General features: G+C 39.2%; 2 long non-coding RNA genes across 2 annotated transcripts; both read right to left on the bottom strand.

The window, feature by feature from the left end:
- Window positions 1-44,492: 44,492 nt before the first annotated feature.
- LOC309640466 lies at window positions 44,493-55,246 on the bottom strand. Its single transcript, XR_014252249.1, has 2 exons — window positions 53,638-55,246; window positions 44,493-44,804 (listed from the first exon to the last, which is right to left on the bottom strand). It is a non-coding gene; the product is annotated as an uncharacterized lncRNA (long non-coding RNA).
- Window positions 55,247-61,367: 6,121 nt separating this feature from the next.
- Window positions 61,368-252,967, bottom strand: LOC309640447. Its single transcript, XR_014252228.1, has 4 exons — window positions 250,760-252,967; window positions 232,817-232,940; window positions 111,630-111,699; window positions 61,368-73,767 (listed from the first exon to the last, which is right to left on the bottom strand). It is a non-coding gene; the product is annotated as an uncharacterized lncRNA (long non-coding RNA).
- Between the last annotated feature and the right edge of the window lie 24,786 nt (window positions 252,968-277,753).

Genomic DNA, 277,753 nt, shown 5'->3' with positions numbered 1-277,753 from the left:
CCCGTGTCCCCTGCACTGGCAGGCGGATTCTTAACCACTGCGCCACCAGGGAAGCCCTGTGTTATTTTAAATATCTTTTAAAGTTACATTTTCTGTGTTGTAGATAGGAATGTAATTAACTTTAACATATTAATATTGTATGTAGCAAGTATTCAAGACACTCAAACTCTATTTGTAGATTCTCATGGGATTTTTACATAATCAATAAGGTAATCTCTTAATAATGGTAGTTTTGTTTCTTTCTTTCCAATCCTTAACCTTCTATTTCTTTTTCTCACCATGCTGGAGTGGACATCCAATATAATGTTGAATAGAGGTGTCACACACTGTTTTAAAATATCCTCCAATTATCCAAATATACCACACACATACATACATATATATTTGTTTATTTTAAAGTCATTACCCATTTAGATTTAATTACATGTTTACCATTTCTTTGCTCACTACTGCCACACTCACATTACAGATTCAATTCCTTTCTCACTGAAGTGTATCTCTGAGTAATTCTTTCAGTGTGGGTGTGTGAGTGCTAAACCCCGCCTCTTAGCCTTCTTTAGATAGTGTCTTTATTTTATTCTCACCCTTGAGGAAACTCCCTTGGGTAAAGAATTCTAGGTTTACATATTTCAGCATTTTATGGATATTTTTCAACTGCCTTTCTGCCTTTATTCTTTTTTAATTGGGATATAGTTGCTTTACAATGTTGTGTTAGTTTCTGCTGTACAGCTAAGTGAATCAGTTATATGTATACATATATCCCCTCTTTTTTGGATTTCCTTCCCATTTAGGTCACCACAGAGCACTGAGTAGAGTTCCCTGTGCTATACAGCAGGTTCTCATTAATTACCTATTTTATATATATGTCAATCCCAATCTCCCAATTCATCCCACCCCCCTTTCCTCCCTTGGTGTCCATACGTTTGTTCTCTACATCTGTGTCTCTATTTCTGCTTTGCAAATAAGTTAATCTGTACCATTTTTCTAGATTCCATATATATGCGTTAATATACGATTTTGTTTTTCTTTTTCTGACTTACTTCACTCTGTATGACACTCTCTAGGTCCATCCATGTCTCTACAAATGACCCAATTTTATTCCTTTTAATGGCTGAGTAATATTCCACTGTATATATGTACCACATCTTCTTTATCCATTCATCTGTCAATGGACATTTAGGTTGCTTCTATGTCCTGCCTGTTGTAAATAGGATTAAAGACCTAAATGTAAGATCTGCCTTTATTGTTGCTGATAGCAATACAGCTCTCAGGCTAATAATTGTTCCTCTGTAGCTAATCTGTGCTCTTTCCTCTGGTTGCTTTTAAATTTTTCTCTTTATCATTGGAATTCTGTAGTTTCACTACAGTGTATCTATATATGGATTTTTTTTCTTTATTCAACTTAAGACCTGTGTGTTTTCAGTCTGTAAACTCACATTTTCATTAATACTGAACCTCTTCTTCTTTTTTGTCCTTAAATATTATTTCTTCCCCACTGCTTCTTTTCTCTTTCTGGAAATCCCATTAGAGTTTTGTGGTTGTCATTATGTACTCCATTTCTCTTAACTACTTTTTCATATTTGGTATCTCTGTATGTCTCTATTCTTCATTCTAAACCAGTTCCTTAGAAATGTCTTCCAGTTCATTATTTCCCTTTTTAGTTGTATTATTTTTATAAGTTTTATTTAGTTATTTTTTTCTCTCTCTTTTAAGTATCTCATTTTTTTGCTTTTGGTCTCTAGTCCTTCTTTTATCTCTTAAATACATTAAACATTTATTTTACTGTCTTTTTAGATTGTTCTAGTGGTTCAAATTCTTACAAGGTGTTAATCCTCCTAATGGTTGTATCTACTAACTTTCCCTCATAACAAATGTTACTTGTATAGTTAGTAATTTTTTCCTATTGTGGACTCATTTTCAATTAAGGAATTTTTTTCTCCTCTGGGAGTCTTGAGCATTCTGTGTTTTTGAACTGTTGGTTCCAAGAAGATTTATATTTGTCTCTACTGGTTACCTCAAGGTCCAGTTCATTGGTCCAAAATCACATCATTGTTATTTTTGAACCTAAAGAATCTTACACAAAGCTAGTAATATATATTTGGATTCCATGTCTGTGTCTGAAACAGGCTCTTAATTTTTCCAATAGACCCTTTTTCCCACTCAGCTTTAGGCTAATACAAACTTTCCTGTCACTCATCTAGCAGCCTTGCCAATGTTCCATATAAATGTCAAGGCATTTTCAGTTACAGTATCTCAGTTCACAACAAAAGATCAAATTTACTATATGTCATAATGTGGACACTAACAATCCTAACTGCCAACTAGGATCCCCTGAGGCATCCAATCCCAAGGCTGTCACACTAGATGTAAGTTTTCTCTTCTGATGACTTAGAATTTCCCTTTCAATTAAAAAAATCAGGTATTTATTAGTGTATGTGCACAGACTTGTCTGTAGGTTGTGTTATATTTTGTCTAGCATTTCCATCTATTTATAACAACAGGGGTTCCATATTAGGTTGGTCTGCATTGCTGACAACTTTTTAAAGACAGGGAAACTTAGACTACATAGAACATTCCATTTGTGAAACTTTTTGTAGTTCTCCCACAGCGCTAAGATAACTTGTATACACAAGCAGAGTCTCAACCACATGCTTATTAGTAACTGCCCAGACCTATAGGTTCATCTCTAAATCCTGGTTCTCAGCTAAAAAAGGCTCAAAGTTTCTTCATAAATAAATGTGTTAGAAAGGCTATTTATATTGTAATACTACAAGTATTGGCAATACATGAAAATAGCTGTTCATCTTATGAAGATATTTGAAACACAGGTCTTAGGTAACTGGAAGTAAAATAAGTAAACCAATAAGGATTGCTTCCAACATGTCATTATTTCTGGGAGAATAAATGGTTTTGGTTGAATATCATTTGTAAATAAGAGACAGACAAGATCTTCTCCTGCTTTCACTGATAAAGTGTCTATCTCATTAAAATAAAAATAATAGGTTTTTAAAAAAATTCTAATTCCCACAATTGTCTATTTAATGTAAAGACTCCTAAAAATACTGATCTAATTTTGTTATTTAAAATCCTTTCTTTTTATATCATAAAATATGTAACTGTCCTTGTGCCACTCACTGCAGGAACACAAGAATAAATGACAGTTTTCTTGATCAAAGAATGGCCTAATCATAGAAACAAACATGTAAACAAATGATTATGTTTTGATAGATGTAACACTAGAGGTACATGATCAAGAGTCATGGGCTCTTAGAGGAAGAGGATGATTCTGTGGAAGACTTCATCAGAATATCATGTTTAAACTATATTTTTGAAGGCTGATGAGTGAGGGACTAGAACAATTCAGTACCATTCAGCCTGGAGTATGAAGTGGGGAATGGTAGGAAAGACAGGCTGGGTCATGGAGAAAAACCTTGAATTCCATGTGAAAAATTTCACATTTTATCCTAGAGATGGTGGAAAGCCATTGAAAAATTTTAGGCAGGGGAGCGATGTGGTCAGATTTCATTTTAGGTAGATGATAAATCTGAGGAGTCAAACCTAAGAATAAGGAAACCAGTTAAGAGGCTATTGTAACATTTTAGGCAAGAATGTTCCCAGTCTATATAAAGTGCTGTAGCAATGAAGATAAAGGTGGAGAGAATAGAACTGATAAATATTTAAGAAACAAAACTATCAGAACTTGGAGACTGATATAATCAAGAATGTGAGGGGGGAAAAGACAAGTCTCAAGTAACCTCAGGGCATTTGGCTATAGTGATGTAGTGGGCAGTGGTACCATTAACTGACATTAGAAAACAGAAGGAGAAGCAGATGTGGGGAAACTAATGACCATTAAGTGCTTAGCAGACTCAAGATATATATCCTTAGTTCATAATAGAGAAGGCAGGGATAGACAATGAGATTTTTGAATCATTAATATATTGACCATGGCTAATACCACAAAGAAGCTGAGTATATCTGAGGGGAACATGCAGAGTAGAAATGACCTGGGAACTGGATCCTAGAAAGCATCAGTGTTTGAGAGCAAATGGATGATGAGATGAAAGGGAACTGTCAAGAGTGGGAGGAAAGTCCTATAAGCCAAAAAGGCAGAATTTCAGAAAATGAGTGTGTGCATGTGTGTACACATACCTCTAACGCAGGTCCCATTTAGGTACTTCTAAGATACATCTATTCACTATCCTCACTCTTTCTAAGAACTCCTGATGGACAGCAGGGTCTCTTTATCTGGAAATGCAAGTATTAAAAGCAAATAGCTAAAACCTTGAAATTCTTGGGTGCAGAATTAGAAAAGAATGAGAGTTTCATTATGCAGCTCTTTTTCTTATCATCCAGCAAGATACTACCATTATTGTTCACAGATATTGTTAATAGAAGAGCTAAAAAGCTATTCTTGAAGGGAAAAACATTCCCTTTACTCCTATAGTAGCCAACTAAATATCCCAGCTATTACACAAATTGAAAACCAGAAGGCAAATTTTAATTAAAAACATTTATAGCAAGTGGAATACCAGCTGCTAGTTTCTCTCACCCCTCGTGAATGTGTTTTGCAGCTGCCCATAATTCTCTTATTTCAATCAGCTCAACCAATAATAACAACTGTTCATTAGGCAAGGGACATTTTATTATCACCCATGAGATATGTAGTTACTGGTAAAGACATCTTTAATTGAATAAGTTTTTAAAAGAACTACACTTTGATTTGAGGAATCATTGTTTCCTTAAATAGGTAGAAAGTTCCTTTGACCTTAAAAGTATCTCCATCATCGTAAGGCTCAAACATTTCTACAAATTTTCTAATCTATTCATTTAAAACTATAAGAACAACAGCAATCAGAGAAGAAAAAGAAATAAAAGGAATCCAAATTGGAAAAGAAAAAGTAACGTTGTCACTGTTTGCAGATGACATGATACTATACATAGAGAATCCTAAAGATGCTACCAGAAAACTACTAGAGCTAATCAATGAATTTGATAAAGTAGCAGGATACAAAATTAATGCACAGAAATCTCTAGCATCCCTATACAATAATGATGAAAAATCTGAAAGTGAAATTAAGAAAACACTCCCGTTTACCATTGCAACAAAAAGAATAAAATATCTAGGAATAAACCTACCTAAGGAGACAAAAGACCTGTAGGCAGAAAATTATAAGACAATGATGAAAGAAATTAAAGATGATACAAACAGATGGAGAGATATACCATGTTCTTGGATTGGAAGAATCAACATTGGGAAAATGACTCTACTACCCAAAGCAATCTACAGATTCAATGCAATCCCTATCAAACTACCACTGGCATTTTTCACAGAACTAGAACAAAAAATTTCACAATTTGTATGGAAACGCAAAAGACCCTGAATAGCCAAAGCAATCTTGAGAAAGAAAAACGCACCTGGAGGAATCAGGCTCCCTGACTTCAGACTATACTACAAAGCTACAGTAATCAAGACAGTATGGTACTGGCACAAAAACAGAAATATAGATCAATGGTACAGGATAGAAAGCCCAGAGATAAACCCACGCACCTATGGTCAACTAACCTATGACAAAGGAGGCAAGCATACTCAATGGAGAAAAGACAGTTTTTTCAATAAGTGGTGCTGGGAAAACTGGACAGGTACATGTAAAAGTATGAAATTAGAACACTCCCTAACACCATACACAAAAATAAACTCAAAATGGATTTGAGACCTAAATGTAAGGCCAGACACTATCAAACTCTTAGAGGAAAACATAGGCAGAACACTCTATGACATAAATCACAGCAAGATTCTTTTTGACCCACCTCCTAGAGAAATGGAAATAAAAACAAAAATAAACAAATGGGATCTAATGAAACTTAAAAGCTTTTGCACAGCAAAGGAAACCATAAACAAGACTAAAAGACAACCCTCAGAATGGGAGAAAATATTTGCAAATGAAGCAACTGACAAAGGATTAATCTCCAAAATATACAAGCAGCTCATGCAGCTCAATATCAAAAAAACAAACAACCCAATCCAAAAATGGGCAGAAGACCTAACTAGACATTTCTCCAAAGAAGACATACAGATGGCCAACAAACACATGAAAGAATGCTCAACATCATTAATCATTAGAGAAATGCAAATCAAAACTACAATGAGATATCATCTCACACCAGTCAGAATGGCCATCATCAAAAAATCTACAACAATAAATGCTGGAGAGGGTGTAGAGAAAAGGGAACCCTCTTGCACTGTTGGTGGGAATGTAAATTGATACAGCCACTATGGAGAACAGTATGGAGGGTCCTTAAAAAACTAAAAACAGAACTACCATATGACCCAGCAATCCCAGTACTGGGCATATACCCTGAGAAAACCATAATTCAAAAAGAGTCATGTACCAAAAGGTTCATTGCAGCTCTATTTACAATAGCCAGGACATGGAAGCAACCTAAGTGTCCATCAACAGACGAATGGATAAAGAAGATGTGGCACATATATACAATGGAATATTACTCATCCATAAAAAGAAACGAAACTGAGTTATTTGTACTGAGGTGAATGCACCTAGAATCTGTCATACAGAGTGAAGTAAGTCAGAAAGAGAAAAACAAATACCGTATGCTAACACATATACATGGAATCTAAGAAAAAAAAAATGGTCATGAAGAACCTAGTGGCAAGACGGGAATAAAGACACAGACCTACTAGCGAATGGACTTGAGGATATGGGGAGGGGGAAGGGTAAGCTGTGACAAAGTGAGAGAGTGGCATGGACACATATACACTACCAAACGTAAAATAGATAGCTAGTGGGAAGCAGCCGCATAACACAGGGAGATCAGCTTGGTGCTTTGTGACCACCTAGAGGGGTGGGATACGGAGGGTGGGAGGGAGGGAGACACAAGAGGGAAGAGATATGGGGACATATGTATATGTATAACTGATTCACTTTGTTATAAAGCAGAAACTAATACACCATTGTAAAGCAATTATACTCCAATAAAGATGTTAAAAAAAAAAAACAACTATAAGAACATCTTAGACCGCATTAAACAAAACTAAGAAAAACAAAACAAGAAGGGGGATTGGGAGGAGCTGAAGAGTGTATACAAGGATGTTTTTTTTTTTTTTATATAATTGATTTTTGTATATTGACTTTGCAAGTGGCAACCTTGTGAAACCATTTTTTTTCTTATAAATAACTGCATTTTTTTTTTAAAGAAATTCACGTTCTTTTATTTATTTATTTATTTATTTATTTATTTATGACTGTGTTGGGTCTTCGTTTCTGTGCGAGGGCTTTCTCTAGTTGTGGCAAGTGGGGACCACTCTTCATCGCGGTGCGCGGGCCTCTCACCATCGCGGCCTCTCTTGTTGCGGAGCACAGGCTCCAGACGCGCAGGCTCAGTAATTGTGGCTCACGGGCCCAGTTGCTCCGTGGCATGTGGGATCTTCCCAGACCAGGGCTCAAACCCGTGTCCCCTGCATTGGCAGGCAGATTCTCAACCACTGCGCCACCAGGGAAGCCCACAAGGATGAATTTGATGCAATATTTGTGATGTTTCTTAAGACCATGTTACTAGAGATATTAGCAACCTCATTCATGAATGCAAACCACCACTGAGTCAGGGTCTAATCACAGCTGTTTGTTTGTTTGCTTATTTGTTTTGTTTTATTTACAGAGTTGCCAGTGTTTCTGTGCCTTGTAAGACATTCTATTCTAGTTAGTGAAAAACAGAAAAGTCCGACAAGAATTCAATGAAATGAACGGAAATTGCTTAAACCAATGACACACATTATGAAAAGGAATTCAGCAAATTTAAGACATGCATTAAGAGAGGAAACTGATGACTCACTTGAAGGGGACCCATAGTAGAGCCTGCTGTTCAGAGCTTTTTGGGTGAAGGCAACGTTGCCCTGTTACTTATACAGATCTGATTAGTATGATTTAATAATGGAAGGAAAAAATCTTTTCTTCAAGAAAAATATACAAAACAAGCAAAAATATATATATAAAAAACAGATTCTAACAGAGTTCATGGTCCTGTTGCCAGGGGAGACAAGAAAAAGCTGAATTGAAACTTTACTCCCATAAACAGATCAAAGGTACCCATAAATGGGACACACTGATGATTTTCAGTGTCTTGAGGATTCCTTTGATATACTACTTTCTAAAAATATTCCCAGCTTCCACTTATTAGAAACTATTATTTATGGAATTCAACTAGATACCAGACGTCAACTTAATCCCTTGTTGTATTTTCCAAATGTCTTACAAATTAAACTTTTTTTCTTACTTGAAGCACCGAAGGGATTGTAAAAAGAACGCCACCGAAAATGAATAAAAAATTATTTTATGACTTACATGTACCTTTTAGTCAAAACAGAAAACAATGAAGGATATTTTAAGGTAGCTTTCTTTTCCTTTGTATTTAAGTATGATGCTTCTTATGAAGTAGCAACCTTTTTTTAAACGAAAGGAAGTAGACTCAAATTGTAGAGGATGAAAGAGAGAAAGCCAGAAGAAGGAGACTGGGAACTGAACCACCTGAGTCTGAACAACAGACTTTATTTTTTTGGGGGGGGGCCTCAAAGTATTTCTCTTTTTTAAAATTTTATTTAAAAAAATTTTTTTTTGATTTCCACTCCCATTTTATTTATTTATTTATTTATTTTTGAGTTAGTCATTGTCTAATTACTCTCTTTTTTTAAAATTAATTTTTATTGGAGTATAGTTGCTTTACAATGTTGTGTTAGTTTCTACTGTACAGCAAAATGAATCAGCTATACATATACATATATCCCCTCCTTTTTGGATTTCCTTTCCATTTAGGTCACCACAGTGCATTAAGTAGAGTTCCCTGTAGACAAATAATAGTTATCTGTTTTATACATAGTATCAATAGTGTATATATGTCAATCCCAATCTCCCAGTTCCTCCCACCACCCCCCGCTTTCCCCTTTGGTATCCATACACTTGTTCTCTACATCTGTGTCTGTACTTTTGCTTTGCAAATAAGATCATCTATACCATTTTTCTGGATTCCACATATATGCGTTAATATACAATATTTGTTTTTCTCTTTCTGACTTACTTCACTCTGTATGACACTCTCTAGGTCCATCCATGTCTCTACAAATGACTCAATTTCGTTTCTTTTTATGGCTGAGTAATATTCCATTGTATATATGTACCACATCTTCTTTATCCATTCGTCTGTTGATGGACATTTAGATTGCTTCCATGTCCTGGCTACTGTAAATAGTACTGCTATGAACATGGGGGTGCATGTATCTTGTTGAATTATGGTTTTTCTCTGGGTATATGCCCAGTAATGGGATTGCTGGGTCATATGGTAGTTCTGTTTTTAGTTTTTTAAGGAACCACCATACTGTTCTCCATAGTGGCTGTATCAATTTACATTGCCACCAACAGTGCAAAAGGGTTCCCTTTTCTCTACACCCTCTCCAGCATTTATTGCTTGTAGATTTTTTTGATGATGGCCATTCTGAGTGGTGTGAGGTGATACCTCATTGTAGTTTTGATTTGCATTTCTCTAATAATTAGTGATGTTGAGCATCTTTTCATGTGTTTGTTGACCATCTGTATGTCTTCTTTGGAGAAATGTCTGTTTAGGTCTTTGGCCCATTTTTGGATTGGGTTGTTTGTTATTTTGATATTGAGCTGCATGAGCTGCTTGTATATTTTGGAGATTAATCCTTTGTCAGTTGCTTCGTTTGCAAATTTTTCTCCCATTCTGAGGGTTGTCTTTTCGTCTTGTTTGAAGCACAGACTTCTTATAGCTGCTCTTTCACCTTCACAAAGACCCCACTCAAGCTCTGAGGTGGTTAGCTGCAAAAATCTGATTAAATTTGTAGCCAAGAGTCTTTCTTTTTACCAGTCTTTATTTTAAGGGAGGGGAAAGGGACTTGCTTCATTTTCTATTTCCAAGTAAAATGAATGACTCTAGAAGACTTTAAAGGATTCTTCTTGTTCTGATTTTCTTCTAAAACACTGGGTGCCTCCACTTGACTGGCTGTACTAAATTTACATGGCAGGCACAGAAATAGTAAGTCAGTCAGTAAGCCAAATTTACTTCTAAATGGGCCAGAAACTTCATTTTAAAATAGACGAGAACTGGCAGGAAATAGGAGTGAAGTCAGTGCAATTTATAAAGAAGGGCATCTGATTTTTTTTTAAGATGAAAGTGGAAAAACAAAATTAAGGGGAATGAGACAGAGGAAGAACTTGTGACAATGGGATGCTTTTGTTATTTCATTTATATGCTTAGAATAACTGACTTGTTTGAAGCAATCTGACTTTATATTTAGTGCAAAGAAAAAAATACAAATTTAGGGCTTTGAGATGGTAACTTAACAAGCAGAAATGATAACAAAAGGATTCTTCAGTTTTTCTATTACATTTGGCTTGACCTCCCCGTTGAGACTATTTACTGGCTGCTGTGTAATCCTCTTGTTGATAAAGGGACATGCTCATGATTTTCCGATCCGATCAGGACAGAATAATTAAAGTCTGCAAATACAAGTGGTTATCTCTGCTCTAATTCCACAAACACCAGGGGGGTTATCAATTAAAGATGCCCTCTCAATCTGCTATGAAAAAATGTATGTGTTGGAAGACAGCTGAATTTTGATTATATCAAATTCCCTGTTTCCTACACTCTCCACAAACTGTTTTTCAATCTTGGATGAACTTTTATAAATGTGCCACCCATCTTGATTCATGAAATTGTAAGCAAACCATAATACATGGAGCAATGAGGGATATGATTGTATCATAAGGCTATACATCTCCTGTTATCAGATTAGTGTTATACGACATAAAGATCTGGTTTTTTTCCCTGTCTCTTTACATGTTTATTTTCTTTTAAACCAACTTGGACCTGCGTGACTTGTGTCTACTTTAGCTCTATCACATTTATCCTTTAACTGCACTGTTTCAGAAAATGCAAGCCATACTTTAAAAAGGGTACTCATAGAACTTCTGTAAGAATTTTCTTAATGGCTTAGCAGAGAGAAAGAGGAGGGAAAAAAGAAAAGAGAGGTCAGTTAGAAAAAAAAAAATCAAATCATTCCTGTTTTCCTTTCTTACTTCTGACTTTTCCTTCTGGCTTCAGAGACTGCAGAAGGTAAAGGGGCTCTTAGATTTGATTTTCATATAACTCATTCTTTCTGAACCTTGTATAAGCAGAAAGTATCTTTTACTCACTCACTAGTAGGAAAAATATCTTTTTTAAAAATTAATTAATTAATTAGTTTTATTAATTAATTAATTATTTATTTATTTTTGGCTGCATTGGGTCTTCTTTGCTGCGCACAGGTTTTTCTCTAGTTGCGGTGAGCGGGGTCTAATCTTCATTGCGGTGAGCAGGCTTCTCATTTCGGGGGCTTCTCTTGTTGCGGAGCATGGGCTCTAGGCATGCAAGCTTCAGTAGTTGTGGCTCACGGGCTCTAGAGCGCAGGCTCAGTAGTTGTGGCGCATGGGCTTTGTTGCTCCGTGGCATGTGGGATCTTCCCGGACCAGGGCTCGAACCCGTGTCCCCTGCCTTGGCAGGCGGATTCTTAACCACTGCGCCATGAGGGAAGTCCCAGGAAAAGTATCTTGATTCATGTTCTGTCATGAAGTATTTAGTGATCTTACGTTATTTTAATCTAGTTAATAACCAGAGGTTCATTGTTTTATATTAAATACAAACTAAATATTTCTGGAATGTTGGACTCACAGACTGCTATTTTCCTCTCAAATCTGTAAAAGGGTAAAGGAAAGAAAAAGATAGTTGGGGAGGAAAAAATAAATTGGACACCAGACACATACAGATGCCAACATTTACTAGTATACACTGTTTGCCTGGCATAGTGCTAAGCACTGAGTGATGAGGAGAGAGTTACGGAAAATTGAAACTGTCAAGGAGTTGACCCTCTAGGTAATGAGATAGATATATTCATCTTGATTGGCTGAAACACCAATGCACCAATGAGAGGTGTTGTTAGTAAGGACTTTGGGAATTTAAAGTTTGGGGAAATCAAGAGTGAACCCTGGTGGTATAAGAAGATCACCAAGAAGTATTGAAAAAAGGAGGAATGATTGTGACTAAAAAGATTATCATTATTTTCCTATATGCAAAAGTGGAAAAGATGACATTTTGGGTGAAGAAAAGTAAAAATCAAGAATATGGCTGAATCAAAGAGTTATAAAAACCAGGCTTGGCTGGAGGGAAGCACTTGGGCTGGATCAGCAGAGTAGATAAGAAATAAAGAGAGTGAAGAGGGATTTTGGAGGACTTTGAAGGTCAGGTAAAGGGGTCCAGGGAGAAAAGAGTCTGAAACTTGTTTTTGTGGGTGATGGGCAGTTGCCAAGGAGAAAAAAGTAACCTGGAGACGTCAGATTATTGAATTAGGAGATACATTGTTTTATTCAGACAAAATTAAGGAAGTGAATTACTCCAAAGAAATTTGGTCTTCTGAATTTCTTCCCTTGCATATACTGAGGCTCTTTAATAATCAGTTGATCTGAATTTATTTAATCAATAAATGTTAGTTAGATATCACAGTAAATTAACATGCATTGAAGAATCTACTGTATGCCAGAGTCCTTCATATAATCCTCACAACACCATGTGGTATGTTAGCATACACATCTATGTTATGCTGGCTTTACAGATGGTTAACTGATTGCTAGCCCAAGGTCTCAACACTTAAGGATGAGCAGGACTTGACCCCAAGTCTTCCAAATGAAAATTTCATTCTCTTTCCTCTGTTTCACTCCATTTATAATCTGTGCCAGGCACTGAGCTGGGTAATTTTTTATTTTAAAAACAAAGCAGCATAGATGCACAGTTATATATTAATATTTTAACTTAGAAACATCTCCATATAGTTGGAGACAAACAGTAGTAATTTTAGGATTTTTAGTAATTCCCCAAAATCAAGAATAAGGCAAACTTTCGGATACTTAAAAAAATAACCAGTAAGAAATTGAAAGGTTTGATAAATGAATATCCATTTAAAAATTTATTAAGTGGCATGTTTTATAGAAATTATGTTTTCACTAAAAATGGAAATTCTGTTGTTTGGCACTTTTTTTTTTTTTTTTACTTCATAAAAGAATTATACTAGGGTATGTAATATGTCTGATTCATTCTTAAGAGTTGGATTCTACAAAGCATAAAAAGTTTATCAGAATTACTTTTATATATTCTCACATAAAATTAATCCAATTTTTTCCAAATGTAGAATTAACATAGATAAAATTATGGTGAATGTTTAATAATTGGCTCTTTAGGAAAAAGTACTGAATTATAGTATTTGCCTATTTCTGTAGGCCAATGGCCTACAGAAGCCACTAGAGGGATCTCCGTTTTCAAGATACTTGGATTTTTCAAGCCACTAGAGGGATGTCATTGAACACAAGTTGGGAAGGGATGCACAGTGATAGCACATCATTATACAGCGCGTGTACCACACAGATAAAATAGATATAAATAACCTCAAGAGTACAGATAATAGTAAAATTCAGTGAAATAATTAGGAAGTAATGAGTTTTGAGTATTGACTTGGTTTAAATGTAATTTATTTAATCATATGTTCCTTTTCATCTATTTTTTGTTATTGGCAGTATTTAACAATCAGATCTCAAAATTCCTAAAAATTTAACAATTGGCTCTTGCAAACCAGTATCAGCTGGCATTAGCACACCACTGGGAGACCAGGAAAAAGAAAACAGGCATCAAAACGCACAGGAATATTTAGGTAAAGACAAAAACTCCATGACTCTATGTGAGTCATGTGCATGGTGGGTCAATTAGATATTTATTAATATTTATTGGGAAATTACTAAATACCAGGCAGATCTTTATGTCGAATTTCTTCTTCATTCTTCACAGCCATCTTATAAAGCTGTACGACTATTATTACTTTTTGAGACAGGAAACAGACATGGAGAAGGAAAACAACTTTTCTGGTAGGAAAGCACAGATCAACTCCAGTTTTGACTCAAAGGCCCCTGCTCTTAAAAAAGTATACACCACCCTGACGCCTCAGTGAAAATCTCACACCCTTCAAAGGCTTACAACCCTCAAAGCCACTCGGAGCTCCAACTTAAAAGGGCAGCGGATTTGTTCCTCCATCAGGAAGGTCTTGATTAGTAAACAACATATGTCGTAAGTAGATTATGAAGACGGAAACAAATTTCACTCTGACCCTCTTCCACCTAAATTCTAAGAGTGCACGCACTGCTCAGATCACTACATTGTTTACTTTCTGGGATTTTCAATTTCCAAAGAAATAAATACAATCCGGTGAGGCTAGATGCTTTTTTTTTTTCCCCCCCATTTTTCTAGATTTCCAATGATTGTTCTGGGAAGAGTGGGCTCAGTTCTTGCCTGCCTGTCAGAGTGATTAATTAGATTTAATTTCATGCTGTCTTCTCTGCCATCCTGCCCCTGCCCCTGGTGACTAATAACTCCTCTACAAAGTCCAAACAAATGGCCACAGTATCTAGCTTTTATTTTTGGAAGTTTTCCCCAGCCAAAACGCACAGAACCTCTTCACAGGCAGTGGTTTAGGAATTCCTGGCCAGGATTCCTGCTCTTAACAGCCGCCCTTGATATGCCTAGATGGCCCGTTGACTGATACCCTGGGTGGCATCATGCCAGCTCAAAAGTTGTCAGGCTATTTGAATCAAGAATCAGCACGGGGCAGTGATATATATAGACGGGCAGCCTACAAAACAGCGCCATGAGGGGCCATATCTTCTTCAGGAAGTACCTTTGTGCCAGCACTAAAGCATTAACACCACATGTCTTTTTCTACACTTGACATCTGTGGACACTTAGAGTGTGTGACAAAAGGAGGAAGAGGATGAGAGTAGAAAGGAAGACAAGGGAGTTTATAGGTGAAGCTAGCAAATCAGAGAAGGATGAATGGCAGCTGGGGCTCAGGAGTCCATTAGGAGCCCCCCCCCCCACTCACTGGCTTTTTTAGCATGAGCTGTGAGCACTAACTACAGGCAACTTGTTTCAAGGTAGAGCTTAGCACAATTGAAGGAAGAGGTCAGGAATGAGCAAGTCACATCTCTGTTTCTAGCCATGCCACAGACCACCCCCGCAAAGGGTCCATGAGTCATATATGCCAAGTGGCCACCAGGTGAAACCTTAGGATAGGAAACAGCCCCTTCCCAAAGAGTTAAATCTTGTTATGAACCCAGATCTCTGCATCTCAAGGGGGCAAGGGAACACGGCTGTTCAGACAATTCCAGACATCCAGACAAGCTTGACATAGTTTTAATAAATTCATCAGGGAAATGAAGATGTCTAGTAGTCTAAATATGTGTGTGCGCATGGGAGAACTTCAGATTCGAGATTTGTGGCACTGAAACTCTGCCCTGTAGCTTATTTAAGGCTCAAGAAGGTTAACAACTGGCCCAGGATCGTTTTACAGATAATCCTCAATTTCCTCAACTGTAAACTGAGAATAAAATTAAAATATACTTCGCAGCGTTGCTATTAGGCTCAAATGAGAGGATTTATGCAAAACACTTTTTGAATGGCAAAGCCCATACGAATGTATCATGGGGTTATTTTAGGGGCAGCTCACCCCTTTGTAAAAATGAGTTACAACACTAATCTCCATCATCAGTCATTTTTAGAAATCATATATAAAACATACTTTATAAATCGTGACTCTATTATTAGCACTACAATTGTTTTTAGATTGGTAGTGTTTTAAAAGTCATCTTGGGATACTGTATCTTCAGACTAACAAGGAAGTCACTGTATTTCTAAAAAGTCACCTCACTGAGTTACCTTCAGAACCTATGTACAAAGTGAAGAAAAAGTCAGTCTCAAAAATCACTGCTCATTTATGACCCCAAATAGTATCTGCTCTATTTACCTGATATATACTCTGAATGACTTTAGGTTCAGATATGAAATTAAGTTCATCCTTAAGGAAGATGTTTGTATCATGCTTCATAGCAAGAATTTCACATAACTTCAGCATTTGAACCTCCACGGTTCTTTAGGGTAGGCAGGGTCATGCTTACAGACCTCGTTTATAAAGAAACTGAGGGTCAGAGAGATGGAGTCCTGATGCAAATTCTGATTTCCTATCTCAAAAGGAATTTCTTATTCTAGGGAGAAATTTCCCCCTATTCTTTAGGTTTGTTCCCACTGAAGTCCTCAAATCATTAAGTCAGTTCTAAAGTTTACTTGCAAGAAATATTTTGAACGACGGTAGCACCACTGGAATAGAAGCCCCATCCCTCAGAGTACCCATATTGAATTACTAACATTTCACAACTGTGTCCTGATACATTAATTTAAAAATCAGTCTGTTGGGGTTTTTTTTGTTTAATCTCAAAGCCATCTTATGCATGATCTATTTCTAAATCTCTCATTTTTAGAAGAAACTGAGGCTCAGAAGGTTTAAGGGTCTCAAAATATTCATTGGTGTTTAGATGAATTGCCAAGGTGACACAGCAACTCAGTATTAAATCATTAGGAAACATACAATAAACCCAGATTGGCTTTTTAGAACACCAAAACAATACGGTGGTTTTTAAAAGAAATGCTGCCATATGTATATGGCATTCTGAGTGTGAGATTATTTTCAAATTTTGAACTTATTTTCCAAGCTTGAAAATTCACTCTAGATTGACTCTATTTCTTCTTAACATGTCAAAATTAATTCCTAGCAACACAGTGTTACTTCTTCAGGGAAGCCCTCATTCTCTCCTCCAACCACTATAAATGGTTTCTTTCTGTGTGTTCCAGTAGCATTTACGGTTTATGACTAGTTGTTTTTTTGTGTCAAACTGGGAGCTTCTTAAGGGCAGGGGCTCTTACTGGTTCCTCTCTCTCAGCACCTAGCATGATGCCTGGTACATAATAAAGTGTGTTCAACAAATTTTTGATGAATAAGTTAATGAATGCAGAAATTTTAAACTGTAAGACAGTGTAAATAAACAAAAAGAAGTTTATACCCTGTTACCACAGATCCGGCCTGATCAACCACTTATTTGTTTCCTATTGTCTCCTTATCTCAGGAAAATATCAGGCTTTCTGATTCTGAGTATTCTGAAGAGCATGCAGTCATAGCCACCTCTGAAGGACCTGGGTTGAGGACACTGCCGGGAGGATTATTGTTATTACTTGAATTATTTTTAGTACTTCTGTTTAGTTGAATGCATTCCTTTGTGGGGAATTTAAAGTGCTTCATTCGCATGTCCTTTAACTGTCACACTCCTGTGAGCTGGGTAGGGACAGAATTATCACCTTATTTCATGAATGAGAAGGCTAGAGAAACTTGACTCATTCAAGACCACTCAGGTGGCTTTTAGGAGGGTGATTAGAAATACTTTCCTTATTCTTGGTGTTTCTATTGTCTGGGACTGCCACTAGCTTTAGCATTGGAGTAATCAAAGCTGCTCCTGAGGGACTCAAACACTCACTTGGATACTGACCTAGGCCTCAGACAATTCAAAGCTGCCCCAATCAGGAATATACTATGTCAGATTTGTTTTCCCTGATGTGCGGGGCCTGGAGGTATTTCTGTTAGTTCCTTCTTCAGGACCAGCTACATAATTTGCAGGGTCCAGCACAAAATAAAAACGTGGGCTCCTTGTTCAGAAATTATTAAGAATTTCAAGGATTCTGCAGAGCTGTCAACCCTTCTAAGGCTGCACTCTCGTGAAAAATCGCCATACCTTTGCTCTTCTCCTGTTTTCTTCCAAATTCTCATAAAGTTTTACCTTTATGCTCCTAACACCTTCTATCTTCTCAACCTGCTTTCAGTAAGACCCGATTCAGAGTATCCTCTATGCTTACACAGGGGTGAAATTTGTAAAATAAAACTCTGCTGAGGTCATCACCTTGTTTAAAATCTTTCAGCAATTTCTCGTCATCTCCTGGATAAACAACTTCCTAGGCTTCCCTTTCAGTTCTCTATTGCTGCATGACGAACCACCCCAAAACTCAGTGGTTTAGAATTACAACCACACACCGTCTCATAATTCTGGGTCTCCCTGTGGTATTTGCCGGGCTCACTCATGTGTCTTGTGTTTGTCAGGTGGCAGATCAGCTAGGGACTGGCAGGTCCCAGATGACAGTTGCCTGACAGTTGCCTGGGGATGTTGGCCTGGGTGCCTCACTTCTCCTTCACATGGACTCTCCTGCAGGCTGTCTGGGATCTTCTTGGAAGGCAGCCGGATTCCAAGAGAGTGAAAGTGAAAGCTGGAAATGCTTCCTGGGGGCTCAGCGCATCATACAGTCACCTCTCCCACATCCTATTGGTCAAAATAAGTCACAAGACCAGCCCAGATTTGAGAGGTTGGAGAAATAGATTTCCCCTCCTGGTAGAAATAGCAAGAGCACCACATAAGCAAAGGGGTATGACTAGAAGGGTGCGAGGAATTTGTGGATATATTTTGCAACTGACCATACTTTGCTGTGTGTCCTTTCTGACCTACACTTGCTGACCTCTCCTTTCTGTCTCCGTTACTCTCACAAGACAATGATCTAGCCTTGGTAACAGGATGGTAATGATAACCAGTACCACAGATACACAGATTTTTCTTTGTCTCAAACACTGTAGCTGATGTTGTGCATATATTATGGCACTTCATCTTCCAAATTCCCTAACATGGAGGTATTTTTATTCCCATTTTTGGGATGACAAAACTGAGGCATTCAGGAGCTTAACAGGTCTCACAAGGAAGAAACTGAGTTGGGATTCAACTCAGGTATGTTTGATTCCAATATCCATTAAGTTTTTACTATGACACACAACCACACCAAAGTATTTGCCTTATTTGATGTGTACTCATATGCCTTTGTGACTTTCACATGCCTTTCCCTTTGCCTGAAAAAGCCTCCATCTCTCTCTCCTTTCCTCTTCCTTTTCCTTTCACCCCCCTCTCCACTCACCATGGAAAAGCACACACACAACTCTACATGACAACTCTCATTCCCCCAGGCAGAGTTAGATGACCCAATTTAGGATCCTATAAAACCCCTTTGCTTACTTTTTCCTCCTTCTTGACCGTTTGCTCCTTGAGCATAGGAATCTTATCTTATTATTATTACTTATTTTTGCATTTCCCTGGCCTAGTACAGTCATTGGTTTATAACCATTGGTTGATAGGTGATTATTGAATGGAATTTTCAAAAGCATGCTAACTTTACACACTACTATATATAAAATAGATAAACTATAAGGACCTACTGTATAGCACAGGAAACTATATTTCACAAATATATATATCATATATATATTTGATATATTATATATTATATAATATATTATATATATCACAAAATCTGTGATATCCTATAATGGAAAAGAATCTGAAAAAGTATATCTATATCTACTTATCTCTCTACCTACCTACCTACCTGAATCACTTTGCTATACACCTGAAACTAACACAACATTGTAATATCAACTATACTTCAATTTAAAAAAATGCACAGCAAGTAGACTAGAAGGAAATGTAATAAAAAAATAGAGTTAATATATGAGGCGGAGGTTGAGGCATTAGGTCATTTTATTTTCTATGTCTATTTTACTTTTCAAATTTTCTATGATGAACATGTATTGCTTTTATAATGGCTAAAATAAATTTGATAAAGAGAAAAAAGCATGCTAACTTTGTCAATTAAAATTATATTCAGGCATATTAATAATTTTCACTGAAATAAACAATCAAAAGAGTCAAATGGTCAAAACAGTTGTCCATATAGAGTTTCAGCAAATCTTTTGCACGTGCCAGTTTCACCATGCCATTCATTCATTTGATTATTGATTTATTCAGTTTCCTATGTACAGGGCATTGTGTACTTTGACAAGACATTCATGCATTTAGTTACTCATTAAGAAAATTACCTGATGCAAAAAATCAACCAGTTTTATGTTTAAATGTCACTGGATTCTCTGTTTTGTTTTGGTTTTGTAATCAATATTTTGTTCTACATTATAGGTTAGCTGACTTGACACTCATTCCCAATCCCATTCTTTCTTGATTGCCTTCACTATCAAGACTTTAAATACTATATACTTAATTTCTCAGCCTCTCTTGCTGATATGGGTAGTCATGTAACACAATTCTGGTCTATGACACATAATTTGAAGTATGCTAGTACAGTTTTTGTGAAAAGTTTGTTCTCTTTAAAGAAAGCTTAGACATAGCTGGCTTCACACCTGTCTCCCCTTCTCCCTGCTGTGAGCACAGACATAATGGCAGGAGCTGCAGCAACCATCCTGAAGCTATGAGAAAGGAGCATCATGCTAAGCATGGCAGAATGTTAAAACAGAGAGAGTCTAAATCCCCATGATATGCTTGAGCTGCTGTATAAGCCCCCAGACAATCTATATCCAGACTTCTTGTCAAGTACAAAAGAAAACCCTATTTGTTTAGACAGTTATTGGTCAATTTTTCTTATTTGCAGCCAAATGCATCCCTATAAAATACAAACACAGTTTGACAATATGATGTGGAAATGACCTAAAAGAGGAAGGAGTGCTTACTATAGTTAAACAACAATAACAGCAATACTGTAACATAAATTCTTAGAGGGCAGGGATATCTGTTTGTTTTTGTTTTATTCACTGTGGTATCTCCAGAACTTAGAATAGTGACTGGCACATGGTGGGAATTCAATCACTGTTTGCTGACTGCATGAATAGTGTTCCTGTATGGAGAGCTGCCCCCTTAATTGTGTGTCCTTTCTTCACTTCTGCAAGATGCATTTTCAGCTGCACTTCTTAATGGCTCTCTGAAACCTGACTCAACCACTAAAAGTGTCTTGAAGCAAAAGGTTCATGCAGCCTCAGAAGAAGTCAAAGAAATGAATCACAACAGCATTCTAAATTTGGTGAAATCCTATGCTCATTTTATAATATCACAATGGCCAGAGGATACGGGAAAAGGGACCTGAACTCTCAGCTCTAAATAAAGAGCCATGTCACATACCTTACCTGGGCTCACCTGCTGCCCGACTCTGTGTGCCTGAATCACTCATTCCATCTTTCAGGTAAGATGTGATCTAATAAGAGGGCTGGCCTCAAGCACAAAATGTGGTCACATAATTTGCAGTTTATTGCCTCCTCTCTACATATTATCATTAGGGAGATGCTGGAGGTTTGTGAGGTAGAAAAGAATTAGGTGTTGAGTTTTCGGCTTTTGCGTATGTACTCACAGGTATTTTTCTATCTTTCACATCCATTATATCCCAAAAGACCAAAAGGATCAAATGACATTTGGGTGAATTTCATTCTTAAATAATTAAACATGACTCATCATTCTTCCATCCATGTTCAAGAGATATTTTAAAGGGAAATTCTTCCTCCTGTTGATCCACTCTAACAAAAAAATCTTCATTTTCAGCACTCAATATATCTGTGAGAAAATACCTGTGACATGTACGACTAATTATAAGCTGTTAGTGTGAGGATAACAATGCTGATGTAGTATACTGATTTAAAAATAACTAGGAATGGGACTTCCCTGGTGGTGCAGTGGTTAAGAATCCGCCTGCCAATGCAGGGGACACAGGTTTGATCCCTGGTCTGGGAAGATCCCACATGCTGTGGAGCAACTAAGCCTGTGCACCATAACTGCTAAGCCTGCGCTCTAGAGCCCGTGCGCCAGAACTACTGAGCCCGTGTGCCAGAACTACTGAAGCCCATGCTCCTACAGCCTGTGCTCTGCAGCAAGAGAAGCCACTGCGATGAGAAGCCCATGCACGCAATGAAGACCCAATGCAGCCAAAAGTAAATAAATAAAAATAAAGAGGAAAAACCAGGGAGCTTCAAAATGGCGGAAGAGTAAGACGCAGAGATCACCTTCCTCTCCACAAATATATCAGAACTACATCTACATGTGGAACAGCTCCTACAGAACACCTACTGAACGCTGGCAGAAGACCTCAGACCTCCCAAAAGGCAAGAAACTCCCCATGTACCTGGGTAGGGCAAAAGAAAAAAGAAAAAACAGAGACAAAAGAATAGGGACGGGACCTGCACCACTGGGAGGGAGCTGTGAAGGAGGAAAGGTTTCCACACACTAGGAAGCCCCTTCCCGGGCGGAGACTGTGGGTGGCAGAGGGGGGAAATTTCAGAGCCACGGAGGAGAGCGCAGCCACAGGGGTGCGGAGGGCAAAGCGGAGAGATTCCCGCACGGAGGACCGGTGCCGACCAGCACTCACCAGCCGGAGAGGCTTGTCTGCTCACCCGCCGGGGCGGGCGGGGCTGGGAGCTGAGGCTCGGGCTTCAGAGGTTGGATCGCAGGGAGAGGACTGGGGTTGGCTGTGTGAACACAGCCTGAAGGGGGCTAATGCTCCACAGCTAGCCGGGAGGGAGTCCGGGAAAAAGTCTGGAGCTGCCGAACAGGCAGGAGACTTTTTCTTGCCTCTTTGTTTCCTGGTGCGCGAGGAGAGGGGATTCAGAACACCGCCTAAAGGAGCTCCGGAGATGGGCGCGAGCCACGGCTATCAGCGCGGACCCCAGAGACGGGCGTGAGACGCTAAGGCTGCTGCTGCCGCCACCAAGAAGCCTGTGTGCGAGCACAGGTCACTCTCCACACACCACCTCCCGGGAGCCTGTGCAGCCCACCAGTGCCAGGGTCCCATGATCCAGGGACAACTTCCCCGGGAGAACGCACGGCGCACCTCAGGTTGGTGCAACATGACAACGGCCTCTGCCGCTGCAGGCTTGCCCCGCACTCCGTACCCCTCCCTCCCCCCGGCCAGAGTGAGCCAGAGCCCCCACATCAGCTGCTCCTTTAACCCCGTCCTGTCTGAGTGAAGAACAGATGCCCTCAGGCGACCTACACGCAGAGGCAGGGCCAAATCCAAAGCTGAAACCCAGGAGCTGTGCGAACAAGGAAGAAAAAGGGAAATCTCTCCCAGCAGCCTCAGGAGCAGTGGATTAAATCTCCACAATCAACTTGATGTACCCTGCATCTGTGGAATACCTGAATAGACAAGGAATCATCCCAAATTGAGGAGGTGGACTTGGGAACAACGATACATATATATTTTCCCCTTTTTCTCTTTTTCTGAGTGTGTATGTGTATGCATCTGTGTGTGATTTTGCCTGTATAGATTTGCTTTTACCATCTGTCCTAGGGTTCTTTCTGTCCATTTTTTTGCTTTTTTTTTTTACTTTTTAAAAATTTTTTCTTAATAATTATTTTTTATTTTAATAACTTCATTTTATTTTACTTTATTTTATTTTATTTTATCTTCTTTCTTTCTTTCTACTTTTTCTCCCTTTTATTCTGAGCCGTGTGGATGAAAGGCTCTTGGTGCTCCAGCCAGGCGTCAGGGCTGTGCCTCTGAGGTGGGAGAGCCAAGTTCAGGACACTGGTCCACAAGAGACCTCCCAGCTCCACATAATATCAAATGGTGAAAATCTCCCAGAGATCTCCATCTCAACGCCAAGACCCAGCTCCACTCAACGACCAGCAAGCTACAGTGCTGGACACCCTATGCCAAACAACTAGCAAGACAGCAACACAACTCCATCCATTAGCAGAGAGGCTGCCTAAAATCATAATAAGGCCACAGATACCGCAAAACACACCACCAGATATGGGCCTGCCCACCAGAAAGACAAGATCCAGCCTCATCCGCCAGAACACAGGAACTAGTCCCCTCCACCAGGAAGCCTACACAACCCACTGAACCAACCTTAGCCACTGGGGACAGACACCAAAAACAACAGAAACTACGAACCTGCAGGTTGTGAAAAGGAGACCCCAAACACAGTAAGTGAAGCAAACTGAGAAGACAGAAAAACACACAGCAGATGAAGGAGCAAGGCAAAAACCCACCAGACCTAACAAATGAAGAGGAAGTAGGCAGTCTACCTGAAAAAGAATTCAGAGTAATGATAGCAAAGATGATCCAAAATCTTGGAAATAGAATAGAGAAAATACAAGAAATGTTTAACAAGGACCTAGAAGAACTAAAGAGCAAACAAACAGTGATGAACAACACAATAAATGAAATTTAAAATGCTCTAGAAGGGATCAATAGCAGAATAACTGAGGCAGAAGAACGGATAAGTGACCTGGAAGATAAAATAGTGGAAATAACTACTGCAGAGCAGAATAAAGAAAAAAGAATGAAAAGAATTGAGGACAGTCTCAGAGACCTCTGGGACAACATTAAACCCACCAACATTCAAATTACAGGGGTCCCAGAAGAAGAAGAGAAAAAGAAAGGGACTGAGAAAATATTTGAAGAGATGATAGTTGAAAACTTCCCTAATATGGGAAAGGAAATAGTTAATCAAGTCCAGGAAGCACAGAGAGTCCCATACAGGATAAACCCAAGGGGCAACACGCCAAGACACATATTAATGAAACTATCAAAAATTAAATACAAAGAAAAAATATTTAAAGCAGCAAGGGAAAAACAACAAGTAACACACAAGGAAATCCCAATAAGGATAACAGCTGATCTTTCAGCAGAAACTCTGCAAGGCAGAAGAGAGTGACAGGACATATTTAAAGTGATGAAGGAGAAAAACTTACAACCAAGATTACTCTACCCAGCAAGGATCTCATTCAGATTTGATGGAGAAATTAAAACTTTTACAGACAAGCAAAAGCTAAGAGAATTCAGCACCACCAAACCAGCTTTACAACAAATGCTAAAGGAACTTCTCTAGGCAGGAAACACAAGAGAAGCAAAAGAGTTACAATAACAAACCCAAAACAATTACGAAAATGGTAATAGGAACATACATATCGATAATTACCTTAAATGTAAATTGATTAAATGCTCCAACCAAAAGACATAGACTGGCTGAATGGATACAAAAACAAGACCTGTATATATGCCATCTAAAAGAGACCCACTTCAGACCTAGAGACAAATACAGACTGAAAGTGAGGGGATGGAAAAAGATATTCTATGCAAACGGAAATCTAAAGAAAGCTGGAGTAGCAATTCTCATATCAGACAAAATACACTTTAAAATAAAGACTATTACAAGATACAAAGAAGGACACTACATAATGATCAAGGGATCGATCCAAAAAGAAGATATAACAATTTTAAATATTTATGCACCCAACATAGGAGCACCTCAATACATAAGGCAAATACTAACAGCCATAAAAGGGGAAATCGACAGTAAAACAATCATGGTAGGGGACTTTAACAACCCACTTTCACCAGTGGACAGATCATCCAAATAGAAAATAAAAAAGGAAACACAAGCTTTAAATGATACATTAAACAAGATGGACTTAATTGATATTTATAGGACATTCCATCCAAAAACAACAGAATACACATTCTTCTCAAGTGCTCATGGAACATTCTCCAGGACAGATCATATCTTGGGTCACAAATCAAGCATTGGTAAATTTTAGAAAATTGAAATTGTATCAAATATCTTTTCTCACCACAAAGCTGAAAAAAAGGGAGAAGGCTCAAATCAATAGAATTAGAAATGAAAAAGTAGAAGTAACAACTGACACTGCAGAAATACAAAGGATCATGAGAGATTACTACAAGCAACTCTATGCCAATAAAATGGACAACCTGGAAGAAATAGACAAATTCTTAGAAAAGCACAACCTTCCGAGACTGAACCAGAAAGAAATAGAAAATATGAACAGACCAATCACAAACACTGAAATTGAAACTGTGATTAAAACTCTTCAACAAACAAAAGCCCAGGACCAGATGGCTTCAAAGGCAAATTCTATCAAACCTTTAGAGAAGAGCTAACACCTATCCTTCTCAAACTCTTCCAGAATATAGCAGAGGGAGGATCACTCCCAAACTCATTCTACAAGGCCATCATCACCCTGATACCAAAACCAGACAAAGATGTCACAAAGAAAGAAAACTACAGGCAAATATCACTGATGAACATAGATGCAAAAATCCTCAACCAAATACTAGCAAACAGAATCCAACAGCACATTAAAAGGATCATACACCATGATCAAGTGGGGTTTATCCCAGGAATGCAAGGATTCTTCAATATATGCAAATCAATCAACGTGATACACCATATTAACAAATTGAAGGAGAAAAACCATATGATCATCTCAATAGATGCAGAGAAAGCTTTCAACAAAATTCAACACCCATTTATGATAAAAACCCTCCAGAAAGTAAGCATAAAGGGAACTTACCTCAATATAATAAAGGCCATATATGACAAACCCACAGCCAACATCGCTCTCAATGGTGAAAAACTGAAACCATTTCCACTAAGATCAGGAACAAGGCAAGGGTGCCCACTCTCACCACTATTATTCAACATAGTTTTGGAAGTTTTAGCCACAGCAATCAGAGAAGAAAAAGAAATAAAAGGAATCCAAATCGGAAAAGAAGAAGTAAAGCTGTCACTGTTTGCAGATGACATGATACTATACCTAGAGAATCCTAAAGATACTACCAGAAAACTACTAGAGCTAATCAATGAATTTGGTAAAGTAGCAGGATACAAAATTAATGCACAGAAATCTCTAGCATTCCTATACACTAATGATGAAAAATATGAAAGTGAAATTAAGAAAAGGCTCCCATTTACCATTGCAACAAAAAGAATAAAATATCTAGGAATAAACCTACCTAAGGAGACAAAAGACCTGCATGCAGAAAACTATAAGACACTGATGAAAGAAATTAAAGATGATACAAATAGATGGAGAGATATACCATGTTCTTGGATTGGAAGAATCAACATTGTGAAAATGACTCTACTACCCAGAGCAATCTATAGATTCAGTGCAATCCCTATCAAACTACCACTGGCATTTTTCACAGAACTAGAACAAAAAATTTCACAATTTGTATGGAAACACAAAAGACCCCGAATAGCCAAAGCAATCTTGAGAAAGAAAAACGGAGCTGGAGGAATCAGGCTCCGTCACTTCAGACTATACTACAAAGCTACAGTAATCAAGACAGTATGGTACTGGCACAAAAACAGAAATATAGATCAATGGAACAGGGTAGAAAGCCCATAGATAAACCCACGCACATATGGTCACCTTATCTTTGATAAAGGAGGCAAGAATATACAATGGAGAAAAGACAGCCTCTTCAATAAGTGGTGCTGGGAAAACTGGACAGGTACATGTAAATGTATGAAATTAGATCACTCCCTAACTCCATACACAAAAATAAATTCAAAATGGATTAAAGACCTAAATGTAAGGCCAGACACTATCAAACTCTTAGAGGAAAACATAGGCAGAACACTCTATGACATAAATCACAGCAAGATCCTTTTTGACCCACATCCTAGAGAAATGGAAATAAAAACAAAAATAAACAAATGGGACCTAATGAAACTTCAAAGCTTTTGCACAGCAAAGGAAACCATAAACAAGACTAAAAGACAACCCTCAGGATGGGAGAAAATATTTGCAAATGAAGCAACTGACAGAGGATTAATCTCCAAAATTTACAAGCAGCTCATGCAGCTCAATATCAAAAAAACAAACAACCCAATCCAAAAATGGGCAGAAGACCTAAATAGACATTTCTCCAAAGAAGACATACAGATGGCCAACAAACACATGAAAGAATGCTCAACATCATTAATCATTAGAGAAATGCAAATCAAAACTACAATGAGATATCATCTCACACCAGTCAGAATGGCCATCATCAAAAAATCTACAAACAATAAATGCTGGAGAGGGTGTGAAGAAAAGGGAACCCTCTTGCACTGTTGGTGGGAATGTAAATTGATACAGCCACTATGGAGAACAGTATGGAGGTTCCTTAAAAACCTAAAAATAGAACTACCATACGACCCAGCAATCCCACTACTGGGCTTATACCCTGAGAAAACCATAATTCAAAAAGAGTCATGTACCAGAATGTTCATTGCAGCTCTATTTACAATAGCCAGGACATGGAAGCAACCTAAGTGTCCATCAACAGATGAATGGATAAACAAGATGTGGCACATATATACAATGGAATATTACTCAACCATAAAACGAAATGAAACTGAGTTATTTGTAGTGAGGTGGATGGACCTAGAGTCTGTCATACAGAGTGAAGTAAGTCAGAAAGAGAAAAACAAATACCGTATGCTAACACATATATATGGAATCTAAGAAAAAAAAAATGGTCATGAAGCACCTAGGGGCAAGACGGGAATAAAGACACAGACCTACTAGAGAATGGACTTGAGGATATGGGGAGGGGGAAGGGTAAGCTGTGACAAAGTGAGAGAGTGGCATGGACATATATACACTACCAAACGTAAAATAGATAGCTAGTGGGAAGCAGCTGCATAGCACAGGGAGATCAGCTCGGTGTTTTCTGACCACCTAGAGGGGTGGGATAGGGAGGGTGGGAGGGAGGGAGACGCAAGAGGGAAGAGATATGGGAACATATGTATATGTATAACTGTTTCACTTTGTTATAAAGCAGAAACTAACACACCATTGTAAAGCAATTATACTCCAATATAGATGTTAAAAAAATAAATAAAATAAAAAATAAAAATCAATTTCCTTTTAATAAATAAATAAATTTATTTATTTTAAAAAATAAATTTAAAAATAAAAAATAAAAATAATTAGGAATGAAATTCACTCTCCTGTCAATAATTAAGTTGTCGCCCTCTTAAAAAATATCAGAATCACTACTATTATTATTTTTCCTTTTTAGAGATTTCTAATGAAGGATTCATTTTGATCCTTTAAAACTATACTGTTACTCTCCATAACTGCGGTTACTCTACAGAAAACAATACCAAATATGTGACTTAAAGTGGATTTTTGTGTCATACTAGTCCTGCCTGTAATGTCCAAGCACAGAAATTACTCTCTGGAGAATAGTCTAAACTAGTCCAACAATTTGCTTGAGGAAAGCCTGAAGTAATAGACTATTTTCACTTTGCTTTTAAAAATAGAAACACATGAGGCTGTATGAGTTCAGTGTCCGTGAACGTGTCACATCTCAGCTGAAAGACATAAAGTCCTTAGTTTTTCACAAGAATTAGTTCAATCAGGCATACCTCACTTTATTGCCCTTTGCTTTATTGTGTTTCACATATTCTGCATTTTTTATAAATTGAAGATTTGTGGCAACCCTGCATCAAGTACATCTATTAGTGCCATTTTTCCAAGGTCATTTGCTCACTTTGTGTCTCTGTGTCACCCTTTTAAAAAATTATTATTAAGACTATTCATTAAGAGCAGTTTAGGGTTCACAGAAAAATTAGGGGGAAGGTACAATTTTTTCATATATTCCCTGGTCTGTGTCACATTTTGATAATACATGAAATATTTCAAATCCTCCACCAGTGGGATTTGCTGAAGGCTCAGATAATAGTTAGCTTTTTTTAGCAACAAAGTATTTTTAAAGTATGTACATTTTTTAGACATAATGCTATTGCACACTTTTAATAGACTACAGTATAGTGCAAACATAACTTTTATATGTGCTGGGAAACCAAAAAATTCATGTGACTTGCTTTATTGCAATATTCACTTTATTGCAATGTTCTGGAACCCAACTGGCAATATCTCTGAGGTATGCCTGTATTGGGAAGGCCTTTTAGTTCTCCATTTTTCTACTCTCTTTGGAGCTCAGGAGCTCTAAGTACAATAGTATGCTCTGACATTTCCCTAAATAGTGCCAGAATGTTAGTTTCGAGAACCAGATTTGGAAGTTGTTTGCCTCAGAGTCCTTTCTTTTGTTTTCCATTTGGGATTTTCCCCACCTTGTGCACAAGGCAGTATACCTGACTTTGGAGAATTCACACTGGGTTTGCTTCTGCAAAGAAGTAACTGGACTCCCCTGCTGATTTTTTTTTTTTATATATAAATTTATTTATTTTTGGCTGCATTGGGTCTTCGTTGCTGTGCGCGTGCTTTCTCTAGTTGTGGCGAGAGGGGGCTACTCTTCGTTGTGGTGCGCGGGCTTCTCATTGCGGTGGCTTCTCTTGTTGCAGAGCACGGGCTCTAGGGCGCGTGAGCTTCAATAGTTTTGGCGCACAGGCTTAGTTGCTCCGCGGCATGTGGGATCTTCCCGGACCAGGGCTCGAACCCGTGTCTCCTGCATTGGCAGGCAGATTCTTAAACACTGTGCCACCAGGGAAGCCCTCTTCTGTTGATTTTTGACCCCTGTTCTAACTTCAACCATCATCCCTCTTCCAGCGCAAGGGACATCTGAGCTTTGTTTATGAGGAAAAGTCAACTGACGGGTCAGGGTCAGGCGGTAATGAAACACTGGGATCCGGTGGTGGCGCCTTTAGCATCTTTCACAGGACACTGAGCAAGAATGAAGACTCAAGGGCATCTCTCAGAGAAAAGCAGAGGCGAGGGCTGTATCCAGGTCTTGGCTATGCGGAAGCCCCCATGAGTCGTTGTCTTGCAGAAAACGTTTCCAGCTGGGCAACTGGCCTAGTTTATGGAAGGATGAAACTGTTCATGGTAGAGATGTGCTGACAATTATTTTATACCCTGGAAGGGCATTAGACATAATCTATGAGGCAATGAAAAGTATGACTAGTTCACAGATTAGCTCCCAAGCTTATTAGCTCCCCAGGAGTACCCCTTTTACAGGTCTGTGGTTTATGCTTCTTTGGACGTGGAAGTTGGAATACTATTTTGGGAACTGACAGTGGGAACGTCAGCTTGGCTGCATTCATGCTCTTGAGTGTATATGAGCAGTCACAAAATTTGGCTTCTTGATGTGAAATGACACCTGATGTGGAACTGTCCCCTAAGGAGGTGTCAAACATAAAAATTCAATGCAGAGGAAGAAGCATGAGTCTGGCTGAGTATACACACTGCAAAGACTGGAACTGGTAAAGTGAACTCTGTTAACGACTTTTAAACAGTCTCCCACGTGCTCTATTGGGAGACTGGTTTGGAGCTTGGTTAGGGGATAAAGAGCTCTCTAGAGGTCATGTCAAAAAAAAAATTACAAAAGTTATATAAAAGAATATCTAATGTTTATTTAGTATTTGTGAAGAGCCAGGCACTGTGTTAAATACATTTCAAGCATCATCTCATGGGTTCATGATTAAATCCTTTGAGGAAGGCACAGTTACGAACCTCATCCTACAGATGAGGAAACTGAGGTTGTAAAAACCCAACTAACCAATAAGTGGTTAATCCAGGTCTGCCTGATTCTAGAGCCCCAAAGACCTTAACCTGCTAGACCCTGTTGAATATTCACTCATAATTTCATAGTTTTAGTCATTACACTAAATAAAATTAAGAAGTAGCAATCTGGAGAATGTGAATAATCATTGGACTCCAAAGGGGAGTGTATAAACACAAATTCTGAGCTATCCCATTAGATAGCCAGCAAGACTTAAGTGGCACATAGATTCGGAGAAATGGACATGTTTGTTTCACCCAGCAATTAATTTCAGAATAGCAAGTTTGTCAGCACGACAGTTCTTCTGCTAAAGTACTGATTTTTAAAAACAGAGGCACTGTGCTCTTTTCATTGTTCTGCATTTTACCAAGATGCTCAGAGGACCTGTGCTACACTACAAGCCCCCTTCTCCCATCTGTTCAGTGGTTTCTGATGAGCTGGTACAGGTGAAGGTACACGTGCTGTCAGAACTTTTCTTACTAGGAGTTACTTTGACTCGCATAGGTAAAAGGGTCAATTTCTCCCAGGAAAAGTTCAGGGTGGTTTAGTGGAAGGCAGTTTGCAAAAACTAGTTCTAAAAGCATTGATATTTATTTTTCCCACTAGAGGGCAGTGCTTGAAAGAATTACAGTCCTTACCTCTGAGGTTAGGCCGTACCAAGGACTGGAACAATCCCCGCCCCCCCCCCCCATTGTTACTTTCCCTAACCCACGTGCAGAGCACATAAAGATTTTATTACTTTGGAGGAAAAAGGAGAAATAAACATGTTTGCTCTAACGTGACGCAGACATCAATGATGATGCTGTCTTAACTTGCTGAGAATGGAGAAAGAAAGATGCCAATAAAATTTAATACTCAGAATCGCCAAAGAATAAATGAAAGAAGACATCCTTATAAATGTAGGTGAAATTCTTTCACAATAAACTCTTAAAGAGAGTTTATTTGTTGAAGCTGTGACCAAATGCTCAGAAAAATAATCTCTGTTGCCTTGGTTTGAGTATCATTAGAATTTACTGGAGTGAACAACTTATTTCAATAAACATCTTTTTTCTTTCATCAGTACAATGGTCACACATGGTGTATGGTGCAAAATACAAGCTCAGAAAAATATATAATGTTATGTAATGGTTAAAATTTGCCCTTTGAAGAAGGGATGAGTGCTGAAAGGGGAGTAGTTATTTGAAGATGGTTTTAAAATCTGTAGAACTTTGCCAAGAACCCCCTTTGGGTTACCTGCTTGAATCTTCCAGTGAGAGTGTCACTAATTAGATAGGCTGCCAAAGTGGAAGCATTGTTTCCTTAAACCATAATTAAAGCCCACAGTCCTTGGGTCTTGACCTCTGCTTCAGCAAGGATGACTGGGACCCTGAGGGATTAACTGAGAATTCAGACTTTTCAAAACAGGCTAGTGGGGATGGGGGAGGGGAGGAATTCAATGAGAGACTAAAGCAGGAGTTTATCAATGGGTTCCAAATCCAAAACTTCTCATTTTTTCTGGTCAGCCCAGGTGATCCACCAATCAGCAAGTAGTTATTGAGTGCCCACAGAGTAACAGAATCAGGAAAATATTGGAGAGCCTGTAGCAGTACTGGGTACTCTAGGGAATTATGAAAACTGTCTTTTCTCTGCCCTAGAGGATAAATGAATATACTCAACATTACACATGGAAGATGAGGGATACAGTGAAAATGGAAAGAGGTCAGATGTGAGGATGGAGGGTACTACTTCCATCTTAATTCACTTAATTCAATAAAGCAGGACCCCTTCCCTCTAAGAGCTTACAGCCTAATGGAGAAGATACCCTGGCACCCAATTAAGCATCTGCTTCCCTAGTTGGTGGGCAACTTTGTCTGAAGAGTGTTCATTCAGTGAACACTGGGTGTTCATTCGCATTCATTTTCTGCCCTTGACTTAAAGGGAACAGCCCTGAAGACACCCCAAGCAAGATTTGTAACAAAAGTCACCGGAGTCTGGAAGATGAAGATTTTTATTCACCTCTCCCTAGCTGTGTGACTCTGATGGCCCTGCCTAAGATAACTAACTACTCTCTGCAACACCAACAGTTTTCCTCTTTATAGAATGAAACTAAAGAAATACCCATGTCACAGGACTCAGTGTGTGGATGGACAGGAAATGAGGGTAGAAGCCACTCTGATGATCCTCACAGAGCTCTTTCTGTTCGGGACCCAACATGATCTCATAGACCTCACTAATGTCAAAGGGATAGGCTTTATTCAGCCTTCATTTTGGATGTACAAACATTTAGCTCCAGATAAATGGAGACCCAGTTATCCACATTTCAAAGGATTTTTAACTTTAAAAGCCTTGAAGCAGATATCTTTTGAAATAGGCATTTTCTTCTTTTCAAATGAATTAGCTGCAATTGTAGAATGCTGGATCTGGAAGAGATTTTAGAGATCTTTTAAATACACACACACACACACACACACACACACACAGAGGCTGTTTTCCGAGTCAAGAGCAAATTTTTGGAAGGGCTGGAACCATGTCTTCTGATTCTCCGCCCTGTGGGTTGGTCAGCTGAGAACAACACACACAAGATTCAAATCAATATAAAGATAAAGTGACTTTACGACTGTCATGTCGTTCAATGAGACTTGCTTGTTCATGAATTCTACGTTATATAACTAGCTATTCAGAAATATATCTATAAAAATATTGAAGTACCAATATCAAGAATAACAAAAAAAGAGTGTGCAAATACTAATTATTATGTGCAGTCATCAGCCCATCAGCTTATTTCCAGTCTTATCAAAATCAACATGGCAATAAAATATCTCCTTGTCCTTCCAACCTCCTTATTAAAATGCATTAAATCTGTTTTTCTCACACATAGGAAGATAAGATTGTTAATTACAGGAACTGCTTATCAGCAAAAATGTAAAATAGCAGGAGAGTCATTTGATGGTTCAGCTAAGAAGAAAAAGGAACGGAGGAAGGAAGAAATTCACAATAAAGAAAGCTTAGGGAATGAATATGAAATCGATATTCATAATGGATTTAATATTTGTAAACTGAAATATTTCCTAGAAAGTATTTGTGTATTTTAAAAGAAAGGAGATAATGCAAAATACAGAAGTATGTAGATATGTAAACTGCCAATTAAAATTAAAGGAATAAACTGTTGTATAATTTTGCTAAACATGTTACAAATAAAAAAGATCACCTCTCCTCCAGGATGGTCCTGGCAGGATTGTGGGTGACTGGGATGGACAGAGGGGTAAGAGGAAGAAGTGACCTCAGAGTCTACTCGGGATGCCTGACTTTGATTCCTATAAAACCCTGTCAATAACTGGAGTTAGGAGACATCTTATGTTGTGAGAACTTCATTTCACAGTGATTTAAAATAAAAAAGCTGCAATAGAAAGCAGAGGATTATCTTCTCACCAGAAAGAGAGAAATGAGTGTTGATTATATCTACCTTCGGCTGCATTTAGAGCACTGCTGCTAAATGCACAGCTGGCTCTTTGCTCTTGTGTTTTCTTGCCTGTCAATCAGAATGCTTAAGAAATAGATTTTCAGTGTTAGGGGTTAGCCAATAACTTCAATCTTGAAAAAGACCACATCAAGGCTGTGGCATTTAATTTCTAAGAATTTACATGTCACAGTCACAGGTTTTTGATTCCTCCATAAAATAAATTAGTGAAACTCACTTGTATGGATACAAAGGTTTTCAGATTAATTCATCTAAAATATACACACAAATTTAATAAATTAATCACAACCCCAATTTAGAGGAACAGATAAGACACTGGGTATTTGGGGGCCTTTATTCTTTTATTATTAATTCTTTTGTTATTTTTTTAAGTAGGAAGGAATATTTTAAATATAATTGGGTGTTGGTGAAGGAGAAGGGTTTAAATTTACAAAGCCTTATGGCTGGAAGCAGCATTTGTTTTAATGTAGAACTACAATGTTCTATGTATACCGTATGTCTATCTATTTAACTATCTATTTATTAAGAGAAATTTTCAAAAACTTTTTCAGTTGTAGGATCTTTAAAAAAAATCATATCTGAAAAGGTAATATAAAAACAAAGATGCTCTGGCTGCGGGAGAAGCCCACATGTGGCGGGTTCTGTCACGTCTCACTGTTTGGAAAAGGGATGGTGGCGGCTGATAGAATGTCTGTGACCCCATAGTGGCTGCTTCTGGCAATTTCAAGAGGAAGTGCTTGCAAACCAGCCTGTGTAACAGTCACCAAATAGGTTGCTTCAGCCTTTGCCAAACCAGAGACAACTAATAATTCATTATCATTAGTTAATAAAATACACACTCCTTTTTAATCTGTACTGACGGGAAGCACTGTAGCAAAATTAGTGAACACTCTAAATAATGAATCCTGTGTGTTAAACATCCCCCAAATCATAGCTCATGCATAAAGAAGGACATCTTCTGAGTCTGTAATGAGTAGAGTAATTCAGGAAAAATCCATTGTTAGCTATTTATAAAGAAAGCATCTCGATTTATATTCTATACTGCAGAGGGAGGGGGTGGAGTACTCTTACTTTATTCGCTTGCATTTTTATTTCAGTATAAAGAACCCTATGTTGATGGCCGAATATTTGTATAGTTGGCCAAGTGATATTTAATCACGTATTCGAGCCAGTGTTGGTCAGGGACTGTGAGCTCTCAGAGGATGAGACTCACAGCTGCTAGACGTCAATTCTCAGCCAACTGCTGTGTGTATCAGGCACCTAGGGATGGGATGGCCTTGGAGCCAGATCCCTTTCGATTGCTTCCTGTTCCTCCTCATTCTCCCTCTGGTCCCCATTCAGACTTTTTAATAAAAGCAAACCACTTCCCTCTGTAAAAAGACCGCATCTGCAGAACTTTGCTCTTGAACATCTGTCGTGCAGGACTGAAAACTCCATAAAATGCAGTTGACATTTGGTTTTAGCCAAAATAATTCTAAGAGACTTTGAAGGCATAGGGGCCCTGCTAGGTGTACTTCACTAACAAAGTGTTGCTTTTCTTTTCTTTTTTCTTTTTTTTTTTTTAAATATTGAACACTAGAGTTAGCTCATCAGATCATTCAAGTAAGCCCAGCTGATCAGACTGAAGTCCCAATGACAGCATGTTGTAGTAAGTGTTGGAAACAGATGAGATAGTGGGTAGACAAGTTATGATTCTCTATGACAATGGAACAGCCAGGTGGAGTGACTTTTTTAAAAAATAAATTTATGTATTGTATTTATTTTATTTTTGGCTGCGTTGGGTCTTTGTTGCTGCTCGCAGGCTTTCTCTAGTTGCGGCGAGTGGGGGCTGCTCTTCGTTGCGGTGCACCGGCCTCTCATTGCAGTGGCTTCCCTCGTTGCGGAGCACGGCCTCTAGGCACGCGGGCTTCGGTAGTTGTGGCTCACGGGCTCTAGAGCGCAGGATCATTAGTTGTGGCGCACAGGTTTAGTTGCTCCGCGGCATGTGGGATCTTCCCGGACCAGGGCTCGAACCCACGTCCCCTGCATTGGCAGGCAGATTCTTAACCACTGCGCCACCAGGGAAGCCCCTGAGTGTCTTTTTAAACATGGGCTCAACACTCCTCTGAAGCCCTTGCAGATTACATCCAATTCCTAGGTGCCTTGTAGATCAGGAAAATCAAAAATCTATTCTTTAATTGCTGCTTCAAGCTAGGGGGACTTTGTGCTTTCAAAAATCCCTTCAAATTCTCAAGGAAGAGGAAATTTCTTTGAAATTTATATGTCTCTCAGTAAAAATTTGGATCGGTGCATCAGTCCCGGGCAATATAGTAATTTTCAGTCCTTGGGAATCAAATCAACCCTAAATGAATTAGGGTCTTTTCATATATCTGTATTGGAAACAAAGGGGTAAACGATGAGGAGGGGGTGTGGAGGCTACTGAAATTGAATATCACTTATCCTCAGATATATGGGTCCTTACAGCTTTGAATGAGCATTTGCTTGGAACAATTGGCAATCCATTCATTCATTCACCAATTCATTCCATAGATGTTTATTGGGCGTCTGAGATATACCAGGCATTGTGCCAGGTTTGGGGCACAACAAGGAGCATCTCCTTTCCTTAAGGGTTTATAGGTTAGTGCTACAGACACAGAAATAAACAATAAGGACTAATAACGTACTGACTGAAGATGCACAAGGTCCTAAGAGAGAAGAGAGAAGGGAGACCAAGACCAAACCAAGCCTTGGCTATGAGGGTGGCATTGAGATGAGCTGGGTTAGAGAAGGTGGGTGTAAGAGAATGGCAAGAGGTGAAGAGGGAGAGAAAATCAGGCACCAGATTTTGAAGGGCCTTGTGCACCAAATTAATTTATCTGACCTTCCTCTGCCTTTGTGTTTCTCAAGACTTTGACATCCTGGTATGGCCCATATCCTGAAACCACAGAATAAACAAGAAATGTCTTCCTGGAGCATTGGTTCTGCTTAGTGGTGAGTAATTTAAAATATTTGTTACTAAAGGAGTAGAATGCAAAATCTGCATACATATGTAAGATAAATCATGAGATTCTTAAGATATTTTGTGCTTGTGACGGGTAACTTGAGGTTGTATCTCCAGCCCCACTCTCTCCTCTGCCATTAGAGGACCCTTGTAGAAAAGTTTGCAAAGCACATTGTAATGGGAACTACTTGAGGAGTTTAAGCAGACCAATGACAGGAGGCAATTTGCAGTTTAGAAAGACCTCAGGCTGCAAGGTAGATAATGATTCAGAGAAGGGTGAGAGTGAAAGCAAGGAAAGTAGCCTAGGAGGCTCTTGAAGTCCCCAATCTGAAACACTATACTGACTCTAACTAGGGTAATAACAGCAGGGATAAAAAAAAAAAAAGTGATTTGCAAGATATTATAGAGATGGCATCAGTGGGATAATTACTGATTCATTCTTTTATTTAATAAACATTTACTGAGTGGCTATCATGTTCCGGGCATTTTTCCAGGCAGGGAATAACACAGCAAAGATCTCTGCTTTCTTGAGTTTATATTCTAGTGGAAGAAGGAGACAAAAACAAGTAAATAAGAAATTAAATTAATTGTATAAATTAGTGATGAATTCTGTGAAGGAAATGTGATATTGCCTTGGGGAGTGAATAAGGTGATCGAGAAAGGGACTGGGAGAGTGAACAGGGAATGAAGACAAACATGATGGTTGAATGACAATGTCCTACATTGAGACCAGGAACATAAGAAGAAAGGAAAGTTCAAGAGGAAATAATTGAGTGCAGTTTGGGAGATCCATGAGAATATTCCCAGAAGAGAACGAAGAAGATATGAATATCTATGTATCTATCTATCGATACTATATATACATACATGCTCATAAGCATACATGCATACGACACACACACACACACACACACACACACACACACTCGTATACACACCCCACATGGAATCACTCCACATAAAGATGGGGAAGTACTGAAAGTAAGGATCAAAATAGCAGCAGTATGAAGTGAAAATGAGGTCCCAGAGACCTCTCGAGGGTTTGAATGAAAGATCAATTATTCTTCATTAACTAAGAAACATCATCATGGAGGCATGAACATCACGTTCCCTCGTGTTCACTAGAGACAGTCAACGGTTTCATGGTTTGATTCGGTACATGCGCTAAGCTGCTTTTGTTCGTGGAGACAACTGTAAGTGTGTGCCTGGGTTGCTCAGCAGAGCTGCCTGTGCTCTCCTGGGGGCTGTGCTCTAGAAAGCACTTCCCACTGTCCACCTGAACTTCAAAAAGGCACCTGCGGGGCCCCCAGGGAGACTGCAAGCTGTAATGAGGCCCATGCCTGGCAGCTCAGGAAGCCATGAAAATAATGAGGGAGTCTGGTGCTCTTCCTGGCAAGTTCCCTAGAGCCCCAATTACGGAAGTTAAAACCCCCAATTCCAAGGGTGTGTTGACATTGAAAAACCCCAATTTTTTCCCTCCCTAGACAATGTGAGACAATAAAACCCCAGTCTGAAAAAGGAGGAAGCCAAAGAAACTTTTTCTGGAAAGAAGTGGAGGAACAGTGCATAAACCACATTTTTTTCTCCTCCAACAGCCTTCCACTACAGCTGAACGTCTTTCTTCAACAGTTATTGCTTCATAATGTGAACATTTACATTGACCTTTAAGTCGGTCATTTGGCTGGACACAGTTTTCTACGAGGCAGAGTTGACTAGGAAAGCACCCACTGGTTTATGCTGAAATCTTTCATAATAATAAAAGCCACAGATCTCACTCATTCCAACGTCAACATTAAAAATCACCCCACCTTTAAGAAAAAAAAATATGCCCGCATGAAAGGACACTTTGAGTAAATGAAAGTTTCTGACTTGCAGCTTTAAATAAATCTTTTCACAGGTTATCCCATTACAGTCGAGGGAAATGAGTGATTCTTTCCCAGTCATGAGGTTATAGACTAAGAGTGAGCTTAAAAACCAGGGGGTGCTGGCCAAAGCCTGGAAAACAGATGTCTTCGGAGGCTGTTGATCATATTCATCTAGTAGTTGGTTACTCAGGGAAGAGAACTAGAGAGGCAGGATCTTAAAAAAGAGACCAGGATATGAGATAGCTCATGCTTATCCAAAAACCATATTCCGGCACTGAATGTGGGCATGTGACTGTCCTTGATTTTCTGCATTTTTTTCACAAGCTCGGAGTCTCAGGAGATTTCTGGCACATGACCATGATCTGAGGCTGTTTCTATCCTAGTCTAGGCTGCAGTGTCATAGACACCAAAAAGCCCCTAATTTTCTAAGTGACATGAGGGGATATCCAATGGCCAAATATATTCAACATAAGCCCACCTGTAGTCTTTTTCCAGGAAAAAAAAATCAGCTAGGTTCCATGAATGCACTTCTATAATCATCTCTCCAAACCAAAGGACTATATGTGCAATATTTGGCAACCATTTTTTTTAAAGAATAAGCTGAAACCCAGTCAGATGAATTATTGAGGGCTACTGTAGGTCAGTGCCATCTTAGGCTGGCACTTTAAAAAGTTTTAATTTAATATTCAGAAAAACCCACAACATAACATTTCCAGTTTAAAGATATGGTGAAATTGAAATTAAGAAAAATTGTCATTTGCCTAATGGCACTTAACACTGGCAGGAAGAATATTCCAACTAGGGATTCTTTAAAGACTTTTGTTTCCTATTAGGTTCCCATCTCCTCAGAGAAACCTGAAAAAAAATTAATAAATTTAAAGAAGACCTACAGCAAGAGAGAGGGGCTCTGTGTTGGGAGAATGAGCTGGCCACTGTCAGGACCAGAAAGGTACCCATGGGTTGGCTTTTGCCTTCCTGAATTCAGCGCTACTAGCCTGGGTCTCAGTTCTGCAAGCTCAAAAATTTAATCTGGTCTTTATTCCAAAATTGATCCACCTAGAGTATATTTTTCTCCCTCTCTCAAACATCACAAAGATGTGTTTAAAACCAAAGCGATCTTTAACTTTATAAAATGGGAAATATAACACCCAAGTGGAATGGACAGTCACATTTACCTGCCCAGCACATTCTCTTCCCAGAGACAAGCTTTATGAGATGCCAAATTATGGTCAGAATAAGCAAGCTTTTGTAGAGTATTCAAAAATATACCACATCAGACTCTGATCTCTATCCACACAATTGGGAATTGATTATTTAGGCCAACTAATCAATTGGTCTTCATTACTGGACCAAGATCTCAGTCAGCCTTGAATATTTAGATCTAACTTGCCAATGTCTGCCTCTGGTCCTCTCCTTTTCCCAAGGCCTGTATAGCTAACTAATTTCTTTTTAATTTATTACATTAGCACAATTAATTAGGCCATTGACAATCCTGGAGGCCAGGGACCTATTTTGATTTTTTTTAGGTTTCCTGAAATAGATTTGTATTTAGCCATTCAACCTACAAAGAGTAGCCATTAACTTTCTTCAAATCTAGCCCCCATCCCTACCTTGGGAGAAAAGAACCATTTGAGAGTTTCAGCTGTATCTAGGACAACAGAAAATCCAGTTTTCACTGGGTTGACATAAGATATCACATAATAAACTGAAACTCAAATAGCAGTGATTCTATACGCAAAAGGTGTAGTTTATTTGGTGGCACATCTGTCCTTTAATCTGATGCTTCATTGAGAAGGATTCCAAGCAGCTCATTTGTAGCATAAAACTATCCTTCTGGAGAAAATGTTCTCATGAGTAATTATACAAAAATTAAATAAACTTGCTGCCACCAAGTAAATTTGTTAAATTGTACTCTTACTATATCAGGGCCTCGATTTAATTGTCATCTGTCTGTAAATACTAGAGAAGAATTTGCCATCACTTTCAGAAGATAATGACTGGCGGTTTTCTAGATGTAATTACTCAAAGACAAGACAGCATTGTGTAGACTGCAAACGCTGACGCAAAGGCTATGGCTCGTGTCTGAGGTAAAGTAAGGGCACGAAAGAGGAAATACTACTTTTACGCCCATTACAAATATGAGGAAAAGACTGGGAAGAGACAGTGCCATTGAGTTAATGAAGGCGACATGCCAGTACATGATTACAATCCCAGTTACAGAAGAAAGCGTCCCTCTGTTGCAGACATCACAGAAACCCATCAGATTTCAATCAGGCTTAGGCTATAAATATTGGAGAGGAAAGATGGACCACAGATGATTACTGATAGCAGATCACTACTTTTCTAGAGATGAGATAAGGGTGTTCGTGGCACCAAATATGGCTGGTTTTCAGTTCAGATGACATGGAAGCAGGACAGATTTAGAGTGAGTGGAGTGGTGACTCAGAGACCTGGACTTACAGGTGGTGTAGGCACTGGGTTTTGCAATTCAAGAAGCAGGAAGGAGCAGCTCCCCCAGAACAACCCTGCCCCTTACTCCCTGCCAGGGAAATTCCCCCATGGAGTTCCTGCACACAGTGCTGCTTCTATTCAGATTCAAAATGCCACTGGGAATGAGAGAACATTATGCTGCTGCCAATTATTTACTTTTTAGTGGGAAATAATTTCACAACATTTATTTCGCATATGTTTATTTATATACCAGGCCCTGTAATAGACCCTAGGGATACACTATGGAAAAAAAAACAACTAATACAGATAGGATTCCTTGCCCCATGGATCTTAGATTCTAGCTGGGAGGATGGCCATTAATCAAATAGCCCCTAAAGGAGTGTTTAATTGCAGATGGAGATAAGGGCTATGCAGAAAAGAAAGCTGGGCCTAAAAGTGCATATGGCCTCATAAAGGCTGGAATTTGGGGGAAGTTCCCTGAGGAAGTGATCACTGGGCTGACTGCCGAAGGCTGGATAGGAGACAACCCAGGTGAAAAAAAGAGTGGAAAGTCATTCTGGGCAAAATAACAGTATGTTCAATACCCATAAGATGGATTATTATTCAGCTATAAAAAGGAATGAAGTGCTGATACATGCCACAATGTGGATGAACCTTGAAAACATTATGCTGAGTGAAAGAAGTCGGACACAAAGGCCATATATTGTATGATTCCATTTATGTGAAATATTCCCAATAGGCAAATCCATAGAGATAGAAATCAGATTAGTGGTAGCCTGGGTCTGGGAGTAGGGAAGAAGGAGGAATGACTATTTAATAGGTATGGGGTTTCCTTTTGGGGTGATGAATGTTCTGGAACTTGATAGTGGTGATGATTACACAACATTGTGAATCCACTAAAATGTCACTGAGTTGTCTACTTTAAAATGGCTAAAATGATGAATTGTAGGTTATGTGTATTTTACCACAATTAAAAAAAAAAAATGCAGTATGTTCAAAGGCTCTCCTCCGGGCAGGAGTAAGTGATCCCTTCCTAGAACTGAAAGATGGCCAGTGTGAATGGATGGCAGAGCATGGATGGAGAATGGATGGATGGCAGGGGCAACAGGGAGACTAAAGGGACAGGGAGCTGGAGAGCTAGGCTGGGACCAAAGCATGCAAGGCCTGGAGAACATGTTAGAGTTTGGCCTTTATCTTAGGAGGAATGGTAGTCCACTTAAAGCTGGGGAAGGGTATTATCAGATATATATATATATATATATATATATATATATATATATATATATATATTTTAAAAGATAATCATATATCCAATTAAGAGTGAGTTTTCACAGCTTGAAAGTAAGATGTGGTAGAAGATGGGATGGAGGAAGGGTACCTACACAAGTCAAATGGTGCCTCCTTCCCAACTTTTGTAGCACTATTCTGCTAGATAGACCTATACAGAGGTATTAGATTATCATAACACATGAGGACATTTCAGAGCAAGGTAAAGCAGAAACTGACGCTGAGGGTAATTACTGGGACTTAAGTGTAGTGGTAAATTCTCTTAATAAGCAAAAGCAGAAAAGTGGATTAGGAGACATTTCATGGGTTTTTTAAATGAGGGGCCTAGTTGTCTCAATATAGATAGAGGTTTATAGGCCTTCAGGATGAGGCGGTGAAGAGGAGACCTCAGAGAGGTTGGGATCATCAGTGACAGCAATGATATGATTCTGGTTTTCTATAGTTACTGAAGTCTCCTGAAGATGGACCAGAACTTCTGGGCTCCAGATCATTTGTGGAATGCTGTAGTCTGGCCAGATAGTTTGCATTGCATCTCTCAGCACCAACAGTGGTGCTACACTGAGGTGGGAACGAGGCTATGTCTCAGTTTCGGGAAGGTGCTCTAAGTGTCAATATGCCAACAGATTTTGAAATTGTAGGATTGCTAAACAGACATATACAACATTGTGAACATATATATTCATTCGTTTGTTCCTTCCTTTCTCATTCAGCAGGTTCTGTTTTGTTTTTGCTTTTTTTTTTTGAGTATTGCCTATTACAGGGTGCTATGCTAGGCATAAATTTACAAGACTAATAAATAACTAAAATTAGGTCATCTTATATAAAAACTAAGACATTATAAATATTTTACAGCTAAGATACACAAAAGAAACTTTCTATTTGGATCATAAGGCCAGAACTGAAGCCTTGTTGTTTGCTTTCTAACTATCTATGTTATAAGAATGATTTTTCAATGGTCATAATCTTCAAATGAATAAATTTTGAAAAAAAGTAAAATAACTTTTTGCCCCGATGTCATATTTCCATCAATTGCTAATTTTTGCCCCTCATCATAATGTTTTTATAATACCAGGAAGTATGGAAATCTCATATAAAACTTTGAAAATGGGTATAGAGATAAAGACTTCTTTTTGTTTTTATTTATGTACATGTAAACGTGTGTCATCATAGTCCACTATAAGATGTGAGATTTTCAGAACCATCTGACAATGAAAATGGAAGTGTTCAGTGAAATCCCATGAAGCAATTTCTTTATGAAAACAACTCTCAGAAACGACAGTTATCCAAGTTCCCATAGCAATAAAGCAGCACTGCATAAAAATCCCCAATATCTTTTTTTTTTTAATTTGTTTATTTTATGTATTTATTTTTGGCTGAGTTGGGTCTTCTTTGCTGTGCGTGGGCTTTCTCCACTTGTGGCGAGCGGGGGCCACTCTTCGCTGCGGCGCGCGGGCCTCTCACTGCGGTGGCCTCTCTTGTTGCGGGGCACGGGCTCCAGGCATGCGGGCTTCAGTAGTTGCGGCACGTGGGCTCAGTAGTTGTGGCTCACAGGCTCCAGAGTGCAGGCTCAGTAGTTGTGGCGCATGGGCTTAGTTGCTCCACGGCATGTGGGATCTTCCCGGACCAGGGCTTGAACCCACGTCCCCTGCATTGGCAGGCAGATTCCCAACCCCTGAGCCACCAGGGAAGTCCCCCCCGCTATCTTGCTGTTATTATCTAGCTCTGTAATAGAGAGCGTTTCCACTGTGCAGTGAGCAGATAAGCAGGGGCTGCTTCCTTTCTGCAGAGCTGAAGACTGGTCAAAAGATCAAGAGGCAATCCAATTGAAATGTTTCCTATTGACTCAAAACTAAGATGCAAGGGTAGGCATGAAGGGGCTCCCAGTATTCAAGAAGTTGAAAAATCCAAAATGAATAGCAGTATCTTCAACAATTCTATCACTTAAAAATATCTGAAACATTAGATGTCAAAGAAAAAAATATTCATTTATTTTATATAATTAATTATAACTAAAGTCAGTGGCATCTATAATAAATCTGTAACAATATGTTCATGTGCTTGAAAAATTGGAAAACAAAGCTTACATTTGAAAAAAAAATTTTTTTCCAAGAATGTGACTCCTTAGTATCCAGAAAAGACTAACAAGCTTATTAAAATTCTTGCTCTGGGGTAAAGAGAAAATTAGAAAGGCAACAAATATGATAGATCCTTTCAGTAATTAAAACTTATTGACACTGATAAGCCTAAATCTGGATGGCAGTGCTTTCTTGAGTCATTGGTACCATTCCTATTATCGCATACAACTAGGGAAAAGATTTGTAATAACCCAGGGGTGTTATAGCCCCTAGGCTATCTATCAATGGGCTTTCAGGGGTCTTTGAACACCCCCATCCCACCAAATTTTCTGATAAATAGAGCATGATGGTTCTGTATCATGTCAACTTGGCTACATTGGAACTATGTTTTCCAGAATTCCCTTCTCTGCCCAGAGAGTGAGGCCTCAAGAGATATTTTTCATGAGACTAAGAAAGTGGAAGAGGAGCAGGGGCCATCTTGTTTTCTTATGCTTGAAAGGTGGGTTCAGGGCGCCAAGCACTGTGGGGGGCCCACGCATGTTGTTACTTATCCACAGGCTCACCTTGCTGGCCTGGGACAGCAGCGGGGCCCCTGCCAGATCCTTCTGCTGGATCAGCTTCCCTGACTCCTGGATGAGGTGCATATTGAGCTCCATGATGGAAGGCACCAGCTTCACCTTCATCCAGCCTGTCTTTGCTTGCCCTGCTTCACATCCATCTTCTTTTCCCAACTGCCTGTGGACGCAGGTGCCAGCGCCAGACACAGAAACAACTGTACGTCCTCACTCAGACCTCTTAACCAGCTCCCACAGTACAGTAAGTTTAAATCCTTGTAATTATATATATAATAATTAATAAACATGTATAAATAAATGTATATATGGTTTTGCTTAAACCCTAACTGATAACATTGTATGCCGAAGCATAATTTTTGAAAAGCTGCAAATGTAACTCAATACAAATATACACAGTGAGCATGGGAAAGATTGATTTATGAAGAAACCAGCAAGGTGGCATACATAGTTCAAAGAAAGATACAAAACATAGATGTCAGTAAAAGAAAGAATTCTGGAATATGATTGGCTAAGTTAGATTCAAAACTGGTTAATATACTGCATGACAATCAGAGCATAACCTTTGGGATTATCTTTTCTTTTGGAGAGAAATCATTTGCACAACAATCATTTATACAACTTGGTACACATTTTTCATTTAAACAGAAATTTTAAAGAAAAACCTCTAACACTACAAAAAAAAAAAATGGAACTCAGTATCACTTGCTTCAAATAGAAGGAAGCCCTAAAAATTATATAATTATTAACATAAATATTACATATATACCACTTGAAATCTGCATTCCACTGGTAGCACATACTGTCCTATATTTTGGGAAATATTAGTCTAAAACATTTATGAAGATTCTAGATTAGAGATTACTTACTCCTAAACCCGGAAGGGATTGTAGAAACTAGCTCATTTGAGAAATGAATAAATGGAAGGAGAGAGAGGTTTAAGTGACTTGGTCCCAGCCACACAGTGATGACTAGGGGCTTCTACCTCCCTACTGTATATCTCCCCATTATACGTGTATTTGCTTATCTGTAACTATATGTGCCATTTGCAATTAAGCAAATCCTCTCCAGCATTTATCTAACTCTGAGCTTTTGTTCATCTTGAATACTTCCTTTTGCTTTTCTGGCTCCATAGACCAGACTCACCTTGAGTGCCACCTTCTCCATGAATGCTTTATTTGTATTTCTCTTTTAGCATTTATTTATCCTTTTTTGCATTATATTGCTCTCTTTTTATACTTGTTTTATATTTCCTACCTTTCTTGAGCCTCAGTACAGAGCCTGAATATGGAAACAGCTTTATTTTTATACTTTCCTCTTATGGTACCCAGCATTATCCCTGTAAGAGTTTGTGCTCAATAAGATTTTTGCAATGAACTATCTATTGAATCTTACTACTATTTGGGAACAAAGCTGTGGAAAATGTGATGCTGGTGGTCTTTCTATATTATGGGGCCCATCTGTTTGCTATTACCTGTTTCCCACCTGCTGTCATTCCTAGCATAAAACTCCATCTGCTACTTTCTCTTCTCTTCCAAGCCTGACTTGGCACTAAATCTGTCAGACTCTACTTCAGGTTTGCCTAGTCAGCATTACTTTTCCTTAATGGTTTTACTAATTACTAAAGGTCTGTTTTATTTTATTTGCCTCTTGAGAGTATTTAAGATGTGAACAAGGTAACCAATACTGAATTCAAGACAATCTGTCAAAATTATTTGTAAAAATAGTACCAAGCAAAGCAAAAAAATAGTACTAAGCAAGCATTCAGATTTGGAACTGAAGAATGGGTTACAGCTGGGAGAGTGTGACCTTGGGAAATCAATTAACCTTTCTGATTCTCAGCGTTCTCTCCTTTAAGATGAGAGAATTAGGTACAATGTCTCTAAGGTCTCTTCTGAATGAAACATCTTCGACAGCAAATATTCATCCTTTAGGAGAGACTTAATTCCATCTCAATTCCATTTCCTTCATGTATCTTTCCTTCATGTATCTTTTCTATCCTGATAAAAATGTGTCCCTTCTTTTAACATAGTACAGTGCTTAATTCTCAACTATGTTACAGTAATACCTTATCCTGAACCGTGGTCAAGTTAGCTGTGTAATTTGTTTGCTTTACTCCATTACACTGACCCTCCCTTAAGTTGTGGGTTTTTGAATGCATTAATAGAGTCTTTGTAACTCACCCAAATGCCTAGCAAAGTGGATTATAGATAGTACATTGCAGTGTGTGCTGAATGATATTTATTGACTGAGTAAATTAATGAATGAACTGAAAAATGACTGAGTAAATTAATGAATGAATAACACCATGATAATTCTGTTCTGAAAGACACAAAAACCAAAAATGCTACTAAACTAATTGAATAATGAAAGAAATTAATGCCAGAGTTATGAATTTTGGTCACCATGGAAAGCAACTCCAGAAAAGAAATGTAATATATCATTTAAACATAATAGCAACATATAGTATGGTTAATATGTAAATACAGTAGCATATGTAGAAGGAGAGGCCATGATACAGAGTGACTGGGAGCACAGATTCTAGAGACCGGTGCCTGGCTTTTGTTCTGGCTCTGATACTTTGTATGACCTTGGGAAAGTTATGTAACTCTGTCTCAGCTTTATCATCTGTAACGTGGGAGGATTTACTTCATAGAGTTATTGTGAGAATTTAATGAGTGCCTGGCACATATAAGTGCTCAATAAATGTCAGCCATTATTTTACAATTAGTACTGACATATTTCAATATGTCTATCCTTTAGTACATAAAATGGGAGTAATAATGAAAGCTTTCTCCTGGAAGCATTGGGAGGGTTTTTTGTTTTTTTTTTTAACTCTTATGGCCATTGAATATGTTCTACTTACATCATATCAGAACAAAAATATCTTATCTTAAAAATAGCTTAAAAGTACTGAGGTATTTTTAACGTGACCTGGATTCTCACTCATCCCAAGCCAGTTTATTTTTCCAGTTTGAGAATCCTGCAATATGTGCTTGTTACAAAACTGGCATAACACGAACTGCATACTGTACTTAATGTATACACATCAGGCATAAAATTAATGAGTGTCAATATTTTCCCTTAATGCTTCAGAAAGAAAATTCTAGAATATTCTTGAAACCGAGCAGAACCCTGTGGGGCCCTCCCAGGTACAAATCTTCTCTGTGTCCCCCGTTTCTTGCTTGCAGGAAAAAAGGCTTCAGCCTCCTAAATCTTCCCTGAGTTCCAAAGAGCAGATTCAAACAGTTACTACTCAGGGAGGGGAGGGAATGCAGAAACAAAGGAGGAGTAGTCAAGAAAAAACAGTGCCCGGATAAAGCAAGGTCCTGGTTCCTCCTCAAGGGATGTATATATAACAATATTTTTGAGATTTTCTGCAGGAACTAAGGCCCCCATCCAGGTGGAGGATGGTAAATTCAGGCTGAGCACAAGACTCTTGGAACATGCCCTGTTACCTCACCCACCACCAAGCAATCAGAAGAAAGTCACACACCCTGTAGCCCACACTCCAAATTTTGCGTATAAAAACTTTTCCCTGAAAACCATGGGGGAGTCCGGGGTTTTTCAGCATGAGCCATCCAATCTCCTTGCATGGCCCTGAAATAAACCTTTCTCTGCTCCAAACTCCGACGTTTTGGTTTGTTTGGCCTCACCGTGCATCGGGCACATGAACTTGTGTTCGGTAACATTCTTACTTCAAAAATATCTTCCTCTTGGAGACAACCAAATGATTTCCCCAAATCTGTCATTTAATGTTGATTCCGTGAGGATGAAATTTGTCATTAGGGCCCAGATCACAGTTACATTCTGGCTCTACCACTTCCTAGCCATATAAAACCAAACGTGTTATTGCATCTTTCTAAACCTCAGCTTCTCCACCTGTGATACAAGAATAATAACAACATCTGTGCTCAAAAGGTTATTTTAAGGATTAAGATCACATAGAAGGCACTGAGCATAGTGTGTGGTAGAGAGTAAATGATCAATCCATGGGATTGATATTATTATTTCTGATGAAATACACTTGCAATTATATCAACAAAATGGTAAATTGTAAATCCATTTAGGCACACTGCATTTCATAAAGAGGTTCCAGGTTTCTACAATACCAACTGATTGAACAATCAGAGGAATTTTTTTTTATGAAAGGCAAAATTTTTCTTGAGCTGTGAACAGTCTTTCTAACAAGGTTTTCCAGATCCTGAGATAGAAGTTTTGCTATCATCTCTCTCATTGCTGAAAGCCTGACAGTCCACAGAATTGTTGCTCTAAATATAGGCAGTTATATTTTCTGAGTAACAGGGAGAAGAGAGAGATTTTATAGCAAGGATAGGGGAGTGTTCTTGAAGCCACAGGATCTGCAACATCTTGCCCAACGGAAGGCATATAAGCCCTCATAGCATCTCCACCTGACAGCATCCAGAGCTGAAGGGCTGCTTCAAGGTCAGCACATGCATTTACATCTGCCTTTCCTGCCCCCCTTTTCCTGACTTCTCACTTCAGTGACCACCCCAGGAGCAAGTCTAGGAAAGCCTATGAAAAATTCAACAACAAAGCAGAATTCAGTGACACAACAAGGTGACTTTTCAGGCAACTTAAACCATAAGAAATGTCTCTTGAAAAAAAGGGAATCAAAACCTAAGGAGTTTGACACAAAATATTTCTATAAGATATTTTTAGATAAGTTGATGATTTAAGATGATCAAGTGTCAAGGTAAAAAAACAATCCCAGATTTAGTAACGAGCAGAGAAATGCCTTCTAATTTTTGTGACCCTCTTGAGCTCTGCTCTAATTCACAACATCCCCATTGACAGCTCGCTGAGCTATGTGGGTATATCTTTATATTTCCACACAGAAGTCATGCTCAGAAGCCCACAAGCTGTTTTAAAATGCCATGCTCCCAGCCGCTGTTCTCCTAAGACACAGCAGATCTATAATTCCTTCATATATTTTCACAAATGACTCCTATGCATGGGGAAGACCTTATGAGGCCAAGGTTATCATAAACTTCTGCCATGAAACAACCCATTATCTATTATCAGCCTCTGTCACCAGTCTGTGCATAGAGAAGGCAAGCCCAGAGAAATGCCATTAAAGAAAAATGAAATAGGTTCAAAAAGACGAGGCGAAAGACATTTGCCTAGCTCTATAAATCAAAGGTAGTGGGGTATAACTGTATCTCATTCATATTAGGTCATTAAACCAGGAGACAGGACACAGAGGAGCACTGCGGACCTTGGTACTAAAATACCATAACCATTTAATTCTCTCTCTCTCTCCTTCTCTCTTTCCCATTCCCTCTCTCCTCTCCCTCCCTCCCTCCACCTCCCCCTCAGTCTTCCTCTATCCCTCATTTGAAAACCCTATTATTCAGAGGACAAAAGCAAACCTGTTTGAGGAAAAATAATAAAACTTCTCTTTTCTTCCAATCCATTATTCTTCTATAACTGTGAAAGCTATTATGTGATCCTTGTACCACAGAATACCACTGACTAGTCTTAGCTCTCTAATAGATATTTCATCAAGTAGTCGCTTCAATTATAAAAATTATCTAGATTGGACAATTAGATCTTCTTTACCTAGAAGCTGTTTCTAACCCTCATTGCACAGGAATGTATGAAAATAGGTAGATTTGAAACTGTTTATTCCAGGACTCTATAAATGTAGAGATCTCAGGGACAGCCTGGCAGAGTCCTTCTATCAAAGGACAGAGGAATCTTGGAGGAAGAGTTCATTCTAAGAAGAGAGGCTAGGACAAGTAGGTGACTTCCAGGAAAATGGGCCAGAACATCAGGGTGAAGATGATTCTGGGAAAGATGGTGCTGGATATTCAGCTTATCATTTTCCCACCACCCATTGACTCTCTTCTGGAAAGCAAATTTCTTGAGTCCACAGCAAAAACTGTGCTGCCAGGGAGATCAGCTCGGTGCTCTGTGACCACCTAGAGGGGTGGGATAGGGAGGGTGGGAGGGAGATGCAAGAGGGAGGAGATGTGGGGATATATGTATATGTATAGCTGATTCACTTTGTTATAAAGCAGACACTAACACACCATTGTAAAGCAATTATACTCCAATAAAGATGTTTAAAAAAAAAAAACTGTGCTGCCTCTATCATTCTCCTGCACAGAATCTGTAGTCTTCCTCCTAATAAAATTACATACTTGTTGGTATCTTTACGAGCTTAATGTCTGTTTTTTTCTACTTGACTGGAGGCTCCATGAAGCCCAGGATCATGTCTGTTTTGTTTCCTGTCCCCCTATTACTCAGCCCATGTACTTATTGAATGAATTCACAGATGAATGCATAAGTACTAGGGGAAAGGGGGGCTTTGATAAAAACAGAGAATAAAGAATAAAATACCAGATATGTTGAGAACAAAAATCAACATCTCCATTAGTTTCAATTACATTCACAGGCGTAGGACATGGCAAACTTAGTGCAGATAGCTATATCTTGGACATCAAGCATTGAGACCTTTCTCCCAGACATTAGATGCCACCACTGGCAGCAAAGATGCTGTCTCTGGGAAGGGGGAGGGGAGGAGAACATAGTTATACCTGTGCTCTTAACAGCACTAAGAAAAAGCAATGAAGGAGAAAAGAACTTGGTGCTTTAGAGAGAGAAAAATACCCAAGAAGATTATTTTTAGAGTCCACACAAGATACTCCAGGAAACTTTCTGAATTATTTGGGAAATTTTTGAGAAAAGCTCAAAATTTACGTTCATAAATTTGTTTTGAGATTTTCTAATCACACTTAAAAACATTAACTGATGTATTGCTAAGAGAAGAAAGCAGTTCTAGGTGAGCATGTATAAATTCATGCTTCTGTGTGCATGTATGTGTTAGAAAGGACAGGAAATTTATTTACAATATATTCATAGGAGTTATTTTGAAAAGCGACATTGTAAGTGATTCTATTTATCTTTGCCTTTTTTTAAAAAAAAAAGCTTTGTCTTTTATTTTGTTAAGTGAAAAATCATTGTGCAATCTTAATGAGTCTTTAACATATTTATATTACACTTTATGTTTATTGCAGTGTACAAGGAAAACATAATCCCTAGCCAATATGGTACAGTGGGAGTTGCATACCACACAGAGACACACTGATCTGTGAGTAGTAATAGTGTTACATAATTAGCATTTATCTGTATCTCTGATTTTCCCCCTTGAAAAAGGAATCCTTATGCTTATAAATATTTTTAATATGTGTTTTTTTTTTAAACTGGTAAGAAAAGAAAAACAAATTATGCTCATTTCAGTATGCTAACTTGAGAACAGAGAGAAAAAGGTAAAAGAGTACAGGGTCACTTATAAAAGCAGGGACACGATGACCCAGCAAGATAATGGGATGGTACAGTTCCTCTTTCCTATATTCTTTTCTGCAAGTGAGCACTTCCACTCTCAGCTCATCTATGATTTCTATTTAAGCAGAAAGTAAAGGTTTTTCTGGGGGAAAGAAAGAGGAATATAATCCGTGGGAAATGGAGTTGTGTAGTGAATAATCATATGCAGTTTCTATCTAGATTAGGTAGATCTAATAATCCCATTAAAAACCCCCTCTTCCACTGGGCAAGATGGGACATGGCCCATGGGCACCTCTTTGTCTTTGCAGAGAGCAGCCCCTCTGCCTGGAAGGTGCCCCCTGCTCTTTTCCTCCTTGTTCCTTCTCACCTATCCAAGAGGAGTCGACATCTGCCAGCTTTTGATTATGTCCTGAGAAATCTGTTGCCATCAAAAGGGGTAACAATTTGAAGGGCTGAAAAGTAAAGAAAGCTACTCAACAGCTATTTTCAATACGAGAAAAGCCAAAGATCCCTACCTCACCTCCAGTTTTTGCTTTCCATCAAGTTGTCACAGCCTCAGGGACAAACCATTAAACAAAAACCACAGCAGCGACAACAACACAGGACTTGCCAACCCAGAGAAACAAAGAGCAAACCTTCTCGAGTGCCGGTTCATTACTGTGCTAGACCCTGGAGAGATGAATAATTTAGGATCTTTGATGGCAGAGCCTCAGGTCTTTCAAAATGCAAACTGGTGAGTCACAGGAAGAAATGAAGTTGGCTTTACCCAAAGTAGTTTCCACATCTGACGCTCTCAGTCTCTCCCTGTGCCCTATGGCCTTATTCAGACTATTTCCTCTGCCCATAAAGTGACTCAACATCCCTACACATGACAGTGTGTCATCTGTTGATTATTGCTTACAATACCTCCTCCTAATAATAGCTGAAGACCTAAAAAAAAAATTTTTTTAAAGCCATCAGTCACTGTGGAGAAGAAGATGGGGAAAATTTAAATGTATGCAAACATGGTGGAGAGCACACTGACCACATGTGATTATCAGGCAGAAGGACTTTGTAACAATGACCGAATCCCTCTTCTACCTAAAGCCTCAGAACTTCACCAAACAACTTCCCCAGCCCACTGCCACCACCCCAGGCAGACATAATCACCCCAGTTTTGGAACTCCCATACATTTTGGTTTTGCACCAAAAACACCAAAACGGTGAAAATTAAAACTCAGTATTAGAGAGAGCTGGGTTCTTGCTATAACTCAGGTATAGTGCAAGCTCCTCTACTAGGGAATATATCTCATCCATCTTGGTATTCACAGCACCTAGCTTAATTTTTGGTACTTGGGAAGCTTCAATAAACAATTATGAATAAAAATAATCCAAAAAGAACTTAAGTATTTTTACTTTATACATACACTGTTATATGGCTGAGTAATAATGTTAGAGCTAAGAACCCAATCCCTAATTCTTTCACACACAACTTCAAAGATACTATTGTCCCCCCGAAGTGTAACTCTAATCGTGCCATTTTCCTGCACCAAAAAAGAAAAAATTTTTTAAATTAAAAAAAAATAAACAAAACAAATAAACTGCTCCCCATCACCTCGAGAACTCTGGGCTCCCCTTAAAATCTGCTCATCCCCAGTCTTCTCCATCTTCACCCCATTACACAAACCAAAACTTAGGAGTCATTCTTGATTCCTCTCTTTCCCTCCTATCATTCATGATAAAGTCCTATCAGACCTGCCTTCAAAATATACCTAAAATCTGTCTACATCCTCTGTTACTTTCCTCGTCTCAGGTGCCAGCACCCTTCACACAACTTTTGAAATAGCCTTCTTGTTAATTACGGAAACTAGTCTCCCTGTTCCCAGCCTTGCCCATCTCTAATCCACCTTTCACATAAAAGAGCAATAAAATGGACTTAAAAAAAAATAAATTTAGTTTATTTATTTGTTTTTGGCTGCATTGGGTCTTTGTTGCTGTGCGCGGGCTTTCTCTAGTTGCAGCGAGCGGGGGCTACTCTTCTTTGTGGTGCACGGGCTTCTCATTGCAGTGGCTTCTCTTGTTGTGGAGCACAGGCTCTAGGCGCGCGGACTCAGTAGTTGTGGCTTGCAGGCTCTAGAGTGCAGGCTCAGTAGTTGTGGCGCATATGCCTAGTTGCTCCGCGGCATGTGGGATCTTCCCAGACCAGGGCTCGAACCCGTGTCCCCTGCAATGGCAGGCGGATTCTTAACCACTGCGCCACCAGGGAAGCCCTTAAAATGGACTTTAAAAAAAAAAAAACCTGTCCATTCATACTTCATCACATCTCTAATTAAAACATGTTACCATTGCACTTAGGGAAATACAGAAACTCCTTTCCATGACCTAGAGAGCCCTCTACAGGCTGGCCCCCTGCTCACCTCACTTGAGCTCATCATCCCCTACTGCTCTTGCCCCTTGATCGTTACTTTCCAGCCATACAACTGATTCCCACCTGAGAGCCTGTTCCCCTTCGCTGGACAATTCTTCTCTATGATCTTCTCGTGGATGCTTCCTTCTTGTCTCAGCCTTAATGTCACCTCCTTAGAGAGGTCTTCCTGGACCACCTAATGGCTTTCCCATCCATTCTGTCACCTCTCACTGTCCACTGCATTTTCTTCACAGCACTTATCATCACCTGATATTTCCTTGTTTGTTTTCTTACTGAGTTTTAATCCCTATCCACCTCCAGTAAAACAGAAGGTGGGGCCCTCCTCCATCTCGCTTCCCACTGAACTCCCATTGCCTGGAACAACTCCTGACACACGGTGGATGCTCCACAAATATTCATGGAGTGAATAAATGAACGTGGTCCACAACTGGATAGGCTACTCCGAGACCTTCTGTTAAGATACCAAATTATTTTTCCAGCCACTGCTCTCCTTTCACAACCCTGTGTTTATAGCCAAACGCAACAGTTTGTTCCCTCTACACACTTAGGATTTTCCTGAACTGTTCAATGATTGAAGGGGATTAAGAATGAAATCAAGGGACTTCCCTGGTGGTCCAGTGGGTAAGACTCCGTGCTCCCAATGCAGGGGGCCTGGGTTCCATCCCTGGTTGGGAAACGAGATCCTGCATACATGCCGCAACTAAGAAGCCCACATGCTGCAACAAAGATCCTGCGTGCTGCAGCTAGGACCCGGCGCAGCCAAAATAAATAAATAAATATACAAATATTCAAAAAAAAAAAAAAGAAAAAGGAATGGATTCAAGGCCAAACCCAGCTAAATGTGTGAAGTCACTCATATTTATCTTTTGGTTCTTCCAGACCTCTGCTTAGATTTCTCTCCTTCTTCCTTGCCCATCATGCAGTGTCACCACTTTTGGGGGGAGCTTCTGTAAACTTATTCACCCCCTAGATGTGAAGGGCTACAGGCAACCAGGTGGGTTGATACACAGTTTTATCTACCTTTCACTTAGTTTGACCAAGTGCCTCAGAATGATCTGGATAGTTGATGGCAGAGGTTTCTGCCCATGAAACAACAAAAAAAAACGTTTTAAATAAAAATTCAATTTCCCAATTAAGCAAATTGTATTGTTATTACTATCTGACACGCCTTGGGGACAGATATTTTCACAGGAGAGGCTTTTGCACTTACTCTCTGGGCCTGCACTGCACGTTCCAGGGCCAATTGGCTGTTTATTAGTCTGGCATCTCAATACAGGTGTCTCTGTGCAGAGCAGCCTGGGAAGACATAGCTCCCAATTTATGTTTAGTGTTACTACCAGCCAGGCGGGGTAGAACTGCACAGTGGTGTTAAGTAGTTCTCTTTCAACAACACATATTTCAGGATACTGTTATCTCATTTTTTTTGATTTTCATAAAGTAGAAGGAGTTGGATAGCTTTATCAAAAAACCTTACATATAACACCTTTAGTTTTAAATTCTCATTTAGTTTAATATCTCTGTTTTCCCTCTGCCTCTTTTTTTTCTGAGATATGTATACATATACACACCTATAAGAGTATCTGGCACATTACAGACACTTAAAAAAACATCTGTTGAGTAAATTTTCTTTCAAAATATTTCGAGAAAGGAATTGATAGTAAGTTTGTCACTATAAAAAGTATTCCTGCATCATAGAAAGACTACTTAGAAGTTCAAAAACCTAAAATATTTACCTCTGAAATGCTGAATGTATAGAGGTCTTCAAATATCCAGAGAACTTTCCTATTGAAAATTCCCTTGTAATGTTCTGATTTGGGCTCATTCTGAGAAATATGATGAATTACTACTCTTGGCCAGACACACAGAATACAGCACCTCTCCTCACTGCTTCAAATTTAGTCAACCATTGTCTCCATACTTATGTGTATAAGTACGCCCTCCAGGAGCCCACAACCAAATCTGGATGATTTTGTCCTTTGCTAGATATGTGTTTCCTTGTATGAAATGTTCACTTCCCTTGAAGTAGGAGCATATCTTGATAATTCATCAGATGTTTCCCCCTTGCCCGCTCCCACCCCCAGCAAAGTTACTACCTCTCCAATATCCTGTGTCAGTTTGAGGGCAACTGCTGGAATGAAGAGGATTTATTGCAACCTGAGTAGCCCATGTCTCTATGAATTCAGCAGACTAAGCTTTGAGGCAGTAGGAAAGGAAATTTGTTGATTTTTTAAAATTTGCCAGCTTTGGAAAAAAATTTTAGTTGATAAATGTTATATAGTCTATTGTAAACTGCAAAATATAGTGTAGATGATTGTTAAGTTTCTAATACTGTATGTATGTTTTTCTACACATTTTAATTATATGTCCAGGGCTTTCATTGAGGCATCTGGCAACATTCATTTCCTCTCCCTTCTTTCACTCGGTGCTAAATTGCACTGCTTCTCATGTCCTGAGCCATGTGCCCCCTTAATGAACTAATTTAAGGTCTCAGGGCTTAACGTGATGCCACTCCTAGATTACACTTGTGTTTTAACAGTTGCTTTCAGTGCTGCAAACTCAATGATTAATCAGGAGAGGGAATTACCCGCACAAACACGGTATCACTCAGGAAAGTGTTTCCTGGAGCCTCTCAAATCCACCAAGAGAGATAAATGGAGAAGAACTTTGTTTTTTGAGGAAACAAACTGTATGTGTGTGAAAAAGCCATGAGAGAAAAGTTGAATTCCATGGAGTATAGATGCCGTCCCCAACAGTTGTAACCCTGATGCTCTCACTGACATTTAATAGAATAAGGATGGGGGTACATATTAAACTTTTCTGAGTTACTAAACACAATTTCAAGAAAAAATTCCCTTGAGAATATATTTCAACACACACACAACACAATCTTGAGCACAGAGTGCCTAAAAAGACTTCAGAGGTAACAACACCAGATGGCCGTGAGATGGGGAGGTTTTTCAATACAGCCATCAGGAAAGCAGTTAAGAACTGAGGTCAGGTTGGCCTTATGGCTAACAGATGTACAGTTCAAACGACTGTTAAATGTTGTTAAAAAAAAAAAAAAAGAGAAGGGAAGGGAAGGGAAGGGAAAAACGATGGGGTATCTCCTGTGATATAGAACATCTCCATGTAAATCGTACTGGTAATTCAACGTTTTAAACACACATTACTGGAACAACTTCTTAATGGGAAGACACAACACACTTGAGGAATTACCGCAAATAATAAACTCAATAGTAACTGCAATAGACTGGGTTTTTGTGACTCCTTTGAAGTCATGAAGTCATGAGACAACATAAAGCAAACTCTGAAATTTTAAAAAGAAAACGGCCTAATGAACTGAGGTTCACAGCATATCGCTGGGTCAGTCTCTCACTCTTGCCATATCTGAACAGTGTTCAGAACACACTGTTAACAAGTTCTCACCTATTTTCTAAATATATATATATATAGCTTTTCTTAATTTTTTTCCCTGAATAGATCATTGACATTCCAAATTCATAGATCATTGACATCCAAATTCATTCCAATTCATGACATTCATTCATTCAATCCAGTGAAATGTTTTTGTCACAAAAGGAAATACATAGATGGAACCAATGAGAATTGTGTCCTCGAGTTGCTTAAGGACTAGTGGGAAATACGTGGTACATTCATATCTACATATGTATTGGCAGAGCTGCCCCATGTGGTTGGCTAAGTTGTGCAGTGCACAAGCTGCACGGTCATCTAGGCGACCTGTAAATAAAGTGATGGACAATGGGAGTTCAAAGGAGAGAGACGTTTCTTCCATCTGAAACATCAGGAAAGACTTCCGGGAAGAGGTGATGTTTAAGCCGTGCATTGATGAAAAGGTAAATCATTTCCACAAATGTTGGAATGATGGTGAGAGGAATTTAGCTAGAGGACACAGGCTGCTTCCGACCCCAGTGGCCCAGAACCCACTCACTCACTGATCTTGGCCCTGTGTGGTGTGGTCAGTGTGCATCACTCTGGCCTGACCTCTTCATGGGACTCCTTCATGGAAGGCTTTTCATACCTGCTGATGCCTTTGCCTCATGCCCCACCCCGCCTTCGCTTGCTTGGCTCGGCTAACTCACCTGCAGATCTTAGCTTAGGCTTTACTGCCCATCACCCACCCTCTACCCCAGCCTAGGGCAGGCACACCCATGGAACTCTGGACAGACGTGTCATGGCACTTACCATATATGTTTTGAACAGTTCCTCTGCAAAACTGTAGGTTCCCTAAGGGAAAAGACTGTGCTTATCGTGTTGACAAGTAATTCTCCAGTGACTAACACAGTCACTGACACCTATATGGGCTCAGTAAACAATTTTTGTATCGCTTATATAATGATATTTTGCTACATCAAATTAAAATAGGTTTTGTGAGCAAGGGGGACCTCTGTCAAATACTAGGTTTTCTGTACAATTCAACTTCTCTAAAAAATGCCTTGATATTTATAAAAGAAATTATAGATAGTAAGACTTATATCTCTTTAATTTTTAAAACTGCTTTTAGAACCTTTGAGATTGTTATCCAACTTAACATGGCATTAATCTCCCTAGAGCAAGAATACCAAAACGCATGAGTTTCAGTTATTTTAAAAGTCTAGAACATATATGACAGGCTAAGGATAGACTTCATCCACTGATTCACTCACCCAAACAATATTCACTCCAGGCCAGAGCTGTTTTAGGCATTGAGGAGACGGTTAGAAACAAGACAGAAAAGCCCACACAGGAGCGCAGGGTTCGGGGAGATAAACACGTAAGTCAACAAATAATCAAAAAGATTTGGAGGTGGTAAGTGCTACCAAGAAAATTGAAAGGAGCTTGTTCCAAGAGATGGGAACATGAGAGAACCTATGTTATATATGGTCAGAGAAGGTATCTCTGAGGAAGGTGCATTTAGGCTGAGACAAGAAGGAAGCAGCCATGAGAAGAATTGGGTAAGAATGTGCGGAGGTCAGTAACATAAAGTTTTAAAGGATAGGGTTCAAATATCTCACTTTAAGGAAATGTCAATCCCTTGAGTGCCAGTGATAAGCACCATCTAGGCTTCTGGAGAAATCCTGCTCCCCCCACCTACCCCTCCACCCCACCACCCGCAGAATCACTGCTTGTCTCTCTTGAAAACAACACTTCAAGGTCAGAGGAGCAAGTCTTTGAAATGGGGGAGGTGAGATAGAGTTCTTTATTTTTATTTCAAATGCCATTCCCCCTTTCCTATTTAAATAACTCTAAAGAGCTCTCTATCTTCCCCTTCCAGCCCTGAATCTGTGCAGCTCCTTGCTTGCAAACCACTGACACTGATCTGGCTGACTTAAGATGAAAATGAGTGATTAGAAGGGTATCACGATTTTATTCACCCGATGAAAATGCAGGAGAATCAGCTCAGAAAGCTGACAGGCAACAAGGGTCCTAGCCAGCAGAGAACAGAGCCCAGGCCCTGACAGGAGCATCTGCTTAGGACACAAAGCCAGGCACTGCTACTCCTTGATCCACACTGCTGGCTCTACTGTCAGTGGATGTTGGCCACTGGATTCCCAACTCACTCCACCACCACTGCTTCCAAGCATAATCTCTCAATATCCTTTTATCTTTGTATCCCTCCCTCCAGCTTCAGATTCCTTGGCAGAAACCAAGGAATCCAGTCGGCCAAATCCAATATGCCTACACCTTGGTTTTCTCATCTCGAAAGTGGGTACTTTGGTATCCATCTCATAGTGCTATTGTCAGGATTAAGTTAGACAAGAGAGAATATGACAGTAGCTGTGCTTTATGTTGTTTTCATTCCTACTTTGAGCCCTCAGGACACAAGTTCTTTACGACAAGCAAAGTAGCTATGTATGCCTTTATTCTGATTCTAATTGTTGCTATTTCCATCATGGGTTTCCATTCCCTCTCATCTTGTCATTTCATCACTTTTTGTCCCCTTTATTTTCTCTTCTGTCTCCTATCTCGTTCTCCTTAATGAATCTCAATTTTCAGAATTACATGTTGGTCTTTTATAGATATCACTGGCCAATCTGACAATGTCTTTCATTTTGTGAAGGAAAAGAATGTTTCAGGCAGGAGTGTCAGGACTTTGCTTCTTCTCTGCCATATTTTAAAATGATGGCTTTGTTTTATTGTCGAAGACGAATAGGTGTTTTATTCTTACTTTTCTTTCCTAAGTCCAGAATCAGCCTAAAAACTGGAGGTTGCAGCGGGTTATTCTCGAGAGCAGAGTTTTCAAGCTTAGCACTCCTGACGTTGTGGGTCGGGTATTTCTTTGTTGTGGGGTCTGCCTTGTGCATTGAAAGATGTTGAGCCGCATTCTTGGCTGACTGTATCCCTCCTCTCCCCAGCCCCAGTGTCATTACCAAAAATGTCTCCTGGGGGTTAAAACCATCCTGGATGAGAATATCTGCCAGACACTCGACTAATTGATTTACATCTGTTACTCCTGACTTCACCATGAGGCTTTTTTTCTAAACAGCATTTAAATATTTTGCCCCAACTTAGGTAACTTGGACCGCTTTTTGAACAAATGAACTGACGTTTTCCAGTCCTAACCATAAGCTGTGTCTTGAACCCCCCACCTTGGTGACAAGAGTGACTTAGCTCAGGGGGTACACATGGATCATGACTGCACAGTCCCCTCAAGAACACTCATAAAGCAACTCAAATGTATCTTTTTGCTGTATGACTTATAAGCTCACTGTTGTTAAAATATCATAGCTCTTTCACTGTAACATACCATTGGTTGTAGGAGTCACCATTATAGCTCTCCTCTTACTTAAAAAACATTATATTAAATGTTCACAAGTCTTCTTCTTTAATTAACCTCAATGCTACACATATTTGCATTCCACTTTATTTCTCAGGACTGCACTCAAACTGTGAGTCTAAGGATAGTCTTCAAATGGTAAGGTACATCAGAAGCATCATGGGAGCCTGTTAAAATGCATTTTATTTCCATCCCTCTCCTTTATATTATAACTTTGAGGATGAGCAGTACAGCGCAGGGATGCAATCAATTCTAGACAGGCATCCCAGTGAATTCTGAGGCCAGTGGTCCACCAACACCCATTGAAAAAGACTGGTCTAAGCTTTCTTCCCTTTTAGAATATAAAGATATTTCTAAATTACTCTTGGACCTCAGCAGCCATGTGTACCATCATAATGACACACTGTTTTTCATAGGCTTGATCACGATCTGAGGAGACATCCTAAATAGTACCAGGGAGAGATCTGAACTTTCTATTTAGCTAAATTTGTAGTTTTGCTTTTCGTAATTTCAATGATGTACCACTGGGAGTTGAACAGCTTGTTTTATAAGCCAGCTGGGACCTTTCAACAGATGAATGTCTACTGCTGTGGTACTAGACTTTCATGATGCTTACATTGGCTACACCAATCTTTGCTATCTTAGAAAATTCTCTAACTGTTCTCCAAATTTTGGCACTTTCTACTGCCTTTCAGTATATCCCTTGGGGCAGAACAGATCATCTTCTGGATATGAAATAATTTTTATCTCAAGACTGCATAATAATATCAATTTTACAAGAAATTTTAAGTGACAGGGATTTGAGTTTAATTTAAAATTCATCAGAGTGTGATGTTACTAATGCAAAGCTGTTAATTGAGGTGACAACTGCTTGTCTACATGTTAAATTTGTCTGTGTCTAGTCGGTGACAACTACTTATCAACTCACCTTCTCCCTAGTGGCTGGCTGAAAATTTTCATTTGTCATTAATTATAAGATACGTTCAGATTTTAGAAGAAATCAAATATGATAAAAGTTATTTTACAATAAAAAATTAATATTTTAAGTCTAAGTTTTGCATTGCTAATCAATATATTATTCAAGAATATTAAAATGATTAGGCAGATTTATCCGAACAGGGAAATTGTGTCCTACATAGGATTTTTTAAAAAAAGAAATTCGACTATTGCATAAAAGAAATAGTACACTTTTTGAATTAATGGAGCTCCTTTTTTATATCACACATACCAGTATACATAAATAATTAGCACGTCCTTAGTAAATGTGCTTTTTCCCAATTAAAAAAAGCATAAGCTAATTTAGCAATCAAGGCTTAAACTCCTTTTCCCAGACAAACCACAGAATTAGTCAGAAGGCCCAGAAACAGGTTTATCAGACAGAAAACTACAGGATTAAGTCTGTAAACAGAGTTAATACTGTTGGCTCTATTTGATTTCAGAAGGCCATGTTCCACATGGATAACCCTAGAGTACATTCCAAAATGGACTGTTTCTATCCATAATATGTTCTGGTACCTATTTTATTTGGTGGGTTAGAAACCATCTGACAGGTTCTTCCTACCCTACACAGAGAGTAAAAAGCAGAGAGGTGGAAGGAAGTGCAGAAGTTTCCTTACTGCAGGCTACTCATCGTATAAACAATCATTATTTACTCACCAAAGCCCTCTGAGAAGTATTATTAGATAACACAGGTAGACAGGAGAGCTAAAAGCAACACTCCGCACTAAAAGGATGCTAATGGAACATCTCTGAAGGCTCTCAAGTAACTGGTGTCCTAGTTCCATTAAAAACTCCCAACTCTACATTGAAAAACATTTATTCTGATATGGCCAAATTACAAGAAGCCAGCAGAACCTCTGCCTTGAAGAATACCAGCCACACCAAGAAATCCTTTCTGCTGTTTTCCCATTGAGTCTGGCCTCTGAGATGTTATGACAAAGTAAGCATGGAATTTTGTCAACTTCAAAGTCTCCTGACATTTATTTCTTGGACCCGGAAAGCCTTAGTGCATCTTCAGTGGCTGAATCTTGGAGCTGAGAGCCATGGCAATCAAGGTGAAATGTCAGTCTTAGCCTCCACAGCAGCAGCAAACATCCCCCTAACGATCACCATGGTCTAAATGTAAGCTAACAAGGGCCAAAACTATGGTGGTAAAAACTGAAATAAGAAGGATGGAACAAATGGGGACAGAATTGCTAAGAAAGACTAGTGAGACCTCGTCAATTTTTAAAATGGAAAGGGAAAGAGAAGGCAAAATAAAAAGCTACTTCCATTTTTAAAACTTGGGAGACTGAATACAGCAGGGCCATTAATAGCACTAGCAAAGTCAGGAGGATAAATACTTGGGGGTTCAAAGATGTGTGAGGTCTGTGATTTAATAAATTTGAAGGGCCAATCCAGTTGCAAGTGTCCAGTTGGCACGTAGAGGAATAGAAATAAAACTCAAGACGGGGGCGGTTTGGGAATTTGCACAAAGATGTCAGTGGACACGAGGGAGTAGATGTGTTCTTCCAGGAAGAAAACACAGGGATTAAGGAAGAAGTGGCTAAGGATAAATGTTTTCAAAATACCCACAGTTTGCAGATAGGGGAGGGAAAACAGGCGTCTGAGAAGACAGACAAAATTCTGAAAGTGTGCCCAGAAAGTTCTGTGTCAGAGAAGCACATTTCAAGGAAAGGGCTGATCAGCTATGCCAGTGATGGAGAAATCTAAGGCAGATGAGAGGATGATGAACACAGTAGAGGGGAATTAAAGCAGCTTGTGATAAGTTGAAGGCAAATTTGAAGGAAGATCATTTGGTGACAGTCCTCCAGGGATTGTGCCAATGACACCTTATATTTCATCTCCAGCTCAGCCCGAACAGATGGCACAAACGAGACTCTCTTCATATGAGGGTTTCCTCTGGATTTATAACCTAGCCAGTCCCATTTCCTTATTTGCCTCCAGAAGGGCCGGAAGCAAAACCCCATGTGCATTCCCAGAAGAGGCAGAATAAGGCTCATTAACAAGATGTTTGAGATGGCTCTACCTGCAGCTTTATGAAAAAACTTTACGAATTAGTAGTGTAATATGTAATATAGCACACTCTCTCACCACTGCAGACCCAGGTTTCAGTGCCTTATATTATAGCTATATTTTACATGAAATGTAATTGGTTTCTGAACTGTCATATTTCAGCATCTTAAAGTTAGCATTAAAAGTAAGATTGATAAAGTTATTTTCATCTCAAATATTAAGAGATGGATTCCTATGAGAAATGGAAATATGGCACTTTCTTAATTTCCAGATTTAGCAAATCCCAAACCAAACCTTTTCATGATAATAAATCTTTTTATATTTCACTGAAGTCCCCTCTAGTCTAACCCAGAAGTTGGAAGTAAAGTCTGAAATTAACACTTGTTTCATTTCTGTAAAATACTTCATTTCCTTTCTAATGTATAGCACTCATCCAGATTTTATGCATATGTTTTGAATTTTATTATTGTCATTTCAAATACTTTATCATATTTTGCTATACTCTATGATGTATTAGGAGTTAGTGAAGAAATAAGAGTACAGTGTGATTAATTATAGTACAGCAGTTATAATTCTGCCTTTCGATTAATCAAAGTAATTTCTTTTGTTGTAACACAAGTAGGTCTTTTACAGACATAATTTTTCATGGACCAGTAATAACTCTGCATTTTATAGAGTTATTTCTGGATGTAAATAATAGAACACAACATTGAGCCAACCCCAGTATTCTCATAATAACTAAAGGCCAGGTACCAAATGAAACACAGGAATATAGCTGGCCTCTGAGAATGATCTAGAACCAGGGCTTTGTGCTCTGCCTGCTCTTCTACTTCATAGTTTTCCTCTGAGGACTAGCTTCTTCTGCTCCTCAGTCAACATATGACACATGGGGACCAAGAGCGCTCTGATTTATGTGTTATAATTCAGCCATCCAGGGAGAGACTGATCCTCTCTCTCCCGGTTCCAATTTTTAAATTCTGAAGCAAAAGGTTGGCTAGTTTTCATCAGCTATCCATTCTTAAATGAATCAACTCTGGTTAGAGTGGGGTCCAGAGAGGAGAATGGGATTTTTTGACCCAGCCTATCAATTGCGGACAGGAGCCATGGACATACTGGACAAAATAGCTGCCCAGAATCTCCAGCCATTGTGACGGGGAAGAGGAAATGAAAAGCATGTGCTACAAGAGACTCTTCTTACAAAGTGTTGAGATAACCGTTGATTCCGTCACTTAAATCTTTTTTTTTTAAATCAGCTAATTTGCTTAGAAGACAACTACAACCATAACTATCATTTGGGTCTGTTTAAATAATTTTATTTTAAAATATTTGTCTTCAAAAAAAATTTTGTTTTCTAGGCATGTGAAAACACACTGGTTATATTTAGTTGCCTACTGGGGAACTCTGGTGGAAAACTGAGTGAGCAGGGGCACATATTTAAAATAACACAAGACATCTGGTTTTATCCAGTCACTGATTGGTAAGGTGGCTGGGGAACTCAGAGGCTTGGAATTCCCCTTGGTTATTGTAGACAATACTAAAGTTGCTGACTCAATCCCCTTCATGTTTGCTTTCCTCCAACACAGAGATCAAAAGGTGAAAACTCATCTTCCCAGCCTCCCTTAAAGGGGGGGCCTTGCTATTTGGTTCTAGCAAACAGGACATAAGTGGAAGTCCATTAGTGCTGCCACTTCTGCTTTTCTTTTTCCTGCCTGGAAACCTGGGAGGATACCTGAGGTCTCTGTCCTGTCTAAGGATGACAGAGCAAGAAAAGAAGAAGAAGATGAGAAACCATGGACTGCCCATGCCTGAACTTCCTGTTGTCTGAGACAGATAAACTCTATACCTTATTGAAGCCACTCTGCAGGATTTTTCTTCGCCTCACAGCTGATACAACCCAATAGATGTAGCTATCAGAACATCAAGGAAGTAGAAAATACAAGTCCATACCTTGGTACCTAAAAGTCGCCAACTTTTACTGCAAATCATGTTACCTTTTTGAGGGGCATAGAAGGCTGAATACTGGTCCCTCAAAGATGTTCACATTCTATCTCCAGAACCTGTGAATAGGATATCTGTGAATATGATACCCTACCTGGTAAAAGAGATCTTGCAGGTGTGATTAGGTTAAGGACCTTGAGATGCTGAGGTGATCCTGGATTATCCAGGTGGGCCCAATGTAGTTACAAGTGTTTTTATAAGAGGGAGGTAGGAGGGTCAGGGTCAGAGAGATGTGAGGATGGAAGCAGAGGTCAGAGGGGAAAGAAGACGTTATGCCACTGGCTTTGAAGATGGAGATGAGTCAGGGAATGCAGACAACCCTTAAAGACTGGAAAAGGCAAGAAAATGGATTCTCCCCTAACCAACCCCCCCCCCCGGAAGTAATGCCGCCCTGTGGACCCATTTTTCGACACCTGACCTCCAGAATTGTAAAATAATAAACTTTTATCATGATAATACTTAGTTTGTGAAAATTTGTTACAGAAGCAGTAGCAAACTAACCCAGGGGCTTTTAATTAATGACAATATTAGCATACTGGACTCCTACAAAGGATCACTCACCCTCCAGACACCCCTCAAATCCATTCAGGACACTGCAGGGGCAGCATGAGGCTGTGTCCTTTCAGTAGATTGAAATTTTCCCCTCTGATATAATGAGAATGACATTGTAGACTTGAAGGCAAATCCAGTTTCTTTGATCCATAATTGTTTTTTTGTCAGTTTCCCAGAGGTTTTTGTGACTACTGAGTGGAAATTTCATTCATGTGACATTTAATATAGAACTCTCTGAATGCATGATTAATTTCTGCAGATCAGGTATTACCTCATTATCAGATTTACAGAAAGTAGCAACGTAATTATAAAGCAGCTATTTTCAGTACGGTCTGCCAGGGTTATTTCTCCCCCAAATCATTACGCCCTGGGAAACAACATGTGGCACTAGGAAAAACAAGTTGAACCTCGGTGAGCAATCCCTTCAGATAATTGCATCTTTATTATTGACAGTTCCCTTAGGATTTGGGGGTCTTGTAGATCTCCTCTGCCCCTGGACTGCAATTCATTAAGGTTTCCATCCTGAGCCAGTTTTAATTAAACCGTCCTCCTTTTCTCTTTAGCTCCCCATAGCTCATCCTTCTTAACAGGTCACAGTGGTAGAAATACAGCTGCTGGGTTCAAATGAGACCCAGCCCCCTCCTATCTGTCATTTCAAGGAATCGCCTCTCAGTTTATAAGTTCAGCATTTTACTGAGCTGAATAAGCATAAAATATACCTGCGTTCACAAAAAAGAAAACAAAAAATAAAAAGGAAAAAAAGAGAAGACAAGCATCTCAGTTCGCATCTTTTAGAAAATAAAACAGGTACTGTTTTATTCATAAGCTGACACCATGTTTATGACAATAATGCTAGGTGATAATTTAATGTCTTTAAAAAATCAACTTTTGGCTTTCTTAATCCTGAAATTAAACTGCCTTGTGATGATATGATATGACAGGACATGACATGATATATGCTATGATATAGGACAGACAGATTTTTGGAAGGTTTATAACTTTTCATCCCCTTTCCAATAGGATTCTCTTAACTGGCTATAGTCATTTTTCATTTTATGTACAAAGTGAAATAGATTTGTTTGTTACTTGATTATTTTCACTGAGAAGCAATAATAGAACTGCATCTCTTGTTAGCTGTCCTTATAAGTTTTCAGAGTGATAACTTCGTTTCAGTAACACAGGTTCTCCTTCACTGTGGGTAAGAAAGAAAGGAGCTTCTTTGTTCATCCAACAATCTAATAAATATTCATTGAGTGCTTTCTTTGTGCAAGGCCGAATACAAGGCAATGCATAGAATATAAAATTGTCTAAGATAGGCTCTACTTGGAGGCAATTCACTGAGTTACGTTTTACATGTTAACTCTCATTCTCTACCTCAAAGAAAAGCAAAGGACTCCTCATTGCCACCCCATTTCTCATTATAGTGTTTGGGAGAGAAGATTTGAGAACACAGAGTCTGGAGGAAAGGTAATTAGGTAGGAGGCATCATCTGTTCATAAGGTATTGCAGGGACAAATAGAACAATAGAATAAAGAGAAAAATAATGTTATAAAATACATTTACAAAGGAGGACTTGAAAAAACTTACTGATCAGCCATTAGGAAATACGTAGGTAAATATAAAACATTTTTTCTTTTAATTTCTTTAAAATACGTATAACTGTTTAACCAAAAGTTAAAGCATTGTCTCATGAGGTTTAGAAAAAAATTATATGTAGTACAAATGAAAACTACAGCATAAAGGACTGAGTGAAGTGGAGATAAATGGAAATATATGACATTGTTACAAAATTGCTATGTAATGTGAAATGGTATAATATTTACTTTATAAGTATGCTATGAAAAGTTAAGGATGTATATTTTAATTCCGACAGCAACCAATAAAAATTAATGCAAAGAGGTATACCCAAAAAGTCAATAAGTAAATTAAAATGGAAGTCTAAAAATTATTCAAATAAGCTCAAGGAAAGCAGGAAAGGAGAACAGAGGCAACACACAGAAAACAGAAAATAAAATGGCAGACCTAAATCCAACCATGTCAATAATTACATTAAACATAAAGAAATGCATTGGGTGATGAAACGTTTTTCACCAAATGGTGCTAGAACTGAATATCTATATAGAAAATACTGGACATCATTCCCTATTTCATGCCATACCCAAATATTGATTTGAGGCATATCATAAACCTAAATGTAAAACCTAAAATCATAGAGCTTTTAGAAGAAAAGATAGGAGAATTCTAAGTAAGCCACAGAATGCAATATCAAACAAATAAAATTGATAAATTATACTGTATCCAAAATTTCTGCTTATCAAAAGACACTATTAAGAAATGAATAGGCAACCTATGGATTGGGGAAAAATATTTGCAAAACTAGTATCTAAGCTATATAAAAGGTGGTCTCAGTAATAAGAAGACATAAAACCCCATTAGAAGAATAGACAAAAGATTTGGACAGACAATTCATAAAACAAGATATACAAACGGTCAATAAACATATGAACATGCTCTTAATTATTCATTAGAGAAATGCAAATTAAAGCTACAATGAGATTTCATTATATGATCACCAGAATGGCAAAAATTTTAAAAACTGAGAACAGCAAATGTCAATGAGGATGTGAAACAACTCATACGGTTGGTGGGAATGTAAATGGTATAACCATTGAAAACTGTCTGGCAGTTCTTATAAAATACACATACCTACGCTATAACCTAGCAATACCACTCCTAGGTATTACCCAAAAGAAATGAAAAGTATTGTTTACATAAAGACATATAAGAATGTTCATAATACCATTCATAACACTGCAAAACTGGAAACAGCCCAGGTGTCCATCAAAAGGAGAAAGGATAAACGAAACGTAATATATTCGTGCGATATTACTCAGCAATAAAAAAGGAATAAAAACTACTGATACAAGCAATAGCATGTATAAATTTCAAAGTTATGCTGAAAGAAACCTCAGGCAAGAGAGCACATACTATGTGACTTCATTTATATGAAGTTCTAGACGATTTAGAACTAATCTATTGTGGAAAAAAATCAGAACAGTGTTCCTTCTGGAAGTGTAAAGGCAGAGATTAATGGTTCAGGGACATAAGGCAACTTTTAGAGGTTATGTTAATGTTTTATATCTTGATAAGACTTTGGGTTACTCAGGTGAATACATTTTTCAAAGCTCATTAAATGATATATTTAAGATTTGTGCATTTAATTATATGTTGAACCAAAGAAAACTGTAAAAAAGCATTAAATTCTAGTTATTGATACGCAAACTAAAGTCTTTAGGAGGAAGTCTATGAATCTGAAAGTATCTGAAAGTTACTTTGAAACTGATAGATAGACAAGATGGATTGATGGATGGATAACGATGGATCCAATAAAGCAAGTTAGTGAAATGTTAGTGGCAGTTCATGACAACATTTTCTAACTTCTCTGTATGTTTAAACTGTTGGAAAAAAAAAGTTGGAAAACATTTAAAAGTCAATCAGTATAATGCCCAATTAACAGAATAAGAAAAATAAAGCAATTCAACTTAATAGTTGCAGAAAAACATTAAAAAAATGCAAAACCTATTTATTATAAAACTCTTAGAAAACTAGGAATATAAGGGAACTCTCTTAAACTGAAATAAGTTACAGACATGCTCACACAATCTATAGCAAAATCTATTTAATGGTGATTATTTTAGAGCTTTCCTTTTGAGACAGAGCATAAGACAAGGTTTCCCACTGTCATTAATTTTATTCCACACTGTTCTGGAAGTCCTAGTGAGTTTAATAAGACAAAAAAATTTAAATCAAAAGAAATAAAAGGCATTAGCAATGGATTAAAAAAATAAAAGTTTACTATTTGCGGGTATGACTGTGTAAATAAAAAAATCCAAAATATTTATAAATTATTTAGAATTAATAAGTAAATTTAACAATTTTGCTGAATATAAAGCCACTATACAAAAATTAATTGCATTTCTATGTACCAGCAGTAAAAAGTTTTAAAAAGTTTAAAAATTTAAATTATAACATTTAAAAAAATGAAAAATAGCAATTCCGTTGGAATAACGTGTGAGACTTTTTTTTACAGAAAATTACCAAATATTGAGATAAATTTAAAATGATATAAATGGAGAGATACACGTGTGCATGACTGCAAGTTTCAGCATTACAAAGATATCTGCTTTCTCCAGTCAAGACACAAACAGGAACTTTTGTGAAACTTGACAAGCTGATTCTAAAATTTTAATGAAAATGGCCATGGGCCAAAAACCGGATGATTTACTCTACTGGGTAACAAGACTTACTATAAAGCTACAGTAATAAAGAAAAAAAAAAGGACAAATATACTAATGAAGCATAATAGAAAAGGAGAAGATCCTTGCATTTACGTACATGATACTCAATAAAGTAGGCATGAAGAACAGTAAAGAAAAGTCGATATTTTGAATGAATGATTCTGGCTAACTTGGACATCTATTTAGAAACAATATAGAATCTTAACTCTCTGCCCCCCACCATGCATAAACATCAGTTCCAAGAAGACTGTAGATCTAAACACAACAGACACAACAATAAAGTATCTAGAGGATAATATAGGAGAATATTTTCATGATCTAGGCTGTTTATTTCTTTTAAAAATTAATTAATTACTTTTTCTTCCAGTTTCATTAAGATACAATTGACATACAGCACTGTGTAAATTTAAGGCATACAGCATAATGATCTGACTTACATACATCATGAAATGATTACCACATAGTGAACATCCATTATTTAATATCAATACAAAAGAAAAGAAAAAGAAAAAAAATATTTTTTTCCTTGTGATGAGAACTCTCAGGGTTTATTCTCTTAGCAACTTTCAAATATAACATACAGCCGTGTTAATTATACTAATAATGTTGTACATTACATCCCTAATGCTTATTTATCTTATAACTGGAGTCTGTACTTTTTGACCACCTTCATCCAATTCCCCCTCCCCTCAACGCTTTGCCTCTGGTAACCACAAATCTGGTCTCTTTCTTTCCATGCGTTTGTTTGTTTGTTTTTGAAGTATAATTGTCCTTCAACACTATATTAGTTCCTAGTGCACAACATAGTGGTTCAATGTTTCTGTATGTTACAAAATGATCATCACCGTAAGTCTAGTTACCACCTGTCATCATACAAAGATATTACATTATTATTGATTATATCCCTTACACTGTACATTTCATCTTTGTGACTCACTTATTTTGTACCTGGAAGTTTGTACGTCTTAATTTCTTAAGCTATTTCTTAAACAGGAAACAATACTAACCATGTAGAAATAAATGAAAATTTTGGATTACATTAAAATTAATAACTTCTTTTCTACAAAAGACCTTAAGAACATGAAAATTAGAGAGGATACCTGTGAAACATATTACTACTAAGGGGTTGTAGCCAGAATAATTAAGAACCCTAAATCAATAAGAAAAAGAATAGGCAACACAGAAAAATAGCTAGAGACTTAAACAGGTTTTCACAAAATAAGATATCCAAATGACCCATAAACACACGATGACCTCATCAGTAATCAGGAAAATGCAATCAGTATCACATTGTGATACCACTATAAACCCATCAAAATGGTAACACTAAAAAGATTGCTAAGACCAGGTGTCCACAATGACATGGAACAATGGAAACATTCATACACTCCTGGTGAGAGTGTAAATTGGTACCAGCACTTTGAAAGACCATTTGCCATTATCTACTAAAGTTGAAAATATGCAAAACCAATGACTAAGCACTTCTACTTCTAGATACATACCCGATATAAATAGATGCACATCTGAAGCCAGAAATGTACATAAGAAAATTCACAGCAGCACTCTTTGTAATAGGCAAAAATTAGAAACGTCTCAAATGTTCACCTATGGTAGAATGAATAAATCATTTGTGACATAACCATGTAGCAGGACAGTATGCAGCAAAAAAAGGAATTAACCACAGCTACGCACAACAATAACATGAACCTCACAAATATAAAGTTGAGCAAAAGAATACCTGCTGTAAGCATTTGTATAGCTTTCAAAGACAAACCTTTCCTGAGGCCCTTCCCCACTCCCGGAAGTAGCCTATATCCAATGACTGTTCCACGCAGGACACTGGGAAGGACCCTGCCCACTCCAGAGCTCTCCACTGAATGAAACGAAGACTTGACTGTGACAGCCACCCAGCTTCTTCTACCTCAGGGCTTCTCAAACTCAGCACTACTGACATTTCGAGCTGGACAATTCTTTGTTCTGAGGGCTACCCTCTCTATTACAGAATATTTCGCAGTATCCTTGGTCTCTTCCCACTAGACGCCCACACATCTCCAGATGCTGCGAAATACATCCTGGGGTGCAAAATCTTCCCCAGGGGCGAACCATGGTGCAATCCTGTCCCCTTCAACCTCCACAGGGGTTGAGCCTGAAAGCATTCCCTGATAAAACTTCCCGCAAGCAAATCATCAAATCTGTGGCACACCCTGATGACTTCCATTCATTCAATAAACCATTTACACGTGTGTTTAGTTATTGATAAATTATACCTGTACTATGTAATTATACATTATAGATTATCATAGAATATAATTATAGAACATAAACAAAAACAATTTAAGGTGACATAAAAATAAATATAATTAGTAGTTCTAATTTTTCTCTGCTCCCCAAAAGAATGTTCACTGGCACCTCCTAGAAAACCTAAACCCTACAGAGGAGAATAGTGCCCTGGGAGAAGGGAGGAAACAGCAAAAAGAACATAGGTAGAGAGTTTAGTTTTAGTAATCCTCTGAGTCAGGGGAAAAAGGAGAGAATAGTTACAATAAAAATCAGGGGATAATATGGTGATGGGTAATAAGATAGCAAAAGTACTCGGTGTATATCCAGATGGCATTGATCACTCTAATAGGTAACAGAAAAAGGATTTGTGGCTAAACAAAGAAGCAGACCAGGCATGCCTGACTATGCCTACAAGCTACGCACTAAAATTCCTATGAAAAAAATGCAATAAGAGTTTAAAACTAGCAAGAGCAGTGAAGAGCAAAGATATGAGAAGACGATGAATCAAAGTTCAGAGGGAATTTCTTTTAATTATATCACTGTTGGATCAAAAGGTAAGTCCTTGCATTTCACAACATATTCTTACCCCTAAACTGAAATTAGTCATCACGCACTTTTAGGAGCTTATTCATATAGTATCCTCATATTAGAAATAAATGAAACTATTAGGAATTCATACAGAAACCAACAAATAACTGTAGTGAGAGACTTCATTCTATTATTGGTCCGCTTTAGAGGGAGTAGTAAAAACAGATAACATAGAGGTTTTTTTTTTTTTTAATTTAATTTATTTTTTGTACAGCAGGTTCTCATTAGTTATCTATTTTATACATATTAGTGTATATATGTCAATCCCAATCTCCCAATTCATCCCACCAACCCCCACCCCCCGCTTCCCCCCTTGGTGTCCATACGTTTGTTCTCTACATCTGTGTCTCTATTTCTGCCTTGCAAACCAATTCATCTGTACCATTTTTCTAGATTCCACATATATGCATTAATATACAATATTTGTTCTTCTCTTTCTGACTTACTTCACTCTGTATGACAGTCTCTCGGTCTATCCACGTCTCTACAAATGACCCAATTTCGTTCCTTTTTATGGCTGAGTAATATTCCATTGTATATATGTACCACATCTTCTTTATCCATTCGTCTGTCGATGGGCATTTAGGTTGCTTCCATGACCTGGCTATTGTAAATAGTGCTGCAATGAACATTGGGGTGCATGTGTCTTTTTGTATGGTTTTCTCAGGGTATATGCCCAGTAGTGGGACTGCAGGGTCATATGGTAGTTCTATTTTTAGTTTTTTAAGGAACCTCCATACTGTTCTCCATAGTGGCTGTATCAACTTGCATTCCCACCAACAGTGCAAGAGGGTTCCTTTTTTCCACACCCTCTCCAGCATTTGTTGTTTGTAGATTTTCTGATGATGCCCATTCTAACTGGTGTGAGGTGATACCTCATTGTAGTTTTGATTTGCATTTCTCTAATAATTAGTGAGGTTGAGCCTCTTGGCCATCTGTATGTCTTCTCTGGAGTAATGTCTATTTAGGTCTTCTGCCCATTTTTTGATTGGGTTGTTTGTTTTAACATAGAGGTTTTGAATAATATAATGATGAAAATATTTTGTTTTGTTTTGTTTTTTGCATTTCCATTTAAGGCCCAAGTTTTTAACCTCTCTCAGAGCTTTTTCTGAGAGGGTTCCAGGGTAATAGTCCACAAGCCCTCAGGACCAGGTCCCTCAAAAATGGTATTATGGGCTGTATTGTGCCCCTTCCATTCATATGTTGAAGCTCTAACCACAGAAGTGACTGTATTCGGAGACAGGGACTTTAAAGGGGGTGATTAAGTTAAAACGAGGCCATTTGGGTGTGCCCTCATCCAATCTGACTGGTATCCTCATAAGAAGACATTAAGACACACATTGAGACATCACAGGTGCATGTGCAAAGAAGGATGACCTTGTACGGCCATCCGCAAGGAGAGGAGAGATGCCTCAGAAGAAACCAAACCTGCTGACACCTTGATTTTGGACTTCCAGCATCCAGAACTGGGATAAAAAAAAGTCTCTTGTGTAAGCCCCCCAGTCTATGGTATTTTGTTATGGCAGCTCCAGGAAACCATCACAGATGGGGAGCTGCTTGCCTCGGTATACTCTATCAACGCATGGAACAGGATCTTCCCTCAAATTCCACAGCAGGTTTGTAGAATATGTATTACATCAAAAAAAAAAAAAAAGAAAAAAGAAAAGAAAAACTTAAGAGAAACTTGATTAGAATATCTTTTATTTTTATGTTGTCAAAAGAAAAAAACAGATTGGTAAGCTTAACTACCTAAAACAAAACAACCACCAAAAATCTAATGTCTATTATAAAAAATTCTAAGCAAAACTAACAGCCAAATAAAATAGGAAAATTATTTAATCTCCAAATAAATCTTATTTATTTATTTACTTTTGGCCGTGCCCCGCCGCGCAGCATGTGGGATCTTAGTTCCCTGACCGGGGATCGAACCCATGCCCACTGCAGTCGGAGTGCGGGGTCTTAACCACTGGACCACCAAGGAAGTCCCCTCTAAATAAATCTTAAAAATCAACTTTGTGCTAATAAAATGTAAACTCTAGATGAAATTAATATAGTCCTAGAAAAACATAACTCACCAAAACTAACTCAAAAAATATTTTCTGTGTTCTAGCCATTAAACAAATTGAATAAACATTTAAAAATCTACCCACAAAACATAAATCAGCTGAAATGGATTTACAAGTGAGTTCTAGCAAACATTCAAAAACCAGATCATTCCAATCTTACAAAAAGCCTTCAAGAAAATAAAGAGGGAACAAACATCGCCCAACTCAAATCAGTAGGAAAAAGCCAAAGAATATGGGGGGCCAAGTTACAGAATACATGCAAAGAACAAACGAACATATTAAAAAAGATCCAATTGCACTAGTAAGCTAAAATTCAAATTAAAACCATAATTAGATGCCATTTTTGCTTCTCAAATTTGCAGTTATTTTGTGGATGTAGGGCGTTGAAGAGTGGTAAGAGAACAAATTGTTACAACTTTTATGGACAGTGACCAGCAAAATTTGGCAAGATGTATCAAAAGCCTTTTAAAACTGTGTGCTGTGTGTTTTTAACACAGTGATTCTACTTATAGGAATGTATTTCTAGCAAATAATCAGAAATGTGGGCAAAGAGCTATGCTTATTATATGACTAAAAAGAGGGAAAGTTGATTAACATTATAATATTCAGACATAAGAGAATGATTAAATATATTCTAGTACATCCATTCAAAAAAGTGGTTTGCACCATACAAATAATACCTTTTCAAAGAATATTTAGTGAAATAGAAAAAAATCATCCAATAATATATCACCACAGCAGAGTACAAAACTGGAGATAAAACAATCTCAGCTTCATGTGAAAAATACTGAAGAGAAAGACATTAAAGACATCAAAACATTTACACAGGTTATTTTTATGTTGCTAAGAATATATGATATTTATTTTTTAACTCCTCTGTGGTTCCCAAGTCTTCTTCAACTATACATCAAACTTTCACAACCAGAAGAAAATCAAAAGAATTTTAAGGGATCAGATGAACTTATTTAGGGTGTGAAAGGCTCTAATTAGAATAAGGATGAGTAAAACTAATCGAAAAACATGGACTTACCACTTTAAGAAAGGTTGCAGGAGAATTAACAAGACTACGTAGGAAGCACAAAGTGGAGCTGGATAGACATAGATTTTAATCTTGGTTCAGCCACTCTTTAGATGTGTCCTGTTTGGAGCTTCCTTATCTATAGGCTACAAACTCTTCCTGGTCTGAAATAGATGAGCTTACATATTCGATGTGCCTAGCATGAAGTCTAATACCGAGTAGGTTTTCCATAGAAGTTAGATTCTGTTCCCTTACTAATACCTGAATCTTATCTTTTGATCTCTTAGTTTTGATCTTTTGCCTAAGATCAATTTGATGTTGCCACTATATCCACCATGACCAACTAAAACTTGGTTCAGTAAGGCCCTATCCGTGTTAGGTAAATTTAAAATGACATTTGGCACAGCTGAATACAAAAATACATCTCCTTCATGCATAGCTAATTAAGGGAGGACATAATTCATTCAAAGGAGACTAAAATATATGTTACTTGAATTGACAATTATTTGACTGATCTTACTAATTTTATTCAGAAGTCAAACCAGTTGTACATGGAGACAAATAAAGTGAGTCAATTTATTAATTAGATAATACCCTAATTATCCATTCTCTTCTCTATCAGGAATTTCTAAAAGGACCAAAAAATCCCATATTTTTGTGAAGAGAAAAATAAGAACATATTTTGTTGAATTATTTCATAAACTGGTCTTGTATGTCCTTATTTTATTTAAGATTATGAAGAGTTTCAGAGAAACATTAATAGAATCAATAAATAGTGATATATAATCAATATTTGCTGTTGATAATTTTTTAAATTGGTTTTACTGAGTTGATAAAGAACTTGAGGGTACACCAGGTACCATGTTTCTAAAATATCTGGCTTATTTAAACATACACAAAACAGTATTATACATTTGTATATAAATATTCCAGATTAACACAACTGTTTGTACAATGACTTTGGCCTATATTTTTACAATCTCAAGCAAACATTCTTTGTCATGAAACCTTGAATTAACCAAGGAAACATCTCAGTGTGAGGAAAATGAATTTTGGTTTGGGGGGCATTACATTCTATTTCTTTCTATCACAAAGCCGAAGAATTGAGCCGTGATGTTTGCCTGCCTGCTCTTTTCAGATGAATGACATGGAAAATTACACAAAAAGTGAAAAAAGAAACTGCCTTGTCCTTCTCAATTGCTGGTAAATGGAAGTGTTTATTCAAGCATTTACATGTTGGCCCTGGCTCCTGGCGCCCTTGATTAATATAAACTATTTTCCAGAGGTGTAAGATAAGCAGCTAGAGGCATATGGTTTCCCTACTTTGTCTCTGCCAAAATTCTCCATCTCCTCCATCTACAACTTAGAGGTCATGAAGGAAAAATCCTTTGGACCCATCCTAACTCACCTGGACTCCTGCAATAGGTGCCCAACAGGTGTTTTCTAGCTTCTACCCTTGTCTTTTTAATGATCCACTCTCCACTGAGCACCAAAACCATCTTTTAAAAATGTGGATCAGTTTCTCTCACTTCCTTACCTAAAACTCTCAAATGACTGCTTATTGTGCTTAGAATATAATCTGTACCCCTCAGCATGGTTTATACAAGACTCTACAAGCTCTGGCCTCTGACTTCATCTTGCACTACCCCCTCCCCTTCCTCCCTGGGCTCTACCCATATTGTTATTTTTACTGTTGTTCACACCAAGTGCATTCCCACCTTAGAATCCTTGCTCCTTCCGTTCCCTCCTCCTGGAATGTCTCGCCCGAGAATTTACCATGACTGACTTCTTTTTTTTGCCCTCAGGTCTCAGCTCAAATATTACCTCTTCAGAGAGACCTTCTAACCTCTCAATCCAAAGTGGAACAGCCCTGCTTCGTGGCTGCTTTCCCATAAGCCTGCTTTGTTTTCTCCCTTAGCACTTATCACTGGCTGACATTATTTTATTCATGTATTTATTTTCTTGTTTATTGTCTTTTTACTCCTAACTAAAATTTGACCTCCATAAAAGCAAGTATCTTGTTGATCGTATTCACTGCTGTATCCTTAACATCCAGGGCAGTGACTAGCACACATTACTCAGTTCAGGGGGATTTGTAACATGAACAAATCAATTCAGCTGTGCAACTCATCAATTGGGATGTTTTATTTGCAAGCAACAGAAACTAACTCTAGCCAATGTAAGCAGAAAGGTATTTGTTGGAAAGATATCAAGTAGTTCACAGAACAGCTAGGATAGCTGGAGGAATAGGCTTAGAAAATAGGCAGGAGCCAAGGCTACAGGGTCAGAATCATAACTACAATGAAACCAAGAAACAATTTGACCAGAAGGATACTGTCCTCAGTCCTGCTAGGTGTGGCCACTGGACACTCTACGACTGGTGCCCCTGCCATCACTGCTACTGGATGCCGGATGGTGCTCTCTCAGCATCATCAGACTAAACTCTCACTGCCTAAGGTTCTTTACTTCCTTTCATCTCCACGCTTACATTTCCTTGCAGCAGTAACCTTAGCCACATGTCTATAACCCTAGGTAAGGTTAAGTTATGAGAAGAACAATTTCTGGCCTTTGTAGTAGAGGGTAGATTTTGTCACCATAAAATCATAAAATGTGAAAAGCAAATCATTGCTTTTTATAGTTTACGATTAGACATGACCTGGAAATTCATTGATCTCACTATGCCCATGGCAGATCTTTCAATTTATTCAGTAGTCATATATCAAATATCTTCTATTTCCTTTTGTAATAAATAGTGACTGACTCAATGAATGGCTATGGAAAGTTGACTACAATTTCAAGATTGTTCATAATTAACCCTATAAAATATAAAGAGCCCTACACAATCTTAATGATCTCATGTGTCTCTAGGGAGCTTTGAAAGGCTGATGAAAAGACATACCTCCACTGCAAGGCCAAGATCACATAACCATGTGCTGTCACAATAGAGGCAGAAGATTTGGACTCTAGATCCAGATGCTGCACGCCCCCCCGAGTGACTATGGGCAGGTCTCTGAGCCTCGGTTTCTTTACTTACAAAATGAAAATATTAATAAAATATAATAGTCTTCTATTACTGCCTCACCAAGTTTTTCTGAGGATCACATAGGACAATACATGAGTATGCCTCAAAGAATAAAAGATATGCACAATACATGTAAAGTAGCAATATTATTATTATATAAGTAGCAAGACTCTATTGCAATTGGAGACCATTTCTATCCTAATCACAAGAACTACCATTTATTTAGCTCTTGCTATGTCCTCCAAACATGCCTGACCCCTTATTCTCTCATTCTCTTCTCTCCTGCCACCTGCCTGAGTACAAGCATCTCTATTAGATCTCTACCAGATCTAATAGATCCTCTCAAGGGCCCTTTCCTTCTCTCTTGGCCTCATGCTTCATATGGAGAGATTTCAGCTAAACCATCTATACTCATGGTCTCCCTCCCCAGAGAGAAGGGATTTGTTGATTAAAGAGTTTAAGGTAAGAAAGTGACCTTCCTTAGACTAATAAGTACTAATAAGTCATTTTTGCCTTATAATCATGTTGGCCATTTTGTCTTTTACTTGACAATACCTATGCAGGGAATGAAATTCTCTTTATAATGTTTACTATCTATACACATTATTTCACTCATTGTAAAATCTTACGTCTTGGAAATTTGATTAGTTTATGCTATGGCTGGCTATATAACACCTGGAGTATTTTATGTATATTAATTCTAGGCAAATTTACCCTTATAGTATTTTGGCAGCTCTGCCTTTATTCATAATCAAAGACATATAGACTTGCCACTTGTAAACACAATGTGATACATAAAGAATAAACACAAGTCACAGTGCTTACAATACAAGAAAAGCACAGTGGGCAGATTTTTTAAAGGCTTAGCTCAACAGGGAATAGAAAAAAAGAAAATACAAATGTCTGCCCTGCACGGAGAAGGCTTGCCTTTGTGTGCTGTTTCCCTGCAGATGAAAAGGCAAAGAGAAGCTCCAGCCTGCATTGCCCCCCTGGGATTTGAAAGAACAAAAGAAAAGTAAACACTCCTCTGTTTCCAAGAATGACATTTAGGCAAGACTAGTCTATCTTTTCTTTTTGTTTCTCCTTCTTCCTTTACTATTAAACAAAAAAATAAGTGGTAAGGTAGAAATCCTTTTTTAAAATTATTTTTGTTTGGGGATAAGAGTTCATTACTTCTTTTGAAAATTACAGCAGAACTTATTTTGTTTCCCTCCTTCCAATTGTCTAATGCAATATTCAGTTGTTAATTTCCAAGGGACTCCTGATTGTTTCCTGATATAATTGAAATTTAAGACCTCTGATTTTTTTCAAATGATCTATTATTCTAATGATCTATTTTAATGATCATTTCAAATGATCTATTACAGGGAGTACCCTCAGTTAATGCTGATTGTAAAAGACTTCCTCATGTGACCTAAAACCCTCTCAAAGCCTTATTCCTAGGACTTCAACTCATCTTATATGTTCATCCCAATGTTGTGCCATGATGCTAAGCTGCCACTGGGATGGACTCAAAGCTTAATAAGAATACTATCATGCCATGCTTCTGACCTTATAATTGTCCCAGGCTGTTGGACCCATCAGTGGGAGGTGATGTGAGACCCTCCAATGGTTGGGTAAAGTTATGTTAGCGTGCTCAATTCCAATCCACACTGAGACATGGGGCTTCCATTACCACCTCTTTCTCACGGAACCTTATTCTGAATAGCAGGACACGTGTGGGAGCCACATTCTTGTTGAATCCAAAAAACACCACCACCAAAATAATCCCTGGCTACTGCATTCAGTTTCCTCATCCCCCTAAATCCTGGCATGTTAAGACAGGTCCTCTCTATGAAATCCTTTATTTACGTTTCTTCCTGACAGTGACGCTCAGATACTGAGATGAATCACCTAAAGAGAGCAGAATCTTCTTTAGCAGTTTTTGCCAATCAAATTCACAAATGCCTTTGACTTGAAAAAGACCTTACAGGGAATTCCCTGGCAGTCCAGTGGTTAGGACTCCTCACTTTCACTGTCAAGGGCACAGGTTCAGTCCCTGGTTGGGGAACTGAGATCCCACAAGGCACACAGCATGGCCAAAAAACTAATAATAATAAATTTTAAAAAAATGTAAAAAGACCTTACAGGTTGAATTGGACGCACTTGACCCCCAATGTCCTTAATATCCTATTCTTGTGGGTTTGCTCCAAACCCTCTGGTTATTCCTTTTCAGTATCTTTCTAGGGCTCTTTGTCCTCTTTCTTTTATTGTGGGTATTGCCCAGGCTTCCATCTTGGTGCTCTGCCTTGAACACTCTACAGGACTACAGATCACAAACCCAAGTGAATACAGGGCTCTGAACATAAATAAATGAAGCAGGTCGTATGGGAGACAAATAATGCTCTCTTACTTTTTGATACAGCAAAGAACTATCTTTTCTCATATAAGAAAACAAAAATCCATCACAAGCACAATCTTAAATGGCAGCTGATATTCAGTGTCAGTGAGGTAATGAGTCAGTGGAATGGCTGAGTCTGCGGGGAACCAGGAAGCAGCTACTTCTCAGCTTCAGTCAATGTCTTCCACTAGGTAAAATAACCATCAGCAAAATTTTTCATTTTTCAAAAGAATCTGGAAATTCAGACTTTTATATGAAATCTCCAATATTTAAAAAAGAAGAGATACATGTATATGTATAACTGAATCACTTTGCTGTACACCTGAAGCTAATACAACATTGTTAATCAACCATATTCCAATATAAAATTTAAAAATAATAAATAAATAAATAAAATAAAATTTTGCTCGAGCCTAACACATCTTCCTGCCAGAAGTAGTGGGCCAGAGAGAACACATCTCCATGGCAGGTATGATCAGTGGGTCGCCAGTCGTCGGCTTCTTCACTACAGATTACTACAGGCAGTCATTTTCAAACTGCAGAGCACAACCCACTGTTAGATCATGTAATCAGCCTAATGGATCGCAAGTAGCATTTTTAAATGAAATTGAATTGCACTGAGGAAAATCAAAAATAAGAGAATATATCACATTTAATAAAGAGGTGTTATTACAGGAGATGCACATGCATCTGTGAGAGAGAGAGAAACAGTGTGTGTGTGTGTGTGTGTGTGTGTGTGTGTGTGTAGTGGGTCACTATTAAAAAATCAATTTCTAACTGTCGTCAAAAGGTTTGAAAAAAAAAAAAAAGGTTTGAAAGTCACCGCTTAGTTATGCTGTTCCAATCCTTTATCTTCAATTGTAACTTAAATGCCAATGATTGTGAAATGTTCATCTGTATGCCAGATTTTTCTCTTAAACTTCACTTACTTTCAATTATCTGCTGGATATTATCAATGGGTAATTCACAGGTCCCACAAATGCAATCTAATAAAATGATTGAAATAATGGGCTTTGTAGTCAGACCGATCTCAGTTTGAATCTTAAGATTTGTTAGCCTGTTTTCTCATCCTTAAAATCAGGATAACTGAACTGTCTGAATAGAGCTGCTATAAGAATTTGTCCTTACAACAGTGCCTGGCATGTACAAAAATAAATAAATACTGCTTGAACACCAATCATAGGCATTGTTCTGGGCACTAGAGATTGATGAGAACAGTTAGCCCTTCCATAATAAGATAGTGCTGCTTTTCAGTAGTTCAAGAAAGGAAATTAAATCCACAAAGCATCTCCTTAGTGTTTACTGGATACATACTGTAATCTTTTCATAATGTAATTTATCAATACCCTTTTCAAATCACCTCTTTGAGGATTACTAACTTATGACCACGAGGATGACCTTCTCCTCCCTCCAGAGTGTCATGAGACTCTCCCTGCCCCTGCTGACCAGGAGGCAGTTCTCAGAGAGGTCTTAGTTGTACTGGGGTATAGAAGAGAATCTGTAATTTTGCTGTGTTGAGGAACTTGGGTGTATGTTCCACAAGTTCTGGAGAATAAGATGATGTCTGTCTTAGTCCATTAGGGCTGTTATAACAAAGTACCATAGACTGAGTGGCTTATGTACAACAGACATTATTTCTCACAATTCTGGAGGCTGGGAAGTCCAAGATCAAGGTACCAGCATATTCAGTTTCTGGTGAGAGTCTGCTTCCTGGTTCAAAGACGGCTGTCTTCTCACTGTGTCCTCACATGGCAGAAGGGACAAAGGATCTCTCTGGGGCCTTTTTTATAAGGGCACTAATCCCATTCATGAAGGCTCCACCCTCATGACCTAATCACCTCCCAAAGTCGCCACCTCCAAACACCATCACATGGGAGACTAGGTTTCAACATATGAATTTGGGGGGACACAGACATTCAGTCCAGAGCAATGTCCTTCCCCTTGAGAAGCAGTGAACACATGAACAATCTGTGGTAATCTACTGATTGGCCTTCCTGTGTCTAAATCCATCCCCTTGTAATACATACTTTACTCTGAAACCACAGACTACTTCTAGAATGGATTCTGATCATGTCCCTTTACTTTCTTACCCTTTCATGACTCCCCATTGCCATCTGTAGAAAGTCTAAGCTCCCAGTGAGATTTACCAGGACCTTTGTGATCTTATCCTCATCTCTCAAATACTCTCTTCCTTTCAATCAGAACAACTTGCAGTTTTCAATACTTTTAGCACTCTCTGTCACTTCTGGGCTTTTACAGGGGCCACTCTCCTCCTGGAAAGATTTTTGCTGCCCTTGCATTTCTCACTTCTCACATTTTTCCCCCAAACTTCTACCTGTCAATTGAGTACACTTTGAAATTAATTTTTTAATTCTCTCCCCTTGAAGGAAGGGGACATATCTTTATTCATTGTTATATTCCCAGTAACTAAAATGAAATGCCTAGCACATAGGAGGCCTCCATATTTGTTTCCTATAGCTGTTGTAACAAATTATCACAAACACAGTGGCTTAAAACAATCCAAATTTATTACCTTACAGTTCTGTAGATCAGAAGTCTGACAGGTTTCATTAGGCTAAAATTACGATGCCAGCAGGGCTGCATTCCTTTCTGTAAGCCCTTGATAGGATCTGTTTCCTTATCTTTTCCAACTTCTAAAGGCCATCCACATTCCTTGCCTTGTGGTCCTTTCCTTCTATCCTCAAAGCTAGAAAAGGCAAGGGAGGTCCTTCTCACCTGCTCTTCTGCCTCCCTCTTCCACTTCTAAGGACATTTATAATTACAAAACGCCTGGATAATCCAGGACAACGTCCTGATTTTAAGGTTAGCAACCTTAATTCCATCTGCAAACGTAATTCCCCTTTGTCATGTAAGGTAACATATTCATAGGTTTCAGGGATTAGGATATGGACACCTTGAGGGCAGGGTGAGGGGGCTATTATTCAGCCTACCACAGCCTGCAGTAAATGGTTCATAAATGGATACACAGATAAGGTGTCCAGTGGATCCTTATGGTGGCTGCTGTAGTAGATGACTATTGTTCTTGCCTGCCCAGCGTTTGTTTTCTTTCTTCTGGCAATGGCACCTTCATATTTCCAGGGCAGCTCCTTCCTCCTCCTCCCATTTCATACTGTCTTAGTGGGTATATCAGTTAAAGTAATGCTAGTTGCTGTAACACAGAATGCCCCAAGTTTTAGTTGCCTCAAAAAATAATTATTTCTTGCTCACATAAATGTCCAATGAATATTTCTGGTTTGACTGCTGTCTTTCAAATGGTTCAGAGAACTCAGAGACCCAGATTCCTGCCATCTTGTGACTTCACCATCTGCAACTCATAATTGCCAATATCATGCAGGAATCCACTTCAGTCCATTCAGCTGGAAATGGAAATGAGCTTGAGCATTCAGGAGAGGTTTCTACAGGCCACATCAGGAAGTGGCATACATCACATCTACTCACATTCTAAGGACTAGATGTCAGTCTTGTGACTAACCCTAATGAGAAAGGAGACTGGAATTGTGGTCCAGCCATGCCCAGGAAGACAAGGAAATGGGCAAGAAAATCATCTAGCCATTTCAGCCACAGTGAGAATATTAAATAACAGTGCCCAGGACTCTCACGGCCAAGGACTATGCTTGCGACCTAAGTTAAGTCAATCAGAAAATAAATCCGGAATGACTCTCAGCTAAAATGTATTCAGTTACAGGAGCCAAAAAACACAATTCAGCGGCATAACTGAGTAAGGGATCTTAGGTCCAAAATAAGAAGTTTGGGGATGGCAGGCCATGGCAGGTATGCCAGCTCACTGAAAGGATCAGGAAGCCAAGCCTCTTTTATTTTCTTGCACCACCATCCTTAGTATGCAGTGGAGATTCTCATGGTTATAGATTGGCTACTGCACTTTCAGGCATCACTCTTACCTTCCAGATAGAAAGAAATAGAGGGTTGAAAAATTCTGCCCAGGGCTTGAATTGTGTCACACAGACCCGCCTAACTGGGAGACCAGGAGATTACGTACTTTCATTTCCTAACTTCCAATAGTGGAAGAAAGGAGAAGAGATTGGAATGGGTGCTGAGTGAACACCTGTCTGTTTGCACAATTGGAATCTTTGGAGCTGATTCATCCCCTATAAATCTTTAACTCTTAAAGGTGTTTGTTCCTGCACCTAAAACACCCAGGGATCCTGAGCTGTTCTGTTTCTTGTTATTTCTTCAACTTGGCTCTTAAAGCTTCTCTTTTACTTCTCTGAGCTGTTGTTTTTCCAATAAATTCCCTTTACTATCTTAGTCATTAAGAGTTAATTTATGTTGTTTGCCACCAACAAACACTAACTGATATCACCTAATAAAGGATTCTGGTGTTTAAAGGTCCAGGAAGTATCAAGCTTATGAATATTACTCTTTTTACAGTTCAGAATCCATTGGGCAGTTAGCCCTGTGCATGAAATATCCCAGCAACAATTTGGAACAGAAATTTTAAGAGAATATTTGGCAGTTTTGTTAAAGTATCCAAAATACGTCTATTGGAAATGGAAATATTCATCCAACGGAACATTTAGGTAAAATGAGTTTTTCTCTTTCCATTTCTGAGATCCACTCTTATTTGTGCAGATTGGCTAGTGACTGGAGCTGGTTAAAAAAATGGTGCAAATGGATTACCAGCACTTTGTTAATGAAACTCATCACTATTTAAATACAGTAATTTCATTAAACAATTGTCATTAACTCCAAGAGCCTCTTGATGATTTCTTCCACACAACTCCATGAGAAAAGCACTTGAAAAAGAAAAAAAAAATAAATAAATCTACCAGCTAAAATGTTTTCAGAATATAAAATGGGACAGAAGAAAAAATAGTAGAATAGCATAGACTCTCAGTAAACATTACATTTGCAAAAATGATGATGATAAATGATAGCATGATGAGAATGATGTCTTTAATAATACTATGAATACTACTTTAGATACATAATAGCCACCTAGAGGTGAATTTTAGAATCACAGAGTCTACTGCCTCATTTTAGAGATGAGAAAACTGAGCATCAACAAGGTAAGCATCTAGGTGTGAAAAGAAGTGTGAGTTTTGGGCTATGAAGAGGTCTATGAAAGAGGTCTACATCTGAGCAAAAGAAAATAAAATTGAAAATTATTTTTCACCTTATATTGAGGCCAATCTGCAAAAATATTTATCGTTTATTAAATAATTTGAATAAGAATTGAATAACAAATTGAAATTATTTCAGGTACAAAATATTTAATAATGAATGTGTCTTTTGCATGTATCTCTGTGTGTGTGTGTGTAGTGATGAGATTATTTATCATTAAGGACAGGACACTTTTCATAAAACTGAAGTTTCAGCATATGACACTGATTAAAAATATTATTATGGTAGACATAAAATAAACCAGTAAATTCTAATCAGGTTTAAAGTATATGAAAGAAAATGCAGCATTTTTGCCTAATTCAAGTTTGTTTACAAGACACCTGCAGCTATTCATACCTTTTCTCCTGGAATTTAGAATGTAATTAATCATACACCATAAACCTGAAGAGAAAAACTGTGAGTGTAGTAAAGATTCAACTTATCTAGAATTTTGAAAACTGTAAAGAAAAGTTTTACACAAGAATTCGGCATGGACAATTAGCTTGTTGCCAGTCAACATTAAACAAATGCAAATACTTTAACAGGAGGAATATTTCCAGGCAAATTCTAGTCGGTTTGATTGATTATTTTTTAATGCCTGGAGAAGATAGCACAAAATTGAGTGATAATGATTTATTTGTATCTTTTAAAGGTATTGGTGTGATTGAGGGAAGGGAGGTGACATGAAATGAAGGGATATCAAGATGAGATTTAAGTCATGCATATAATGCAGGCATAATTATTTTCATGTTGGTTTTATAAAAACTCATAGGTCCCTTCTAATAAAGTAATCATGTCCCAGAAAATGTAAATAAGGTAATAGTAAAGAAATAATAGACATAAAATACTTCTCTAGTAAATAAGAGACTTTTTTTCCAGCAGGGAAAAATACCTTAATGGAATCTCACTGTATCAGAAAGACATTATTTCCTCTTGAGTCGCAGGGTGTACATAGAGAATATTAGGAATTGTATCAATTGGGGCTATTAGTTGCGAGCAACACAATCTACTGAAGCTAGTGTAGGTAGAAAATTAATTTACTGAGAGCTAATATATTCTAATAAATCTTAAATTTCTTAGATCGCTCAGAGAATCGTTGGTCGGGCTGGAGAAACAGGCTCAGGACTAGCCTCTAGGAAGAAATCCTAGAACCACAGCACAGAACCGGCCTGAGCAGCATGTCACCATGGTCACTACCACCTCCACATCAACATCCCCAACGTGCTTCCTCCTGCAGTTCATCTCCCAGTTAAGTCCCACTTACGGGCATCTGACTCCTCAGACCAAGGTCACATGCCTTCAGCTTAACCACAGGGGAGTCTGAGAATGCAAGTTTTTTGTAAACTGCCCTGAGAAGATGGAGTCCACAATGTGGAGAACTATCAACAGAGAGAGGGTGTTCAAGGCCCTCTGGGAAGTTTGGTAGGCAGAATTCTAAGATGGCCCTTATGATTGCCACACCCTGGCATTATACCCATGATTGTTTATACAGCAAAAGGGATTTGCAGATGTAATTAAAGAGTCCTAAACAGTTGACTGTGAGTTAAACAAAACAGTGATTATCCTTGGTGGGCCTGACCTAACCAGGTGAACCCTTAAAAGGAAATGTGTCCTTTCTGAGAGGTGGCTTGAAGCATAAGAGGGGTTTTTCTGCTGGTCTTGAAGACATAGGGTCCATGAGTTTGACATCTGCAAGGAAATGAATTCTGCCAATGACCACAGTAGCTTGGAAGAGGACCCTAAGCCTCAGATGAGATGCAGACCTCAGCCGACACTTTAATTTCAGCCTTGTGAGACCCTGAGCAGAGAACCCAGTTACACCTCCCCAGACTCCTGACAGATAAAATTATGAGATAATAAATGGGTGCTGTTTTAAGCTACCAGCTTTCTGGCATTTTGTTATGCACATATGAAATTAATACAGGCAGCTACAAATGACAGGTATCTCCCACAGGTATCATGTATCAACATCGGGGTGGTAGATTCTTAATAATCTTGTTACACATTTCTAAAAGGCAAAATAATTGTAGTAAACCTAATTTATATTTTCATTTAAAACCATTGCTAAATGCTGTTTAGCTGTTGTTGAAAGGTTACTCTCTGGTATAAACTGAGATTTAGAAATAAAAGAAAACAGTTATTTAACAATAAGTTTTTGTATTAGAATGTGTTATCTTCAATTTACTATCTAAGATTTTATTATTATGGTAAAAATTACAGTTAAGTTTGTTTTTATAAAACCCACAATGAAAATATTTACTTTGAAGGAGGAGTGTAAGAAAAAGAGGAAAAATGAACAAATTAATAAGGAGGCCAATCAACTTTCTGATTGAGGAACAATGGTATAAATGTATCAGATCACATGGTTTTATACAGTCTACCTGAGGTTAAAAAGAAGTTATCCTAGAATAGGAAGAGACATGTTCTTTTTCTTCTTCCTTAGTAGTTTCTTTAATGACATGTAGAAAATGAGAGCAGAAGTCTTAAAAAGATAATTAGAGTCCATCTTTAAAACTGTTGAAAGGTCAGTCTGTCTCATTAAAAAAAGAAAACAGGTAGTGGTTTTGATATGAAATGGTTTAAAGCTCAAAAGAAAACAAGAAAAACCAGAAAAAAAAATGTATGAACGAAGTCCAGAGAGATATTACGGGAGACCTACGGGAAAATCTGTTCTCCCCACACATACCCCCATACCACCTTTGAGGCCTGAACATCAACCTGACATTTAATGACTTGTTTGAGAACAGAAGAATTTATGACCATTGTTCCTAAGCAAGACATGCTAAAGATTTCTGCATCTGAGATGTATGAATATCTGTATATTTTCTCTTTAGGATAAATGTCTGAGAGTAGAAACTAAACATTGTCATTGGCAACATGCGGCTATGGAGCACCTGAAGGTTGGGTGGACCAAAACGAGCTTGGCTCTAAGTGTGAAAAGACACGTCAGGGGCTTCCCTGGTGGCGCAGTGGTTGAGAGTCTGCCTGCCAATGCAGGGGACACGGGTTCGAGCCCTGGTCTGGGAGGATCCCACGTGCCGCGGAGCGATTAGGCCCCTGAGCCACAATTGCTGAGCCTGCGCGTCTGGAGTCTGTGCTCCGCAACAAGAGAGGCCGCGGTAGTGAGAGGCCCGCGCACCGCGATGAAGAGTGGCCCCCACTTGCCGCAACTAGAGAAAGCCCTCGCACAGAAACGAAGACCTAACACAGCCATAAATAAATAAATAAATAAAAATTAAAAAGTAAGCACTGCATGTTTAAAAAAAAAAAAAAAAGACACATCAGACTTTGAAAACTTGGTACAGGAAAAAAAAAAAACCCTCCTTAATAAGTTTTATATCAATTATGTGCTGAAATTGTATATTTTTTACATTTTAGTTAAATAAAATACACAGTTGGCCCTTGAACAACTCAGGGGTTAGGGGCACCTACCCCTGCTGCACAGTAGAAAATCTACATATAGTCCTCCCTCAGTATCCTGGAGCATTGATTCCAGGACCCGCCATGGACACCAAAATCCAGTGATGATCAAGTCCCAGGTCAGCCCTCTGAATCCGTGGTTCCTCATCCACGGATTTAACCAACCGCACACTGTGTAGTACTGCTCTTATTGAAAAAAATCTCTGTATAAGTGGACCTGCACAGTTCAAACCCTGTTGTTCAAGGATCAACTGTACTAATAAAATTAATTTCACCTGTTTCTTTTTAGAATATCGTCATTCTTGCTGCCTCAGAAAGATGTATGTTCAGGGCCAGTGAGAATTAGAATTGGCATTTGTTCCTAACTGTTGGGAAATTCACTTTTCTACCAGAGTTGTTGAGAAAGCTAGAATATACACCTGAAACCTTCAAAAACCATAGTCTAATTATTAGAGATGAACCCACTGGAGAATGGGGCCAATTGACTAGATGGATCACCAAAGTCATTTGAAGCCCTGAATTTATGTGAAAACTAGCTTTACTTCTGGCCTGTTTAGGAATGTGAATCAGTAAATCCCCTAGGCCAGTTAAGGTTCAATTGTTTTCACCATTTGCAATTGAAAACATCCCAATTGATATAATTATTAAGATATCTATAATTATCTAAGATATCTATCTGATATAATTATTAAGGTATTTACAGTATATTCAAATCATCCCCAGAAGGATCTAGGAAGAAAAGCTCTTCTAGGTGCTGCTTATAAACCTATAGACACAAATTATTTTGAACATTTTGAAAAGACAGCACAGTCTCCAAGTACTTAGAATAAAATCTAACCCATAAAGCAAAATGTGCCCAATTTTGATCCTGTAGCTATTAGAATGCCAGAGAATGTTAACAGATTATTGAACAACTCAAGTAAATAGATTCGGCACATTATTATTCAAGCAATTCCAGTCATTTATATTAGGGGCTCTTCAAGTTTTTAAGCCATGAAATACTTTATTCAAAATAACTGTATATAAAAAGTTATGTATGAACACAAAATGAATGTTAGTAAAGTCAAACATCTCCTATAATAGATTTTTATTATAGTATTATTTGCAAGTTCAAGATGGACTACCAAATGCAATATGCCAGCAGTTGCTAGGAAGAAAATAAGCCAGAAGTCTTTTTGCAAGACTCAGCTTTAAGTATTAGAGAGATTGTGAATTAGAAAAGTCTAAGCAACGATAGTAGGTAAACAATTCACTATTATTACAGGAACATGGAGCCAATGTTTAATTAACTATACCTAAGAAGGAAAAAAGGCAAACTTAGTAAAGCAAAAGAAAATTCCCAAATCACTTGCCTGACACAAATTCTCTGCAATCAATCTGGCTCTACCCTAATGTCAATTGCCTAATCTCAACTCCCAAAGTGGAGGGTTGGAGGTCATTACAGAAGACCAATAGTGGGTAAATAAAGAGTTGACCGTTCGTGTTGATGCTAATTCTTATAATTATAGAGCTGAGGGCTCACGTGGTTAGAGGGTCATGTTTATTCTCCCTGTCTCTCCTCCATCTAACCCAGTCCCCAGTCCTCACCCCCTGCCACAATCTCTTCCTTCTGTATCACTTTCACTGCCCTCATCACTACCCCCTTATCCCACTGAACTATTTTGGCTGAGATATCAGAGTAGCTGACACAGTCAGAGCTGGTAAAGAAGGATGAATGACCCTATTTGCCTCAAATTAAAGGAAGCCTCCAGAAACGCTTTCAGAGAGTCCACACTCCTCCGAATTATCTGGAACCCTAAAGATTCTCTCTGGACTATATATGGACCTTCAATCAACCTGCCTGCATCACTTATTTTCCCCCTGCCTCCTAGCACTGAAATATTTGCTATCATATAGGAAGGAGAATCATGTAGCTAAATGTAAGATTATGTGTAGACATGAAAAAGAAAAATAATATAAAATTAACATCCAGAAATTCACCACATGGGCTCCTGATTATCAATCATTTTATCTAACAATGAAAGTTTTTACATTACTTCTAACTCTTAGGATTACTAACACAGATGGAAACATTCAATGCCTCTTAAAAATGTCAAGTAAAAATTTGCTTGTTAAACAACTCCAGTATTATTTGTACAAATTTCTCAAACAGATGGTTAATAAGAGTTAATCATCACCTAATATCTATTATGGAGCCAGAATACACAAAATATAACGGAGGGAATCATCTGAAAACGTCAATTCCAAGGAATGAAAACAAGCCCATGCAAAGCAGAGAATGGCATGCATAAAGCTGTTCAGTTCAGCATTCAATCAGCAGTATGAATTGAGCACCTACTGCAAAACCACATTGCATGAGGCACTACAAATCCCACAGTAGGAACAAAAATCTCTCCAAGGGGCATACAGTCTTGGGATTGTGTTGCATTTAAATCAATAGAGACTTTGATCTTTTCTTCTGTTACTCACAAAAGTTCTTGGTTGTTGTAATACGTGATTCAGGAGAATTTTAATTACTCTTGGTCCTCTGCAATATTTAGGCACCCTGAAGCTTCTGGGAACAACTTACACTTTGCCCAAGTCGATCCCTCTCTCATTCTTACTCTCTAATCCTTGCCATTTGGTCTCTTGATTATTTTCTCTCCTTGTTGATAATTTTCATCCTGCTATATGTTTAAATAGATCTTGACTTCAGGGATCCTCTGATACAATGGAGAAGTAAGAAATATACATAAATATTTCAATACTGGGTAACACAGATAGGCACAAGTTTCCATGGAAATATAAAACAGAGAACAACTCATGCTGGGCTGGGAGAGGAGGCTGGGGTCAGGGACAGAGTTAGGAGGGCTTTGTGATAAAGAAATGCCCTTATCCCAGATGAATCTCTCCTGAAAAAAACCTAGATCAAAACTTATGAAAGGCCAACGTTTTTGTCTCCAATTACAAAATGCATTCAGTTTTATCGAACACTTTTTTCTTTAAAAAAAAAAACCTCTCCCAAGTTCTTGACAGTACTTGATAATTACTGTACACATAGTTCCCTCAAGTTCTATTTCACTGGCATGCATTAAGGTGGCCTTTTCCATTTGCTGCCACTTCCTTCACAAATATCAGCAAAAACATATGCTTCTATTAGGAAATACACACACACATACACACACACACCCTAAAACAAAAAGCCATAAAATCTGTAACAAATCAGAAGGAGCTACAGCAAAATATAAGAAGATGAATATGACTTAAATTTATAAATCTTCAAGCGGTATTTAAACCCATCTCTTTAGATTTTCACAATTTTTCCTCTTGCTTAATATACTCAGAAATAAATAAATATGTATATACAAACAAACAAAAACCTCTAGGAGCCTGTTCCCATTCTTAAAGTCAGGTTCGAGAAGCTCTTAAATTTGACCTCATCATGACTGTGAAGCCAGAAGGATACAGACTAAGTGATTTATCACACATAGTAGCTTTACTTTAAAATGCACCAAAAACAGAAATTCAAGGTGTAGATTGTAATATAATTTTCAAGACTATTTAAGAACCCCTTCCCTCCCCACCATGGAACTACAGTCATTCAATTAATTCAGGTGAATAAATATTATCCTTTAATGGATATCTCATTAGCCTGACACAAGCTGAAGCACACTGTTCTTTGTCACGCAGGTACATTTCTTGCTATAAGATGATAAATTTTAGGAAATACAGTGCATAATGGAAAATTCATTGTTCCAGAAGAGATGTGCATAACGTATAATCTTGTAAATTAATTCTGCCTGGGCTACATTCCAGTATTCCAGAACAATTATTAGCAAAGGAAAGCTACCAAATGGCAGGAAAAAAAGAGTTCACATCCTGCTACACTCCCCCTCTCATAGCCCAGAATTTTGTCAAGACCCCACAAGAAGTCTCTTTTTTTCCCTTCTAAGTAGTAATTTCATTAAAATACATGCTGCAAACGAGGATGTGAGTGGGAAAATGAGTAGTAAAAAATGGCAAAAAAATGGAGTTCTAGAAACCATATGTAAACAACTGCTGATAAATATGAACATTCTGGCAAAGTTAAGGGTACTTGTCAGTACAGAAAAATTATTCAGGACATTTCATTAATATCCTTTTATTAAAGTTATAGATGCTGAAGCCTAATTCTTCCTTAAGCTTTTACCTTCAGCTTATTATTCTATTTAAAAACCTAGCAAATATTTACAACCACTTGTTAAGGAGATTGGAATAATGCTGGTTAATCGCCACTTACACCCTTGGTAACCTAAACACCTTCAAATATTGTAAACATTATTTATAAATTTAATATATTCTATTTTCTTTTAAGTTAAAAATGTCTGATTGGCAAACCCTTCCAAATAGTTAAGTAATTCAGATATATCAAATTAACTTTATGACTATGATAAAATTTGAGTCCTCTTAATATTCAAATACTCTATATAACCTTAGTAGTACTCACCAAAATCAATTATTCAATACACATTTGAAACTGAAATTATAAGATTGTCACTCAAAGATTCCAGATTTCCTCAAACATATAAAATTCAAATTATGCACAAATTCCTACATAACAATATTAATACTACGGTTCTCTTAAACATTTTTATACTAATCCTAAATATTCCCATAGTTAAATGATGCTTCTGTCTCAGGAAACCATTGCATTCTCAGTTAACTTAGGTAACTTTTGACTAGTAATTTTTTCTTTTCTTTTTTTCTTTTTTGGCTGCGTTGGGTCTTCGTTGCTGCGCGCGGGCTTTCTCTAGTTGTGGCGAGCGGGGGCTACTCTTTGTTGCGGTGCGCGGGCTTCTCATTGAGGTAGCTTCTCTTGTTGCGGAGCACGGGCTCTAGGGTGTGCAGGCTTCCATAGTCATGTCACATGGGCTCAGTAGTTGTGCCTCGAGGGCTCTAGAGTGCAGGCTCAGTAGTTGTGGCGCACGGGCTTAGTTGGTCTGCGGCATGTGGGATCTTCCCGGACCAGGGCTCGAACCTGTGTCCCCGGCACTGGCAGGCAGATTCTTAACCACTGCACCACCAGGGAAGTCCCTTGACTAGTAATTTTAACTGGCAGTGAGATCTACAACTTTAAACATCCAGGGCAATTCTCACCACCTGCTATTTAGATGGTTATTATTTGAGGAGTTACCTACCTATCTCTGGCCATAGTGTCGTGTCATTTTATATGCTTAAGTACCCTATGGCCAGAGATTCTGACCAAATATAATTTTCAATTTACAGAATTCCAAAAGCTCCACTTCTTACTGCATACACCTCATGGTCCAAGATACCAGTGGAGTCTTTACAATCACCTAGGGGGTCCTATACAATCTGGGCCCTATTCCCATTCCCATACCCACCCATTTCCTCTCTCATCTAATCTCCTACTACTCTCTCCATTTCTCCATCCACATCAGTTTTCTTTTTTTAATATTAATATATATTTACTATTTTTTATTTTTATTTATTTATATTTATTTTTGGCTGTGTTGGGTCTTCGTTTCTGTGCGAGGGTTTTCTCTAGTTGCGGCGAGCGGGGGCCACTCTTCATCGCGGTGCACGGGCCTCTCACTGTCGCGGCCTCTCTTGTTGCGGAACACAAGCTCCAGACGCGCAGGCTCAGCAGTTGTGGCTCATGGGCCTAGTTGCTCCGCGGCATGTGGGATCTTCCCAGACCAGGGCTCGAACCCGTGTCCCCTGCATTGGCAGGCAGATTCTCAACCACTGCACCACCAGGGAAGCCCCACATCAGTTTTCTAGCTGCTTTTGGAACTGGTCCAACGTGCTCATGCCTCAGGACCATTGCACTGGCTCTTCCCTCTGCTTCAAATAGTCATCTCCCAGATGTACACATGGCTTGCTGCCTGACCATATATCTTCAGGTCTTTGTTCACCTATCACCTTCTCAAAGAGGCCTATTCTGGCCACCTCACTGAAAACTGTAACCCTGCCCTCTCTTTACCCTTCTCACTCAATTCCTTTCTCTTCTCCCTCTCAATCACTCAACACAACTGACAGACTATACGCTTTAATTATTTACTTGTTTATTGCCTGTTTCTCCAAAGGTCCATGAGGGACGGGATTTTTTTCTTTTTTATTTAGTGCTGAGTCCTCATCGCCAAGAACAGTGCCTGACACATAGAAGGTTCTCAAAAAATATTTGTCAGATGAATGAACGAATGAATGGAATAAAGAAGCTGGCTTCTGGGTGCCAGGAAGAGAGCCCACGTTGGTATTATTGCTTTTGGAGAGAGGAGCTTTATCCTTATAAAGATGCAAAGCTGTACAAGCACTTCAGCAATGGCTTCTGCAAGCGAGGTGCAGATTGACAAACAGTCTTTCCTGTTCCTCCCAGTAGGCCTGGATCTACCTCTGCCTATTTCTAACCACTACTGGTGGTAATCATTCATGTTTAAAAGTGAGGTTACATTTCTTTTAAAATGTTCCTTAATCAGAATGTTCATGCTTTATAATCAGCCTTATCCCTTAATTAGTCCAAAGTGGTGACTGAAGTTTACACCCCAGTGCAATTTGTTTGGCCTCTTTGCTGCAATTTCCTCTTTTCTCATTTGTTCCATTAACCATGAGCGGGGCTGAGAGAGGACTAAATTGTTTTCTCATGACAGAAGGTCTGAATAGAATAATTAGGCCAGTGAGTTCCCAGAGTGCAAAGGCTAAATTTTCTTTCTTGGATATGCACCGCATATCTGCAAACTACAGCACAGCGAGTTACCAAATAGTCTGCAATGTTCCCATGTGTTACTCCCTCTGAGGGTAGTCAGAGAGGCTTGGTACAGACCAGAAAGGATTCACCTACATGTTTATTGCACCGGAGGGAGCTCTGTGAGGGAAAACTATTCCTCAACTTCAACTTCTTTTATTACTATTAATATAGAAACAGAGCAAAAGAAGAGCCGACTCTGTGGCTTTCCCTGTTCTGAGTATCTGGCCAACTGTTTATCTTTTTTATGGAAAGTACTAGGCTGGAGGGTGAGGGCTAGAACCACTTGTCATTTATTTTGCTGTATCAGTATTCATTATATGGGAGTAAGTACATCTTGCCCTGACTTGTACCATCCAGGGGAAGACCAATTAAATTCCTTTAGTAAAGACAATTCCCAAATGTCCTATAGACTAAGCCAACTTGGCACTTCCGCCACTGCGGTGTGGGCAGTGAGAAGCCCCACGAAAATACATACCTGGGCTCGATGAAATGCCTAATGGCACCAATGAGGAAAAAGTAAGGCAGAATTTGGGGGTTTTCAAAGCCATGCTTTCTTTGAATTCTGTTTCACTTAAACCAAAATGTAAACATGTAGTATTTGAAGGTCTATGGATGCCATATTTGGTAACAGGAATTCCTCCATTTCCACAGGAAGAGATAAACCAAAGAATGGGTTTTAATCTATGGATTACACTTTCTACAGTGGGTATTATCCAGTGTATTTAGAGAAAATGAGATCCTTTTTGAGACTAACCCTAGATAAGCAAGAGATTTTCTAGCTCTTAAGAGATGAAAGTTTAGCTTTACATCTGGACAGACCAACTCTTGTTTTGGAAAAACCATTTGAATGGGCCTTTCAGTTTTGCTGATATAAATAAAATACAGATCCATAGCCTAGAAAAGAACTGTGAGGTCATTACTTACCTGAACGCAGATGATGAAAGTGAATCAGACACTATAGCATCGCTTTTCTATCTGCTTTTTACTTTTATATATTATGGTTCAGGGTAATAGCTGTCTCTTAATTTTATTAAAAATGGAGTTTTTGCTTCTCTTTATCATTTTTCTTATTGTTTCAGGGTAATTTATGAGAGGATAATGTGGCAAAATAATTTTATTATGTCATTTAAAACTGGAAGTGATATGCCATGGATATCATTTTAGATATTTGTCTTATCACTACAGCAACTCTATAAGGTGGGTGAACTAGGAAAGATAAATTGTATTAAAATAAACAGAATTGAAGAGGTTTCTTCCTTTTGGGAATAGGCATACAAAAATTAACTCAAAATGAATCAAAGACCTAAAAGTAAGAGCTAAAACTATGAAATTCTTAGAATAAAACATAGGGGAAAAGCTTAATGACATTAGATTTGGTAATGATTTCTTGGATATGACACCAAAAGCAAAGGCAACAAAAGCAAAAATAGACAAGTGGGACTACATCAAACTTTAAAACTTCTGCATATCAAAGGAAGCAAGCAACAGATGAAAAGGCAACTTATGGAATGGGAGAAAATATTTGCAAATCATATATCTGATAAGAGATCCATAACCAGAATATATAAAGAACTCCTAAAACTCAACAGTGGAAAAACAGCCTGGTTTAAAAAATGGGCAAAGAACTTGAATAGGCATTTCACCAAACAAGACATACAAATGTTTAATAAGCACACAAAAGATGCTCAACACCACTAATCATCAGGAAAATGAAAATCAAAACCACAGTGAGACATCACCTCACACCAAAAATAACAAGTAGTGAGTGGTGAGGATCTGGAAAAATTGGAACACTTGCACGTTGCTGATGGGAATGTAAAATGGTGCAACTGCTGTGGAAAACAGCATGGTGGTTCCTCAAAAAATTAAACATAGAATTACCATGCTATTGCAATTCCACTTCTGCATATATATCCAAAAGAACTGAAATCCAGGACTCAAACAGATATTTGTACACACATCCATGTTCATAGCAGCATTATTCACGATAGCTAAAAGGTGGAAGCAACCCATGTGTCCACTGACGGATGAATGGATAAACAAAATGCGGTGTATATATATATACAATGGAATATTATTGTCTTAAGAGGGAAGGAAATTCTGACACATGCTACAACATGGATGTGTTGAAGACATTATTCCAAGTGAAATAAGCCAGACACAAAAGGACAAATATTGAGGTACTTCAAGCAGTCAAATTCATAGAGACAGGAAAGAGAATGGTGGTTACCAGGGACTAGGGGAAGAGGGGTAAGGGGAGTTATTGTTTAATGGGTACAGGGTTCCAAGGCTGACAGCTGTACAACAATATAAGCATACTTAATGCTACAGAACTTAAAAATGGTTAAAATGGTAAATTTTATGTTATTTATGTTTTACCACAATTAAAAAAAAAATCCATCAACTATCCCTTTCTTTTTCTCCTCTCCTTTATATAGTTAAGCATATAAAGAGTGTTACCTTTTCTTTCTCTTTTTATGTTCTCCGACCCATTCATCCTGTAGCCTACTTCAGTCTGACTTTTATCTTCTCTACACCATCAAAACAGCTCTAGATGTGTAGGTTGTCAATGACGTCACAACCCTAAATCCAGCAGGTATTTGTAAGGCCTCATTTTGTTTGACCCACAGGCATGTGCTTTATTTGATCAGCTCCTCTTTTTCGAACTGTGTTTCCCCTTGGCTCCTATGCCGCAGCCCTGTCTCAGGTTTCCTAGAGCCTCCTCTGGATCCTCTGTCTCATCTGCTGGCTCATCCTTCTCAACGGCCTGATCATGTGCCACATTTCTACTTCCTCTCTGAGGTACAACATACAAGTCTCTCTTTAGTACCCACTGTCCCTGCCACAGGACCTTGACACATGCTATAATCTTAAATAATGTTCAGCTTAATTATCACTTCTTCAGGGAAGCCAGCTCTTAAGTCTCGAAATAGGTCAAGTCTTCCTAGTTATTGCCCTCTATACGTCTCCCCCATAGCATCTCAGAGTGCTCCTTCTCTACCTGCTTTAGCTGTATTTTACATATACTTTTAATGACTGTTGGATCAATAATACCTGTCTCATCCAATTGACTGTATACTTCGTGAAGGTAGGGATCATATTTGTTTGTTTGTTTTGTCATTTTTTGATTGTGGGGAGGTTACATTCTCTTCTCAGTGCACTCCCTGGCACAGAATGATTCTCAATACATACTTTAATAAACATCCATCCCAATGGTTTTTTTGTTAGCATTGTTGGGCAGAGTGGGGAGAAAGGAGGACAGCACTGCAAACTTGAAGAACAGTTAGAGTCTGGAGAGTTTGGAGAGAAAGGCTCCAGCATGGAAAGACTCAGGCAAGCCTAAGTGTCCCCTCAGGCACTCTCAGAAATGTGGGAGAGGGTGCAAGTCATTTCACTCAGCCACTGAGAGCAAGGGTGGGTCCTGAATGCTGGAGACCTGGAGACATCCAATGGTAATCTTGATATTTGCAAAGGTGTTCCTATTACACTCTTAAGCAGGAGATATAGTGGTTTTCAGACTCTAGAAAAGTCAAACTTCATTTGTGGGCCCTAAACCTGGCAGCTCAGCAGAAACTGTCACAAAACACACATTCTCACTCAGTTGGTCTGGAGTGAAGGTCAGAAAATTGCTTTCTGAAGTTACCTGGCCCCAATCCACCCCCATTTGATTCTGATATATGGTCAGACTTAGGAATCATTAGACCAAATAACTCTTAAGGTATTTTTCACTTCTGAATTTCTAATGACTCTTTAAGGATATAATTAGTTTTTTCTCAATAGGGGCTATATAATCTTCAAATCAAGGCAGAATGTGTAGATTAATTATTCATTCTTTCCTGCCACAGTGATTTGTCACACACTTTTTTATCCACAAGCCACCTTTAAGTACATGTGTGTTCATTAGGAGTGAGATGGCGCTGGATGGATAAAAATACCTCTGTCCTTAATGAAACTACAATACAATGCAGTTAGAGAGATAAGACATTCAAGAAATAATTAGGAACACATAAGGCATTATATGAACTAAAATCTCAGCTATCTGTCCATCAACATTGCCAAGTATCCAGAAAATGTCCAAAACCACAAGTAAGGGGGGAGGTATTCTCGACTTTCTGTGCCTCCCCCTTCCCACCTCCTTGTGAAATGTAACCTCTTTTCTCTTTCTTCTATAGCTCCTACATCTCTACATTTGTAACTTTTGTCAAGAACTTTGCACAAAGTACTTTTTCAATCTGGATATGTATCAAGTACATGTGCTCTGCATAGAGTAGGGGGTTAATAGTTTTCAAATGAATGAATTACCAAGCAAAAGGAGAATGGCAATTAGTGTCTCAAAATTGTTTTCATTTTGTGCCAAAACCAAGAGGTGTCCATAGAGGACAGAAAAGACAGGAAAAAAATGAATCAGAGAAAAGGATATTTCAGAGATGAATGGCAGGCCCGATGTCAGGAGGGGCAGAGATCAACCACGGTGGCATGGGATAAAGCAGCAACCTCGGTAGTAACAGAGAGGTAGCAGTTGACTCTCAGAAAGGTAAGATAAGAGACAAATGTTACAGCCAGTGTGGTACTTCAGTGGCCTTCAAAGATCAAGGCACAAGCCATTTCTAGCAAATGTAGAAAGTAGAAGAGGAAAAGAGCAGAGAGGTGGAAGCAGATGAAGAAACCCCTGAGGGAGTTAATGTGGTACCAGGACCAGAGTGTGGGCTCAAGGGTGGGACCCACTTATCACACAGGAGTCAGATGGCAACATCATTCTGTTCCATACCGCACAGGGCTTTACCTCTTCCTATAACTCTACCAATCTCACAGTATAATATTATTTCATACTCCTAAGTATCGCCCTGAGTCAGCCCTTAAATATCATATGATGTTAAATATACTGTTATTAACAAGGCAGGGAAAGAGATAGTCATAGCCAAGATCCATCAGCTGGTTTACCGTGAGCTCGATTATTTATACAACTTATGTCATTGCAACCTCTTATCAAGCTAGTAACGTGGATACTGTTATCATTCTTGTTTTACATTTGGAAAACCATCCATTGTGCTGGTAAATGTTTAATAACTAAAAAATCCCTAATTTATAGTGTTTGCCAATTTCTCTGGTATAAATACTCCCATATTGGCCAATTTTAAGCTACCGTCATTACATCACTGAATGCAGAGTTGGGGAGAGTTGCAAATAGCACACTATTGTGTAGAATGATTCAGTATATATACAGTATACATATGTAGTTAGTATAGTATATACAATATTTACATGCACAATAGTTGGAAATAGCTTCAAGAGCATATGTAACAGCAAAACACTAAAATGATTAGGAAATGATGAGTTTGGAGTGTTTATTAACTTCATTTTAAAAATTATTTAATTGTAAATGTATTTATTTAAATTGTAAATTTATTTTTTAATGGCTATGTTTAACAACCAGCTTGCAAAGTTCCTGCAAATTTAATAACTAGCTTTGATGAGCCAGTAGGAGCTGGCTCCAGCATACCTCTGTCAGCCCACGGTCACTTGGAATGCATTCACAATTTCTAACCATTCCTAGAAAAGGGTGGATTGTAAAAAATCTTGTCTCTTTAAATCAAGGATTGAATCCTGTATTTTAAAACTCTGTCCCCAGGACCTTCAGGAGATCCAGATAGTAGGTAATCAGAGTCCCATCGTGGAAAAGTCTAGGACACTAAGATAAGCAGATGAGACATGAGGGTCACCAGCAAGCAGATATTAGTGTGAGAATCAGTATGTGGTCACAGAAAGCAACCACTTTAAGTAGACCAAAACAATATAAAGACAAACCTTATATATCTAGATAGGGCTGAAATTAAGCCTGGAGATGAAGAGTTTTGAACTTACAGGACAGGGGAGGCAAATGGTTGCACTTGACTGATGAAATGCTTGCCTCTCCAACATCTAGCCCCTGTTACCCATATTCTTGTCATGGGGAGCAGCCCACGAGCTTTGGGGATGCTGACACCAATTCTGACTCTAAGGATACAGCATACTCTTAGGGGCTGAGAAAATCAGATTATTCCTACCACCTGGCCCCAGATACATGTTTGGGCCAGCAAGACAGCAGGGAGGGTTTCCTGGAGCTTTGGAGTAAATAGTAATTTACTCTTTGGGAAGTGGAAGTATGTAGAACTAGGAGTTACCAGCATCCATATTGGGGCCATAACAGCTGTGCAGCCTCAGCCTGAAGCTGATAATATTGAATGTTAGAGACAAGGAAACAAAACAGGTCCTTGGTGATGCAGTTGTGTGCCTGGATCAAACCAATCCTGATACCTACATACTTCTGGACTTCCAGTTCTGTGAGCCAATAACTCTACTTTCTGGCTTAAGCCAGTCTGAACTGTGTTTTCTGATATCAGTGACTGAATACGTTATAACTGAGACAACCTTCAGTGTGATCAAAGTAGGTGTTCATTGAGAGGGGAAGCTGGCTAAACATGCCACAGAAACCAAAGAAGTAAAAAATCAGAGAGGGCTGGAGTAGCTGATAAAAATGACACAAGTGTCTTTCAGCAGAAGTGCCGTTGAAGGAAAAGTAGATGTGATAAATGAGGAAAAGAATAGGGCTTGTCATCTGCAAGGAAGGCGCGGCTGGCTGAGGAGGAATGAGCTAGGACCTGCTGAGCGTGACCCTGCCCTTTCCCCTGTCTGACAGTCATGGAAAGGAATTCGTTCATTTCCTGGTGAGCAGAGGCTCTGCCCGTTGCATCAGCTTGCTATGTCAGCCTTGAGTCTGCCCGTAATCAGATATGGTAGCTACAGGAAGTGAATGCCAAGTTGTAAAAATAGAAAACGGGTAATGGGAAGTTCTCTCCAATGTGCACTTGAAGAAATACAGGGGAGATAGATGTGAATAAGCCAAACTGCTAAGTAATCCACACATCAGGCATAGATTATTACATAGCCATGAACAAACTTCTTTGGAAAATTTGCCTTGACTAACAAATGTGATTTGGGGCGGGGGGCGCCAGACATTCTGTAATCAGTTTAAAAAAATGTGTAGAATCCAAGTCAATGTACATAAGAAACCAATCAAGATCAGAGCTGTGTGATACCCTCAGACTGGAGATGTTACTCTTCCACAATTCCACAACCGGGCATTTGCCCCACACCCCCGGTGGCTCCACTGTTGCGAGTACATAGAAATAGAGCTAATGGAGCAAAGGGAAAAGCAAAATGAATACACAGCAAAAATCGGGAACTTAAATGGTAAACTCCTCAGAAGCATGCCCCGTCCAAGTTTTCAAGAGGAAATAAGGGAAAAGTGTCTGAACTGCCCTTAGTACTACAAACTGTGCAACTCTTCGTTCCTGGCCCTAACACGCTAGCTGTTGAGCAAGTTTTCCTGAAATAACGGTTTACAATTGCAGACAGTCCAGCAGTAATTTTAGGTACCACAGCCTCTGCTGATAACTTTTCAGATGTTTTCCTTGTGATAAGTTCCTTTTTTTCCTATTAAGTTTACTGCTCTGGTGTCTCTTCCCCTTCTTCCAGGAGTCTGAAAATTCTCCTGCAAGCCTACATCAGAATCTGATCCGTATGCTATTCTTCCCCCTCACCAAGAACCTGGAAGGGGGTAAGAATTCATCCCTGTGTACACCCCAGAATATTCTCAGATATCTGAGGCCTGGGAGTTTCAAGGCCAAAGCCAGGCAGAGCTGGATGAACCAAGACTAGTCCCCTCAATCATGGAGGCTATTCCAGTACTCAAAGGAGCCTCTTTGCATATCTGAGAAAGACCAGAAGTGATTTCTAATCAACAAAATATAAAAATGGGGGGATACTATTGTTAATTCTTTTACCTCATGACCTGCCTTTTTCTAATAAGAATTTGGGGCAAACTTGTCATCAAATGACCTTATCAAAGAGGCAAAGTGTCATATGGAGGTAGTATAGACCCTGAAGTTGGACAGAAATGGGTACAAATGCAAGTTCATTCAACGACCAGCTCTGTGACTTTTGGCAAGTGACTTCATCTCTCCAACCTTTGTTTTCCTTTGCTATAAGAAGGGGCTTTTGCTACTTGCATATGGGCATGTTGCATGGATTAGAAATAATCTATAAAAAACATAGCACAGTGGCTGGTACACAGTAGACAGCAACACATTATACTTACTATTTTCAAAGCAAACTAGTTGAAACACTTGGAAACCAACCTATGCTTCTAGATGATTATATGAACCTGAAAGGTTTTTCCCCCATAGAAAATTCCTGTAATTTTATATACTGGCCATGAATCAAGTTATGAATCAAGGACAATATATTTAAATGAATCCTGTTCCAGATTAAAAATAAATTCTAATAACTTGTCTCAAAAGAGAAACAATCAAGATTCCCATTAAGACAAATTCAGTAACTGCAAAAGCATACAGAGCTAGACAAAAGAAGATAGCACCATTCTTTTCATGAGTGTGCGACTCATTTTCAACTCAAAGATGGTACACCCGGAACAAATGCTCATTTACCCATGAGGCTGCCAAGAGCCTACAGGAATACAGACTACACCCCACTCATTTTTTGCATATTCAGGAAAATGTTATGTCCTTCTTACTGGACTCAGTCCCATTTTTGCAGGTGTAACTTGTATAAGCAACCCTGAAAAAAAGTGTCATTTGGGAGCTTATTCAAAGCCCATTAAGACAGCACATCCGCTTGGATTTCTCTTTAACCTTCGGGTCGCAGGATGGCCTCCCAACCATGATTTAGAAGCAAGGGCAGAGGGCCAAAAACATCAGAAAAAGAATATATTTCAAAAATGTCTGAAAAGGACAGGTGTGTTTTTCAAGAAGCCTTTCCCTCAGTGGCTTTAGTTTTTGCAAGCAGCCCAGAAGTAACTGATATACTGAAGTTCTCCGACTTTGCAGCCTGATAGATATAATTTTCATACTGTATATGAGGAGATAATTCATGCAATGTATCAGATAGTTGTCCCTGTTATCAAGCAGCCGTGTTCTCTCATTTCACTAACAAATGTGCAGATAAACGTACATTGTGGCAAATGCAAGGAAATCACTAGCCTGTGTTTGAAACTTTAGCCTCTCCATTCTTTAGAGTGTAGCGTGATTTAGACAATAGGGATCCATGGTACCAACATCATCCTTTCTCTCCAGACTCCTTTAAGACTCTGTCACATGATGATAGTTAATATGTTTCAGTGTATGATTAATTCTGATCGCAGAGAGACGATTACTTGGACGAACTGTCATGATAATAGCTGCCTCATTTAAAAGAAGGTTTCATTGTAAAATAAGAATATTCAAAATGGACACCCATATTTTGGCCCCAAATCCTCTTCTTGCAAAGTAGAGAACTCATAAATAGTGATCAGTGAATACATACAAGGAAGAAGAAATGTTTTCTGTGGATTTTGATGCCTTTCTAGAGAGACTACCTCAATCATAGCTCATTCCTTTGAGATGAGAATATTCAGACACAAAGTCATGATAAGCCACCAACGTCATAAAGTTAAGAGCAGATTCAGGAACCCTATTCTTTGCCTGTCCCTTCATGCAATTCCTCTCTACTTTCTGAAGAAAAAAAAAATAACTATTCCCCTCTTCCTGCTGCTTCCACCAATGAAATAGTTATAGTCTGATGTCCTCTTTAGTCATCACCAAGCAGAGCTGCAATCTTTTCATTTCTCAGAAGTCATTTTCTCCATCTGCTTAATCATTTCATTTACTTCTGACTCCATCCAATGTGCCCACATCTCTTCGACGTAAGATTCCAAAAATGGAAAATAGCCCTTCAAGGAACCAGAGGGAATTGTGGCAATACGGAGCCCCTTGGTATTGCCTTGTGGCAATATGGAGCCCCTCACGTGTGACTCTGTATGTATGTATTCTTTACCTCTCCCCTTACGGGCCAGCTGCAATCTTGATCAGAGCTCCAGGGGTGGCGCTGTCGCATAGGAGAAAGTGCACTGGTTTTGATGCCTGGCACACCTGGGTGCAAATCTTGGCTTCCCAATTTACTACCTACATGACCTGAGGCAAGTTATTTAGCCTCTCTAAATCTCAGTTTCTTTGTCAGAAATAGCTTTGGGAAATACTAGTTACATCATAGGACTCTGGTGAGAAATAATTAATGTGTCAATGGCCTGTACAAAGTATATAGAGGTCTATATACACACCTCTAGATACCTGTATATACTACATCTGGTATAAGTATGTGCAACACTCCCACCAGCCCCCAGATTTAAGAGTTAAATCAATTTCTCTCTAACTCTTACCACATTCAATTTGCCAGAAATTTCTGTCTACTCTTCCTCCTTTTTTTCTGAACTCATCCATTTCTCTCCAGTGATTTGAGTCACAGTTGGATCAGCTACCACCTGATCTGAACCACAATGGTTTCTTACCAAGACAGGGTAATAGCCTGCCTCCTGACTCATCTTCCTGCTTTCATTTTTGCCCCTTAAAATCCGTTCTCTACACAGTAGAGATGCCATCTTTTTAAAAGATGAATTAGATCAGTCCGCTTGACATAAAACTCAACATGGGTTTCCCATTACACTTAGAAAAAATCCAAACTCCTTCGCATGGCCTGTAGGACCTTATGTGATCTACCCCTGCCTGACTCTGAAGTTATCCCCCTCTGCTCTTCCATTGTTCACTCTGCTTTTAGCCACATGGGCCTTTTTATGTTTCTGGAATTCACTAAGCTTATTTTGATCCCAGGACCTTTGCCCTTGCCATTTCTTGAGCCTTGAATGTTCTTCCCCCAGATCCTCAGATCTTCACATGGCCGGTTCCTTCTCATCATTCAGGTCTAAGGCCAGACGTCACCAAGAGGCCTCCTCTGATCGCCAAACCTCATCCTGTCTTCCCCCCAGGCCCCAACACAGTTACTCTCTAGCACATTACTTTGTCTTATTTTCTTTATATCGCTTATCACCATCTGAAGTTACCACGCTTATTTATTTGTTTACTTATAGAATGTCTGTCTCCCCAACAGAATGTCAGCCCCATGAAAGAAGGACACTTGCCTACCTTACTTATCTCTGTATTGCCACCTTCTAAAATAGGGTCTGGCAGGAAGTAGGCACTCAATAAGTGTTTGACAAATGAATGAATTAGTCTTTTTAAGCCTATCCTGGAAGAACTGAGCCCTGCCATACTTTCCATAAACATGAAATCATCAAACAAGATAATGAAGTCTTAAGATGTTCTCACAAAAGTTTAATATCTAGCTCCTAAATTTTACAAGGCCAGAAAATTCTGGAGCATTATAAAGTGGTTCAGAACGCAGAGCATATTTTAATCTTAGCTGTGCACTTCATATCTGTGTGACCTTGGACACGCTAGTTAACATATTAAAACTGGTTTCCTCATTAAAAATATAAGGATAATAACACATATATTAGAGGGTTTTGTAAAGATTGAATGAGCTAAGCCTTTAGCCCAGTTCCTAGAACATTGTGCACACTTAATAAATGGTGGTTATTATTATTATGGTTATTGCTATTATGGCAGTTAATTCTGGCACCATGCTTTACTAAGGACATGAACAAATTGGAGTTTATCCAGACGAGAACAATCAATCTTGTGAAGGGTCTGGAAACCACAACTTGTGAGGAACGACTGAAACTGCTAAGGATGTTTACTTTGGAAAAGACAAATTTTAAGAGGAACATGATAGTTTTTTAAAAGACACTGAAAAGAACTGTCTCATGGAAGAGGGATTAGATTTCTCCAGTGCTGTTCTAGAAGATACAATTAGAACCAAGGAGTGAAAATTTAATCTTGACCTCTTTATGGTCTAATAACCAAACTGTCCAAGCCAAAATAGGATTGAATTCTATTTATAAAAGTAAAAATTTAAGGCATGGTTATATACATTTTGGTTAAGGAAATTATACAGTATATGAAGCTATTTATAATTGCCATAATGGGAGCTTTGTATCAATATGAAAAATATCTGTGGTATGTCAATTGCAAAAAGGAGACTACAAAATACGTGCATATACGCTGTGATCCCAACTCTGTATTTATGAGACAAGAGCATATAAGTACAGGCACACAAAAATGAAATCTGTTGCTTCATGAAGTAGTGTTTCCTGTCACTTCAAATGTTGAAGCAGAGGCTAGACAACCTCTTAGAAGGAATGGCATTCAAGAAGTGATGTGTCAGGGAAAGGGGTGGGCAGGGAGAACTCTGAAAATATTTGAAAGTTCCATGGGTCTATGACCCTCTAAATATATTGTTGAACTGTGGTAATACAAGACAGTTCTTCTTTTTAAGAAGTAAAGAAGACATTAGGTCACACAAATATCTTCATTTCCTCCCAATTAAAATAGGAAAAAAAAATCTAATCTCAAGAACCCCAAAGTGCTGGACTCCATCATCTAATGGGGACATCATAGCATCAGGTAGTGGATGTTTCTTGCCACTATTTCTTCTGTCCCAGCAAGAGCCTGTCAATCTCTCTGAATCTCATTTTCTGTATCATTCCCTAAAAAGGAGGAAGTTGCAACCTTTCTAGTTCTGAAAGTCTGTGATTCATCTTGATTATTTTGATAAACATGAACTTGGCCAAGAATTAGAAGCCACCTGAACTCTGTAAATAAGGAATTTCCAAGAACACTGACAAAGGAATAACTTTAGGAGTATGTTTATACAAAAATCAAGGAAGGTTCTTTTTCTCTGCCAGGGTCAAAAAGTAGTAAATCATTCCTTTTATAATTTAATGGGTATAAAATTGAACTCTAAGAGACAGGCACCCAGAAGTAGGGTTTTCTAGTAACATTTCTTTGTTTTATACAAAAGATGACATTAAGCAGTCCCCAGCATTGGCTTCTTACCTTTGATGATAAAGGTGCTCTTCTTCACTGTTGTTCAAGTTCTAGGCAGAGATTTCAGACTGCCTTTACCCTAGAAGGACCAATAGAAAGATTACCATTTTCAAGCAGTGATGACACTATCTGACCCTCCCTTGAGGTCTACCTACCTCCCATTTTATATCTCAGATTCTTTACAGCAGGGGCAAAAACATGTACTTTTCCTTTTCCACTTAGTGAACTAAGAGATGTGCTTCTCTATTAGGCAATAGAGATGACAAAGTGGAGACCCCACAGAACTTCTCAAGACAACATGTGAGATACATTTATAAAGACTAGAGACCAGCCCCATTCTCTTCAAGTCTTTGGTTATAATTCACATAGATTATCTTGTGGGAATGGGACAAAGTAAGTTTTGCTGTACCATGCTCTCATGATGAGAGTTCTGACTCCTTTATTTCAGATGAAGAAAGCAGTGTAACAAGACAGGGGTCAGGAAGCCCCTGCCTCCATGCCCAGAAAGAGTTCTCAACATGATGACTTCAGGCTCAAATAGGTACCGTCTAAATGGAAGATAGCCTTTTTTTTTTTTTCCCTTCCAGAACTTAGGATTTTTTATTGTTAATTTTTTAAACAATAGAGTTGAAATTCACATAACATAAAATTAACCATTACAAAGTGAACAATTGAGGGAATTTAGTACATTCACCATTCTGCCGTTTCCCCAAGTCCCTGGAACTACCAGTCTGTTTTCTGTCTCTATAGTTTTACCTGTTCTGGATATTTCATATAAATAAAATCATGTAATATATGACCTTTTGATTCTGGGAAGATACCCTTTTAATCATTCCCAAGTACATACTTTAGGAAGAAAGCACATTTATATAAGGAAATATATAAACATTATCCTATCAATTTACCTAAACAAGCAGTTTATTAAGATCCATCATTTGCAAAATATGTAAAGTGCTTTAGGAACAAGTGCGCGTGTGCGCGCGCGCGCGCACACACACACACACACACACACACACACACACACACGACTATTAATCGTCTTACTCAAAGGCCCACAGTTTGGGAAAAGAGTGACAGAGAAAGGGGACTGAGAGCCAAAGAGGAGAGGCCACTTCTCCTTAGCAAGCAGGAGAAGCACGGCAAACAGGGGAAGCTTGGACCTTTGAGGTCCTCCCTTGCCCACATCAAGGAATGGCACTAGAATTAGTTAGAATTCTTGGTTGCAAGTTCCAGAAATTCAACTGATAGCTTAAGCCCCCAAAAGAAACATTTACATGGGGAAGCAGGGGTGGTTTGTGACACGTGGTCATAGAATAGAGCCTAGACTCAAAAGAGAAGCTCAGGGATCTCCCTCTCTCATGTTGGCTCCTATATGCACTTTAGCATCAGTTCATTCTTTGCTCTCTGCTCACTTGGGCAAAACATAGCCATCCCATGGTTCCCAAGTTTCTATCTTCTCTGTTTAAAAGAGACCGTACTGCATGAAAGCTAAGATCATGAGCTCCAGGGTCAGACAGATGTGAGTTTAAATCCTAATTCTGCCATTTAGGCTGTGTGACATTGGACAAGTCAACCTCTCTGATCTCAGTTTCTTCAAAAATAGCACTTACCTCATAAGGTTATTAAGAAATTTAACCAAGAAACCATATTTAAAGATCAATGTCTAACATATATATCTTCAATAAATATTATTTATTACTACTGTTATTATTATTATTATTATTAAAGAAGCCAGCCCTAACTGAGTGGGTCTCAGTCACAAATCCAGATTTCTAGGAAAGAGACTCTGAATGATCCAACTTGGGTCAGGTGCTTACCTCTACTCGACCAGTTAGAGCCAGAGGGTAGAGTCACAATAGAGAGAGATGGCTACCCGATACATATTCCTTTGGAAGAGCAGGGAGACAGGAGCTACAGAATCAAAGAAAAAATTTGCCGGGAATTAGAGAGAAGAGGTATGGGGAAAAAAGTCAGGGTCCCTCTTCTTCCCAGCGGACAGCTGCCTGCCGAGGCCAGGCCATTAAAGAAGAAATGTGTTACAGGCTTTTCGGCTGTAGCTTAAGGAAATCAGGTTGATCTTTGGAACCTGTGCTACTGCTTAGTGAATTCAGCTGGTTAGCTGAATTTAGCTAACCTCTTGGGCTTTGAAATCATTGTTTACTTTCTTTTTTTTTTATCACTTTAGCTTGTTTGGGTTATTCTTTTATTCTCTCTGACCCTTAGTTTTTAATTTTATTTTATCTTAATTGTTCTTACCTCATGGTTTGCTCGCTGCCTTCCCCTTTCTTTTATCTTATGTTCTTTGGTGGGTGGGGATGGGGGAAGGTGGTTTGCAGAAAAGGGGTCAATTATTTAACCTAGTTTCCAATATCATTTAGTCTTTACTGAACTGCCCAACCTTATTTTTTTTTCTGTTTTATTACTAACGTTTAACCTTTTTATTGTCTACAACTTTTAGTTCTCTGGAATACTGCCAGAATAAAATGTAGGTGTAGGGGTTCAGCTGGGAAGATGGCCCTTTCTCCCTAAGAGGCTGATGGGTATTTGTTTCCACCTCAGCCTCTGAAGCTGATCTTTACACAAATCTTACAGCGACCCAGCATAATTCCCCTTTACTGGTTCCCTCGGCTGAGGGTTTTACCTCCGGCTCTTTCTCGCCATACTCTGATTCCACTCTCCCATGAGAAAGGACCTCCCGTCAGCAGACTGAGTGGGCAGTGAGCCCTTCTCCTCTGGAGAACCAAAAGTTTGAAGCTCTGCCAAAGAATCAGTGAAATGGGACACACCATTCCGGATACACGAGGCCTTCTTGGCACTGCATAGCTCCAGGACTGAGCCCTAGGACCTCTTCTCTCTGTCCGCATCTAGTCCCTGCTTGACCTCTTAAATACCATCTACATGCTGATGACTCCCAAATCTACATCTTTAGAACACAACCTCTCTCCTGAACTCCACGAAGCTAAACTCCCATTTGAAATCTCATTTTAAATGTTCAGTAGACACCTCAACCTTAGCACGTCCAACACTAAACTATTGATTCTTCCTGCTGCTGAGCCAGTTCCTCCCAAAGTCTTCTCCATCTCAGACAATGGTGACACCATTCTTCTAGTCATCTAGGCCAAAAATCTCAGGGTCATCTTTTACTACTCCTGTTCTCTTATAGCCCATATCAAATCAATCAGAAAATCCTGTTGGTTCTACTTCAAACTTTCACCACCTTTCCCTGGGGTGTTGCAATAGCCTACTTGCTTACTGGTCTCTCTCTTTCCATCCCTGCCTCCTAAATTCTACTCATTACATGACAGCTAGAGAGATCCTTTAGAAATATTTGTTAGACCATAATATTCCACTGAGAACCCTCCAATGGCTCCCTATCTTACTGAGGCTAAAAGCCCTAGTCTTGCTATGAGGTACAGGATCATATGTGACCTGCTACACTACCTAACTCTTTACCCCCAAGCTACCTATCTAACCTTATCTCTTATCGTTTCCCCTGGTTTATTCTATTCTAGCTCTGCTGGCTTCCTTCCTGTTCCTCCAGCAGCAATCATGCTCCTACTGTAAGGTTTTTGTAATTGCTCTTCCCTCCTCCTGGAACTCTCTTCCACCAAATATTCACATGGTTTAATTCCCTCACTTCCTTTGGGTTTATACTTAAATATCACTGCATCATCCTGTATAAAATTGTATCCACCTCATCATTCTATCTCCTTCCTCACTTTATTTTTCTTTATAGAACTTGTCACCATCTGCCACAATTGGTTAAAGTCTGGCTCCCTTTACTAAAATGCGAGTTCCACTGCAAGAAAAGATATTTTTTTCCATTTGCTCACTTATGTATCCCTAATGTCTAGAGTACTGCCTGGTATTAGGAGATGCTCAATAATTGTTTGAAAACTTCTTGAATGATTCAATAAATGACTTAACAAATCCTGATATTATAAATCAAGCAGCATTTTCAAATAGTGTGTGTGTTGGGAGGGGGAATATTGGGAAGGGGGGAAAAGAAAAGTAAAAAGGAAGGCACCAACCATTGATTGAACTCCCTTTGTATGCCAAACACTGTGTTAGATGTCTCTTCGGGGTTATTACTTTTAATCCTAAATTTTGTAAGACACATGACAATATTCACTCAGCTCTAATAGGTCCTCCGAAACTTATCTCCCATTATCTATTATCTTTTCACTCAAGCTATAGTACTATTTGCCTGCAAGAGACATAGCCTTTAGAAAATAAGTCTTCTGATCTTGATGTTTTATGCTTTTCCCCTTGTCGATAGGAAAATAATTATGGCAGGCAAAGGTGGACTGACCATATTTATCCTGGTGAATTCAGAATTAAATGTGAGCCATGAGAAAGGACACAAACTATTATGGGTTTATAACGAAAGGAGGAATCCAAGAAGACATTAGTAAGAAGGTAGTATTTGATCTGGACCTCAAAGAATTGACAAGCTTTGTAAACTCAGAAGTCTGAGTTTACTTACTGAAGGCAAGTTATAGTATAAGGAAGGGCAAAGAACTCTTAAAGTGCATAGGATACATTTCAGTAAATGTGGTAGGCAGCTTCTAAGATGACCCCTGGGACCCCTACCTCCTGGTATTTATGCCATTGTATAATCCTCTCCACTTGAATGTGAATGGGACCAATGACTCACTTCTAGCCAATAGAATATGGCAAAGGCGAGTGGGTGTCAGTTTTGTAATTAGGTTACATGAGATTGTGACTTCTGCCTTACTAGTAGATTCTCTCTCTTGACTTCTCAGCTTATATGCTTCCATAAAATATGCTTTCATGCTGGAGGAGCCAATGTGGCAGGAAACTGCAGGAGCGTCCAGCCAACAGACAGCAAGGACCTGAGGGTCTCAGTCCAACAGCATTCCCCAGTCAAGCCTTCAGATGAGGTCTCAGTCCTCAGTGACACTTTAATTTCCTCACTCAGAGAGCCCCGCTATGCCATGCCAGAGTTCCTTATCCACAGAAACTGAGAAATAATAAATGTGTGTTGCTTTAAGCTGCTAAATTTTGGGGTAATTTGTTATACAAATTACTAGTTTGTAACAAACTAGTACAACAAATAACTAGTTCCATGAAGGACAAATAAAACATCTGCATTTTCCCCCAAATCTTATTTGTAACAGATCTTTTAATTTACGCATTCACTGAATACATACTTATGAGGAGTCTTTTTTATGCAATTACTGTTACAGTTCCTATAAAGCCTGGCAAGATGAATCAGAGAGAGACCCTACTCTAAAGAAGTCTAGTGCAGGTAGGTAAGGTGTGCTCACAAATAACTGTAAAACAATGTGGAAAGTGCTAAGTCACCAGGAACAGCTGGAGAGATCCATCAAGGACTCCTGGTGGAGGAACATTTGAGCTGAATCTTAAATAGCAGGTTGGGCATGCAGAGAAAGGCAATGGACTGCGTATGAGCAAATACATCAAGGTGAGGATTATGGGGTATGTACAACAGACAATAAACAATTCCTCTTGGTCACAGAATAGGACACATTTAGGCTACAGGGACATGCATGTAAACAGCACTGGAGAAGTAGGCTAGGACCATATGGTGAAGTTCCTTGAACACTGAGTGAAGGGCTAAAAACTGGTACCTTTTTGGAACATTTGTTCAAACTCCATTGCCAAGAACAATACAGTTCCAATATCCTTTATGAAACCTTCCTCATTCCATAGCTAATACTTTTAAATATTGGGCCAAAAGTAAAAACTTCCTTGTATTTTATCATGTCCCATCTCACTGAAGATTCTTTATCCATTGAGTCTGTCTGAAATGAACGGCTCACTGCATTTTATGATACAATTTGAAGACCTGAGTATCATTGAAATTGAGAAATTATCATCATCTATAAAGTGTTGTATGCATTTTTACTATATGTGAATGTTTTTGGTCAATGTCTTTATTTGTTTATAGTATAGAAAAAAACTCTTCCAACTATTTTTTCCCTCGAATGTCACTTAAGTATTCTCATTTATTCATCAGGGTTTGGAGACAGGCCACATGGTTGCAAAATACGTATTTATGTCTACTTTATACACAGCTTTTGCTTGTAATTTAATTGAAGGTAGCCGAAATGGTGCTTGAACAGCCAAATTTTACTTGTACATTCACCAGCATGCAATCACTTCGAAAATCCACCCCAGAATATCTTGAAATTAATCTTCACTGGAGGCTCTCTCTATATCATCTCTGCTAGCTACAAAATTCTTTATAGAGGTCCCCAAAGTGTTTCAAAAGCTTTCCTCTTACACAGCAGGATGTGGCTCATTTTATAATCTTTCATATATTATTTTAGAAGATAGCACACACTTAACACCTTGTCCCCCAATAGTAAAAGTTTCTTGCAATCCTCTGTATTCATATGCCAATATATATTTAAATGCCCCAAACAACACATAACCAAGTATTCCCCAGGCTTTCAAAGTACCAACAAATAGTGATTCTGACCCTCTCAATTTTGCATTGTAGCACACATAATCCTACAGCAGCAACTGTCCAACGACCATATGACCATCCCTATACTTTCCCAGCTAAGAACAGTTTACTGTTCAGTGTCACAATCTGATTTTTTTTCTTGATTGATGATGTTTAAGCAGTCTGGAGAATTAATGGGGTTCAGCAGAGGCCAGAGTCCTAACCAGGGTTTGTAATTGATATCTGGGAGGCTGTAGCCTTTTCCTTCTTGAGAGGCAGTGTAATTAGCCAGGGCTGCCTGTTTGTGTAAGGGAGGAGGGGGAGGGGAAGGGAAAAGAAGGGGAGGAGAGGGAGCTTGGAATTGCAGGGCTCTTTCCCCAGCAAAATAGTTCCACAGAAGCAACAGAAGCAGAGTGCTTCTAGAAAAGAAAAGCTCTTCAAACATTGTATTTGCAATTAAGTACCTTCACAATTCTCCAGTTACTGTTCAAAAGAATACTAGTGGTTTACTCCTCTAAATATTGAGTATATAAAACAAATTTATTCACTTAAAATTATTTTGAATCTCTAATAGAATTCGTACTGTTTTATGTTTAAATAGTAAGTTCCTTGATTCTCTTAAAATTACTTTAAAATACATTGGAATTATTTTTAATAATAAGTTACTTTAAGGAGTATAATTTGATTTTTAAAATTATGATTTATACTCCTATATTTTAAATTTTGCACATACTTAATAATTATGATACAATGTCTGAATGGTTCAGGGAACAGCTTTATATCATTTAAGTAATTTGCTGGAGACCTGGCTTGGGAAAGAAGCAGAAAGAAGTTTTTGAATGTGAAATGTAATATAACTCAGAATTATATGAATTTTTAAGAAATCACTAATATTCTTTAATTTTTTCCAACTTATCAAGCAGCTGATTTCATGAAAAGCTTACTTTTTTATAATCTCCTTCTTTACACATAGATTTCTATTTTTTTGTTTCCAAATGTACTGCTTAAAATAAAAAGATATACTTTTAGACACTGTGTGATCTTGACTACTGCAATTCTCTTTTAATTTCAGCCTGCCAAGATCAAAAGAATATTTGTTTTCATTTTTGCCATGATAATATAGACCTTATATCTCTCGAATGCTTCCCTCATAATTTCTCTGTATAATAAAATGAAAATTCACTCATAATATCCACATGAGTTCCTCCTAATATCTTATTTACTCTTCTACCCATAACACTCAACTTTCTATCTCCAATCTCACTTTCTATCCTTTTTTTCCCTTGTTTTTTTTTCTGGGGGGGGGGGTGGTGTTGGTTTGGTTTCAGTTTTATTTTAGTGATCAGTAAAAGTTTATTGTGCACACACCAAAAAGACAGTTTGCAACCTGGTAATGCTCAAACCAAAACATGTAATAAGGCTCAGGAGTATATTGGGGTTTTTTTTGTTTTGTTTTGTTTTAGATTATACACCCATATTTACTCTTTAGTTGACATCCTACTAGATGTCAACTAGTAGGTGTTAGATGTAGGTGTAAGTAATCTTTTTTTAAATTTATTTATTTTATTTATCTATTTTTGGCTGCATTGGGTCTTCATTGCTGCAAGTGGGCTTTCTCTAGTTGCGGCGAGCGGGGGCTACTCTTCATTGTGGTGCGCGGGCTTCTCATTGTGGTGGCTTCTCTTGTTGCGAAGCACGGACTCTAGGCGTGCGGGCTTCAGTAGTTGTGGCACGTGGGCTCAGTAGCTGTGGCGCACGGGGCTCAGTTGCTCCGTGGCATGTGGGATCTTCCCGGACCAGGGCTCGAACCTGTGTCCCCTGCATTGGCAGGTGGATTCTTAACCACTGCACCACCAGGGCAGCCCCAGTAATCTTTTTTTTAAAGTTATACTTAACATACAATGTTATACTAGTTTCAGGTGTACAACACAGTGATTCAATATTTTTATATATTATGAAATAATCACCACAATAAGTCCAGTTACCATCCATCACCATACAACACTACAATATTATTGACTATATTCCTTATGTGTACATTATGTCCCTGTGACTTATTTATTTTACAGCTGAAAGTTTGTTTTAAGTTTTTATATATTATTCCACCCAACCTATTGCAAAATAAATTAGTGTATTCATAACCATTCACTCTAAACAGTTTAATCTGTTATCGATGACCAGAGCCTAAACAATTAAGCAAATCTAAACTCATTACTAAATTTAGAATAAAACCAAGTGGACTGATCATCAGGAGACAACATTTCTATATGAAATTGTAAATTCCAGAAAGGCAATAACCCTGTGGTGTTGCTAACTTTTGTATTCTGGGTGGTTAGCAAACTTTCTGGCACACAGATGACGTTCAGCAAGTATTTGTAGAATGAATGAATTCTGGAAAGTGAATACTATCATTTTCCTCATTTTATTGATGAGATCACATCATTACTAAGTGGGAAAGCCAAGATCCAAAGGCAAGTGGAGAACTCTGGAGTTTACATTCTTAATTACTACACAATTCTGCCTCTCTTAGCAATGAAAGATAGGCATTGAAAAGTCCCATTCTTTCAATCCCTCGTCTGGGAGGATCCCACATGCCACGGAGCAACTAAGCCTGTGCGCCACAACTACTGAGCTTGGGCTCTAGAGCCCGTGAGCCACAACTACTGAAGCCCATGTGCCTAGAGCCCGTCCTCTGCAACAGGAGAAGTCACCGCAATGAGAAGTCCGCACACCACAACAAAGATTAGCCCCCGCTCACTGCAACTAGAGAAAGCCCGCTCGCAGCAATGAAGATCCAACGCAGCCAAAAATAAATAATAAATAAATTTAGAAACAAAAAGTCCCATTCTTAAAACGAGGCTCTGTTAAATATATGAGAAATTAACTAACAGCCTAGAAAAAGAACAAAAGAATTTTACACCATTATATGAAGATTTTTTTTAAAGTAATATAATATTCTCACACAATCTCATTCAAGCATGGAAAACATAGCCAGAATATTAAATATTTAGATCTTGGAAAATCATTAACGTAACAATTTCTGCTGTAGCATTTACTTTTACCCAAATGTCAAAGCCTTGTAATCACAGGCTTGCAAAAACAATAAAAGAATGGAGGGGTCTTCTCCTAAGGGTATAAAAGGTTGAGATCAATATTATGCTTTTACTGCTTGGTTTGCACGTCAGAAGAAACACGTGAGAAAAATGCCAAAGAAACACAACGGAGATCAGCGTACTCAGCAGACGGCTGGGTTCATCTCTGACATTCACCTCTGCCATTAAGTCTTAAATTTTCTCTCTAGAAAACCTGTATAGCTAATTTTTATTTTAAAAGCTCAAATTATCTTTCATACCCTAGCTTAGGTTGAAGATTGCATAATGATCCATTATGTACTGTTAGTCAAGAGTCTGGTATCAGTTAGTTCCTTCCAAATATCCATGGCTTCTAAGCCTTGACATTACTCTGTACAAATGATATGTTTGGACAGGAAAGCCCCCGAAGGTGACGACCTATGAAGTCAGCAGGAATCCCTACAGAGAAGACACACAAAACAGTTATTGTTCCAGTAGCCTGCATCTGGTTTCATATGGATTTAGTTCCAGATTTGAAAGTCTTTTCAGTGATGAAATTCTAGGGCTCTGGCACAGGATCTCATGGGGCATAAGTGCCCCCTGCTGAAGTTCAGCCATAGGGAGTGGCAGCTTGTGGAGAACATCACTGAGCCCTGGCGAGAGTCTCCATAATTGTGCATAACCGTGCACAATCATGGAACTTAGCTGAACCACCCCACCCACCCAAAAAGAATGGATAAATAAAAATCCAATTTCATTTTCTTAAGAGTTAATGAGATGATTTTAAATGCATTTATTTATTTATTTATTTTTGGCTGTGTTGGGTCTTCGTTGCTGCCCGTGGGCTTTCTCTAGTTGCGGTGAGCGGGGGCTGCTCTTCGTTGTGGTGCGCGGGCTTCTCACTGCGGTGGCTTCTCTTGTTGCGGAGCATGGGCTTTAGGCACGCAGGCTTCAGTAGTTGTGGCATGGGGCTCAGTAGTTGTGGCTCGTGGGCTCTAGAGTGCAGGCTCAGTAGTTGTGGCTCACGGGGCTCAGTTGCTCTGCGGCATGTGGGATCTTCCCGGGCCAGGGCTCAAACCCGTGTCCCCTGCATTGGCAGGCAGATTCTGAACCACTGCACCACCAGGGAAGTCCCTAAATGCATTTTTTAACCCCATGATGAGTATCAAGTACAGAAAATCTTCACAGATTTAACAAAACAATTTGAAAATTAGGTTGAAATGTATCTTTTTTCTTATGAAAAAATGCTGGCATTTTACACAAAAAAAGTAGAATGTCGCAAAGCAAATGGTTACCTATTTAAAAGAGCAAACTGTTTCTAAATACCATAGAATAATTTACATAAAAGTAATATAACTATACTGTAAGTAGAAGGTATCACTGGTTTTATTAATTTGGTTACTATATTCATTTTATCCAAATCAGTGGAGATTTACTATTATTGCTTACTCATTCTGTATATATTAAAATATCTCTTGCTTAATATGACTTTCATTACTAATACTGTCACTTTGTACTTTAAATATTATTTATATATTATAAATATTATCTTATACATTATATGATATATTATATCACCATTTTTATGTTCTTTTTATGTGTGACCAGAATGATCATTAATTGGGAGGGTCACCTAACTCCCAGGCTGTATCTCTGGGAAATAAGAAAATGGTTAATAAAGGAGAGTGGAGCATGGCATCCCTGTCATAGACAGGGGAGGAGTCAAGCCTAACAGAACTACTACATTCAGAAGCTATGTTATGGCCAAGGAATAGAACAGGTCATTTTTCTTTGTCACTAGATCAACATTTCTTTTACCACCCAGTGTGATCAGTGAAACAGAGATGAATGCCCAGACCAATCTAACAATGAAAAGCCAGAGTTCAGGGGCCGCTTCTTTAAAAGACAGATTGCCACAGTAAAGAAAAAAAAGTTATAAAGAAGAAAAGGTCTTTACCAAGAAACCCTGTAGCCTTCCATTGATCACCATGCAATGTGTATGACCCTCTTGAAATCCTTTTTGCCCTGGTTCCTTGTCTAAATACACTGAAGTACTAGGCAGCAGCTATATCCTGAGCACTAAGTGATGACTTGTGAATCCCTGAAAACCGACTGCTTTCTACTTTGCCTAAGTATCCATCTTACAACCTCCATGAGCACAATCAGAACAGAATGTTAAATCAATTTTCCTATTGTCCTAGAATTTGAGTGGCAGCCCAAATGCTGAGTGTAATTAGGCCAAAACCAGTTGAGTGGAGATCATTAACTCAAGGCTAAGACACTGTAAAACTTGGTGTGTGAGCTCCCAGCACACACGATGGTGGAGTCTGGCTCACCACCTCTACTTAAAGAATGTGGGTGGTGAAGATTTCCTCAAGAGGGCTTGTCAGCAGGTTATGCATCCCTCTCGCCCAACGCACAAAGGTGTAGAGGAAGGAAGTGCTTCTACCCCCCACCAACCAAACTAAATGAGGAGGCTTCAGAGTCACACCAGGAGAGCTATCCCGGCGTCTCCTGAAAGTTAGGTGACATGGGCTGTTGTATCTGACTCGCATCGGAAAAAATTTAAACATGAACTCTTGATTCCCCTGAGAGCAGCGTGAGAAAAGAAGACTATAATGGAGTTAACTGTTCTCTCCTCAATGGTGGGACAAAAGTGTATGTATTCTGAAGACCAAATATGGATTCTGTCGAAGAGAGCTGAGCTTTAATCATCTTTGTATGAACCCTGAATATAAAGCTCACCTGCAAGGACGCCGTGACACCCCCAGGGAGAATCTGAGGAGCCTCTGGGAGTCAGAGGCTGGGGAGGAAACTGTAAATGACTGACTGTTGGAGACACCACTGTGTCAGGGACCTGCAGATGGACAAGCCACAGCTGTGGGGCACTCCTAATTACTCATCAAACCTCACCATGAGCCGGTACTGGCATGTCTGCCACAGCAGAGATAGTGGAGAGCCGAGAGAGCTAGGGAAGACCTTTCCAGTGTGTATATTTTTCCCACCCATCCTCCCCCTCCCCAATTCCAGAGAATCCTGAAGCAGCCTAGTAAATGAGGAACGAGTACCAGAACTGGGAAGAAGGGGGAAAGAGACCACCCCAACCCACCTTTCCATTTCAGAGTTTTAGCCAGAACTGAGATGAGCTGAATGAGATGAGAAATTAAAGCTTATGTATTGAACTGAACTAGACTGTTTAATTCCCTGGGAATGATACTTATATCACATGAAAAGCTATGGAGTCAGCCTCAATTTCACCCAAGGGAAGGGAAGAACAATTCAGCAGAATGGGATTAAAGGGACAGGAATGGGAAAGAATGAATTTGCTTTCCGCTTGCTTCCTATCAAATCCATAAAGTGCTACATCTTGTTTATGCACACATTCTGTGATTAGTACTTTGGGCTAAAAATTACATTTCTATAAATAATAATAGCAATGATGCCTTATGTTTATGTTGATAGCTTATAAGTGTTAGACACTGTGCTATAAAAATATGCAAGTATTTTTACAAGCCTTATCTCCTTTGACCTTAACAATCACATTAAGAAACTCATTCAGTCTGTTTTACAGTTAAGGAAACTAGGGCCTTAGTTCAATAACTTGCCCAAGATCACACAGCTAGAAAATGGTGAAGGCAGGACCTGAACTCAGACGGCTTGTCTCCAAAGCCTAAATTCTTAATTACTAGGCATCTCTGGTAAAACACTGGACTAGATATTATATAATATAACAAAATAGTTAATGTTAGGAATGTCTATGCCCAGATCCATTTTATCATATTATTTTCCATTTATATATTAAAAAATTCTCACATATTCCATGTTTTTACCTAAGTGGCATGACTGAAGTTCAAGGGCAGCACTGTCCAAAAGAATTTTCTGCAATGAAAGAAATGCTCTGTAGCTGTGCTGTCCCGTACAGTAGTCACCAGTCACATGTGACTGTCAAGCACTTAAGTGTGACTACTGCAACTGAGGAACAGAATTTTAAACTTAATTTGTTTTTAATTACATAATTTAACTTCAATTTTAAATGGACATATGTGGCTAGTGGCACAACATTGGAATAGTCAAAATTAATACTGCAGGCATATCTTGACCTGTCTGTCACTGGTAGAGCCAGGTGTACTATGTACCATGGGCCATAATGGAGACTCTAGGTTACCTGAAGGAGAAACATCTAGATCAAGGAAGAGCTAGGTGATTCATTTGAGCCAGAAAATCTCCCAATGAAATCTACCTAAAGTCTGAGATAATGCTGAAGCTTCAAAGATTCCTTTGGATTAAAGAGTTTCTATAAATTTGGGGATGTTCAAGCCGAAGAATGTTTTTACACCACCAAATTGATTGTCATAAAATACTTTCTTCAGCGTTGAAAAAATAAACCCTCACTTCCCAGGGGTTAGACTCAGATCAATGTAACTATTTACTGTCCGAAAATCAAGGCATTTCTCCCAACAGCTAGAACATTATAATCATTCTGGGCAACATTTTAAGAAAGACATTCTGAAAACGATTCTGAGGACAACAGGATGAAGAAGGGTCTGGAAAGATGGTCATAGGAGAGAACACGGGGTTATTAGCCAAGAAAAGAGAAGATGCAGAGCTTGTAGGGGTGCCGCCCTCAAGCAACTGAATGCTTGTCATGTAGGAGAAGGCCTCATGTTATTCTGCTCTATTCCACAGGGTACAACTAAGATCACACAGAAGAATTTAAAGAGAGATCAGGTGGCCCCAATATCAGCAAAAGCAGGAAGGAAGCTGCGCTGTTCAGCAGGAGAATCTGCTATTTACAAAGTGATACACTCCAGCCACTAATTATGCTGAAGCAGATTCTGGAAAATTTTTAATTCCAAAATTTAAAATTATAGTTAACATAGAGTCCATACCTCTCAAAAGAACTTAATGAGAAGTTGTCACAGGGGCCTTGAGAATGCAAAGGCCTGGGTTAGCCATTCCTTTTTGTTTAAAAAAAATGAGGATGTTTAGTGAATATTTATATATTAATTACCATAAAATTTAAGTTATATCCATATCTATTCTATGTCTTGTCATCAAGATTTTAGGTTCTATTTAAATATGTGTCCCCAAAAGAGCAAAGCACTGTTCTATTAGATTACATGATTTGATTTAACGGTTCTAAGGACTATTGATATGTAACTTTGAGATTATACATCAGTTATAACATATTTGTTGCAGTTTGTAGAAAATTCAGTGTGTTCTAGTAACTTGTAAATTATATTTTTATAGGAGGCAGAGTTTGCTTATCAACCTTGTGGAAATTAGCCCAACTAAGATATCACTAATATCAATATATTTCTAGTTAATTCAGACTATATAAAGTGCTAAGTAATTCTCTTAGAATTAGGAACATAACTAAAAGCACTCCTCCTTGTAAATATTATTTTGTAAATACGATAAATACTACTCTAGCAGATTAATTTTAAGATACAGTGCACACATCTCATTTCTTCCAAAATCTTATTTTTTTTTTCACATTTTTGTCAGGAATTCTCTCTTCTCCCTTTTCTATTTATTCAATTCCCACCTATAATTCAAGGCCCTCTATAAGCCTTTTCTTTACATGAAGCCTTCCAAGATTGCCTCAGTCCAAGGTAAAGTCTTATTCTTTTGAATTCATACTATGGCCATGTCTGAATTACCCTATGCTATGCAGCTCTAATTATATGATTCCTATAACACTCTTTATTCTTGTGTTTATTTTCTATTTGACTGTGTTGGCTTATTCCTGTTCCAGCACAGTGTCTTGTATAAAAAGGGACATGGTAAATGATGACTAATTGATTGAGAAAAGTTGGAAAATCCATAGATGGCAGAACTGGCCAAACTAGGATAAATTTCTATCTCAGTTATCTTTGCTATGTAACAAATTACCCCAAAACTCAGTGGCTTAAAACAACCATTTTATTACACTCAAAAATTCTCTTGGTCAGGAATTTGGAAAGAGCACAGTGGGGCTGGCTTCTCTGTGTTCCATGATGTCTGAGGTCTCAGCTGGGAAGACCCTAAGGCTGGGGATAATTCAATGACTGGGGGCTGGAATCATGTGAAGACTCAATTGCACGTCTGGTGACTGGGAGAGAATGACTCAAAGATTAAGCCTGCCAACCAGAGTACGTATCTATGGCTTCTCCACGTGATTTGGCTTCTTCACAGCATGGCAGCCTCAGGGGAATCAGGCTCCCAGCGTGACCAGCCAACCACATGAAAGCTGTATTGCTGCTTCTGATCTAGTTTCTGAAGTCACGTGGTGTCCCTCCCTCCATACTCTATTGGTTAAAACACTCACAAGTCCAAGTTAAAACACTCACAAGTCCAAGTTAAAACACTCACAAGTCCATTCAGAAGCAAGGGAAGAAAACATAGACCCCATCTCTTGGGAGGAGTGGCAAGGTCATATTATCAAACAAATGGGCTGGGGAAATATTGTTGCAGCCATTTGGAAGGTGAAACCTACAGTCTTTAAAATTCTTTGTAAAATGTAATTTCTGAGTCAGTCCTAGGCTATAATGTACTACACAATATTTGGATATGCTCAGTCTGTGACAAAATACTCTGGATCAACGAAGTCCACACCAAGGTACAACCTGTAAGTAACAATAGCAATAATAGACACCATTTATTGACACATACTATTAAATACTTGTTATGTGCCTGGAAAGCATTATCTAATTCCATTCTCAAAACAACAGAAAGAGCTTATTATTACCCCCTTTTTACCAACAAGAAAATTGCGGCACAAAAGAGTCAAGTAACTTGCCTAAGGTCTGATATCAGCCAGGTCTGTCTGATTCTGGAGTTCATCTTCTTAACCCTGAGGGTGTACTACCTCTTTATAGGAAATTGTTCATCTCAAAGGTTCAGAGCCTTTCAACCCTGCAGCTCTTTGTAAATACTAAAGTCTGTCTGAAGAGTGTCACTTTTATCACTGAATCCTCCTGTAGTGTGTTACATTGTTCCTGGTTGTGTGTAGCTTGCACAAACCCTTCTGGAAACTTCGTAAAATTGTTTCTCAGATTGTTTCTCTAACCACAACTTGGTAATAATTGCTTCTAGCATCTGTTTTCATCAGCTCAGAGCATAACTTCTTCCCTTGTTCTTGTCTACAATAGCAGCTGCAAAGCAGCAAGTAAGAACAAATCCACAGATAGTAACTAACATCCCATTAAGAACAACTTTTGTTCCTATGTTTGGATAATACTGTATGGTTCTCATAAGCGTCTCTGTAAAAGTCTTATTGCAGGTTTTTAAAAAAGATTTACCTGAGTGCCTGAATGATGGCGTTCTCTAATTTATGGGGCAGAGGAAGGTTCCTGATGCCGCCAGAATTTTTCCCATCCAGTTAAACACAAATTAGTGAAGCCTGAGATACCCCAAGACCTAATTAAGGAGAAACCACCAAACGGTTGGAAAATAGAATTTCCACACAGATTTCCCTGTAGCTATGCTTATCAATTTGTAAGAAACCAAGAACAAATATTCCACATAGTGATTAAGGGGTCTGAATGAAAATTGCACACACGCACGAAGAGCCCACTTAAACTAATAATGGAGAGTACAATTGTGAATAAGCTGCTACTCATTTGCAGCAGCAAAACTAAGCAGGTACTAGAATGAAGTGATTTTTCCCTTGAAAAGAAATCATGTTTCATCTCTATTTTCCACATTCTTGTTTGACTTGTGAGGCATCTGTCCCTTGTATTGCACAAGAATAGAAAGCCACAAACCACCTAAAGGCAGGTGGTCTAGCTTTGAAAGACGCTAATATTCACCATTCAACTAGAATCTCCTAGACTGTTTAATTGGAATTGGCCTTTTTGGTTTAGCATTAGCAGGGAAACAGAGAGCTGTCTTTCCTTCAGGCTGAACACTGGGGAATAGGTGTCCTGAACATCAATTTAAAAGCCAAGAAGCAAGAAAAATATTTCAGGTAACATAATCCCTGCTGGGCTCTACAGAATACAATTACTGAAGTCATCTTGGATAGCTGTGGAGGGAAACACAAAGAGCTTTTAGCAAGTACTGGTTCCTGGGTAGATTTTAAACATTCCATTCTAAGGAAATGTGTAGATATATCAAAGTAGAAGGTGCACATCTGGAACATTCAGAAAATAACTGCAATGGAACAAGAAGGAAAGACAACACCGCCTGTGACAGCCACTGAACTACAACAACCCATGAAATCGAGGAAAGGATTAAAAAGCAATGGGAAGCTTTAAGAAATTTAATGAGTATAAGATACTCAAGTTTCTTAGATTGAACATTAAATGCTAAAAGGAATCTCAGAATAACACTCTGCCTAACTTTCTTATTTTATGCTTTATTTTGTTTGATAAGAGAGCAGTAGAGAAACAGTGGATAATGAATAGTACAGATAAGGCTAGCTACAGGTCTCCAAACCCCTTGGCTATTACCCTTCCTATCATACTTCTCGGCATGCATATTTTGTAGAGTAGCTTACAGTATTGTCATATATGCTATTTCATTATATCTTCACACAATGTACGATGTCAGAAAAAGCACCAGTGCATTTCAAAGATGATGCATGTACTTAAATGCAATTAGTTATAGAAAGTTTAGTGTCCTAATATTAGATACCTAGGTAATGATTCAAATAAGAACAAACCCCAAGCCTCCAGCTTTCCGGTCCTATATTCTTCCTACCGGCTCAGATGTCCCAGGTAAACAGAAATACTTATAACATTCATGTGAGAGCTACACTGGAGATTAAATGACTGTGCCCACTGAACATTACCAAGTACAAATATTTGTGACACTGAATTCTGTACAGTGATACCTTGGAATAATGTTCTTTTATAACAAATTCCTTGGAAAGAAGGCCATGATAGAAAACAAAACAGAGGCGCACAGCAGCAAGATTTCACAGGTAGCAAGATTTAAAACCAACCAACCAACAACTTAATTTTTTTTTGTCCTGACTGTTTTAAGGAAAGTATAGTGATTCAAGTTAAGGAAAAGATTGCTCCCTTCATCTTCAGCCAGCACACTTTTTTCCAACTATTCTCTTCATCACTTTCTCTTATTAGAAAAGGAAGGGCTTCATTCATTCATTCATTCATTCATCTGTCCATCTGATCATCCATTCACAGCTATTTATTGAGCATCTATTCCAAGCTAGTACTATGGGAGGGGTGGGGGATACCGTGGACAACAAGACATGCCCAGAAACTCCAACCTAGTGGGAGACGTAGACAACAAAACAGCTTGTACAATACAGGGCACTAAGGGCTGTGTTGAGAACCCAGCACGCCTAGGCTGTCTCTAACCCCTGTTGGGGAGGTCAGCAAAAAAGCCCCTGGAGAAAATTACTCTAAGCTGAAACCTAAAATCAAGCAGGGTGGGGAAGGAGGGGAAAGCTTGTTTGAAGGAGCAAGAGGTATAAAGGGGTGGGAACAAAGGGTTTCCTGTTAAAAGAACTGAAAGAAGATGGTGGAAGAGGAGCAGGGGAAATAGTAACAGCAGATGGGATTAGATTGGGAGGCTCTCTGAGTGTCAAAGGCTTAAGGGCAACTGGAGGACAATGAAAGGGCTTAATTAGGGAAGACATGAATAGATATGAGTTTCAGAAAAACATCACTCAGGTCAGTTAGGGGACAGTTAGGAGGTTGTTACTGTAACCCAGGTGAGAGATAACAGTGCCCTAAAAATAGCTGTACAAACAGTTTGACTAATAGGACAGAACTCAGTAGCTTCAATTCCACACTTTGATTTTACATTATTTATCTCCTGTTGTGGAGGATTTATTCCCTGTTGAAAAATGTAAGACATAATCAAGCAAATGCAGAGGTGTTTAAGGGGCAGAAGCCCACTCCCTTGAATCCCATTAGCCTGAAGATGATGTGCTGGGGGAGTTTTCTTCACTTTCAGCCTTGTTTTCTGCCCATTGCTTGACACAGGGCCCTTTTCCACTGGACTCATTATTTTGACCTCTGCTTTCTGAAAAGGAAGCTTGACAGAGATGTGCATTCTCTTCATTAACAAAGGAGTTACTGATCACGAGCTTGTTGGTGCAATATATTTAAAATTGCTCCTTGAACTTAGGTCTGCAAGTTTATCCTCTTCTCTTGGGCTCACACGTACCCTCTGTGCCCCCTGGAGAGCCTCTTGGTCTGTATCCACATAGCAACAGCCTTGAGCAGCACAGCTGGTCTCAGAGCTCATGTTGGCAGGGATATTCTAGAAGGAAGTTAAGTGTCAGAAGGAAAATGAAGTGGATGAGCTCTAAGATCCTGTGCTCTCCACTGGAGTGTTGTTTCCTAAAAATCCATCAGACCACACATTCCACAGTAAAAGTCATCCTACTTTGAAGATTATGAATGTAAATTTGCCTGATTTTAACCAAATTCACATTCTACCATAAAGGACATGAAAATAGCTTTTTATTTTTGATTATCAGAATGATTTTTGGCAATATAACAATGGAAAAAAACTGCAGTGTTTGGGGCTGATTAACTCATGTTCTGGGTATTGTTAAAGGTTTCGTGGGTAAAACTAGATCCCAATACACTTTGACTCTTTGATGAAGAGAAACTGAGAAAAAACTAAGTCTGAACAAGTCCCATCTGGACTGAACTTTTAGCATCCCCAAATTGTGTTATTTATGACATTACTCTGACATTGGGAAATGCATGTGCTGAACATAGCCTCAGGGTCTTAATACACTGCAATGGGTGAGAGTGACGTTTCCCTGGGGGAAAAAAAAAATTGATGTTCCCACTGTCAATCATCCCACAAAGAGGTCAATCCTAAAACAAGAAAGGAGGGCTTAGGAGATAATATCATAGTCCCCGAGGACACAGGAAACCTTTCCATTTTTTAGATTTGGGACTTACCTTAGCAAACACTGAAGCCTAAATACATTAACAACAATTCTAGTGACTGGGTAGGGGGTGAGGTGTTCCTGGCTACCAGAAATGAAGCAAGAACCTGCTCACATAAGAAACTCCAAGAACGACAGAGGCAGTAATTTCAAAATGTTCTACATAGGCTGTACTTCCCTTTCTTTATCCTCAAACTAAATCCTTAAAATGCTCAAAATCCGGGCTTCCCTGGTGGCTCAGTGGCTAAGAATCCACCTGCCAATGCAGGGGACACGGGTTCGAGCCCTGGTCCGGGAAGATCCCACATGCCAAGGAGCAACTAAGCCCGTGAGCCACGACTACTGAGCCCACGTGCCACAACTACTGAGCCCACATGCCTAGAGTCCGTGCTCCACAACAAGAGGCCACTGCAATGAGAAGCCCACGCACCGCAATGAAGAGTAGCCCCCGCTCGCCACAACTAGAGAAAACCCGCGCACAGCAATGAAGACCCAATGCAGCCAAAAATAAATAAATAAAATAAATTAGTTTTTAAAACAATGCTCAAAATCCTAAAAATCTTAAAATGATGAAATATACTTCCTGGCCTACGTTTTACTAAGGGAAATAAGACAAAGAATAGCACTCACAGTTGGAGTGCTCTGGTCCAATAGAGTAGTCAAAGTTTTCCCAAGACCAATGGCAATGGCAGCAGCAATCACGGTGGAAGAAAGCTGTGCCCACAGAGTGATGCTCTCACAGAGGTAGTGCAGCAGCAAAGACCAGCTGTAGATTCCAGAGCAAGCGGCATCTGAGCCGTGATTGTGGTTGCCCTGCCACGAGGGCCTGCAGAGGGCTCCTGCTCCACCAGCAGAGCCAACAAGCTGGATGCCTTGTTGAGAATGTTAAGTGAGCATGCGTAATGGTTCACAAGCCAGACCTCACCCAGTGTATCATCATCAGAATACCATCCACAGGCAGTTTTGACCATTATGCAGTTCTCAATAGTTTTTGTTCATGTTTACTGTTTAATTTGTATCTGTGTTGTATCATCAGTTAAAGACAGACAGCTAAAGAAGACTGATGTTGAAATACAAATTCACAAGGAACATTAAAAAGATATTCTATACGTTTCTTTCAGATTTTCTTTACCAAATCCACAGGTTGTTAACTGACCAAAATATTTATACAGCACATCAAGGTATCTCTAGTCCCACAAAAAAAAAAAAAAAAAAAAAAAGTGGTTCTGAAGAACCTAGGGGCAAGACGGGAATAAAGACACAGACCTACTAGAGAATGGACTTGAGGATATGGGGAGGGGGAAGGGTAAGCTGGGACAAAGTGAAAGAGTGGCATAGACATATATACACTACCAAATGTAAAATAGATAGCTAGTGGGAAGCAGCCGCATAGCACAGGGAGATCAGCTCAGTGCTCTGTGACCACCTAGAGGGGTGGGATAGGGAGGGTGGGAGGGAGACGCAAGAGGGAGGGGATATGGGGATATATGTATACGTATAGCTGATTCACTTTGTTATACAGCAGAAACTAATACAACATTGTAAAGCAATTATACTCCAATAAAGATGTTAAAAAAATAAAATAAAAAAGTGATATTCTATACGTTTCCTTAAGATTTTCTTTACCAAATCCACAGGTTGTTAACTGACCAAAATATTTATACAGTACATCAAGGTGTCTCTAGTTACACACACACACACACACAAAAACTGTTAAAAAAGAAAACAGTTTACCAATAATACAGAGTTTGTTTTTTTTTTATTGTGATTAAAGATTATCCATAACAAAATGTCTCATTTGAGAAAAAAGGCTGGCAAATAGCAACACAAATCCTTTCTCTCAATTCACCTTTTAGGAACAAAATATAATTTTGTAAATAAAACACTTCACAATTTTAAGAGCAAAATACAAGAAGTTCAATCTTATAAAATAAGCAGTTTTGTTGATGTTGCCATGTAGAGTTAAATTTATATCTTCATTTTAATGTACAATTGGTCCCCAACTAAACATGATAGATATCACTTTACATTTCTGGCCCCTTAATAATGTGTTTAGTTACATAATTAATTTTTAAAAATTGAATAGCTGGTGTTACTTGTTAAATTAGAAAAAGCTTAAATGTATTTTTTATAACTATTATTAAGATTGTATTTAAACAACCAAATAATTAAAGAGTTTGTCATCCAAATTGGAAAAGTTTGAGAATGATAGGTGCTACTAATAATCACCAGGATAATATATAAAATCTAGGGCTATCCTGAAGAAACCAGGAATTTAAGGAATAATGCCAAGCTTATAATCTGTAATAATATATTAATTTTTTACATTTATATTTATTTATTTATCACACAACACGAAAGATGATGAAATGATTTTTAAAAACCTAAGGAAGTTAGTGAGATCATACATTACTATAGAAGGAGTTTATGAGCCAAAAAATGGATATCTAAGGTAGATTCTATTTTAATTCAATCCCTTCATTTCACAAATGAGGGTCCTACACATAAATAGGCTATAAGACATGACCAAGGTATCACAGCTAAGCTAGAGGAAATGTTTATGACCCTAAATTATACCTGTCTTCTGGATGATGGATTCTAATTATGGGCAAATCCACAATCTTGCTCCAAAGAGTGAACCGAGGAATTAAAAACCTATTTTAAAAAGTACTCTATAAAATTCTTAACAATGCGAAACAACTAGCCTTTTTAATAAAAAATCATGAAAAATAATATTCTAAGGTTTTAAACCACATTTATTCATAGAAACCCTCCTATTAATCTCAATGGCAGAAAAGATCACCAAAGGCATCAGAGGTGAGAAGGAAAGGTCTAGTTGGTGACCTGAACAGTTTCTCATCTGGAGACTTATACAGAAAGCAGGTTCTAACAGAATAGACAACTGAGGCTGCAAGCTCATCCCCACCCAACCCCTCTTACATGAATGGTCCACTTAAGTAGCAATAGTCGAGCATGAGAAAGTGCACTGAAAGGACTGTAATCTAAATGTAGAAGATCCAAGATCTGGGTGAGCAGCACCAGTCCACAGCAGTGGACAAAAGTCCACCTGATTTGTGGAAACAGTTTACAACCATTGAGACAGAGGCAAATGCTGCGGCCTTTAGTGGTCAGATTAGACTTCAGTTCTCATTCTGCCTTCCATTTACAGACTCAACCCCTAAGAATTCAGGAAACCTCAGAATCCTTTGGCAATTTCAAGGAGCAGTGCAATGGAGGTCTCAATAAGAAGGCATAGGGCTACCCACCACCAGAGCCTCCTATCAAGTCTCTTAGATAGCCTCAAACACCAGAGGGCAGCCAGCAGAAGCAAGAAAAACTACAATCCTGCAGCCTGTGGAACACAAACCACATTCACAGAAACATAGGCAAGATGAAAAGGCAGAGGGCTATATACCAGATGAAGGAACAAGATAAAACCCCAGAAAAACAACCAAATGAAGTGGAGATAGGCAACCTTCAAGAAAAAGAATTCAGAATAATTATAGTGAAGATGATCCAAGACCTTGGAATAACAATGGAGGCAAAGATCGAGAAGATGCAAGAAATGTTTAACAAAGACCTAGAAGAATTAAAGAACAAACAAACAGAGTTGAACAATACAATAACTGAAATGAAAACTACATTAGAAGGAATCAATAACAGAATAACTGAGGCAGAAGAACGGATAAGTGACCTGGAAGACAGAATGGTGGAATTCACTGCTGCGGAACAGAATAAAGAAAAAAGAATGAAAAGAAATGAAGACAGCCTAAGAGACTTCTGGGACAACATTAAATGCAACAACATTTGCATTATAGGGGTCCCAGAAGGCAAAGAGAGAGAGAAAGGACCAGAGCAAATATTTGAAGAGATTATAGTCGAAAACTTCCCTAAGATGGGAAAGGAAATGGCCACCCAAGTCCAGGAAGGGCAGAAAGTCCCATACAGGATAAACCCAAGGAGAAACACGCCGAGACACATAGTAATCAAATTGGTAAAAATTAAAGACAAAGAAAAATTATTGAAAGCAGCAAGGGAAAAACGACAAATAACATACAAGGGAACTCCAATAAGGTTAACAGCTGATTTCTCAGCAGAAACTCTACAAGCCAGAAGGGAGTGGCATGATATACTTAAAGTGATGAAAGGGAAGAATCTACAACCAAGATTACTCTACACCACAAGGATCTCATTTAGATTTGATGGAGAAATCAAAAGCTTTACAGACAAGCAAAAGCTAAGAGAATTCAGCACCACCAAACCATCTCTACAACAAATGCTAAAGGGACTTCTCTAAGTGGGAAACACAAGAGAAGAAAAGGACCTACAAAAACAAACCCAAAACAATTAAGAAAATGGTCATAGGAACATACATATTGATAATTACCTTAAACTTGAATGGATTAAATGATCCAACCAAAAGATACAGGCTTGCTGAATGGATACAAAAACAAGACCCATATATATGCTGTCTACAAGAGACCCACTTCAGACCTAGGGACACATACAGACTGAAAGTGAGGGGATGGAAAAAGATATTCCATGCAAATGGAAATCAAAAGAAAGCTGGAGTAGCTATACTCATATCAGATAAAATAGACTTTAAAATAAAGAATGTTACAAGAGACAAGGAAGGACACTACATAATGAGCAAGGGATCAATCCAAGAAGAAGATATAACAATTACAAATATATATGCACCCAACATAGGAGCACCTCAATACATAAGGCAACTGCTAACAGCTATAAAAGAGGAAATCAACAGTAACACAATAATAGTGGGGGACTTTAACACCTCACTTACACCAATGGACAGATCACCCAAAATGAAAATAAATAGGGAAACAGAAGCTTTAAATGACACAACAGACTCGATAGATTTGATTGATATTTATAGGACATTCCACCCCAAAACAGCAGATTACACTTTCTTCTCAAGTGCACATGGAACATTCTCCAGGATAGATCACATCTTGGGTCACAAATCAAGCCTCAGTAAATTTAAGAAAATTGAAATCATATCAAGCATCTTTTCTGACCACAACGCTATGAGATTAGAAATGAATTACAGGGAAAAAAAACGTGAAAAGCACAAACACATGGAGGCTAAACAATACGTTACTAAATAACCAAGAGATCACTGAAAAAATCAAAGAGGAAATCAAAAAATACCTAGAGACAAATGACAATGAAAACACGACGATCCAAAACCTATGGGATGCAGCAAAAGCAGTTCTAAGAGGAAAGTTTATAGCTATACAAGCCTACCTAAAGGAACAAGAAAAATCTCTAGTAAACAAGCTAACCTTACACCTAAAGGAACTAGAGAAAGAAGAACAAACAAAACCCAAAGTTAGCAGAAGGAAAGAAATCATAAAGATCAGAGCAGAAATAAATGAAATAGAAACAAAGAAAACAATAGCAAAGATCAATAAAACTAAAAGCTGGTTCTTTGAGAACATAAACAAAATTGATAAGCCATTAGCCAGACTCATCAAGAAAAAGAGGGAGAGGACTCAAATCAATAAAATTAGAAATGAAAAAGAAGAAGTTACAACAGACACCTCAGAAATACAAAGCATCCTAAGAGACTACTACAAGCAACTCTATGCCAATAAAATGGACAACCTGGAAGAAATGGACAAATTCTTAGAAAGTTATAACCTTCCAGGACTGAACCAGGAAGAAACAGAAAATATGAACAGACCAATCACAAGTAATGAAATTGAAACTGTGATTAAAAATCTTCCAACAAACAAAAGTCCAGGACCAGATGGCTTCACAGGTGAATTCTATCAAACATTTAGAGAAGAGCTAACACCTATCCTTCTCAAACTCTTCCAAAAAATTGCAGAGGAAGGGACACTGCAAACTCATTCTATGAGGCCACCATCACCCTGATACCAAAACCAGACAAAGATACTACAAAAAAAGAAAATTACAGACCAATATCACTGATGAATATAGATGCAAAAATCCTCAACAAAATACTAGCAAACAGAATCCAACAACACATTAAAAGGATCATATACCACGATCAAGTGGGATTTATCCCAGGGATGCAAGGATTCTTCAATATATGCAAATCAATCAATGTGATACACCATATTAACAAATTGAAGAATAAAAACCATATGATCACCTCAATAGATGCAGAAAAAGCTTTTGACAAAATTCAACACCCATTTATGATAAAAAACTCTCCAGAAAGTGGGCATAAAGGGAACCTACCTCAATATAATAAAGGTCATATATGACAAACCCACAGTAAACATCATTGTCAACGGTGAAAAACTGAAAGCATTTCCTCTAAGATCAGGAACGAGACAAGGATGTCCACTCTCACCACTATTATTCAACATAGTTTTGGAAGTCCTAGCCACGGTAATCGGAGAAGAAAAAGAAATAAAAGGAATACAAATTGGAAAAGATGAAGTAAAACTGTCACTGTTTGCAGATGACACGATACTGTACATAGAGAATCCTTAAAATGCCACCAGAAAACTACTAGAGCTGATCAATGAATTTGGTAAAGTTGCAAGATACAAAATTGATGCACAGAAATCTCTTGCATTCCTATACACTAATGATGAAAAATCTGAAAGAGAAATTATGGAAACACTCCCATTTACCATTGCAATAAAAAGAATAAAATACCTAGAAATAAACCTACCTAGGGAGACAAAAGACCTGTATGCAGAAAACTATAAGTCACTGATGAAAGAAATTGAAGATGATACCAACAGATGGAGAGATATACCATGTTCTTGGATTGGAAGAATCAATACTGTGAAAATGACTATACTACCCAAAGCAATCTACAGATTTAATACAATCCCTATCAAATTGCCAATGGCATTTTTTACAGAACTAGAACAAATCATCTTAAAATTTGTATGGAGACACAAAAGACCCCGAAGAGCCAAAGCAGTCTTGAGGGAAAAAAACGGAGCTGGAGGAATCAGACTCCCTGACTTCAGACTATACTACAAAGCTACAGTAATCAAGACAATATGGTACTGGCACAAAAACAGAAACATAGATCAATGGAACAAGATAGAAAGCCCAGAGATAAACCCATGCACCTATGGTCAACTAATCTATGACAAAGGAGGCAAAGATATACAATGGAGAAAAGACAGTCTCTTCAATAAGTGGTGCTGGGAAAACTGGACAGCTACATGTAAAAGAATGAAATTAGAATACTCCCTAACACCATATACAAAAATAAACTCAGAATGGATTAGAGACCTAAATGTAAGACTGGACACTATAAAACTCTCAGAGGAAAACATAGGAAGAACACTCTTTGACATAATTCACAGCAAGATCTTTTTTGATCCACCTCCTAGAGTAATGGAAATAAAAACACAAATAAACAAATGGGACCTAATGACACTTCAAAGCTTTTGCACAGCAAAGGAAACCATAAACAAGACAAAAAGACAACCCTCAGAATGGAAAAGAATATTTGCAAACGAATCAACAGACAAAGGATTAATCTCTAAATATATAAACAGCTCATGCAGCTCAATATTAAAGAAACAAACAACCCAATCCAAAAATGGGCAGAAGACCTAAATAGACATTTCTCCAAAGAAGACATACAGATGGCCAAGAAGCACATGAAAAGATGCTCAACATCACTAATTATTAGAGAAATGCAAATCAAAACTACAATGAGGTATCACCTCACACCAGTTAGAATGGGCATCATCAGAAAATCTACAAACAACAAATGCTGGAGAGGGTGTGGAGAAAAGGGAACCCTCTTGCACTGTTGGTGGGAATGTAAATTGATACAGCCACTATGGAGAACAATATGGAGGTTCCTTAAAAAACTAAAAATAGAATTACCATATGATCCAACAATTCCACTACTGGGCATATACCCAGAGAAAACCATAATTCAAAAAGACACATGCACCCCAATGTTCATTGCAGCACTATTTACAATTGCCAGGTCATGGGAGCAACCTAAATGCCCACTGACAGATGAATGGATAAAGAAGTGTGGTACATATATACAATGGAATATTACTCAGCCATAAAAAGGAACGAAATTGGGTCATTTGTTGAGACGTGGATGGATCTAGAGACTGTCATACAGAGTGAAGTAAGTCAGAAAGAGAAAAGCAAATATCGTATATTAACGCATGTATGTGGAACCTAGAAAAATGGTAAAGATGAACAGGTTTGCAGGGCAGAAGTTGAGACACAGATGTAGAGAACAAACGTATGGACACCAAGGGGGGAAAACCGTGGTGGGGTGGGGATGGTGGTGTGCTGAATTGGGAGATTGGGATTGACATGTATACAATGATGTGTGTAAAATTGATGACTGATTAAAAAAAAAAAAAAAAGGAAAAAAAAAATCTAATAAAGGCACCACCATCTTCAGCTATCCTGAAAAAAAAAAAAGAAGGCATAGGATAGTCTTCTGAAGGGCAGAAGCAGCGTCTTGAGCAATTAATTAAAAAAACAAGGCCTGATTACATTTGTACCCCAGGTAGGTGATCAGGTTTATACCATTTACACAAAAACCATTCTAAAGTGGTATTTTTCATTATCTTAAATTCAAATTTTATGAAATCTAGTGGAAATAGAATGCTAATAGGTAAATATGGACATAGATCATTTATCTGGATAATTGAATTATTCCTTCATAACTCCAGGATATTAGCTGGAAAACTGGAAAAGAAAAAGATGAAAAAAGAAAAGTTATGTCAGATTAAAGGCAAGAAATGAGTAGAAGAATGAAGAAAAGTGAAGTCAGATGAGGAAAGCCAGTGAGGGCATCTGATGGGGGAAAGTCCTTCCATTGTTATTTATTTAGTGGTCACTTTTTTTTTCCACATTTATTTTGTCTTTACAGTAAACATTTAACATAGCGCCTTGAGTTCTCTAGAATGAAGAACACAAGATTTGAAGACAGAAAACTTGAACTCAAATCCTTGCCCCACACTGAGCGCATCACTTAGCATTTTTTGTCCTCGTTTCCCTTTGCTAGAGAGGAGTAGGAAGCAGTTACTCACAGGTCTTGTTGAAAGAATAACTAAGATGACCATGTGAGCATACTTGACATATAGAAGACCATCAAAAATATATATATATATATATTTTTAATAGCTCTTTATTGGAGTATAATTGCTTCACAGTACTGTGTTAGTTTCTGTTGTACAACAAACTGAATCATCCATATGCATCCATATGTCCCCATATCCCCTCCCTCTTGAAGGCCATCAAATATATTAATTTTTCCAAGAACATTTAAAATTATCTCAAAGAATACTTGTTAAAAAAGAATGTGTAGAAAAATAGGGAAATAATAAAGGAAATATGGAACCTTAGAAAGCCTTGCAGTGAATTAACAAGCCATTTAAAAGGGCTCATTAGCACTTGATAACTTTTGCAGTTGGTAAAGTGCTGTTCTGAAGATTCTATTATTATACAAGTTGCAATTAATGAAAGAAGGAATAATGAAAACTCAGTCTATCAGAAAATTGCCAGTTAGCAGGAGGAGGATTAAGAATATAATTGTAATTTGAGAAAAGACATTAATAATTAAAAGGTCAAGATGGTCCACCCCTTAGAAACTCATGTAACAGGAAGTTTATAATTAGCTATACAAGGGGAAAACTTCAGCTTTGAGCATCATGCAAAATTCTAAAAGAAGGCAGGCCATCTGTTTTTCCTACCTGAAAAGATGCCTACCTCTCTGCCACTGGGTTTGATCATCACCAATACCACCATCAGACATATAATGAATGTTCCAGGCCCCAAGAATAAAAATGTGTAAATAACTGTCTCTGTGCTAAAATTAATAATAAAATTTTAAAAAGGACATCTAAGTAGGAATTCAGGACTAGATATAAAAGAATAAACAAGAAAAGCCAAATTTCCCAGGTCATATCAGGGTCATCATTGTTATCATCAGCATCATAGCATTTATTTTATCAACTGTTATAAAATGTAGAGCATTTCTTAAAATTCCTCCTAACAAATTCCAGAAGTCCCCAGAGATTATTTTAAATATGCTTAATATTAGCTTCATAGATACTACTTAGTGTCTGTCACTCTGCTCTAACCCTGTTCCAATAGCTATGGTAATGGCTGCTGGAGAAACTGCAGAATTTAATGAGCACTAGCCAAACAAATGCCAGGAACAATTACAGTGTATCGTGTCCTCCCCATTTCAGGTCAGACTCAGGCTAATTCAGCTCATACTCCAGCTCTCCAACAGACAGAGAAGAGAAAACATTCCCTACTGCTTATAAGACAAAACTATAATTCAAAAGATACATGCACCCCTATGTTCATAGCAGCACTATCCACAATAGCCAAGACATGGAAGTAACCTAAATGTCCATCAACAGATGAATGGATAAAGATGTGGTACATATATACAATGGAATACTAAGCAGCTCAGCTTGAACTGCTACAACAAAATACCATGGGCTGGGTGACTTAAACAACAGGCATTTATTTCTCACTTTTCTGGAGGCTAGGAAGTCTAAGATGATGCCAGCAGATTTGGTTGTTGGTGAGGGCCTTCTTTCTGACTTGCACATAGCTGACTTCTTGCTATATCCTCACATGGGAGATGGTGAGAGAGAGAGAAACTGCACTCTGATCTCTTTTTCTTCTGAAAAAGCTACTAATTCCGTTATGGGGGTCCCACCCGTATGATCTCATCTAAACCTAATTACCTCCCAAAGACCCCACCTTCAAATGTCATCACATTGGGGGGTTAGGGCTTCAATATATGAATTTGGTGAGACTAGAAGCATTCAGTCCAAACAGGTCAAATCCGACACATCAGTAACCCTCTAATATGGTAAGGAATTCAATATCACAAACCCAGTTTTTAAGTATCTCTTTTGATAATTTTGTATCATATTTTCCCACCTTGCTTTGGATCACTGTATATCCATGGCTCCATGCTTTAGGCAAAGCTATTTTAAGATTGTTATGCAACATATCTGTTGCAAAGACCCCTTTCCTACAACTGAGAATGGGATTAATGAAGGCAGGGCTAGAGCAATACTGTCCTCAATCCAGGCAAGCAAAGATTTGCCCCAACTCTTGTACTTCAGGGATTTGAAGTACAATTTAAAATGCTATCCTTCCTTATCTGGAGATGTGTGCTAGACTCCATCTCTCTCCTTTCCTAGGCAATCCATAGAATACAATATTCTAGACATTTCCAAAGTCTGAGCTATGCTGAATAGGATAATACAAGGACAACAGGTAGAAGACTTCAGTTCAATGTAAGGTTTATCCTCTGAGGTGGGCCATGGTCAAGCTTACCCGGCTTCTAGGACTTTTGACATGGCATATCAAAGATAGTGTAATGACTATTGGTGGGAAAGTGAGTTGGTGCAGCCACCATGGAAAACAGTATGGAGGTTCCTCAAAAAACTAAAAATAGAGTTGCGATATGATCCAGCAATCCCACTGCTGGGCATGTATCCAGACAAAACTATAATTCAAAAGATACATGCACCCCTATGTTCATAGCAGCACTATTCACAATAGCCAAGACGTGGAAGTAACCTAAATGTCCATCAACAGGTGAATAAATAAAGATGTGGTACATATATACAATGAAATACTACTCAGCCATAAAAAAGAACAAAATAATGCCATTTGCAGCAACATGGATGGACCCAGAGATCATCATACTAAGTGAAGTAAGTCAGAAAGAGAAAGACAGATACCATATGATATCACTTATATGTGGAATCTAAAATATGACACAAATGAACTTGTTTATGAAACAGAAACAGACTCACAGACATAGAAAACAGAATTGTGGTTGCCAAGGCAGAGGGGAAGTGGGGGAGAAATGGATTGGGAGTTTGGGATTAGCAGATGCAAACTATTATCTATAGAATGGATAAACAACAAGGTCCTACTGTATAGCACAGGGAACTATATTCAATATCCTGTAATAAACCATAATGGAAAAGAAAAAAAAGATAGTATAATGAATATTGCCTATGTGTTACTTAGTCACTACCATATAACTTGAGACCAAAGACACAATATGCACTGGTGATATAGAAAAAAATGAAAGTAAAATTTGAATATTAAATCTAAGTGACAAGATTTGTCAAAAGCAATTTTTTCAATCACTTAAATAATTATTCTTTAATTTTAGAGTGACATGACTGGGGCCTAAAAAGCTCAACAAGATCCTATTTGGAACTTCCTTCAACCTTGCAGGATGACCTCCCTCATGAAACTAAAGACAGTAGCCAAGGGTCAAGCATGTCTTTCTTGAAAGAACCAGAGAAAACCTGAGAAGTTGTACTCATGGAGCAGCCCCTACTTGATGTTATCTTGTAGCCTTCATTGAGAGCTATACACTTTAAGCTAAATGCAATAAAGTATAATTCACATACACTCTATGTATTTCAGTTCATTCTCTCTCATCTTCAAGTCCAGCCTTCTGTACACCTAATTCACACTCCAGGTCTTTACTGTTCTGCTACATCATCCAATGGATTACTGTTGAACTCCAATGGGTTACAAACACACACACACACACACACACGTACACAATGAACAAGATTTAATTTTTATAGTCAGCACATGATGTACATTTTACCATGACCTAATAAAACCACACATGCGTGAGTATAACTGAACAAGTGTTTGACACATAATATGTACCCTAACACATATGATGTATTTTGATATTTGCTATTTATTTTTAATGTTAATTTTCATAAACTGATTAGTTGATCTAATAATGGGTCTCATCCTGCAGTTTAAATCCATTTTGCTCTACATCCAATTTTCAGATTGTACCCTGGAATCCATTAGTGTACAGTCAATGAAATTCATTACAGAATTATCTGCTTTTCTGGCCTACCACTCAGCTTTTTTCTCTCTTTATAAAAATGTCCCAAGTGAAATAATTGTGCCAAGTATTTTACAGTTTTCTCAATTAATCTCTGAATGCAAAAGGGAAGAATATATCCTCACTTTCAAGTAAATTTAAGAGTGAAAGGCTTCTCTAAGAAAGATAAATGTGCACATGCATACACACACACATATACATACAGAGGGATACAATTATAGTGATATAGATTTTTGTCCCTTTTCACTCAGTATTACAATAAAGGATATTTACCTATGTTGTTAAAATTCCTCAAAAGGATAACTTTTCATAATTGCTTACAGTTCATCAAATAGGTATTTCATAAAATAGAAAAGTAATCATTTATTATTAAGGTTATTTCCAGAATATTTAATAAAATATTTTAATAAATTATAAGCCACCAAATGAAAGAAAAAATTATTAAATGTCTACCACAATACTGTGTAATACAAAAGTTAATCCAAAGCACTTGTATATGGTTAAAAGCCAAATAATCGTTTAATATGAAGTATGGTTAGTATCATTAAACATTTCTTAACCAGTTTTCAGGTAAAACAGTTTACAGAAATGTTCAGCACTTTAAAGCTATGATCATTTAATGTGGCTTAGAAAATTTGCAAAGTAATCAGAATCTAGTGAAGTTTAATAAAGTTTATAAAGTTTTTTAATAAAGTGTTTTACAATAAAAGTTTCTTAATAAAGAAAATTAAGTTTCTCATACAGATAAGAAAAACAATACCTTCCTATTAAATGGGGGGGAAAAATCTAGAAAGACTATAGGTTTAAACACATTGCACTTGAGGTACCTGTGAAAATCTTGCAGTAATATATACATAGACAGTGAGGGCTGTACCTGTTAAGCTCAAAAGAGGTAAAGCGTCAGACTGCATGTTTAGCAATAAGGCTAAAGCCATGACTAGTGAATGAGACCAGACAAATAAAGAATGTGGAATGAAAGGAGAAGACCACGGTCACACAGAAAAAGCAGGATCAGGTCCTTAGTGACTCCAGTACACCCTTAATTCTCTTCCCTTTAGCTTTAGAGACTTTCCATATGTATTCTTCCTTTAAATCTACATCACACACTTTGTATTCCTAAACATACTGGGAGCGTTTCAAGGACAGATACTTCTTCAACTGTATGTAGTGCAGAGTTAGATGCTAAAAGAGTTCCAGTCTTACATTTGTAGTAATGAGAGTCCATAATTCAGACAACCTTGTACAAGATGTAAACAAGCATTTGCTTTAAGGCACTGGAGACTCAACAAGATAGTAAGTAATTACCAATCCATCACCCAGAAGAAGAGAGAAATCAAGAGATACAAGGTCAGGATTTAGGCTCACTTTTCCCCTGGGGCTGCTAAGGGACCAAGAGGCTGAGCAGTGTTCTCGACAATATCCCAGGAATAGGTAGACAAAAGCTGGACTCCAGGACCTACGTGGGAGTACAGGGAGGTGCTGATCTATTCCACATACTTTGGGTTAGGACTCTGAAGAGTTGTCCCTTAGGAGTAAGAGTGAACCAAAAGTGGTCCTTCATTGGAACTATAGCCAAGCTTTCAATCCTCTCAGTCCCAGAAATTAAATGGAGGTGATCCCAGATTGCTAGTGCCCAGAGGCCACTGTTGAAGCAAAAGAAATAATCTCTAGAGAAAGACGTTACACTAGGTCTCAATTTCTACAATTTTTAAGTACAATGTCTGTGTTGAAATCAAATACATTCACACATGTGACAGTGCAAGATAAAATAAATGAGAGCCAGCAGAAACAACAGGCAATTTAAAAGGCCTACAGGGGCTGCAGATGTTGGTGTCATCAAACACAGACTTTAAAATAACTATGATTACTATAATTAAGGCTATAAAGATACAATTGAGAATTTCAATATAGCTGGAAACCATGAAAAAGGACATGGTACATTCTTAAAAACACACAGAAATTCTAGAAATCAAAAATACAGTCAACAAAATTAAGAACCCAAGGATGGGTTTAACACAAGCTTAGAAGTAATGAAGAGAGAATTAGTGAAGTGATATATAAATCAGAAGAAACAATTTAGAAAGAAGGACAAAGAGAAAAAAAAGATTAAAAAATACAGAAGAAAGGTTAAGAGGACTGGAGAATAGAATGAGAAGGTCTAAACTGGGTGTAAATCATAGTCCCAGATTAAGGGGGTGGGGGGTGGGAGGAGAATATGGGTCAGAAGTAACATTTGAACAATGGTAGAAAATAGTCCAAAACTGAATATTCTAAGACACAGATTCAAGAAACCCTAAAAACTCAAGAAGTTCAAATAAAAAGGAATACATGTTTAAGCACTTCTTAGTAAAACTGATTATGGTCAAGAACAAAACAGGAGAGAAAAAAACACAGATTACCTTAAAAAAAGCAACAATTACACTGAGTGTTGACTTCTCAAAACAAACAAACAATAAAAATAAACACCACAATAAAAGCTAGAGATAATGATATATTTACAGTGCTGAAAGAAAACAAGTGCTAATTTATAATTCTAATGAAGGTGAAATAGAAACATTTTTGGATAAGAATTGAGAGAATTCACTACCAACAGACCAATATTAAAAGAAATATCCAAGAGCATTCTTTAGGTGGAAATAAATGAAACCAGATGAAATGTAAAAAACAAACAAAAACAATTAGAAGAAGAAATAGCAAATAAAATGGTGTGTGAGTAAATATATTTGAATATTGACTATATAAAATAATAATTAAAACTAACAACACAAGTAGCATTTAGTTGGAAGGGTAAGTGGCATTAAAATGCTCTAAGATTATTTTACTTTCTGGAAATAGGTTAAAAGTAACAATTAATATTATACTTTGATAAGTTAAGGATACATGTTGCAATCCCTAGGATAACACTAAAGAGTATGTAAAATGGGAAAACTTTAAAAAGTATTAACCCAAAAGAAAGAGAAAAGAAATGCAGGGCTATTAGGACAAATAGAAATGAACATAATAAAATGGTAGATTTAAATCCAAGTAGATCAGAAATTATATTAAAGATAAATGTTAAATGCTCCAATTAAAAGGTGGCTTATTGGACTGAATTTTTAAATGCTATATGCTATATATAAGAGAGATGTAGACAAAGAATTAAAGGATGAAAAAGATAGAATTTGCAAACATTAAACAAGAAAAAAATAGCCATCTTAATGTCAAAGTGAGCAGATTTTAAGGCAAAAAGCATTGTAAGAGATAAAAAGGAACATTTTTTTTTGGTTGACCAGCAACCATATATCCATAAAATGACTAAAATTAAGGAGGAAAGCAAAACAGAATATGGCAAAATGAAATTTCTCATGCATTCCGAGTGAGCATAAATAAGTACACTTGGAAGACATTCTGGTATCACTTACTAAAGATGAAAAGGTACATACCTGCTATGGACTGTATATTTATTTTCCCCTAAAATTCATATGTTGAAGTCCTAACCCAAATGGGATGGTATTAGGAGGTGGGGCCTTTGGGAGATAACAAGGTCATGAGAGTGAAGTCCTCGTAATGGGATTAATGCCCCTTGTAAGAAGAGACACAAGAGAGCTTGCTTCCTCTCTCTGCTCTCTGCCCTGTGAGGACACAGCAAGAAGACGGACACTGGCAAACCAGGAAGTGAGCTCTGACCAGACACTGGATATGCCGGCACCTTGATCTTGGACTTCCCAGCCTCCAGAACTATGAGAAATAAATGTTTGTCATTCAAGCCACCCAGTCTATGGTAATTTGTTATAGTGGCTCAAACTGACTAAGATAATACTCTATGACCCAACAAATCCACATATGGATGCAGAAAAGTATATACATATGCATCAGGATTCATATACAAGAATGTTCACAGTAGCATTATTTATCATTTCCCCAAACTGAGAACTCCCAAATTTTTATGGCATTAGAAAAAAAAAAAAAAATACTCATACAACAGAATATTATAAAGCAATTAAAATTAACAAGTTGTTACATGCAACAACATAAAAAAACTCACACATTTTTACAAATATAATTTTTAGCAAAAGACACACCAGACACAAAAGAATGCGTGATTTCATTTGAAAGCCGTCATTACTAAATTACTGCATTTAGAAATACATATGCAGGTGATAAAACTCTAAAGAAAAGCAAGGAAGTGACACTGTAAAGTCAGGATAATGATAATCTTTGTGAAGGAGAGATAAAGGAGGTAATAACTGGATGGGAGGAAAAGGGAACTTTTGAGATGCTGACAATGTTCTATTCCTTGATACAGACGATCACTTTGTAATAATTCACTGGGTTGTACACTTTTGTCTGTTTTGCATTTTATTCTGTTTCTGTGTGTGCCTTATTTTATGTGCGTCTTATTTTATGTGTACCTTATTTTATTATTTTTTAAAATAAAAACCTTCATGAGAATTTGTAGCCTTACCTGATATGATCTGGACTAGGTCAGTGGATCAGTCAATTTAAAGTTCATTAATATAAAAATCATTTAGGGGGCTTCCCTGGTGGTGCAGTGGTTGAGAATCTGCCTGCCAATGCATGGGACACGGGTTCAAGCCCTGGTCTGGGAAGATCCCACATGCCGCGGAGCAACTGGGCCCGTGAGCCACAATTACTGAGCCTGCGCGTCTGGAGCCTGTGCTCCACAACAAGAGAGGCCGTAATAGTGAGGGGTCCACGCACTGCGATGAAGAGTGGCCCCCACTCGCTGCAACTAGAGAAAGCCCTCGCACAGAAACGAAGACCCAACACAGCCAAAAATAAATAAATAAATACATAAATTTATTTTTTAAAAAAAAGGTGTAGAAACATATTATTACATTTATAAAAAAAAAAAAAAGAAAGAAAGGGGAAGGCAACAAGCAAACCATGAGGTAAGAACAATTAAGATAAAATAAAATTAAAAACTAAGGGTCAGAGAGAATAAAAGAATAACCCAAACAAGCTAAAGTGATAAAAAAAAAAGAAAGTAAACAATGATTTCAAAGCCCAAGAGGTTAGCTAAATTCAGCTAACCAGCTGAATTCACTAAGCAGTAGCACAAGTTCCAAAGATCAACCCGATTTCCTTAAGCTACAGCCGAAAAGCCTGTAACACATTTCTTCTTTAATGGCCTGGCCTCGGCAGGCAGCTGCCCACTGGGCAGAAGAGGGGCCCTGACTTTTTTCCCCATACCTCTTCTCTCTAATTCCTGGCAAATTTTTTCTTTGATTCTGTAGCTCCTGTCTCCCTGCTCTTCCAAAGGAATATGTATCGGGTAGCCATCTCTCTCTATTGTGACTCTACCCTCTGGCTCTAACTGGTGGAGTAGAGGTAAGCACCTGACCCAAGTTGGATCATTCAGAGTCTCTTTCCTAGAAATCTGGATTTGTGACTGAGACCCACTCAGTTAGGGCTGGCTTCTTTAATAATAATAATAATAAAGAAATACTAGTCTGCAATATAAAGGATTATTTTACTGATTCACCTGACCACATGAGTGAATCCAGTGATGTGCTGACAAGTGACTCTTCAGGATAGAGAAAACCCTGATTTGTATTGTTTGCCAGTTTCCATGATGTAAATATTCCCACTTGAATATTCCCATTTCGAGTTGACAGTGATTGCAGAGTTGGGAAGAGATGCATGCCACTGACTCTCACAAACTGGTTTCAGCTCGCTCACAACTGGGTGAGTCTCAACCAACGTTATGCTGAGCCAAAGAAGGCCAGACACAAAAGAGTACATACTACACGATTTCATTTCTATGAAGTTCCAGAAAGCGAAACTAAATGAAAAAAAAAATCAGAAAAGTGGTCACATCTGGGGATTCCCTGGGAAGGCGCATGAGGGAAGTTTTGAAGGAGATGGAAAAATGTTCTAGATTGTGGTAAGGGTGTGTATTACAAAAGTCTATCTGTTTGTCAAAATTGCACAGCTAAGATCTGTGCATTTCAAAGCATGTAAAGTTTACCTCCAGAAAAGTAAATAAATGAAAGGAACCAAGGAAAAATAATGCGATTGAGTTGAGAGAAGTAGGTGGAAGCATGGGTAACAATACAGGAAAGGCAGAAAGTTGGTAATTATTGAAGCTGCATGACAGGTATATGGAGGTTCATTTTGTTGTTGTGTTTACTTTGTATGTGGTTAATATTTCCGCAATGAAAAGCTGAAAAATAACACATATAGATATGAACATAAACGCACCAATTTTTCTGAACTGGCCTTGTCTTCGATCACGGGTCCTCCTCCGGTTTTGCTTTGTCTTTGTTGCATAAACTGCCCCATACATTTCTAGTTGTTTTGCCTTAAGACAAAGACACATGTAAAGCCATCATTGTGCGTAATTCTAGATTGTTCTGATTTTTCCTACATACAGTTTTTCCCTTTAACAATTGTCTCATCCATACTTAACTGGACAGACTTTTTAGTCACCTAAATGCATTGTGCCTTTCCATAACGTAAAAATTTAGTTGCCATAAAGTCAATATGCCTCTTTCTTTCTTGCATTCACATTTCACCAATTTATATAATTTTTAAAGTATGTAAGTAAAATAATAGCATACCTGGCATATACAAGTTTGGGAACCAAGACAAACTCAAGTAACTAACCCTTGGTAAGCAAACAACTCAACAACTCAACTGATACCAGGGTGCACCAGAACATTCCTCACCGCTTCCCAGGTTTACTGGATTAACTGGCACTCCCTACACCCTCTTTTAAATACAAAGACAGATGCTTATATGGCTATTCGATTTCTAGACTGTTTCATTGAAATTTAAAACCCCAAAGTTACCTGAATGATACAAAATGATACATTTCAACCACAGCTGACTCAAATGTATCATTTTGTCTACCGAGAATATATTTTGAGTACCCACTTACACATATTCCAGCCTTTCAATAATGGTAGTTCTACCCAGCAGTGACATTTGAGGACAGAAAAAAAGAAAGATACGCTAGTGACTTATAAACTTGGTATCTCTGCATAAGACATGCCACCAAACTCCCCCAACAGTCTGAAGAAGGGTAGACACTAAAGAGTAGAACATACTTTATGATTTAATGAATATGAAGTTCTAGAAAACTAATACAAAATGGAACAGAGTAGCCCCTTGGGGGATGGTGAGTGGTTTACTGAGAAGGAACATGAGTGAATTTTAAATGTATACACAGGGCATTCACCCTGAGAGATAGGAACTTTAGACCAACAATCTTACCATACATTTATAAGAATGCGAGAAAGGAAGAAAACTGGGCACAGCTCTGTCTATTTATCTGTTTATCTAGCCTGAACTCACCTTAGACAGAAGGTTGTTGTCTGCTGCATTGTTTTACTTCCTGGAGAGGAAGTTAGAACATGAATAAAGAATGATTTTTTTTGTTCCATAAGAGGCCATGGTCAGATGTACTCTGGCCAATGGATATCCTTCAGTGGCTAACAATGAGCCTTCCTCTTAGTCCTTTGAAAGTCAAGAGAGCAGAGAAAATAACAACTCCATGACTGACAGGTCCATAGAAAAGCTGTGAACACCTGTGTGGGCTGGCCATTGGGGGCCACAGTTCCATTCAGGTGCACCTTTTGGAAAATCTAGGTAATCTGACCTTCTCCATCTCTCTAAATTAAGAGTACTTAATTTCATATATAATTATAATAATAGCAATCCTTTATAGAGCTTTTAATTTGCACCTGAGAATAATTGCTTCGTATGGATTATCTCATTTGACCTTCCCAAAAATCCTGTATGAGAGATGCTATTATTATACACAGTTTTTAAAAATGGAAAAGTGAGGCTCAGATAGTTTGAATAACTAACCCAAGATTGCCTAGCTAACAAAGAGGTAGAGCCTGGATTCCAACGCATGCAATCTGACTCCAGGGTGCCCGTTATTAACTACTGACAAGTAAATTGATTAATGCACTGTAGAGAGCCAGGGAAAATGTCAGCAAAGTACGATCTCCTTCCTTAGAGTCAGTATTAGCCAGCAAGTAAAAGATTCAGCTGATGAATTCTGGCCCAAATCTGCCCAGCAACCCAATGTCTCTAAAAGATGATGAAAACAAAATGGTGTGATTACTGTCCCGAGAAACAAGCAGAGGCATTGTTAAATCACAGGATTAAAAATCAAGAAGATTAAGGAGAGTGCTGCATTTTTTCAGGCAAAGGGAAAAGAAAGAATAAAAGGTGAGGCCTGAATTTTTAAATAACATTCTCCTTTATTTTAGAACACTTTATTTTTACTCTAGCTTTATGAAAAAAAGGAGACTCGCGTACCATTTCATATTCTTGTAGCTTACATCACACATGACTTATCAGAACTTAAATGCCTCATATATATTGGATCAATTTATTTTACAACTTTGATGTTTTCATTTTGTACAAATTCAGATGCATTTGCCTCCTGTCACTGTAGAGAAAGGAACTATTAATAGGAGCAAAACACACCTGCATGTGTATGAGTGTTTATATAGATATAGTATAAATATATATTTCTATCTTATCAAAATACAGACTTCTGACAAGTAAGAAAGAACAGGCTATATTCAAACTATCACCAACAAACACAATGTTCCATGGTAAATAATAACAAGGACAAAAACTTCTTTGTACAAAGGAACTCCTTGTTTATCACCTTGAGATTCTTTTTCCAAGATCAACTGTATCAAATATTACAAGAGGATAATGACAAAATTAGCCAGATGACCTTGGGCAAGTCACTACAATTCTTCTTATCTTAGGACAAAGGAACTGAGTCAAGGCTCTGACACTGAGTTCTCCTTCAGTCCTAAGACTGTCTAGGTCTCTGCCACAGCATGGTTGGGGAGAGAGCGGTTCAATGAAAGAAACTTTCCAGGTGTTCATTCTACCTCCTCACTCCATCTCCCCCGTTCTGCATGGAGGCACCTACAAGATGGCGGAGGTTGAACTACGTAAGATAATTGACATCCCTGATAGTTTGCTGCTAGGATAGCATCTGAGTGCTGAAAAGCCATTAGACATTAGAGGTATGTATTCCAAAGCCCTGTGAGGTTCAAACTGTTTGATAAATTTGTAAAAATTGAGTAGGAATAGGAAAAAGCACCTGGGTAACACTTACAGGAAGAGAATAAATGGGCTCTGTACTCAGCAACAGCTGCAACAACAGAGGGCCGAGCCTTGGTAGGTGGACATGCACAGAACAAGCTGAGCTAGGGCCTGGAATTTCCCGGAATGAAATCTGAGAACTATTTAGGTTGACCTTCTCTCTCTCAGCACAGTTGACCCTTAAGAAATAAGAGATGACACATCCCAAAGCACACTAAACTTTACAACAGCAGCTTAAAAAAAGATTGGGAAATGCATGGGAGTTCTCTTGCAATACTGGAAGAATAAACTGGTTGACTTGACTGCCTTCTGTTTGGGGAAAAAGCAAAGAGATTATTTCAGAATCACATATGCTGGGGCTGCTGTGGAATGCACAGTTTCCAGAAAACAGATTTATCTGTTGATTATAATCAGGCTTCCTACACTACAGGACCCACTTTTGCATAGCAGTCAGGGTTACAATGACATAAAACAGAATGCCATGAACTGTAATGAGAAAAGCCGATCTTAAAAAAATAAAATAAAAATGCAGTGGGGAGAAAGATTGAAATGCTTGGAAAAATACACACAAGCAGGTACAGTATGGATGGGGAAATATGCTCTTTTTCAATAATGACAATGTCCTCAATCGTGTTTTCTAGAAAACTGGAGAAAGAATTTTCATAGCAGGGAAATCATGTAAGTGGCACCACCTCCTGGGTAAGTATGTAAGGATTCACCTTAAAAGGTTCCTCTAAAGTAGGTTTCCCATGTGGAAAGCAAGGCTATTATGACGTATAGCCCCTAAGATTACCCACTTCCATCCAGCCCTAATATGATGGGGTTTAGGGTAGGGAATAGAGTGGCACCTAGACATACCTGTCCTGGATAAGGCTCCTCTTCCGGCTGTGACTGTGTCAATTCACTTAGCCTCCCTTTACTCTGTTGGATCCTAAGAGCATACACCTACGTAATTTTGTAAAAACTATGCCTCACATTCACAAGCACACAAGAAATAAGTGCAGTCCCAAGGACCATCTGGCAGAAAGTGCTGGGAAATGTAACAGTCCACAACGGGTCAACGGGGAGAAACCTTAGAAGCCATCTAGGCCCTTAGCTTCCACAGGTTGGCTTGAGCACTGTGATCTTCGTAAAGCAACGATCAGAGCAAACAGAGATCAGAGATCGCACCGATTCTACAGCACTAATAGAATGTCTACAGACATGATGATTTTACAAACTATCTTACACTGAGTGCAGCAACACAAATGAAAGAATGGCAACACTCTAAAAGAGTTGTCTGTAATCAATACCCTCTTCTCCCATCCTCTCTAATCCACTCCGGTAAGTCTTTGGCCCCAACACTAACAACTGCCCTTATCACGGGCTCTGGTAGTCATGTGGCCAAATCCACGCCCAGTTCTTAACCTTCACCTTACTTGACCTATGAGCAGTATTTGGCATAGTTGGTCACTCCCTCCTTGAAACACTTTCTTTACTCAGATGTGGAACATCACACTCTCTTGCTTCTTCTCCTGCCTCCCTGGCTAGTCCTTCTTTTCGTCCCTCTATCTTTCTCCATCTGATCAGCCTCTAAACACTGAAGTGAATTTGGTAAGAGTTCTCTATAATTCATTGTACGGGATCTCAGTAATTCATCAGCTTAAGGCAAAAAACAAACAAAATCACTAAATATATGTAAATGGGGTGTACGGGGAAAACATTTCTTAGCAGGGGGTCCTCTCAGCAACTGCCTCTGAAATACCAGTCATGGGTGGACTCTGTGGCCTCAAGTCTCCAGAAGAACAAGCTGCTACCCATGCTTTTGTTACTTCTGCAGTATAGAAAGCAGAGCAAGTGCCCTTCATCTTATTCAAATGCTGAAGCTTCACCATAGGCTGGCCACGGAGTCTGGAAACACAGGTACACGTGTGCCCCATTTAAGTGACTAAATAATGCCTGTAGTTGATGGGCGTCCAGAGTGGTTCTATCAGGATGGTGCACCACCCCACTGTGCCAAAGTGGTAGGGTTGGAAGTCTGGGCAGAGACCGATGCAAAAGCTGTGTGATGCACCATGGTCACTGCAGCTTTGCACAGCACGGTCAACTACGCATTGTGAGTGAGGGATGACATAATGACATACCACATATTTTACGGTAATATCCATAAACTACTTATCATGTGTAATTTCCTGTGTTTCTAAGATCTTATCCTCACCTTGTATGCTATAGACTGAATGTTTGTGTCTCCCCAAAATCCATATGTTGAAATCCTAATCCCCAGTGTGATGGTATAAACAGGTGGAGGCCTTCAGGGTAATTAGTTTATAAGAGTGGAAGCTTCATGAATGGGATTCGTGACCTTAGAGAAGAGGTCCCTTGCCTTTTCCTCCCTGTGAGGATCAACTGTGAACCGAAAGTAGGCTCTCACCAGACACTGAATCCGCCAGCATCTTGATCTTGGACCTGCCAGCCTCCAGAACTGTGAGAAATAAATCGCTGTCATTTATAAGCCACCCAGTCTACGGCATTTTGTTACAGTAGCCCACATAGATTAACACACTGGAGAATCCAGGCATGGTGATAAACGTGTCCGGACCTGTTCTGGGCCTCCAGTTCAAAACGCTTACTGACAATATGGGCAGGGTCCTTAGCTCCTGAAAAAGAAAGGAGGTTTGACCTCTACAAAGCTGCCCAAATAATGAACAAGGAAATTAAACTCGTGTAGTCCTTGCTGTCCTATAGGCATAGCTCCGGCAACTTTCACACATCTACTCCATCTAACGCTTACACACTCTCAAGGCAGAGACAGTGCTTAATCCTCATTATGGCCATATGAAGTGAATACTAACACTTTCTTAGGCTCCAAGAGGCTGAGGAACTAGGATTTAAACTCATTTCCTCTGCTTCTAAAAAGAATGGACTCTCCTCCATGCCACAGTATTTGTTCCAATTTTACACGTGAGTCAACAGGGACTCTGAGAGGTTAAAAACGTTTGCCTAATATCGCATAGCTAATATACGGCAAAGCTGCAATTCAAACTTGGGTTTTTCTAACTTTAGAGTCCCATGTTCTTTCCACTGTATAGCAGAACAGTTACATATCTTTTTTAAACCAGGGATAAAGAGAGAAGATAAAAGAAAGTCAGGAAGGAATGTGGCGTCTGAATCTTCATGCTGGACCAGAATGAGTTCAACATGTTAAAGAAAATGGCAGATTTCAGAACATTTTTTATTCTGTATTTGTACAGCCTTGAGTAGTTGAGTTGGAACTTTTCTCTGTTCTAAAGCCAACCTGCAAAGCTCCCCCTCCACAGTCAGCTCAGAAACTTACCCTGTTGGTCACAAGTAGGACCAGGGAGAGAGTACAAGTCAGTACACTAGTAACACTGCCAGAAAAACAAAGTTTGAGCGTATGCCCTATAGCCAGTAGGTCAGCGCCACTAGTTTCATATTATAATCCAAGGAGAGCCTTCTATATTGAGCGGAGGAACAAGCAACATGAGCTTCATCTGTGGATTCTATCACATGCAAAGCTCTAGGATATGTAATAGAACCACCAGAGCCTATAAAGCACACACTCGGGCTTCCCTGGTGGCGCAGTGGTTGAGAATCCGCCTGCCAATGCAGGGGACACGGGTTCGAGCCCTGGTCTGGGAGGATCCCACATGCCGCGGAGCAACTGGGCCCGTGAGCCACAATTACTGAGCCTGCGCGTCTGGAGCCTGTGCTCCGCAACAAGAGAGGCCGCGAGAGTGAGAGGCCCGCGCACCGCGATGAAGAGTGGCCCCCGCTTGCCGCAACTAGAGAAAGCCCTCGCACAGAAACGAAGACCCAACACAGCCATAAATAAATTAAAAAAAAAAAAAAAATCACACACTCCTTGGTGCTGCCCTTCCAGGGATTCCTGTTCCCCTCCCCTTCCCCTCCTCTCACCATGGGGGCACAGAGCTCTCTGGGATGTGAACTTGATCCAGCTGGAGATACACAACAGAACACTGGGCCACTGAACCATAATATTTACAGCAGCACTAAAAGTGATCAGTCCTTTTCTTCAAAAACAGTAGGGGCTCAGACCAAAATTTTCTTAATGAAGTGTAGTTGATTTACAATACTGTGTTAGTTTCAGGTGTACTGCATAGTGATTTAGTTATTTTTTTCCAATTATATTCCATTATAGGTTATTACAAGATATCGAATCTAATCTTCCCTGTGCTGTACAGTAAATCCTTGTTGCTTACCTATTTTATGTATAGTAGTTTGTATCTGTTAATCCCATACTCCTAATTCAGACCAAAATTTTTAATGATGAGTTACTTCAGAAAAGTACTTTTTTAAAAAAGAAAAAAGAGCTAAGGTTTTAAGTCTAGTAGAACCTCTATTAGATTGAAAGTGTCCGTTCTCTGTGCAGCTCTTATACTATTTAATGAAAAGAGGTCAAGACACAGATGAGTGTCTTCATGGAATAGAGGGTAGAGCGAGGTACTAGCCTTTATTTTTACATGTTCATAAAAATCACAAGTGACTTTTTTTTAGAAAGTTATAAAAAAATAGTGCAGGAAATATTACATAAAACTGTTTTCCTTTTAGGGAGGAGAGCTAGGAAAGTAATGCATCCCTTTTGGAAGATTTCACTCGGAGAACAAAAGCAGCTCTGTGTGCACTTTATTTCCAGGTGACTGCGATTATACTGACTCATTCTTCTGCCCTAAAAAAGGCTGGTCTCTGAGAAAGAATGACTGGCTCCCTTGGTTAGATTTCCTGGCAGCAGGGGCCTAGGAGAGTCTTGGGTACTTTTTCACACCCAGTGCATGTGAGGCCAGTTTTCTAAAAATAACTATTAGTTACCTGCTCTGGGAATCAGGGTTGTTTTAGCCCTTAGGTCCTATAACCTAATAGACACGGCCCTTGCTTCCTGCCTTTCCATCTTAATACATATATTTGCACATGCCCACTGGCAGCCAAGGGTTGATCTCTACTTTCTCCAAAGGGCTTGGTTATCTGTATAAACATTCCAAATGCTGATGGGAACTGCACATCCTAAATTTCTGTCTCTGGCCTGCCTACTACTGTGGCATGGGTGTATTTAATGCTCTGGCTGTCTTTCCCTACCCTGAGTTGCTATCCAAACAACAATATCTAATAATGCCAGAAAGAATCATCAATTCTATATATATCCGCAAGAATGAGCTCATGTGTAAACAAAGGAAAGAAGGCACCACAAATCTCCAAACTTCCAATGGTTTAGTCTAGCAATGCCTTAAAATGTCTCAAAGTAAATGGGAAATATGTCTGTGGACATTAGACATCGAGTCCAGTGAATTAGTCACCTACTTACTAAAGAAACACACCCTACTTTAGTGCTTGGCACATCTATACGTGCTAAGTATTTCCTGGCTCAGATGCTCTCTGCTGGCTAGAGGTCAGTTGGACAAATGTATTTGCGTACGTGGGCACTGGCTCCTTCCTCAAGGATCACTGTCTGAGCCTTCACTTTAATTACAAGGAAATGATCAAACTAGTCAGGATCATGGTCTGTTGCCTCAGTGTGAAAAGGGCAACCCCTCCTTCTGGAATGTGGAAATTGAAGTTAGCTCCATCACTAATTGAATCAAACCGACCACTGGAGCTGAATTATCTGCTTACAAAAAACTCTTGCTCTTCTAGCCATGTGGAGGGAGCAAAGGACCCTGCTCCTGGCAAGTCAGACACATCTTATTCCACCAGAGAAAAGGAAAGGTATTCTCTGCAAAACTGAATGTCCGGAACGGCACTTTGAAATGACTTAGGGAGGATGGGCTGATGCAAGCTCTGCTCGAAGGAAAACATGAGCTGGATTGTCTAGAGGCAAGTTACTTCCCACCTATATTTTCAAATGATCTCCCTTCTTGACTCTGATTTTCCACCAAGCTCCCCAGTTTCTTTTGCCTGGTCAACAAAAATAGAAGCCAGTGCTAAGATTAGGACCTGAAAACGAAAACTAAAACTGAAAACAAAGGGGAGTTGAAAGTTGAACCTTAGAACTTGTCTATTTGTCCTTCTTCACATGCAGTATTTTCCCCCTCATGCCATAGTTCTTTGTATTGTATGACAATATACCAGCTTCTCAAAATGCTGATTGTTATAGGTAGACAAATGTCATCAATTAACCAGGTAATAGGCAACTGGTTTTATTTTTTAACATCAGCGGATGGTTTTTATTTTCTTTTTAACATCAGTGGAATTTGGACAGAATTAATTAATATGGTATCGATACTTCAGGGTTTTTTTAGGTGTCTACAAGACAACTTGCTAGGGAGTGTTCAGAGGAAATACATTTATTATTTGGTCACTCATTTTCTGGTAAAGGAGAGACTGGAGAATTTCAAGTCACAATTCAATTCTAACTTTTGCTTAATTTATCTTTGGAGGTCATGGCTAACTTCCCTTATAGTTTCAGCCTTTCTATATGAGGATTTAACTGGAACCCCGTAATCTATCCTGTCATCTGTACTTCCTGTCTCAATAGTCTCACCTTGAAACTGGGCAAGTTCCCAAGGATACAGTAAGTCAAAGTCAAGTTGAACTACTTTTCAAAGGCTTTTTTGGTGCCCTTTTCTAACCAAGGGACCTTTATTTACCTTGACTCATAGTTCCAGGGGCTTAGAAAAAATGAGCCTTGCTAATGCTGCTAATACACAATAACCCCTTTTCAAATTGCCTAAATGTTAAACAAATGTCATTCATAATTAACTGAAAATTATCAAATGCCAGATCTGTAGCATTTGATAGCTATCTTTTTGACTTTGTTTCAAAAAGTTGGTTGTTTACTCTGGCAAACAGAAAAAAACAAAAGAGCAGCATTTTTTTTGTTTTTAGTCTAAGAGCTACGAAGGGATGAAATATGCAGGAGACTCTAGCGTATTTTCTACTTATTTGTTGAGTGGCCTTAACCTCTTTAAGCTTTCATTTCTGCATCTATAAAATAGGGATAATCTACCTTATGAGAAATGAAAAACATGCCTGGCACATAATAAACACTGATTAGACAACTGTAATTATTACAAAGGTGTTTTATGCCATCATTTCCAGATACTACCAGACCCAGGGAGTAGAAAATGCAAACTGCCTGTTTCTTTAAGGGTTGATGAAACACCAGCCAAACAGGAGCACTGTTCTGCCATCTTTGTCTTCTTTGCTGGCTCCATTCTCCCCCTAACCTACACCCCATCAGATATCTCCCACCTGTCACCCAGCTGCCTCTGAGCTACCATCAGGGCCACAGCTTCTATTCCCTCCTACAGGTATCCCCGCTTTTCAAAAGTTTGCTTTATACCACTTCACTTTTATGAAAGACCTACTTTAGTACCCGTTTTCCTAACCGAAAGAAATCTGAAGAGGATTTTCCCTTTACAGGACAAGGTGAAAATCGAGAAGAGCATTCAGTGTTTGTTTTGCAGGGAGCCGTTAGAGAGGCAGTGCAGTGAGAGTAGCACCACAAAACTCCTTCCCCAGGAACTGCACTCAGCATCTCACCATCAAGCTGTCATCGCTTTGAACTGTGTCTGTGAGCATCTGTGCTATAGCTCGATTTCTTTTGTGCATCGTTAGCAAGATGTGTCCTAAGATAATTACTGTTTCAATTCACGCCATTTTGGTTCACAAAAGGTTTCACAGGAATTTTCTACTTGCAGGTAACAAAAGGAACCTGTATTTCTTTTTCCCCTTTCCTTCTTTCTTTTGCTTCTGTCTCCTGTTTTCCTTGACTTCTCTGCTGATAGACATCACTAATTAGCATATGCTTTACCTTCTCTTCCTTCTAGTCAGAAAACAGACCAATCATGGCCCATTGGCCTTTGGTTCTTCTGCACTATTTTCATGCTAGTTGTTTAAAAGCGCTTTCTTCCTACTACAAATGTCTCTATTTCTTTTTCTATTCAGAATGCTTGAGGGTGAAAACACATCTGATCACTAGTTTCCTGAGGTTTTGCTATGTTGAATGCAAAAAGTTATAACCAAAGCCAGCTAGCTACTCACTTCGATCATTTGTCCTTAGGCTACAAGTTCATCTCTCATACAACCGCTAAGAACATCAATGGCTTTTTTGTTAATTAATAATGATTGATGGGCTTCCCTGGTGGCGGAGTGGTTGAGAATCTGCCTGCCAATGCAGGGACACGGGTTCGAGCCCTGGTCTGGGAAGATCCCACATGCTGCGGAGCAACTAGGCCCGTGAGCCACAATTACAGAGCCTGCGCGTCTGGAGCCTGTGCTCCGCAACAAGAGAGGCCGCGACAGTGAGAGGCCCGCGCACCGCGATGAAGAGTGGCCCATGCTCGCCGCAACTAGAGAAAGCCCTCGCACAGAAACGAAGACCCAACACAGCCAAAAATAAATAAATAAATAATGATTGATAACACTCGTTGAATGTTGCATGTGTGCCCAGTATTATGATGAGTACTTTACTTGTAGTATCTCATTTACTTTTCACAGTCCCAAGAGATGATGATGATGATGATGATTCCTATTTCATAGAAAAAGAATCTGAAGCTCAGAGAGGTTATCCAGCTATTACGTGGCTAAGGATACAATCACAGATCAGTCTTGACTGACACTCAGTCCTAACTCCATATACTATATATTTCATACAAGTTTGCCAGTAGGAAGGCTTCTAGGCTTATGCAGCTTCAAATCAGAGAATTCTCAACTGGGATGCTTTCTTTAGAGAAACAATATTCCATCTAAGAAAACGGATAAGGAAGAAAACAAAGTCTGCCTTTCCCCTCCTATTAAACTGTGTCATCCATCCCCAATTAAAGACAACCACAAAAATCTAACAAAAAGTTTATTTCAAGACCTTACCTATGGGTCATAAACCTTTGAATTCCCAAATCCATATGTACACCAAGTATAGTACATATCTGTTCTCTGAATAAAAAACCTAAGTAGGGACTGTTGAGATGAATAATAATACAAATGGATTTAAAACACTTACTGAATTCATAGTCACTTAGTCCCTTTTAACCATTTTGTATTTTCTCTATCAATGGATGACTAAAGTAAAGCAGTCATCATATGAATATCTGATAACATATTTTACCTTAAAAGTATTTACACTTTAAAAAGGGGGGAAGGGAAATTCAGACATGATTGGATTTGAGGCTTACTTTGTTATTTTGAAAGGCCAAGTTGTCCCAGCAGCCTGAAGTTATGTCAGGGTCTCTACATTTTGACATCAACTCACTGCTTTGTGGGTATGGTAGAGCTTAGTTGCACTAAGTTGAGATACTAATGAACTCTGTCATCCTTGTCAATTTACTTAACTTCTCTGTTCCTCAGATCTCTCTTCTGTAAAATGTAGGTAATAACAATGTCTGTCTGTTGTTGGAATTTTAAAAAGTATCCTATCTGATGCTCTTAGAACAGTGTGGGGCACAGAGTGAATTTTCAGTCAACGTTTGCTTTTTGTTTGGTGCTCTTGATAGAAACAAATCCAGCCGCATTAAGGGCTCACAGTCGGAACAGCGGGGTTACCCCACTTTGGTTATGAGCAGAATCCGAGATTTCACCTAGCCCCACTCCCCTCGCCTCAGCGCTCCTGACTCCTCTTACTGTACTTCACTTTTTTCTTTTTGTATGACACTTATCAAATTCTAATATACGATATACTTTAGTTATTGTGTTTACTGCTTATTAACTGTCTCTTCAGTAGACGGTAAGCTCCACAAGAGCAGAAATACTTATTTTTTCCACTACCACATTCCAAATGCATAGAATAGAGCATGGCACAGAGTGATTACTCAATAAATATTGGTTAAAAATGAATAAATATAAAGATAGTTTGTCTGTCTTTCTCAAAATTCCTCCCATCTCCCACTTTTCTCTAGCCTCATTTCCCTTTCAAACTCTTTTCCCCAATGAACAATAATAACATAATGGCTAAGATTTATTGAGTACTTCCTGAATTCCAGGTACAATGGCCAGCATGACAAATGCATTATCTCATTTAATCCTGTTAAAAAGCAGACAGCAGATCCAAAATGGAGTCCCTTGTGCTTAATACCTAAAATAATTGCAGTCTCAACCACCCAGGAATGTAACCTTTAACCAGCCAAGCTGGAATTACCTGGTCAGCACTAAGAGAGGTAATCTGGCCCATGGGCCCTTCTGTTCCCCTTAGAAGGGCAACCTTGCCTGAAACAATCCATTCTTTGCTAATAATTTCCTCTTCCTCCCCCTTTCCACAAAACCTTTCCTTTTCTACAGCCCAGTGAAGCTCTTTTCTATTTGCCAGATGGATGCTGCCCAATTCATGATTGTTTAATAAAGTCAACTTGATCCTTAAATTTACTCAGTTGAATTTTTGTTATTTAACAATCCTATGCAAGAAGTGCTGTTATTCCCCTGACATTACAGAGATTCAGAGAGGTTCAGGCACTTATCTGAGGTCATACAGCTAGTTTAAATGAGGAACCAGTTTAGAACCCTGGGCAGCCTTACTGTGGCATCTGACTTCTTAACCATGACACTGCAGCCTGTGAATATGACTGTGGGCCTGGCACAGGGTTCTTTCCTATGAATGATGGAATCCGAGTTCAAAAGATAAGACCTGGTCCCATAGGAGATGCTTTATCTGCACACAGCAAGAGCAGAATCCCCACAGAGTCAGTAAAGTGAAGCTGAGGCCGACTATGTTTACTGGCAGGCTAACATAGCATTCTACGGTAATAATGTTCCTATCTTCCATTTCAGTGCATTCACTTCATCATTGTGAACAACACGTCCTGGCGCACGCTAATCTACCAACCTAACCCCAGAGTAATGATAAAATGAAATCCTGCCATACATGAAGCCCTGAATTTTCAGCAGCAATTACCACTCAGTATTAATTAATTTGAATGATCCATGAAGATTTGGCTTTGCAAGGAGTTTGACGTATAAGATTCCATAAGAATATCTCTTTGAGCTATTGGCATAATTACTTCCACTGTCAGTAAAGGAAAAGCCTTGGGATTTGCAAATAAGACTTGGAATTTAAGCATTTCCCCGTTTCTGTGGCAACAGTGGCTTCAATGACAACCAGTCAGGGCATGGAGTTACTGAACTCCTGTTCCCCTTGTCTAGCCTTGGGCACCTCCAGTTCGCTCCAAGCAGAATTGTTTAGTACATCTAAGAATATGCTCATCTTCCAGGTCTGTGCAGGATTCAACAACACAAGGTGGCATGTATTAGAGTGGTATCCTAGAGCTCCCAGGCAATGAAACTTGATAAAGGATACACCAGAGAGGAAGTGATGGGGTTGAAGTTAGGTGGTGAGAGTTGCAACAGTTAACAATCAAAAATGACCCATGGAGACCCAGACACAGCTAGCCATCTATCTCTATTTGCTTATGACCTAATAGCAGTGCTCGATAGAGACGGGATGTGATCACCACCATCGCTACTCGGTGGAACAGGGGAAGCTGGGTGGGACCTGAGCTGCACAAAAGTCCTCTCTGCCATTATCTTCCCATCCTTCCTTTAATCCAACAGATTTTAAATATCCATTCAATGGAAAAGTGCCCTTTTAAAGACTGATTCCTCTGTTCATGACTTACCTATCTTACTAGTAAATCAAACTCATTTCAGGGGTAAATAACTCCCTTGATTATTGAATAATCATAGATGAATTGGTATTTCCATGAATGAAAGCTGGAATTAAAAAAGAACAAGCCGGGGCTTCCCTGATGGCACAGCGATTAAAAATCCGCCTGCCAATGCAGGGGACACGGGTCCGAGCCCCAGTCCGGAAAGATCCCATGTGCCAAGGAGCAAATAAGCCCGTGCACCACAACTACTGAGTCTGTGCTCTGCAGCCCTCAAGCCACAACTACTGAAGACAGCGTGCCACAACTACTGAAGCCCGCGCACCTAGAGCCCGTGCTCTGCAATAGGACAAGCCACCGCAATGAGAGGCCCACGCACTGCAACGAAGAGTAGCCCCCGCTCACCGCAACTAGAGAAAGCCCACGCGCAGCAACAAAGACCCAACACAGCCAAAAATAAATAAATAAATAAATTTATAAAAAAAGAACATACCGGTGCTGCTGAGTGAAAATTTACCAAAACTGCTGTTTGGCAAATATACAGTCGCTTAAATGATCTTCACCAGAAGAATAACTTTTTTTTTTGGCAGCAGGATGGTTAAATAAAGAGAAAAATGCAGAAGTCTGATATACTTTAGTACTTGCTCGAGCTGTGTGAAATGGCAGAGCAGGAGAGCTGCTTTTTAGTCATCTTAGAGGAAACCAATATTTTTCCTTCTATGCATCTAAAGATGCATGTACCTTACCTGAGGGGTGGTAATCATTGGAAGGATGGATGGATGAATCAATTCATTCAATAAATATTTATTGAGTACTTATTATGTACCAGATACTAGTAAACACAGTGATCAAAAACAGATAAAAATCCCTGTACTCATGGAGCATACATTCTAGTGGAATAACAACTAAATGGCTGAATAAATTCTAAATGGATATGGGAGCTCCTAAGTCCCTATTATATTGCTTCACAGGCCATAAGAGTGCATTTACCTTAACGTGGATAGACCCAAAAGAATTAGTAGCCTGATGCTATAGAGTTACTGCTGACAATGCGATCAAACTCCCCTTTATACCGATGAATGCCAGATCCCATAGATGGAGTTCAAGGTTAAAGCTAAGGGAAGGTGTTACAGTGAAAAGGGCATTTGTTCCTTCTCTGTGAGTGCTAAAAGACCTATCTAAAAAGGAGCATGTGTGCTCTGAGCTGAAATGTGATTGAAAGCAAAAAAAAAAAAAAAAAAAAAGACTGGTATTGGTCAGCTGTTTATGAGAATACACTTGGATTTTGCTTAAGCAAAAGGAATTGGAGTTATTCATGAAGGGAGATTATGGCATCTGTAACTCTTATTTCCAAAAGAAATTAGGCCTGCCTAGGAATCCTTGAGGTGATTTTTTTTTTTCCACCACATTTTATGGTACAACCAATAAAACAGTGGGACCAGATCTTTAAATACTAATATTCACCATCCTTGTATGTATATTTTAATGACGAAAGCAAAGAAAGAATACATTTTTCTCTTGAATCTATATTCCTTCTTTGGAATTTTCAAGTGAAGTAAGAAAAACTAAGTGTATAAATCCTTTAGTACAGAAAGAAACTCTTGTGGGGCTGGAGCAGGGAGATAATTAGGAGATGGAACTTAGTTTGCTGATAATACCATGGCAAAATTACCTGGGGTCAGCTATTATCCTCAGGTTTTCAAGTTTTGAAACTTAATTTTAATCACGGTACACAGAGCTGTTCAGCCCTCTAGGGGTCAGCTATTATCCTCAGGTTTTCAAGTTTTGAAACTTAATTTTAATCACGGTACACAGAGCTGTTCAGCCCTCTAGGGGCCCATTTACACATTGCTCAAACTCACAAGATTCTGATGTATAAACCAGAATGCCAATTTATGAACCTATGTTGGAAGTTATCTCCTAGTAAGAGTTTATGCCTTGTGATGGTCATGAATACTCAGACCTCCAAATTTTCCATCAAAAGACTTATATTAAAGCCAAGTAAACTGTATAATCTTAAGACATCAGAGTTCCACCAAGTGAAGAAATTAATGGGTTGTTTTTCTCTAGGGAAAGAGTCCAGCACAGAAGCTAAGTGAAGAGGATATGGCTGAGACTAGGGTTGGATTCAAAGCTCATCTACCACCTATTAGTGACTTTGGGAAAGCTCACTAGTGCTTATTTCTCTCTTCTGAACATGGAAATAATGAAAAAAAGACAAGCCATCTAAAGCACTAAGCACAACAACAGACACATAGGAAACAGTCAAAAAATGTTCAGCATTATATTTCTAACTAAAGAATTGATATTGGTTTTCTGGGAAAAGTTTATTTTAATAGGGTTGTTGTGAGAATTAAGATGCTCTAACAATATTAACTATTACGGTTTCTAGCTAAAGAAATAGGTTTTACGGAATCAAAATACCCTCCACCTGGATAGCAGCGCTTGACAGATATTAAAACTTCCTACTTTCAAGGTTGTTTTCATAAGACACCACCAAACACCCTAGCATTACTTTTTCGTCAGTCTTCTTTTCACCAGTCACATTCTAGGCATGACTTTCTGTGCCTGGCAGCCCCCTCTGGATTTAGGGTTTCCTAGATCTCTGGGGAAGGTTATTTTGATAGGGGTGTTAAGTTTATTAATTATGTGACTATTTCAACTATCGAATAGTTTCAGCCTCAGAACTACAGGTGAGTTTTTCCTGACCATGGTACTAAATCCACTAATTTTCAAAAGATGAAGAAAGGCATACACGTCCAGATCACTTGAGCTACTGGTTAAAATTGCAAACTCTTGGAATCGTTAAAATGGTGGTTATCTCAGGACAGGGTGGGGTAAGGTTGGCCTGAGAAGGGGCATGAGCAAACATTCTGGGGTGTTGGAACATTCCACAGCTTTATCTTGGTGATGGCTGTGTATACACAGATATATACGTATGTGAAAATTCAGTGAACTGGAAGGCTGCTGGTTCCCGGTTCTTCATGTCAGGAGCTTGGAATTTGCCACTCCATCCTTTTGTTTTTACTAAAAACAGGTAAAAAGCTGAACAGACTGAAAAAGCAATAACTCTTCTTGGATCCATAAGAGAGGGGAGGACACAGGGCAAACTGCTGCCCTCAAGACTGGAGAGACAGGTAGGAGAATAAAGGGAGTCACAGCTTACTGGAGCAGACACTCCTGAAAGGAAACCGCCCCAGGTATGGTGATGCCTTTTTAAATACGACATCAAAGGCAAGATCCATGAAAGGAATAATTGATAAGCTGGACTTCATTAAAATTAAAAGCTTTTGCTCTGCTAAAGACAGTATCAAAAGAATTAGAAGACAAGCCACTTAACTGGGAGAAAATATTTGCAAAAGACATATCTGATAAAGGACTGTTATCCAAAATATTCAAAGAACTCGTGAAACTCAATCATAACAAAAGAAAAATCTAATTAAAACATGGGCCAAACACCTTAACGGACACCTCATCAAAGAAGATATACAGATGGTAAATAAGTATATGAAAAGATGCTCCACGTCATTTGTCATCAGAGAAACGCAAATTAAAGCAACAATGAGATATCACTACACACCAGTCAGAATGGTCAAAATCCAGAACACCCTCAACACTAAATGCCGGCAAGGATGGGGAGCAACGGACCTCTCATTCATTGCTGGTAGAAATACAAAATAGTACAGCCACTTTGGAAGACAGTTTGGTGGTTCTCATAAAACTAAACATAATCTTACCATATGTTCCAGCAATCAAGAACCTAGGCATTTATTCAAACGAATTGAAAACTTATGTTTACACAAAAACCTGCACATGGATATTTATGGCAGCTTTATTCATAGTTGCCAAACCTTGGAAGCAACCAAGATGTCCTTCAGTAGGTGAATGGATGAATAAACTTTCTTACACCCAGACAACGGAATATTATTCAGTGCTAAAAAGAAATGAGCCATCAAGCTATGTAGTAATGGAGGAGTCTTAAGTGTATATTACTAATTGAAAAAAGCCAATCTGAAAAGGCTACATACTATATAATTCCAACTATATGACATTCTGGAAAATGTAAAACTATGGAGACAAAAGATAAGGGGTTGGGGGGTTGGAGAGATGAATAGGCAGAGCACAGAGGATTTTTACGGCAGTGGAAATACTCTGTATAATATTAGAATGACGGATATATGTCATTATACATTTGTTCAAACCCATAGAATGTACAATACCAAGAGTGAACTCTGAGGTAACCTATAAACTTTGGGTGATTATGATGTGTCAATGTGAGTTCAACCTTGGTAAAACATGTACCATTCTGGTGAACGATGTTGGTGATATGGGAGGCATGTGTTGGGGCAGGAGGAATAAGGGGAATCTCTGTACGTCCCTCTCAATTTTGCTGTCAACCTAAAACGGTTCTAAAACTATGAAGTCTTTTAAAACTTCACTGAACTGTGAACTTGAGAGCACTTTACTGTGGGTATTTGACAACTCAATAAAAAGATTTAAGCATCAAATAAAAACGTCTGGCCCTACCTCAGATGTTTTGAATCAGAATCTCTGGGCAAAGGGCATGTGAATCTTCATTTTTAATAAGCACCCTCGGATGACTGTAATGTACATTGAAGTTTGAGAACCACTGGTATAAAAAAGTACATTTTCAATATTGAAGACCAAGAAAAATAATCTGAAATCAAAACCATCCCAGGAGCTGCGAGATAAATGCCACATAAATACCGGTTTTCATATATTCTGAAACCTTAGAGCTTTGAGTCAAGGAACCAACATCTGTTTCTTGTGCTATCTGATAGGTCTCTACATGCAGCTCTAACATAAAAATTGAAATGAGCCGTTGGGAGGCGAGGACCCACAGAGAGGCTGCAGCAGGGCTGTACTCTCAACAGCCACCTTGCGGCCAGAGCCTCAGGCTGGAGTTCTTCTCTCTTCCGATCCGATAACGTCAAAAGCTGGTCAAGTTACTGGGGGTTGAATTACAATGCAGTGCCATTGGGAAGAGCACTTGTCAAGAACCTACCTCCTCCCAAATAATCAGGGGTCTGTTTGGAAAAGAAGAAAAAGGATCTGCCTAATGGAGCTTTTTGAAAGCTGAGATAAAAAGACTTTCTTCCGTGTTACTGCCTGCAGAGTGTCATGATTCCAAATGAAAAACTCTCTGGCTCACAGACAGATCCTCTAATGTTTGAGTGAATGAATCGGGAGAGTATTTAGACATCGTCCAAGATCTCTGCAAGGATTTGTTTACACAAGGCTCCTTTGGCTTTAGCATTACTTTACACTGCATCATTTTCTTGCAATATTCACTGCGGTGTTATTAGGGATGTACGCAGGAGAAGGCGAGCTTGCCTTCAAGGGCATCGTCTGCCTGCATCTCTGCAGACTATGGGAGAATACATAACATCCACTCCACTGTGGAACAAACCACGAGACTCCGGTTACCCACCTCTTGTGTTTTCCTTTTACAGTTCTGGACGTGTGTAGCACACTTTTTATAAAGCGGGCCCCAACTGAACAAACGTTTTCTGGGCTGCAAATCGAATGAGAAAATGCAAATCTAGGATCTCCCTGTGGACAGTATGGATAAGGTTACAATGAAAAGTGATCCCCGGCGCAACTCTCATGACTAATTCTCTCCATCTATATCCCCTTTCCCCACTCACAATAATCATGTCCTTCAGTTCGTGCCCCACCCATCAACAGCACACCTGTTAGTGCAAACCTATAATAACAGAGGGTAGATTTTCCTGGGAAATGACAAAATGACTCAAGGTATTTATCTCTTGGCAAAACTGTGCTTCCTTCTGAGACGGTTGTATGTACACAGATATTTCTCCTCGCATGAATCACAGCATTTTCCAGCTGGAAAAGACCTTGAAGATAATCTAGGGAACCTTCTCGTTAATAGATACAGAAACACAAGCCCAGAAAGCAAACTTACTTCAGGTTATAGAGCCAGTTAAGAATAAAACCTGAGCTTCAGTTAATATCCTTTCGCCAAACCAGTATGGCCTCGATCAGACTTGGTCAACAACTCCCAGTCCTTTTCTCTTTTGTTGTTTTTTTTTAATAGACAATTTTTTAGTGCAGTTTTATATTTGCAGCAACATCGAGTGGAAGGAACAGAGATTTCCCATACACTGCCCTGTCCCCACACACACCTCCAAGTCCTTGTAAGTTTCCCAGTAACTCTGGACCAGTCCATGGAGGTTAAACCAAGTTAATACCTTTTTTCCTCTATATTTGTCAGATATTTTTACAGAATGAGATACCAGACAGGAAATGATATCCTATCAGAGTCGCATTAGGAAGAACTTCACAAATGTTCCCATTCTCCTGCAACCAAAATACATTTGTTTACTTCTCCCCAGCAACTAATCCTACTCCCTCCCTCTTGGTTATAGGTCATGCCTTCCATTAGCAATATTACACTTCCTTCCTAAATTCTGGAATTTCTCCACCTCTACTTTCCTGGGACCCATCACACATAGTCTCTTTTAGTCCATAGCACATCTGTTGACTATTTTGAAACAATCCATGTCTTTTTCCCAATGTTTATCATCAGTTTTCTCACACAAAAGCATTGGGGCACTTTGGCATTCTTATTAGTCTGTGGTTGCATTTCAACCGTCTCCTACAAACTGAATGACAAAAATGTCCACAATATTCAAGAAGTTGAACATTTTCATCATGCCCCATTGTCCCAGGCAATGAAAGCACATGTTCAGGATGAGTCATTCCATTTCCTGCCAACAATAATTGGCAGGCATACTGTGGCTTCCTTTAGTTCATCACTTCTTAGTGTCAGCCTTAAAAATTTAAATCTTAAATCATAAGAGTTTACGATTTTAATCAATCTGCAATTATTATAAGCAAATGCCTCGTTTAATCTGTTGCCAGAGATACATGTGAAATATTTAAGCAATTCAGAAATTGCCAGGTATTGATAATATGTATCTTAGCCTCATTTGTTTTTTAATAAGCATCAATGTGGCTCATGATACTTTCAGATAACCTAATTTAAGATGCGAATCTTAAACATTTTCCTGGTGAAATATCCTTCCAAAGTTTCACCAGTGTTAGCTAGTTTATATAGTACTGTGCTTCAGTTTTGATGAATGGAAAAGTCAAAACAGCAAGCCCAAGGTCATGAGGCATTAACAGGAGAACAAGGACTAAAATGTGCATCAAGGTCACCTAACCAGTGATTCAAAATCTAGCAACAGATCTTGACATCTTTCATGATAGATCCCTAAACTGTCACCACTACACTCCCTACTTAACCAAGCTCCCCCTTCATTACCTTCCATGCTGTTTTTCCTAAGGGTTCCCGGATATTAAGCGGAGTGTTCTGTCTCACCCAGACTCTCAAGACCCTCATTTTCGCATCACCCAAGGTCTACTCCTCCTCTTTTCACTCTCCATTCACAAAGTGATATAGCAAGGAAATGGATATGAGCCACAAAAAGGCTAGAGCTCCTTGACCTAGGTCTTCCTGTTTTTAATTATTGCAAAGAGAGGCAGTATGATTTAGTAGAAAGAACAATAGATTTGGTACCAGAAAACCCAAGATGAAGTCTGGTTCTGTCACTTTACAAGCTCTGTGACTTTGAAAAAAGTCACTGAAGTGAATTACTCTTGAATTAATCTTACAGAGCTTCACTTTCCTCATCTCTTACCAGTGTGGGTATGGCACGCTGGTTTAATGTGATTTGTAAAATCCACTGAATGCACTTTTTAAATGCACTTTTAGTGTTATATGAATGTAAAAGAGTGTGATGCTGGATACCTCTAATCCTGAGGGTAAAGTGGCACTAAAGGGCTTATAGGGCTTCAGTGACTCCTGTACAAAAAGTTGATAATCATGTCCTAGGCCCATGATCTCAAATTTTTTTTTCCCTAAAAGTCTTCATTAGGAGAATAGAGAATGAACCAGTAACTGGGCTAAATGAAAGAAATTTATTTGAAAATTTATTTCTACTTTTTAACCCATGTTTTATTTTAAGAGAGTTTAAATTTCCAGTGAGATAAAATGGATGCTTTGGGAAGATGTGACACATTTACCACATTTTCTTTATGCCCTCTGGAACTGCACCCCATGGCACCCTTGTGTCATTAGTTGTAGCCTTCTGCCTTCCTCATCTGTATTTCCATGGGAAGTTATTAGAGCTATATTACAGCCCTCTGTTTACTGGTCTTCCTCATCCAGACAGGCACTTTGGTTTCTTTCTTGTATTATCGCTAGAGCCTAGCATAGTGCTTGGTATATTGCAAACATGCTATACACATTTGCTGAATGAATCAATTAACTTCCTCTTTTCAAGGATATGTTTTGGGTTGGTTGATAATTAATGTCCTAATTACTATTGATTTCCACTGATAAAAATGAAAAAGGCAAAATGAGAGCTTTGAAAGTCAAATGGTTAGACCTAAATCTAAGTCCAATGCTGGCTTTCAGTTCTTCCATCCAGCGCCCCAGCCATCCTTCCCTGGTGCTCAACAGCCTGACGCTCAGTAGAGGTGTTCATTTCATCGCTATTGCCTGTCTTTGCATATGAACAGTATTGGTGGTTTATTCTGCCATTGGATTTCTATAATCCTCAATTATAAATATAAGAAACCTTGCTCCAGTCCTTGTTCCACATTCCACAATGTCTGTTTCACACATACACAAATTTCCCTTTGAAACCAATGAGCATTCTGTGCCAGAAGATATCACGGAGATGAGGGAGGAAGGCAGGGAGAGGAGAGAGGGAGAATCAGAGTCACCATCTGTTGACAATACTCATGTGTAGAGCCAGTTTTGAAGGTTAATGACATGTCACGGATCCTCTAGCGTCTGGTAACAAAAATAGGCTGCTCTCCCAGAATTTGATAGAACAGTTGTTGCTCCGTGGAAGATGTAACATGTCAGCCAGCACTCCAGCAGGATCCAGGAAGGCAATTCCTGCCAAAAGCTGGATGAAATTTAACAGTGGTCCAGAAAAAACAACTTTTACCAAAATTCAAATGTGGAAGTGATCATTTTTCCCTGAGGCCAATAAAGGGGCTATAGAGCATTGACCTTCCAAAATGACCCTGCATAATGGGTTGTTTTTTTTAAAGTGCCCTTGAATTTCATCAGGAACTCTTCAATATACATCTACTCCTTTGTCTACCTATTTTCAGGAAGAAAATTTAAAAAGGTTTGTTGGTTTTTTTAAAAACAAATTTTATTTATTTATTTATTTTTGGGCTGCATCAGGTCTTAGTTGCAGCACAGAGGATCTTTCATTGCGGTGTGCGGGCTCTTCGTTGCAGTGAGCAGGCTTCTCTCTAGTTGTGGTGCGTGGGCTCCAGAGCATGTGGGCTCTGTAGTTGCAGCATGCGGGCTCTCTACTTATGGCTCACGTGCTCAGTAGTTGCGGCACATAGACTTAGTTGCCCCGCAGCATGTGTGATCTTAGTTCCCTGACCAGGGATCGAACCGGCACCCCTTGCATTGCAAGACGGATTCTTAACCACTGGACCACCAGGAAAGTACCCCCCCTCAAAAGAAAAAAAAGGGGGTTTTAAGACTATAATAAAAATGGGTCCAAGGGTTTACCAAGGGTCCACCCACGGTTTCTTTGGGTGGTTAAATTATTGGCATTGAAGCTGAGCCAAGGAAAATCTGGGTCTCAACTTCATCGACAGCCTACTGTTTAATGACTCACTTTGCTGTCTCATCAAGAATTCACCCAGGTGAAAGGCTGCACCTTCTCAAATGTAACAGCATGCTTTCCCCACATCTCATCTGGGCTCTCTAATTTTCAAAGCCCTGCTGAGCAACCTTTGAAAATCCAGGCCCTTTACCACCTGGCACTCCAGGGGTGTCTTGAGAGGGGGCAGCTCTGCCTATTTTGCTGTTAACCTAAGAACAAACTGTCTGGTCCCAGCATGGAGTACAGTAGATTGACCAGGAGCTTGTATAAAGGGACAGAGCAGAGAAACTGGAACGCTCCCAAGCTCCTCCAGATCATGTCTTCGTAGTGTGACATCATTGTTCTGTTTGAAGTAAAATTTCTGGACTTTAGCTCTGCCTAACTTCAAATCTAAGTGTAGAATACAAATAAAAAATTAAATGATTGCTTGATTACTTGCCAGTTTGACTATATCCAACCCTCTCTTATTTATGAGCAGACATACTGTAAGTAGCTCTTTGCAGGAACCCGCCCTCAGCATGAAGCCCCTTTGCTTGTCACTTTAGCAAAGCTGTATCGTAACTAACTTTTAAACCAGGCAGCCCCATGCACTACTCATCTCCGGCCCAAGCACACCTTTCAAATGTTTTAATCACACAATACCTTGCCTAACTTGTCGGTTCTTTCTGACAAGAAGAAGAAATGAAAGAATCAAAGAAGTAGAAATGAAGAATAGGTAAGTAAGAGATGACCAGATCTCTTCCGTAGCTTCCCTTTCAGTAATCTCCTGAACAAATTGTGCGACCAAACTGTGTGAACAAGATAACATCTAGCGGAAGATCATACCAGCCTGTATGCAGTGGGGGATGGCAACGACTCTGACCTCCCATCTCAATGATTAACTGAGATTACTTCCCTTCTTTCCTTCAAAACTTTCATGGCCGAGTGGAATCTTGGGAGGTGGTTTTTGGGGGACGCTGAGTCCACCATCTCCCCAGATTGCTGGCATTCTGATTAAAGGTGACTTTCCATTCTATCAACATTTCTGAGTTTTGATTTTGTAAGTAATGAGCAACAGGACCCTATTTGGTAACAATACAAGTTAAAATTTGGGTACTGAAATGATCACTTGCATGGAAGTTAGGAGATCTGGGTTCATTTTCAGGCTCTTCTTGTGTGACTTTGTGTAAATCATTTAACCTCTCTGGGCCTCAAATTCCTCAACCCTAAAATTAAACTCAAGATAATAAATGTGTTTTCAGCCACTAAAAATGGGAGGGAATTTGTCTAGATCAGTACTGTCCAATAGAACTTTCTGCAAAGAAGGAAATGTGCTATCCAAGATGGTAGTCACTAGCCATATTGAGCAGCACATGAAATGTGGGTACTATGACTGAGGAATGAATTTTTAATTTTATTTAATTTCAATCATTTTAAATTTAAAACAAACACATGGCCAGTGGTTGCTATATTGGACAATGCAGGTTCAATTATTTCTAATTTGATGATTTCTAAACCTAGCTAATGGCCCACAATGAATCTTTCTTGTTATTTTGCCCACCCTGAAATTTACTTCATAAATTATTTGGTATATATTAATAACTAATCTTTATCAGTGTAGTAATTAATCATTATAATAAAAAATGGAATCCCTACATGAGCAAGATAAAACATATGTGAAAGAATTTTATGAATTCTAAAATACTACACAAATATAAAGCATTACTAATCAACTATCACACCTAACTGCACACCTTTGCCAAGTGCCAGCTGGCATATACAGACTAAAAATTCTTCTATTTCATAGCCCATACCAATGGAAATTCCTTAATGGAACCCTGTGGTAGTCCTGAAAACACACTTTCTGAGCACCTTCTTCCACTGACATTTAAATAAACAAATTTTAGATTCCTTTTCTTTCCTACTGCATTAATCAAGGGTTTTAGCCTGTATGTTGCCATAACCTATGCAAGAAAAAGATTTCTATTGATTATGTAATGTCTTACAATAGTTGAGTGAGTGCATTTCTTTTGCTTCTAGGCTTTGCCTCACACCTGCAAAACTCATTAAACATTGACCAGAGGAAGTTCAAAGGGGTGACTCACCAGAAGCTCCCACTTTGGCCTGTGCCTGCATTTGCCTCTTTTCACCTCTGTTTAATCCTGTTCGTTCCCTTGGTTTCCTCTCACTGACCTTCAGACTCTATTCTAGCCCTGCCCATGTGGCTTCTAGACTGATGTTCTTCTCGGGATCACAACCCTCTCCATTTCTTCTCTATTCTGTTGTCTCCCCAGTCTTGGCACGTTTGCTCAGTTCTGTACACTCTGACTATCCCCTTTAAGATGGCCCTGAGATTTTCTCCTGGGTACTGACCCAGTGGGCAGCTTAAGCTAGCACAGCCTAGAGACCATGCCTCTGGCCCCTTCTCAGCTCTCCAAGGTCCAGAAACCAGACAATGGGTTTTGATTTGAAGGAAAGGCCTCTCTTACCAATTATTTAAGGACAAATCATTTCCCATTTTATCTTATTTTTAAGTGATTCTAGAGTCTCCTATAAGGTATATGGTTCATAGTTTGGAAAAAGTGATTTTTTAAAATAGCTTTATTATATGTATAACTGACCTGCAATAAATGACACATATTTGAAGTGTACAATTTGTTAAATTTTGACATACGTATACACCCAAAAGCCATCAATACAACCAAGAAAATGAGTATATCCATTACCCCCAAAAGTTTCCTATGCCCCTCCTTAATCCTTCACTATCACCCTTACCTGCTGCCCTTTGTCCTGGACTCAGGCAATCACTGATCTGCTTCCTGTCACTATAGATTACTTTGCATTTTCTAGAATTTTAAATAAATGGGATCATACAGTATGCACTATTTTTTTCTCTAGCTTCTTTCCTTTTTATTAATAAGTAGTGTTTATTTTAGGATATACCATAAAGTGGATCAATTTATTATCCATTCATTTGTTGATGGACATTTGGGTTGTTTCCAGTTTGGGCTATTACAGATAAAGCTTCTATGAACATTTATGAACAAGTCTTTGTATGAAGACAAGGCTTCATTTCTCTTGGGCAAATACCTGGGAGTGGAATCACTGGATCATACAGTTCTTTAAGAAACTGCCAACATTCAGCATACTCAATTTTTAAAATTTTAGCTGTTCTAATAGGTAAATGATGGTTCACTGATGCTTTGTTTATTTACTTTTTATTCCTTTTTGTCTTTATCTTTCATTTTGGACACTTTCTATTGCAATGTCTTCCAGTTCACTAGTCTTTTCTTTTGCAGTATCTAATCTACTGCTAATCCCACTACAGTGTGTTTTTCATCTGAGACATAGTTTTCATCTATGCAAGTTCATTTTGGGCCTTTTTTTATCTTCCAGCTTTCCTCTAGCTCTTGGACTATGAAATAGTCTTTCCCCTAGCTCTTGGACTATGAAATACAATTATAATAACTGTTTTAATGTCCTTGTCTGCTAATTTTAATATCTAGGCCAATTCTATTTTGGTGTCCTCATTATGGGTCATATCCTCCCACTTCTTTGCATGCCTGGTAACTTCTTAATAGATGCCACACATTTTGAATTTCCCTGTGGTGTGTGCTGGATATTTTTGCATTCTTATAAATATCTTTGAGTTTTGTTCTGAGACACAGTTACATTACTTGGAAACCATTTGATACTTTCAAGTCGTATTTTTGAGATTTATTGGGCAAGACTAGAGCAGCACATTTAGTCTTGGGTTAATTATTCCCCACACTACTGAGGCAAAATCTTTCTGAGTACTCTATCCAATGTGCCATGAATTATGTTTTCCAATCTGGCTGATGGGAACAGGTACTATTCCCAGTCCTATGTGAGCTCCTGGAAATTTCTTCCTAATCTTTCTGGAAGTTCTTTCCAGAGCCAAGAATAGTTTTGTCACACACATGTGCTCATCAACATTCTGCTTAAAACTTAAAGCTCTGTAGGCCTCTGAGCTTCTTTCCTTTGCAGTTTCTCCTCTCCAGAACTCTGCCCTGCAAAGTCTGCCTTTGTCTCTCCAGTCTGTCAGTTCCATCTCCTCAACTCACGGGGTCCACTGGACCAACCTGGGTTCCCCCTCCCTACACAGCAACCTGACAACTCATTCAGACCAGTAAGTTGGGGCAATTTTAGAGCTTACCTTGTTTGATCCCCACCTTGCAGGTATCACTTTCCTTAATTTGCCTCATCTCCAATGTCTTAATAACCTTCGTTTCATACATTTTTCCTGGGTTTTTTTCCTCATTGTTTCAGGGTGAAGGGTAAACTTGGTCCCAGTTTCTCTATCTTGACCAGAAGCACAAGTCAATTATTTCTTTTTGAAAATTATTTACCTCTACCACACACCCTCAATATGAGGAGGAGAAACAAAGAAAAAATAATTGTGTCCTTACAGCAAAGTTTATGAGTTAGGTTAGATCTACCCGGGTTACCTAGACAGAACAAAGCTTCAGTAGGAAAATGGGAGAAACTGACTGGTCCTTCTACAATGTTTAGACCCAGAGGTGCACAACTTTCTGGAACAGGGTCACATAGAGAAAGACAGTCAGAGAAAAAGCTGCTTCTGAGGAGAGATTGTGAGACCATGGGATTGTGAGTCCACTGGAGAATAAAAGGAGACTATGGAAAGGAATTCACATTTCATTCATTTAAAGCTCCTCCCTTTTCTTCTCACTCTCTAACTGATGCTTCCATTGGTGCATTGAGCAGTCTGAGCCTCTCCTGCCCTTGTTAATGTGCCTTTGCTCTAGTCTCTAGCTAATCTCATGCCCTTCTCCCATTTTTTCCCAAGCCAAACCTCTTGTCTCTTACATCATTTCTCTTACTCAGTTAAAGAGGTGGGCAGGAGTTGTTCCAGGAAAGCTGCCCTCCATTATAGGTCAAAGGGCATCAACCTTAAGGGAGAGGACAAGACTGTCCAGGACCTTTATCAATTTAGAGAGCTCAGCTGTAACTGGCAACGATTTTCTGATTAAATAATTTTTTTTTTTTTTTTTGTCAAGTGGATGTGAATTTTAGTTTTAACCTAGAAACATGTGCCTTCTTGGAGGGATAAATTAGGAGGTTGGGATTAACACAGACACACTACTATATATAAAATAGATAATCAATAAGGACCTACTGTATAGCACAGGAAACTCTACTCAATATTCTGTAATAACCTATATGGGAAAAGAATCTGAAAAAGAATAGATACATGTACATGTATAACTAAATCACTTTGCTGTACACCTGAAACTAACACAACATTGTAAGTCAACTATATTCCAATATAAAGTTTTTTAAAATAATATAAAAAAATAAAAATAAAAACATGTGCCTTCTAAGTACCCACATTTAGATAAAGGTAAGACTGAAAAACAGATAATACCTTACTTATTTCAGGTAGAAAAATGAGATTCCAAATAGTGTCTTTCAACTGATCAGTTTTGCACTGACTTCAATATTCACTCTACTCTGACAGCACGTCTTTTATCACAGTTGTGTAAAACTTATGACAGAGAGTTAACAGAAATAGAGTAAAGCTCAAAAGAAACACAAGACATTCTTGAATTAATGAAAAGTTGCCATAGGTCAGATCACATTTTCAAAACACAGCTCCATGCATTAAAAGGCCATAATAAAATAACTAACACACAGCAAACATTAGTTCTAACTGCAACACTGGAACTATAAAAGAATGACACCTTTTGATCACAAAAGCATCCGGTAAAAAAGTACAGAGGATTTCCTCCTCTTGGAGTCATCACAAATTTATTTCTGAATGGGACTATGGGACATAGAAACAAATGGCTAAAAATTTAGTCCAAAAAGGTACTTGGCATCATACAGAATTTTTAAAACTTGATTTGAAACTAGTTTCATTCAAACTGATTTATATATGTAGACAGAACCAATGCTCTAAGATATATAGATAGATAAATTATAGATGGATGGATACATAGATAATCCTCAAAAATGTCATTATTTTCACATTATTTTCTTCTTTGCATTTAATAGTATATTGGGATAGTAGGAAACATCAGGGGACAAGCAGAGTCTCAACGACAGCAGCAAGAGACAGGCTAATGTTTGATTTAGAGCGGTGTTTCTCTAAGGATGGTCTGAGGAGCAGCCTCATCATAAGCATATGGAGCACTTGTTAAATATGCAAATACCCAGGCCCCTCCTGGACATATTAAATCAGAATCTCCAAGAGTGCAGCCTGGGATTCCGCATTTTAACACACTTCACATTAAAACTTGGGAACTCCAGGTTTCAAGTACAGACTCTGGAGTCAGACTTTCTGGATTCAAAATTCAGCTCTACTAAATAGTTGTTTTACCACAGGCAAATTATTCTGCATCAGTTTCTTCATCTGCAAATTAGAGGTGATGATAATAATAGTACCTACGTCATAGGATTATAAAAGAACTAAGTGAGTTGACATAGAAAGTCCTCAGAACTGTGTTGGGCACAATATAAGTGCTACCTATACAAATGCAACAGGCATAACTAAGTCAACCAGGCTCCAAATTACTACATCCGGTAAGTATAGGAACTCAACAGGAACACAATATTAACAATGAGTTATGAGGAGTAAAAACACAAGTTGGACTCACAGCATTCCCTTTAGCTTATCGTTTGCGGGTCCTTTGTTGTGTTGTATTTTGCTTTTATTGGCAAAAGACAACCTTTTGTGAAGCTGTCCCTTGCTGCCCTAGAAGATATGGCAGCACCAAGTAATTCCCCTTTATCTGTAACCAAAACTTCAGTACTCTCCCTAAAGTTCTAGTGAATCCTTGGGCATTGTCTTCCCCATATAATACCATATGCCTCTGAAGGAAAAATGATTCTTCATTTAGCTCTTGTCTTGTCAAGATGCCCTGGCTAACACAGAGATATCCCGGTTGCCTACCTGCCCTCTGGATCTTATGTGACTCAGGTGTTCCAACCTCACTCATACTGTCAGGATTCACGCTGGCTCAGCTCCACGGTTTAAATTTTAGTGTATGTGCTGCTGATGTAAGCACAACTCCATAGTTTCTGGCAATGACTAACTCTTGAGAAAAATGGGTGGAGAAGATTCTGAATAAACAGGGTTCAGAAACTGTTCTTGTAAGTCCTTGGTTCAGACTGGATGGAGAGAAGAATATAATAAGCCAGTGAACAATGTCCAATTTTTAAAATAAATTTATTTATTTATTTATTTATTTATTTATTTATTTATTTATTTATTTATGGTTGCATTGGGTCTTCGTTGCTGCGCGCAGGCTTTCTCTAGTTGCGGCAATCGGGGGCTACTCTTTGTTGAGGTGCGCAGGCTTCTCATTGCAGTGGCTTCTCTTGTTGCGGAACACAGGCTCTAGGTGCACAGGCTTCAGTAGTTGTGGCACATAGGCTCAGTAGTTGTAACTCGCAGGCTCTAGAGCACAGGCTCAGTAGTTGTGGCGCACGGGCTTAGTTGCTCTGCAGCATGTGTGATCTTCCGGGACCAGGGATAGAACCCGTGTCCCCTGAACTGGCAGGCAGATTCTTAACCACTGCACCACTAGGAAGTCCCCAATGTCCAATTTTTGATTCTACAATTTCATATCCACTGCAGGTCAGGATGTGACACATGGGAAATGAGAAGTCTGGCAAGGTATGTGCCAGTCTCTTCTGAACCAGTTTCAAATTATCGGCCTCCTCCAGACTCCTCTGCTTTTCCATCCAGCCTGGCCTCCCTGGTCCATGACTTCTGCTTCTCTCCAGCTCCCTTGTCCCTCTCTAAACTCAGTCCTATCCTTAATCAATATAAATATCCACTATGATAAAGCCCAACTTCCTTACCTTCACCCCAAAGCTGCACGCTCTCCACTCTCTCCTCTCTACACGCCCCAAACATACTGAATTGCTTGCAGGTCCCCAAATATGCCCCTATCTCTCTCCTTGCAGATCTTCCCATATGCTGTGCCTTTTCCCTAGGACATCTTTCTCTCCCACCTCTGCCCCACCCATTACTTGACTCATGCCTACTCATTCTTCAGAATTCACCTAAGGCATCACCTCCTCCAATGTCTTACCTAATCCAGACCCTCCCAATTACACATCAGTCAGACCCTTTTCACATTGTAAGTCCCACATATTCATTTGTTTTTTCTTCTGAACTCTTAAATCCTTAAGGAACCATGTTTTGTTCATTCTTGTACCGCCAGCCCCTAGCAGAGGGGTTTACACTGGTACGCCACTCAATATCTATCAGAGACAAGTATGTGCCACAGTGACCATGAGTTTGAGAGCGCCACGGCTGTGTAGTTCAATGGAAGGAACACACGCTTTGGACTCAGGCACATCCAGGCTTAAATCACAGCTCAGCCACTTGCTGTCCACGATGCTGGGCAACAAATTACATGAACTCATTTAAATCCAAGTGGTATATCTGCAAGGGAGGAGGATAATCCTTACCCTGTAGACACGTTGTAAGAATTAAGTTAGATAATACATATCAAACACTTCCCAGGGTCTGATAAAAGGTAGCTTTTAGTATTATCATATTAATGATGAAAATCAGAATTTATTCCTATACAAATCAGATCAAAATCAATCGTAACTCACAGACAATATTTACAAGTACCTGAAAGAGATTCTGAGGTCTCGCTCAAGTATCTGAGAATGGCTGCACACACCTGAGGGAGACTCTCAGGATACGAGTTCCTGCAAATAAAATATACATCCGAGTCTTTTCAAAAGCCCGATTAATTTCAAGTCATTTGGTTCAGCTTTCAGTCAGTGTCATTATGGTAGAAATTCCCACATGTGCTGAAAGTAGGGTGGTCAATGTAACATAATGTTGCTAATTAATTACGAATTAATATTACTAACTAAAAGCCTTACTGAGCATGGTGCTAAATGCTACATATGCCTTTTTTTTTTTTCCTTTTTACTTAATCCTTAAAACCAACTGATAAGGCACTCACTGTTGCCCCTATTTGACAGTTGAGCCTTAGGTTAAGCAACTTTCCAAGGTCACAGATTGAGTAAGACACAGCCTCCAAGATTTCAGAAGATCCGCCTGCCAATGCAGGGGACACGGGTTCAAACCCTGGTCCGGGAAGATGCCACATGAGGCGGAGCAACTAAGCCCGTGCGCCACAACTACTGAGCCTGTGCTCTAGAGCCCGCAAGCCACAACTACTGAGCCCACGTGCCACAACTACGGAAGCCTGAACGCCTAGAGCCCGTGCTCCACAACAAAAGAAGCCACCGCAATGAGAAGCCCGCGCACCGCAACGAAGAGTAGCCCCCGCTCGCCGCAATTAGAGAAAGCCCACGCGCAGCAACAAAGACCCAACACAGCCAAAAATAAATAAATAAATATTTTTTTTAAAAAAAGATTTCAGAAGATCCTTTTGACAGCAGACTCAGTTCGTTATTTATCTTTCATAGTGTGATAATTCACATTGACGGCTTGTGAATAACTTGAAAATTTCTCATCTGAAAGTTCCTCTACCGCTAACTTGGTTAATTTCACGATTTGAATAGCCTGAAGCAGGGGCTCGGAGAGGCTTTTGACTTCAAACTTTCCACTGGAGCTGGCATTACACATGGTCTGGGATCTGCTACGGATGACAGCTCAAAACAACAAGGTTCTGGCTGCTGCTTTTTCAGGCCTGCAGTCATAGGCTAGAGACTCTGAAACCGCATGGCAGGCATTGTAATTAAGAGTGTAGGTTTCAGTGACGGTGGCAGAACTTCTCCATCCCTCCATGGCAGCACGAGGCTATTTGTCAATTGGAGCTTATTTCCATTGTGCAGCTAATCTTGTTCTTTGAGCAAAAGCAGTTGGTTTTTCTGTGCCAAGTGGCATGATTCCAACCTCTCTAGTAGGAAAGTGGCTTATTCTTAGTACATTAGTTCTATAATTCATCAGTTTTTTCCATTAGTAATTCATTGATTTATTTTTTAATTAATTAATTAATTTAAAATTCATTCATCAAGCACTTGTTATCTAATGGCATACTGAGAGGCATCACGATATAGTGGTAAGAATGGATTTTTCAAGTCAAGTAAACATGGCTTTGCATCCTGCTTTGTAATTTACTAGCTAATAACCCACACTGGTATAAATGGATGCTAAGGGCATTAGTTCTGGAGTCAGACAGACTTGGCTTTAAAATTCAGCTCTGCCCATTTATTATATCTGTGACCTTAGGAAAGATTCTCTGAGCTTTAGTTTCTCCACCTAAAAAATGGAAAGAATGGGGCTTCCCTGGTGGCGCAGTGGTTGAGAATCTGCCTGCCACTGCAGGGGACATGGGTTCGAGCCCTGGTCTGGGAAGATCCCACATGCCGCGGAGCAACTGGGCCCGTGAGCCACAACTACTGAGCCTGCACGTCTGGAGCCTGTGCTCCACAACAAGAGGGGCCACGACAGTGAGAGGTCCCCGCACCGCAATGAAGAGTGGCCCCCGCTCGCCGCAACTAGAGAAAGCCCTCGCACAGAAACGAAGACCCAACACAGCCAAAAATAAATAAATAAACAAAAATGGTTTACTGAAGATAAAATTTTTTTTAAAAATGGAGAGAATAACAAATACCTTATAGAATTCTTGTGGAGAATTAAAATGAAAGTGAATATAAGGCACCCAGTACAGTCCCTGACAGACAATAGATGCTCAGTAGATTTACTTCTCTTCCCTCTCCCACTAGGTTCCAAGCACTATAGAAATAGATATATTTGAAATGTATAACTTCCATAAAAAAAAGAGAATAAAGGGAAAGGAAGCTAACATATTGAATACCTACGTTGTCCTAGGCATTTGCATGTGATGATACCACTGAATTTAAGTAAACACATACCTACATTTATTCACTCATTCATTCATTTATTCATTCAATAAATATTTATTCAGTACCTGCTGTGTTCTAGGCACTTGCAAAGGCCCTGAATGAATGAATGAATGAATAAAATGGACTAAGTCCTGGTTGATCTTATATTCTAGAGATCCATATCCTTTCTGCTACACCTTGACGCACAAATAAAGAGCTTTGGAAATTAAAAAAATAAAAAGAGTATTATTTCCAACTTAGAAATCAGAAAAGCTTCATGGAGAAGGGAAAGTCTAACCTAGACCTCAAAGGACCACAGGGTTCAGAGATGTGTGGTGAGAGCAGGGGTGGGTGGAACTGCGTATGCAATAGCCCAAAGGCAAGAAAAGGCAGGACCTGGGAGGAAGCAGTGAGTTTGATTTGGTCATCAGGGGGGGTGGGTGAAAGTGAGTAATAGGCAATCTTTCAGAAACGTATATGGAAATCAGATGGTGGAAACCAGATGATATTGAAAAGCAGACTGAAAAGTCTGGACATCACTTGTAGACCATAGAGAGTAATTTAAGTTGATTGAAGGAGATAATAGGATAGAGGATATGCTTCACAAATATTAATATTCACAAATATTAATTGGGCAACAGTGTATAAAATGGATTAAGAGAGGGAGAGACTAGAGACAGTCTTAGGAGGTTGTTGATTAAATATTACTGGGTATGTTAGGGTGTTTTTTTTTTTTGGCCAATGACAAAACAGATCACCAGAAAATTCAGATAGATCCATTTTCATCAGAGTTTACAAAGGTAAAAGTGGGTTTTTAAAAAAAAAGCCAGGAAAGAAAACCTGTTCAGCAGAGAAAGCACTACATGCTATCATGTAAGGAACCAATTCCTTTGATGCATGAAAGACACTTGGTGTCTTCAGTAGAAGAACAAACTAAATTAGACATAAGGGAGGGTAAAACCTGAGACAACAGGCCTTATGGTATAATTTTCACACTAAGTTGATTCTTAGGCCAGAGCTTTAAAATGTCTGCAAGCAAATTCTGATTCCTCAATGGCTTTTGTAATAAAAGTCCTATCGTAAAATAAGAATAAAGTTAAACATTTATGTGAGAACACTTGCAAGGTGACAAATGCTTCCAGCCCCTTTTTGGTGATTAAGAAAAAATACACGTTCAGTGCCGTTGATGCTGTTCCTGGCCAGGCGTGCTACTGGTCCAGGTCCAGCTCTCAGCTGATGGAGAGCAACCCATTCCCAGGCCAGCAGGTGTCACACAGCATTCTGCCTTCAAAACATTACCTGCTTTTGCTACCTTCTCTGGGTTTCTGCAAAACCAAACTCAAATACCCAGATTGAGGTCATTATCTTCCCTTCTCCCATCCCTTTCCAACCCCATCTGCTCTTCTCCCTGCCTTTCTATTTATTCAACAAAAACTTCTTTAGCACTACTCTGTACCCAGTTTTGTGCGGATCACTGGGATCTCTGCTTAAGGCACCACTAACCAACAAAACCTTGTTGTCATCTTCAACTTCTCCCTCTCTCCCAGCTCTCACTTCCTCCCAGCAACCAAGGCCTGCTGAGCCAACCTCCCAAAAGGCTCCTAACTGATGGTACTGCTCTCCCCTCCATCCTCACTCTTGCTCTCCAATCCGGGCTCTCTTCCATGGATGGATCCAACCTGGGATCTTTGAAAGCCTTGATACTCGAGGTGTGATTCACAGATCAAACCTTGCTGCCGAAGTATCACCTGGGAGCTGGTTAGATACACAGAATCTCACAACAGAATCTGCATTTTAACAGAATCTCCAGATGATTCATATGCACATTTGAGTTCCAGGCTCACTGGCTGAAAATGCAAACCTGATCGTGTCATCCCAGTTGACATTGTATTATAGGGACCAACAGATTACAGCCCACAGGCCTCGTCCGGCTTACCACCTGTTTTTGTATGATTTGCGAAGTAAGGATAGTTTTTACTTTTCTAAATGAAAAAATAAAAAGAAGAATATTTCACAACACAGAAAAATTATATGAAATTCAAATTTCAAGGTCCATAAATACAATTTCATTGGAACACACTATGCCCATTCATTTACATATTGTCTGTGGCTGCTTTTGCACTAGGATGGCAGAGTTGGGTAGCTACAACAGAGACTGTTATAGCCAACAAATCCTAAAATATTTACTATTTGGCCCTTTACAGAAAAAGTTTGTTGAGCCTTGTTCTAGGAAGAAAACACACATGGTAAAAAAGAAAAAGAACTGCAAGTTATGAGATATGAAGGAAAAAAGAAAGGCCTGAATAAATGCTTTCTCTCCTGTGTACCCATAACAGGTGCAAATGCCCTTTTATCATCCCACGTGTCATGTTGTTGGTATAGTCTTTGAAGAATGGAGAAAGATTCTGTTACTTTCGTTCAGTTTCATGGCTTGCTGATTTCTTCCCTTAGAAGGATAGAGGGTAGGTTTTAAACAAGATGAGAGCGGGAGGATTATCCTGGGGGTTCTGATATGAAGAGGGAATCATGAGGGATTTGAGTGGACTGTTTCCACTTAGGTCCTTATTCCTAAGGCCAAAACAAAAGGCATCTTCTGGCTCTGGAGAGCTAAACAAATCACAGAAGGGACTCAGTACTCTGCCATGGGCAGCAATTCTTCCACTAAAAGGAATGTTTGAAAATTCCAAAATTCGGTGTTTTAAATATCAACAACACCCCACCTGCAGGCCTTCCCCTAGCCACATTCTCTGATTTTATGGCCCTATGAGACATTGAAAACATCAGTTCAGATTTCATTCATTTTCCAAACGCAGACCCTTTTGGAACAACACTGTCAGAGCTATTTCTAGTGGCTTGCTCTTTGCTTAATTGGTACATTCCTTCAGAGTCACTTTACACCACTGAAGAAGCAGGTGTAAGAAAATAGTTTGAATTCCAATTCCATTCCAGAATGAGAAAAAAGGGGAAGTTCATGGATCAGGAACCTTCCAGAGAAGTTGTCACAGAAGCACTGAACAGCTTAAAGCCAGAGTGGTTGCCTTTTCACTCTTCTTCCCCCATCCTTATATTCTCATTTTCTGGAACAGCTAAACAAATGATATTGCACGCACCCGATAGCAAATTATGCTACCAGCTGACAGCTGAGTCAAGTACTAGAGTAGATCCCTGGGCTACGAGAGTGAATAAAATATTGCTCCTGTCCTGGAGAAGTTGACTGCCTTGTGGAAAAGACAGATGCAGAGGCGGACAATCGCAACACAGCCTTGTAAGCGCTATAGTCCAGAGTGAGTAAAGGAACCATGTGAGCCCAGAGGGACACTTAGCTCAGAATCATGGGGTCAGAAAGGCTTCCCAGAGACAACGTCTGAGCTGAGCTCTGAAGAACAAGAAGAAATCTGCCAGATAAAGGGCCCAAGGTTAGGAGTAAAAAGGGTATTCAAGGCACAAAGATATCGAAGATGAGGCAGTGTGATCCATTTGAACTGCAGGAGAGTAAAAGGCACAAGGGAAGGGGTAAAAGAAGAAAGGAGAAAGGCCACGGAGTCAGGTAAAGAACGGTGTGTTTGCTATTCCAGAAAGTCCAGACTCCATAAGGAAGACAAAAGGGACGTATGGTAGTGTTGCTGGTGGGGTCAGCATGATCACAGTTAAGAGAACGCTGCAGGGAAGAAATGACGGTGACTTGAACCATGGGGAAGATAATGAAGGTGGAAAAGAACCAGGCCAAGGCCACCACATATGGCTGTGCAGGTTATACCCTGCACAATACACTTTTCCAAGAGGTGAGCAGTTGCTGAAAATCAGACTGTGGTCTGCTGACCAAGTATTGTGGACCAGCCCGCGGGAGGAAGGGAGCCCTTTCTTATGCATCAACCAGACATTTTGTTATCAAAGGTACCATTTCGTTATTCTCACAATGTCACCATATGTACGGGCAGTGTTGAAGACCCCATCCAAGACAAGCATATTCCAGAGTTGATCAGCTATAGGAATTAGAGGGAGAGAATCGGCGGTCATTGCCATGTTTGGCCCTAGCACCTTGCCATTCACTAAGGCAGGAAGTGTTTTTTCAGTCCTAGCCCAGCTCCATTTTGCCTGTTCAACCCAATTCCTTTTTTTGCTGTCACAAATTTCATACACAAGTTCAAATAGATCCATTCAAATAAATAAGAAATACATTTTATTTCTATTTAATATTTTTCACCTCTTTGATTCTTTGTCTTTTCCTGGTTATATTTACACCACATCTGAGACAATATGGTGTAGCAGGAAGAAGGTAAGCTTTACTGTGGAACAGACCATAAATCTCAGCTCTGCCAACGGTTATAAGACCCTTCACTCTTCTGAGCCTCAGTTTATTCATTTGTAAAATGGAGATGATAAGGCTTATTTGTAGGGTTGTTATAAAACGCAGTGAATATAAACCACCTCACCTAGAATCCAACACATACAAGTGAACACTCAACACCTTCAGCTACTGTTGCTATTATTTACTCATCAAACGTTCTGTAGCTTTCTTCTTTCTCCACTCCCATTTTCTCAGTTTCTATTTCAAGCTTTATAGTCCTGTCAGCCCTTCCTTTTATATAGTTAACATTATGATAACAGTCAATAGATTGCAGAAGTGCTTGCCTAGTTGCCAAAGCTACCCACCTAAAAAACTTCTCAAATGTGCAAGTTCATCTAGTGGAACTCCACTGAAAATTCTAAAAACAGATCAAAAATACAACTCCTGAAAAATAGCAGATTTCCAATGATGAGGATTAATAATACATGGACTCATTTGGGAAGTTTCCCTGGAATTTATCAGAAAATGAAGGAAGAAGAATCCAGATCTTGTTAGGCCATGTAGCTTACATGACTATTTGTAAGCAGTGATTCTACCTTACATAGTTTGATTTAGAGAGTGTTAAACGTAAACTGTGTGGTTGGCACTATGTTGGATAATTAGGGATATCTTAAGGAAAAGGAAAGCATGGGAAAGCATTTCTCCTCTTGGGAAATGGGGCTTTAGTTTCTGTTTCCAGTTAGGGTATTTGAAAAGTTGAATTCTGTTTCAATAAAACTGTGTTTATTCAAACATTTAGGTAGGAAGCAAGATCTTAACCAAGAATTTTTAGTTAATCTTCAGCAGCCAGTACATAACAAGATGTTACTGGAAACACTTCCAGATTTGTTTATCCTTAAATAATGTGGTCCATTTTCATTTTGAGAAAAAAAATAATGAATTCCACAGGAAAAAAAAAATGCTTACATGACTGGCTGAGTCATACTGTGTAGATTTTTTCCAGTAAGCTACATTATGCCGGATGCTGTTCAAAAGGGAAAATGTCAAACACACTGGGGTTCAGTCTGGCATGTGGGTGGGTTTACTCAAGCACAGAAATCAAATATAGGCATTGCAGCCAATACTTTAGAAAACAACAGAATGGCTTATAAATCTGAGCTGGAATTTCCAGAAGTTCTTTTTCAGCTGAATCCTACAAATGCAATATAAATGAGCAATACACAAGGGTGCATTCTAATAACATTTACTGTATTTCTTTCTTAGAATCCTAAAGTAGAAAAAAATTTAGACATTGTAAAATTCAGTCTTCCTCCATACAATAACTCCTTCTACAACACATAGCTCTGACAGATGTTCATACCTCTGCTTAAAAACTTCTGGTAATGGAGAGCTCACTACTCTGTAGCTCCCCTTCCTTGGTAAGATGATATATCGCAGAGGAAAGGACCTGGAATGAGGTAAATCAAGGTAATAACAGTGGTTACCTACAGATGGCAATATTATGGGGTTTTTTGTTGTTCTGCTTTTGCTTCTCTGTATTTTCTAACTTTTCTCTAATGAGTTTCCATTTTTTACAATAAGAAAAAAAAATAAGTACTTAAAAACTGTAAAGAATTCAAATACTAACATTGAGATTGTTCCAAACCTTTAAAAATCAAGGCAGAGGGACTTCCCTGGTGGTCCAGTGGTTAAGACTTCGCCTCCCAGTGCAGGGGGTGAGTATTCAATCCCTGGTCGGGGAACAAAGATCCCACATGCTTCGTGGCCAAAAAACATAAAAAAAAAAAAAAAAAACCCACAGAAGCAATATTGTAACAAATTCAATAAAAACTTTAAAAATGGTCTACATCAAAAAAATAAAAAATAAACAAGGCAGAGTAAGATTAATTGGCTGAAAATTAAGCACCAAAATGACCAATGTTCCAAAAATCCATGATTAGGAAATACCAATTTCAACCACATCATTAGGTCAACCAAGGTACTTCTGATCAAGTTGTTTAGAGCCCAACTGCTCTTGGTCAAATTTTATGCTACTTTATCATTCCTATGCAGTGCACCCTCTGTTTCTATTAAAGCCTCCTAAGGATGCCAAGGTTTAGAAGCTGTATCACTCTGTGGACTGTAATGAAGCTGATCCTGAACTAAACCAGCATATTTACTGTGTCCTATAGTTATCTGAATAAATTTTTAATGTGGAACTTTACATTTATCTTTGGTAAGTCTGATTGTATGGTCTTGATTTCTTCCTCCTATGAGGTGTGAAGCAGAGTATTTAAGATGTTGTAGGGGATAAATCATCCCTGAATGAGAAAGACCATGTTGTCCAGAATCACTCATTTCTCCTCATGACTATTTCCACTCCCCTGCCTTGCAGGTTCTTGGCCTTCCCATCCTGTTCCCAGTAAATTATTACCCAATTCCTAGTAAATAAATAATATACTTTAAAACAAATCATAGGCATTGAACGTCTACTCTGTGCCTAACGCTTTCACAGAAGTTCTCCCACTTATTCCTCAAAACAACCCAGTTGGTAGGTACCATCATCTCCATTTTTAAAGTGGAGAAACAAAAGATCTGAGATGAAAGTAATTTTCCTTCGGTCACACAGTTACTCATTGACAAGGGTAGGATTTGAACCTACATCTGTGTGGTTTTAATGGTGGTGCTGCCTCTGGGTATTTATTGACCTTGGCTGCCTGCCCTTACCTTTGCCTCTCTGGTCTCAGTTAGATGCTGTCACCTATTCTCTGATGTACAACACTGACCTGGATGCTCCCACTTTTTTCCTTTGCACCATCCACAGTCATGCTAGAGGCAGTGCTTTCCACTTACCTAGAATCTGGGTCTCCAACATATGAGCATTATCTTGAAGATCTGTAAGAGTTCATATTTGCTCATTTATATTTTCTCCTAACTATAAAACTTACAGAATTATTTCCAGTCTTATGTATCTTCATAAAGATAATTTGAGCACTATATACTAACTCTAATTCACCCTCTTGCCCATGAGCCTATTTTAATAAATGTTGTCAAATACCTTGCTGAAATCAAGGCCAACAATATTCTCCTGCTTTATCATTTTAGTAATTTTCAGTTACTAAACAGAAAATCCAAGTCATACTCAACTGTACCAGCTCATAGTCCTAAATAGTTCAAAGACAGAACTAAGTTGATGCAGATATTCCAGTAATGTCACCAAAACGTGATCTCAGTTCAGTGAAGTTCTCGGCTTCAACCTCAGTCTTCACATGGTACAAAATAATTGCCAGCAGCTCCCAACCTACATCCTTCCATGACCACAACATACAAATCATTACCATTGTTTTAGGGACTATAGGAGGCACACATATAAGTAAAAGAGAGCCCTTGATCATACAAAGGCAGCATGGTCTAATAGAGAAAACATGTGCTTTGGTGTGAAATTGAGTCTGGATTGAATCTAGCACTTATCCTTGAGCTAGTTATTCAAACTCAATTTCCTTAATTATAAGAGGGAGGTTCTATGTAGTTCATAGAACTGATGTGAAGCCTGAATATTTAAATGAGATAATGTAAATAGAATGCCTAGAATAATGCCAGGAACATCACAGGTGTACAACATATTAGCAAAGACAAGTATACAAATAGCAATAATACTAGTACAGATACATGCTCTATAATATCAAGATAAACTAGGAGTCAGAAGGCTCATATCTGGTTGCCATAATGGGATTGGAAGAGATTTCATGAATGAGATGGTATTGGAAGTGGATCTGAAAAGGATAAATAACATTTTGAAAAGTAACTCTAAGAGAGAAGAGTTTAGGGCATATTCGTGGTATGACTGGAGCAGAGGTTGTCAGTAGCGGTGACTGGAGATATACTCAGAAAGGCAGATTAAAGCCTATTTTTGTGGGCTTTGGATGTAAGGAGTCTGTGTTTAATTCACTGAATGAGACCTTCCTGAAGGTTGCCAAGCAGGAGAGTGACAGGACAAGGGTTGAGGAACAGAAGGCAGAGACAAATTGGGAAACTATTTACAATGGGCACGCAAGTGAAAATGAAGGCTTCATCTCAAGCAGTGCTGTGGTAATAGGGGAGAAAAGATTCATGTAAGTAAGATTTCAGAGGTAATATCTATGAGATTCATCAACTGACTGGATGTTAGGAATAAAAGAAAGGGAAGAATCAAAATGTACTCGTTTTCAAATCTGGATGTCTTGAAGAATAAAGATGCCATTTACAGAACTAAAGAACAAAAACAACTTGGGGATGTCTGGGGGGAAAGAGGAGCAACAATGAATTTGGTTTGTGACATGGTAAACTTAGACGCCTATGAAATATCCAGATGGCCGTGTTTCAAGGGCAGTTGAAAACATTTGATTAGAGCAAGAAAGAAAGATTTGGACAGGAGATAGTTCCATTCTTTATTCTTCCGTTATTTATCTTCTTTTTTCTTCCCCTTCTAATTTCTAGTTTTATATATAACCTAAATTTCCCAGCATTCCACCAATCTATGGTCACAGTAATGATAAAGACACAATTTTCACTGGTTCTTGCCCACACAATGACCTCAGAAAGTCTCCTTGACCCCCATCTCCACCCCCATCAAGAAGGGTGGTCCAAGGACTTCCCTGGTGGTCCAGTGAGTAAGACTCTGCACTCCAATGCAGGGGGCCCGGGTTCAATCCCTGGTCGGGGAACTAGATCCTGCATGCATGCCCCAACTAAAGAGTTTGCATGCCACAACTAAGAGTCCACATGCCGCAACTAGAGTCCACATGCCGCAACTAAGAAGATGTCCGCGTGCCGCAACTAAAAGATCCCGCATGCTGCAACTAAGACCCAGTGCAGCATAGATGAATGAATGAATGAATGAATAAATAAATATTTTAAAAAAAAGAAGAAGAAGAAGGGTGGTCTACAAGTCTTCTTCCCCACGGGGTGTGGCTAGTGCTCTGTAGGACCTGCCGTCACCTTCTGGCGCTGCCACCAGCACACTGATACCCTCATGTGCGACAGTCGTGGTCTCCAGAGATCTGAGAAGAGCACGTCTTTCCTCTTTGCATCACTCCATTCGAAAGGATCCCCAAAGCAGGGCTACCTGTGCCCCAGTGTTTTAGAGAAATGGCTAATTCAGTTTATACTACAACTCTTGTATGGGATCCACACATGGATCGATTAAAAATGGACCACAAATTCTAAACCTAGATTAGTGTTCTCAGAAGCCTTCCCAAGCTGGAGCTGTGTCGAGTGGATCCCGACTAATTTGCAATACACTTAGGTCTGAGTCAAAATTCAATCCTTTTAAATGATGGTTGAATATCATTCATGGATATCGAATCATAACTCAATAATTCAATCAATATTTAAATCAAACATCTAGGGTCTCTGCTCCAAGAGATTCATTAAAACTTCACCTTTTCATCTGTTTTATCTTCAAAATTTTTGCATTTTAATTATGAGAAATAATAAATTAAGAAAATAATAAGCATCAGAGTAAAGGGCTCCTTTCCCTGAGCCATGAAAGCCCACAGCAGAACACATAGATTTATTCAACGTTTTCTTCAGTGACTAAAACAACAAATGAACTGTATCAAATGATTCATGAAAAGCCATGAAAATAGAGTGAATGTTATTTCCTTTCTTAGACACACTCATCCACAGCGCAGATAGAATGGTAGTTTCACACTTCAGAACTCTGACTCTGAGCCAGGCTATAGATGCAGTGAAAATAGAAATTCTATAAAATCGGAGGTGAGAGAGTGCAATTTGGTACAGAAACCGGCACCAAACCTGAAGGAATCAAGTATCAAAACAGACAAGGCACGTGCTCTTAGTAAGCTTGATTGTCAAGATAAAGTTTAAAAAGGGGAAAAAAAGTTTTGACTCTAAAGACCTTTTTGCCAAGTGGCCTTTGCATCTGGGACTAAGTTGTAGGTTACTATAGGCAGCTAAGTAAATCAGTACATTATTATTCTGACATGTGCATAGCATTTTAACTTTAAATAAAATTTTCTTTCCTATTCCTTACCTTATCTCACTTTGTTAAACAGAGCACAGGATGGAAGACAGAGGACTGGAAAATGGTTACACATATAATCAAGCTGCCTAATAACACTTGTTGGTATGCAGCTAAAGCAACACTATAAATTCCAATCAATTTGTACCTAAGTGAAATCTGTATGCTTTGAATATCCCAATGACCTAGAGCTTGTGGTTTGCAGATGCTGAATTTAGCAGATGTGCAATCAAGGGAATCACCTTAACGCAGGGTTTATGTAAAATAACCTTCTGAAGCAATTCACACAAATTCTCATGTGAGGGTGAAATATGGGGGGAACATCAATCTGTCAATGGGAGAGAGGGAGCGCCCTGCCTTCTCTTTCCAAGAATGAAGCCATTTCATAAACAATCTCCCGCACCATTTAATTCCCCTGGTTTGTTTGTCCTGGCTCAGAATCATGAGTAAAAATCTAAACACTATAGTGTTGCACCTGAGAGGCTTTATATCTCTCCCTGGGAGAGAGCCAATGTCAAAACTATAAACCACCTGATACCTGAAATAGGCGGATAGCTTTTAAAAGTCATAACCCAAACAGAGCCCTCTGTTTACATTTCCTTATGTGAGTGAAATACCAAAGCAAACCAGAAGTCCTTGATGAGCTTGGGATTTTTCCATACACACACACACATCCTGTCTCATACCCAATCCCTTGGTCTCCTCCCTTTCCAACACAGCCATTCAGCCCACTACATCTGTTTTGTGGGAACCGGAGCCTTCAGGAAAGTAAACAGAAGGTACACAGATGTGTACACATATTTTCCACTCCTTTATTCAATAGTTGGAGAGTGTTCACTGTGCTCCAGGCGCCATAGGATCAGTAGGTGCTATATGGCTGTTGTTTTGTGGGCTACTCGTAGTCTTTAGTAGTTTTAGTAACCCTGAAGTAAAGATAAATTATCCAGAACAACACTGGGGAGAAGATACCACTTTTTCCATTTTATAGATGAGGAAACTAAGACTCAGAGACATCAAATAGATTGCTCAAGGTCAAGTGGCTCGTAAGTCACAGAAGTGGGCTTTGGATCAGGTGTTCCTTATTCCAAAGTCTATGTTCTTACTGCTACACCACTCTGACTCTTCCATCTCTTTTCACTTATCTATTGATATGAACCAGTATTTGCTCTGATGCTTAAAAAATAATCCCGTCCAGTGGGCATATAAACCAAATAAACAACTTAATCCACCCACCCCCCAAAAAAAGAGTAGAAAATCAGCAAGCAAAGCACAACATTCCTTTTCATCCACCAAGACAGTCCATTTTAATAGATCCTGTGATTCCTCTCACATTCTCTGAGAAGCAATGAATGGTTACTTCTCTGAGCTACTATCCATTTGCCATTTGATATTTATTTCCGAAACCCATCTCTGGACCACAATTCCTACTGAAATGAAAACATAATTATCTGTTGCTCAGAACAATAAAGCATCAACTTACACATACTTTTTAAAAAATCACTTTATTGAGTTAGACACCCAGAGCTAATGATCAGAACTATCACTGTTTCCTGTCCAGCCTTTGCAGTCTTCCCCAGCCCTCCCCACAATATTATTATGATTATGCTCTGTTTCTTGTGTATACAAGGAATGAAGTTTGGGGTGATTCTCCAGACCAGGACATGATTTACTGACTTTGAAGGCACACAAGTCAGAAATGAAAAAATTAGCCATGGGAAAACCTATCGTATTTTCTCAACAATTATAATGCTCACTTGAGAAATAACTGAAATAACTGAAAGATGCCAACACCATTCTGGAATTAAGAAATAAAATTAATCTACATTAAGAACAGTACCAACCAATTCTCCATTCTCCACAGAATTAATCCCATCCTCCCATTAACCCAAGGGAGGAATATTGAAACATTTTAGGAAGCCAGAGGAAAACACTGCAAATCAGAAAATAAGCGATCTGGGTGAAAAGCCTTAAAAAAGTGATTTGTAGAATTTAACACTACAGGTAGAGGAGAAATTTAATAAGTCTGGCCTACTACTTGAAAAGGATTTTTTTCAATATATATAGAGAGAGGGAAATGCTGCATTTCTTGTCTAATGATTCAGAGCACATGGGTGTGAATCAGTATTTGTGTAAATTAGTTGCAGCTGCAAATGACAGAAATGACAAAATAACAAAGACAGAAGCATACTTCTCACATAAACAGAGTCTGGAGGAAGACAAGCCATAGCTAGCAAGCAGTGTCTGGCCTACACTTTAGTTTCCAACATAGCTGCTTAAGCTCCAGCCATCATGTCTACAGTTTATACAGCAGCAAAAAAAGATGGAGCAAAGAAGAAGGCACGTCCCTTCCCTTGAAGAATAGATCCTAGAAATCTCAGGTAACACTTCAGCTAACATTCCATTGGCCAGTCACATGATCACAGCAGGCCAAAAGGGAAGCCAGTCCTAATTCCAGATAGGCAAATGCCTTGCTAAAAAACTGTGGTCTCTGTTACCAAAGAAGAGGAGAGACAGATATTAGGGGGCAGCTAGCAAACTTGGCCTCAGAAACACAGGGAATTTCCTTAGAAATAAAGAAGAGCCTACATAAGAACTTACCTGATAAGGTCTACTGAAGGCTGGAGTCGTTTATTTAAGTACATAATGTCTCCATCTTTGACTATTTCTAAGAAAAGATAAAGTTAAAACCTCTTCTTCCTAGAGTTTTATAGAGGCAGAGGATGTGGGTTTAGTGTCTTGAAAGTCTCCACCGAGTCTCTATGACCCTAAGGTCATTGTTTTCTCTTAATTATGCCCCCATCACTCTTTTACTTAAAACCATCTAGTGTCTCCATATTGTCCACAAGAGAAAAAGCAAGCCCCCTGGAACGATTATTCTAAGCCCTTCCTATATTATGTGGTCCCCACGCCACTTACTTCCTCACAAATTTTATTCAAGTGACACCAAACTACTTCCATATTCCTGAAGATACCATGATGTTTCAAGCTTCTGTTCTTCATCCATTCACTCAGCAAATACATACTGATTGTCTGACATGTGTCCTCAAACATAGTAGCAAGCAGGAGGGATAGAATGGTGGCTAATATTTAAATAATATTAGCAGCAAATGTTTATTGTGTGTTCAGGATATACTGAGTACTATGTTAAGTACTTTACACATATTGCATTATAATTGCTTATAATAATCTTATGATGTAGAACCTATTTATCTCCATTTTATAGATGAATAAACTAAGGCACAGAAAGTTTAAGTAAGTTGCAGCAGATCACAGAGCTCATCAGTTGAACAGTTGAATTTGTCTGATTCTAGATTGCTCAAGCTTATAATCACAACCTACCTTGCACTGTCAGTTTCCTCTGTTCACCCACCTTCCTTCCCCTCCTGCATTCTTTTTATAGGCTCCTATTGCCCTATAAGACAAGCCCCAATTACCACCTCTTCTGAGAAGCCCTCCTTAATTCCCTTGGATGCTAAATCACTCCCCCTCTGACCAACCAAGTGTCTGGAGACACTTGTTTTTTTACCCATAAATCCAACTCTGCCTCATCCCTGCTACACAAAGAAAGCAGCACAAATTGGTGTTGGAAAGGATTATTCAATAAGCAGTTACCTATTTGGAGGAAAAATCAATCTAGATGTCTAATCAGACCATAAACCAAAATAAATACATGTGGATTAAAGCATTAAAGTTTTGTTTTGTTTTTAAAAAAAAAAAATCTCGAAGTGTGAAAGAGCTAAAATAAGAGCAAATATTTATCAATACCATGGAGGGGAAGGACCATCTAAGTCTCAAAGGGATGAAAGGCATCATAAAGGAAAAGATCAATGGATTTTACTAGGTAAACCTGTCTAAACTGCCTGATGTTGAAATATAGCCAAAATTACAAAGAATTTTAAAAAACTGAAAAAACATATTTGCCTCAAATGTGATAGAAACAAAACTTTCTATTGTATTTGAAATTACTGAAATGAATGGAAGTAATGCTGTGATCCACAACAGCCCCCACACAGCAACATGAATGAATTCTACAAACAAAATGCTGAACAAACCAGTCACAAGAGTTTAGAGCAGGATTCCATTTATGTAAAGTTCAAAAACAGGCACAACTGAAATCAATTGTTCATGAATGTCCACATAGGTAATAAAAATATTAAGAAAAGCAAGAGAATGGTTAATCAAAAGTCAGGATCCTGTTTACCAAGGATGGGGGTGCATAGGACACAGTGGAGAAGAATGTGATGGTCAAGGGGGTCATATAAGTCTTGGGGGCAATGTTTTACACGCCATTTTTAACTTGAGCCGTGATTGCATGGGAGCTCACTGTACAATTATTCTTTAAACTGTTCATATGTTTTACACGCTCTTCCATATGTACAATACATGTTTCACAATAAGAAAGGGAAAAGGATCTCAAAAGATGAATGGACAAAGGATGTGCATAGAAAAACCACAAAAAGAGGATATGCAAATGACCAATCATCTTACAAGAAAATATCTGGCTTATGGGAATCAAAGACATGCAATTTTCCAAACAACACAGTGCCATTTTCTGCCCAATTTTTATTTTTATCTTTTTTTTTTATGATAGTACTCAATGCTGAGGATAATGTGGTGAAAAGGGTACCTCAAACACTGCTGCAGGAAGTGAAAACAATTTAGCAATATGTATCAAGGATCAAAAGAGGTCTTTAACCTTTAACCCACGGATTCCACCTTGGGGGTGTCTATGAGGAAAGAGCCCTAAACCAGAGAGGAAAAAGCAATAAATGTCAGAGAATGACAGCTAAAAATTTGTAAACGCTAATCTTCTAAAGTCTAATAAAAGGAAAAAATAAATAACTATACAAGTGATAGAACATCAGATAGAAAATAAAACAATGTTTATAAAGAATTTTGATAATATAGAATATGCTTATGTTATATTCAAAGCAATAAGCTGGACACTAAACTATATATATTTTTGGCACATCTGCATAAAAGTATATAAATCTTTCACCTAAAGGAGAAAAAGACTAGAAGGAAATATACTAAAATGTTAACTGTGGTTTTCTTTAGAAGGTGGGAGCGACAGTAACTTTTCTTTTTCTCTCTTTTTAAAAATTTCCCTGAATATTTTAAATTTTTTATACTGAGAATATATCACATGTAATTTCCTTCCCCCCTTCCTTCCTTCTTTCCTTCCTTCCTTCCTCTCTCTCTCTATCTCTCTTTCATTTAGTCAAGGTTCTTCAAGCTACTGATTCTGACCCAACAGGAGTAGACTAAGCTATATATTAGCCAGAATTCTGACTTTGCAATATTCAGTCTGAATCAACCTTTCTCCATTAGCATTAGCTCTATCTTGATTTACACCTACATTCCAGCCTCTGATACATAGTTTTATTTCCCAGACTCACTGTTCACTTTCACTTTCTGAACTTGGTGTTGAGCTGGGCTGACCATCAATTTTCTGACATCCCTGTTGTGGCCCCTGCATCAGCTCTCCTAAAGTATCCCCAAGGAGAACCCCAGTGTGCACTGCACAGCCTTCCTGGGACTTAGGGGTACAAAGACGTTCTAAGTTTCAGTTTTGTTTCCCCCCCCCCCAACGGTGATTTATTTTATTTATTTGGCCACGCCCTGCAGTTTGCGGGATCTTAAGTACCCCGACCAAGGATCGAACCCCGGGCCCTCGGCAGTGAAAGCACGGAGTCCTAACCTCTGGACCGCCAGGGAAGTCCCTAAGTTTCAGTTCTAATGATAGGTGGTAATTATAGCATCCTTTGTGTCCATTAGAAGAGATTGCTATACAGAGCTACACCTGAACCCGATTTACCTTAATATGATATAATAGTTGAAATTACAGCACTTAGATTCAAAGAGACTTGGGTTTGAATCTTAGTCCTACCACTTAGTTGTTATATGACCTTGAGCAAGTTACTTATTTGCTTTATGTCATTTGTCTCCTAAAAATACAGGTAATAATGATACCCACGTTACAACATAAAAATTAAATGGGATAAAGGTGGTCAAAAGGTACAAACTTCCAGTTTTATAAGATAAATAAGTCCTGGGGGTGTAAAACATAGCCCGGTGACTATGGCTAATGGTACGGTATTGTATATTTGAAAGTTGCTAAGAGAGGAGATCTTAAAAGTTCTCACCACAAGAAAAAAATTGTAACTATGTGTGCTAATTGATGTTAACTTATTGTGATAATCATTTTGCAATACATACATATATCAAATCATTATGCTACATACCTAAAACCAATACAATGCTATATGTCAATTACATTTCAATTTTAATAAGTTTTTTTAAAAGATTAAATGGGATGATCCACGTAAAACACTTCATGCCTAGCACGTAAAGCTTGTTCCATCAGTGCTCCCATTCTCACTCTATTTGTGCAGCCTCGTGTACTGCCACCTCTGACTTCAAATTTTACATTCTGATAGAAGGTAAAACACTCACCCAGAACATTTTACACTTAATTTTATTATAGTCCTTTGTCTTTATTCCTTCCCTGCCAAACCAACAACTTTGCCTAAGAATGCTCTTCAAGAACCCTGCTCTCAATTCTTCTGTGCAATTGATCCCTTTAAGCAAGTATAGAATCCAAGAGAGTCCTAAAAGGAGGCTAGGAATATGCACTGAGCAATATCCCTGGAGAGCTGGAAAGAGGAGAAAGCAGAGAGTGTGTGAGAACCATCTTGAGAAATTGAAGCCAGAGTAATTGAGAACTCCTCAAGCTCAGGAACCAAAGAAACAGGGCGTGGAACCCTTCAAAGCCACTTGTGAGATACTTGTACCAAACCTAGGAGGACAAATCATGAAAAACAAAACTCATGCCCAAGGTTTGACTACACAGAGTTCCTAGATTGATGGCTTTGCTTTAGCTCATTGGCTGACTCAATGAAAAGCATCAGTCAGTTCTGTGGTTTTGCATTTTGAGAATGTGATACTTGACGGACTGTTTCACTTGGTCGTTCGGCCATCTTATGAATAAGCAATTATCTCCTCCGATTATCCTGGAGCAATTGGCTGAATTGCATAGGAAAAAATATGCACATGCACCTTCAATTTCTTAGCTGGAAATGCCTCCTCTTTGTGTTCTAGAAGACCCTCTCCCTTTCAGTTTCCTTCTGCAGGAAATCTAGACCAGCTGCTGGGGAGAAACCTGTTTCTTTATAGGATAAAATGCTCCCTCCAAATTGAAAAGCTTTTATGTCCTAGGATGCATTATTCAAAACACCTCCAAGCTCAGCTTCTGACAGTGGTGTATAGAAAAATACAAAACAATAGCTATGTACTGTAAATAAAATCAGTGGTTTCCTCACAAACTAGAGGACGTGCATGCAACACAAAATGCGATTACGTCTTGAATAAGGCTGAGCAGTAGTGGTACCAGACTAACAGTGTTATCAGTGTTTACCTTGTTAAATTCATATCCAAGGACACAGGCTGGCTCGTTTCTCTTGCTATCTTCCCTGACTATCTGCAAGCAAATGGATATGGTTTTTGTTCTACCTTTCTGGCTCAGAAAAGGCCCCAAAATATACACAGGCTTAGAAAAAGGCAGCTGTTTCTCCTCACAATTGCATTTAACTGGAACATATTGCACAGAAAAACCACACAGACTCTGGCTGACTTATCCCATGCTTAACTATGTGTTGAACATTTATAGGTCATTTAGTCCTCACCTGCATTATAACTTTGCCGTGTGCCATAAACACAAAATAAGTTTTAGTGCTTTTTGATATATGACATCAGTTATTACATTTCCATAAAGCTGTCCAATATTTACTAGGGTTTTATAACTTTATTAAACAATTTTCTTCAACTGCCAAAGAGATGCCATCACCATAGTAACAGTGTAATTTTCTATATCCCATTTTCAGGTTTCTTTGGTTTCATCAAAGTGGCACGTTTTCCATTAAACTTTGTAGTACATAAAGTCATTAAGGTGACAGTCGAGCACTGTTATGGCTGTAGTAAGAAAGTTGACAGAAAATTTACCCTTGGGCCATTTGAAACAATTATTGGAAAAAGCTTCGAGAGAGTGAATGGCTTAGAAAATTTAAATTTGCTTCTTTAAGCGGATGACAAAGGAAGAACATTTTGAAAGTTCAGCTTGCCTTCTGGACATCTCTTTGAACTGTAGCAACTGGATGGCCAAGGTGATGCTGCCTTTCCAGTGTCTTAGAGGCAGCACTGGGGACCCCAGAGCCTAATCTTTCCCTGGGGTGTTCAGTGTTGGGAAAGATTTGCACTCATGTCAACACAGAGCTCTAATCACTCCATTGGTTTCTATTTCCTCCTCAGGAATAATCACAGCCTGTAATTACAGAAATCATCTTTTACTTATTTGTGTATCTGTTTGTTGTCTATCATAGCCCTGCACACTCAAACCAGAGCAGAGTAGTAGTTAGTTCCACGGGAGCAGGTATCTCTTCTGCCTTTTATTTCATCTCTTGAGCATTAAGCACAATTTCTAGCACTGTGCTTGGGTGATGAATACATGAATAATTCAAGTAGGTGATGTAACTCTTCCCTCATATGCGGAATCCTCACTCCAGTAGACTCCCAGTTATCAAAAAAAATGAAATGAAACCAAAAAATAAAATACTGTTTCCCTTCAGGGGGAATAAAGCTGCAATAAGCTTGAATTAGATCATTATAAGACTTCAGTATGCAGAATCTTTTTTTTTTTAAGCAGCTGTAACTCCATATGTCCCTCATGCATCAAACACTCGTGGTCCAGGATTCCTAACCTCATCCCATCAGCCCCTCCTCGATGGCATGGACCAGACAGATTGGTTTACGTGGTGGATATCTCTGTCTTCACTGATGTTGCACAAAAGCCAGGTCCTGACTCAGCTGATCCCCTACATCATGGCAGCTTGGTTCACCAGATCATACTTCCATAATGAACGGTTTGATGACAACAGAAAGAATGTTCCCATTTGTCCCTCATATTCTATGTGGGAAGGATCCTGGTTTCCTGCCTGGAAGACATGATCTGTAAAGGTCTTAAAAGGGAGAGAACAAAAAGTCTGGCCTTGCCTTTTCAGAATTGTTTTTCTAATCTAAATAAAGATAACTCTGAATTAAAACCAAGTATTTCAAATAAAAAGGAGAATATTCAAATACCAAGAAGTTCATTACCAGGTATCTTCATGTGGGAAAGTCCCTATTGTTCAAAGCATGAAGCCATACTAGTGATCTAACTAAGGCATCAGCCAGAGGGTCAAATCATAGTGCTAAATAGGCCTGGGTTCCATCCCAACAAGGACCAGTTGGCTTCTTGTGCTTCAGCCATAGCTGCATCACTTACTTGGTGGCCACTCTTACTCAAAGGGTCACAAAGGAAATCCAGTCAGAGAATATGGGTAGACAGCATATCAGCAGAAGAAAAACATCTTAGCTCTTACATTTGGTTCACAACAAACCAGAAGAGTAATTTTCATGTATGAAGGACAGCATGTCAGCTAATAGGTTAACAGTATTACCAATAAGATAAAAATGTCAATAAGTGATCCAAATTACATTCTTATTGGACCACAGGAAGATGAATAGAAGGGTAGTAGGAGTACCAGTCCTAAGTATGTTTTCCTATTTCTTAAATAAAATCCCAGATATGTGGTGTCTAAAATTCAAATTTATAAGTAGAACATCAGTATAAGGGCATTATTGTCACTCAGTTACTGACATATGAAAAGACAAAAGATAATGAAAAAGACATTAATGAAAAGAAAAAATGGAAAGAAAAAGATAATGAAAAGACAAACGATAACTACATAATTTCAAATACGGGGGGAATTGATTCTCTAAGAATCAACTTGAGATATTAATTATTCCTTTAATATTTTATTTTCAAAAGAAAAGAGCACTTTCATTTTCTTACAACTCTTATTTCCTTCATTAGTTCTGCAAAAGGAAAATCTTATGGTACACTTTCAATTTTTGATCTCTTGGAATGACTGGTACCAATATAATAAAATCTTTTTGTTGTATTAATAAAAAAAGCAACAGAGCTTTGCTACAAAAGTTACTACATAATGAAAATACAATGTAATAATAACAGTTAATATGTTTTTATTATCCCAAAACTCTCTCAGTCTGAAAAATCAATATTAATAAAATATACTACAATAAATGGGTTCATAAAAGAGAAGTAATCAAAAAATGCAACCAACTATGGCCACTTCTACAGTGCTTAATTACTGACCTATATTACCACATTATTGACAGTTCAGCAAAAATATTCAACCAGAATTCTAGAGGGGCAGAATAGCGTATTTCTTGCAATGAGTTCCATTTTCCCTTTGACATGTATATGAAGCAGACCAACTACATTCATTCAAACAACAAACATGCATTGCCTCGCCACAGTTCATCAAGTACTGTATTATGTATAAGAAATACAAAATGAGGACCATCCAGTTCACATTCCAGGGATGAAGACAAACAGATAACTAATACTACAGTAGAGCGAGGTTAGTACCCATGACACAAAGGAAAACACACTTAACTGTGGCAGGAGGTGCTATCAGGGCAGAACTCTGGTGAAGAGTAAACTTCAGCAATCCCATGCTTCTATCATCGCCTAGCAGCATATAGAAGAGTGGTTCCCAAAGGACTGTCAGCAGAGCTATAGTGGTTTTCGCCACTTCATAGTAAAATGAGATAAATTATTATTATTTCCCTAAAGCTAATTTTATTCCGTTTGAGGATTTCTTTCATCCTAAGATTGTGTTCTTTTAACTTTTTTATGTCCTTTCTTTCCTGAAATCATGGATAATACATGATAGGGCCTTTTTTTTTTCCCCTCCTTAATTGGTCTAATAAGTAGTAGGCAACTCTATGTGAGTTCTCCAAAATACTTCTGAAGTTTTCCTTGTCAGTGAAATCCAAAAGTCCAGAAACCACTCTGATGGAGCAAAACCTGTCGGACCATGAAGAGGAAGTAGACAAGCTGGCTGATTCATCAGTTAGTTGAGTGTTAACAATAGAAGCTATCTTATCCCATGTGATCCAGAAGAGCAGTAATTAATGAATTAATCAAAACATCAATTAAGATGGGACATCATTTAAAAAATACATATTTTGCATCTTTTCTATTTTAACTTAAAATATTTATTCACCTATGTTCATCTATGTGGAGGGTCTTTTCTTTGACTTTTCTTTTCACTAGACCTGCCGATGATTGGAGTTTCAAGAAATCCTTCTTGCATGAACCACATCCAAAACTCAGGGTCCAGAATGTACCCTATTAGTTTTTTTTTAAAGCGGCACAACAATTTAAAGACAATTGTGAAGCAAGATGACTGCGCAATCCATCTAGAAATTTATAAATCCCCCCCCCGCCAATTTTTACAGTTTATCTCAAACCTCATTTGAAAGCCAATTTTATACTCAGCTTTATTGTCTTTAAAAATATTCATTACATTTTCAGGAAATCAACTCTCTTTTTGAAATTGTAATTCATCAGTCATGTTTACATAATTACAGCTGGATAGGCAGATTTAGAACAAACACAACTGACCCTTAGTATGCATGCTATTTAGCAGGTGGTGATAAAAGAGCATGGACCTGCCAGAGCAGGGCTTCTTGACTTTAATGTGCATAAGAATCACCTAGACATCCTGTTAAAATGCAGATTCTGCTTTAGTAGGTCTGGGGTGGGGCAGAATCTGTAAATTCTAAGTTCCCAGGTCCTGCTGCTGTTGGCAATGTACCAAACTTTGAGTAGCTAGAAACTGAGGTCCCCTGCCTCAGCAGCACATTAGAATTACCTGAGTCCCATCTTTGATGATTTTGCTTTAAGTGGTCTGGAGTGGGGACTTGGAAACAGAATTTTTAAAAGCTTGCCAGATGATTGTAATACACTAGAATGTAGAGCGAGTATTCATGTGGCATGAGAATCAGGTGTTCTCTTTTACACCATGGAGAGAGTCAGTAACGCGGGGAGTAAATCTGCTCATTGAAGTCAGTTAAGAGAACTACTATGTATAGAATCAGTGGATGTCATTTTCCTACATCCCTCAGGTTCAATGTGTTTGAAGGTGTTTTATTGTTTTGTTGTTTAATTGGCTTCCCTTCTAAGACTTCTGATTTCACCTGTATAATAATCCCGGGGCTTAGAGAAAGGGGAGAAAACCAAAATATTTGAAAGGTACCAATACCTGATATCCATTAAGCTAGTTAGAAATTTCCTCTTGGCTTTGGCACAGCAATTATACAACAGTTCACAGGCACATTCCAAAGGCTCCATTTCCTAGGGGGACCTATCTAATCTGATGCAATATTAAAGGTTAGGAAGTATTGACAGACACAGAAGGCTAGAGAGGAAAGCACGAAAGGAAAAATGAGGGAGCTTCAAGTTCAATACTGGCCATTCAATCTATGATGCAAAGATAATATACAAGGAATATGAAATTAGAAATCATCATCCATGAGATAAGAGTTTAGTTATTTTTTTGTAAATATGTATGCATGATCGAAGACTGTTCTGTGTGGGACTTGTTCAGTCGTGATTTTAGTCCCTTGATGTAGAGCAGGGACCAGATGCCCATTTTTGTAAACACAGTTTTATTGGAACACAACCATGCTTTTTCATTTCTGTATTGTCTATGGCTGCTTTCGGGCTATTTATGGCAGAGTTGAGTCATGACAGAGACCATATGGCCCACAGATACTAAAATAATTACTCTTTGGACATTTACAGAAAAAAAAATTGTCGACTTCTGATTTAAAGAAACCATCATCAAAGCTTACTCATTCCCATTACCAGCAAAATGCACAGTCCTACCGACAACCCCGCACTGTGGCATTGGAGGGCTAGTCCCAAAAGTCAATAATAACCCTCTGACCTTCCTGTTAGTGATCCCTCTTTAAATCACTTAAAATCTTTGCTGGGGAGGACACCTTAAATGTTGGCCAGAGTGCGGTTATGAGCTCAGAAGGAAGTTGAAATACAACCCATAATAAAAGGGAGGCAGAGCAAAGAAAGTGGACTCAAGAGAAATCAAGCTCTGGGGAGGGAAATGGGTCCAGAAATGGATTCTGTTCATAATATCCTTTTGCATTGTGTTTATGCCAAGCTATACATCTTTTTAATGCAAAAGCAGTTATTTCAGCCAGAGTTCCAACCTTTCAGCAGGAGAGTTTCTAGGCACCGTTTCTTTCACATTATTCAAGCTGGTCCTACTAATTGATTGCCTTTTCTTTAGAGTCCAAAATGGAATATTATCCTTTTCATCAATTTTCTCAGCAGTCGGCAAATGTACTATTTATTGCATGTAGGTTCTACTTAAATAACATTCAATCATCTTTCCAACAGATTTCAATGAGCAATGTTCCTGGAGATGCTTAACAACCTGTAATGCCTATTCATTGCGTGGAATGCTTCTAATGACAAATGGCTAATGTAGAAACTCTTTAGGCTTATCATTTCTTCAAATGAATTTTCTTGACAGGGTTGAGAAATGAACATCACTGTTTGCAAATGAGTGTACCATGTATTCCCAGCAGCTATTCTTAACGGTGCCTTTGTTCAGATTGTACAAAAAGGGATGATAAATCAACTGCATAGTGGGGGGAGTGGTCTGGCCGGAGTCGGGGGCGGGGTGGGGAGAGATATAAAAAAATCCATAAAGTGTGACTGAGTCCGCCTAAACTGAGTTCCCCTGCTGAATTTATGATTAACTCTCTATCCAAAATTTTATTCCCTTTCTTGTCCCACCCCTGTTCCCCTCGGGATGAGGAGTATCAAGGAAAAGGGAGGATTGAAGCCAGGCAGGACCCTGTGGGGCCTTCCCAGGTTCCAAAGCCCCTCCACGTTCCCCGTTTCTTATTTGTAGGAAAAAAGGCTTTAGTCTCCTAGGCCTTTCCCCAGTTCCAAAGAGCAGGCCCAAGCACTTAATGATCAGGACAAGTCAGAGGGCTCCCAGTTCCTCCTTAAGGGATATAGATAACCACCTGATGCATATCTTTGAGTTGTTCTGCAGGAACTAAGACCCCCACTCAAGAGGAGGGTGGAGGCTACATGCTGACCAGAAGCATGTAGACCCCAGACTGGTTGGAACCAGATGGTTGAGATTCCTGAAACATCACCCTGTTATCTCACCACCAACCAATCAGAAAAAAGGTCTACGAGCTGATCACACATCCTATGACTCTCTCCCCTAACACTGTCTTTAAAAACTCTTGCCTGGGGGCTTCCCTGGTGGCGCAGTGGTTGAGAATCTGCCTGCCGATGCAGGGGACACGGGTTCGAGCCCTGGTCTGGGAAGACCCCACGTGCCTCGGAGCAACTGGGCCCGTGAGCCACAACTGCTGAACCTGCGCGTCTGGAGCCTGTGCTCCCCAGCAGGAGAGGCCGCGATAGTGAGAGGCCGCGATAGTGAGAGGCCCGCGCACCACGATGAAGAGTGGCCCCCACTTGCCACAACTGGGGAGAGCCCTCACACAGAAACGAAGACCCAACACAGCCAAAAATAAATAAAGTAATTAATTAATTAAAAAAAAAAAAAAACAAAAAAAACTCTTGCCTGAAAGCCTTGGGGGAGTTTGGATCTTTTGAACATGAGCTGCCCATTCTCCTGCTTGGTGTCCTGCAATTAAACCCTTACTTTGCTGCAAACATCCACTGTCTCATTTTGGCTTTCTGCTCATATGAGCCCTTGCTTAGTAACGATAGCATAGGTATCAGCATTATATTTAATATATTTACAAATTTATTTAAAATGCATTTCACCTGAAGTGGTGGCTTCACTGAAAGCTAATACTTGTAATTTTTTGCTCCAAGTTGCCTAAATGAGCAGGCTCTAAAAATGAAAGTATCTGTTATTCGAATCTGGCTGTTGCCACTTCTTGAGCTGGTTCCTGATTAGGATAATACACCGAACTGGCCCTAGGATGTAGAGTTCATTACTAAATTACTCATATACATATCACACTGCCTATGAGGAAGTATTTTAAATAAATTACAGGCAATAGAACATACACTGGTTTCTAAGTATGTACAAAAATCCTGTTGGCTATAAAGAAGGGAGGGATTTATTCAGCCTGAGGTGTTAGGGAGGCTTCATAAGGAGGTGATATTTGAATGGAGTCTTGAAGTTCAGCAGGGAGAAGAGAGTTGAGTACAAGAATTCCAGGCGGAAAGAACATGTACAAAAGCGGGAAGACAAAAACAAGCATGCATGGTCAGGTGCCATAAGCAATTCAGTTCTGCTGAAACGTGGAGTGAATGGAGGGGTAGAGGGAGAGAGATGAATGAAGGAATGAGGTCCAACAAACGGCAAGTAGCTCAGACTGCCTTTGTTTCCTTCCTGTCCTTTTTATTTCCATCAGCAGGAGACAGTAGAAAGAACACAGGCATCCTAGTCAAAATTTGTCACTTCTTGGTCATTCAGCCTTGGGCAAGTGATCCATTGGGGTTCACTCATTAAAATGTTGATTCAGAGACCGGCTAATTGTTGAATCAAAATACAATTTCCCAGGCCCCCTCCCATGCCTCCTGAATCAGACACTCTGGAGGTGGCCCCAGTAAGCTGTGCATTTTCAGCTCCCAGTTTGTGAATCACTGCCTTAAATACAATATTATGTGGAAGGAATCACCTTTGTTAAAAATGCTCTAAGTGGGTATTATTTCTTTTGGCCTTGTTTCTTCCAAGGAGGAAGAAAAGAGCAGTAATCTGAAGAATCTGACTTTATTTAAAACAAAAAACCTTTAAAAATCCTTTAGCTGGGTTGTGGCATTTGGAGGGGGAGGGAGAGATTATCCAAAGGTAAGAGACTTTTCTTCCTTTGAAGCGATATTGGTGTGATGTGAATCAAACCATTCATGCAGAGAACAAAAGTACCTTTGACTTTTAGAGCCAGTTAAGATGGTAACTTAAATAAACAGGGAGGAAAAGAGATATGACAAAAGGTCAACTTAGTCACAGCTTCTCGAAGTAGTGCCTAAGGCTGAACAGCTGAATTGAGTTTGCAATTATCCACCCTTCCAGAGGTTCCCAAACTGAAGTTACCGGATCTGTGAATTCAGAGGTCTGGAAGCTTTGTTCAATATTTCAAAATTTCAAGTGCAAAGCCTCTCAAAGTATGGTTCAAGGAACAATGAGATCTGAACCACCTGAAGAATGAGGACAGAATGCTTATTTCAGTAAGAATGCTATTTGAAAATGAGGATTCCTATGTCCCAACCCAAGAGATTATATTTCAAAGTGTTGGGTGTAAGGCCTGGAAATCTGTATTTGTTTTCAAACACTAGGTGATTTTGAGAAAACTCATTTGTGAAAAGACGAATTAAAATATCCCTAAGTAGCATGCCAATTTTCTCTGCCTGAGCCGAAAGGATCAAGTCAACTTAGCACAGGCTGATCAGAATTTCTAACTATCAGACACAGGTCTTTGATTAATAAAAGCGGGAAAATAAGTTATTATGTAATAAATTTGCTTAGTAGAGAAAAATCTATCAAAACGTGGGTCTACAGAGAAACTCTCTTTTAAAGGAATCCCTAATAGTAAAAATTTGAAAGGGCTTACCTCCGACTCCTCTCCTCCCCCATTCTTGGCTAAGTACATCTTGACTAGAATCCTGATAGTAGAAAAATACTAGTGGAAGCAATTTTCTCCCCTATTTTCCCACTCAACATCCTTCCCCTTACCCCTTTTCTCCACATGCTTCCCTCTGTTTTCAAATGGAGATAGCTACTCTAGTTGACATTTGGGCACGTGCCATGCACCCTATGAGGGAACCTACACTTCTGAAACATTTCCCTGGAAAATAAAAACCACTGACCCACCATTAGTTGGTATAAAAGGTATTTCCAGAGCTAGCTTTTTAAGGATTTGCCACACAGTTCACTTCTCCTACTTCAGCAAAATGACTTTTGGGAGTTGACTTGAACAGTTACCAAAGAGAGAGAGAGCGAGAGAGAGAGAATGCTAAAATTTAATCCAGTATTATTTTAAAAAGCATAGAGTCATGTGATGTGATTTTATGAATATAAGGTATAAAACACAGGATTCCATCAAGTTCAATGGTCTTTAAACTTCAGTGGGAAAAACCTTCACATAGTTAAAAGCTCAAGAATTACAACATCTAATCAAACAATGTGGAAATTGTACATTCCCCTGAGTAGAAAATTAAAGATCCTGACTTATGAAACCACCACCTCCCCTGCAGTTATGAATTCAATGACATAACAACTATAATAGGGTTCCATCAAGGTTGCCAAAAAAGAATCTCTTCTTATTATGCAACCGTAAGTTAATAGCAAAATTACATGGAAAGATGTTTCCAAGGGGCTCAAGCCAAATTAGTTAGGAACAACCATTAGGTTCTTCTTGATAAATAACAGTAGCTACTCACACACAACCTCACCACTATGCTATTAAGACGGTAAGACTCAAACCAAATTCTACCACACATACAGGTACATTGAGAGGTAAAGGTTAAGGGCTAGCCAAACCACATACCTTTAATAGATCTAATTCCACATATGAGAGTATATTTCTATCAACTACTATGCTAACAAGCCACTGTTTCAAATCTCTCTATTATGTGAATTAGATAAAATGTCTGGTCTCAATCAGAGAGAAAGATAGCTGAAGCTTTTACAGAAGCTGCCTGTGGAAATAGATCTTTCTGACCACATGTGAACTGACAGCACTTGGAATGTGAATTCTTGATCAGTGTTACTGATTATCCCCACAATTCAGCTTAAACTAACACCCGCACAAACACACTTATATCTCAAAATAGGGAAGGAGGGGCATGATGTAATCATTTCCTTACTGCTGATCAGTATATTTTAATCTCAAGAAGATTTAAAATTAAGCATAAAATTGTGCATCAAAAAAAAGAATATTATTGTGTGAAGAAAGCTGTACATAACTGGAATTATTTGTTCTTGTAATGTTTTATAAAATTTATCATATTAGAATAACAGTTCAGCCTGTTTATTGCAGTTTAAAATACACATATGAGAAATTGATTTAAACTTGTGAATTTAAGTTGAAACCTTGCTAAGTTTATGTACAGTGTTAGAACTTTTAAGAAGACTCAAGTTTGCAATATTTAGAAATGTACTTCTTAGATTTATAAGAGGTACTTAAGTATATAGAGAGCTTTGACAGACAGCTAATGTCTTTTAGAAGCATTCAAAGCTATAAAATGTAATTTAAAATGTTTAAAAGTGTTAAATGACTAAATATTAATGGGACCAAATATAATATTATTCAGAGACCCCATCAAACTAGTTGCTAAAATTCACTAGTTAAGATTTTCGAATTGAATTAGAGGTTATCAGAACTAGATTTTTTTAATTTACAACTTTATTAAATTGAATACTAATTTCTATGACCAAAGTAAAATCAAATTAGCTTTTTCTATGTATAAAACTCATTTTCAGGGCACCAAAAAGTTCATTATCAACATCATTGAACAAATTCTCCTTGCCACTAAAGATGACCCAGGCTTGCAGCATTTCTCATTTATTAATATTACAATAAACCCTTTGGGGTCTACAAAGAGAAGAGTCAGGGAACTCCATTCCACAGCTTGCAGAGTGAGTCAGGGTGTTATCAGAATCAGTGTTTTAGAATTAGACTGGGGTCACAGAGGTCATTTGATCCAATCCGTAGAGGAAGAAACAAACTGAGACCCAAGAAGGGTGACTTGTCCAACATACTCTGTAAACCAGTAGTGAAGCCAGGATTAAATACAGGTCTCATGACCCCCAACCTAGCATCCTTTTCAATACTAATGAATATTTATTAAGTGCTTACTGGGACCCACGTACTGTTTCTAGACTCAGGGGATACAGCAGCGATGAGGACAAAATCTTTTAACTTCTAAGAGGATGGACATATATAAAGGAGGAAATGTGAGTTGGTGATAATTGCTCTCAAGAAAACCAAAAAAAAAAAAAAAAGGTGTCATGAAGGAGAGTTGTATGCCTGACAGGAGGATGGGGGTTGGGATGTGATACTTTTATATAGGTTGGTCAGGAGCAAAGTCATCTCCACAGTATTGGCATTTGGACTGGCACCTGGATGATGAGAGAAGGCTGCCAGGCAAAGAGCTATGGGAAGAATATCTTAAGCATTACAAAGTATGGCAAGTACAAAGAGCCTGGGGCAGAGGAGAGCTTGGAAGGTAGGAAGAGTGAACGCTGGAACTTGTAGGCAATGCAAACTTGTTTGGATTTTATTCTGAATACATTATGGGGCCATTGGAGGATGTTGAGCAAAGAGTGACATAATCAGATTTACCTTTTTAAAGGATCACACCAGTGACTATAAAGAGAGTGTTCTGTAGGGGCCTGAGAGTAGGAACAGGAAAACCAGTTAGCGAGTTGTAGTATGATGCAGACTTAAACACGGGTGGTAGCATAGGAGATGGGAAGAAATAGTTGGGCTCTGAATATATTTCGGAGGTAGGATCTACAGGATATGTGTAGGCACACTGTTTTTCTGTGACTAAGAGGTACTTCTTATGTCCTTCTGATGATACCTGCATTCCATTAAGTGACAAGGCAGTAGTGATAACTGCTCAAAATTTGGGATCCCCATATTTTAAAATATCAGAAGAGGACATAAGTTTTTGGTTAATTCCAAATGAACAGATCCCCAGCCCCAGACATGACCCACCTCAAATCCCTCATCTTTCAGAGACTCCTAGGACGCTGGTATTGCCTGAGAGCTGGATTTTCTATGCTAATTACTCAAGAGATAACGAGATAAAGCAGAAAAGGCCTTAGGGAGAGACAGACCTGCATCTGAATCCTGGCACCATAATTTACCAGCTCTATGATCTTGAGCCAATTACCTGACTTTGAACCTTGGCTTTACTTTCTAAAAAATGGGCAGAGTTTTTTAATATGTTTTTAATGTTTAAAATACCTTGCACAGTACCTGATTATGCTTATATTAGGTATTCAAAAAGGGTAGTTATTACCCTTGTTCTCTGTGACCTCTTCCATTTTACTGGTAAGAGACTATACCAGAACCAGGCGAATTTCAGCCCTTTGAGCTTAGAAGTGAGTATATACCATAAAGGCACATTTTATGGAGGCTTGGAGGATCTCAGTATTACTGCAAATATCTTCTTCTAGGTTCACAAATACTTAAAGTAGATGGGCAGTTATCGTAGAATGGTCTGAAACTGTGACTTTAAAGTTGGTCTCCTGAGGCTTTGTGAAATTTCCTATAGCCCCTAATGTTAAGTATCTTCTTAATTAAAACTTTCATTCTGAGAGAAAGAATCTAGAATAGGGAAAAGTCAGAGTGGGTCCCCTGGCTGCTGAAATTATCTAGAGCATAAAACAAGAGCCTCAAGGTCAAGGACTATTTAAGCGAGCTTAGTAGAGATATTTTCAGACTCTCATGCAAATCAAAACCACTAGATTAAATATAATTCTGGGCATAGTATTCAGACAGTCCAGTTCAGCCGATTCAAGCCTCTTTCCCCTGCTGAACACCTATAATTTGTCATATGTACTTAAATGTTCCCTTTTTGGCGTCTTCAACTCTACAATTATTGGGAGAATAAATCATATGATAATGCGTTGGCTCTGTCCACAAATATCACCACCTTTAGTTAGTTTTCAAGGTCTTTCATCAGACTCTGGTCTTTTACAGTTTTATCTCTGTTACCTTAAAGGTCAAGTGCCTCCACTTATGAACACCAAAAGCCCTGTCAAGTGAGTGGTTAATTTTCAATTATATGTCCTTTAGTCTCTCCTTTTCCCCCATCTCACATCTTTGATCTTTTAAGAATCTTGAAAACATGATTACTAACTAAACTCAAACACCACCCTGGACATCTTTTCCATTTCAACACCACAGCACTAAACTGGCTGTAGGAAACTAGCAGAGTAATGACAGTGTCACACAGTTCATTATCACTCAGATTCCAATATCTCATAGGTCACATCAAATTAGTCAGTCTGTACTGATCATTACCTTATAAAGTGATTTCTAATGAAGTTCCCTTCAAAAACATACTTGTGCTGGGCTTCCCTGGTGGCGCAGTGGTTACGAATCTGCCTGCCAATGCAAGGGACACAGGTTCGAGCCCTGGCCTGGAAAGATCCCACATGCCGCAGAGCAACTAAGCCCGTGCGCCACAACTACTGAGCCTGAGCTCTAGAGCCCGCGAGCCACAACTACTGAGCCCACGTGCCACAACTACTGAAGCCTGCGCGCCTAGAGCCCGTGCTCCGCAACAAGAGAAGCCACAACAATGAGAAGCCCGCGCACCACAACGAAGAGTAGCCCCCACTCACCGCAACTAGAGAAAGCCCGTGCGCAGCAACGAAGACCCAACGCAGCCAAAAATAAATAAATAAATAAATAAATTTATTTAAAAAAAAAAACATACTTGTGCAGAGATTATTGTTCTGATGGTTCTGATATCTACCCTGTGCTGTTCTGCACGAGAATAACAACTAATATTTACATGGTGTTGACTATATACTGGGCACTGTTCTGAGAACCATATACATACACTCATTTAATCCACATAAAAATCTTATAAGGAAAATACTCTTATTATTTCATTTTGCAGATGGGGAATTGAGAGACAGAGGTTCAGTTACCTATACAAGGTCAAGGGAAACTCAGCCCATCTGGCTCCATAAATGAACTTTTAGCTGCTATACCAGAGTTTCTCAATCCTGGCACGATGGGCATTTTAAAGAGGATAATTCTTTATTGTGGGGGCTGTCCTGTGCATCGTAAGAGGTTTTGCAGCCTCTCTGGTCTCTACCTACTAGATGCCAATAGCACCACCCCGGTCGCCCCACCCGCGGGGTTGTAAAAATCAAAAATGTCCCCAGACACTGCTAAAGTCCCGTGGTGAAGGGGAGGTCAAATCACACCCCCTACCACCACTACTCACTAGGAATCACCGCCCTATACTAAACTGTCACCGCACAAAACAGGCAAAGGATAACTACACTTACAGTTACAGAAGGAAAGTTAAGAGGCTTGTCCCTGAAATTCAAGGATTAAAATTATCATTAATCAAATGGATCCTCACCCAAATGTAACTGATATTGACCCTGATTCCTTTTCTTGTTCCTTCTTCTCTTTCCTCTTCCTAAGTTGGACAATTGCTCATCTAAGGCCCACAGGCTGCTTAGTTGGTGATTTCACGCTTTCCTTCAAGGCTGTGACTGAAGCCTTGAAGGAGGTGTGCGGCTTTTTAGGCAGTAACTGTGGCTGATCTCCAAAAAGAAAGCCTTTCATGACCCTGAAGGTGTGAGGAGAGGCAAGCACAAACAGAACTTCATTTCCTTTCAGAAAGGACAGTTACTTTCCTCTTTGGACCCTCTGCAGGTTATTGCTGCTTTGTTCCCTAAATAGTGGATTAAAACGTTGTGTGGGTCATAGGACTCTAAAGGTTTATGTGCTCACACGGTCTACTTCAGGTTCTCCCTGGATGCTGTCTGCAGGAATGTACTGAGAACTTGCCACTTGTTCATACCTCTTCAATATTTTCGGAGGTGAAATAGATTGGGTTGAAAATAAGGAAGACTTTTTCTCAGATTTTCAAATCTCCATAACCAAGAGAATGCCTTTGGTAATCTTGGAAACTACTGCCAAAGTGAACATGTTTTGTGGCCAACGCCTGGTAAGTAGGTAGGAGACCGCACCTGATCAGTAAACAATGGTGGGCTTGTTTGCATGGCACCGGTTTTCCACGGACTCAACCCAAGCAAATCACCTCATGCATAAACCACCGGCCAACGTGATATCTTTAAGGAATCAGATTATGCTCAACTAGAATAAAAACATCCAATTGCATGTCATCAGGCTTTTGGAAGCTCTTACAGTGATGCAACAAGCATTTACTGCATTTATTGAGTATCTGCCACGTGCTTGGAACTATTATGCTGTTCTTCTCCCACCCACAACTTCTCTGACAGCTATTATAGTAAACATTTCAATGAGGTAGAAATCAAGAGATCTTGGGTCCCACTGTTTCTCCTGCTAACAAACAAGTTGCAACCTTGAGTAAGCTACTTAACCTCACTGAGAGTCATATTCTCCAACCTTAAATTGAGGAGTTTGGATTGTTAAACAAACTGTAAGGTCTCCTACAACTATAGAGTTCTATGATTTTTATTTATTTATTTATTTATTTTTAGCTCAAGTTTATTGAGCTCCTATTATGTGCCATGCACTAAAGTTCTAACACTTTACATATATTATCACGCCTAAATTTCACAATAACGCTGTAAGGTAGTTCCTATTATCTCCATGTTAAGGATGAGAAATAATTCTATAATTCAGTTCAATATACTGCTTCACTAAGAGGAAGTCTGCTATTCTGATGGATGCAGAAACACACTAGACAGTGAGCAGTATAAGGGCAGATGCCATGGCCAAATCACTGACCTCTGAGCACCTATCACAGGTTCTGGCACATATGGGAAGTCAATAAATATTGATCAAATATATAAATGAAAGAATAAAGTTTCGTGTCACTTTTATCAAATGTATTAGTAAGGATGGGAAGCTATAGTTCGCAAGTTTAGAACCCATTCAAAAGCTCATATTCTGAGTTTCAAAACAGTTGAGGATATAATTTTCACTTGAGTTTTTGATGTGTCAAGATTATCCTTGACCTGTTTTAAAAAGATAAATGTATTCGCATGATGGAAGAATTTTTAAAATATATCAAATACTCACCATGGCTTTTCACTGATAATTCTAGAATGTAGGGGAGTATTCCTTTTCTAATCCTGGTCCATATAGTCAGGAATATATTTTTGAGGGACTGCATTTAACGGCAATCTTATTTTGAAAATTTTCATAGGAAAGATAAACATTTTGTCACTATCTCAGAATGTTACTCTGTCCTTTTGGTATGCCCGATCTATGTTATAGAAGTAAAAAAATAAAATTTATTCATAAAAAAGAGGTATTCTTTTCTAGATTTCAGGGAAGGTGAACTACCTGTCACTCAGGTGATATAATGACTGCTGAAGTCTATGTCATGCGATTTAGAGGATGCAATAAGAATCTCCTAACCAAAACATCTAATAACTCCCCAGTGCCTGTGCCAGAGTCTGAAATCAACACCATCATTATCCCTTTAGGCTGAAGCATTAAAATATTCTGTTAAAATTCAACCATACGCTCACACCCATTAGGATGGCTACTAACAACAACAATAACAGCAACAACAACAACAAAACACAGAAAATAACTAGTGTTGGTGGGGATGCAGAGAAGTTGGAACCCTTGTGCACTAGTGGTAGAATTAGTAAGATGGTGCAACTGCTGTCAAAAACAATACGGCAGTTCCTCAAAAAATTTAAAACAGAACTACCATGTGATCGAGCAATCCTATTTCTGGATATACATTCTAAAGAACTGAAAGCAGGGTCTCAAAGAGATATTCACACATCCATATTTATAGTAGCACTATTCACAATAGCCAAAATGTGGAAGCAACCCAAATACTCATCAATGGATGAATAAACAAAATGTGGTGTGTACATACAGTGGAATAGTATGCAGCCTTAAAAAAGGAAGGAAATCCTGTCATATGCTACAACATGGATGAACCCTAAGCCAGTCACATAAGGACAAATACATTATGATTCTATTTACACAAAGTATCTAGTCAGATTCATAGATATAGAAAGTAGAATGGTGGTTATTAGGGGTTGGAAGAAGAAGGAAATGGGTAGTTGTTTAATGGATACAGAGTTTCAATTCTGCAAGATAAAAAAGTTCTGGAGATCTGCCTCACAATAATGTGAACATACTTAACAGTACCAAACTGTATACTTAAAAAATGGTTAAGGGGCTTCCCTGGTGGCGCAGTGGTTAAGAATCTGCCTGCCAGTGCAGGGGACACGGGTTCGAGCCCTGGTCTGGGAAGATCCCACATGCCGTGGAGCAACTAAGCCCGTGAGCCACAACTACTGAGCCTGCGCGTCTGGAGCCTGTGCTCCGCAACGGGAGAGGCCGCGACAATGAGAGGCCCGCGCAACGCGATGAAGAGTGGCCCCCGCTCGCAGCAACTGGAGAAAGCCCTCGCACAGAAACGAAGACCCAACACAGCCAAAAACTAATTAATTAATTAAAAAATAAATTAAAAAGTAAAAAAAAAAAAAAGGTTAAGATGGTAAATTTTATGAAATGTGTTTTTTAACCACAATTTGAAACAATGCTCCATACTCTGTATAACAGGTCAGTTTAAACCATCCTCCTTTGTACTTCATTGTGAGTTCATTTATCCGATTAGCTTCCTTCCCTGAAGGACAGGTATGTCAGTTTTGATGAAGAAGAGAGAGTGAGATCCCAGACGAGGGGCTATGAGGAAAGGCGGCTCAGGGAACCAGGAACGTCTCCAGGGATCCAGTCAGTGCAGGCACAGAAGCGACCTGGCTAATGTCGGGGTGCTGGGAGGCTTCTGGGGAGACTGAGGACGGAGGCAGGAAAAGAGGGGCAACAGAAAGTCAGGAGAAAATGCACTAAAAATACATTGTCTTCTTCTTCTTCCTATTTCCCCCAAAGCTGCTCTCCTTGGCTGACCTCAATAACTTGCAGGCAAGGAGAACTTGCCTTCGCCAAGGCTGCCCTGAGAGGCACTAAGAATAAGACGACTTGAAGGGCTCTTCTGGCAAGCGTGCCACAGCTGAGTTTCCAGAACCACGGAGGCAGGCTTCAAACCTTCTCCATTAGCTGTGGATGCCCCCTGCTGAACTCCGTGGACCCAGCTGGTGGTTCTTTTCAGGCACGTTCCTCTTTCTGTGGCTGCCTGGGAACTGTGAAGTGTGGAAGGAGAACGGGGTCTAGGAGCCAACGCAAAGTCTCCACACTTTCAGGAAACCATGACGGCAGGAGAGAAGTGTTGGCTTAGAAGCCTTCTGGGTTCCTGTCTCTATGTTAGAGGAGGGAAGTCTGTTGGCCCTAGGCAGGAAAGTAGAAATAAACTTGGGGTTGAGGAAGCCCTGAGAACCTATCAGTCCCTAATGGCTTCAGCTGGTGTGCCAGGAGCCCCGGCTACTGAAGTGTTCCTGAGTGTTACCCTGACGCTCGCTCCAGGGGGCTGATTCCTCAGTGATGGGCTTCCAGAGCCCTGCCTGGGCCTGCCCAGGCTGCTCACCCACCACGGGAAGGACTCCAAGCCTCGAATTGCTCATTTTGCTTCTTACTCCAGGCTTTGCCCACACTGCACCAAGGCCAGCCTGGCCTGGCCTGGAGCTCTGGTGGCCTCCGAAGGTGCCTGGCAGAAAAGCTCCATGTGTACAGAATGAAAGTGCAGGGTTTTCCGAGAGATTTCACTCAGTAAATACAGGAACACAGAACAGAGCATGAGCCACAGTCCCTTCACTTGGGTATGTAAAAAAATTACACATTCGCTATTTTTATTCTTTTAAAAATCAGTTTAATTCTGACTCCAAGTCCCATTCCTATTGGACTTTGAAGAAGTTAAGCCCTAGGCCTTCTTGGGGCTCCCTCCTGTAAAGGTAGAAAGCCCTGGGGTCTTACCCGTCTCCAAGGTGGGGAATACCTTAGGTTGTCAGAGGCCACACTGCCTATAGCCGGGTCACCCGTTGTCCCAGGCTCTGCTGCTTCTTTGCTGAGGCTGGAAATCTCACGTGAGTTGGAAACACGAGTCGTAGAACCCAAGCCTTCTAAGGGTGCCTGCACTGTTTGTCACACCTCCCTCCTAAGGCCTTATCACCTCCTGAGCAGAACACAAGTTCTGAAGGCAGGATCGCTCTCTCTCTCTCTCTCTCTCTCTCTCTCTCTCTTTCCCTCCCTCCCAGTTTCCAGAAATCTCTCCTTGCAGCCTAACTGCCTCTCTCCACCCCTTACCCCCTCCAGGACACTCTTCCACTGTTTAGAATTTTAAGACAGAGCCCTGAATTTCACTTAAGCATTTTCTGCTTTCCACCTTGATAAATCCCTGAGATAAGAACCACAAAGCTTAGCCATTATTAGGGATTAGGATCTCCATTTGAAAGAAGGCCCGGGGAGGTTAAGTGATGTGCACAGTACGTTAGAGACAGAATCTGGAGAAGAAGCCAGGTGTGCTGATCTAGGCAAGTGTTCTTTCCATGACACCAAGAAATGGCAAGTCAGAGAGCCTGCAGCAAAGGCTGGTTTTGGAAGCAGAAGGAAGAAACTGAAAGCTCAATTGTGTTTTATCATCAACAATGGGGAAGCTGAATAAACCAGTCAGTGGTGGGCAGAGAGCCAGTATTCACTTGATTCGATCTTCATACTTGTGGTTACCAGCCAGTGCCATCCAGGGAGAGCCTGCCTCTGGAGGAGAGGCCTTGCTGCCAATGCAGACAGCACCTGTGTTTGCCTATTTCTACCGCCCACTGCAAGCAAACAAGCAGTGACTGGAGGTAGGCAGGAAAGAGGGCTCTTAACCGGGCATCCAGGGAGGCCAAGCTTTGCTGGGCAAGCACATTCTTCCTCCTCCATCTGGGGATGAACAATTTGCCCCTCATCAGAAGCTCTCTTAACTAGATGTCCAATCATGGAGACAAAAGTTAAGTAATGGGTTGACGTCTCAATGTTTACTGCTTTAAAGTCAGCTTCACAGACTAGGGAACAGGCTGGTGTGACGCTACATCAGGGAGGCCCTGTTTGCTCCGATGCCCTCTTACTTCCCTTCCAGAGCACTTCACATCCCTCTGGACGCCTCACCCTTCCTGTGCCCAGGGTCACTGAGGCTGCCCAGTTCCCTTTCTCACGCTCCACCCAAACCTGAAATGTCTGGGCTTTAGCTCAAGTACAAAAATGATTCTGTCCTCCTCATCCCCATCACGTTGCCATTTTCTGGATGTCATACTGTCAAGAATGGGGTGGTGGTGATGAATAAGTTCACATAAATAATTCAGTCTAAAATAGGAGTCCTATGAATATTTTTCTGTAAAAGAAACACTCCAGGTAAGTATAAATTCTATGAACTTGAGAATTTTTGTCAGCTTTGTTTACTACTGAGATTTGATAGAAAATTACCCCATTATCAAAACAAAACAAAAAAGGCCAGTAATAATACTATGGTTTAAAATAAGCCTCAGGAGAAATATGTAGTAATGTTTGCCAGATTTGGAATGTAATGCATCATTTTGGTATTAGTGAAAGTCTCAGCAATAACAATGGTGAAAAAAATATTTTCTCAGAAGGGACAATAATTTCACAATAAGTTTAACCCTACTTTATATGCACTCAGAAACAAATAATATATTAAGCTTCAAAAGGAATGAGGCACATAAAGCAAAAAGATGTCATCAGGAGAAGGTCAGATCATTGGCAGACAAGAGATCAGAGTACATCCTTTTGGCAAAATGAACACAGTCTGATGCAGAATTTTCCAAATTTCGTGTCATACGTGTGGTTTTAATCAATTAAAACTAAATCAATTTAGTGAGTTTTAACCAAACTTTCCTTTCTAATGGTATAAAATTGAAAGAAACTGAATGGATTGGATTAGAATGGAATGGAATGCAGATGGTAAGGTCTGTATACACATATATTTAATACATAGGCATATGTATGATATAAAATGTAATTATACACAGTGTGGATTGTGATCGAAAGTGTTTGAAAGCTCTAAGTCTAAGGCACTAGTTTGTAAACTCCTTTTAACCTCAGAATTTTTGTGTGGAAGCCTAATATACAAAATAGACCCAAGCAAATCTGCTCTCACTGAAGGCATTGTGCATGGAGGAAGGACTCAGCCCTGCCAGCTCACTCCAATCCTTCTTCCTCTGAGAAGCAAAGTTTGAAAACCCCTGGTCCAGAAATTAGACTTTATCAGTATATGCATTCTAGTGTATGCATCAAGTTTGATGCTTAGTGTTGAGGTTTGAAGGAACCAATAATAGCATCTTCTCTCCTACCCAAATTCTGAATTCATTTAGAGACAATGGAGTCAGCAGATGGGATCAAGTATCGGCACAATACTAATAAAGGCTGTGTCGGGAGTGTAGCAGAGGTACGAGGCGGCAGTGGTTCTCCTAATCTGAACTGCAGACTTGGACAGACATGAGCAGTGTCATAGCAGTGCTGGGAACCTGGAAGGCCCCAAATTACCCCACCGCCCGCTCAGAGGCAGAGGCTCAGAGCAGACAGGCTTCATCCCAAAAGCAGAGGGAAGCGAAGGGCTGAGCCAGACAAGCCCAGCTCAGAGAAGCCAGGAGCACTACTTTAAGTGATGTCCCTCTACAAGGAAATGTGAAGCCGATGGAAAGAAGGTTCACCTCCAGAACACTTGGCAAAATGAAGTATACTTTTCCTCCATGGCACTTACATGGCTGGTGTGACGCTACACCAGGGAGGCCCTGTTTGCTCTGATGCCCTCTTACTTCCCTTCCAGAGCACTTCATGTCCCTCTGAATTACTGAATTGGGATTAATGGTCTGCCTCCCATGATAGACTATAAACTTCTTAAAGGCAGAGACTGTATCTGCGCTATACTCCGCTTGCTTCCAGCATCTAGCACACACTAGATACTCATGAATGTACTACATGAGCTACATGAATAAAACGAATGTAACATGAAGAAAACAAATGTATAAATGCTGTCAATATAATAACCAGAACACTGACACCCCATTTCCAATATCCGGGTATTGCAAAGTTGAATTATATTCAGTCAATGGCAAACAAAACTGACAGACCCCCTTTGGAGGGTATTCAAAAGATTACCTTAGTTCCCCCCCTTGATAAGCAAAGAAAAAAACTTGGCCTCTTCAGAAAAAAAAAGAGCCATGAAAAAGTAGGAAATCCAGCCCCATAGGAAAGAAAAACAAGAGCAAATCTTCCTTCTTCTGGAGAGTCCCCAAAGAAGTCAATCAGGTTCTTAAAAGAGAGAACTTTTTCTCTTGTGATCTCACACAAACTCTTCACTGTGAATAAACTATAAATCACTTCTTTCATCTTCTTCTGTGGGAAAACAGCTTTGATTTATCAAGCCTGGCATTTAACACGGCTCATGCCTTTTAAATCTACAAGGTGGTAAAGCTGCTGTCACAATCAATGAAGCCACAAGGAGCAGACATTTAAATAACAGGAATCGTGACCACGTTTCTCCACACCGCAGGTCCACACTTCTCAGAGGCAACACGTCACCAGCCGCCGAAGAGTCTTATTAACAACAGCAGCATGTGTGGTCCAGTGGGAATACACAGGGACACTAGGAACAGTCCCTGCCAAAAATCTCTCCTTCATTCACCCCACTAAGGAACCTGAAATTCCCATGTTATTTACTCCTGTGAGGGAAGGCTATGAAAACTCTTATTAAGATTTGAATATATTTTGAGCGGATGGGGCTTTACATGTCACCCCTTACGGAATTTTAGCCTATCGATAAGGATTACTGTTGCTTTAAACAGAAATTAATCTTATCCTCTCCACCAAGAAAGAGCCATGTTTTAATAATGACAACAGGCACACTTATTTCTAATATAAAAGCAACCATGATGATACACTCAAAGTTTAGGACAGTCGTCACCACCCCTGGAGGTGGGGTACACAGTGAAGGAGAAAGTTTGGAGACTCAAGAGGCTTCAAAGTTAATTACAACATTCCTTTTCTTACACTAGATGGGTACGTGGATTTTTGTTTTATTGTTATTCTTTACCCTTATATTTACTGAATTATTATCTATATTTTAATCTACTTTCAAATGAAGCAGTATGTTGAGAACAGATGAGACAAATATAATCTACTAATCTGCATCTCACTGATTCCAACTTTTTATTCATTCCTCAAACATCCTGAGTGCCTACTAAGTGTGAGAGCTCTGTGTTAGATTTTGATAGTACAAGGCTGAATGAGAAACAGTCCCTGTTTTCAAAGAGATCTGAGTCTAGTTATCTAAAACTTAACATCTACTAAGAAATATGTACCCGTACATGAACCAATCTGATAAAATTCAGAACACAAAATTAATTCAGCACAAGCTGGATTTCTCTCGAGTCCTCTATGCTGTATAAATGACCTAAGGAATTCTGCACAGACACAGATGGAATGAGATCAAAAATAAGCTGCCAGCTCTAAAAGTCAGGTCAGCCAATTTTCTAGGTCTCGTCTGGGGCTACAGGACACCCCTCTGTGCCATGTTCTCTCTTTTTGGACACATAATGAACCAAATCCAGAATTCTGAGAAAGAACACAATGATATCAGAAAATGCTGACCAGCTCATTGAGAAAAACTTGTTCTTCTGAAATCCTCTTTTTAAATATACACCCATTGCCCACAGCCTTGAGAAAATAACATACAGTCATTGAAAAATATGAGGGTGTTCAGCATGTACAGGCCAGCTCATCTCTATTAATCTGGAAAGTCATTTCCTTTTCTTTGAACTAATTTGATTTGGTTTGCTTAAGGGCCTCAATTCCTTTCTTTCACCTTCATTTTAGAGCCGCTGTGAAACTCAGCCCTCAGCCCACACAGAGGTTCCAAATCATCTTACCTCCTTGCTCATGCATACCACGTTTCATGTCTGCGCCAAACAAGTCACTTTATTTGCCAATTATTCCATAACTTTCAGACAGAGACATGTTGGATTGCATTAATGAGATAAGAAAGACATCCAATGTCCTGAAGTTTTTAAAAAAGAACTAAAATGAATAAGCTTGTCAATCTATTGGCAAAATAATCATTACACTCAAGTGAGAAATGTCTAATAGAGTTGTAGCTTAAGAGACCCAAGAAAGTAAAGCAGAAAAAGCATGGAATTTAGGGTCAGGGATACTTCCTTTAAATCCCAATTCTTCCATTTTGTTAGCCATATGACCCTGGAGAGATTCTTCACCTTTAAAATAAGGATAAAAAGTCAGATCTTTGAGAATTAAATGATATAGTGAAAGCCCTGAACCCCTAGCAGATGGCAGGTGCTTAATAACCCAACTCTTAGACATTTTCATGATATACTTATGTGGAGGCAATGCTGAAATATCATTGATAAATGTAAACCCAAAGGAAAGTGATTATCTACCAAAATTCCTATTGCTGAATTTTAAGATGTTCAAAATTAATCCTACAACCCAATATCTAGTACGTAAGCACTGAATTATGTCAATTGTAGAATACCATATGGAAGCGATTTTTCAATTTTAGTTGGGAGTTTGTGAAAAACTTCCAACATCAGTCACCTGGGAGTTTGTGAAAAATATAGGATCAGGGTTCTCTCTCTAGAGAAGCTGATTTAATAGGACTGAGGCAGTTCAGTAATTTGCATCCTTAATAAATTTCCAGGTGATTCTGATGGAGATGGTCCTCAACCACATTTTGATCAATTCAGCCTTATTCACAATGTATTTATATATTTATAATGTATTGCAATATTTGTGAAAATTTTTTTAAAGAAATGGCTCAGATTAGCTATCACCTCCCATGCTAAAAAACTATCACTCCCTAGGACATCAGTGGGAATGGTTAAGTAAGAACCCCAAAAATCTGTTCTAACGAGAACATGGAAAAACTTTATCAGATAAAGTCAATTTTTTTTAGAACTCTGGAAATTAGCCAAAGGTTTACAACAGTCTGAAGAGAGCATTTATTCAACAACAACAACAGAATAGCTGAATCTTGATAAGAATAGCTAGCTTTGTGGAGTTTTAACTTGCCCTATTCCCATTCCACCTTCCACAGCTCTGGAGTAGCTTTGAAAATCAATAGCCTCACAATAATGGTAGCCATGAAAACCAGCTAAAACTAGAACAACCAGACAGAAAACCAACAAAAAAACGTAAGTCCCGGTTTCCTCATCTATGAAATATGGCCAATACTTTACCTACCTTAGAGAACTGTTGTGAAGGTTAAATGAGATAATACATGTCATACTCTTAGTGCCTGCTACATAGTAAATAAATAAGAAAGATATTAGGAAAATTGCTGTGCATTTAGTAATTTTCCATAGCAAATGTAGAGAATTCTACAAACTATCTTGTATATTGCCATATATCCTTTTTGAATTAAAACCTAAGGGGTTTTTTTTTTTTTTTTTTTAATAACAAGATTCTTATGTGCTGATGGAGACATTTATGCAAAGGAGTGAATGAAGAAAGAGTTTTCCCCACAGTGATCTCCACTGCTGTGTTAGAGGAGAGGGCAACGTGTTCAAATATCATACAGGACTGTCTCTAGGAAAAGAACAGCCAATCCAAAGAGAATGTAGTTGCTAATTGTATTTGTAGTAACATTTGAAAATTTTTAAAAACAGCAACCTGAGAGATAGGCAGGATTTAACTACTTATCCCAATTTTACCAGAGAATACTACTGTCACAAGTGGTTAAATCACTTGGTTAATATATAGATTCCACACCTCATTCTTAATCTAGTCTTCTTTCCTTCTACATTTTGCCTCTCCTTGATCTTTTATGTCATTAGAAAAGACAGACCTGGGACTTCCCTGGTGGTCCAGTGGTTAAGACTCTGCGCTCCCAATGCTGGGGGCCCGGGTTTGATCCCTGGTCTGGGAACTAAGATCCCACATGCTGCGACTAAGCCCGCGCGCCGCAGTGAAGACCCAGTGCAGCCAAAATAAATTTAAAAAGAAAAAAAGAAAGAAAGAAAAAGAAGAAAAGACAGACCTGATTTTCCTTTCATCTCAATGACTTAATGTTAGCACTCTTCAAAATATCAAAGTTCTTGTCATGGTCCAAGTAAGCACTGGGGAAAGTACTCTCCAAGGATCCAAGATAAAATTTTCAGGAAGTATCCAATATTAATTTTTATTTTTCTAAGGTTGGGCAAGTAATATATTTTAAATTCTCCTTTTAAACATACAAATAAGATAATTTTCACACCTTTTTAGCTGAAAGGTGAAATTTTTACTTCAAAAGTACAATGCCTACTCTCCCAATGGGGATAACCTATGCTGAAAATACCAGCCTCTCTCAAACTTATTGCAGGGTCTCCACTGAAGACTTCATGGGACAGTATCCAGACGCTAGCTCCTAGGTATCACAGAAACAAAAAATGACTTCCTTTCCACTAGAGATGGTGCTTAAATATGCCAATTATCCTGGAAAACTACTCCATTAAAAAATCTGAAGATAAAAACAAGATCTGGTATTCAAATCTACAATTACCATGAAAGGATAATTAACATATTATCCAGGCAATCAGCAAGTACTTATGGATAAAGATGTTTACATTTTCTCAATTAATCCATTAGTAGATGTTCTTCTAGGTCTGTATTCCTTTTTATATATTCAATAAATAATTATTAAGAATCTACTCTCTTTCTTCTCAGTTTTAAAAAGCAACAAATTACTAACAGACAAAACAACATGGATGGATTTCAAAAGCATTATGCTAAATGAAAGAAGCCAGACACAAAAGACTACCCACTGTTTGAGGCCATTTATATGATATTCTAGAAAAGGCAACACTAGAGGAACAGAAAACAAATTGGTGGTTGCCAGGAGCTGGAGATGAAAGCAAAGTAGGGGATTGACGGCAAAGGGGAAGGAGGGAACTTTAAGGAATGATGTAACTGTTTTTCATCTTGATTATGGTAAAAATTACATGACTCCATATATTTGTCAAAACACATGAAAGTATACACTTCAAAGTGTAAACTGTATTGTGTGTAAATTATTTTACAGCTAGAAAAAGAAGAAGCAGTTATAAAATCCCTGGCTTTCGCCTCCCCCTAACACACACACACCAAATCACAAAGAACCAACCAGAGATCAGAGGGGAGCTTAGCACTGGAAATGGAACGTGAACAAGATACACAGAGTCCCTGATCTCAGGAGCTTGTATCTAGAGAGGGAAACAGACTTTTTAAAAATAATCACAGGAAAATATATAATCACAAATCTGAGTAAGTACAATGAAGGTGTCAGTGAGAATAAACAATATAAAGAGACCTAACTGAGACCTTTGTGGACTATATGGGTTTGGTTTGAAATATTTTTTAATTGGCAAGGCTTATCTCGAGGATCCCAGGCTCATCTAGAGCTCAGAGGAAAAGCAGGTCTTTCATTTAGTCACTTGGATCCTAGAAACTGGGAAAAGCTACACTTTTTCTGAAAGACTGCAAAACAGAGAGTAGGGAAGTCTGTTAAGCCAGGAAGCAGTCTCCTCATATTAAAACTCCAGGACACTTTCACCCCTTGGACAAGGGAACAAACTGTGTGTGAGATTGTTACTCATGGAAAACGCGGGTTTAATTAAGATCGTTTGTATATTATTAATAAAAAGGTGTAATATTTACGAGCTTGATTCTTGTCTGCTCCTTGTCTCTCATTCTATTTAATTTGCTGTGTGTAGGAGGTGCTGAATTGCAAGAGCCTCTTTATTTTACAGTGATATTCCCAGTACAGCTTGAGATGCACTTGAAATATAACAAAGAGAAAGTTAAACTGTTCCTTTGGCCCTAATATAAAGGAAACTCTGTGGGCTCACACCTTCACTGAAATTGCTCCCGCCTTTGAATTACATTCTATGCCTGGTGGTTAAGATGAGAAAGAACTTGCCCCATGAGTAGAATATTTTCAGAATTACAATAAAAAAAAATTTTAATCCATTATTGAGTATTATGGAAATAAACAAGCACACACTTAAAGATCACCATATACATATATACAAATACATATATACATATGCATATATATGTCACATACACACATATTCTTCAGAAGAAAAAAGAAAAGTCAACTTTCAATATTTGTAAAGTTGATTAACAATGAAATCTTCACCTCCAAGCACCTTAAGCATGAACTCACTGCAAAAGTAGACCATGGGAGTATAATCATAAAAATAGTGAACACTTATTTGGCACTGTGTACCAGGCATTCTTCTATGAACTTTATACATATTGACTCATTTTAAACTCTCAACACCCCTATAAGATAAATACTATTATCACCAGTCTCATTTAACAAGGGGAAATGAGACTTGAAGAGGCCAAGTAACTTGCTCAGATCAGCAAGCTAATTAAGAGTAGAGGTGGGGTTGGAACCTAAGATATTTGGCTCTAAATAGATCCCCTCTGGATTCTGTTAGCTATATGTCAATTCCATCAGATATGTATAGTACATGTTTTGACACCCAGAGAAGTAGTTTTGCATAATATTAAAACCATTGCAGATGTGTAGGTCTTAGATTTCTATCATGAATTAATGTTGTTTATTCCTAGTCGGAGATATACTTCCTTCTTATAAGAAAAACATAATTAGAATAAGCAAGTAACCAAACTATCAAATAGCATTTTTTAGCATATTTTTGAATTCAAACACTGGAAAATCAAAGTTCCCTAAATTTTCACATGGTACTAAACATTAAAAGAAGATGGGGTGGGGCTAGGCACAGGGGTGGGTAATGACGTTTATTAGATATGTTTCCATTTTATTTTATTGACCTAAAATTTTTAAATAACACAGACACTGAGTTCAGCTACTTCTACACCTCAGTGTGGACCTGCAAAATTTAGTCCTCCCTCCTTGACCCCATCTCTATATCTCCTCCTCGCATGTTGGGTATTTTCAGGACACAGTTGGGTCTGAGGTGTAGTGGCCCAGGCTTCTCAACTTCCCTTCCTTACCTCATTTCCTGCTCTCAAGAAGATGTATCAGTAGGTGTGTTCCCTTTGCACATATCCTCCCCTCCACCACCTTTTCAAGCTCTGATTACGGTTCCTTCTGCCCAGATATATCACCAGCATCCTCCTGCATAGAAAAAGCAGTGCCAATGTGACACCCTGGCTTCAGTTCAGTCTCTGGCATCTCAGCATACTATGTTCCCATTGGGTTATGCAATAGAAAATCACAGTATGAAATTTAAAGATTAAACTCTCTCATGTCAAATGAGATTAAACAATGCTCTCGAATGGGAATTTCACTGGATGGCATGCCCAAATCCATATGACAAGCAGTGGCAACTGAACTTGGGACAAATTCAGAAGGAAGGTGAAATGAAAGACATTTTCAAAATAGAGCAATGCAGTAAGTCTAAGGTCTTTGGCAGTGTTTGGGGGGTAAACAATAGACTTCAGTCTGACAAGACTATGTTATGTTATTTTGTTGAGTACTAAATAGGCATTGTTGTCAAACAGGGAGTGAGGGGTTCTTAAAACAAAGTAACTGTCTTTAAAGTGTTTGTGTTCCTTCTAATTGGGAGGAGAATACACATGTACAAATGATGAAATATGGCAAAATGGCATCACACAAACTGCACACATAAGTGCTAAGAATAAAGTGTTAATTAGAAGGACTTGAGGCTAACCAGGCTTCCAAAAAAGGTTGGGTTTTGAAATAAGTTTTGAAGATGGTGATGGAAGGCAACCAGCCAAGAAGAAGTGAAGAATTTCTACAGGTTATATAAGGAGCTGTTCAGAAACTTGAGCCAGTAAGACTGAAATTTTGATGGCTGGCTGTTATGTGAGATAGTTATTTCAAAGCTGCAAACAGGTTTTTTCTGTTTGTTTTATATACTTAAAATTTAGCTGGAAGTGGAGGCATTATTCATAGTGGGTGGGGGAGGGGTTCTCTTTTGTCTTGGAAAAAATTCTTACTTAGAGCATTTTGATTATGTGAAAAGAAAGCCCAACTTCAAGTCTGGAATGGAAAACATGAGACCATGAAGACTAAACTGCTCTGTATGATTTTGTCAAAAGTTGTCATCAATGTGGACTGCAGAGCCTCTCTGGGAGAAGAAAGGACTTTTTTTAACTCTCTAGAGCCAATGAAGACCTAATGGTCTGGACTCCAGGAAGGAGGGACATTGTCAAAGGCCGTGGTGTGTTAAACTGGTCCCTGCAATATGGTGGCAGGGATGGGCTTAGAGGAAGGTTGAAAGATTAAGACAACAATAAGGGACCTCTTCTGAGTGGCTTAACCAATGAACTCTAGTCATAGCTAGCATTCAAGTTCCTTTTCCTTTTTTGCAGAGTAATTCTCTTCTGTCATCCCCAAACCATTGGTAAAATTTTGTAAACTAGATAGCCTGGTCTTAGAAGGGCTTAGAAAATGAACTGTGTCCACACTGAGGAAATTCCCAGCAGCCTGGAGAAGCAGTCATGAAACTTCCAGAGTCCACCCACAGAAAAACCTAGAACACTAAGCCAGACAGAGAGGAGGCACATGAGAGCCCATTAAAGGCTAGACTTCTTGCTAATTTGGGAGTGGAAAGGGGGCTTGTACGTTGTTATTAGGTATTAAATAAAAGGAAATTCCTGGAGCCTGGAGAACTTGGGATATCTCAGGGTTAATCACGTGTGAGACCATCAAAGTTCAGGTCTGGGGTTTTATAAATTAAAAACCCAGAGGTGCACCACTCACTGGAAATCCACAGGGATGAGCTACGTATAATTAGCTGTAACTAGCTGTGAAACCCAGAGTAAGTCAGGTAACTTCTCTGAGCCTCAATTTCATCACCTACGGAGTGAAGGAAATTAGATTGGATCAACTCTAAGATAAAAGTTCTGCAACTGTGTCTCCCCGCCCCCTCACCTTAATGTTTTATAAAATAGGAGACCTAAAAAAAATAAATAAAAATAGAAATCAAAAGCTCAAGGAAAAAGAAAGTCATTGTACTAAACAGCAATTACCCAGATGATCAGTAGCGATATGCTATACTACTGTGCCTTGTTTTTCTTTTTTTTTTTTAACATCTTTATTGGAGTATAATTGCTTTACAATGGCGTGTTAGTTTCTGCTGTATAACAAAGTGAATCAGCTATACATATACATATATCCCCATATCTCCTCCCTCTTGCGTCTCCCTCCCGCTCTCCCTATCCCACCCCTCTAGGTGGTCACAAAGCACCAAGCTGATCTCCCTGTGCTATGCGGCTGCTTCCCACTAGCTATCTATTTTACATTCGGTAGTGTATATATGTCCATACCACTCTCTCACTTGGTCCCAGCTTACCCTTCCCTCTCCCCGTGTCCTCAAGTCCATTCTCTATGTCTGCATCTTTATTCCTGTCCTGCCCCTAGGTTCTTCAGAACCTTTTTTTTTTAGATTCCATATATATGTGTTAGCATATGGTATTTGTTTTTCTCTTTCTGACTTACTTCACTCTGTATGACAGACTCGAGGTCCATCATGTGCCTTGTTTTATTATGATTATTATAGATATATTATTACCCGTCTTCTTAGGAATTCACATTGCTTTAATGACTAACCCCTCTCCTCCACAGTAGTTTCTTTTTATCTTGATAGTACTTATCTCTTGCTTTATTTAATTACTGTCTGTCTTTCTGATTAAAATGTAATTGCTATGAGAGTTTGTTTTCTTTACTGATATATTTTCAGCATCTAACACAGTATCTGGCAAATGGTGGATACTCAATAAATATTTGACTAAATAAGTAAATGAAAGAAAGAAGAAATGAATGATACTCCTTGAGTATTCCCCTTTAGATCAGACATTGAAGTGGTTAAATTTTACATATTACAGTAGATAATAACCCAAAGCAAGGTATTAAGATTGCCTAGCAATTCTTTCAGTTACCAACCATGAAAATACTAATTTTATCTGACAGATTTGTTTCCAATGAAAGTGTCTGATCAAATAAAGTATGGTGCCCCAGGCTCACACAAAATAGTTACTTTATGAATTAAGATATTTTACAATTTCTGGTGAGATTTTTTTTAAATTTGCATTTCTCTTTAATGATCCAAGACCTTGATAACATGGAAAATACCAGGAGAAAGTCATGCTGGATTGAGTAGGAATGAGGAACCAAGTTTAAAACCTGTTAAGGCCACCTGGTCTCATGAGATTACATAGCCATCATCACCTCCATCAATAATTAATGGCAATGAAGCTCTTACTGTAATCAAAGCACAACAGCATGAATTTGAAAGACAGAAGAACAACTTTTTGCCCAAATAAAAAATAAACCCTGCACCCACAGAGAAAAGAACCAATATTTGGCTCCCTAAGCCTATTCCTAGGACCCAAGAGATTTCAAAGTTCCAGCTAAAACTCTCAAGCTACTGGCTCCTAATTCAACTTAAATTCTTTTGAGGTCTACAAAACCATTTCATCTGATCAATAATATTGGTGAAGTTTACCCACCAAGGCACCAATTTCAGCAGTTAAAACTAAACTCAGCCCCTTCCAGCTTAAAAAATTTTAAGAGAGAAATGGGCCAGAGTTAGTGTTGGACGAAACCCAAAGGGAGAGAAGAAAGTTGCATAATGTCAGTAAATTTTCCAACGAGATGTAACACACATTGAGGTGAAGCCTACAGTATGGGGACATTATTATTTACAGAGATAACCTCAAAAAACTTCCAACATCAGCTCTGAAGCAGTGTAGAATACTACTGGGGTAATAGAATACTCTGAATCACTAACTGAGCAGGTACTGGAGATGGCGTAACAGCTAGAGAGAGCTATGTGGCTGGTGTATACATTTTCATGAATTGGGCCCAAGGGTTACATAGCTAATTTTACCAAAGACCTTTTTTTTCACAGCAAAAATAACACTTCATACCAAAAAGATTCCTTCTCCTAGCCACCAAATTTGTAGAGTATTGTGTTTAGATAAAAGCAGTAAAACTCACTATAAGAAGAAGAAATCAACTTGTATACATATACAATTTGTTTTTTCATTCAAAAACAACTTCCCACTCAGCTCCATCTTATATGGACACCTTTCCATGAATTGCTTGTCTTTCACTCTCCATACACACACACACACAGAGTGCTTTAGGACCAGCTAATACATGTTTAGGACTTGAACTTCCTAAGGACATAACTAGTATACTTTATATGTCCAGACAGACAGAATACTCACCCTTGTAATACATAGCAAGCACCAATCTGCCATTCAGAGCCTTAGCCCTGTTCTATTTTTAGCTATTGACCTTGATATTTCTTTCCCATTTCTACTCACTCTTTCAACTCCAGCATCTAGTATAATTTTGACTCTTCACAACAATGATTCCAGTTCTAATCTTAGTCTCATGTCACTTAGGACTCCACTTCTATTGCTTCAACTCTGTCCCCACGTCTTCCCATCAACACTAGGCCAACAAAAACTATCTGGATTTCTCATAAGTCCTATATTCTCCCTTCATCCAACAGACACATTTAAAACTTTTTTGAAACTTAAAAATGGAGTCAAAAAATTTTTGGTTACTGGGAACCAGAAAATATAATAACTGAATTCACTGCATTGAAGACATAAAAATTGGTTAAGAATGACTGCTCCTGAAAAATTATATAGCTATCCTAGCACTGCAGGTTGGTTTTTAGTATTTAATGGGTGCTGTTATTGTGCTTCATGAACCTATAGCGCTTTGAAGAAAATATTAATTGATCAATATACCGTAAATTCTCTACTTGCTAGAGGTAGTCAGAGCTTATACTTGCTCTTTTACATTTCAACCAATGGTTTTCCTTGATGGCAATGTTTCTGATCATGAGATTTTTTTTTTTAGAAAAATAATTAAAAGTCTCTGATATAATCCACATACCAAAAAAGTATCCATGAAAACTGTTACCTAACTACCATGCTGGGCATGAAGTAATATCTCATTTTCATTCAAGTGTTGGTTGAGAACTACTATATATCAGGCCCTCAGATATGTACTGAATTTTCAACAATGACCAAGACACACTGTTCCTCTTAATGACTTTATAACCCAACAGAAGAGACAAATAATAAACAGCCAAAGACAATACAATGTGACATGATCAGGTGTTAAGATAGCACATAAAGGGGCTTCCCTGGTGGCGCAGTGGTTGAGAATCTGCCTGCTAATGCAGGGGACACGGGTTCGAGCCCTGGTCTGGGAAGATCCCACATGCCACGGAGCAACTAGGCCCGTGAGCCACAACTACTGAGCCTGCGCGTCTGGAGCCTGTGCTCCGCAACAAGAGAGGCCGCGATAATGAGAGGCCCGCGCACCGCGATGAAGAGTGGCCCCCGCTTGCCGCAACTAGAGAAAGCCCTAGCACAGAAATGAAGACCCAACATAGCAATCAATCAATCAATCAATCAATAAATCTTAAAAAAAAAAAAAAAAAAAGATAGCACATAAGTGGAACACCCCATAAGTAAGCCCAGGTCATGTTGGGTTCTAGTTTACAGGGTTATCAGGTAGAAAATGAGGATTCTAGGAAATAAGGATTGGGACATATATTGGTTATCTGTTGATCTAACAAAAGACCACAAAGTTAGCAACTTAAAACAACATCCATTTATTATCTCACAATTCTGCAGGTTACAAATCCAAGTTGAGCTTCACTGGTTCTCTGATTAGGGTCTCAAGAAACTGAAATCAAGGTGTGTTCAGGCTGGGAGGTTATCTGGTGGCTCTAGGGAAGAATTCACTTCCTTATTCAGGCTATTGGCTGAATTCATTTCCTCGCACTTGTAGGACTGAAGTCCCCAGTCCCTTACCAGCTGTCGGCCGGAAACTGTTCTCAGCTCCTAAAGGCTGCCCACATTCCTTGGCACAAGTATCCTTCCATCCTCAAAGCCAACAATGCTGTGTCCAATGCCCTCTTGTGCTTCAAATCTCTCCCACCACCCTGTCTCCTACTTTGGCCTCATCTGCTACCAGCCAAAGAAAGCTCTTTGCTTTTAAGGGCTCATGAGATTACAATGGGCCTAGCAGATAATCCGGGACAATCTCCTTATTTTAAGACCAACTGTGCAATATAACATAACATAATCAGAGAAATCTTATCACATTCATGGGTTCTCGGGATGAGAACAGGGCACCTTTGGGAGACCATTGTAGAAATTCTGTCTACCACAGGACCCTAACCAAATTCATTCTTGAATTATACAAATTTATATACACAATGCACTTGGCATAAACTTTTCTATAATGAGGCCTTGATTTTCCTCAAGGATAATGCAGCTTGCGAAATCAGGGCTATATGGATAGTCACGAATCTTAGAACTAGAAGGGTCTTCAAAAGATTATCTTTGAAGCAAGTAAGAAACAGTTATCTTCATTGTATACTGGAGGTGCCTAAATCCACAGAGATGAAGTGAGACGTGCTCAGTGCCACGTGGCTCCAGGTAGCAGAAAGAGAGCAGACACTTTCTGGCTGTTCTTCACAGCATCAGCATGTTTACACGAGGCCTTCTTCTCTCAGATATTCCCCAGAGCTGTTGGAAACCCTCACAGGCATTTTGAATCGCTTAGCTGCTGAGCTACTCTATTCAAGCACAAACCAACATCTCTTGCAGCAGCCCAAAGATTCAGACTTTCCTCGTCTGAGAGTCTTTCCTGCTGACAGGCATTAAGGGTCCAGTCAGAAATCAAATATGTGCTTATATTTAGGTAAAATATAATGCTTGAAACCATGGGCTTTGCAGGCAGACTTGAGTGTCAATCAACCTTCCTTCAGGAATTTTCTTAACCTTTCCTCTGTAAAATGGGTATGATATTAGTACCCATCTCACAGGGCTACTCCAACGAGTAACTGAGATAACACATGAACATTTTTCACTTACCACCGTGGCAAGACAATTATTATTTTTTGTACTAGATCTCCACATGGCTTTCTCATGACAGTAGTTGCATTAACTGCCCTCTCCTTATGGCCATTATGCTGCTACCTGATTAGAGGAAGTGGCCCTACTCTCTTTTTTCCTACTCCCTTGGCATCAGGCTAATTGAATAAAACTAAGAACCTGCAAATTAAGTCTCACACATGCTGCTATAGGAACATCACCGCCCCCATTCCTCTGCTTACGAGCAGGCAGGCCCTTTGATCTTCAGAGGGGCCTAACAGTGATAAGCAAAGACTCTGGGGCTAGACCAGGGTGACCAACTGTACCAGGAATGAGGGGTTTCTAAAGACATGGGACTTTCAGTGCTAAAATCGAGATGCTCCCAGGAAAAATGGGACAGTTGTTTACCCTCGGACAGACTTCCTTTGTGACCTTAGGCAAGTTACTAACCTTTCAGTGCCTCAGTTTCCACATCTGAATACAAAGCTTATAGCAACCCTCCTGCATAAAGCTATTTTTTTGTTTTGGAGAGTAAATGAGTTAATACATAAAGTGCTTAGGATCATGCCTGGTGTATAGTAAGTACTCAAAAAATGTTGGTTATCATTATGATTACTAACCACTAAAAGGAAATGTGAAGTAATTAACTAACACACAGGACATGGCAAAGAGCCCAGAGTCTTATGAAGTCCTTACAGCCAAAGAGTGGAGCACCTGGAAAGATTTTTTTCCCTGCATCATCATGTCATAATCCTTCTCTGAGCAACAGTGAAAACAAAGTAAAATAAGAATATTCTATTCCCTGAAAAAAGAATAATAAGAGAAATACAAATGAAAACTACCCTCAGCTACCATTTCATTACCTACTAAACAAAAACAAACTAACAAAAGCAGAAATTTGGCAACACTCAGTTACTTAAGTTGCAGGGAACGGGCATTCTCATACTGTACCAGATGGAATGCAAAATGGTCAGGCTCCATGGAAGGCCATCTGGCAACATCTACCAAAATTACAGATGCATCTGAACTAAAATGCTGCTTCTGGGAATCTCTCCTATGATTCCTCTCATACATATATCACAGGATCTATGTACAAGACCATCCACTGAGAACTGTTTGTTATAGCAAAAAACTAGAAACAATCCATGTGTCCAAAAACAGGGGACTGGTTAAATGAACTATGGTACAGCCATACAGTGGAATATGATATAGAAGTAAAAAAAAAAAATGAAGACGCTCTCTGTGTATTAATATGGCAAGATCTCCAAATATATTATTAAGTAACAAAAAAACAAGACATAATATAATTTATATAATATGCCATCTTTTATGGGGAGAAAAAGGAAATAAAAATGTACATATATACACATATAAATACACATACATAAATTCACGTGTGCTTGCATATGCATAAAGAAATATTGGAAGAATAAGCAAGAGAATAATTTAAATGAATAATTTTTTTTTTTTTTTTTTTTTTGGCCGTGCCGCGCAGCATGTGGGATCTCAGTTTCCCGACCAGGGATCGAACCCCGGGCCCTTGGCAGTGAGAGCTCAGAGTCCTAACCACTGGACTGCCAGGGAAATCCCTAAAATGACTACTTCTTAAGGGCAGAAAGAAATAGGGTAGATGGAAATGAGATGGGAACAAAATATCTCAATTTAGATCTTTTTATTTTATTTTTATTTTGGCCTCTCTAAATGTGAAAAATCAAGAGCTCTTTATCTATATCATCCACTTAAAAGATCAGTACCACTCACTTCTATGAAATAAGTCTCATTTGAGGAAACAGGAAGTTGTGTTGAAAACAACAATGTTGTACTCCATCCACCCAAACAAATAAAGATTTCTGACTTGTGACTTTGAGGACCACTCCCATCCTGCTAAACAGAAAGGAACCAAGGGGGCTGTTCTAGGGGTACTGATCTGCAGTCCCCTCTCATTCGTGAACACATCCGCCTCTCAACCCAGCAGTGTGGCCAGCATCTGAGAGGAGAGAGGATGCTGCGTGTTTTCTTTCCTCAGCCAGGATGAGGTTTCATCATCCCATCGTTTTACACTTGCACTTTAGGAGCTGTGTTCTGCTTTTTATGTTAATTGGAATTGGCTGCTTTGGGTTCTGACACAGGCATTTAGCACTAACAGTCAATTGCTCTTTCCTCAGCCATCTGGCAAAAGAGTTGAAACCAGCAATTTTCTGAGTCAGAATTAGACATCTGAAAAAGAACGTGCACATAGGCAAACCCTTCGGAAGTGTGGAATGAAAGAAAGGGGCAGGTAGTGGGGTGCTATAAACCCCACTGTGGAGTGATGTGATTTCAAAGAGGGGGACCCAAAATGGCACTTTGATTTCCTGACACCATCAGCACTCTTCCCCCTGTGCAGGACGAAGCACTCCGGATTAGGCAGTCTCTCTCCTTTACCTTCCATCCTGCCCGGCAGGAGCTCCCTCGCTTTGGCTCTCTTCCCTCCCCCTCCTAGATGGGTGCGCTCACTGAGACATTCTCATCTTTAGTTCACGACCGGCCCCTTTAACTTCAGCAGGATTTATGTAGCACCCTGGCTTCTGGGACAGCATCACCTCCTGGTCCTTCAAGCTCCATCCCCTTCACGTGCTCCCCTTTCTCCATCTGCCCTTTAGGTGTTGATCTTCTCTCTGGACTTCTGTCCTCCACTCATCTTACTGCGTACACTTACTCTCTTGTCTGCAGGTTTGGGGCATTCACAGACCTAAATATCCCCATGAAAACAGCGCTGGTTTAGCTCTTAAAGGGAGCTGTCATTCTCTGTCTGGTAAAGGGTTAGGGGTCTCCAAAACTTGAGGAGGATGCCCACCACCGCCACCAGTGTCGAAGGCTCAAAAGCTACACAAGTAAACCTTAAGTATTAGTAAGGTAAAAATGTCATTTTCAGATTGATGGCTATGCCATCCCTAAATTATCCACACTTTGGTGATGCCCATTATGACCCCATTTTGGCCCATATATCCTCTGCCTAGCAAATGCACACCAAATATACAAGTTAACCTCATCAGGTTAATAAGGGAGCTGCAGCTGTGTTCAGTATACCTACCCTTGCATCTCTCCCAGAGAGGAAATATGTGCTGGTTCCAAGCATCTTCCACCTGCCTGAACCCCCTTTCTTCCCTTCAACTCTGGGCCTCATATCCACGTGGCCAGGAAGGAAGGCCACACGAGTCAGGACATATGAAGGAAGGCCACATGAGTCAGGACATCTGAAGGAAGGCCACATGAGTCAGGACATATGAAGGAAGGCCACATGAGTCAGGACGTATGAACACTGTGTAGCACAGGATTCAGATAGTGTGGTCCTTCTGCCCACATGCACCTGCCCTGAGTATGCTGTTTCTTCCAATTGTTTCTCACTCTGTGTTTTAAATTGATTCAATGAGCTACATGATTCCAGAATATTAATTCAGTCTATAAGCCTTTCTGTTCCATAACTTCTGTAATGACTTGTCTGGAATGGTACTTGGAGGCTACCATACATCAAAGTAATTTCCCACAAGACAACATTTTGCTGGCTGATCTCACTTTTTTCCTGTGAACTGTCTCTTCATCTCTATTTCATGATATAAGTTATTCTTCCTTTTTTTCCCCAATTTTCAGATTTTCCTATAATAATTCTGTAAGCTGGTAAGTAATTATGCTTTTCAAAAGGGTAAAGTGATCCGCTGCTCCCTACTGAAGCCCAGGCGCTAAGTTTTATTAGGCAATAACCAGACTAGTCCCCAGTGGGCTAACGGAGTGGATAGGATAATGGGCAATTCTACATACGTTGGCTACTCTCCTCTGTCAGACACTGTCCACTTGCTCTCTCTGTCCCCTCACTCCCCACCCTAGTCAGGTGTTTATGACTTATGTGCAGACCCCAAAGTAGCCTAAAGCATAGGACTGGCTCAAGGCTGGGTTCCTGGTGCTAGTGTGTCTACTGGAATTCAGGTGAAAATAGTGGGGGGAGGGGAGCTGTGGGAGACGGCTTCAGGAAGACTGACTAGCCACTTGCAAAGGTATTCCCAGCCTCTGGTGCTGGAGACAGACTGCAATGTGTGTCACTCTGGACCCCTCTTAAACCTGCCATGCAGATCATCTTCTATCTATTGACATATTCTTTCTCTAAACCAAGCACAATGTAGTTACTGAAATGCCAACTTCTTCCAAAACCATCACACACAGTTGTGCCTCCCTGACATTATGGACCCAGTTCAACTTGATTGCATTTGGAGTGTTCCTGGTCTCATGGTCATTGTACAGGTCATTATACAGAATCCCACTTCTCTGGCATTTCCTGTTTTCATTTTCAAAATGGAACTGTAGGGGGCTTCCCTGGTGGCGCAGTGGTTGAGAATCTGCCTGCTAATGCAGGGGACATGGGTCCGAGCCCTGGTCTGGGAAGATCCCACATGCTGCGGAGCAACTAGGCCCGTGAGCCGCAACTACTGAGCCTGTGCATCTGGAGCCTGCGCGTCTGGAGCCTGTGCTCCACAACAAAAGAGGCCGCGATAGTGAGAGGCCCGCGCACCGCGATGAAGAGTGGCCCCCGCTTACCACAACTAGAGAAAGCCCTCGCACAGAAATGAAGACCCAACACAGCCAAAAATTAATTAATTAATTAATTAATTTTTAAAAAGTAACAAATGTTCAAGTACAATTGGTGTCTTAAAAAAAAAAATGGAACTGTAATTTCAGAGAATTCAAAATGGCAGCCCATACCATGTCAACATGAACTAATTAAGAAATTTCGTATTTTTAAAAATCCAGATTTATAGCCTCTCTTGAAAAATGGGAGCTCTGGATCTGCAATCTCCCATGGCAACAATAGGCTGACCTCTGGAGACAGGCCATGTGCTCTCCAGTTTTGCACAGACCCCACCCCCTCTCCACTAATCCACTCATTTACGTTTCCTGGGTGACTCTCCTGGGCTGCACCACAGCATTAGTCTTCCTGGTGACTGCCCACGTTTTACCAAGGTGATGTCAACCTGTCATCCGTTCTCCTTGTCTAATTTGCAGGCTTCATGAGGCCCAGTTCTCTTGCCCATGTTCCTGCTCTCTGAGTGTGGTCTGACCTTGGCCAGTCTTCTAGTCGCTCTTTCCTTAAACCACTAAGATGACCTGATATCAAGAACTACCAGAAGCCCAGGGGTCCTCTCCTAGTGTCCTGATGTTCACTTTCAGCATTTCAACATAGGGGTCATCACACTAACCTAGCAAATATTGTCAGAACCCCAGAAGCTTCTTTAAAAATTAGTCAAGTGCTTCAGAAGCCTCATGCTAAATCCCTCAGGCCTGTGACCTATCCATTCAGTTGGCATCAAATGCCTTGTGAAATTAAACAAAGGCCTGAGAGATAATGAGATGAAATGGCTTGACCTTCAGATGTGAGATCTCTCCTTTCCTTCTAAGCCTGTCGCCGGTTCAGATTATTTTTATCATTTTTCAAAGCGGCAACGTTTATTTCCTCTGCTTCAGTGAGCTGTGCAGATGCAAGGTCTAGAAGGAATATTTAGTGGTCGCCATGGTAACCATTAGTCATATGAAGTTATAACTAGTGTGCTGATTCCTCTCTTCACAGCTGTAAAAAGAAAGCACGCTCCAAAAAGCAGGCTTGCTGGGGCTCTGAAGAATTTAATTCTGTAATGCACCCAGCTCCACTAGTAATTTATCTTGATCTGCGAGTTTAATTCACACTTTAAAGATTTTAGGCAGGGAAGGTTTCAGAGAATTTGAAAGCCAGAAAAGAACTTAGAGATAATTTAGCCTCAGTCTCTCGTTCTACACATAAGGAAACTGAGGACTGGAAAGGAGAAGGGACTTAGGTTTACACAGTAAGTCAGTTAGTCATCAAAAGATGTATAATTACTGAGTACCGGGGCCAGGGCTCCTCCTTCCCTGACTATGTCTCTTGTCCTAAATAATCAGCAAGGATAAGTAACATAAAGATTTAGGATGGACAAAGATTAGCCAAGTTCAGTGCAAGGCAGGGAAATCTGATCCTACACAGAGAAGCTGGATCTCTGAAATGGAGCTTAAATCAAAAACTACAAATCATCTCTAAGACCATAATAGCCTTGGAGTGTCAACTGAGCATTATGATTGGTTAAGTCCAGATGGTACAAACAGTCACTATTTCAAAACAAGGCTATTTGTCTGCTGGTTCTAACCAGTTTTCTGAAAAGTGGGTGCCCCACAAGTGCTGTACCTTCTTCTGGCATCCGGCCCTCTTACTAGCTCTCAATTTCTACTCTCCTGACTCAGTGTTCAATAGATCCTCACTTCATGAAGCCTAGGCATATGGCTCTCATACTATTGCTTTGCAATTGATTGAATGTAAAAGTAATATTGTACATAGAACATTTTAGACAAGGGTCAAGAAGTGCCCAAATGTCTTTACACTTTCTAATCCAAGGAAGGTTTTCTAACCCTTTCACAGATTCACTATTTAATTAGTTTTTGCCTGAACAGCCTCAACATTAGATGACCTACACAAATGCTTCCTTGCAGATCTTGTTTCTAAGTACAATTCCTTGCTAAAAGGAACCAGAGCTTAGAGGAAGGAGGGCTGAAGCAAAGAAATACAAGAAGGGTTTAGAATATCTTGCTATACTAAAAAGTAAGGAAGTACTCAAAAAAGTGATGGGAGACGTTATGGACTGAATGTTTGTGTCCCCTCAAAAATCATAGGTTGAAGCCCAAACCCCCAATGTAACTGTATTTGGAGATAGGGCTTATGAGGATAAATGAAGTCATGAAGATGGAACCCTCATCCAATAGGGCTGGTGACCTTATAAGAAGAGGAGGAGACACTACACCTCTCTCTCCACCATGTGAGGATTCAGAGAGAAGGTGGTCATCTGCAAGCCAAGAAGAAACGCTCACCAGGAACCAAATTGGCCGGCACCTTGATCCTGGACTTCCCAGCCTCCAGAACTGTGAGAAATAAGTGTCTGTTCTTTAAGCCATCTAGTCTGTAGTATTTTTTTATGGCAGCCCAAACAATCTAATATAGAAGATATGTCGAAGACTCAGGAGCCAGCTTTAAGGGCACCCACTGGCCAAATCTGGGACAATCTGAGCTTCAAAATGAATGAATTGACAGTACTGGATTACAATTCATTTAACAAAAATAAGAATCCGTTCATTCAAGTAAATAGGATGGAAGGAGCTTTCTACCCAAACATCTGGCCTGTGTACTTCAAAAATGCAATGTCATAAAAGACAAAGCTGAGGAATTGCTTCAATTGAAGGAGATTAAAATGCAATCTGAGATCCTGGATTGGATCCTGGTTCAGAGAGAAAATAAACTGCTATAAAAGCATTATTAGGACAATCGTTGAAATTTGAATATGGTTTAATAGTATATTAAATAATAGTGTTGTATCAATGTTAAATTACCTGAATTTGATGATGGTACTATGAGGCTATAAGGGATAAAGGGGTATGATGTCTGAAACTAACTCTAAAATAGTAGAGAAATAAAGGTAGACACACACACACACACACACACACACACACACACACACACACACACACACACACACACACACCCCGCACACCGAGACAGAGAAAGCAAGTAAAAGTAAATGAGGCAAAAGTGTTAAAACAGGTAAATCCAGGTGGGTTTAGAGAGTTAGTTCGTTGTAGTATTTTTAAAACGTCTGTTAAGTTTGAAATGACTTCAAAATAAAAGTAAAATTTAAAAACTCTTCAATTTCAAGGGATCCATGCAGGTAGTAGGTAGACATAAACAAGACAAGCTCAAACTGAAAATTCACAAGTAAATAATTCTTTAACTACATTATGAAGCTCTAGCCAAAGGAAGATACACTGATTCACTCTTATGAAGACATTTATTTAGCGATACTAATAATAGCTAATGTTTGTGAACACTTTGTGTGTTTACATGCTTTCCATATTGGAGCAGATTGCATTTTCTAAATATGGCCACGTGGACATATATTCTGTCCTACATGCTCTTCTTAAAATGTGATATTAACATTCTCCATCAAGAGGTGTATTTTCCTTATCCTTGAACCTATGCAGACCTTTAGCTGCCTTGACCACTATAATACCAAGGAAGAGATGCTGCGTGACTTCTAAGGTGAGGTCATAAAAGGTATCGAAACTTTTACCTTGTCTCTTGGATTGCTTGCTTAGAGGATAAGAAACAGCTATGCATAAAATGCAGTAGGAGCACACTTATGAGAAAAGAATCTGTCTGAGTAGAGCCTCACTAAGAGATTCCTGAGACCCCTTATTTGCCACCTCGACTAGTAAGGAAGCTGCCACAGACTTCCATGACTCTGCTGAACAAGCAGAGGCCTGCCTGACCTTTCCCCAGATAATAACTATAATCTATAATTGTGTTTTGTTTAAGAAAACTTAGTCACATGGCTTGATAATTGTGATATTGTGATATTATAAGAAATATATATTTGGTCTTTTTTCCCAAGTTCCTGACACAGAGCTTTTAAAACCCTTGGAATTTCCTGAGTGATGGGGGCTGATACAAGTATCTTCTGTTATAATATTTGGTCTCTGTTCCTGGTTCCTGACACAGAGTTCCTAAAACCTTAGGAATTCCCTGAATAATAAGAGTGCCTTTAGTATATTAATGAGATGACTCTTGGCTGAGGGGTGGGGAAGGGTTACCAGAAAGACCAAGTTTTGATTAGAAGCTTGAACTTTCAGTCTCACCCCCAGACCTCTGGGGAGGGAAGAGGAGCTGGAGATTGAATTCAATCACCAATGGCCAATTATTTAATCATCATGCCTACATAGTGGAACCTCCGTAAAACCTCCTAAATGACAGGGCTTAGGGTGCTTCTGAGTTGGCGAATACTCCCATGTGCCAGGTGGGTGCTACACACCAACTCCACAGGGACAGACGCTCCTGTGATGTGGATTCTTTCAGACCTCACCCTATACACCTCTTCCTCTAGCTGTTCATTTGTCTCCCTGACAATAAACTGGTAAGAGTAAGTAAAGTATTTCCCTGAGTTCTGTGAGACATTACAGCAAATTATCAAACCTGAGGAGGGGGTCACAGGAACCTCCAATTTATCACCAGTTGCTCAGAAGTATGGGAGGTCTGAGACTTGAGATTGGCACCTGAAATCGGAACAGTCCTGTGGGACTGAGCCCTTAACCTGTGGGGTCTGTGCTAACTCTGGGTAATTAGTGTCAGAAATGAAATGAATTGTAAAACACCCAGTTAGTATCCAGAGAGTGGAGAACTGGTTGATGTGAGGGGGAAAAAAAACCCCACATTTTAAATTATTATTTATTTATTTATTTATTCATTTGTTTATTTATTTATTTATTGGCTGCATTGGGTCTTCGTTGCTGCGCGCGGGCTTTCTCTAGTTGTGGCAAGCAGGGGCTACTCTTCGTTGAGGCGCATGGGCTTCTCATCGCAGGGGCTTCTCATCCCGGTGGCTTCTCTTGTTGTGGAACACGGGCTCTAGGCACACAGGCTTCAGTAGTTGTGGCTCATGGGCTTAGTTACTCCGCGGCATGTGGGATCTTCCCGGACCAGGGCTCAAACCTGTGCTCCCTGCATTGGCAGGTGGATTCTTAACCACTGCGCCACCAGGGAAGTCCCAAAACCCACATTTTTTGTCAGAAGTGTCATGTAGTAAAATCAGTTCACGATAATGCAATGGGTTAACACACTAGACATTCCTATCTAAGAATTTAAACTCAAACATTTTGCAGACAACGCATAAAACTGAATATGATGCACTCCATGCAGCTTCCTGATATTGACATGAAGATAATGAACTGATTCGGCACACATTGTTATATGCAGTAAAACCCACCCTGATGTTTCCAGCAGTCCCCTCCTTTTATACCTTTGTCACCACTGCGGTTGCAATCAGCATGTAATAAATAACAACAACAGCTTTTCTCTTCAGTGCCTCATTTCCTTCTGCTTTCTAAATAATTTCAATTCTCTAAGACACGGCAGTTCTACGTTCTTCAAAAGAGCACATTAAAGACCCACACAAACCATCCGCTTCCCCAAGCATCCTTAACATTCAGAATTAAAGCACTTAGAACTTAAATACACGCCTCTGGACCCTTAATAGTCTGACGTCGCCTTGTGGAGCTTGTAAGTTCTTTGTCAAGGGCCTAGACATGCCATTGAAACACCGTTCCAGGACTTCCCTGGTGGCGCAGTGGTTAAGAATCCGCCTGCCAATGCAGGGGACACGGGTTTGAGCCCTGGTTGGGGAAGATCCCACATGCTGCGGAGCAACTAAGCCTGTGCACCACAACTACTGAGCCTGCACTCTAGAGCCCGCGGGCCACTACTACTGAGCCCGCGTGCCTAGAGCCCGTGCTCCGCAACAAGAGAAGCCACCGCAATGAGAAGCCCACGCAAGGCAACGAAGAGCAGCCCCTGCTCGCCGCAACTAGAGAAAGCCTGCACGCAGCACCGATGTCCTAACGCAGCCAAAAATAAATAAATTTAATAAATTAAAAAAAAAAAAGAAACACCGCTCCAGCCCTGTGCACCTTATACAACTTTAAGAACAGAGTGTGATATTGAGATACTTGCTGATTAACCAACTGATACTAAAATACTAAAATATTCTCTTCTATAACCTATTTATGTTGATAACTTTTCTTTAACCCTGTACAAAAAACATTTGAAGGAAAATGTAAGTTTCCTACACCCTAGTAAAAGAACTGGCCGGGTGAATGATGTATTACAGGGGGATGTCCCTGTCTCCTTGCTGACCCAGAGCTAACCTGTCACTTTATGGTCACTGGACAGGCACCAGCCGCCAAAGGAGCACAGGACATCCTTTACCAAGAATGTAGACAGCATCAGACACGCTTATGAGCATAAAGGCTGGAATCAGGCAGAACGAGTTCAAAGCCTAGCTTTTCCTTGGGCGTGGGACCTTGGGTGATTTAACTTCTGTAAACCTTAGTTTCGGTGTCTTCAAAATGGGGATATTAATCCACTTTCCTCATAGGGATGCAGAGAGGATTAAATGAAACATGTAAAGCGTTTAGCACACTTACCTAAAAAGAGCTGGTTCTTCTCCAAAGGAAGGTACCCTCTGCATGTTTGGGAGATGAAGAAAGGAAGATGTTTGTTCTTTGTCCTATGGTCTCATCCTGCAGGTGAGAAGCATTTCTTTTGCTTATTTTTATTTCCCTCTGGCATACCTGAAAAAGTACAACCATACACAAATAAAGCATGAACACTCAAATCACAGGGGAAACCAGCTCTTGCCAGTTCCTCAGGCCCTTTTCCTTCAGCTGCTTTCTCTCTCCCTCAGCTCAACTCACTTCCAGATAAATTCTGTATTTATTTCTCTCCTGTCTCCTTTAATGGTCATAACATTTGGGAGAAATGCCCTCATTTGGTTCTCTTAGACGACTCTCCATAAACTCCTTAATTCAGCCAGTGTAAATTTAATCAGACAAGTTAACTTTTTCAAACTAGGAAACAGTTCCAGGGCTGATGTTTCTCTTTGGGGCCATTCAGACATGAAAGTTATTGAACACAAGGCACTACCGTCAGCCTAACAGGGGGTAACAGCTTGAACTCACCAAGGACTCAATGAATTGTAGCATCTCCTAAAAAAAAATCCTACAACTAAAGGTAACACCCGTATCTCCTAGAAAAAAAATAGATGCTCAATCTTTAGAGACTTGTGTCGGAATACAACTTACAGTGCGTGGTCTGGAAGTGACTCATGTGTCTACTGGGACAAATCACTTAACCTCAGGGCTAACCAGATCAATGTCCTTGTCATTTGAGAGAAAAGAGATTAAAGATGGGTGTTCAGATCCTGGGTGAAAATGTGGCTCTGTATTCAGTCCCCAGCTAATTAATGGCTTTCCATCTTACCTCCAAATCACCTTTGGAATAACAGGGAATGTTAACTGGGGAGCGAGACATTCCAAAAGGATTAAGAAGAGAGAACAAGGCGACATCATTTTGATCACTCCCAAATGACAGGCTTTTGTGTCAGGGCCTGGGCTTGAATTCTATGCAAAGACCTGATAACTAAATAACTTCAGATAATTACTGGATGAGTCATCCACACCAAATCCCTGCACTCTAATGATTCATTTTGAAAAGCTCCTAAACAAGCACCAACTCAGGGATCTTCCAGTCCGATTCTCTTGCATTGAGAAAAGAACATGCTTTAGAGTTGCTAACCACTGGGCAGAGCGTGGGGTGAGGTCATGTTTGGAAGCAGAAGATGAACCAATAGCAAAGATGAATGGGGCTTTGGAAAAGCAAGTTTGAACAATGTGCTCCAATCAAAACCAGGAAAACATGTGGCTGTCTCTTACCCTTATGTTTTTGGCTGCCCTGTAGAACAGCTGCATCTTATTGCCTTACTGGCCACCCCAGGCCAATGATGGTTTTGAAGTCCCAGTCTCAATACTCCCTCCAATTAGAAAAAAAAAGGAAGGGGAGAGACCAGCACTAAGGGAGAACTAGGAATTGCTGTCGTTTTTAAAAGCCTGTAACCCTGCCCTTTTACTAATCAGTCTTATACCTGGCATGATCATTTTTATAAGATACTGCTTCATTGGAATTTCAGCAAAGCAGTTCCAGTCTTCTCCATAATCCTGGCGAGAGACAGTAAGGTGGGGAAAGACAAGAGCCTCCAGCAGTGATAAGCAACCCTAATCTTCAGGATTCAAGTGATTCAGCCTGAGAGAATCAGTGAAAGCTAAGAAAGCAGCTCCATGTTGCTGCTTCTCCAATGTGCCTGGAGATTAACATTAGTAGTTGAAAAGCAACACACATTTTCTCATTGACTTTCTTTTATTCAACAAAGTAGGTATTTTCAATTGCCAATACCCACCCCCCACTATGGGACTCATTAAAACTATTGCCATTTTGAATAAAGGAAAAAAGTTAACCTGTAAAAATTTTTATTTTTTGATACAAGCCAAGCAGGGTAGTTTTGTAATGGTTTATAGAATTTACTGCCTTGTATATATATTGAGCCAAAATCATGAAAGCTCTATGTATTGGATGCTTGGTGTCATGTAGACATTTTGTCAAATCTCCAGGCTGACAGTATGAAAGTAACCTTTTTTTTAACCTCAGCAGCTGACTGCCTAAGATCAAGTCCCGAAGAGTGAGTAGGAAGGGCACAGAATCAGTTCATCCCTCTAAGTTTAAACCACATGTGAGATTAAGAGGTGATCTCATTTGGGGAATCAGCAAGGTGCAGCCCCATAACCACCCCATAAAGGTACAGTGAGTGTCAGTCACCAAATGCGGGTGGTCTGGATTCTCTGTTAAAGCCAGCTACTAAAGGAGACAGGACCTCATGGCAACCCCTACTCCATGTCTAGAACTGGGGAAGACAGGAACGGGAACAGATCCCAGTCAGATTGTCTGAGGTTGTTTAAAGAGATTCCCACTGGACATCAAACCCTGAATCATAAGAGAGAAAAGTCAGGTGCCTAGATGATCCAGGTAGAAAGGAACCTGGCTCCTTCACATTCTTGGACAGAACAGAGTAACTTCTTGTGGTAGTCATGGGCCAAGTGTGATCATGAAATTCCGCATCCCTCTAGCACTCTACTTTTCTAGGTACCTAGTTCTACCTGGGCCTGGAAGAGATGCAGAAAAACATGTAAACACCTGAGGGTACATTTGGGACTACTAAGATTGGCTACAGCTAATCAGCAACCATTCCAGCTAGACCTCACTGGGACTGAAGAGAAACACTGGTTCCAACACAATCAGGTTATGGCTCCAGCCAAAGATGCTGAGGTGAGAGATAAACAGGAATACCAGGGGGAACAGGAAAGCTCAGAGGAGAATGAGGCGCAAAGCTGGATGTATCAATCTCTCAAGAATGGCTCCCGACAGCACAGCACGGAGTATGGCAGGCATGAGTAAGGCACAGACTGAAGGAAAGAGCAAGGGTGAAGCAGACGTGAAGATGAAAGCAAGACTCTCTCCAGGCTTCCTAAATCTACTGCGCTAAGAGCTGTGAGTGCTTATGACCATAATCTAGGTTGATTCCAAACTGGTTTGGGTTGAGTTGGTGAGTGAAGGACAATGAGTTCAGCTGGAAATACCAAGAAAGTGGAGCAAGTGTCTCTTTTAGTTTAAATATGATAATGTAGAATTCAAAGGCAGATTTGTAAAATCTATCATTTTTTTTAAGCACTTACCAGACATTCTGCAAAGCGCATGACTTTATTCAATTATCCAACCATCCCACCAGACAGATATTAAGACACTTTACAGACAAGGCAATGAAGCTCAAAAAGGTTAAGAAATTTCTCCTCCCCACATCAAAAAAAAAAAAAAAAGCCCTGTCTCTGTCTCCAAAGTCTGCCCCATTGCATGACACTAGTTTGCCTCATCAAGATATGGCCTCCGGTTCTAATGTTTCTATTATCTGGCCATGTAGTGTCAGAAAAGGCATTAAACTTCTTGAGGCTCTGGTTTATTCATTTATACTGTAAAGGGACAGAACTCCATGATCTCCAAGATCTTCTCTAAAACTTGAGTGCAGAGCTGTGACTCCACAAGGTGATAGGAGAAGTACAGCAATGCTTCAGGCTTGGGATGGGAAAGAGCGTTAACTACTGAAGGACTGCGGATTATCAAAAATCACTCCCCCGGGGCATTATGGAGCTTGTCATGTACCACGATTAAGTGAATGGAGGGAGTTTGCATGTCCAGCAAAACCCTACCTGGTCTGCAATAAAATGTCCATCCCAGAGGGGAAGTGAAATCGCCTGATTTATGAATTGCCAGAAATGGCATTCCTCTCATGTTTTTATAGAGTGCCCTGGTGTTATAATTAAGGAACCCAGTGGGTAGCCTCTGTTCTCTGCTAACTAAATGAATTCTGATGTGCTTGGATCAGGAAAAATGTGATTGTATGATATTTCTGACTTTTAGTGTTCCTATTCTTCCCTTGATATTTCAAATCAACTACTGCTTCCCTCAGCTCAGCTTTGATGATCTAATTTGAGCCTAATTGCTGAGCTCCCTGTGAGAAACCACCCAACTGCTCTGGGTACAATTCTCCTTGCCTAGGAAATCAGCTTTCATATGCATATCTCTCTTTGTGCCCTGAAAACTGAATAAGATGAAAAGAGTTTACAGTTCTTGCATAAGGGGCTTGAGACTGACCCAAGAAAATTACCTGATAGTTGGGATTACAATATGCCATGGCAACAATAGAACATTTTGAAATTTTCTTCTTTAAATTCTAAATAATTTTCCTAGGATAATCTAATACGTCTTCCCAATATATTGGGAAGAACATTGGGTTTAGAATCAAAGAGACCTGAAGCCACATCTGAGCTCTGCAATTTGCTAGACTTTGACCTTTGACATCACACTGAACTTCAATTTCCTTATCTGTCAAGTTCATCATTAATAGTCATTTCACAGAATTGCTGTGAAGATGTGAGTTTGTGTTAAACCTCTATATGATTCTGGCATGATGTTCTGAATAAAAGTAACAGCCGCCATTTATTAAATACCTACTATATGCCAGGCTCTGGACCGAGGACTTCATGCACATCAACTACAGAGGTCACAACAACCCTGCAAGGTGAGTCCTGTGTTATTAATTGTGTCTCACTGAAGAGGAGACTGAGGCATAAGAAGGCAAAACAATTGACACAAGGTCCTCCTGCCAGGTAAGCAACAACCGTGGGATGGCCACTGCATCTTGTTATTTTCACATGCAAACAGAATAGATGGGAATCATAGATGTATAATTTGAAATCTTCGCTCTTCTGGAAAACAGTGAACTCAATTCAGAGAAAAAGTCTCATAAATGAAGAAAGAAAATGTTTCTAATGATATACTTGAGGAAAGGAAGGCGTAAAACTGCCCATCATATACTCAATATTGTGACCTTGGATGGGTCCAAGGGTTACTTGGGCAGTTTGAAGGGAGATGGTTAAAGGGATAGAAAGATGCACAATCATGGGACACAGGGATTCCACAGGGAATTGCCACGGGGGTTCAGCTGGAGCCCTGTGGTTGCCCACATTTCCCTGGACCAATGATTTCTACATGGGCCTTATCACAAGTCAAGTGGACTGTCCTTGCCTTTGTAGGAAGCATGGGAACTACAACCCATTAGGCAATCTCTAAAGACAACTCAGTCATCAGGAAGGAAAAATACATTATACACTGATATTTGAAATGAATGCTGTTACACTCTCCTGAGCTGAAAGAGGTGTTAAGCAGGCAAGTTCACAGATTGCTTCCAGTACCATTTGGAACATCAGTTTCAACACTAAAGCAACCTCACATCACAATTCCCTTTGGAAGCTTGAGGTCAATACCACGCCTCACATCCCTGACATCTTCAATCACTGTCCCAAACATAAGCCCCTCCAGTCAGCAATCCTGCCCTTAACCCTTAATACCAGACTAACATTTGGATCAGGGAGAACCAAATGCCCACATCTCCTGTTCACTCCCAAATCTTTCTGCTGTCTCTTCTAGAACCCCATTTCCTGATCATCAAAGTCCAGTGCATTTTCATCCTCCGAAAGGGAATGTTTCACCACATCTTTGCTGAACCCAAGACTGGTCCTCCCCATGGGTACTCTTCTCTTCTACAGTCCTCACTAGGGGTGGCTTTTGGTCTCCCAAGCCTCACTTGACACGAGACTTAGAGGTGGGCCAGCATTCTCTTCAGGCTTGTGTCTTCTAGTTATACAATCCTAAATGCCTTTTTCTTATTGTCATCAACCAACCTCCTCACATTCATCCCCAAACCTGAAACAGCAGCTGATTCACATTCTCCTCTCCACCCCTAGCCTTACCATCACCCACGGTGGTTTCACTATGTGCAGGCCCCTTAAAATGCCTTTACTCCCAATTCCTAAGCTTTCTCACTTCAATAACCTTCGATTCTACTCTAATTCTGTCACCTGCCTATATAACCACACCTGGAAACTTGTCCCACAGAATTGCTTCACTGATGAAAACTTAATTGCCAATATCCCGCAGCCTGACCACACAACCTACTTAAACTTCCTGCCGTCAATTCCTTTAAACTTGTTTTTCAACTTCATAAAAAAGAATGCTAGTCCTTTGACCCACTTCCCCATGCACCCATTTTCTCTGATTAGTCAGTTCCTTTCTGTCTTCACTTCCCTTCCTATTTCAGCCTAAATAAGCTCTTCAAACATTCTCTTATCAATAACTTTGATTTTCTCATTCCATTGCACTTCCTCTAAAATCCTCAGGTTGAACCTGTACTCAAGCATCCAGGCAAAGCAGAATAAAAACTGTACAGCATGCTTCTACAAATCCATGATCTTCATCCTTAGCTACTGCCTCAATATTTTTCTAGATAGTTCTTGCTCACTATCATTCCCCACAAAGATTGCTTCAACTCTCTACCACACTCAGTTACCTATCCTCTTATTCCCAGGGGACACCCTTACCTCTGTCTTCACCAAGGACACAGAGGGATCAAGTAGGAATTACCTCACCTTCCAATCCTCTCCTCACTCCACTCACACAACCATACCTTCATCAGCACCTTCCCTTACCTCCTTTCTACCCAGTCCAGAGACTATATCTCAAACTCTTATCTCAAACTAATCCTCTAGCTCACATCCTCTTAACCCTTTTTTACTACATTTCTACAACCCATGTGTCAAAGAAGAACCTGAAAAAGAAATTATAAAGTATTTTGAACTAAATGAAAATGAAAACAGAGCATATCAACATTTGTGGAGTTCTACTAAAGCATTACTTGGGGGAAAATGTACAACATTAATCTTCTATATCAGAAAAGAAGATCTCAAATCAATGACCTTAACTTTCATCACCTTAAGAAACTTCATATATCTTAAGAAACTAGATATATGAAGTGAAAAATATATCCAAAGTAAGCAGAAGAAAGAAAATAATAAAGAGCATAAAGGAAATCAGTGAAATAGAAAACAGAAAACAAAGAAAATCAATGAAATAAAAAATTGGCTCTTGAGAAGAACAATGAAATTGATAAACCTCTACACAGACTGGAGAAGGAGAAGAAGAATATCAACAACAACGAGAGAGAGAGAAGACATAAATTGCCAATCTCAGGAATAAGAGATGTGACATCATTACAGATTCTATTGATTTCTTAAAGGCGTTAATATGTTATCAAGAACTTTATATCAATAATTTTGACAACTTAAACGAAATGGGAAGAGTCCTTGAAGATAAAACCTACCAAAGCTCACTTAAAGAAATAGATAACCTGTATAGCCATATATCTACTAAAGAAATTGAAGTGTTGTTCAAAATCTTCCCACAAAGAAAGCTCCAAGCCCAGATGGCTTCACTGGTGAATTCTTCCAAACATGTAAGGAAGAAATGATACCAATTCTATGCAAACTCTTCCAGAAAATTGAAAAGAAAGGAATACTTCCCCATTTGCTCTATGAAGCGAGAATTACCATAATACCAAAACCAGACAAAGACATTACAAGAAATGGAAAACTACAGTGCAGTATTTCTCGTGAACATAGATAGTTTCTGTTTTAAAAGCAAAATTTTGGCCATATGTTTAATTTACTGCTGTCATTTTTACTCTCTCATGCCCACTGGACTGATATCACATATTTTCTATAAACAGATACATTGAATATTTTATGATTTCTGTGGTTGTGACAGTTTTACTATTACCCAACTCAACCGGGCTCTGGGTGCTTTTTGTTAAGCACCAAACTTAGAAGAAAAGGAAAAACCGGAGAAATAGAGTTAACTTCCCTAAATCCTCACCCCTTAACTTTTAATTATTCTCATAAATAAAAATACAAAAATGTCTAACAGTTTATCCTGTGTTATGACATGACAAACATGGATTGTGTGTAGATTCTTTTGATTATATTCCTGGCTTTAGCAAATTCCACAAATATCATATGCAGAGCAAACTGTTCCTTTATTAAAAAGACATAATCTTTCTTTAGAACATTTAGTAATCTTTGAATTGATTCATGAGATTTTGCTGTTCCTTGGTACACTTAAATCTCTTCATCCAAAATAAGATCAGTAAAAGCTGTCATTAATTGCATGATTATTAAGTAATCTGTTAAGCATCTTAGTTATTCTTATAACAACCATATGAGAAGTTTTTATTTTCATCTTTATAGAAGAGGAAATGAGTTTAGAGAAATCAAATAACTTGTCTAATTTCACACAGTTATTAAGTGGTAGTGCTGAACTTGAACTGAAGCCCGTCTAATTTCAGAGCTGAAATTTGAGTTTTTAATAACAATGCATATTTTGCCTCCTCAAATGTACCTATCTTACATACAAGAGAGTTTTTATGCCCACAACTTCTTGCTCCTCCTGCTAAATGGAGGCGTTTAAAATATTCTTTCTGCTGCCATGAGGCAATGAACTTAAGATAATTTTTCAATGTGCAAATAATGAGCTAAATTCTAAAATAAATGTCAAATCATAAAGTTCAAGTGTTTTAACTCAACAGAAGACACATCTCTTTCCCAATTTGTAAAATATTTTTACTGATCTCTATCTATTTCTATTGCCTTTAGTCATTTGTATAACTTAGTTTCAGCATATTTGGAGCACACAGTTAAGTATCTCTGAATAAGCAAAACCAATGGTTATTCATTGGGAATTGAAAGAATTTCATAAACGTCATTGACAGTAATCATAATAAAAATAAAATTTCATTAACCTTCACACCTAAAAGTATCATATATTTTATAGGTTCACTGTTGGACAGTGTAAATAATGTGATACGGCATACAATAAAATAAGACAGGCATTTTTCTGCTATTCCAGTAGCTGACATATTGCACGGTAATTGCAAAAATACCTAATTCCTTTGCAAATCAACCTTTATTGCCTCTGGTGCAGCTTTAGTTTCGTTAACAATATTGACAACTATGTAAGTAAAAATAACAACATATAATATTAAAATGTAAAATATCAGGTTAACATCACCAGTAAAATATGTAGTTATTAAAAATGTAACTGCCTTTGGGGCTTCCCTGGTGGTGCAGTGGTTAAGAATCTGCCTGCCAATGCTGGGGACACGGGTTCAAGCCCTGGTCCGGGAAAATCCCACATGCTGCGGAGCAACTAAGCCCATGCGCTACAACTACTGAGCCTGCACTCTAGAGCCTGCGAGCCACAACTACTGAGCCCACGCACCACAACTACTGAAGCCTGTGCGCCCTAGAGCCCGTGCTCCGCAATAAGAGAAGCCAGCACAATGAGAAGCCCGCGCACTGCAATGGAGAGTAGCCCCCACTGGCCGCAACTAGAGAAAGTCCATGAGCAGCAATGAAGACCCAAAGCAGCCAAAAATAAATAAATTAAATAAATAAATTTATAAAAATAAAAATAAATTTTAAAAATGTAACTGCTTTTATAGGGCAAACTTATATTTCTCAACCACATTCATAAATGCACATCTAATTTTTCATATTTCATGTCAAAGATATCATCAGATAAGCCTTGGAAATAATGAAGAAGAAGAATATATTTCAATTAGGGGCCTGAGAGAGGGTTACACAGACCCCTCTATCAGGGTACAGTTCAGTCACAGAGTTTTGGGTTTTTTCCTGAACTGCTCTATCTTTTGGTCCCACTAATGCTAAACACTATTGCTATTGGCAGCCCAGCATTTGCTCTCTCAAGAGGAGAAATGTGATATAGTTGGCATGCCAACTCACTCTGTGGATTTTCTAAATTCCAACTGAGCCATGCTCTCCAGACTGGGCTTTGGAGATGTGAACTGTTATCAAGTAGGAAGTAAGATAAAACACTGGGCTAAGTTCACTTTAGGCCACTGACTTATCTGAATCCCTATTCCCAGACAAGGCAGCACAAGGCAATCCTACTCTCCACTGTTCTCAGGATTCTTACTTGAGTGTGTCATTTTATCCCTTCTTGGCTACTAAGCAACACAAAATCCGTAAAATTCCCTGCAGTTTCTTCTACAGCATATACAGACATCTTCAGTGCCCAACCATCTGCTTTGTGGAGGCGATTTGAGAAAAAAAGAAAAAAATGATATGATGAATAGGTGAGTATGATTGATAGGAAGCTTCATTTCGTAAAGGGTTAGAGTAGTTTCCGGACCTTGAGAAGAGAGCTGCCCTGAGAAAGCATTCAGCCTGTGGACCAAGCTTGCATCTTTAAAGAACGACCCTCTTGAGTTAGGATTCTCCATGACTCCCAAGTCTTCACGTGTTGCAATTAAACATGTCATCGTCCATGGTGGATGAACAGAATTTAACAAGGGTCAGCCAGATCCCAAAGGTTAGGGGAAAAAATCACACTGAAATTAACCCTTGCAGACACATCAAAAACACTCTGGGCAGAACAGCAGTTTCTGGACAGGAAATTAGAAAACCTACATTTTAATATTGCCTGCCATGAGCTAAAGAATGAGGAGGAAGGGCCGGGGTAGGAAGAGGCAGGTAGCATGTTTCTTTCAAGCCTTTATCAATAAAATGTAAAGATTATTCTCCCTAGTATTATCTAAAATTTGGACATATGTGTGCCCTTTTAAGCACATCTCTGGAACCAACATCTAAAGAATATGAGAGTATTCATTTTATTCTACTGTCTTGTGTGAAGTCGACATAAAACAAAATGGCTTTTTCGTGAATGAAATGTTAATAGTAATAACAGCCACCATCTATCAAGTGCTTATTACTTGCCAGGCACAAATCTAAGCGCTTTATATACATCAGCAAACATATGAGGTAGTTACTCATGTTACCACCATTTCACAGATGAGAGGCTGGGGCTCAGAGAGAGAAGCCAACTCCTCCTCCCCATCAGTGCCTGATTCAAGCATCTTCTCCGAGAAGCCTTTCTGCTTATGGCCTTGCCCCTTCCAGGCTTCCTTGATCACTCCCTCCCTGAAGCTGCACTGCACCCAGCATATTCCTCCTCCGTGGTACCTACCACACACTGTACTATAATTATTTGTCTGTACATCCGTATCCCCAGCAACACTGAGCTCCTAGAGGGCAACAACACTGTCTTGAGCTTTTGTATTCACAGTATGTGTTATGCTGCTTGATAATGCACAGTAGTGACTCAAGAAATGCTTATGAATGAATGAGTGAATGAATGGATGGAGAAGATCAACATTTAAAAAAATGAAACATCATTGGAAAAGGACCGAACACAGTGAAGGAATACTGGAATAATGAAGCCGAGCAGGACCCTGTGGGGCTCCTGGGCACAGAAGCCTTTCAAACAGTTGCTAATCAGGGAAGGGAGGGGATGCAGAGACAAGGCAGGAGCAGTCAAGAAACAATAGTGCAGCCTTGGGGCAGGGTCCTGTTTCCACCTCAAGGGATACACGTAACAATATCTTCGAGCTCTTTACAGAACTAACCCCCCTCCCAAAATGGAAGATGCTAGCATTCTTCATTGCAGAGAAGACCACCTGAGGCCAGATTAAAGGAACCAGAGAAGCTCATCAAGAGACTACCTGAGACCAGATTAAAGGAGTGCAGGCCCTGCACACACGCTAATCCTTATCAGCAACCCCACCCTTGAACCATTATTATAAAACTCCTCACTAAATCCTCCCAGGTTGGGATGCACAGTTTTCAGGGCACAAGCCCACTGTGTCCACCTTTGCCTGGCAAAGCAATAAAGCTATTCTTTTCTACTTCACCCAAAACTCTGTCTCTGAGATTCAATTCGGCACCAGTGCACAGAGGCCAAGCTTTTGGCATCAATAATGTGAGGAAACATATCCAAGAGTCATTCTAACACTTACCTTAGATTTGATGTACTCAAACTGCCCTCTCCCAGTTCTCCTATCTGTTGGAATAGCCAGTAAATAACATGCTTCTCAAACAATAGCACAGGGCTGCAAGGCATGGTGGGAAGAGTATCAGATTTAGAGACCAACTGGAGTTTGAGACTTGACTCTACTGACCTGGGGCAAATCAACTGACCATCTGAGCTGCCTTTTCTCATCTGTGACATAGGATCACCCCTACCCATGCATCTATCTCATATTTCACGTAGTCATTTAGAAAGATCATATTGTATATGTGAATACATTTAATAGGTAGGTGTAAAGAATAACACAAATGTTAATGACTAGAATGGACAGACATTATGCAAGACTTAACACTCTGGCTAACTTCTAGTCATGCAGCATGGGAAGACAGATGGGAACTAGGTTCTATAGATCAACCACTCAGTGCCAGGCACTGTGGAAGCAATTTATGTACACAATCTCACTTAAGTCTCCCACCGGCCCTGGGAAGTGCAGATGCTATCATGTTAACTTTACAAATGAGGAAAATGAGTGTTAAGCAGTTGAGTGAATTATCCAAAGCTATTTGTACAGGGCCAAGCTGCGAACTGGTGTCATGTCTTATTGATTTCGAAACATATGATATTTTCATCAACATTCTGCTGCCTTCATGGAATATCAGTTGTCACTGTACAAAATTATCTAGAAATTGGAACTTATGGTTAAAAGTTATATCTGTCAGGATGCAGAAAAACTTTGAATATTTCTTATAATCTATTGGTACCTTTCAAACTGGAGTTTTTGAGACTGAATCAGTCCTTTTATTTAGAGTTTAAGAAGGGCCATAAATGACAGCACTCTGCCCTGCACAAGCTCAGAACCAACAGAGAGACAGACACAGACTGGAGACCAATGGAGATCACAATGCACTTACTATAGAGTGGGACCGAAGGGTGTGTTTGACTCCTTATGTGCTGCCCCATTAAGTGGCCTTATCCGCCCCAGTCACTGGCATCATTCAATATCCACAGGCCATGCCAGAGCAGACAGCTCACCGAGTGGCAGACAGCAGATGAGACTGCAACTTTTTGTGGACAGATGGATGGAATAAGAGAGACATGCAGGAGCTTAGCATGCTCAGTTCTTCCTCTCAAACTGATCAATCAGCTAAGTCCCACTCTGATGAGCATGAGTGAAGAAGCCGAGGGAACCTGGAAGAATCCCTCCCAAGATCTGCCTTCCTAGAGTCTAGAGTGAATTTCCTGTCTCTCTATGGAAATATGATGAGTGTGGAATGGAACCATTTTTGGATTTTGGGGTTTTCTGTTTTAAAAATGTGCTGAGAGGGTCTCTTCTGGAAATCTAGGCCAATGAGGACTGATTTACTCTTTTAGTTACACTAATCGGAAATAATGAAAAGAGAACTCTTAGGGCATAACACACAGCTGCTTGAAGAGTCTATGTCAATATGTAGAGGATGACTCCTGCCCTCAAATGTCAAAGGCAAATTTTCTTAAAGGACAACTGAGATTCAGACACATTGTTTCCCTGTCTACACCCACGACATATATGAATAAACCTCTTCTGAACCAGCCAACATCCCTTTTGCTACTTCCCTTTAGCCAGCCGAGCCTGTAGTCAGAATGCGGCTGTATCTTACTGTGTCGTGGAATGTTGGCCAGGCAATGCATACGTGTTTATTAAACACCTGCTATTTGCCAGGCAGTAAGAAAACAGACAGAGCCTCTCCGGGAGCCTCCCTTCTGGTGAGGGAGAGATGGACAATCAGCATGTAAGCAAACAAGATATTTTACGATACTGATAAGCACTAGGAGGAAGAGAAATGGGATATTATGATAAAGAGGGGCCCTTAGTTGCTATATGCATGATGAGAAGTTGACAACAATATGAAGATCAGGAGAAGAACAGTCAGGCAGAAGGAAATAGCAGATCTGGAGACGGGCGTGAGCTTGATGTCTTTTCAAGAGGTGGGGAAAAAAAAGGCCAAAATCGGCTAGCGAGACAGGAATGAGAGGGAATGCAGGGCAATAAGGCCAGAGAGGGAGCCAGGAACTGGATCTTGTAAGACTTGTGGACAATGTCAAAGAGTTTCGATATTATTCTTGGTATAATGGGAAGCCATTGAAGGGTTCGACCAGGAAGTAGCTTGGTATGATGTACATGTGATCACTCTTGATGCTGTGAAAAGCACCAACTGCGGGTGGGCAGAGTAGAAGCAAGATCAACTGGTAGCTTGGACCACAGCTTGGAGCTTAGAGTTGATGAAAACTGATACAATTCAGGATATATTTAAGAGGTGGTAGTGATGGGAGATTCTGACAAATTTGATGTGAGTGTGAGAAAAAGAGGGAAAGGAGAGATGACTCCTAGATGTGGGGCCTGAATAAACAATGCGGCTATTGACCACCATGGAGAAGACTTGAGAGGTGTGGGCCAGGGATGGGGGTGAAATCACCTGGCTTTTGGCCATATTAAATTTGAGGTGTCTGTCAGACATCCAAGAGGAGATGTCAAGAAGACCAATGAACATATGAGGCAGACTTAAGGAAGAATTCTGGGTTGGAAGTATATATGCCGCGAGTCACTGGGACCTGGTAAAATCAGTTCAAGAGAGAAGAAAGAAAAGCAACAGCTCTGGGAAACTCCAATATTTACAGGCTTGTAGAGAAGAGCCTGCAAAAGAGACAAATGGAAAGGTTTCTTTGAGTATGATGATAAGGAGCCCTAGACAAGACTGTGTTCTGAGGAGGACACAGTCAACGGTGTCAAGTGCTTCAGTATAAGAGACGGGCAGATAACTGGCCATGGGTTTGTCAATACATACGTAGTCCTGGCGACCCTGATGTGAACTGCTGCAGTAGAGTTGGGGGACACAGGCCATTGGGCTTCTGAAGTCTTCCCATCTTTGGGTTCTATGATTTTGATGACCTGCGCCGGGCTATAAACACCTTCTCCTTCACTCATCCCCGCAGCTTCCCTTGAGGACTCTTTTTGCTGTCCTCACTTTCCCAACTAATTCAAAACAAATAGCAATGTTACCTGAAGGAAAGGTAAATAAAATGAAATGGTGCAATCCGTGAAACTTATCCCTAGGTTTTCCAAAAATTCAGCAACAATTCTTCTAAGTGCCATAAGAATGCCTTGGTGGAACCAAGTGTTTATGTTGTTTTCTCAGATTTCACTCCAGGAATTACCTCACTCAACAGTAGGCCTTGGAGGTCTGGTCTACCAAGCTCTCTTCAGCTCCAGTTATAATCTACCACAGATCATTCATTCCTGGTTTCATATCACTCTTGGAGATGAATCAGCTTTTCAAGTGGAGGCGAGGTAGCATCGTTTTATTACGTAAGAGTGTGAACCTGATGCAGTGGTTCTCAGTTAGGAAGGAGAGCAATTTTGTCCCCCAGGGGACATTTGGCAACATCTGGAGACATTTTTGGTTGTCATATCGGAGGATGCAACTGGCATCTAGAGGGTGGAGACTGAGGACGCTGCTGAACATTCTGTAACGCATAGGGCAGCCTCCTCCACAACAGAGCATTTACTGACCCCAAATGTCAGGACTGTCAAGGTTGAGAAGCCCTCACATCACGATGGAAGGGCAGAGAGCACCAGCCTGAAGGAATATTCCATAGACAGTGCACATGGTACAGCAACTTTACTGACCTGGTCAGATCTGTCAATATAACTGATCTATAATGTAATCACTGGTCTGCTACGAACTGTGGGTGCGAGACACAGGCAATGATATACTTCGCTAATTTACACAGCTACCTGTGTCAGCTGGTGTCTACAGAAAATCGTTTTCTAAATGTAAAATGTCAATTTAATATATCTCATTCTAGTCTAGCTTCCCTCAAACCTCATGAAATGGAGCTACCAGCCTTGCCTGTGGACTCAGTTTTCTCTTTTCTAATTCAGATGGCCTTCCATTATTACCTGCATGCCCCAGGGCTGACTTTAGTATTAAACATCTCACCACCAATTAAATACCACCAACCCTCTAGCAGGCCTCTAATGAGTCTTCTATCCTCCCCACGCCAGGCAGAGGAGGGACTAACCCTAACAATGCCAGATGAGAGGACAAGTGACCAAAGTAAAATGATCAACTAATACACAAAAGGCCTGGCAATATCTTACAGGAGCTGTAATACCTCCTTCTTTCCAGGACCCATCAGCGGCTGTATTTGGCAAAACCCACAAACTATCTTCAAAAAAATGCCTCTTGAGACTCAAATGCCAGTCAAAAGTCGAACTGACCTAAATTTAGTAAAGAGTGTATTCTCTAACCTCAAGGTCAACTAAATATCTAGTCTTCTTTCCACAGTATGACCAAGCCTTTTATCCTGTACTTGTTGGGGAAGGACTTATTTAAACAATATTCATATTATATTCTTAAAATAAACCTGAGCCTAGAGAAAAAATATAACAACCTCCACAGCAAAACACTGCAGAGCTGCTGAGTGGAGAAGCTTACCATAATCAGAGAAACGGCTTGGGTTTCCATTTAATTCTTATTTGCTCAAAGGCCAAAGGAATTTTTCTATGAGGAGAATGAGGTCATTCTTCACAGAAAGGGATCACTGTCTCAAAATTCATATGACCAGGAAACACAAGGCTAATAGAATGAGACGTTTCAGAAATGTGAACTAAAATAAAGTGGGCTTAAGAGATGACAAACCTGTACATGTGACTTAAGCACACAGAGATATATTGACAGCATACTGTGGATTCTTTGCTTTTCTTCCAGGAAAAGGCCATCTTCTCATACTTAGTGCAACCCCATACCAAAGTGCCCCCAGTGTTGCACATGAATGGGGCACTTCCAAACACACAACATGGGAACCCCAGCAGCCTGGCTCTTCAGGACTTGCTCGGTACCAGAGGGGAGGCAAGTACCCACATGGTGGGGTTCTGAAATGGATTAGGGCACTTATCCCAAGTTATCACAAATATAGGAAAACAGAAAATAACTTGCAAGGAGAGGAAACAGAGATGCCACAAAATCAGTCTGTTGACTTGTTTCCATCTTGGTTCTTTCTTGCCTTGCCTATTTTTCAACTCACACAGATGTGCCGTATAGCATGGGGATAAAGCACATGGGCCAGGTCCAGCTTTACCTTGTCCCAGCCATTTGACTGTAGGCAAGTTACTTGTCTGTCTGTTACTTAGTTTCCCCATCTTTAAAATGATGACTAATAGTGATAATGGTCACCTAGGGCCACTGTTGTTGTTTTAAAAAAGTAACATTAGTTTGGGCTTAGCAGAGGGCTTAACACTTGGTAAGTTGATGAATATTAATCACTATGGCCCACAATTTGGATTCAAAGATTCAAAGAGCAAAATTTTAGATCTCAAAGATGATCTAACTCAGATCCATTTTAGGAAATAGGAGCTCAGAGAATTTATGTGATGTATCCATGGTTACACAGCTAGTTAGCAATGAGATGAGATTAAAACCCAGGTGCCTTGACCCCTAGACCACTTCTTTTAGGGGGAAAAAGAAGAAGAATGGTGTACATGCGTTTGAAGAAATATGTTAGTCGGTTCTCCTGCCAGAGAAATTATGGATATTTCCATGCAGTAGAAGCACGTCTTTTAAATTCTGTTGTCTGCACTCATTCAGCCAAACCATGCTTTAGTTGCAGGGGAAACAGCTGGTCCAGCCCGGACTTGTCACACTGTCACCCCGAGCCTCTAAACAAGCCATTATCTGGCAACAGCAGATTGGGACCATCTGTCACCGCAGGGCACATATGGCCCCACTAGATTGTAAGAATAAGGTTGTCACAAAAGGTCATTAACTATGCATCACTTTTCTGTGATGAGCTCTAAGCAGGCACAATGATCTTCCCATTTTATCTCAGTGTCTCTAACTCTCTCCAGCACTTGGAGAAACTGAGGGCAAATAAATCAGGAGTCTTCCTGACATGGTCCCTGGTCAATCCCAGAAAGGGTTCCATTCATTTACTTTGGCCAGTTTGTTCTTTTTAAAACATGTTTTACATTCTCTTCATAAAGAATCCCAGAAGGAGTGAAGGTTTGTAAATAGTGCCTGATACAACATAAAGATTGGGTTTGCATTAAATATACATAAGAAAAGTAGAAAAACAAGGGTGAGCTAGGCCAACTACTTGGAGTAGATGACACTGGAACAACAGAGAACACAGGCAAGAAAGAATCATACTCTTATTTACAAGGACCATTACTAAGCACTAAAAATTAGGTGCACTAAAAACAAAACAGCTCAGATACATGGATAGTGCTTTTAAAATACGGTGGCAGGGACTTCCCTGGTGGTCCAGTGGGTAAGACTCTGTGTTCCCAATGCAGGGGGCCCAGGTTTGATCCCTGGTCAGGGAACTAGATCCTACATGCATGCCACAACTAAGAGTCCGCATGCCGCAACTAGGAAGTCCGCATGCCGCAACTAGGAAGTCCGCATGCCGCAACTAGGAAGTCCGCATGCCGCAACTAAAGATCCCACACGCTGCAAAGAAGATCCCACGTTCCACGACTAAGATCTGGTGCAGTCAAAATAAATAAATAAATAATATTTTAAAAAATAAAATACGGTGGCAGATTCTTTGGTATTTCTTCGGTAGTGAGGTAATTCCTATGTGTTGTCACTTTGAATATGGGCAGGCTGCTTCAACTAATAGAGCGTGACAAAAGTGATACTAGATGACTTGGGAGGCTAGATTATAAAAGACCATGTAGCATCTGCCTTATTTGTAGGTACCCTTACTCTTGAAGCCCTATCCCACCTTGTAAGAGGTCTCCATGATTCGAAGCCTCAATGCTGTGAGGAAGCCCAAGCCACAGGTAGGGGCCGTAAACAGGTTCTCCAGGTGACAGTCCTGTCTGAACCCAGCCTTCAAGTCATCCCTGCCTGGACACCAGACATGTGAGTGAAGAGTTTCTAGAGCGTTCTAGCTCCCAGCCACTCCCAGGCATTCCTGTCTTTCCAGCCGAGCCCCAGACATTGTAGGGCAGAGACAAAGCCATTATTACTCTGCCCTGTTTGAATTCCTGACCCACAGACTCTATGGGCGGAATAAAATGGCTATTGTTTTCTACTTCTAATTTTGGTGTGATTTATTATACAGCAGCAGATAACCAGAACAGAATTAATAAGACAGTGAAAGCATCCCTGACTATTTTTAAGGAATGTAATGAGAAGGAGAAAGAGAATTAGTTCTCCACTGCCCCATGCTTCAGATGTTACCTCATTTAACCCGCACAGAAGTCCTGTGGGTTAGGAGTTAGGATTCCCATCTCTTAGGTGAGGAAACTGAAGCTCTGGGGGATTTAAAACAACTTGCCCAGGGACGAAGCGGAAATCTGCACCTGGGGCTGTTTGACTCCATAGACCTTTCTACCACATCTCATTCCTGCTCAAGTGTCCACATTCAGCCCCATTCTATAGCCCAGAAATCTCACAACCACTGTAAATAAAATCAGCTTTCATGTTTAAAAATTAGTTACTCTTTGAGCACCACCGTATGCCAGGCATTGTGCTAAGCACTCATACTAGTGAGCAAAATAAACTCACATCTGCTCCTTTCTTCCAATCTCACAGCCACCCTTGCTCACCCTCCCTCTTCTGCACCCCGGTTGGTTTTTTAAAATCCACATCTCTCAGATACTCCTCTGATTAAACTCTTTCGGGGGTGTCTCCCTCCCCTGCACCATGGTGATTCACCAACCTGGTCCAGTGACCAGAGTCAAGGCTGGCGGTATGAAAATCAGCCAAGGAGCATTATATACAGATGCTCCAGCTTCACGTCTGGAGAATCTGGTTCAGCAAGTCTATACATATTCTCAAAGCTCCCCAGTGATTCTTATACACAGTCGCATTGGAAAACACCGGCCAAGAGAATAACATCCAAACTCCTTCATGTCGCGTGTGAAATCCAGCATATTCTGGCTTCCTGCAGTTTCTCCCACCTCACCTTCCGCCACTCCTGCACCCTCTGCTTCACTCAGCAAACATGTCCTTTGAGGCCTCACAGTCTCTCTATATGCTGTGCCTTATACCAAGAAGGTACTTCCCCCAAGGAGTGGTCTGGTGAAAGCCTCTCCGCTTCAGCGAACTGTCCCTGACTCTCCCCCTTACAAACATCACTGGTGCCCTTTCCCTGAGTCCTACTGCCCCCTGTATCCACCTCCAATCACTTAACTCATGTCTAAGTGATGTGCTAAAGCCAGGGACCCAGGCTTATTCATTTTAGAATCTCCACTGTTAGCACAGTACCCCGTTTATCAAAGATATTCAACAAATGTTTGCTGAATGAATAACCCAATGTGCTTCCTTTCAGCTTTAGCTGCCAAGAAACTCAAAGCCAAATCCAGTTACCAAGTATAGTAATTAACTCATCCCAGGTGCCTGGTAACATCTGCTCCCTGTTTCTTTGAGATGGTCCTCTGTTCTCTTTTTAGCCATAATTGTCCTATTTTACATTAGGTTTAATTTCCATGCTGTTTCAAATCCTTTTAAAAGAAGGTGTGGTATACATTTTGAATAAATCAACAGATATGTAAGTTTCTCAAAAGACACCTGGGTTACACCTATAGCACAGGGGTAAGGGGGAAAATTTACGGAAAAATATATCACATTTCTCAAATCTAATGACTGATACTTCTTCATGTTTTCTTGAATGAATCAAAATAGAGAACTATAAGGAAATAGCCACTCAGATGAATGTTTATTCATTCAACAAATAGTTATCGAGCATCTATTTTATACAAGGCACCTTGGCTGACACAGGAAACAAAGACATGATTAAGATCCCAGGAATCAAAGAGCTTATTGCATTGTATGCCAGATGAGACTGGTATATAAATACAATCTTGCAAATTATAAAATGTTAATGTCTCTGTTAAGGGTGCAAGAAGAGAGAGTATTTCTACCTGTAGGGATCAGAAACGGCTTCACGGGAGGCCATACCATCTCTGACCTGGGCCTTAAAGATGACCAGGATTTAGACATGTACAGAGAGTTAGACAGAGGCAGGCATTCCAGGATGAAGAAATAACATGAGAATGTACAGCAAACTATGCTTTGGCTGGATAATGACATCTAACATTTCTTGTGCTCTTACTATACACCAGGCATTATATAATATTACATGACTTATTATTTTTCTAAATCTTCAAATAACTCCATGGGTTAAGCAAATAAGGTTTAGAAATTATGTGAATTGCTCAAGGTCACACAACTAGAAATTGGCAGAGCTGATATTCAATCAAGGCAGACTCTAGGGCATTATGCTTATATGCTCCCAGACACTAACTCAAGGAGCAAAGATTTGAACGTGGGAGTAGCAAGGGATGACACCAGAAAGAGAGGCTGGGGGCAGATGGCAGAGGACTCCCAAGCCACGATAAGTAGCGTGATCTTGATTCTGTTAGCAGTACAGAGCAACGGATGACTCAGAAGAAAAAATATGACACGTTTTACAGGCTTTAAGTAGTTATTGTATGCAGTAATAAATGAATTAATGAATGAATGAATTTTAGGTTAGATTAGCCAAGCAGTAGTATATATAATAGATTGAAGGAGAGAGAGACTGAAATAATGAAACCAATAAATAATTTTTAGAAAGAGGTAACAGGGACTTGACTAGACAGTGATCATGGGAGAGAAAAGAAAGAGCAAACATGGAGACTGATCAGACATGGAATAATGTCATGTACCTGAGAAACTGGAAGGACAATCATGTCATTCAGAGAAAGAGGCAATGAAATAAATACTGTAGGTGTGTGGGCAGGAGATTCAGGGGCTAGCAGGACCGCCCCCGCCCTCCACCAATGGAGCTGTTCTGCAGGATGAGGACTCAGAAGGGAGGTCAGAGGAAAGGATGGAATTGGGAGTCATCCACGTAGAGGAAACCATCAAAACCGTGACATGAAGGAAATTGCCCAGACCAAGTATATAAAAATAAAAGGATCTTAAACGTAACATTAAGAAATACAGTGTTCAGATGGCCAAACGGCACATGAAAAGATGCTCAACATCGCTAATTATCAGAGAAATGCAAATCAAAAGTACAATGAAGTATCACCTCACACCATCATCAAAAATTCTACACACAATAAATACTGGAAAAGGTGTGGAGAAAAGGGAACCCTCCTACACCATTGGTAGGAATGTAAATTGGTACAACCACTATAGAGAACAGTATGGAGAGTTCCTTAAAAAACTAAAAATAGAGCTACCATATGATCCTGCAATCCCACTCCTTAGCATATATTCAGAGAAAACTGTAATTCAAAAAGATATATGCACCCCAATGTTCACAGCAGCACTATTTACAATGGAAGCAACCTAAATGTCCATCAACAGATGAATGGATAAAGAAGGTGTGGTGTATATATACAATGGAATACTACTCAGCCATAAAAAAGAATGAAATAGTGCCATTTGCAGCAACATGGATGGACCTAGAGATTATCATACTAAGTGAAGTAAGCCAGACAGGGAAAGACAAATATCATACAATATCATTTATATGTGTAATCTAAAAAAAAAATGATACCAAAAAAAAATTTAAAAATAAAACATAAATGATACAAATGAACTTACATACAAAACAGAAATAGACCCACAGACATAGACATAGAAAACAAACTTATGGTTACTAAAGGGGAAAGGGGGTGGGGGGATAAATTAGGAGGTTGGGATTTACATATACACATTACTATATATGAAACAGATAACCAAAAAGGACCTAGTGTATAGCACAGAGAACTATACTCAATATTTTATAATAACCTATAAGAAAAGAATCTGGAAGATAATAGATATATATATATATATGTGTATAACTGAATCACTTTGCTATACACCTGAAACTAACACAACCATGTAAATCAACTATACTTCAAATAAATAAATAAATAAACAAATAGATAAATAAATAAATGGGAAAAAATAAACAGTGTTGGAGGTAAGAAGATGCATCAGGGATTCCAGGGGGTGTTAATAAATCAATGAGCAAGGCAGTTTAGGATGAAGCGTAAGTGAGGGGAAAAGGCAGCAGACAGGGCTTTGAGAAACAGAACCAACAAAAAGCCATCTGACTATCAGTGATCGTTAAGACGGGTGACAGTGGATGCAAAGAAAAGAGCTAACAACGAGTTGAAGAATCACAGAGGCTGACAATGTGTGATACAAGTTAGGGATTGCAAACCCAGATGCCAAAGGAGCCAGGCAGATAACATACAAGAGTAAAAAAGTTAAGTACAAGATCATGCAGCCCTCTGGCTCTACCTTCTACTTCTCATATGTGACAGAGGCGTCAGTACAAAGATTTCTGTATCTAAGGAAAACAAGACAGCAAGGCAATGATAAATGGTAACTGACACTTCATCTCAGACTTGGAGACAATAGGGAGTGGTGGGGTCTGTGGATTACTGGAGCATGCATACCCTGTCTAAAAACAGAAACAGAAATTCAACTCTAAGAGACTGCTGTCATGTGCAAATATGGACCCAGCGTTGCCAATTCCCCAGTGTGTTAAGAGAAAGAGAAATACAAATTTTTATGGAAATTTCACAATTTTTAAATGTCGGGGGAAAAAAAACATGATATGGGCCAACAAAACAGGCAGAAGCCAGCTCACTGCCTAACAGTGTAAGACCTCCTGAATCCACTATGCTTTCATTAAGTCTGGCAATGAAAGAATGAGAAAAGTATAATGGTTATATGACAGGTTAGCAGAATTGAGTAGTGTTTGTTTGCTTATTTGCTTGTTTGTTTCAGGATTTTTGAAGAACTAAGCATTTTTATTGGCTGACAGGAAGACAGCCTAACAATCAACAGCAGGAGATGTGAAGTTGCATGTAAGGCAGTACAGCCTAAAACAATAATTTTATTTTGTTGGATTTTAGTATACTTTATTTTGATAAATAACCATCAGGGAAAGAAAGATCTTTGTTAAATACAACTCAGAATTAATCGATTCACCAGAAGTGACAGCTGTACGATACATGCTGTTGTCATCTTATTTTGTAAAGAGGTAGTTTCTATAGGAGATGGACAACCCTACAGGTAAAAGAGGCCCCACTAGCAGCCAGGGTAATTTCATTATTGAAATAACAGTTCCTTTGTGATATGGCAATGGGGACTGTCACCATAGAACATGTCACTGAACAGCTAGAACTCTGCCTTTCCAAGAATGGAAACCCCCTTCTGGGAAAAGGAACTTTGGTTTGGCATTTAAATTTCCTAAGTTTCTTATCATTTGGAAGCTGGTTAACACCTTCAGTGCATCGTCACACCCCTGTCCCCCGCCCCCCCCCCCGAAGAAAATGCCAGCATTTGTCCAGTTGTCCTGCTAAAACTGCCAGCATTTGCTGTCCAGCTCGGCTCAGGGAAGGAGAGGGGACGTGACAGAGAGCCATGGACAGCCTGTAGATTTCAGAAGCCAGGACGTGTGGGATACAATTCTCAGGCAGATGGCTGATACTGGGTTCTGAAATGTCCATCAATATCTCCACCTTCCAGATGAAACTAAGGCAATTCAAACAGGGTGAAGAGATTATCCAATTAATTTTATGTATTTTCCATCCCAGTGTCACAGGAAGACTGGAGATCTGGAGAGATTTTTTTGTTTATTTTATTTTTCAAAAAAGAGGAAAGAAATGTGCCAGGAAGGCATGTTTCCTAAACGCCTTTCCGAACCCTCTGAAAGAATAATTTGTCTTTAATATGACAGTACTCTGATACTGTGACTTTCTTCTCCCTGGCTCCCAAGGCCCTTCAGGACTGACTACACCCTACAAACCCAAACTAATTCCCCGTTTTTCCCAAAATATGTCCTTTGCTCTACAGGCCAGCTGCCCTAGATTGGTGATACCCCACAAAACACCATCTGTTCATTTATCAGGTATTTAGAGAGTACCTCTTCCGTGCAGGCACTATACCAGGTAGTGGGGATCAACAGTGAATGACGTGAACATGGTCCCTGGCCTCACAATGCTTACCAGGTGTGGTTCCACTTCTACCTCACTCACACTCACTTCTATAGGAACGCCCACCTTCCTGTTCCCTGCCTGAAAATTCTCCACGTCCCTCATCTTCTGGGAAAACTTTTCTCTATACGAACGATTGATTCATCAACCTCTCCTCTGAATCTCATCAGCTCTTATGAGCCTGTGAAAGTAACACAGCATTTAATGATACACTGCCCTGTATCACCTGCTCTTGTCCCGTGAATGCCACCTTATCTTCCCAGCTAGGACACAAAGCTCTTGATGGAAAGAACTACATTTTTTGTTTCACCTCCGCCTTCCATGTGGTCGAACACAGAACTCAGTACATTTTAAGAATGTATTGCAGACGACAGCATCATTCCAAACCAAATTTAAGAGTAGTTCATTTACCCTTTGTATTAGTTTCCTATGGCCTCTGTAACAAATTACCACAAACTTGGTGACTTAAAATAACCAGAATGTCTTCTTTCTTAGTTGTGAAAGCCAGAAGTCTGCAATCAATATCACTGGGCTAAATCCAAGGGGCCAACAGGGCCATGCTCCCTCTGGAGACTCCAGGGGAGAGTCTGTTACTTGCCTCTTCCAGTTTCTGGTGGCTGCATCCTCGGTTTATGGTCACATCATCCAATCTCATTTGCTGTGGTCACATTACCTTCTCGTACCTGTGTCAAATCTCCCTCTGCCTCTCTCTTGTAAAGACACCTATCATTGCATTTAAGGTGCTCCCAGATAATCCAGGGTAACCTCCCTATCTCAAGACCCTTAACTTAGTCACATCTAATAAGACCCTTTTTCCACGTAAGGTAACATTTACAGATTCCAAGGGTTGGGGTCAATGTCTTTAAGGGCCATTATTCAGCCTACCACACCCTTAGATTAAGGCCCTTTGACTTGATAAAGCTGTAGCAAACAAACAAATAAAATCAATTAAAATCACGAAGAATATTCTCCCTCTCATCCAGGGATTTCAGCAAATAGACAAGAATCAGAAAACAATGCAAAACAGATTATCACAACCTACCAGTAGAAAAAATATTATACAGTTAAAAATTGCCAAGAGGATTAACTACTAGAAAAGAAATAGTTTGAAATAAGTCAAAAGTATTGGTATTATTTTTGATCCCACAGGATCAAAAGAAGATTATTTCAAAATAGAATTGCTGGAAAGACCATGAATTCAGGTTCATTTTTTTCCTGGGGAAGAAAGTTTTCCTAGTGGCATTCAGCCACAAAACCAATCTTTTCCCACCCAAAACTGCAGATGGAAATAAATATCCATTCTCTTTATTATTAAAGTGTTTAGACAATTAAGGTCAGGTCGACCACAGGCTGACTGTGTTCAGTGCAGACTGGATCCCAGAATCACCAGAGAATAACTCAACCACTGGAGTACTGTGAGTTCAGGAAGCTAGGGTAAAATCCCTAGGGAAATGGAAGGTTCATCCATCAGAAGGTAGAATTCCGAAGGAGACTGCATAGTTTGTAGACAGTTTAAAAGACACAAATGATCATTCAGTGAGTATGGTGAAAAGCAGCGAAGTTCTAGTTTTTAGAGTTTGAGTTGTCCTGGACTGAGTTGCATTACAATAACTAGACATTATGCAAACACAAAGGTGGTTTTTAAGGCCCTGCTACATGTATACGAAGAGACAGTGAAAAGTGTCAGGTGACAGAAACTCTGAGGTCCAGGATCAACTTTCTAATGAGAAGGTATCGCTGGTGAAACCAATCTCGTTGACCTGTTGAGATGCTAACTTAGTTGACTTGGTAAATAGTTATCATTCCCCCTTAGCAGGATTTGAGTATTCTCAGATGCTGCCTTTATTTTAAGATTCTAATGAAAATTCCATTCATGGTCGAGAATAAAACTACAAATCCCCAGGGGCACCCAACCATCATGCAGCCAATCTGCAGCTTCCCCCAGTGAACTGGTTCAGTGACGGACAGCTCAGGAGCCCTCAGGGGTCACTACAGTAGAGCCGGTGCAGACAATGATTACCCTCAATCATGAAGAACAGGGCCTGTTGTGGTCGACACTCTTGTTGATAAGGCAAGGAAGTGTATAATTGTTAAAGAATTTCGACAAAAGTGCTTTCTAAAAGTTCTTTTTTTTAATAAATTTATATATTTTGTTTATTTATTTTTGGCTGTGTTGGGTCTTCGTTGCTGTGCACAGGTTTTCTCTAGTTGCAGTGAGCGGGGGCTACTCTGAGTTGCGGTGCACGGGCTTCTCATTGCAGTGGCTTCTCTTGTTGCGGAGCAC

Source organism: Balaenoptera physalus, assembly GCF_965194825.1.
Source record: "Balaenoptera physalus genome assembly, chromosome: 13".
Lineage (NCBI taxonomy): Eukaryota > Metazoa > Chordata > Mammalia > Artiodactyla > Balaenopteridae > Balaenoptera > Balaenoptera physalus.
The sequence above is the reverse complement of the archived record's forward strand: the minus strand, read 5'-3'. Positions and strand labels throughout refer to the sequence as shown.